General features: G+C 40.6%; 2 protein-coding genes and 1 long non-coding RNA gene across 13 annotated transcripts; 2 read left to right on the top strand and 1 right to left on the bottom strand.

Annotated features, from left to right (window-relative positions):
• The first annotated feature begins 23,140 nt into the window (after positions 1-23,140).
• LOC140199783 (mid1-interacting protein 1-B-like) lies at positions 23,141-24,510 on the top strand. The gene has a single exon (XM_072262271.1). It carries the CDS (start codon positions 23,451-23,453, stop codon positions 23,913-23,915), a length of 465 nt encoding a protein of 154 aa, XP_072118372.1. The 5' UTR covers positions 23,141-23,450; the 3' UTR covers positions 23,916-24,510.
• Positions 24,511-35,566: 11,056 nt separating this feature from the next.
• Positions 35,567-222,806, top strand: LOC140199046 (cyclic AMP receptor-like protein A). 2 transcript variants are annotated; one of them, XM_072260476.1, is made up of 13 exons: positions 35,567-35,755; positions 39,486-39,538; positions 44,154-44,208; positions 64,857-64,913; positions 68,321-68,381; positions 97,991-98,078; positions 125,390-125,479; positions 151,984-152,022; positions 156,222-156,300; positions 171,939-171,986; positions 177,244-177,326; positions 217,881-218,028; positions 220,757-222,806. In XM_072260476.1, exons 1-13 carry the CDS (start codon positions 35,651-35,653, stop codon positions 220,919-220,921), a joined length of 1,071 nt encoding a protein of 356 aa, XP_072116577.1. In that variant the 5' UTR covers positions 35,567-35,650; the 3' UTR covers positions 220,922-222,806. The 2 variants fall into 2 exon arrangements, with proteins under 2 accessions (XP_072116577.1, XP_072116578.1); XM_072260477.1 differs by lacking the exon at positions 220,757-222,806 and adding an exon at positions 210,754-210,868 and having other exon boundaries at positions 217,881-217,967.
• Positions 207,011-257,225, bottom strand: LOC140199047 (uncharacterized). 10 transcript variants are annotated; one of them, XR_011886326.1, is made up of 9 exons: positions 257,109-257,225; positions 237,636-240,122; positions 232,998-233,145; positions 229,132-229,326; positions 227,341-227,417; positions 225,570-225,749; positions 222,584-222,658; positions 208,091-208,204; positions 207,011-207,801 (listed from the first exon to the last, which is right to left on the bottom strand). It is a non-coding gene; the product is annotated as an uncharacterized lncRNA (long non-coding RNA). The 10 variants fall into 10 exon arrangements; XR_011886320.1 differs by lacking the exons at positions 207,011-207,801; positions 208,091-208,204 and adding exons at positions 221,647-222,032; positions 232,411-232,447; XR_011886328.1 differs by lacking the exons at positions 207,011-207,801; positions 208,091-208,204 and adding an exon at positions 221,647-222,032 and having other exon boundaries at positions 237,636-238,091; positions 238,444-240,122.
• Between the last annotated feature and the right edge of the window lie 1,907 nt (positions 257,226-259,132).

The following is a 259,132-nucleotide window of genomic DNA, read 5'->3' as shown; positions in this document are numbered from 1 at the left end:
ATGAAGGGTCTCGAAATGTCGACTGTACTCTTTTCCATAGATTCTGCCTGGCCTGAGTTCCTCCAGCATTTTGTATGTGTAGCTTGCATGTGTTATGTGTGGTTTGTGCTGTGTGACTGTTGCTGTTTTGCACATTGGCCCAATTTAGCTGTATTCATGGGTATTCATGTATGGTTGAATGACAATTAGACCTCATTTGAATTGAATTCAACTGAATAAAGTGGTGCTCCTCCATCCTGAGGGTGGCCTCATCTTGGCACAAGGTGAGGCCATGGACCGACATGTCTGAATGGGAATGGGAATCAGAACTAAAATGTTTGGCTACCAGGAAGTTCCAGCTTTGGTGGATGGAGTGGAGGTGCTCAACGAGGCAGTTCCCCAATTTATGTTACGTCTCACCAATTTAGAGAAGGCCACATCGGGAGCACAAATACAATGGACAACCCCGGCAGATTCACAGGTGAAGTGTTGCCTCACCTGGAAAGACATTTGGGGCCCTGAATAGAGGTGAGAAAAGAGATGAATGGGCAGGTATAGCACCAGAGATAAATACCAGGAGAATTAATTGGGAGGGACGAATGAACAAGGGAATCATGGAGGGCTGGGGTTGGGGGGGGGTGAGGTATGTGCTGGTAGGATCCCTTTAGCGATGGCAGAAGTTGTGGAGGATGATGTGTTGGATACGGAGGGTTATGGGATGGCACGTAAGGACAAGAGGAACTCTATCACTGTTAAAGCAGCAGGAAAATGGAGTGAGCACAGATGTTTGGGAAATGGAGGAAATACAGGTGACGGCAGCATCAATGGTGGAGGAAGGGAAACCCTGTTCTTGAAGGAGGACATCTCTGATATCCTGGAAAGGAAAAGCTGTATCCTGGAATCAGATGCAGCAGAGTTGAAGGAAATGAGAAAAGGGAATAGCATTTTTACAGGAGACAGGGTGGGAAGAGGTATAGTCATGATAACTGTGGGAATTGATAGGTTTATAAAAGATGTTGGTCAACAGTTTCTCTCCAGAGGTGGAGACAGAGAAGTCAAAAAAAGGGAGGGAGGTGACAGAAATGGACCAAGTGAATTTAAGGGCAGGTGGAAGTTAGACACAAAGTTGATGAAATTCCCAAGCTCAGCATGGGTGCATGAAGCAGCACCAATGCAGTCGTCAATATAGCGGAGGAAGAGTTGGGGGGAATTATCGCTTGGAACATGGAGTGTTCTTCGTAGGCAGGCAGAGCTGGGGTTTATGTGGATGCCCATGGCTGCACCTCGTCTGGAGAAAGTGGGAGAAGACAAAGAAAAAATTGTTGAGAATGAGGACCAGTTCTGCCAGACAAAGGAAGGTGGTGCTGGAGGAGAACTGGTTGGTTCTTTAATTGAGAAAGAAGCAGAGACTTCTTTGTTGATGAGGGATAGATGTGTATAGGGACTGTATATCCAAGGTGAAAATGAGGTGGTCAGAGCCAGGGAATTGAAAGATGCTGAGGAGACTGAGAGCATGAGAAGTATTGTGGATATAGGTGGGAAGGGACTGGACCAAGAGGGAAAGAATGGAGTTGAGGTATGAGCACACGAGTTCAGTTCAGTATAGGTCTATCAATACAGAAAGCCTGGGTTAGCGGTAGCAGTAATTACATTGTTTCAAGTGTAGATGAAATTGTAAAATCTAGTATTTATTATTGAGCAGCACAATGCGCAGGTGTCCAACCTGGTGAGATGAAGGAGGGGCCAGGCCCGGAGTCACCCCATAGTGCCCAGAACCTCCAAGTGTTGCAAACTAATCCCTCTAACATGAAGTCTAACAGGAGGCGGATTGAATGGCCTGCAGCTAACATGACTTCACTGTGGAAGCAGTTTGATGAAGATGTTAACCAAATTCTGGAGGCAACGGCGAAGGGAGGGGTTGATAGGAAGCTGCAAGCCATGACAACAATTATTCCCAGTGGAGGTTGGTTGTAGGGGATTCGTAGCCCATTCTATAGTTACAGCCTTCAGCATTTTGGGCATCGAGGGAGAGAGGAAGAGGAGAGCCATCCACAGTACCACCGATGCGGCAGAGAGGGCCTCAACATGGCTGTGGCCCAAAAGAGGGGAGCCATGGAGTCATAAGTAGCTAGCCATCTGGACACAAGCTGGGGTCTGATCAGCCCCAGCTGGGTCACCTGGAGGAGGTTGTATGATATTGAAAGACCCGAAACACCCAATGATTCCAGGAACATCACTGAGGATGTGTCCAGAAGCATCAATAGATGTATGTACACAACTTAAAGAATCACAAATTTCAACCCAAAATTGCAATAAATTTAAGATTGATTTTAAAAAATTCTGAAAACAACCAACAATGGAGAATACATAAAAAGTTGTGAAATAATCATTGTCTCAAAAAGAGCTGTGCTTGGGACAAAGGAGGAAATTTCCAGACTTGTCATTTCCCCCACTTGAGATCACCACGCTAAAGAATTTTATCTATCCTGTACAGCAGTGTACAACCCATAAAATCGGTTATTTAATATGATAAGATAGTGTTACACAAGTCAAAAGAACTATTTACAGAAGTAAATTGCATTTGAAAACTGATGCACTTTAAAACGGCTACAGCCAGCATGGCAACATGGCAGTGAGTTCTGTATTACTAAAAATTGTTAATTACAAACAATTCCAGTTGTTGTTTTATGGTTGCCCTGCTGTGAATTACATACAATATTTAAAGATATAATTTTTCCTAGAATGCAATCTCTAAATGTCATTTAATTTTCTTCTTTTAAAAGCCAGTGATTAAAATTGTGATATTAGCAGACAAAGTAATTATAAAGTTACATATTCAAGATCTGGTAGGCTAATTCTTAACTTTGAGGATTTTGTGGGGGAATTGTTAAATTTTGACCTTATTGCCTGGGGTGTATCATTAAGTGTATGTTTCTGCATTGTGCTTCCAGGTCAATGTTTTAATATGATAGCATCTTCTCTTTATTTAGCACCATCAGTTTCCTTGGTAACTTTTATCTTTTATGCTCCTCATAACAAAATTCATGTTATAGAACAATTAAATGGAGCACTAATTCATGTTTTTAAAGTGCCTAAATTCTTCATAAGTAATATGGTTGTTGATGTTGTACTGGCATTGGTAGTACATGAACTTCCTTTTAACAAAGTAGGTAGAGTGTCAACATATTGCTCGATTGGTCCCATTGACTGGATATTTCACAGCTTCAGGATAATTTCCTGCTGATCACTTTCCTACACTGCTGTATTGGACCATGGTCCACTGATGGAAAGACCCGTAACCAACAAATAATTCCTTCCACTTCAACTGGATCATGGCTAAATGGATTTATCATTAAAGATATTAGTTTACTTCTATTAACAAAAAAAAAGTTTTTTTTTACAAAATATTTACAAGTGATTACTATAAAAGTGGCTGGAAGTGGCAGTTTCTGTTCCTGTGAAATTCTGAGCTGACAGCGAAGTCAGGGTCTGGGGTGCTGAAACCAAGAGTGCGGGTTTTTATACAGATATTTTGTTTCACCGTATTGATTCTTTCCTGCTCCAGAGCATTGGCAATAGCAAAACTATGCGAACTCTTTAACGAGGAACCTAACAGATGGTGCTGGCGATCAACAGCAACATTTTGCGGACAGCTCACTTTGTGGATATACTTCTTCCGAACTGCGATCGCTGAAACTCACAGCCTGTAATTTCCATTTTAAGGATGTACTTTTGAACCAATTCAACAATCTGGTGATTTTGTGATCTCCTGGGGAATTCGGCGAATTAGACTCTCGAGAGCGAAGGTAAGGCCAGGGCAGCAATCACTGCATCAAGATCCGATTGCAGAAGATGAACCCGTGGTCAGCTCCGTTACTTCCCACCGATTAAAACTTTGAGCAAATTAAAATAGTTGAGGACAAGAATGGAAAATGAACATGTGTTCAACGATGTCAGCCTCCATTTGACCGGTCTCCCTCTCTTCTCACGACTACCGCACAGTTGAACAGGCTCCTCAGCTCTGGGCTCATTTTCAGGGACACTGCAGGTTCATGTTGCTTGTTTTGGCTTTTGGTTTACATTTTTTTTAATATTTGTGCAAATTCACCTCTTTTGCAAATTGGATACAAGATGGTTTTGATCTGTGTGTTTTTAGTGAATTCTATTGTTTCTTTGTTTTTGTGAGTGCCTGCAAGAAGATAAATCTCAAGGTTGTATATGATATATATACAAACGTTTGTACTTTGATAATAAATTTGAACTTTGAATTTTGATGAAGTCTCCATTTCTTCAAGTCTATTGCTTGCAGTGTGTCCTTTCAGTCCTAATGATAAATCCTTCTGTCTTGTGAGATTTCTTTGAATCTTCATTTACTTTGCTCTTTTGTATGGTCAAAAAATCTTGATTTATGTTTTGGTTTGTGTGCTTGAACACCAAATGTTTCCAGATGGCAGCTCCAGAAAAGGTTCACTAAATGCCTTGTTGGGAACTCACGAATCCTTGTCTTGTACCACTTTGCTTCACAAACTTTGATTAACGTTGTGTGGCCTGGCTCAATGGCTGCTGGATTTCATAACAAATGGGCTCTTGCTCTATTCTTTTTGGCTTTCTGGCCTTGTTTCCAGCTATTTGGTTTTCTCCAATGTTCAATGTTCTGGGTCTAATATCTATAATGACTTAACACTGTTCAGTACTCAATACTCAAATCAGCATATTCCATCCTATCATTGTTCAAAGTGCTTGACTCCCTTGCAATGACTATTTGCTGTGCTAGTCTTTTTCCTGACAAATCGAGACTGATTCTACCCTGCACCATCTTCAACTCCAACAAACCTAATATCATTTTCTTGATTCATAGTCCTTAGAAGAAATAAGAACATGTCCTGAGCTGTTACCGCTATTTATTGGGTGTCAATTTCATCATGTGATGAAGTTTCACATGAACAATGGTTACCATGGTGAAACCCACAAAACAAAGTCAGCACAACAACTGGATAAACATTCCACCAATTGAATGTATGGGTAGATGTATTGTTAATATCTTAACATGGTATTGCCATCGTTACAATGGCTATATTTGAGCACAATGTTTAATGTAGTCATTTTGGGTGAAAGTATTCCTTATCCTTTAGTTAATAATCACAATATGCATTTGATGCAAAGTAGTAAATGCTGATTATTTCAAATTTATATTTAGTAAACCTCAAAATGCTGCACCCACTCTACTGGACAGTGAATAATGCAATTGACCTTTATAACAGGCCAGTAAGTCACACCTGATATGACATGTGCACCATATCCAGTTTTAACATGCTATAACAATTATAGCAAGTTATTAATGGCAATGGTGGACATGTCATATCAGACTGGCTGAATGCTGGTTCTAGTGCTGTGTAATGCTGACTGGAACTCCATCTCCATATATAGTAAGGCTACATTAAAGCCAGGGTTCATTAGTATGAAGGAATATAAGTACGAAGAGTACAAATGAAAACACCAGTAAATGCTCTTATTATTAAATAGTACAATTTGCTGTAATGTTCAATGTATAAGTAACAGAAGGTTGAAAGCAGTGGATAGTACATTGGGAATATTTCTGATGGGTGGTTTGAGGTCAAGGTTGTAGCTAATAGACTGTGTGAGAAAATGGCTGAAAGGAACAACACATACATCCTCTGTACACTATGTACATGCAGCCATCCTTAAAATAGATATAAAATCACAAATTGAATTTATAACATTTTAGAAAATTGCTTTCAATTTGCAAGACAACCTGTTTCCCAATTTGAGACTAATGCCTGTTTCTCAGACCAAATCTAGATTGTCCCATTACACAAAATATGACCCTATTTCAAAGGCAGCAAGTCTCAGGCACTCTGTGTTCTATAGACCAAAGCCTAAAACTCACACAGACATCTAGTCATTGGTATTCTCTAGTCATGTCCTCCTCTATCCACACCCCTCCTTCCACATTTCATGGCAACCCCTCAGGTTCTTCATCATTCTACAGGACTTCCTCCCTTTTCTCTCACAGGTGACCCAACCACAGATTGAATGGCAGAACTTCCCTCCATTCGCTGACAAACCTTTGCTGAATCTAGCATAGAAGTTGGAGTATCGGGTGTAGGCTGTATTAAACAACTAGATGTTCAGCTATTCGATATGAAGTACAGGCTCCATCCTGTTGCTGCTCACTAAGCAAATAAAGTGCAGTGCTATTTATACTTTGCAACATCATGCCTTCTACTCCAAACTTTATGTAGCTCATCTATGTACAGTATACTACAAGCATGCAGTTAGGCAGAAATGCTATTGTTTAATGTGTAGATGAAATTGTGATATCTAGTATTTATTACTTAAAAGAAGCATACATTTAAATGCAAAAGTGCAATAAATCTAAAAGATCTAACAAAATAATACTGAAAATAACCAACAATGGAGAATGCATAAAAAATTGTGAAATAATCCTTGTCTCAAAAAGAGCTGTGCTTGGGACAAAGGAGGAAATTTCCAGACTTGTCATTTCCCCCACTTGAGATCACCATGTGAAAGAATTTTACCAATCCTGTACAGCAATGTACAACCCATAAAATTGGTTATTTAATATTATGAGATAGCATTAAGCAAGTCAAAAGAACATTAGAGGTAAATTGTAGGTAAAACTGATACATTTTAAAACTGCTACAAGCCAGCTCGGCAAGATAACTGCAACATTGTGAGTTCTGTTTTAATAAAAACTGCTAATTACAATTGATTCCTGGTGTTTTTTTTATGGTTACCATGCTGTGAATTACATATAATGTAGTGGATTACTCGCACGGATAAAGCAGTAGCTGATTGGCAGGGGGCGAAGAGTGGGAATAAAGGGAGCCCTTTCTGGTTGGCTGCCAGTAACGAATGGTGTTCCACAAGGGTCTGTGTTGGGTCCACTTCTTTTTACACTGTACATGAATGACTTGGTCGACGGAATTGATGGCTTTGAACGACACAATGATAGGTGGAAGGGCAGGTAGTTTTCAGGAAACAGAGAGGCTATAGAAGGACTTAGACAGATTAGGAGAATGGGCAGATGGAATAGAGTCTTGGGAAGTGTATGGTCATGCACTTAGTTGGAAGAAATAAAAGCATGCACCATTTTCTAAATGAAGAGAAAATTCAAAAATATAAGGTGCAAAGGAACTTGGGAGTCCTTGTGCAGAATTCCATGCCATCAATCTGTGAGCAATCAATTAACAGGCGTGTAGTTCTCACGCAAGCATAGCTGTCACATTCTCAATATGCTTCAATAATTATAGCATTTAATGTGTTGAAGAGAAAATACTTAAAAGCTAAAATTTATTAGTAGAAGTGAGGAATCACACTATAAAAGCAAGAAGCACAATAATATGTAAGACAGCTGCCACAAGTTATTAAATTAATATTCCACAATAAAACATCAAAATCTGCAAGACAATCCTAGAGAGATGTGAGGCAAAATTTTTAAATTTAGTTATCTCCAGAAACGTCATAACAGCAATGTCCAGGACCCATTTCCCACGTGTGCCAGTCGAAAAATCAAACTGGCGTGTAGCTTTGGACAACACTCCCCACTGACAGTTCCAACAGGATGCATATTCTTTGCTAGTTCCTCAGTAAAATGCTTTCCGAGAGACCAAGACCTGTCCTCCTACCTATCAAATATATTGATGGCAGCAGTGGTGTTCTCTCATTACAGTTGTGCCTGGGGTCTGTTCACTGCTGGCAGTGTCTAAAAATTCTGATCTTTAAAAGAAATGGGCAAACTTCAGTGATCTTATCATTCCTCTTGATCCTGGTGTTTCTGATGACAAAGTAGCAACTGGAAACATACACCAAAATTTTTCTGGCTGATCCATGTAATCTAGAGAGTCTACTCAGATAAGGTGCGGTCAAAACTAAGTTATTAATGTGTTTGATGGAGTGGTACATCTCTACCAAAGGAGGCACAATAATGTGGCTATTGTTTGATAATGCGGTTATTGTTTGATGGAGTGATACATCCCTACCAAAGAAGGCACATCTTCCCTTCACTAGCCTGCAGGTCACCAATCAGCAAGGTGTAGCAACAGCTTAGCCCACCTCGACCCCCGACCAGGGTCATGTGAAGCCATGGAACCAGGTGGTGGATGGTCACACGAGCAGCCGGTGCATATCACAAGTCCTGGTTATGTGACCACTGGCACCAGGCAGACGATCTCTGAACAGTATTGATAATGGCTAGGTTACCCATTTTGTAAAGACACTACCCAGAATAGCAAACCAGTCCTGTACAAAAATTTGCCAAGAACAATCATGGTCATGGAAAGACCTTGATCACCCATGCCATACAACACGGCACATAAATGAAGAAATGAGAGTTCGTTTAAAATTAGACTGCTTAGAGGACACAAAAAATTAAGACCTAGTTAAGAACAAGTTAGATAAGCAGATAAAAATAGTCTAAAATGCAGACCAATGAACCTTGACTATATGACTTCCTATTGTGAGCCAGGATTGTTGTCACCTATATCACAACAGAGATCAAGGCTCCTCTCCAGATTAAAACAAGCCTTCCAGAAAATAAATCTATAAATATTTCCCTTCGCAACTGTGGGTCTTTAGTTAGAATAGAAATCTGTGAAGAACATCAAAGAAAGTGACAATGCTACTTATCACTTTGCCAGTTTTTAACTGATACCCAAATCTTAAATTGTCTTCATATAACAAATGAGATGTGGTTTCCAAGATAAAACTTTCTTTTCCAATATGATCTCAGATTATCATATTAAAATATGGGGTAATGTATCTATTTCTATTTTAAATCACAGATGATGGGCCTTTGATTTATTGAAAATTAATGTCTCAAGAAAAAGAAGTGTTTTAAAAGGCAAGAAATTGTTCCAATTGAATTAGGCACATTTTAACTGAGTAATACTGACTACATCACTGAACTGGCAGTAATTCTAAAAGTCAAAATGTTACAAATGCCAGGGAAACTCTAAACAGTTTTATTTTCAGGATCAATGAGTCAAAATAAATTTGATTCTGTGGCAGAGAAGGAAGCCTGAGATTAAAGTAGCTATTGTTTTTCAATGCTTAGAAAATGGATTTTTCATATGCTAAATATGTTCTCTGCATAACTCTAACACCCACTTAGCTCTCCCAAGAAGATTCATGAAACAGAGCATAAACACATTAAAAGGACTAAGGTATTTTGTGCATAGAATCAAGTCCCAAAACAGAACAATGCAGATCCCATCTGGAGTGCTAGCTAAGCTTAAAGCTGCGACATCATTATCATGCTGAACACTGGGGAGCTAGCCAGAGCTTGAACAGCTCTCCTGTGGCAACAACAGCTGCTGACAAAGACCTGAAGCTTTTGTTATCTAGGCACTTCTCACACGATGGTCCATCTTGATTAACTCCTGTGCTGCATGTAGCCCAAAGTCATCCAGAAGTGCAGACAGATCAATGAGCCAGGCATCACAGCATGCAGCTCAGAGTTGATCTGAACTAAAAATTGAACAGTGAAGGGACTTCACCTGAATCATTTCCCATTACACAGACCATCAACAACAGAGGTACGAACTATTGTGTTCAAGACATCAATGTCACTATGCAGACCTTGCAATTGCCACCTCACTTTGAATCCCTGCACAATTTACTTCTTCCTCTTTGTGACTGACCACGAAAGATCATCATTGCTCCAAAGTTTAAGATTTCTTCGAATAAACAAGGAAACTGTAGTGCCGATGACAGCAGAAGGTATCATATGCAATTCATACAGAGCAAGCATCTGCATGTGTAAATGATTTGTCTATGGAAGTACCTAGATGAATTTCCCAAAGAATACCAATTCATCTGGAAGTGATAGCTAGCATGATCTCGCCTGGGTAAAACCACTCTTAAACACAATTTGCACATAAAATGGTGTGCAAAATTAGTTCATTTTCCAGGAAATTATTTCCTTAAATAGGCTGCTGAGAAAGAAAAAAAAATCTGCTTCAATAATCTAGTAATTAAACTAAACTCTTCCACAATACTTCAGCATGCATTCTCTAGATAACGTCCTTCTAATAATTTCTTCTGCTAATCTACTTTAAAATAGTCTAAGTTTTAGATTTAAAGGTGGTGGTTATGACTACTTACATTGGTTAGAACAACTTCTCTGATACTTGAAAAAGGATCAGGATCACAAAATCACTTTACTGACCTGATTGAGATGGTCATAGCAATAACTTTCTTTGTTGTAATTATGTAATTGTAATTAGTAAACAGATAAATAGTGTAATAAACAGCTATTTGGAATTCCACCACAGTAGGCACATTCAAACAAAATTTTTGGCTGAAGCCAAAATTAATTAGTTTTAAGTTCTTATTGAGCTCTTGTACTAACTTACCGTTCCATCCATTTTAAAGCATCATTTTGGTCTGCTAGCTATTCCCTATTAATCATATGAATACTGAATTAATATGAAACTGACATAAGCACTTTAGTTCCACCATCAACAATAGTAAATAAGGACTATACAGAGATGTAAAAATAGAAAATATTGGAACAAGCAGCAGGTCAGGCAGCATCTATGGAAAGAGAGGTGTTAATTTAACAAAACAAATGTTTCTCTTTTCATTGCTGCCGCCTAACAAGCTGAATGTTTATATTTCAGATTTCCAGAATCTGTAGTTCTTTCATTATCAATCACATCTGGAGAAGGAAGAGTTTCTCATTTGGAGATAAATTAAAGAAAAGCTCAAATACTCTTCAATAATAACAGTAAAAATGTACTAGAAATAAATAAAACTGTCTAAACAAAGTATAATAAGTAAAACACTTAAAAGGACTTTTTTTTAACTCAAGTATCGATTCCTGCACTATCTAGCACAAGCAGTCAGCTGCTTTGCATAGTACATTCATGCTCTGCTGTTGGGATTCAGCAGCAAGTCCAACTACAAAGCAGGAGGTTTGCTATGCTTACAAACTTCAGGAGGAATACAGCAAGACAGGCAGCATCTATAGAAGGAAATACACAATTGTCATTTCAGATCAAGACCCCTCATAGATTCGGCCTGATCTGCTGAGCTCTGTTGGTATTTTGTGTGTGTTGCTCAAGATTTCCAGTATCTACAGAATCTGTTGTGTCCAGGTTAGCTTTGCTGGCATCTTACCACCACTTCACCTCCAACTCCTGATGCCAGTGGCCGGAGGTGGGGATGTCGTAAGCGGTGTGTGAGGAAGAAGAAGCGAGGCGAGCGGGCAGGAGTCCGTCCCAGGAAAAAAGCAAGCCCTAGCCGGCCAGCTCTCCCGTCTATTCTGCTCTCCAATGGACATTAAATTGGACTACATCCCACTCCAACGAAATACTCGGCAGGAGTACAGCTGTTTATTTATGTAACAGTTTTTCCTCTTCTGTACTTTATGCAGTCCTCGATAGGTCTGTAGTCCAGTGTAGTTTTTGTGTTGTTTTACGTAGCACCATGGTCCTGAAAAACGTTGTCTCGTTTTTACTGTGTACTGTACCAGCAGTTATGGTCAAAATGACAATAAAAAGTAACTTGACTTGACTTGACTTCAGTCAACAAGTGGGAAGCCTAAAGAATGAGCAGGAAACACCTAGTAAATCTCTGAGTGCAACCCTGCCATCCATTATAAATCCAATTACAGTTCAATATTCAGTGTCTGTCCTGATATTTAATAATTAGAAACTGATGGCAGAAGCTATAAATGACATGGCATACATTTGTAAAGTTGTAAACTTTGTGCTTTTTCCTTCAGTTGTGCTTGCAATTAACATAAAGTTCAGCATACATGTAAGGGATGGATATTGGGAGAGATGCAAGAGGAGAACGCATGCGCAGAACAGTATTCAACAATAACTGTATTTTCAGCTAAGGAAGATGAAACTGGAGGTAAATTTCCTTTTAAACTATTTCTTAAAATTAGCAACAATAAGTTCTAACACCAGAAAGCAATGTACAAGTCCTCCCCAGGTTACGAACTGACTTATGGACAACTTGTACATAAGAAGGGTGCCATGGTAACATAGCCGTTAGTGCGAAGGCACTACAGCTCAGGCATCAGAGCATGGAGTTCAATCCTGGTGTCCTCTGTGAAGGAGTCTGCAAGGGAGATGAGGCTGAGTACGGGGCTACGGTAGGAAACTTTGTCACATGGTGTGAGCAGAATTATCTGCAGCTTAATGTGAAAAAGACCTGGTGGTAGACCTGAGGAGAGCTAAGGTACCGGTGACCCCTGTTTCCATCCAGGGGGTCAGTGTGGACATGGTGAAGGATTACAAATACCTGGGGATATGAATTGACAATAAACTGAACTGGTCAAAGAACACTGAGGCTGCCTACAAGAAGGGTCAGAGCCGTCTCTATTTCCTGAGGAGACTGAGGTCCTTTAAAATCTGCTGGATGATGCTGAGGATGTTCTACGAGTCTGTGGTGGACAGTACTATCATGTTTGCTGTTGTGTGCTGAAGCAGCAGGCTGAGGGTAGCAGACACAAACAGAATCAACAAACTCATTCATAAGGCCAGTGATGTTGTGGGGATGGAACTGGACTCTCTCACGGTGGCGTCTGAAAAGAGAATGCTGTCTAAGTTGCATGCCATCTTGGTCAATGTCTCCCATCCACTACATAATGTACTGGGTGGGCACAGGAGTACATTCAGCCAGAGACTCATTCCTCCGAGATGCAGCACAGAGCGTCATAGGAAGTCATTCCTGCCTGTGGCCATCAAACTTTGCAACTCCTCCCTTGGAGGGTCAGACACCCTGAGCCAATAGGCTGGTCCTGGACTTATTTCATAATTTACTGGCATAATTTACATATTGCTATTTAACTATCTATTACTATTTTCTATTACTATTTATTATTTCTATGACTACTACTATTTCTATTACTATTTATTATTTATGGTGCAACTATAACGAAAACCAATTTCACCCGGGATCAATAAAGTATGACTATGACTATGACATCCTCCTCATAGAATTCATGGGTTATCCCCAGGTACTCTCGTTTCCTCCCACAGTCCAAAGACGTACCAGGTAGGTTAATTTATCACCGTAAATTGTCCTGTGATTAGGTTAGGGTAATATCAGGGTTGTCAGGGGTTGCTAGGCGATGCAGCTTGAAGGGCTGTAAAGACCTATTCCATGGTGTATCTATCTATCAGTCCATCAATAAATAAATCGAAAGTGTTTGGTAGACTGATGGGATGGACTTGCTAGCCACAGGTACCTTCTTCCAGGTGAGAATGAGGTTATTTCCTCATACCTTCTATCCTCACCAGCACAGCCACTTCCCAAGCTGCAACGATTGAGGACTGCTTCAAGATGAGCGAAGCTGATAGCAGTAAGTAGACTCACCGCTGGCAGCTGCTCCTCCTGTGCCTACTTGCTTTCTCAACAGAGCTGTTTTTGGGATCCTCTCCCATTTAAAAATTTTTTATTCAGAAATACAGCGCAGAATAGGCACTTCCAGCCCTTCAAGCCATGCCCCCCAGCAACCCCAATTTAATCCCAATCTAATCAAGGGACAGTTTACAATATCCAGTTAATTTACCCAGTAAGTCTTTGGACCAGCATTGCTTTTGTTCATTTCTGATTTACAAATGGTTTGGATTATGTACAGTTTTTAGGAACAGAATCAACATCATAGCTTGGGAACTGCCTGTAATGCTAAAATTCAAGAAGTTGTGTTACAATCCTACAAGATAGCTGAGATAATGTGAAATCAAAGGTCAGTCATTAATCTTATAGAAACATAGAAAACCTACAGCACAATACAGGCCCTTTGGCCCACAAAGCTGTGCTGAACATGTCCTTACCTTAGAACTACCTAGGCTTACCCATAGCCCTCTATTTTTCTAAGTTCTAAGTACCTATCCAGGAGTCTCTTAAAAGACCCTATCATTTCCACCTCCACCACCGCCGCCAACAGCCCATTCCATGCACTCACCACTCTCTGCGTAAAAAAATTTACCCCTGACATCTCCTCTGTACCTATTTCCAAGCACCTTAAAACTATGCCCTCTCGTGCTAGCCATTTCAGCCCTGGGGAAAAGCCTCTAACTATCCACAGGGTCAATCCCTCCCATTATCTTGTACACCTCTATCAGGTCACCTCTCATCCTCCGTCGCTCCAAGGTAAAAAGGCCGAGTTCACTCAACCTATTCTCATAAGGCATGCTCCCCAATACAGGCAACATCCTTGTAAACCTCCTCTGCACCCTTTCTATAGTTTCCACGTCCTTCCTGTAGTGAGGCGACCAGAATTGAGCACAGTACTCCAAGTGGGGACTGACCAGGGTCCTATATAGCTGTAACATTACCTCTCGGCTCTTAAACTCAATCCCACGGTTGATGAAGGCCAATGCACTGTATGCCTTCTTAATCACAGAGTCAACCTGCGTAGCAGCTTTGAGTGTCCTGTGGACTCGGACCCCAAGATCCCTCTGATCCTCCACACTGCCAAGAGTCTTACCATTAACGCTACAGGTATATTCTTCCATCATATTTGACCTACCAAAATGAACTACCTCACACTTACCTTGTGAACTTATGAACGATGGGGAAATCTTTATGACATGGTTTGTGTTGGTTTTGCCCATTCCATTATTAACATGAACGGTACCATAAATAGCACAATTTTCAACAGCTTTTCCTTGAAAATGATTAATGATTTCCCTGCTCAATAATTCACTTTTTAATCAATTATCTCAATGAGTACCTAGAATGGGAGAAATTGTGAGAGAGTGGATCCAATTTATGTTGACCAAACTGTTTAAAAGTTACAGAGAAATCATGGACAGCAAGTCAACCAAGGCTACAATTCCTTTGACAAGAACAAGTATTTTAGAGTGAGCTTCTTATGGCAAGTCTTCAAGGTTTCTGATTCCCTTATGTTCACCTCACCCAACACACGGCCCCCACTCAGTGGCATGATGATGAAAGGACCATAATATATTGAGCAGTCAAGGAAATCGTCTATTTAAATATCTTACACTTGCCATTGTCAGGCCTGCACAAGCAGGCACCTCCCAGACTTCACCTAGCTAACTGCAGCCATCTGCCACTCACATCCAACTCATCACCTGCAGCCTATTTAAACCCATTTCTCATCCACAGTCCCTGTTCAGTCTCAATCAGTTGCTCCTAGCTTTCAATTGCCTTGTCGCATGTGGTGTTTAGTATCTGTTCTCTCTCATTTTTGTTTTTTTTGTAGTCTGTTATTAAAGTTGTCACTGCTCTGCTTTGGATCAAGCCTTCTCTACATTTCCTGAAAGCCATACTTCAATCAGTGTTTATTAATTATTAATTTGGATTTTATTAATTTGGATTTCTTCCCACCACCCCAATTCTGGATGAAACTGAAGTTTGTTTTTAAAAGCACAGTCAGAAAACACCATTGCAGTTCTACATGGGAAATAATTATCATGCATATTCCATCACCAGACATTAAACATGCATCTTGAGATGCAATGAGGACAGCTGTTCAATAAAAGCTGAATATAAGAAAGAACAGATGGACTATGATCAAGAGTGAGTCACTCAACCACGTAAGGATGATTCAGTATTTATGGCAGTATTCATGGCAACCTTTTACCCATTTGACTCAGAGAGCTGTACAGCACATAAACAGGCCCTTCAGCACACCATGTCTATGCCAACCATTTTGCCTGCTGCATTAGATCCATATCCTTCTCTACCTTGCCTATTCAAGTGACTAGCTAAAAATCTCTTAAACTTAAGTGATTTTATCCAATTCCAACAAATTCTTTGGCATCCAGTTCCAGATATCAACCACTATCTGTGTAAAAAAAAAACACCTTGCCCCTCAAATCATCTTTAAAACTCCTTGCTCTCACCTTAAAACCATGTCCCTTTGTTTTCTTGATACCAGAGCCGTGAGGAAAAAGCTCTGTTTATGCTTCTTTGCTTCCTTCACTTCAGGGAAAACAAGCCCAGAGCTTCTGATCTCTCTCCATAACTAATGTCCTCTAATTTAGGCAACATCCTGGTGAATCTCCTCTGCACCATCTCCAATACAGCCACATTCTTCCTGTAGTGTGGGACCAGAACTGCACAAAATAACTTAAGTGCCTTCCAATTAGTGTTTTGTAAAATTGCAACATAACATCCAATGCAGGGCAAGTGGGGAATAAAATATCACCCACAGCCCAAAATAGAAACAAATCCAGGCACATCTGTACTCAGATTGAGCGGTGCTCCGGTCAGCACTAAGCCTCCATGTTAGGGGCGGATGAAACCAAAATCTGGCTGTAGGTCTAAAAAATTATACCCTTTCACTTTAGAAAATGAGAGATACCTAAAGAGTAGAGTAATACACCCACTGCCTGGGGATCTCCAAAGCATGCCTGGAGCTAGTGCTGGGTGTGACAGTAAGCGAACCGGTATTGGTGCTCTGCTGAATAGTTGAGCAGGCATCAGAAAACCCGAAAAAGATACAGCCAGCATTCAAGGTAGCCTCCCAACACCACAGGCTATGACTGCTGTAGGTGTTTCTCAGGGGAGCAGTCCACTTACGACTGAGACCATTTAAGCAGTTAGGAGAAGAAAGACGCGCATGAAATGGTCATTAGAAGTAAACACATTCATATTGCGTGTATATTATCCAGTAAGGAACTTAAGACTGACATGACAACACACAGGGACAAACTTCATCAACAGTTTATAGCACAATATCCCTTCATACAAGCAAATGCACAACAAATAGCCGATCAACGGAGAGAGATAATAAAAAAAAATTAATCACTATAGACATGTTAAACTAAATAAAACATAACACAGCACAAGAGCTAGAAAGAAACCAACTTAAAGACCACAACAATGATGTGGTCATTGAAGAATATAATGAAGATGCCACGCCCAAAGCACTGATGAAAATAGAATTACTTCAACAACTGCTTCACAAGCTGATGGTAATAGCAACAACACAGACGTAGAACCTCCAGAGAATGTTGATGATGAAGCTGACCTTACGGACCAAATTATTCTAACATTTAACACCATACTAACAGAATACATCGGCCACTGACCCAACAAAAAGACCCTCTGTACCAAAACAAATCAAAATTTACAGAAATTGTGAATACTCTCAACTATATTATGTTACCACTATATTTAGGTAAACTTGAAATGTTTGAAGAACTACACACAATAACATACTGTGCAGCATTAACAGCAGTGCAGTGCAATGGCTCCAAAATATAGGGACTCATTAATAGAAACCCAAAACTGAGTAATGAAACGAAAACACCAAAATGGCAGAAGAGATTAAAAAACAAAACTGAAACCTCAAGAGCAGGAATAGCCTGCCTAAAGGAGTATAAAATGGATAGACCTCTTTCCAGTTCAATAAAATAAATTTTCTAGCCATTAATATTAAAAAAAAAGCAATCATCCGACAGGCTGAAGGGGATAAGCAACCATCTTCCATCATTGGTAACCCACAAATTGCAGTAACAGGGTGTGGTTGTAAATTAATATGCAAAACAGTAGAAATAATATCAAAGATATTTTTCCAATATTTATGCAAGAAAGGACAAGACCAAAACATGTGAGTCAAGGAAGCAACTTCAGAATGGCATCGATCACAAATTGGGCTTATATGTGAATAGAAACGAGCTAACTTGTCTTTAGACATATGTGTCCTACGCACCACCTTAAATTGTATCAATGTATGTTTAGCACATACAGAGGACATGTTAACTGATAGAAAATTTTTTTCCCATTTTTCTATAGGTAAATAAAGTTGGAGTTCTCTTTCCCATTCAATCTTAATTTTATCAGATATACCTGAATTTATTTTATATCCAACTTTCATTTGTAGTAGGAGGTCAATCCCCCTACTACATTTCAATGGTTTTCTCAAACGATATCTTGTTTAAATTTAGAGAAAATTAGATGTGGCACCTCCGACCCTTCGACTAAATTTGAAGAAACTTGGAGACCATTTATTCAACATTTCCATATGATGTAGTTTGACCTTTTCAAATCCTTTTTTTTAAACTTAAAATACATGGATAGAGGAGTGGAGTTAACAACATTAATGATTCTATCCAATGTAATATGTTAACCTGCCTTTTTTTTCTATAGCTTTGTTTTCAGGTTTTTTTAGTTTAGGTTAATATCGCTTAGTTTAATTAATATGTTTTTTTTTCTTTTCTAATTTGGGTTTCTTTTAGATTTTTTCTCATTTATCCCTTTACCATGTTTAATTACATTTAGAGTTTGGGAAACTTGATACATCTGTATTATTACCAATGCTATATTTGCAATGTCAATTATTAATATTGTAATCCCAATCTCTGTTCATTAATATTGTTGTTATGTTTATAATTTTGAAAATTAATAAAAAGATTGGAAAAGAAAGCAGTATAAAATGGATAACCCAAGCAAGAAAGTTAACAGAAAAGCTAAGGAAAGGTCCATACAAGATATGATCAACTTAGCAAAAGTATTGCGGAATTTATAGATACACTAAAACAAAAGCTTAGTGCATACAAAGCCAAACTAAATAGATACATGAAATGCACCTTTTTCTAAAGAAATAAACATGAACTTTGGACTAGATACAGTGCCTTGATAAAGTATTCAGCACCCAATCCTTTATTCACATAAAGGAGTATTACAACCAAGGGTTGTGATCCATTTAATAGAATTTTTAAAATTTGTGAATCACATGCTCCTATTTTTCCAAAGTAGAGCCTAAGTACTCAGGGAAACTTGTAAAGCATAGAAACAGAAATGTCAGCCGATCAAAAGTATTCACCTCCTTTGCTCCGTACTTAGTTGAACCACCTCTTGCAACTATTGCAGCCAGTAGTTTTTTGGGTAAGTCTCAATTAGCTTCGCACAATGTGACGGAACAAGATTTAACCATTCCTCCTTTCAGAGATGTTCAATTGGGTTAAGGAATAGGACTCTGACTGGGACACTCAAGAACATCTTTGGCAAGACCTCAAGATTGCTGTCCACTGCCACTCCCCAATTAACCTGGCACAGCTTGAGCAATTTTACCTGTTTTTAACACTCCATTATGAAAGAAGGAGCATGTGATTCACAAATAAAAGTTCTCAGTTAAATTGATCAAAATCCCTGGTTGTAATACTTATTTGTGTGAACACAGGTTGGGCTGAATACTTTTTCACTGCACTGCAAGTACAGAAGATTAAACATAAAGAAAGATGCAATAGAGCTAGCAGAATATAAAACAGAGCAGCAGGATGCAATACAACTAATGGCTGAAAATGAAATGTACATATCTGGGATTAAAAAACTAGCAAAGAAAATAGTGCGATAAAGGGAAAACCTTTGACAGAATTTACTTCAAGGCTTAAGAAAATCTGCCAAACAGAGGTCAACAGTAAAAATATAACAAAGGCAATAAACACTTCTGCTATACCCATATTAGCGTATTCTTTTGGCATAATATCCTGTCCGAAGCCAGTATGAACCGAAATGACAAACTTTAGAAAGCACTATGTACACTTGAATGCTCTTAGGTTAACACTACCTAGGACAGAAGGAGGAAGAGGAAGAACAGATCAAAAAAATTACACAACAGTTAGGTAAAACTTCTAAGGATACATTTTCATCAACAAAAACAGAATTCATTCAGCACTCCACAAGAGCATATGCAATTCTTTTAAGAGTACTCACCACTAAACTTAAACGAAAGCATGACCCAGAAAAGGAAGAAATTATCACTACAGAAGAAAAAAACTTAACCAATGGAAGCCCATGACCGTCCATGGAAGCCATCCCCACGTCTAACCAGCCAAGGATATGTCAAACACCTGAATAAGAGTTGAAGACCAGAAACAAAGGGGTTCCATGGGGCATACAAGACTAGGTGGTTAACAAAAAACAATTACCAAAAATACATAGTAAAAGACAAACACATTCAAGATGATAACTGCAGAAAATGCCAAGAGAAACTAGAAACAATCCAACATATTACAGGATCCTGCAGCAGATTAATTCAATCCGATTACTTACACAGGCCAAAATCTTGCTTTAAAATACAAACTCAAAAAAGACACCATACCTTACTATAAATACAAGCATGATTCAGTTTTAGAGTCAGAATCCTACAAGTTATATTACGATTATTCTAGATAGAAAAATCCATAATAACTGTCCAGATATAATATTACAGGATAAACAAACAACAACAATGAACTTAGTAGATACAGCCATCCCAAACACACAAAATATACAGAAATCAATAAGTGAAAAATACCAAAAATATGCTGAAATAAAAGTGGAAATAGAAAGACTGTGGAACATGAACAGGGTACCCATTGTCCCAATAGTAATATCTACAACTGGTATCATCCCAAAGTCTGGCATTAACAATTAGGTCTATACTGCAATATTCATGTAAATCTCCAGAAAGCCATTAATCACCACTAGAATAGTCAGGAAGTTCCTAGCATTTGAGGAATAAGTGTGTTTGGCTATGCCTGTACCTCAGGTTTTACCAGTTTGAGCTGAGTAAAAAAAAAACTAAAAATAATAATAAATGAGTAATACATATCAAGAACATGAGATAAAGAGTCCATGAAAGTGAGAATTAGAGGTGGAATTTGTCTTGAAATTCTCAATAACTTGAAGGGCTCTAGATTAATCAAAGCACAATTTTAATAACAATGTAGAAATCTATTGAATAGTTCCTTAGAACAATAAAATGGACTTGAGTGCTGCCAAAGGGTTTTGGCCCAAAATGTCGACTGTACTCTTTTCCTAGGTGCTGCCTGGCCTGCTGAGTTCCTCCAGGGGAGGGAGGGGAAGAGGGAGAGGGAGAGGGGGAGGGAGAGGGACTGACTCAGATTTCCAGCATCTACAGATTTTCTCATTTGTTCTTGACTAAATGACCTCGGTATGACCTGGCACCTTATTGCCTACCAGCACTGCACTTTCTCTGTAGCTGTTACACCTTATTATGCATTCTGATATTGCTTTACCTTGTACTCTCCCAATGTACCATGTAATGAATTGATCTCTATGAACAATATGCGAGATAGTTTTATTTTTAATATAAATTGGATTTGCTTTCCTATTGTCATATGTATCCAAGTACAGTGAAAAACCTATTTCCTTCCCTCTTTCTTTCATACTCAAAAGGGGGGGGGAACTAATCACTAACTTCAAAAATAACAAGTACAGCGATATTTTTGAATGAAAATCTCCACTTCACCCAGGTATACAGACTTGGTCTAATTTCCCCATCAATAAGATCTCAAAGCCCTCTGCTACCTCCTGGACAATAGACCTCATCAGTTCCCCACCACCCTACCCTATCCGGTTGGCAGAACTGGTTCTCACACTTAATAACTTCTCTTTTGGCTCTTCCCACTTTCTTCAGACCAAGGGTGTCGCTATGGGAACTCGTATGGGACCCAGCTATGCCTGCCTCTTCGTTGGTTATGTGGAACAGTCTGTGCTCCAAACCTATTGGTAGTGCTCCCCAACTTTTTCTTCGCTACATTGACGACTACATTGGTGCTGTTTCCTGCACCCATGCTGAGCTCGTCAATTTAATCGACTTTGCTTCTAACTTCCACCCAGCCCTCAAATTCACTTGGTCTATCTTGGACACTTCTCCTCGCTTTTTCGATCTCTCAGTCTCCATCTCTGGAGACAGACTGTCCACTGACATCTCCTATAAGCCCACTGACTCTCATAACTACCTCAACTATACCTCTTCCCACCCCGCCACATGCAAAAATGCTATTCCCTATTCCCAGTTCCTCCATCTCCGCCGTATCTGCTCCCAGGATGAGGCTTTCTGTTCCAGGACATCTCAAATGTCCTCTTTCTTTAAGGATCGTGGTTTCCCTTCTGTCGTCATCAATAATGCCCTCACCTGCATCTCCTCCATTTCCCGCACTTCAGCCCTCACCCCATCCTCCCGTCACCACAACAGGGACAGAGTTCCCTTTGTCCTCACCTACCACCCCACCAGCCTCCGGATCCAGCACATTATCCTCCGCAACTTCTGCCACCTTCAACAGGACCCCACCACTAAGCACATCTTTCCCTCTCTACTCCTTCCGCTTTCCGCAGGGATCGTTCCGTCCACAACTCCCTGGTCCACACGTCCCTCCCCACAGATCTCCCACCCAGCACTTATCCCTGTAAGAATAAGTGCTACACCTGTCCCTACATCTCCTCTCTTGCCACCATTCAGGGCCCCAAACAGTCCTTCCAGGTGAGGCAACACTTCACTTGTGAGTCTGTTGGGGTCATCTGTTGCATCCAGTGCTCCCGGTGCAGCCTCCTCTATATCGGTGAAACCCAACGCAGACGGGGGGACTGCTTCGTCGAGTACCTCCGCTCCGTCCGCCACAACAGACAGGATCTCCCGGTTGCCACCCACTTCAACTCTGCTTCACACTCCCATTCCGATATGTCCATAAGTGGCCTCCTCTACTGCCATGATGAGGCCAAACTCAGGTTGGAGGAGCAACACCTCATTACCATCTGGGTAGTCTCCAGCCCTTTGGCATGAACACTGAATTCTCCAAATTCCGGTAATTCCCTCCCCCTCCCTTCCCCTATCCCTATGTCACTCTGCCCCCTCCCCCAGCTGCCTATCACCTCCCTCAAGGTTCCACCTTCTTCTACTTCCTATTGTGCTTTTCCCTATTCCTTCTTCACCTTTCCTGCCTATCCCCTCCCTGTTTCCCCTCCCCCATCCCTTTATCTTTCCCCTTACTGGTTTTTCACCTGGAACCTACCAGCCTTCTCCTTCCCACCCTCCCCCCACCTTCTTTATAGGGCCTCTGCTCTCTGCCCCCTCCCTCTTCAGTCCTGATGAAGGGTCTCGGCCCAAAACGTTGACTGATTGTCTCCACGGATGCTGCCCGACCTGCTGAGCTCCTCCAGCGTGTTGGGAGTGCTGTCTAATGCAGAATGAAGAGTCCTGCTCCTGCTGACAGATCTCCCAGTGACGCATGTGGCTATTTGCCATTGGCTGCTTTGTCAAATCGGAGCTGATTATCATATTGAATTCACAAAGGACGAGAGAAGCGATTGGTCAGAACAAAAAGGGTGACATTGATGTCACGACGCCGGCCGGTCTGATTTGTTGCCAGGAGATAGGGCGTTTCTCCCGGCGTGTGCAGCAGATCCAGTCTGCTCTGCGGTCGGGGCCGTACAGTCGCTCTTTGGAAATCGGAGCATGAAAGCAACTGCACGCCCCGGAAGCAAGAAAGGAGGCTCTTTGCATTTGGCTCGGTTCCCGCTGTTCAAGTCATTTTAGGACAGGTTCCATCTTGATTTGCAAAAAAATCTGCCAAGTAACACCTTCATAAATTCGCTGAGGAATCGAACTGATCGCAGTGCAAAGAGGAGCTCAGCAAGGAGGAAGTTGTGAAGCTAAGAGTTTTAAAGATTCCGTACAGAAAAGCGAAAGCAACCGGACTTGAAGGAAAATGATGCAGATTATGGATACGTACAATCAGAAGCACTCCTTGTTCAACGCCATGAACAAATTTATAGCTGCGGTCAAGAATATGGACCAGACAGTGATGGTGCCGAGTCTTTTGCGGGATGTTCCTCTTGAAGACGAAAGCAAGACCGAAGTTAATGGCGTCTCAAGTACTGGAGCTTCTAACTATTATTCTGATCAGCGGGATATGTACAACTACTACGTCTTGCTGAAATCCATCAAGAACGATATTGAATGGGGTGTGGTGCAGCTGGACGACAGGAAAAAGGATAAAGCCCCCACCATAGACATTAGAGTGGACGAGGTGGAAGGCGAAGAAGACTTGCAGAAACAGTTCCATTATCATCTAAATGGATTATATACTGTCTTGTCAAAACTGACCAGAAAGGCTAACGTCCTAACTAATCGCTACAAACAAGAAATCGGATTCGGTAGCTGGGGACATTGAGCACAGAGCTTACAAGGACTAACCTACTGAATGAAGTTAAGCCAAGCCTAACTGAAGTTGCAAGGTTGTTTTCTGCTCTGTTCTAGAAACCGATAGAGGCAACGATTAACATCATTTAATATGCCCCTCTTTTTCTGTCTTATTTCCCGTCTTATTTGCTGGGAGAAGGGAAGGCTTTTGTTGGACGTGCTTAATAAATTTTTCATTCATGAAATGGAAAATGTGGTTGTGAGCGGCTGTGCCGGCGGAGATTACCATTTTACTTTGCACTACTTTGTAATATATGTGTAATGTATAAAATTGTAACGTCATGTATACTGTTCACTCGTTTTACAAACGCACAAGATTAGCGCGTATCTTTCTACAATCTCCACGTGGTACATAAAGTTCCTAACAAAATTGAGGCTGTTGGAAAAAGCCAATGACTTAAAAGCTATATAGTTCGGTGGGTGATTTACTGTATGGAACCAACTGAAAAAGAATGAGGTTTCCTGTATCACGACGCATTTTTCGTCTTTAAACCTTAATTTTGTACAAAGTGATATGCTAAACCAATGTTTAAAAATAAAAAATAACTAGTTTAAAAAAAGACTAGCAGTAATTTTGAAATCCTTGGCCGCCGGGTGCGACATATCTTTCGACAGCCGGGGTCGAAGCTAACAGCTTCGTGTCTGAAACCCTTTTGAGCTTTGGCTTAATACGGTTTAGGGCGAGTCTTGTACTTGTCGCTTTCACGGAGCCGCCCATTATTAACCGGCCACGGGCAGGCCGGCTGCAGCACGATGTGTCGCCCGAATGACTTCACCAATGGGTGGGTTGGTTTAGAATGTGCGGGCAAGCATTTGCCAGTTCTACCGCATTCCTTTCCATATTTAAATAAAACACCTTTTACAACTGTGTGAAATCCTTACGCGGACATATCCGGAGTCTGCTTCCGTTTCAAACGAGAGTATGTTCTCTTCCGTCTGCTTGGCCTGTGTCGATGTGCGCTAGCAGAGCAGACATTTTACCATTATCATCCATCACTCCAAAATCGTGTCGAATTACAATGGGCTAGATGTGGTCTTGTTAAAATTAAAGTTCACAAGGATGCTCATATATGGTCAGATGGCGTTAAGGGAAAAGTAATACGCCCATAAGGTCTGCGTGAATCAGGGAAAAAAATTACGGGAAAGAATGGCAAGGCAAACAAATGAGGGAATGAGAAATCTTATTAAAATACTGTACATGATATATAAGTTATATAAGTACCGTCTGCATCTTAAACATGTTTGATATAAAATAAGTGAACTCTATGGCATTCACTCCTCATGGCGGAGGATATTCTTCAACATTGATGTTCCCATTGCGCTGGGGATGAATTTTTTAGTAAAACATTTGGCTGGAAATAAAGCTGCGATTTTTCACGCTTAATTTTACTTAAATGTTTTATATCTTTTTCAATTTGAGGAACATATTTTAGGTTTTACTTTAACCTGGTAAATATTAAGATTATATGATTTTTCAGATTGCATACTAATCACGTAAAGACATCAAATATCTCCTCATTCCAAACACTTCCCTCTTCTTTAGCTGTTCGATCTCCAACCACACAACTTCCTCCCCAGCGCTAGCCTCTACTGTTTTTAATTTTTATGAAATGTTACTTCCAGAGACTAAGGTTTTGATCAGGTTCTTTTCCCCAATATGTTCTGTTATGTAAACAATTAGCATTATTGACTGCAAAACTTATATCATTAAGACAAGTTGTTATTTCAATGTGAGTGCAATGCATTCTGAAAAGGCTGGGCCATCCAGTACAGGCTCACTCTAAATGCTGCACACAAAATTGCTGAAGACTTTTTTTGGCATTAATTAATGACCTCCTTTGGTTTACAATATTTTCTGTTCACATTTCAGTTTTTAGCTATTTCATTAATTTGAAAATAACTTTGGCTCCATTGATTTTTTTAAATGATGAGCTTTTGTAGTGTGTCCTGGCTAGTTTTGTATGCTGCAGCTAGTTATTGAAAGTTAATTTACACTTTTAGGGCTATAGTTCCATTTCTATGTGAACTTCTTTTGACTTTATTTCAGAAAAGTGTTCCACTGTAATTTAAATTCTAATTTAGAAAGCAAATACCGGGCATGGACTTGGCTGAGTTGATGATATTTGAGTAGTGTGCAGGAGCCCTGCAACTTAAATGTTTTAGTTCAATAAATATGCATCATAATGATATTAAACTACGAAATATACATGTAAAAGATCCAGAAAAAAAAACTAGAAGTTATTTTTGTGGAATCCCAGCCACTTACCCTTCTCAAACAGCACCACAAACAAACATTAATAAAGTTTGTGCCATTTTGCTCATACAAAATTGGCTACCTGATTTTGTTTTAAATTTCCAGGGCATGGACAGTAATGGGGAGGCTGGCATTTATTACCGAACCTTGGATGGTCCAAAAAGATGTCAACTTCTGGGACCATGGATAGTGGTTTTTATGTCATGGAGTGCCTTACTAGAATCTTTGAAGGGCATTTAAGAGTTAGACTAGAGATTTGCAGTCCCTTGGCAGTTTTACAACAGTAGCATATTTTTTTTGATTGTTTAAAAAAAACTGAATTAAATCAGTCACATCGAAAAGTAAAATTTTAAACTTGCACTCTCCACATTACTAGTCTATTAGCATAACTACTATATTCCTATATCTGCATACTAATAAGGACACTAAGAGTGTTTTGGTAGCTGGCCAATTTTCTTTTTATTAGAGTCCTTAAAGAATCTCTTTTTGAAAATGACCAATGCTGGGTAAACATACTGTATACATTTTAAAGCTGATGTTGAACTATTTTTCATATGGTCATTGACTTACAAGGATTAGATGCTGTGCATGATTTCATTGGCTGGTTTAATTATTTGTCTACTTGTAAATCAGAGATTTTCCTGGAACATACACTTACAAACTACACTTGCATATTACCACTCTTGATTTCTCCACTGTCTCAGTGTTGTCAGAACAGCTGATTGATACCCAGTCCAGAGTTTTAAAAAAGCTCACACCATTCACCAGTAGGAAGAACAAAGCTATTGTCTTCAAACCAGCAACCAAACTTCCATTTAGACCCACTGATGCCACGTCTTGGACTGAACCAGAGCATTTTATTCCTTGGTATCCTGAGGCCAAAATAACCCCATATCAGATCCATTCTTAAATACTTGCTAGTCTCCTTAGACGAGGCTCTTAAAGTGGTTGACACAAAGTACCATGGCACGGCACAGCACCTTCAAAGAATTTGGAAACAAGAACAATAACTGACTACTTCCTATGACTTCTGGATTCAAGATCCCAAGAGGATCTGATTTTTAATTTTAGGCTGGCAATGCAGTGTTATACTGAATGATGTATATCAGAGAAGCTTTATAGCTTGAATAATATCTGATTCCGGCGAGGATTAAGGGCAGGTTGGTACTACATATTGAAGAACATCCTTCTTTCAGCCATTCCACCATAATCAGAAATTGATTATGCTGGTATTAGCTAAAAGATAATGTTACTTCAAATATATCTAAGGTATAAAAAATAAATTTCGAACTACTAGCAGCACGCACAATGCTGGAGAACTCGGCAGGCCAGGCAGCATCCATGGAAAAAAGATGTCTCGGGCAGTTTTGGAAACGTTGACTGTTTACTCTTTTCCATAGATGCTGCCTGGCCTGCTGAGTTCCTCCAGCATTTTGTGTGTGTTCCTCGGATTTCTGGCATCTGAAGATTTTATCATTTGTGATTTTCAAACTACTAGGTTTTTTTGTAGTTAGAATGGTTGTAGGGTTGAGGAATTTTTGGAATAATGTTTAGATTTTGTTTGACTCAGCCTACATGAGAACATAAATAGAAACAGGAATCAGCCATTCAGTCCCTCATGTCTGTTCTGGTATTCAATAAGATCACGGTTAATCTTTTACTTCGGTGTCAATTTGGTGGTGGAGATGATTGAAATGATAAAATAAGATTACTGGCTCCTTATCTGAAGGCTCCCTACACTCAAAACAATGTAGTTGAGCTGATGGCACAAATATAAATGAATAGTTTTGCCCTGATGGCCAATAAGGAAATGTTGCAAGATGATTAAGACTGAAAACTGAGTACTTAGGAGTATTTGACTTGTTGGAAGGAAAGTGAGGCAAGTAAGTCTGTTGGTAAAAGATGAGATTACTGCAACAGTAATATTGGCTCATAAACTCAGGATGTAAAATCCAGATTATGGAAGAAAAAGTAAGGATAAGAATTCATCTGCAAATTAAATTTGCTGTATTAAATTAAATGAGGCAGTTTACAGAGAAGAAGTCATCACCCTGACACAGTGGTGTTAAGAAAACAACCTCTCTCTCAATGTCGCAAAAACAAAAGAGCAGGTTGTGGACTACAGGGGAAATGGAGACAGGCTAACTCCTATTGACACCAATGGATCTGGGGTTGAGAGGGTGAACAGCTTTAAGTTCCTCAGCATACACATCATCAAGGATCCCATGTGGTCTGTACATACTGGCTGGGTGGTGAAAAAGGCACAACAGTGCCTCTTTCACCTCAGAAGGTTGAAGAAGTTTGGCATAGGCCCCCTTAATCCTTTGTACAATGGCACGATTGAGAGTATCCTGACTGGTTACATCACTGCCTGGTATGGGAACTGTACCTCCCTTAATCGCAGGACTCCGCAGAGAGTGGTGTGGACCGCCCAGCACATCTGTAGATGTGAACTTCCCACTATACAGAACATTTACAAAGACAGGTGTCTAAAAAGGGCCCAAAGGATCATAGGGAACCCGAGTCACCTCAACCACAAACTGTTCCAGCTGCTACCATCTGGGAAACGGTACCACAGCATAAAAGCCAGGACCAACAGGCTCTGGGACAGCTTCTTCCACCAGGCCAACAGACTGATTAATTCATGCTGATACAATTTTACTTCTATGTTATATTGACTGTCTTGTTGTACATACTGTTTATTATAAATTACTATAAATTGCACTTGCATATTTAGACGGAGATGTAACAAAGATTTTTACTTCTCATGTATATGAAGGATGCAAGAAATATGGTCAATTCAATTCAGTTCAATTCATTGGTGTGAACAGTATAAAGGTCATTAACTCTAGCTATACTCTGGGACAGAGTGCATTTCAAGAAATAAAGGAAGCTTACGAAAACAGATACTGTAATATCCATCAATGGTTTTAATCATATAGATTGGACAAGTAGGCAAAGCTGGTCTTAATGACAATTTCTTAATCATGTATTTAGGATTATTTCTTAGTACACTGTTCTGAGAAACCAACCAGGAAGCAGGGAATTTTAGATCTGGTATTATATGATGAGCAAGGATTAATAAATGAGCTCATATAAGGAAGTTCCAAGGCAAGAGCGATAGCATAGTCCAAATTTCAAATTTAGACTGAAGATGAGAAACATAAGTCTGAACCTGATGTATTGGGCTTAAATAAATCTGTTTACAATAATAGTGAAGTATAAACAGGGTGAAGGTTAAATGAGAGTAAACTAGTGAATAATATCAAGTATTTCTATAGGCTTATAAAAGGAAGGAAATACCTAAAGTAATCTTTGGTACTTTAATGAGAGTGTGGAATAATGAAATGGCAGAGATTCTAAATAATTATTTCAGACTGGCCTTCAAAGTAGAAAACACTCAAAATATTAAAATAATAGATATTCAAGGGACTATTGGGAGGCAGGATCTCTAACCAACCTCCAACACAATAGTAAAAGTACAGGCAAGTTAATGAGATTGGTGGCCAACAATTGTAGTGTATGTGATTCCCCACGTCATAGGGGACTCCCAAGGAAATGGCTGCAGAGGTAACCTCCCCAAATCATCTAGATTGGAAAAACTGTAAATGTAATGTCACTGTTCAAGAGAGGTGGGGGAGAGAGAGCAGGAAGCTATTGAGCACCTCCTTTCCATCTGCCAAAAGCAGAACTTCCTGATGGTCAACCATTTTAATTCCAATTCCCATACCCACGTCGATAATGTTGGACCATGGCTTCCTCTTGTGCCACAATGAGGCCACCCTCAGGGTGGAAGAACAACACCTTATTTTCTGTCTGCATGGCCTCCAACTTGATGGCATGAATATCAATTTCTCTTCTGGTAAAAATGCATTCCCTCCCCCTCCCCTCTTCTTCTAATCACCAGTCTGGCTTCTTACCTCTTCTCAACTGTCTATCACTCTCCCTGATGCCCCTCCTTTTTCCCTTTCTACTTTGGTGCACTCTCCTCACCTAACAGATTCCTTCCTCTCCAGCCCTTTATCTTTCCTACCCACCTAGCTTCACCTATCACCTTCTACCTATCCTTCTCCCCTCCCCCCACCATTTTATTCTAACGTTTTCCCCCTTCCTTTCCAGTTCTGAAAAAAGGTCTCAGCCTGAAACGTCAACTGTTTGTTTATTTTTGTGGATGCTGCCTGGCCTGCTCAGTTCCTCCAGGATTTTGTATGTGTTGGTTTGGATTTCCAGCATCTGCAGAATTTCTCATGTAACTGTTAGCCAGTTAGCTTTGCATTTGTCATGGGGGGGGGGGGTGAAAAAGCTTCAATCTGTTGTTAAGAACATGTTGGTCTTTCATGCAAGGGGTTTGAGGATAAAGTAAGAACACTTGCCACATTTACACCTTTACTGAGGCTGCACCTGGTTTAATTTGTGCTAGTTCATGTTGTGACTGACTAGCTTCGTGGTTGTGAACGCACTTTCATAAACTTCAGTTCTGAATGTTACCAGCTTACCTTTTATTGTTTGCATGATTTGTTCTATTTTTTGCACATTGGATGTTTGGCAGTCTTCTTTTTCAATGGGCTTTATTGGGCTGCTTTGTTTTGTGGCTCCCTGTAAGGAAATAAATCTCAAGGTTGCATTTGATAATAAATGTATTTTGAACTTAAGGGAGAATATATTGGCTGTAGAAGTGGAAACTTGCAAATATAAGAATATAAGAAATTAATTATCCAGTAGCACTCTTATACCAGCATCAGAACACATAATTCGTAGTTTCTAAATAGTCTTGCTTATTTATTTATTATCTTGTTTTCATTGAAAGGTTGGAAATAATTATTTTATTCTACCCTGAATTACTCATCTCAGTGCTTCTTTGTGCTTGTAATGTTTGCATTTTCAAAGGCTCCTCTACTTTCCCAACTTTGATTTCACTTTTACTGTTCTATTCAGTTTGTCTTCCACTCTCTGTTGTGTCCTGATGTGCTGTGCTTGTGGTTAAAAACCTATGACCTATGACTGATCACATAGTGCTCTATGCTCTTCCAATAAAACTAAGACATTGTCATCCAAGTGATAGGTGCACCTACCTATAAAAATTTATTGTCCCCCAATCTGCTTGTGTTGTGAATTACTTTCTTAGTTTTATGCTTTTATTCTAGTTGATCCTTCACGCTGATTATTTGCTGCCTTCTTATAATGCTTCTCTTCAGGTTCACTCCGATTACTCTCATCAAGTCTCTTCTGCTATTAATCCAGTTTTTGCCCATTGCTTTCTTTTAGTCATTCCTCTCACGTTTGCTCTTTCTACTTTCATTAATTCCCTTGATGTGAATAAAAATGACAAAATAGAGAGATGTGTAACTGCTACTGAATCCAATTTTGAAATTATCCTGATAGAAGTATTGGAATGTAGAATGCCTTATGTGGATGGGCATGAATACCAGACTGCTTGAAACCCTGTGTAGCAGTTACTTTAAAACAAACCAAAACCGCTGACAGTCCGCCAGGAGATTGGCACTGTATGACGCACTTCTAAATAACAATGTTCAGAGTGTTCAAGTCGAAAAAAGTGCATTCAACCCTTTATTATGAAACTAGGAGAGACATTCTAGTTGTAGCGAAGAAAAATTGTCTAATAGAGATTATTAAGCATTCCATTTAGTGATCTAATTAATATATTTAAGTGATGTCAGAATTAGCATTCTATACATATTTAAGCAGTGTAAATAATGTTCCCCATACAGGTAGATTGAGAAAACTAGGTTGGTGCTATATCCCAAGAAGAGGAATTTCTAGAATGCCTACGAGGTGGTTATCTAGAACAGCTAGTGGTTGAGCCCACTAGGGGATCAGCTATTCTGGATTGGATGTTGTGCAATGAACCGGAATTGATTAGAGAGCTTAAGGTAAAAAAAACCCTCAGGAGAAAGTGATCATAATATGATCGAATTCACTTTGAAATATGAGAAGGAGAAGCTGAAGTCAGATGTATCAGTATTACAGTGGCATAATGGGACTTACAGAGGCATGAGAGAGAAATTGGCCAGAATTGATTGGGAGAGAACACTGCTGAGGATGAAGGTAGAGCAGCAGTGGCTGGAATTTCTGGAAGCAATTCGGAAGGCACAGGATAAATACATCCCAAAGAAGAGAAAGTTTTCTAAAGGCAAGATGACAAAACTCTATACGTAAACAGACATAAGACTTTACAAACCTCTATATAAACAGACAAAAACTGACAAAAACCAATGTGCAAAAGACAAAAATGTGCAAATAAAATTAACATAGAGAATATGAGTTGTAAAGAATCCTTGAAAATGAAACTGTAGTTCACAGGACCAATTTAGAGTTGTGATGACTGAAGTTTGGGATACTTGATGTTTGTAGAGTAATAACTGTTCCTGAACCTGGTGGTATGGCACCAAAAGCAATAACAAGAAAAGGACATTGCCCGAATGTTGCTGGTCTTTGATAATGCATGCTGCCTACTTGTGGTTATGCGCGATGTTAATATACTCAATCGTCACGAAGGCTTGCCTGTGGTGGTCTGGGCTGTATCTACTATTTTACGTAGCCTTTTCAATGTTTCCGTACCAGGCTGTGATGCAACCAGTCAGGATACTCTCCACTGTACATCTATAGAAGTTTGTTGAAGTTTTTGGCGACATGCCGAATCTATGCAAACTTCCAAGAAAGTAGAGATGCTGTCAGTCCTTCCTTGTGATGACACTTTTGTGCTTGTGCCAGGACAAATCTTTTGATATGTTAATACAAGGAGTTTAAAGCTGCTGACTCTCTCCACCTCTGTGCTCCTAATAAGTGTGTAAGCTTAGTAATCATAATAGCCATATTTATAGTAAAAGGGCAGACAGGACCACTGATTTAAATTGCATCTGTTAGACAATGCCCATAGCTTAACAGGTAAGGCAGATAAACCGAGGGCATGGATTGACTAGGCACTGGGATAATTGTGGCAATAACAGAAATGTGGCTGAGAAAGACAGGACTGTTTCAGGATACTGATGCTTTAGAATGACAGAGAAATAGGTAAGAGCGTTGCATTTTGGTAGGGCTATAATATAGAACATCCCCCTCCCCAATAGTCAGCAGGAACGAGGAGCAGATTTGTCAGGAAATTACATGTAATTGTGAGAATAGTATAGTAGTGCAGGTGGGAGATTTAAATTTTCCCAGTATCGACTGGGGTACCCAGAATGCAAAGGGCCCTGAATAGGGCAGAATTTGTACAGTGAGTCTGAGACAATTTGCTCACACAATATATAGAGGAACCTACTCCGGAAGGAGTAATACTGGACTTCCTCTTAGGGAAAGCACCAGGCCAAGCAACTGAAGAGGCAGCTGGGTTCCACTTTCTGCCCTGTAATCACAGTACTATTAGTTTTAAGATAGTTAGAGGAAAGATAGAACCGGTCCATTGTTTAAAGTCCTGATCTGTAGCAGGGCCAACTTTGAGGGTATTAGGCAGGATTTAGCTGGGGTCATCTGAGAGTCTATTTAAAGACAAAGGAACTTAAGAAGGAAATCAGAAGGGCAAAAAGAGTGTAATAGATGGATTTGGCAGGCAGGGTTAAAATGAGGCAAAGAAGTTCTTCCGTTATATTAACAGTAAAAGAGTGACTAGGGAGAAACTAGCTCCTCTTAAGGACTACACGTTAAGCTGTTTTAGCTGGCTGAGACTTTTAATGTGAATTTCTCTCAGCATTTACTAAGAATATCATGGATGCCAAAGAAATTAGGGTAACAAATAGTGAGGTCTTGGATTATTTCTGTTTTTGCGCTATTCTTTTTAATTTAACTATTTAATATATATATACACTTATTGTAAGTCATTTATTTTTTTCTGTATTTATCATGTACCACATTGTACTCCTGCTGCAAAGTTAACAAATTTCACAACATAGTCATAGTCATAGTCATACTTTTTTGATCCCGAAGGAAATTGGTTATCGTTACAGTTGCACCATAAATAATTAAATAGTAATAAAACCATAAAGTTAAATAGTAATATGTAAATTATGCCAGGAAATAAGCCCAGGACCAGCCTATTGACTCAGGGTGTCTGACCCTCCAAGGGAGGAGTTGTAAAGTTTGATGGCCACAGGCAGGAATGACTTCCTATGACGTTCTGTGTTGCATCTTGGTGGAATGAGTCTCCGGCTGAATGTACTCTTGTGCCCAGCCAGTACATTATGTAGTGGATGGGAGACATTGTCCAAGATGGCATGCAATTTAGACAGCATCCTCTTTTCAGACACCACCGTGAGAGAGTCCAGTTCCATCCCCACAACATCACTGGCCTTACGAATGAGTTTGTTGATTCTGTTGGTGTCTGCTACCCTCAGCCTGCTGCCCCAGCACACAACAGCAAGCATGATCGCACTGGCCACCACAGACTCGTAGAACATCCTCAGCATCGTCCGGCAGATTTTATAGGACCTCAGTCTTCTCAGGAAATAGAGACGGCTCTGACCCTTCTTGTAGACAGCCTCAGTGTTCTTTGACCAGTCCAGTTTATTGTCAATTCGTATCCCCAGGTATTTGTAACCCTCCACCGTGTCCACACTGACCCCCTGGATGGAAACAGGGGTCACCGGTAACCTTAACTCTCCTCAGGTCTACCACCAGCTCCTTAGTCTTTTTCACGTTAAGCTGCAGATAATTCTGCTTACACCATGTGACAAAGTTTCCTACCGTAGCCCTGTACTCAGCCTCATCTCCCTTGTTGATGCATCCAACTATGGCAGAGTCATCAGAAAACTTCTGAAGATGACAAGACTCCGTGCAGTAATTGAAGTCCGAGGTGTAAATGGTGAAGAGAAAGGGAGATGACGGTGATAATAAACCTGATTCTGATTCTCATTCTGATATGCTTGTTACGAGGAAGGAGGTATTTGCAGTCTTGAGGTGTGCAATGTATGAGAAGAATTTGGATAGGTACATAGAGGGTAGGGTTCTGGGCTGAATGTGGGGACGGGGACCAGCAGGGAGGAGACAAGGAGCAGATGTACTGAAGAGTCTGATTTCTTGCCGTAGTATTGTAATGAACACTGTGCTTCCTAACGAGAGTACTTTGAAGATGCTATGAATTTAGTAGTTAATTCACTTCTGGAAACCTTGAAATATAATTTTCCAAAATATTTGTAATTTTCTTATTCAGAAAACTGGTTTGAACATGCCTTGTTGTTCGTTTGTGGGAAGTGTCTGAAACAGCAGATCCTGAAATAAAACCAACACATTGTGGGTTTGTTTGTAATTCGACGAGGCTGTAAGAGCGGCTTCATTTCTTGCGTGCCGGTCCGGAGGAACCTGCCAGTTCTCTGTTTGGGGCATGTTTACACGAGGAGGTTAGCTGCTGGAGCGAACTGGTTAGTTCCAGGGCGGATGCCGTAACTGTGCATGTTACATGTACTGTACCAGCGGCGGCAGCTTTTGTAAACCCTGTTACCATGGAAAATGAGCCGCTGCAAGTCACCAACACTGACACTAACCTCACCGGCGTGCCGAATTACCGCTGCACTATGTTTAACTCGGACTCGGAGGATTACAAATGCGTGAGTATGACATCGCCCATGTTGCTGATTTAACTCCTCTCTCCTAGCCTGAGCTGCAGGCCCGCCTAGCCCTAGCAAAACAATTCAAAATAACATAACGAAATAAATAACTGCACAGCTTGCTTTAACAGTTCGTGCAGCAGTACAGTATGGCCTTTTTAATATTTCTGCATCATTACTGGGAAAAGAACGTTTCCACTATGCCCTGTGACATAAATAATAATTTAAATTAATATTTTAATTAATATTTTCCTCTGATCAACATAATTCCAAACACTACCCGTTACTCTTGTATCTTCACCTACACTCTGATCAGAAGCTGGCTTTAGTGATATGAGTGGAGTACTTGGTCATGAATTTTACTTATTGTGTTATTCCAAAATTAAGGATTCAACTAGGCAGACATCATTTCCTTTAGTGACTCAGTGCATCTAATGTCTTAACATGTTCCTGCACAAGCAAGCATTTGAATCATATGAAAAATTTTAAATAATTAAGGTGCCCTTTCTTATCAGCTTTGTCATGTGCTAATGTATTTACAAAAATGTGAATACTTTCTATAAGATGAAGAGTCTTAACCCAAAATATTGACTGTCCAGTTCCCTTCACAGATGCGCCCATACCTCTCAACTTCCTCCAGTAGTTTGTTTTTTTGCTCTTATCTTCTCAAAGGTATTGATCAAATTGGCTTCAGAGCAGAGGGGATCTTATGATGAGGGCCCATATTAGACATGCTAAACTATAAAATACTTCATATTTGCTGGAAATTGTATATTCTTAAGGTATGGACATTTTTTGCAGCAGTATTGAGTCAAACAAGTCAAGAAAGTTGTGGGTTTAATCAAAATCTGTTATATTGGCAAAGAGTCTTAGTGATGGAAGGAATGAAAAGCATTAGTTCTCATTTCGCTGTGACAATTGGCTGCAAATTCTGTAATCTGGAGTTAAGGACAAAATGCTGGAGGAACTCAGTGGGCCAGGCAGCATCTGTGGAAAAGAGTACAGTTGGCGTTTCAGACCGAGACCCCTTCGGCAGGACTGGAGAAAAACAAAGGTGAGTAGAATTAAAAGGTGGGAGGAGGGGAGGGAGAAACACAAGAAGATAGGTGTGTGTTGCTTGGATTTCCAGCATCTGCAAATTTTCTCTTATTGGTGAAAGGCTAGCCAGTTAAGTCTAAAGGAAGCAACACACATCAAAGTTGCTGGTGAATGCAGCAGGCCAGGCAGCAGGCCTGGCCTGCTGCATTCACCAGCAACTTTGATGTGTGTTGCTTGAATTTCCAGCATCTGCAGAATTCCTCATGTTTAAGTCTAAAGGAAACAGGGTTTTAACAATATATGAGCTGGAAGAGGGGAAGAATCCAGTACTGTTACCTTGCTTGGAAAAGGAGGTCTTTGTGATGGTATAGATATGGGGTGAGAACCTCAATTTGACTTCAAAGTTGCTACCAAGGTTACTACATTCTCTGTCAGTTTTTACCGATGTTGTTCCTGAGAACAAAATTTTTGACAAGTCAATGATAAGATTATGCATTTCCTTAACATCTGTTCTAGGTTGCAATATAGTTCCTGCTGCAATTGTGCAATCAATTATGTATATTGAATAGATTGTTAAAAAAATTTGCAAAAACAGAGATACTGTATATTCAAATAAGTGAGGTAGTGTCTAAAGCTTCAGTGTCCATTTAGGAATCAGTTGGCAGAGGGGAAGAAGCTATTCCTGAATCTCTGAGTGTGTGCCTTCAGGCTTCTCCTACCTGATGGTAACAGTGAGAAAAGGGCATGCCCTGGGCGTTGGAGGTCTTCAATAGTGTACACTGCCTTTCTGAAATACCGCTCCATAAAGATGTCCTGGGTACCTTGTAGGCTCTCGCCCAAGATGGAGCTGACTAGATTTACAGCCTTCTGCAGCTTCTTTCAGTCCTGTGCAGTAACCCCTCCATACCAGACAGTGATGCAGCCTGTCAGAATGCTCTCCACAGTACACCTATAGAAGTTTTTGAGTGTACTTGTTGACATGCTAAATCGCTTCAAACTCCTAATGAAGTATAGCTGCTGTCTTGCCTTCTTTATGACTACATCAGTATGTTGGGACCAGGTTAGATCCTCAGAGATCTTGACACCCAGGAACTTGAAGCTGCTCACTGTCTCCACTGAGGATTGAAACCCACTGCAATTCCAATAATACTTACTTATTCTTGTTTTCACATCCTCTTTTTTGCTGCACTTGCGCACTGGCCTTCAGCAATTTGTATGCAAAATCCTATTTCTATCTCTTTGAATGGAAATGCTGCCAAATCTCTCTTTATGTTGCAGATACTCTATGTTCCTGTTATCTGCACCTTAACTGCTTGAGCTCACATTTTTTCACATTATGAGCTGTCATCATGTATTCACCTGCTCATTCAGTTGGTCCATTTCCTTTTGAAGCCTCTGCTTCAGTTGGGCTCTAGTGGATTAGCAATTTCTGACAATTTGACCGACAAATCTGCTATTCTTTACCTATCACTGTTTCAGTCATGGCATGACTTTTAAGCATTCCCTAGTCCTTTTAATCTATCTAATTGGAAAAAAAAATTGACAGTATGAACTTAGTCTTTTCCCTGAGTTTATTATTAATATTAATTAAAAATTTCTAAGTCCATGCTTCTCAAAAGTGTAAACAAAAGTCTGCTGGGTAACTGTAATCTGAGACAGTCTTTTTTTGCATCTGGAGCCTTCCTGTTTGTCTTCTGTTGAGACTGCTTTGATTGGAGAATTTCATGCTAATGGGCATCACTGAGTGAAAGTGACTTGTTTCTAATTTGGTGAGTTTTTTTGAAGTTCAACAGTTATGGCAAAGCCAACATTTGAAATCTATCTATAACTGCCCTTGAATTGAATAACTTGTACGGTTGTTTCAGAACTTGTGCATATCAGCACACTTCTCCTCTCATCATAGTTATCCCCTTTCACAAATGAGTGCAGTAATTTTGGTACATGGATTTTATAACAGATCTGATTTTATATATGAAAATTTAATTTTCATACTTACCGCAAAGTTCAAAGTACATATTTGTCACTGTATTTTACCCAGAAATTCATTTTATTGCAGGCATTCACAGTAGAACAACTAAATACAATTGAGTCAATAAAAAAATTACCTAAAAACAAAAACTGACAAACAACCAATGTGAAAAAGAGGACAAACTCTGCAAATACAAAAATAAAAATAAAATAATAATAAATAAATAAGCAATAAATATGAGAAAATGAGTTGTAGGATCCTTAAAAGTGAGTCCATTGGTTGTGAAATCAGTTCAGTATTGGTTGAGTGAAATTATCCCCTCTGGTTCAAGAGCTTGATAGTCGAGGGGAAATAACTGTTCCTGAACCTGGTGGTGTGGAACTTGAGGTTCCTGCACCTCTTTTCTTATGGCAGCAGCAAGAAGTGAAGATGGTGGGGGTCCTTGATGATGCATAGTGCATTTCTGTGACACTGCTCCTTGTGGAAGTGCTCAATAGTGGAGTGGCCTGTACCCACTATTTTTTTTGTAGACATTTCCATTCAGGGGCATCGGTATTTCCATACCAGGCCGTGAGACAACCAGTCAGTATACTCTCCACCACATACCTATAGAAATTTTGAAAAGAATAAAAGCTTAAAAATAAATTGCTTACTGTATATAACACTTGGATGCCAAAAGTTAAATTGATGAAAAAAACTTAATAAAATTCCTATTTTCTGCAGGTCATCATCATTGCAGTGAAACGGGCCTCTGCTACTTTCTCTCTCATTGGATGGTAAGTTTTGTTCCATTTCATAATCTCTGATTAATCAAAATTCCCTTGTTATATTTTGACATTTGTGTTGTATATGTGTGACTCAGTTGTGCTTGCAGAAAACCAAAAGCCTTCATTCTACCAAAATTAATAGGAGATCATTGGGAGGAAAGTGGACCCCTTGAAGTAACTTTGTTGAGTGGATAGCTTGGCGATTCACAGCAGGAGGATCCTGTGTATGGATCCCTGGTTAGCGGTGAGTTAGTTGCTTTTAGTTGGGCACCTATATGTTTATACTGCAATAGGTCTTTTGTGGAACCATTCATTCTCTTACAGGTCCATTGGTTAAGATTACAGCTTGCGTGGAATCTCCTGTATCACTAATGTGAGTTTTTTGAGGAGGTCATTAAGATTGATGAAGGCACAGAGGTAAATGTTGTCTACATGGACTTTACTAAGGCACTTGACAAAGTACCATATGGCCGAGAAGGTTAAGTTCAAAAACTCGAAGTAAGTTTATTATCAAAACGCAAATATGTCACCATATACATCCCTGAGATTCATTTTCTTTTGGGCATAGCTAATAAATCCGATAGCCATAATAGAATAAAAGACCACACCAACAGGGCGGACAGCCAGTGGACAAAAGACAACAAACTGTGCAAATGCAAAAAAAGAAAGAAATAATAATAAATATCAAGAACCTGAGAAGAAAAGTACTTGAAAGTTCCATAGATTGTGGAAACATTTCAGCGATGGGACAAGTGAAGTTATCCCCTTTGGTTCGCGAGCCTGATGGTTGAGGGGTAATAACTGTTTCTGAACCTCTTGGTATGAGTCCTGAGGCTCTTGTACCTCCTTCCTGATGGCAGCAGCGAGAAGAGAGCATGACCTGGGTGGTGGGGGTCCCTGATGATGGATGACAACAATGTGTATGGATGTGCTTAGTGGTGGGGAGGGCTTTATCCATGATGGACTGTCTTGTATTCACATCCTTTTGTAGGATTTTTCATTCAAGGGCATTGGTTTTTCTATACCAGCGTGTGATGCAGCCAGTAAATACACTCTCCCTCACATATCTATGGAAGTTTGTCAGAGTTTTAGATGTCATGCCAAATTGCAGACTGCTCAGGAAGTAAAGTTGCTGCTGTGCTTTCTTTGTAATTGGACTTGCATGCTGGACCCAGAACAGATCCTCTGAAATCAACTGGAAAAATGGGCTGCAAAATAGCAGATGGAATTTAATGTTGGCAAGTGTGAGATTTTGCACATCGGTCGAGCCAACCAGGGTAGGTCTTACACAGTGAACGGTAGGGCACTGAGGGGTGTGGTAGAACAAGGGATAATTCGTTGGAAATGGCATCACAGGTTGGTAGGGTTGTAAAGAAAGCTTTTGGCACATTTGTCTTCATAAATCAATGTATTGAGTACAGCAGATGGGATGTTGTGTTGAAGTTGTATAAGACAGTGGTGAGGCCTAATTTGGAGTATTTTGCGCATTTTGGGTCACCTACCTACAGGAAAGGTGTAAAAGGGTTGGAAGAGTGCAGAGAAAATTTACAAGAATGTTGCTGAGTTTTGAGGACCTGACTTACAAGGAAAGGCTGAATAGGTTAGGATTGTATTCTTTAGAACATAGAAGACTGAGAGGAGATTTGGTAGAGTTTTACAAAATCATGATGGATATAGATAGGGTAAGTTCATGCAAGCTTGATTTCAATGTTTAACATACGTTTGGATAGGTACATGGATAGTAGGGATTCAGAGAGCTATGGTCCTGGTACAGGTTGTTGGGAGTAGGCAGTTGAAATGGTTTGGCATTGACTAGATGGGTTGAAGGGTTTTTTCTCTGTTGCATTTCCTGAAGTAAATAAATAGATGGTAACACTGTGGAATTTAAAGTTGCTGACCCTCTCCACCTCTGAACACTGGATGAGGATGGTAAGGTTAAGGTACGCTGGGATACAGCACGTGCTGGCTATTTGAATCTGAGCTATGCTTGTTGTTAGGATGTAGAAGATGGCGTTGAAAAGCTGCCTTTCTGATTGGAAATGTGCAGTCAATGTGTGCTGCAGGAATTGGTGCTGGTACCCTTGTTATTTGAGCTATATATATTGGATGTGAATGTAGGAGGAATGATTAGTAAGTTTGCAAATGGCATGGAAATTGGGACACTTGTGAAAAACAAGTCCAGTTGTTTAAGGGTACAGATCAGCATTGGTAAATGGAAATTAATCCCAGCAAGTGGGAGGTAATTGATGCATTTTTGGAAGTCACATGGGGTTAAGGTATATACAGTAAATGGTAGGGCACTAAGTATGAACAAAGGGATCTTGAGGTTCAAATCCACAGTTCCCTAAAAGTGGCAATATGGGTAGATAGGGTAGCAAAGAAGGCATATGGTATGCTTGCCTTCAAGGATTGTGGCATAGAATACAGACGTTGGGATGTTATGTTCTTTCCGAATAAGATGGTGCTAGCGAATAACACGACAAAGGGTGACATCTTCCAGACATTTCAGGAAAATACTTCTTTCACTTCTTTTTTGTCTTCTTTTTCTTTCAAATGTGGTTCTGCTACTGTTGGAGGCCATGGTCTACTTTTTTGTTGTGTGTTTTTGGGCCAATTGAGCAACCTGGTGCTTTGCTGTGGTTTCAAGCAAAGCATGCAGCCTTGTGGTCAAGAAACAGGGTGCGAGCCCATGATCGATTTCACTTCTTGCTGATCTTGCCAATTAAAACATCAAGGAAGATTGAAATCATTGAGGCGAATGCAGAAGGCGAGCGACAGTTCAACGCTATCTACCGGCTTCTTGCTTGCTGCTGCCAGAGGAAGGTGTCTATGTGTGATGCGCGCTCGCTCACTCTCGCTTTCTCTCTCTCTCTCTCTCGCTGTCTCTCACTGTCTGTCTCTCGCTCGCGCGCGCGCGCGCTCTCTCTCTCTCTCTCTCTCTCTGTCTCTCTCTCTTTCTTGCTGCTCTCAAAGGAGAGTCCCTGTGTTTGCATGGTCTCTCTATTTCCTTATGCCGTTGGAGGATGGTGCTGGAGTTCTTGGTCTTGGGCAAAGTTTAATCAATGTGGATTGGACTCTGTAGTTCATGGAATGAAGTGCTTCTGGTTTCTGGTTGCTATTTGGCGCGATTTTGATTGGAGCGGCTTGCAGATAACAAACAACATAGCACTAGATTGAACTGAACTGAATGTGCCTGGACTCTTAATTTTGTGTTTAATATTCTGTGTTTTTTTTGGTTGTATTTTTTGCCCATTTACGTGTAACTCTTGCTTCGGCTAGCGACTTAATATAGGGGGTGATAACCCCCAGCCCTGCCAAACTTAAGAGATCTCATTTGGGTGGATGCTGCACGATGTGCCCCCTGTTACAAATCCGTACCCCGAAATAACAAACAGTACAAAAGGGGCCAATCTTATTAAACAGTCTGTTGCGCCAAGTTGGAGCTCACTGATAGGCCGATTGTTCACCATTGACTTCCTCCGATCGTCGCTGCCCTTCGGACCCTTGCTCCGAGTCCACCCTGTCCGGCGGTCTACCAAATCTCTCCATTCGTGTCTCCTCTCCTCGGGAAAAAAAGCCCGCAAAAAAAACTCCTTCCAGATTCACAAGACAGGGCAACAAAATCCTGATTGGCTTACATACATAACCATAGTCCTGTTATCTCCAGCCATAACCCAAACAATGCTGCTGCAGAGAACCTGTTACCTCAGCAGTGAAACATTACAGAGAAGCCATTACAGTGTGTTACATACGCTATTCATTTTTTTGTGGGGGGTTTTGATGTTTTTATTTGGGTTCCATAGTTTCTTTTGTTTTGTGGCTGTCTATGGGGAAGACGAATCTCAGGGTTGTATACTGCATACATACATTGATAATAAATGTACTTTGAACCTTGAATGTGAAAACTTTACAAAATTTATGTTAGACTATATTTGAGTATTTCTGTCTGGAGTGTCCTCTGCTCTATCTATAGCACAACCACATCTTTCCTATACAACAGAATAGAAAGGATGCAGTTATCTGAAGGTAGAGCAGAGGAGATTCACAAGATACTGCATAGTTTGGAGACTTAGTTATGGAGAGAAATTGGTTAGCTGGGCTTGTTTTCCTGGAGCACAGGTGGCTAAGGGTGACCTAATAAAAGTATATAATATGTATGAGAGGTATAAATAAGATAGATGGTCAAAATCTTTTATCTGTGGTAGGAGTATCAAAAAAAAAAGCACAAGTTTGAGGTGAGGAGAAAAGTAGCCTGAAAGGAGATTTAAGAGGAGAGTTTTTTACCGAGAGAGTGATGAAAGCTGAAGTTTGTTGCAGAAGTTTGACCATTATGAAACAGGTACAAGATGGAGAGAAATTTCTATGAGCAGGAAAGTTTTGTGTAGGAAAAAAGACCATTTATATTGTTGAGGCAGCTTGCTGAATTCTTAGACATTCCCTGCGTAGATCAAGGACACTGAGTCACTTAAAGTACCACTTTTGTAGCTCTTGAGGTCTAACAGTCACAGGTACTAAACCAAGGACCTTTATAATCTGTACCATTTAGCTACCTGCTGGATAAGATTTGTGAATTGTTGTGATGCAAAGGAGAATATATTCTAATAATTGTGTTGTTTTTATTTAGCCTCTTTATGCTTCTTGTGATATGGTTATTTCGGAAGTACAACTCTCTGGCACAGGTAAAAATAATTAAAATGCTTTGTTATTAATGTGCTCCGCCACCACAATCTCCAAACACTTACGTCTTTAGATTTTTCACTTTCTTCATTGATGTCAACTTTAGGTACCAATGAACAAGGAAGGTTGTAAAGGAAAAAATATAAATATCCACTAGTGGGATGACATATCATTAAGTGGCTTATCTGTGCCATTTTTCTGCCAGTTATGTTGGTGTAGTAAAGTAAGTGGTCTGTCTTCAATTGATACCAACTTTGCTTTTTACTTGCACTTTGGGTAGAATGGCAAAAAGAAAGAGGATGTGTATCATGAATGCAGAAGGATTGTGTATTTTATTTGTGAAACATTATGTACCTTAAATGATGACTAAATCGGTAAATAATTCTGTTGTTCAAGCTTGTATTTAAAAGGCTTGAGAAGGAATAGATCAGCAAAAGTAAATGGCGGATCTCTTAAAGGGAAAGGAGATTTTAATATGGGATATCCTTTATATTTTGTAGGTCGCTTCTGCAGACTGAAAGCATTCAGCGTATAGTGAGGATGAGGATCCTAAGGATTTAATGACAATGAAACACTTAAACAGTGATGCTACCAGAGAAATTAGTGGGATAAAAAGTTGAAAATGACGCCTGGGGTGAAGCTAGGTTGTTTGTGTTCCACTTAACATTCATGTTAGTGAAACTAGTCAGTGGGAATCCAAAGAAAAATTGTCCATTATCTGGGTTCATGCCAGTCACTAAAACCTTGTGGTTTTTGAAAGCCAGTCATTTGACTTTAGTTCATTATTGGAATTATCTCCTTCAACCTCAACATTAGCACCAATAAAAGCAAATTGAAAGAGCAACAAAAGCTACTCTGGTCTTTTAGATCTTCAGCAAAGTCTTCAGCTCCATCAGTTGTGGAGGACTGAAATATCCACCTCAAGTTCTGTTGCCTACAGAAATTTGTCTCTAAAGTAATCTTGTTCCATTCTGGCATGCAAGCTGTGATATTAAATGTACCCCAGAACCATTATCATATGTTACATAAAGCTGCATCAATACCCCAAACTTTTCTCAATCTTTCTTGCTGTAATGTTGCAACTTACCTCCAACAAACTTCCCACAAGAGTGAAACTAATCTTCAGAAGCAACAGGAAATTGTTCATCTATGGTGACCATACATCAGAGCTTAGAACTGAACTGGTCATATAAAATGAGATTGATTAGTTAATACTTCACAACAAAGGATCCTGATCAAACATAATAAAATTTAACTTTCTCATTTCATAAGAGTGATTTTGGTGTATCTTTCTACATTCCTCACCTGAGGATTCACCTCTTCCATAGTTGAAAAGTCTTTCAACTATGTGTTGTCCTAATTTTCGCTCGTCCATTCCACCTATTTTCAGAACATGATAGCTACCCCTTACTTCACCTCCCACCCCACCAGACTACCTATTCAATAAACCACCATCAGATTTCTGAATAGCCCGTGAATCCATGAACACGACCTCATTATTCCCTCTCTTTTGAAACAATTTATTTTGTAATTTAGAGGTATTTATGTCTATGCACTATACTGGTACTGCACAATAGCAAATTGCATGTCATATGTCCGTGATAATAAATCTGATTCTAATTTGGATTCTAATGCTGACAACAAGCACATCTCCTCTACTAACCCACCACAGCTCTATCAACCCTTAGAAAATATCATTCTTGAAGTGACATGTTGGTCCCTTACTGTGACATTGAAGAGGATGTGACACCTGCCTTTTACCTCCTTTTCATTGTCCTGAGCACTTTGTTAGGTGAACTTCAATGTGCAGGTCCTCACTAACTTATGAACACCATTGAGCATTTGGAAGGCTGGCATGATGGATTTGCTGGCTGTTGTGGGCTCCATCATCTTCTGCTGCATAGGAATGCCTTCACATTTCAGCTTTTGGGTTACAAACTTCGCAAGAATGGATTTCTGTTGTCACCTGGGGAGGACTTGTTTTTGCACTGTCATCAAGTTAGTTTACTGTATTAACTTTTCACAATCCAGTCTATTTCACCTTGGGAAGACCAACACGGATTAGATGATTGCTTTTTGGAACATTTCCATTCATTTTGGTTCACTCAACTTTATGATTACCTGCCCCATACATATTCTGACCTCTATCCTTGGTTTTCATTGAAGCTAGAGAAATAACATTTCATTTTCTTTGCAGACTTCAAAATAAGAAGTTCCAATTGTAATTATGGCTCCCCAACCTTTCTGAAAGCAACTGTTGGAATAATTTCTCTTTTCCAATTTACCCTAGAGTTTTACTTCTATTCCGTGCCTTTGTACATAGTTAACTATTAGTTAATTATTCACGAATAGATACGAAGTATTGATTTAAAGCAATTTCCTGCTGATCAACTTGGTAAATTATTTAGCATTTTCTATTTTAATGTTAGATTTTCATGGTATGCTGAATTTGGTTATTGTATGTATTGAAACATCTGTTGAAACATGTGTTGGACATTTTTGGAAGACTAAGGTACCAAGGGGTGTGGGGAACTGGCACATAAGAGGAAAGGAGGAAGGCAGCAGAAAAGAAATTATAGACTAGTTAGCCTGACCTCAGTGGTTGGGAAGATGTTAGAGTCAATTGTCAAGGATGAGGTGATGGAGTATTTAGTGATACAGGACAAGATAGTACAAAGTCAGCATGGTTCTGCTTCGGGGAAAATCCTGCCTGACGAACCTGTTGGAATTACATGTCGGATAGATGAAGGGGATGCAGTGGATGTTGTATATTTGGACTTTCAGAAGGCCTTTGACAAGGTGCCACACATGAGGCTGCTTACCAAGTTAAGAGCCCATGGTATTACAGGAAAGTTACTAACATGGTTAGAGCATTGGCTGATTGGTAGGAGGCAGCGAGTGAGAATAAAAGGATCCTTTTCTGGTTGCTGCCAGTGACTAGTGGTGATCCGCAGGGGTCAGTGTTGAGACCACTTCTTTTTATGCTGTATATCAGTGATTTAGATGATGGAATAGGTGGCTTTGTTGCCAAGTTTATAGATGATATGAAGATTGGTGGAGGGGCAGGTAGTGTTGAGGAAACAGGTAGGATGCAGAAAGACTTGGACAGATTAGGAGAACGGGCAAGAAAGTGGCAAATGAAATACAATGTTGGAAAATGCATGGTCATGTACTTTCGTAGTAGAAATAAATGTGTGGACTATTTTCTAAACAGGGAGAAAATCCAGGAATCTGAGATGCAGAGGGACTTGGGAGTCTTTGTGCAGAACACCCTGAATGTTAACTTGCCGGTCAAGTCGGTGGTGAGGAAGACAAATGCCATGTTAGGATTAATTTCAAGAGGTCTAGAATTCAAGAGCAAGGATGTGATGCTGAGGCTTTATAAGGCACTGGTGAGGCCTCACCGTGAGTATTGTGAACAGTTTTGGGCCCCTCATTTTAGAAAAAATGTGCTGGCATTGGAGAGGGTCTAGAAGAGGTTCACAAGGATGATTCCAGGAATGGCTGTGGGTCTGTATTCGCTGGAATTCAGAAGGATGAGGGAGGATCTCATTGAAACCTTTCAAATGTTGAAAGGCCTAGACAGAGTAGATGTGGAAAGGATGTTTCCCGTGGTGGGAGAGTCTAGGACAGAGGCTCAGGATAGAGGCGCACCCTTTCAAAACAGAGATGCGGAGAAATTTCTTTAGCCAAAGCGTGGTGAATTTGTGGAATTTGTTGCCACATGCATCTGTAGAGGCAGAGATTGATAGGTTCTTGATTGGACATGGCAACAAAGATTACAAGGAGAAGCCCGGGCACTGGGGTTGAGGAGGAGATAGAAGAAAAGGATCAGCCATGATTGAATAGTGGAACAGACTCAATGGGCCAGATGGCCTAATTCTGCTCCTGTGTTTTATGGTCTTATGGTCTTGAGGTGTCAAGTAGATCAGCTATTTTGAATAGCAATGCAGGTCGTCTCCTGCTTCTATTTTCTTACGTTCAGCTTTCAAGAGATAGGAGAAAAGCATAGAATCATGTCTTTCACTGTTGTGAACAGCAGATCATGCTATAATGCGACCAAAAGTAACTTGCTACTTTCAGATGTGGAGCCAGCTCATCACAGAGTCATCCTAGTATGGACCAGGAACTTGTAACTGGCTGCATTTTAAATGTTTATATCTGCATATCACAAAGAAAGATTCAAAGGTCTGGAGTTCTTTGTGACCTGAAACATAGGATTTATATTTCAATCTGTAAAACAATTCAGTCCTGGAACCAATTCAGCAGAGAACCACAAAGCTAACATCAGATTGAATTATAAGAGAAGGGAGAAAAACTTGTACCGAAAGGTGAATGAGAAGAAATCCGCTGGAGCATGTTATATAAAGACAAATTTGGAGTATGGTTTCAAATTAAATTGCAGGTCTATTGCTGGTTCATGCTAGTGGAAAACAAATTTGGGAAGATGTCTGAAGGAGAACTTCAGTGCTAAGATTTTTTTCAACGCAGACAATGAATTCCTGATTTAGGTAACAAAAACTTGAGAGTACTTTTAGAGTACGTTCAAAGTTCAAAGTAAATTTATTATCAAAGTACATTTATGTCACCATATATATTACCCCAAATTTTATTTTCTTGTGGACATTCATAGTAATAGAAAGAAACACAACAGACTGCACTCAACAAACAACCAACGTGGAAAAGACAACAAACTGTGCGAATACAAAAAAAAGAATAATAATAAATAAATAAGCAATAAATATTGAGAATATAGCTGCAGAGTTCTAAAAACGAGGCCATAGATTGTGGAATCAGTTCAGTGCTGGGATGAGTGACCCCTGGTTCAGGAGTCTGATGGCTGAGTGGTAGTAACTGTCCCTGAACCTGGTGGTGTGGGAATTGATGGCAGCAGCGAGAAGAGAGCATGGCCTGGATGGTGGGGCCCTTGATGATAGATGCTGCTTTCCTGTGACAGTGCTGTTTGTAAATGTGCTCGGTGTTGGGAGGGCTTTACCTGTGATGGACTAGGCTGTATTAATTACTGTTTGTAGTCTTTTCCATTCAAGGCCATTAGTGTTCCCATACTAGTCTGTGATGCAACCAGTCAGTATAGTCTCTACTGTGCGTCTATAGAAGTTTGTCAAAATTTTAGATGACATGCTGAATCTGCACAAGCTTCTAAGAAAGCAGAGACAATGCAGTGCCGTCTTTGTTACGGCAGTTACATGCTGGAAGCAGGACAGATTCTCTGGAATCATAATGCCGGGGAATTTAAAGTTGCTGACCCTCTCCACCTCTGATCCCCTGATGAGGTCTTCTACTTTCCTCCTCCTGTATTCAATAATCAGCTCTTTGATTTTGTTGACATTGGATAAGAGGTTGTTATTGTGGCACCATTTAGCCAAATTCTCAATTTCCCTCCTGTATGCTGATTTGTCACCACCTTGGATTCAGCTTATGATTCTGGTGTCATCAGCAAGCTTGTATGTGGCATTGGAGCTGTATTTAGCCCCCTGCTCCACACGCTTTATACTTATGACTATGAGGCTAAGCACACAGCCTTACTGTGCACCTGATGGGAGATTGTGCAGAAGGTGTTATTGCCAATCTGAACTGACTGGGGTCTGCAAGTGAGGAAATTGAAGACACAGTTGCACAAGGAGGTATTGTGGTCTAGGTCTTGGAGCTTATTGATTAGTTTTGAGGGGATGGTAGCATTGAATGCAGAGTTGTAATGGATAAAGAGCATCCTGATATACGCATTTCCAGAGCTGAGTGGAGAGCAATTGAAATGGAATCTGATGTTGACCTGCTGTGACGGTAGGAAAATTGGAGCAGATCCAAATCACTCTTCAGGCAGGAGTTAATATGCTTCATCACCGACCTCTCAAAGCACTTTGTCACAGTGGACGTAAGTGCTACTGAATGATAGATGTTGAGGCAGATTACAGTGTCCTTCTTAGGCACTGGTATAACTGAAACCTGCTTGAAGCAGGTGGCTATCTTTGACTGCCGAAGTGAGAGGTTAAACATATCAGTGAACACTCCAGCCAGTTGAATAGCACACATCTTCAGCTCTTGGCCAGGTACCTCGTCAGGTCTGGATGCTTTTTGTGGGTTCTCACGTCAGCCTCAGGGATTGAAATCACGGGGTCATCGGGGACTATGAGAGTTCATAAAGATGTCTCTGTTTTGGCGGTCAAAGCGAGCATAAAAGGCATTGAGCTCATCTGGGCGAAACCTTGTGTTATGTATGTGACTTGACTTCATTTGTAGCAGGTGATAGCATTCAAGACTTGCCACACCTCTTGAGCATTCTTCAGTGATTCAAGTTTGGTTGGGAATTGCCACTTAACATACGAGTTGGCTTTCTAGAGGTCATACCTGTACCTCTTGTATTTTACTTGGTCATCAGATCTGAACGCCACTGATCTGGCCCTCAGCATATTGTGGGTCGTTTGGTTCATCCATAGCTTCTGGTTGAGGAAGACTGAATTATTTCCTGGGACACACTACCATTCCAGGAACTTAGACCATTTCTTATTACTTGACAGGAGCTGTGTTGAATTGTAATATTTTCCTGATCATCAGTGAAAATTCCAGAGTTGTTACCCCATTTGGGACAATGAAGAGTGTAATTGCAGGAACTATGCCCGACTGAAATGGTACCTTTTGAACTCAAGCAAAAGGTGCCTTTTATAGTGAACACATGAAAAGATTAATAGCTTTGTCATGAACATTATATATGGATATAGAGATATCCCAGGATAAGACATGATTAGGGTCAGATATGATATTCCCTAAATTGCATTGATTATATTTACATAAATGATCCAGTATGTGTGGGGCATAATCATTATATATATTAGTGAATATTTTGAAGTATGCAGTATATGATGATGTAACCAACAGCTAGAGTCGGTAACAGCATCAGCAAATTCATATGATACTTGCCAGTATACATTAGGAATTATCTCAACTGGCACATTATGAGTAAGGAAAACTGGCAAAAATATAACTACAAGAAGTAATATTAGAATAAACTTCATAATGTTTAGTAGTTGTCAACTTGCTTGAAATTTTCTGGCTGGTTAGTGATTTGCTTATTGTAACCCAACAAGGTAGGCACATGGCCAAGAGGCTGCTAGCAATTAACCACTGCACTTGTCATCGTGAATACCACTCTATCCCGCTTGCAATGGTTGGTGTATATCCACTTAATTTTATCTGGTACTTTCACTGCTGAGTTGGCAATTAACAACACTTGATAGGAACCTTCCCATTGAGCTGCTAGTGGTTCCTTATGCAGTTTCTTAATCAAGATGCACTCATCAGGAATCAGAATGTGTCCTCCTTTTGGATCACTCCAAGTGGCAGAAACCTGTTGAGAAGCAGACTGGACAGCTTGGGTTAATTTCACACAATAGCTAACTAAACTGTCTGCCATAATGTGTATCAGCCTCTCTGAGATTGAGGGCATTGTGCAGTGACATAGGACACCCTGTTACCACGTTGAATGGACCTAGAATAGTTTTCTTGTTTTGGTCCGCTCTGATGCTACATAAGATCACAGGAAGAGCCATAGGACATGATATGCCTTTCTCATGATACTTCAATTGTTTGATGGTTCCATTCATTTGTTTGCCTTGGCCTGATAATTCTGGGCGATGTGGGCAATGAAAAGACTATTCAATGTTCATCAGTCAGTATAATTCTTGAGTATTCAAGGGCATTGGTGCTTTTATACCAGGCTGTGATGCAGCCAGTCAAAATACTCTCCACCACACATCCATAGCAGTTTGTCATATCATGCCAAATCTTCGCAGGCTTCTAAAAGAAGTGTTTTCTTCATAATTATATTTCTGTGCTGGGCTCAGGAGAGGTACGCTGAAGTGATAACTCCAAGGAATTTAAAGTTGCTGACCCTCTCCACCTCTGATTTCCCCCCCCCCCCCATGAGGACTGGTTCATGGACCTCCAGTTTTCTCCTCTTGAAGTCAATAATCAAATCCTTGGTTTGCTGACATTGAGTAAGAGGTTATTATTGTGGCACCATTCAACCAGATTTTCAATCTCCCTCTTATATGATGATTCGTCACCACCTTTGATACAGCCAATGACAGTGATATCGTCAGCAGACGGGGAAGTGGCATTGGAGATGTGCTTAGCCACATAGTCCTAAGTGTATTAGAGCTGTGCTTAGCCACACAGTCACAGCCTAAGCTGAGTAGAGCAGGGGGACTAAGCACACAGTCTTGTGGTGCACCTGTGCTGATGGAAATTGTGGAGGAGATGTTGATGTCAATCCAAACTGACTGAGGAAATTTTGACCAATTGGAGATGCAGAGGGGAAATGAGCTTAAATTGTAGTGCTAAATAAAATGTATAAGTTATACTTGTTATAAAAGACAGTGAAAATAGAGAGGAAAAAAAAGACTGCAACCTCAGTGCTAAAAAAAAACAATCAGAAACAAGTCCATGGTAGTGCAAGAAATCTATAGTGTTCCATTGCAGAGGTAGAGTTAGGATTGTGCAGGTTGGTTTAAGAACCTGATGGTTGTAAGAAAGTAGCTGTTTCTGAACGAGGTGACCAGCATCAGCAGAGTGATTTGGAAAACTAGCAAGGTAACTTCTTTGCAGGTTGTCAGTCCTCAGTTATAGTAGGGTGTATTCCAAACACCCTACTAGGTTGTTGGCAAGTCAGAAATGCAGCCGTGACCTGAGTTGCTACGTTCAGAAGATGCCTGCAGTCCTGCAGCAGCCAGCAAATCGATATTACCTGTCTTCCAAATGCATCGACTGTACTGTACATAAATTGGACTTTCATTAGCTGGTGAGATTCTATAACAGGAGAATTTACAGTACTGTGTACATATACGTAAACCTCGTGTGCTGAAGACTTTTGCATAGTACTGTTGTTATTTTGTGTATTGCACGGTACAGCCGCTGCAACAAAAAAAAACAAATTTCATGACATATGTGAGTAATGATAAACCTGATTCTGATATGGGTCTCTATTGTGGACTGAGAGTGGGAAGGGGGTAGGGATAGGGCAATCATGGTTGGGAAAAGGGGAAGAGAGCGAGAAGCACCAGAGGGAGATTCTATAATGATCAATAAGCCAATTGTTTGGAATCAAATGGCCTTGGAATCTAATGTCTCAGGGCTGAGTGAGTCTGCACCCACATCATCTCCTGCCCCTGGCACCTGTCCCACACCCTTCCCACGTTGCTTCACCCTTGCCATTCCCAAAATAATCAAAATAAATTACGTGCATACATCCTCTGTGAAATAGACACACATACCTTGTCAGGCATTAATGAATTAATTCATAGAATGCCACATAAAAAATAATGTTATGCATTCATAAAACAGTAAGTGTCTAGTATATTATTAAATATAAAGATACCTTAAATTTTAAAAAGATGTTTGCACAGTAAATCAAGAAATTTTTGGAGTGGTAAAATAAAACTACATTTTTTGCCAATCAACTGTCCAGCTCTTGGCTCCATCCCTTCCCCTCCTGTCTTCTCCTATCATTTCGGATCTCCCCCTCCCCCTCCCACTTTCAAATCTCTTACTAGCTCTTCTTTCAGTTAGTCCTGATGAAGGGTCTCGGCCCGAAACGTCGACTGTATCTCTTCCTAGAGATGCTGCCTGGCCTGCTGCGTTCACCAGCAACTTTGATGTGTCTTATTTGACCAGTGTCACTGTTGTCTCTTCCAAAGATTTGCAAACTAATTGTACCAGTATTCTGACACCTTGTATATCAATGGCTTTGAGCAGTCAGGGTGTACTTTCTGGCTGTAAGTATGAGTTGAAAATGTCCCGAATCTATTATTTAAAAAATGAAGAAGCTTTTAGTTTACAAATTGTTTTAGTTAGAATATAATAAATCTTTGGAAAAAAACAGAGATAGCTTAGAAATCAAAAATAAAGTTTGCTGCGAGGAAAGCAAACAAATCCAAGATACGGATTTGACGAGGTAAAGGAGATTAATTGTGTGGAGGTTGTGTTCAGGGTTCCAATGCTGATCAGGGTAGGAATGTAGCCAGGAATCAGAAGGTCAGATACTGAAAAATTATGAGACCTGGGTTACCTTATGTATCATAGAAATGTGACAGTACTGATGAGGTTAAGTAAGCCCTAATTCAAAATAAAACTACTGCGTGGAGCAAGGAAGTTGTGATTGCCCACAAATACAAATGTTTGTAGGTAGAGAAGAATAAAACAAGCAGTTGCAGGATGTGTGTTTTCAGTAAAAAGGATACTTCCAAGTCCTTATGCCTACATGTAAAATTGTAATATCAAAACTTACTACTTGTAGCTTGTGGGAAGTTGGGCAGCGTGCCATTCACAGCATTATAACCAAATTCAATTATTATTTTATAATAAATGCAATTGTATTGTGATCTTTTAAATAAGGATCAGGTGCAGGGTTTTTTTCAAGCTTCAACCCAAACAAAATGAGGTCTATGGCTGTGCACTGGATAAATTAACCAATTCAGTAATTGTACTAGAAACTGAAAGTATGACCTTATTTAACCAGTATTTTGAAGTCAGTGAACGCAGCTGAATCTTTGTTTGAAAATGGTTATTTTAGGGTCTCATTCCATGAATGATTATTTACAGCAAGTCCTACAGAAGGCAAGGATTTTGATAATTATCTCTTACGTTCAAGTCTTAGTGAAACAGAATTCATAGAGCATAGAACGTAGAACAGTAGAGCACAGGAATATACCCTGTGGCTCTAAATGTTCTGCCAAACTAATTAAATTAGTAATCAAATGTCCAGCTAAACTACTCCCTTCTACCTACACAATGATCTTATCCTTCTATTTCCTGCATATTCATGTATCTAAGAGCCTCTTGAACACCCCTGTTGCATTTGCCTTCACTACCACCCAAGGCAATGCATTCCTGGCACCCATCACTTGCTGTGTAAAAAGAAACTTGATCTGCTTTAAATTTGTCTCGTTCTTACCTTTAACATCCTCTGGTGTTGGACATTTTAAGCTTTGGTAAAAGGGACTGGCTGTCTTCTCTTCTATGTCTCTTGTAATCTTATAAACTTCTGTCAGATCTCCCCATAGCCTCTGCTGCTTTGGAGAAAACAATCAAAGGTTGTCCTAACTCCTTAGTGCACATGCCACTCTAATCCAGTCAGAATCTTGGTAAACCTGTTCTGCACCAAGCTCTCAGCATTTTTCCTGTAGTTAGGCAACCGGATCTGAATGCAATATTTCAGATGAGGTCTGACTAGAGTTTTATAAAGGTGCAGCATAACACCCCAACTCCTGAACTCTGTTTCTTATTTCATAAAGACAAGCATTGCCATAGGTGTTCTTGACCACCCAATTGACCTATCTTTTCACTTCTGGGGAGCTATGGGCTTGATCCTCAAGATCTTGCTGCTCATCAACACCTTTAAGGATCTTGCTGTTAATGTGTACTGTCTGTTTTATCTGATCTCCCAAAATGTAACACTTCACACTTGGCTGGGTTAAAGTCCATCTGTCATTTCTCCATCCATATCTGCAACTGATCAAAGTCCCTCTGTATCCTTTGCTAATCTTCTACGCTATCTACAACACAACCAATCTTCGTATCATCAACAAAGTTACTAACCCATCCATCTACATTATCATCCAGATTACATATATAAATAAAATATCAAAACCAGCAGATGTCTCTGTCCAGATCCCTGCAGAACACCACAGTCACAGACCTCCAGCCAGATTAAGTCACATCAGACACTATTCTCTCTTCTATGGCCGAACCTATTCTGAATCCAAATGGCCAATTCACATGGATCGCATGCTTATTTGGAGTGAGACCATTTTAGTAAGCATCTTGCCTACGTAGCAGGTTTTCAATATATGTTTAACTGGGTTTATTATTGATTCTATTACAAGATACGTATCCACACATAGACACAAAATGTATACCTTTTACCTGATGAGAATCAGAATTAGTTGTTGAAGTAGTTGTTCACATTGACATCTGAAACCTTATTTAATTATATAGTTGGGAATTTGTGGCAATATACACTCAGTGATCTTTTTATTAGCCTCAGGATTAGAACCCGGTGTGGTCTTCTCCTGCTGTAGCCCGTGCACTTCAAGGTTTGATGTGATGTGTGTACAGAGGTGTTGTAACACATGGTGATTTGAATTACTGTCACCTTCCTGTCAGTTTGAACCAGTCTGGCCATTCTCCTCTAACCACTCTCATTAACAAGATGTTTTCACGCACAGAATTATCACTTATTGAATGTTTTTTGTTTCTCACACAATTCTCTGTAAACTATAGCCTGTTGTGTATGAAAATCCCTGGGGATTAGCAGTTTTTGAGATACCCAAACTGCCCCATCTGGCACCAACAATCACTCCACAATCAAATAACTTAGATCAGATTTCTTCCCCATTCTGGTGTCTGATTAAACAACAACTGACCTTCTTGACCATGTCCGCATACTTTTATGCATTTGAGTTGTTGCCACATGATTGGCTGATTAGGTATTTGCATTATAAGCAGGTGTACCTAATAAAGTGGCCACTGAGTCAAAAAATCTCAAATCTATGTTTGAAGTTGAGTCAAGTTGTTGAGGATTGCAGTAATTGGACTTTGATGCATGAATGGAATTGAGTGCCTAGTTTTAAAGTCCATGCAAATGCTTTTATAATACTTTGCATATGACAAGTACTTCCTTATATCAAGCCAGATAGAAAGTTCGAGCATGCCAATTACTTTTTTATGGCATTAGACCCAAACTCATTTATAGCTTTACCTTTAGTTTAGGCTTGGATATCAGAACTACCTGGAATTCTGACCAGTTTACTCTTCCGTAACCCACCAATATTGGGACAAATTGCATTAAACTGGCAATATCTTTAATAAGCAAAATCCATTCTATAACCACAATGGTTTTAGAGATGGTAATTCCCTGTTTATATGTAAAATAGCATACATTTACAATTCTTGCTTCCCAGTATTGTTGTGCTTCACAAAGATGAATAGAGAATGGCCTAATTAATTCAGTGTATGTGGATTGACCAGGTTTTTGAAGAGTAGGTACAGTTAATAAAAAAGGATGAGATAATTCTACAGCAAATTTCACCTCTGCCTTTGAAAAATAAGTTTAAAAATTACTATATAATTTCCTGTCACAGTGGCTTAGAGAATAAGCAACTAAATAATTTAAAATGTGTTTCTGACTTCTGTGTCTCCTGTTTTATCAATGTGAGCCAGTGTTTTTGAGGATAACTCCTTGATTCCAGTTACACGTAGGCTAGTGTAGTGGTTATCCCAATGCTATTGCAGCTGAGAGCTTTCCAGAGTTCAGGGTTCATTTCCAGTGCCATCCGTAAAGAGCCTGTGTGCTTTCCCAGTGGAATGCATGGGTTTTCTCCGGGTGCCCTGGTTTCCTCTCACAGTCCAGACATGTACCTGGAGGGTTAATTGGTCATTGTAAATTGTCTCATAATTAGGTTAGCGTTAATCAGGGTTGTAGGGCTGGGGCGGCACGGCTCAAAGGGTTGCAAAGGCCCAATCCGCACTGTATCGCTAAATAACTAAGTAAATGATGGTGCTGAATTTCCCATCAGTTCCTGCATATCAATGTAGGACTATTTATTTATTAGTAAACAAACATCTTTATTATTATTATTTGTTTTGTAGTATTTGCACAGTGTGACGTCTTTTGCACTTTGGTTGCTTGTCACTCTTTGTTAGTGTGTAGTTTTTCATTGATTCTACTGTATTTCTTTCTTCTACTGTGAATACCTGCAAGAAAATGAATCTTATGGTAGTACTTGGTGATGTATGTATATTTTGATAATAAATTTACTTTGAACTTTGGACCACAGCTGATTGATCGCATGAGTGAAGCAGTTAACTGATAAGCAACTAGATATTGCCATTGAAACGCTTGCTTTGGGAAAGTGTTTACTGACAAATATGATGCAAGTAAAGATGTATTTTAAATTTATTTTCAGCATGTAGATATGGTTGGGAGAGCTGGATGTTTATTATTCATCCTTTGGCAGCCTGTTTGAGTTAGTTGGCTGTCTACTGCAGGGTTTCTCAACCGGGGTTCTGTGATAGGTCACTAGGGGTTCTGCGAGAGATCGTGATTTAAAAAAAATCATTGTTAGTGCTTGCAGTGGTGGACAGTGACTGGGCAGCCCTGTTAGCAATCTTATTAGAGGTCTCTCAGCTCAGTACAGCAATACACAGTAGGACTGTGTTTATTTGCTTGTGTCCATTCTCAGTTTCTTACGTAAGATAGGGAAGGCCGTTGATAATTGGTAAGTACTCTATTGCATGGAGGGGAGGATGGTAGGTTGATAATTGGTGAGCGCTGTGTTGCATGGCTGGGAGAACGGTAGACTGATAATTGGTAAGCGCTCTATTGCATGGCTGGGAGGATAATAGGTTGATGGAGAGATTAGTTTTGCCCAGAGGGTAGGACAGTAAGTTGATGGAGAGATTTGTATTGCACAGAGGGTAGGATGGCAGGCTGTTGAGAAGCGTGATGTGGATTTTCCAAGCATTGAATGGATTCACCTAACATGGGCTGTGACATCAGCCTCTCCTTCCTGAATTACCTCCCCCAACTTCCTCTTCCGCGGCGCTGCCTGACTTGTGGGAGCAAACAAACTACCAGTGTAGTAGAAAACTGGAGGGAAATTTTCATGCTAAAGGTGGTCCTTTGTGTTGATTTCTGAAGGGGAGGTGTGAGATGGAAGAGGTGGGTTCTAGGCCTAGGCCTACAGATAATTCTGATAAGGCTAATGATTAACAAATACAATCTTTTGAGTCACTTCACTGCTGTGGTGCAACAACAGACACAAAAAGTCTTTTTTTTATGTATAAAAAAAACTATAAAACTATAAAAGTTTATTTACACAACAAATACATAAAGGCAAACATTAAGTATTTATAAGACAGTGAATAAATTCAAATTAGAATGTGATTATTATGGTCTATAAAACAGTCAATTCCCTGGGAGGGGCACTGCTCCTGGAAATCCCCCACTGTACCCATTGTGACCACATGCTCCTTCTCCAAAGACAGCCGGGCATGAATGTACCCTCCGGATAGGGGCAGGCAGTCGGCCCTGGCAGAGCCCTCGACTTTCCACTGCCTAGACCTGGGAATGGGGCCAATCTTGGCCAGGCCCAGGAGCAGCCCACCAGTAGATCCTCTTCGCAACCCACCCCCTTCCGTACTGGGTGTCCGTATATAAGGAGCGCGGGACTGAATTGCAGCCAGAACCTGAGCAGCAGCCTCTTCAAATACTCACAGGGGCTGCAACCTCTCACACTCCATATAAGCACAGTACACTGACTCCTCCCAGCCACTGAATGGACAGGTGGACAGGGCTGCCAGTGAACCTGCTTAAAAACCTATTACATGGTACTGCCCTATGCAACAGCTTCCACCCCAGGTCCCCAGTGTACAGGAAAAGGACCCCTGCATTAAGGGATTTCCACTGGGAACCCCCTTGCTGCCAGGTGGTAAAACAGATGGCCACGGCGAGTCCGGTCGGCAGATGAAGGCAAGGAAATGAAGGGTGTACAAGAGCAGGCCATACAAGAAATGCTTTGGAGCATCATGAAAGAGCACGGTGGGATCCCCGTGAGACAGCTCATGTTACGCGGGATCCTCTCCCGTGTGGTATCCCAAAGCCTAGGTCCGACGAGCACTCCCGGCTGATCAGTTGAAACCCATCCGTTTCCCCGAGCTCGCTCGACACCCATCCTTATACGATGGGGACCAATTTCCCTTGCAGCTAGAGTGCCATCCCCCACCGGCGCAGGAGCACCCTGTCTGGATGAGACTAGACCCCACGCCTTCAACTGCTCTTGGTAAAAGCGAGGTAGTTCCCTCAAAGCAGCATGGTTAATGCTGTCTGCTGGAAGCTACATGTCCTTCTGCAGCCAGTGTCCCTGGCGGAGAAAGTGCATCGTCAGCGCATTCCATCTTGGAGGGTGGTTGCTGTACACATATCTCTGCAGGGTCCTGAGGCAGAGAGCCGCCAACTGGGTGTGCGCACACACCAATGACTGACCGCCCTCTGTGATCGGAAGATTCAGGACTGCAGCAGAGATCCAATGCCTCCTCTTGCCCCAGAAGAAGTCCACCAGCCTCTTCTGGGTCCTGGAGACAAAAGCAGTGGGCAGGACTAAAATAATCAGCCGGTACCATATCTTTGCAATGAAAGCTACTTATCAATGTGTTTACATGGACTGGTGATCCAAGTTGTCCTATTCCATTGTGCCTAATCTGTGGCAAAAAACTTAGAAATATAGCATGGCTCCAGCGAAATGGAAAATGGAAATGGAAAATAACTACAAATCACAGCCATATGTCACGTAAAAGTGTTGATTATTTTAAATGACTATTGGAATCTCAAAATAAACAGATTAAAGCTTTTGATAATAGAGTCACAGTTAGTGAAAAGATTCAGGATGCAAGTTATTCAGTAGCTTTAAGACCAATTCACTCCAGAATATTTAAAAAACTGTGTGGAAAAACTGGACAAAGAGAATACCACTCTCCAGCTACATGCAGAAATCCAGTGGCTTAGCAGAGGAAGAGTTCTCAACAGGGTGTTTGATCTGAAAGGTGAATTGCAGGAGTACTTTAAAGAAAATAGTAGGCCAGATTTTGCTTGGTGCTTTGAAGATGAAGAATGGCTGCAGAAACTAGCCTGCTTAACAGACATTTTTCATCATGTGAGCCAGTTAAGCAGGTCTCTGTAAGGCCCTGGAGAAAAAGTTTTGACTTCAAGTGACATTCTAGGATTTAAAAGGAAATTGAAACTTTGGAAAATCATGCACCAAAAGGAAATCTTGAACTGTTTCCACTGCTGCTTGGGCTTGAGAGTGAGGAAGAATATCAGAAAGTCTCTTGTCTTATTGAAAACCACCTGGAAGAACCATAGAACAAAATTGAACAGTGTTGCTCCTCCCTTTCAACACAAGTGTATGACTGGATGAGGGACCCTTTCTCTGAATCTTCTGCTCAGCCAGAGAACTTGACTTTGAGAGAAGGGGAAGAACTTTATGAGCTGCACTCTGATTATGCACTCAAGATGAGATTTACCTACTGGTCCCTGGACAAGTTCTGGGTTTCTGAGAAAGGGGAGTATCCTGCCATTCATAGGAAAGCAAAGAACATTATGCTGCAGTTTTCAACTTCTTACATGTGTGAGCAAACTTTTTCTTGCTTAATAAGCATTAAGAGCAAGGATAGGAATCGTCTCATTTCAGTTGAAGGTGACATCCGTGTGTGCTTATCTCAAGTTTGACCCAGAATAAAGAAATTTATTATGTTTACCTTATGAGTTTTTAAAAAATATGAAAGAGAAATGAAGAGTAATTTCAGGAAAGGTAAGCAAAGCTTAACTAGCTGTTTTTTTCAAGAAAGATTGGCTAAAAATTCATTCTCTACTTAAAAGAGCATTGACAGTTTTTTAAAATTATATCTACAACTTATTGATCACGCTAAAGTACCATAAGCTCTAGATGTAATAATTTTTATGCAGGAGTTCCCTGAGACCTGAAAATTATGTCAAGGGTTCCTCCGGGGAAAAAGGCTGGCCTACAGAGTCTGCATGGTGCACACAGAATGCTGCTATGGATTAGCAGGATTTTTATGAATTATTGGTGAAATATTTCTGAAGCTGAGTGGTGTATGACTTGGAAAACTGAAGACGATTATATTCCCATCATCCCCAGTCCTTGTTTTTCTTGATGGTGAAGGGCATTGGTCAATATAAATATGTATATACCCAAATAATTTGAACCCTTCTTATGGTATTAAAAAAGTAGTCATACCCACAAGCACATCAGTAAATGAACATGAGAATGGAAGTGCAACTTTTATCCCATTATAATCCAATCCCTAATTACAAAGCTCAGTGTTGCTCAGCCTTTCTTTGGTTATTTTCTGAACCTCTCCATGATATTTTAATAATTATCTATTTATGTCCTTTAAGTTTATTTGGATTTGCCTAGTTTCTAGTGTATAACAACTTACAAAGTTTTGCTATCTCTTTTTAGATCCAAAGTGAATATTCTTGCATTTGCTTATTGTATTCCATCTGCCACAGTTTTGCCTAATCACTTCAACAACTATTATCTTGTAATGGCAGGGATTATTTTAGACCTGGTTCACTGGCCCTGGATTGGCCCTCATAGTTCAGACTTCTTCGGTTTTTCTAGATGTGAAGAGCTGAACAGAGCTGAGCCTTCATACTTGACAGCCGTCTAGCAAGGCAGAGTGGTCTCTCTACACCATGTAGACCTCAGCCATTGTATTCTGAGGCCCTGCCTCCAGAACACACTTGGGGCTTTTTAATGAATGCTGGTTATTAAAGGCTTTTTAACTTTTAAAATGTCACCAATAGACATTTACAAGCTTTTCAAAATGATTTAATATAAACAAAATGGGGACAATTATGGCACATGGGATACAATGTAGAGAAATACAGTGTGAGGTTTCTACAGTTTGTTAGGTTGAATCAAAAAATAGAATACTGTTTTAGTGGCGAGACTACAGAATGCTATTGCATAAAAGGGTATGTTTTTCTCATTAATGAAACAGGAGGTTAACTACAGATGCACTAAGGAATTAGGAAGGCAAATAGAACGTTGGTCTTTATTGCAAGAAAAATTATGTTTACAGTTTTGGCCTGTAAGCTCCCTTGAGTGTTATTATCCTTCTTCAAATAAGAAGAAGGTTCCCCAGGTGGATGCCTGGGATGAAGGAATTGTGATAATGAAAATATGCTTGGCAGATCAGGCCTATGCTTATTGGTGCTTGAAAGGGTTAGAGATGCTCTTATTGAAACACACAAGGTTTAAGTGAGCTGGACAGAGTAGATGCTGAAGGGAAGTTTCTCTTCTGCACTTGTGGGCTGGGAACTAGAATGAGGAGTACAGTATCAGAATAAGGGGTCACTTATATAAGTTGGAGGTATGGAGGATTGTGAATCGTAAGTATTTTCTTTCATAGCGAGCAATGGAGGCAGTCACTGAAGAGATTTGCCAAGATAGGCAATATTTGCTGTAAAGGAGAGTGGAGAATTGTGGGAACTGCTAAGAGAATTGAGTTTAGGCCAAGAACAGATTAGCTGTAATCTTTTAGAATCAGAGCTGGGTGAAGTGTAACAAGTGTTACATTTTTTTCATATGTGTAAAGAAAAAACTTGAAAATAGAGACATAGATGGAGAAAATGGTATTTTTCGCTGTGGAGCAAAATCTGCTAAGTGTGAGATGATGAATTTCAGCAGGACGAATCAAATGGCAGAATATTATCTAAAAAGAGATAAAATGCAAACAAGTGAAATACTCAGAGATGAAATGCAAATCATAGGTATGCAAGTGCGTCTGGATAATTAAAAAGTAAATGTCATATTGGCCTTAATTGTTAGGGTTTAAAAAAATAGAGAAGTATTAGTACAATTTAACAGAGTGGTGATGGGGTTACACCTGCAGCACCATGAACAGCTTTGGTCCCCTGATTTTATTATATGGATATACTATAACTGGAGGCAGTCCAGAAGCAAATCACTGGACTAATATCGGGAATGAAATGTTGGCCTTCATAGGCAGCTAAAATGGTTGGTTCTGCATTAATTGGAGTCTTGAACAACGATTGGTCATATTTTGGAATGTATATGAGCCTAAATGGGTATGGTAATGTAAATAGTGAGAAGTTTCCACCAAAAGGAGAGACTCAAGGGAGGAACATTGTTGCAAGATTTGGGGTGGTTCATTGTAAATGAAAGTACATGGGAATAGCTCTGTCAGGGGCTGGCGAATCTCTGGAATTCTCTACTGCAAGGGCTGTGGAGACTAGTTCACTGGAAGAACTTAAAAGAGAGCTAGATATATTTTTGAAAGATGGGGTATTAAGCATTATGTGGATCCATCACACTGTTGGCTAATGGTAACCGTGCATCCAGTAGAATTAGCAAACAAGTTGTGTACGTGATGGTAACTTCAATAAACATTTCATTTTCTTTACCTCTTTACTCTAGAAAGATTATAAGGTCTCAAATTTTAAAAAATGAGAAAGCAGACAATTTTTTAAAACTTCATCTATTTTTCAGTAAGAGTTTTGCACAGGGAGTAATAAATCCTTGGAAGTAATTGCAGGCAGTAATCCAATCAAAGACACGCAAGTGATGAACCAAGAGAACACAGTGGGAGTAGTTGTAGTTTATAAATATTATCTCAAGTCTGAATTGGATTACTGCATTGAAACATTCCAGTTTCAATGTGTTGTTAATTTCATGGCACCATGATCCTGATTTTCAGGCATGTCAGGTGGATTGGAGAGTGTATGCAGATGGAATTTGATGTTGTATTTCGTAACTTAGCTCAGTTGAACAAAGTGTTACAGGAGGACACTATGGTTACCACCTTTGGGGATTCCATTTTGGGCAGTATGGAGAGGGAGACCTCTCCATCTGCTCCATCTGCTGCTACTGCCAGTATACAGTCTATCATTAGTCATGGCAGAGTGAGGTACCTTGTTTTGATTCAATAGACATAGCAAAAGTGCAGCAGAGAGGGAGATTTCTGTCACCACCAGTTTTCAACAAGTGTGGTATAAAGCTTTACTAATGCAAATTTTCACCTTTTTCCCTAGAAAATGATCCTGAGTCTGACTTTGGCTGCATTGTTTGACAGTATTGCCTATCTAATGGTAAGTGGATAATAACTTAAATTATAGCGTTTTTTTCCAACCACCTTAAAACTTTAGAACTTATAGTACTGTGATTCAGTTTATAACTTATTCTACTAATATACTTTGTAGAAAAATATGCAGAACTGTGCAAAAGTCTTAGGCGCATATACAGTATATAGCTAGGGTGCCTAAGACTTTTGCACAGTAGTGTAGTGATTTTCTGTATTTCTTTGTACAGTGCCACAAAAACAAAACAAATTTCATGACAAATATAGGTGATGATAAACCTGATTCTGATATTGGTCTCTATTGTAGACTGGAAGTGGGAAGAGGGCAGGGAGAGGGGAAGGAGTGGGAAGCACCAGAGAGATATTCTGTTATGATCCATAAACCAGTTGTATAGAATCAAGTGACCTTGCCTGGTATCTCAGGATTGGGTGTATATGTACCCATGCCACCCCCCACCCCTCACGCTCCTCTGCCGTCTGTCCACACCCCTCCCATGGTGCTTCACCCTCACCATTCCCAACATCCTATACTTTGGCCAGATTTACAAACTCGTTCTCTACTTCACGTTGACAAATAAGGTTATTTTGCACAAGTTTTATGCACCCTAACTATATATGTGTCTAAGATTTTTGCAGTGCTGTATAGCAGTTTCTTAGTTTTAATATTTTAATTTATTTTTTAACCAAAGTAAGAGTAAGCATATTTGCCTTAGGCAGCCCATGTGATCAAGGATAACTTGCTAAGCTACTCCAGTTCTTTGACTAATGAGATGACCAACATTGGACATGCAAACTAGCACAGGTGGGGCATGAATTGCTTGTTAGTGTGGGTGGGTGGGTAGTTAGTTTCTGAAACATTGTGTTCCTTCTGCCATTTACCAGATGGATTTTGTGTATCCTTATGAAAGAACTCAAGATGCTTAATGCCTTTCTGAATGCTCCTCCTCCATGACTGGTTCATGAGTCATGGATTATCACGTGAAAGGATATTACAGTTTTTCAAGGAGGCTTTGAAACCACTTAACTTAAAGCTTAGAACAGTACAACACAGGAAAAGGCTACTTGGCCTACAGTGTTTTTCCAAACTAGCTAAAAAGCAAATCAAATACACCCAAACACTAATCCCTCTTACCTACACCACATCCATAACCCCCCATCTTTCTTACATCCATGTGACTAGCCAAACGGCTCTTAAAAGCTTCTAATGGATGCCCATACCAGGCAGCGCATTCCAGGCCTCTGTGACTGTGAGTAAAAAAACTTATCCTTCACATTCCTTTTGAACCTACCTCCGCACACCTTCAATCCATGCCCTCTAGTATTAGACATTTCAACCTTGGGAAGCAGATACTCTGTCCACTAACTATTCCTCTCATAACCTTGTAAACCTCTTTCAGATCTCCTCTTAGCCTCTGGCATTCCAGAGAAAGCGACCCAAGTTTATCCAGCCTCTTGTGATAGCACATGCCCTCTAAACCAGGCAGCAACCCGGTAAACTTCTTCTGCACCCTCTCCAAAGTCTCAACATCCTTCCTATAGTGGGGTGACCAGAACTGTATGGAATTCTCCAGATATGGTCTAACCAGAGTTTTATAAAGTTACAACATAATCTCTTGACTTTAGAACGCAAGACCTCCACGGATAAAAGCAAGCATTCATAATTTTGAAAGGGTCCCTCTTCCATGTGGTAATATCTTGCCATGATGATTCAAAGTACTTGCATTACAATATCTTTGTTTTGCTATATGAAAATTCAATAATTGGAAATTGATTTGGTTTTTGTTCAACTACATGAAGCTTTGACATAAAAACAGAAAATGCTTAAAGCACTCTACAGGTCAGGAAGCATTTATAGAAAGAGACATGGTTAACATTTCAGGTTGAAGACTCTTCATTAGAACTGGGTTGATGAGCCTGAAGAGACACACACAATGTCTCAGGAACAGCTTCTTCTCCTCCACCATCAGATTTCTGAATGGATGTTGAACCCATAAATACTACCTCAGTATTTTTTGCTCTACTTTCTTAATTTTTTTTATATATAGTTCTTATTGTAACTTAGTTTTAAAAAAGAATCATCATGTATTGCAATGTACTGCTGTTGCAAAACAATGAATTTCAAGACGTATATCTGTGATATTCAACCTGATTCTGATTAAGTTGCAAAGAGCATGGGGCAATGATAGATAGGACATAGGCTTAGTTTCCAGGAGGATAAGTTTGTAAATGAGATAATGACTTGATGGGGGAAATTAGATGGAGGGAGAGAAAACCTAAACAAAGTAAAAGCTATAGAAGGAAGAAAATTATTGAGAGAGGAAACAAAGGAAGACAGAAGCTGCAAAATGCAGTACTCTAAGATGCACTCAGCAGGTCAGACCATTGGTGAGCCCCTACCATAGGCAGATTTGCTAGTTTTGATACAGACCAGATAAATGAATTACCTGAAGTTATAAAATTCAATATTGCTTTGGGAATGCTGCTGTATGCCCAGATGGAACATGGGTTGCTGTTCCTCAAGCTTCCCTTGGGCCTCATTATAATAACAGCACAGGAGGACATAGTCAGGTAGGATATAATGGGAGGTGGGATGGAAACTTGCAGGCACACGGATGCTTAATATTACTCCTGCAAAATGAAAACTAGTGCTCTGCAAAGAGTCACCAAATTTTCATTTGGTTCTTCCAATATTGAGAAGACTGCAATGTGTGTAGCAAATACAGTTCACTTGAATCTCTGCTACACCTGGAAGGAGTAACTCAGAAGTTTGAGAATTTGATATTAATTCCATTATAGAACATGATGTATTGTTCCTCAGGTTTGTCTTGGGGCCTTGTTGTGGGCAGATTAGAGTGAGAATGGTGTGGAAACTAAAAGTTCAGGGTCATTCCTGCAGACTGAATGTAGGTATTTTGCGATGTGATTACCCAATCTGCATTTGATTTCTCTAATGTAGATGAGACCATATTATGAAAACAGAGTGCAGAGCAGTAGATTGGAAGAACTGCAAGTAAAGCACTGCTTGACCGAGAAAGATTTTTTGGGTCCTTGGATGATGGGGAAGAACGAGGTGTCACAATTATTGTAGTTGCACGCTGTAAGGAGAGGAGTTGTCGGTGAAGGTGGACTTGTGAAAGGAATGGTCCTTTTGAAATACTGAAATGGGGTGAGGGGTTGAAGGTGTTTGGTGCTGGAATTCTGTTGAAGGTGGTGGAAATCTGAAGGATGATATATTGAATATGATGACTGGTGGAGGGAAAGATGTGGGCCATAGAATACTCTCCTTGGAGGAGAATTGAGAGCAGTGGTGTGGGAAAGAAATGAGATATGATCAAGGGCTCTATCAATATCTGCTACTACCAGTATCTGTAGTTTTTTGAGTTTTGTTTACTGTATGAAACTTTGCCTTTGATACAGGGAGAAGTTATCCCAGATGGTGCCCTGTGCAACTTCCAGGCCTGGTGGCTTACATATTTTGGTAAGTAGTGTGCTTCTTTTGCATACAGAAACTCAAAATAGGTCAAAACCCAAAATTTAAACTTTTTAAATAAATACAGTACTTGTATATAATTTCTTTCTGATGTTTTCAACTGTATTGGAAAATAACTTGTGTTTATATCAAAATGCTACAATTGCAATATGTTACAAATTGGTTTAATGAAATGTCATCTTGATTTTTCATTTGTTACAATAAGGTGTAGCAGAAAGTGTGGTTTTATTGGTTCTGTAATTCATTAACAGTTCTACATCACTATAAGCTTTTTCTGCCTAACAGAATTCATAGCAATCTTGGCAATCCTTAATCTTTATACTACATTTGACAGGTAAATTGGAAATATTTTATGAGCTTTATTATATATTTTTGTAGAGCTTGGTTAAATGCTGCAATGGGATACATTCCAACAGAGATCATTTTCAGAGGAATAAAGGGTAAATCTGGAGAAATATGCATTGTCACTTTTGCAGTCCTGGAAGGATTTGATAACAAGTAGGACTGAGTACTGCTTATAATAAATGAAGAATGTTTTATGATTATGATTATAGATATTTCAACCAAACAGTATGTACAAAGTATGAGATTCCAGCAGAGAGAGGCCAAGGGATATGGAACATAGAACAGCACAACACAGCAACAGACCCTTCAGCCATAGTGTCTGCACTGAATGTGACGTTGAACTAAACTAATTCTTTTCCGCACAGCAGTGTAAAAGGAACACAGGGAAGGGAGGTACAGGGAGCATAAAAGGAATGTAGTTAAACGGAACCCCTGGAGCTTCAGGTTATTTTTTCTATTAGATAAAGATGGTGCTCCATCTCCTGCAGGATGAATCTATCTTTATCCACAGGAAAAAGTCATGCTGGGCCCTCGGGCAATCCATAGTCTGTCAACATTGGACAGCACCGTAAGGGGAGATGAAGATTCTCTTGGACTTCCTGAGAAAGGTCAGGTTGTTGAAGGTTAGGCTGCAGGTTTCGGGTGGCTGGCTGGTGGAACCATGTGGAGGCAGGGGACCTGGAAAGTTGAGAGCGTGCCCTGAAGAGGGTGAACCACAGTAATTACTAGATAGCTTCATTCATTGGAGCAAGGGGCCTATCAGCAGCTGATTGGGGAGCAGAGGGGAAGGAAGAGGGAATAAACGAAAAAAGATGAAAATGAGTAGAGGGGTTGTGAACGGAGTTGGGAGAATGAGCAAGATGTTTAGGAGTAAAAGGTCAGAGATAGGGAGACTGACGGAGAGGTGATGAGAAAGAGCTGGCAAGATTATCTGCGGTAGTGATGAGTAGGTGATCAAAGTATCTTTGTGTACTTTGTATATGTTGAGCATACATGTGTGTCTGTGTGCATATACTTAGCCTATGTAGCAGAGCCTGGTCTCCAGTAGTCTTGGACCTCCTTACCAAAAGACCTTGCTTTGTCAAGGGAAGAGATAGTAGAAAGGATGAATGTGTTATTAAGCACATTTTGACTTGCGTAAAATGTCAGAAGAATCTTCCCTTCCCTGCAGCATCATACATTGTAAGCAGTGGAAGCCGAGTTAGTGCTGAGTGTCATTAATCACTTTAGTACTTGATTCATTCCATTTTGTGTTGTCATCCATCTGCAATATTCTTTGCTTCAGCAGTAGTGGTAAATAAACTGCTTTGTCCTCTTGGTACTTATTGACCTATTCAAATAGTCAGAAATGGTATTCATTTATGAAATCTAATATATAAATAAGAAATATTCATCTGTTAAAAGTCCACATCTTGATCATGAATGCTGAAAGTTGCAAAGCAAAAAATATGCTCTCTCAATGTAGTTTTATTATGATAGCAACCATATCTTTGCTTTGTGGCAGCTCGGCCACATGGCAAGCGAACCGGCTCCAGCAGTCGCGGGCGAGTCCACAGCCAGTGGCAACCGAGGGGGCTCTGAGTGCGGGGCAGACCTCGGCCCGGAAGCCGACGTTGCTTCCGCCCCGCAAAGAGCAGGGGATGCTGGGAGCGGGTACTTAAGCGCGCGCGGATTGAAACAGTAAACAGTTCAACCAGACCCTGCTCGACTCAGTGTGTTGCTTTCACTTGTTGCGTATCAGCGCGACTACACTGGTGACCCTGACGATCCAACGGCATTTGGACCCAACATGAACGACTCAGCTCTGCAGAATGCAGCTTCCCTTAAACTGCCAACCTTCTGGACCACTCAATCCCTGGTCTGGTTCGAGCAAGCAGGGGCCCAGTTCCAGGTCAGGCAAATTGTCTCAGATGCCACCAGGTATTACTATGTGGTGGGCGCCCTCGACCAGGAGACAGCGGACCGCGTTATCAACTTTCTGCATCAGCCCTGGCAACAGACAGGTACGAGGCACTCCAGGCCCTGTTAATCCGCACATTTGGCCTCTCCCGCCACGAACGGGCCACGCGGTTATTGCATATGGACGGCCTGGGCGACCACGCGCCATCAGCCCTGATGAGCGACATGCTAGCACTGGCAGACGGCCATAAGCCTTGCCTGCTTTTTGAACAGATCTTCTTGGAGCAAATGCCAGAAGACATCTGCCTCCTGCTAGCAGATGAAGACTTCAGAGACCCGTGCAGGGTTGCTGCCCACACGGACGTGCTTTGGCGCACCAAACAAAATGGCGGAACCACCATCGAAATTAGTGCTGCGGCACGGCCGAAAGCCCGGCCCTCCCACACCCCAGCAGCGGAGCACGTAACACCCACACCAAGGAACGGCACCACTTCTGAGTCTTGGTGTTTTTATCATCAAAGGTGGGGTTCTAGGGCCCGTGGCTGCCGACTGCCATGCTCGTTCCAGGGAAACGCCAGGACCAGCCGTTGCTGATGGCTATGGCGGCTGGTCACCGGTGATAGCCTCCTCTACGTTTGGGACGAGCATTCTGGGCATAGATTCCTGGTGGACATGGGGGCGGAAATCAGTGTCCTACCCCTCTCGAGCCACGATATCCAAACTAGAAGGACAGGACCAGAACTTACGGCAGCCAACAGCAGCACCATCCGTGCCTACGGCACAAGAACCATCCCCTTGCAGTTCGGTTCCAGCTGCTTTACCTGGACATTTATGCTGGCCACAGTATCACAGCCATTGCTGGGTGCGGACTTCCTCTGCGCGCACTGTCTGCTCGTGGATTTGAAGGGACAACGATTGGTCGATGCGAAGATGTTCCAGACTTTCTCCCTTGGTGAGGCCAAGTTACCGGCCCCGCACCTGGACTCTGTCACTCATTCCGACAACAAGTTCACCAGAGTGTTATCGGAGTTTCCATCTATCATCATGCTGCTGTTTTCCTCAACAGACCCCAAGCACGGCGTGATGCACCACATCCCCACACAGGGACCTCCCCTTCATCCCCAGGCCCTCAGGCTACCGCCCAACAAGCTCCACCTCACGAGAGAAATTCAGGAAGATGGAGGAGATGGGGATTGTGCGGCGTTCCGACAGCCCGTGGTCCTCCCCACTCCATATGGTGCCCAAGTCCGTGGGAGGGTGGAGACTGTGCGGCGACTATAGGAGGCTGAACAATGCCACCACGTCCAATCGCTCTCCGGTACCACACATGCAGGACTTTATGGCCAACCTGCACGGGACACGCGTCTTTTCGAAGATTGGCCTGGTCCAAGGGTATCATCAGATCCCAGTCAACCCGGACGATGTACCCAAGATGGCCCTCATTACCCCCTTTGGCCTGTTCGAGTTCCTCAGGATGCTGTTCGGGTTCAAAAACGCGGCACAGACGTTCCAGCACCTGATGGATGCTGTAGGGCAAGATCTGGACTTTCTGTTCATCTACCTGGATGACATACTTATTGCCAGCCGCTCCCGCCAGGAACATCTAGCACATTTACGCCTGCTCTGCTGCCACCTAAGTGACTACGGCCTGGATCTCAACCCTGCCAAGTGCCAGTTCAGCCTACCCGCCATCGACTTCTTGGGACACCGGATCGACTGCCATGGAGCTGTGCCCCGCCAGCAAAAGTTGAAGCCATCCGCCAATTTGCCAGACCCAGCACTGTTAAAGGCCTGCAGGAATTTGTTGGAATGGTTAACTTTTATCACCGTTTCCTGCCCTCAGCGGCCCGGATCATGCGGCCCCTTTTCGGCTTGATGTCCGGCAAGGTCAAAGAGGTCACCTGGACAGAGGAGGCGACGGTGGCTTTTGAACAAGCCAAGAACATACTAGCAAACGCCACGCTCCTGGACCACCCCCGGGTCAATGACCCACTGCCCACACTGTGGATGCCTCCAACGCGGCAGTTGGCGGCATGCTCGAGCAGCTCATCGAAGGCCAGTGAAAGCCGCTCGCTTTTTTCAGTCGGCACCTACGACCCCAGTGCTTTCGACAGGGAGCTACTGACCCTGTACCTTGCCATCCGGCACTTCAGGTATTTCCTGGAAGGGAGGGAGTTCACAGTCTTCACAGACCACAAGCCCCTCACTTTCGCGTTTGCCAAAGTGGCGGACCCGTGGTCAGGCCGCCAGCAACGTCACCTGTCGTACATCTCGGAGTTTACCACCACGATCAAGCACATCTCCGGGAAGAACAACGTGGTAGCCGATGCGCTGTCACGAACCTCTGTCCAATCAGTGCACTCTCTGTCTCCGGGGGTAGATTATGTGGTGTTAGCTAAGGCGCAATGACTGGACAGCGAGATGCCGGCGTACCAAACCGCAGTCTCAGGGCTCCACCTCGAAGACATACCCATTGGGCCCGAAGGTAATGAGCTCCTTTGCGATGTGTCCACCGGGCAACCTCGGCCCATTGTCCTGACCGCTTGAAGGTGCTGCGTTTTCGACGCCTTGCACGGTTTAGCCCACCATTCCATTCGGATGACCATCCGGCTGATTGCAGACAGGTTTGTGTGGCACGGCCTATGCAAGGAGGTCGGCTACTGGGCCAGGACATGCATGCACTGTCAAACCTCCAAAATCCAGAGGCACATGAGGGCCCCACTGCAACCCTTCCAGCCGACACGGAGGTTTGAACATGTCCACGTGGACATCGTCGGCCCACTGCCGGTTTTGAGAGGAGCGAGATACCTGTTCACCATGGTGGACAGGTTCACGAGGTGGCCGGAAGCTATCCCACTTACTGACACGGCCACAGAGACATGCGCCAGAGCCCTGATTACCATCTGGGCGGCACGGTTCAGACTCCCAGTCCATGCCACTTCAGACAGGCATGTGCAGTTCACATCGGCTTTGTGGTCTGCACTGGCACAACTCCTCGGAACCCAGCTCCACCGAATGACTGCTTACCACCCGCAGTCCAACGTCCTGGTGGAACGTTTCCACAGGCACTTGAAGTTGGCCCTGATGGCACGCCTCTGAGGGCCAGACTGGGTCGACGAACTCCCCTGGGTGCTGCTGTCATCCGCATGGCACCCAAGCAGGACCCGGCCGCATCATCGGCCGAACTTGTTTATAGTGCCCCACTCACGGTTCCCGGTGAGTTTGTGCCAGCACCCCGTGGCCAGGAGGACACACCTGCTGGGGTCCTAACTAAACTCTGGGAGCGGCTTGGAACACTTGCCCCAGTCCCAACATCCCATCACGGAACAACACCCTCTTTTGTGCCCAAGGACCTACAACAGAGCAAGTATGTTTTCGTTCGCCAAGGCACGCACAGACCAGCCCTGCAGCGACCATATGAAGGACCCTACAAGGTGGTGCGCCATAATGGGACGACCTGCGTTCTCGACATTGGCGGTCGTGAAGAGACTTTTACCATTGACCGTCTCAAACCGGCGCATCTAGACCTTGAATGCCCGGTTGCGGTGCCACCCCCACGACGACAAGGCCGGCCACCTAAAAGAACTGATGGTGTGCAGGCTGTGGGCTCTGCACCTCCTAGTGCCGGTTTTGGTGGTGGGGGTGGCGGGGTTTATGTGGCGGCTCGCCCACGCGGCAAGCAAACCAGCTCCAGCAGTTGCCGGCGAACCCACAGCCAGCGGCAACCGAAAGGGCTCTGAGTGCGGGGCAGACCTCGGCCTGGAAGCCGTCGTCACTTCCGCTCTGCAAAGAGCGGGGTTATGCTGGGAGCGGGTACTTAAGTGCGCGTGGATTGAAATAGTAAACAGTTCAACCAGACCCTGCTCGACTCAGTGTGTTGCTTTCACTCGATGCGTATCAGCGCGACCACAGCTTCATTGTTTTGTTTGGATGTTGTTACATTACAGAAATGCTTCGGGTACCCATTAAGAATCCATAAAAAGTCTATGCATAAGGATTCTGTATTTTCACTTCATAACATGAAACGCTGCAGCTGTTTTGTTTTCTTCCATCTTTTTTGTGGTTTATTGTCTGTACTCTTCCTTTGCCAGAAAAACTTTGTAGAGGGTATGGTCAAAAATAGTTAAGCTATTGACTCTTAATGATGAGATTGCATGCTGTGTCACAGCAGCCTCACTAACATTGGCCTTTTTAGGAATGACCCATTTATTTTTCCCAGAAAGCTGTGCCAGAAACAGAAAGAGAGAAATTATAGGCTGGCAGGAAAAAGAATGTAAGTAAGAAATGATGTGAAGGGGATGAATGTGAACAGAAGCTTTGAGTGGGAATAATGGAAAATTGAAGGGAAAAAAGAATGTGTAATCATAATTAGAGGGAACTGATGAGAGTCTGAGGGAGACTGATATGTAATCCAGGCAAGTAGAGTAGTAACCATAAATAAAAATTAGTGTATAAACTAAAATAATTGAGGTATATAAAATTACAAGAGGCATATTGGCAGTAGATAGTAAGAATCTTCTTCTTATCAAAAATATGGGTTTCACACAGAGTAGTTGATATTTGGAACTTGCTGCTAGAGAAGGTGATGGAATCAGGTATAACCACTGTGTTTAGGGAATACTTAGGTGGGAATATTTAGCTAAGCACTTGCACAATAAGATATACTGTAGAAGGATACAGACCTAATGCAGACTGAATAGATTAGTGTAGATGGACAAAATGGTCAACATGGATGTCATGGACTGAAGAATCTGTTCTATGGTATATGACTGTGATTCTATAAATGCAATCAAAGAACACAAACTAGAAAGAAAATGAGATTTGAAAACAAAGGAGAGAGAAAGCTAAAGAAGGAAGAAAAAATGTGGAGACAGAGGGAAGATAAGATGGGAAGGAACAGAGAGCAGCAAACATACAAGATAGGAAGAGGCACAAGAAGGGACAAGGATTCATACTGCTAAAAGAAAGAAACTGGATAGAGAGAGAGAAAAAGGAAAAGGAAAGATAGGAAGCAAAAGTAGTGAGACTACTTCCTTTGATTTGCTCAAGAAAGAACACCCTAACTAGTTTAATTAAAAGCAATAACAATTATATCAGGTAACTGAAATTTCAGTAATGCTGTTGTGCTGGACTAATTCTATGCATACGCTCAGTCCCCACTTTATTAGGTACAACTGTACACCTGCTTATTAACGCAAATATCTAATCAGTCAATCATGTGGCAGCAATCAATGCATAATTGCATGCAGACATGGTCAACAGGTTCAGTTATTGTTCAGACTGAATATCAGAATGGGGAAAAATGTGTTCTAAGTTACTTTGACCATGGAATGATTGTTGGTTTAGACTGTGTGGTTAGAAAGTCGCCTGGGATTTTTATGCACAACAGTCTCTAGAGTTTACAGAGAATCATGCAAAAAAAAATCCAGTGAGTGGTAGTTCTGTGGGGAAGAAATGCCTTGTTAATGAGAGAGGTCAGAGGAGAATGGCCTAACAGGATGATGACAATAACTCAAATCACCACACATTACAACAGTAGTGTGCAGAAGAGTATCTCTGAATGCACAAATTGTTGAACTTTGAAGTGGATGGAGCTACTGCCGCAGAAGACCACGGACATTCACTCAGTTGCCACTTTATTAGGTACAGGCGGTTCCTAATAGAGTGGCCCCTGAGTGCATCTGTGACAGGAGAGAATTCTGAGAGATAAGCTATGCTTGTATCTGGAAAGACAGTAGTTACCATGGCATTTTGCATGGGCAATCATGTTTTATGAACTTAATGGAGTTTTTTTGATGTGACCTAGAAAGTTGATGTGGGTAGTAGACTTGGTTTATAGACTTCAGTAAGACCTCTGACAAAGTTTCACATGATAGACTGCTCTGGAAAGGCATGGCAAATTGGATACACAATTTTCTTTATTGTGGAAAGCAGAAAATGATGGTAGAAGGTTGTTTCTTGGAATGGAAACCCTTGACTAGTAGTGTGCTTCGAGGGTCAGTGCTGGGCCCATTGTTGTTTGTCACCTACATCAATGGTTAATAAATTTGCAGATGACATTAGAAAAGGTGCTATAGTAGACAAGGAAGAAAGTTAGTAAAATTACAGGGAAGTCTTGATCATGTGAGCAAATGGACTGAAGAATGGGAAATGGGATTTAGCTAGGATAACTTGGAAAGATAAATCCAGCTAGGACTTTCGCAGTGAATTGCAGTGCCTTGGGAGCGTTGTAGACCAGGTGACCTTGGAATACCTTGGTTGACTGAAAGTGAAGCTACAGATAGACAGAGTGTTGAGGAAGGCTTTTGTCACACTGGCCTTCATAAATCAGTATAAAAGTTGGGGGGGGGGGTTCATGGTGCAGTTATACAGGGCACTGGTGAGGCTGTACTTGGGAGTATTGTGTTCAGTTTTGGTCACCCTGCTACCAGAAAGATGTTATTAGACTAGAAAGAATGCTGGAAAGATTTATAAGGATACTGACTAGACTTGAGCTGCTGAGTTACAGGAAGAGGTTGGAGAGCTAAAGCTTTATTCCTTTGAGCATAGGAGACTAAAAGGTGATCTTATAGAAGTATATAAAATCATGAGGGGCATAAATTGGGTGATTGCACTATCTTTTCCCCAGTATTGGGCTATCAAGTATGAGAGGGCATAGGTTTAAGGTGAGAGGGGAAAGATTTAAAAGAAATTTGAGATGCAATTGTAAGACTCGCTTCGCCTAGCAGCTTAATAGAGGAGGTGATAACCCCCTGCCCGGCCAAACTTAAGAAATCTCATTTGGGTGGATGCTGCACTATGTGTCCGCTGTTACAAATCAGTATCCTGAAATAACAAACAGTCCACAATATGCGATTAAGTGATTAAACTTTATAACTCTTACTTTGACTATATGGTGAGTAGAGAAACAAAATTTAAAAAAGGCCCAAATCTTATTAAACAGTCTGTGCACAAAGTTGGAGCTCACTCATAGGCCAGTCGGTCCCCATTGACCTCCTCTGATTGTCACTGCCCTTCGGACCCTCGCTCTGAGTCCACCCCGTCCGGTGGTCTACCAAATCTCTCCATTCGCGTCTTCTCTTTTCATCTCTCTCCCTCTCTGGCAAAAGCCCATGAAATCAACTGCTTCCGGATTCACAAGACAGGGCAACAAAATCCTGATTGGCTAACATTCATCCATAGTCCTGTTATCTCCAGACATAACCCAAACATTGCTGCTACAGAGAAACTGTTACTTCAGCAGTGAACATTACAAAAAAACCATTACATTAGCAGTGAAACCTTACAGCGCGTTACACTAACAACAGGAATTCTGCAGATGCTGGAAATTCAAGCAACACACATCAAAGTTGCTGGTGAACGCAGCAGGCCAAGCAGCATCTGTAGAAAGAGGTGCAGTCGACGTTTCAGGCCAAGACCCTTCGTCAGGACTAACTGAAGGAAGAGTGAGTAAGGGATTTGAAAGTTGGAGGGGGAGGGGGAGATCCAAAATGATAGGAGAAGACAGGAGGGGGAGGGATGGAGCCAAGAGCTGGACAGGTGATTGGCAAAAGGGGATACGAGAGGATCATGGGACAGGAGGTCCGGGAAGAAAGACAAGGGGGGGGGGACCCAGAGGATGGGCAAGAGGTATATTCAGAGGGACAGAGGGAGAAAAAGGAGAGTGAAAGAAAGAATGTGTGCATAAAAATAAGTAACAGATGGGGTATGAGGGGGAGGTGGGGCCTCAGCGGAAGTTAGAGAAGTCGATGTTCATTCCATCAGGTTGGAGGCTACCCAGACGGAATATAAGGTGTTGTTCCTCCAACCTGAGTGTGGCTTCATCTTTACAGTAGAGGAGGCCGTGGATAGACATGTCAGAATGGGAATGGGATGTGGAATTAAAATGTGTGACCACTGGGAGATCCTGCTTTCTCTGGTGGACAGAGCGTAGATGTTCAGCAAAGTGGTCTCCCAGTCTGCGTCGGGTCTCGCCAATATATAAAAGGCCACATCGGGAGCACCGGACGCAGTATATCACCCCAGTCGACTCACAGGTGAAGTGTTGCCTCACCTGAAAGGACTGTTTGGGGCCCTGAATGGTGGTAAGGGAGGAAGTGTAAGGGCATGTGTAGCACTTGTTCCGCTTACACGGATAAGTGCCAGAAGGGAGATAGTGGGGAGGGATGGGGGGGATGAATGGACAAGGGAGTCGCGTAGGGAGAATAATATGTTGGACCCGGAGGCTGGTGGGGTGGTTGGTGAGGACCAGGGGAACCCTATTCCTAGTGGGGTGGTGGGAGGATGGAGTGAGAGCAGATGTACGTGAAATGGGGGAGATGCGTTTAAGAGCAGAGTTGATAGTGGAGGAAGGGAAGCCCCTTTCTTTAAAAAAGGAAGACATCTCCCTCGTCCTAGAATGAAAAGCCTCATCCTGAGAGCAGATGCGGCGGTGACGGAGGAATTGCAAGAAGTGGATGGCGTTACACTAGTTTTCTACCCAAAGGTTGGTGTCCACGTAGAATCAGTTACCAGAGGAAGTGCTTAAGGCAAGTGTAATAACTAACTATAAAACAGTTGGGTTGATAATATTCAGAAGGTTAAGGGGCAAATGCTGGCAAATGAGACTAGCTTTGATGGGTATGGACCAGTTGGGCCTATTTCCATGCTGTATGACTGTATGACATAGAACATAGAAATCTACAGCACATTACAGGCCCTTCAGCCACAATGTTGTACCAACCATGTACTGTACTGACATCCAGTGCAAACTAATAAACTACACCAAATTAGGTGGCAGTTTCTGAGTATTGCCTTAAATGGAAGAAATTTCATCTTCATAGCTATTAAAGAAGCTGTATGTATTCTAACCATTCACAGCTCCGGTAACAAAACGATGGTGCAGCATGCAAAATCATTAGCCATTTGCATCTTAATTTGCACAGTTAGATATATCGTTACTAAGATAGAAATTTCAGTAATTCATTAGGAGCCATATGACATGCTTAATGAAAATTAGGTATTTGTTACAGATTTTCAAAATTTTTCTTTGTGTAATTTTGCAGCCAAATCCCATCATATCCCAAATGAAAGATGTCAGCATACCTATTGGTAAATAATTTAAAACATTATAATAAAAAAAGATTTTTGGCTGTTCAGTAACAACATGACTGAGCATTTACGTTACTACTACTTTCCTGCATTTCTTTCCATTCCTTTAATATTCAAAATTATCTCCATCTGTTTTGAATATACTCAATGACTGATTCTCCACAGTTTTCTGGGTAGAAAATTCTAAGCATTCATTACCCTCTTGATAAAGAAATTGGTCCTTGTTCCAAAACTGACCCCTTTGAAAATGGTAATCCTGGTTTGGTGCACCCCAGCTATAGGAAGCTTCATATGTATGTACCCAAAACACATAAATACATAAAAATTTTGTAACTTTCTTATTCTCCCCAGACTGCTTAACCTCCCCTTGACACAGTTGTTTTGGTGACATAATTGTAGTTGTCAGGATCTTAGATGGTAATGAGGAGACGTATAGGAGTGAGATTGATTGACTGGTTGTGTGATGACACCACAATAACTTTGCACTCCATATCAGTAATAAAGGCATCCGTTAGTCTTGCGAGACCTTCACTCTTCACTCTCCAAGGCGTAGGCCTGGGCAAGATTGTATGGAAGACCAGCAGTTGCCCAATGTTGTCCAAGGGAAGGGCATTAGGACCCATACAGCTTGGCACCAGTGTCATCACAGAGCAGTGTGTGATTAAGTGCCATGCTCAAGGACACAACACGTTCCCTCAGCTGGGGCTCGAACTCATGACCTTCAGGTAGCTAGTCCAATGCCTTAACCACTTGGCCACGTACTCACACCAATATCAGTAACAACAAGGTACTGATTGTGAACTTTAGAAAGGAGAAGTTGGGAGAATACACACCAGACTTCACTGAGGGATTAGCAGTGGGAAAAGTGAGCATCTTCAAGTTCTTGGGAGTCAACATTTATTTATTTTCTTTAGAGATCCAGAACAGTAACGGGCCCTTCTGCCCCAATGAGCCCGCACTGTCCAATTACTCTCATTTGACTGATCAGCCTATTAACCCGTACGTTTTTGGAATGTGGGAGGAAATTGGAGCATTGTAAGGTCACCGGGATAACGTACAAGATAACTGATTTGCACTATTATCTATTTAGTTATTTATTGTTGTAGCTTATGGTAATTTTTATGTTTTGCACTCTACTGCTACAAAACAACAAATCTCACAACGTAATAAACCTGATTCTGATGCTGTCTGCCCCATCCTAGGAATCAATCTGGTGAACCTTTTTGTGCTCACTCTTTTGCAAGTGTATCCTTCCTTAGTTAACAAGATCAGAACTTGCATATAATATTCTATTGTGGTTACATCAGGTATAGTTACTATGAGACTATTTCCTCTTATCTTAGAATCATGCAGCATAGAAGCAAGATCTTTGACCTGTGGTTTTGCTAAACGTCATGCTGTACTAATCGCACTTGTGGATGCATTAATTCCAAAGCCTTCTTTGCCCTAGTTTTCAAGTATCTGTCCAGGGGCCTCTTAAGTGTTGTTTGTTTCTGCCTCTACCACCTCCTTTGGCAGCTCATTCAAGTTACCAACTACCCTTTTGTGTGAAAGATTTACCCTGCAGATCCCGTTTATATCTCTTCTCTCACACCTTAAACCTGTGCTGTCTAATTTTAGACACACTTACATTTTAGAAACATACATTGGCTATTTCCCCTATCTACACCTTTCATAATTGTATATAACTCTATCATGTCACCTCTCCAGAGAAAACAGACCTAATTGATCTAATCTCCCTACGTTTCAGCTCTCCAATCCAGGCAACATGGTTGTTAAATTTTTTGCACCCTCTCAAGCTCAATCATGCCCTTGCTATACCCTATAGAATATAGACTATAACATCTAATTCATGCCAAAACTATTTAAATTGCCTATTCCCATCGACCTATATTGGGACCATAGCCCTCTATATCCCTACCATCCATGTACCTATCCAAACTTCTCTTAAATGTTGAAATTGAGCTCACATGCATCACCTACGCTGGCAGCTCATTCTCATGACCCTCTAAGTGAAGAAGTTTTCCCTCGTGTTTCCCTTAGACTTCTCACCTTTTACTCTTAACCCATGACCTCTGGTTGTAGTCCCACACAACTTCAGTGGAAAAAGCCAGCTTGCAATTGCCTGATCTGTATCCCTCATAATTTTGTATACCTCCATCAAATCTCCTCTCAATCTTCTATGTTCTAAAGAATAGTCCTAACCTATTCAATTTTTCCTTATAACTCATATCCTCCAGATCAGATAACATCTTTGTAAATTTTCTCTGTACTCTAGGTTACCAAAACTGCACATAATACTCCAAATTAGGCCTCAACAACGTCTTATAAAACTTCAACATAATATCCCATTTTCTGTACTGAATACATTGATTTATGAAGGCCAGTGTGCCAGAACCTTTCTTTATGATTCCATCTATCTGTGATGTCACTTTCAATGAATTATGGATCTGTATTCCAAGATTATTTTGTTCTACCGCACTCCTCAGTGCCCGACAGTTCACTTTGTAAGACCTACCCTGGTTGGTCCTACCGAAGTGCAAAACCTCACAGTAGTCTGCATTAAATTCTATCTGCCATTTTTCAGCTCATTTTTACAGCTGATGCAGATCCCTTTGCAAGCCATGATAGCCTTCTTCACTGTCCACTACACCCCCAATCTTGGTGTCATCGGCAAACTTGCTGATCCAGTTAACCACATTATTATTATGCAGATCATTGATATAGATGACAAATAACAAAGGGTCCAGCACTGATCCCTGCGGCACATCAGTAGTCACAGACCTCTAGTCAGGGAGGCAACGCTCCACTACCACTCTCTGGCTTCTCCCACAGAGCCAGTATCTAATCTAATTTACTACCCATGCTGAATGCCGAGCGACTGAACCTTCTTGACCAGCCTCCTAAATGGGACATTGTCAAATTCCTCACTAAAGTCCATGTAAACAACATTCACTGCCTTTTCTTCATCAACCTTCCTGTTTCTAAACAGCAGAACAACATTGGTATCCTCCAATCTTCTGATACCTACCCTACCGCTAAGGATGATTTAAATATCTCTGCTAGGGCCATAGCAATTTCTGCATTTGCCTCCTGTAGGATCTGAGGGAACACTTTATCAGGCCCTGGGGATTTATCTACCCTGATTTTCCTCCTGCATAATCTGTACAGGGTCCATGAAGTTAATGCCTCTATGCCTCACTTGTCCAGACTCTGTGTCTGTCTCCTGAGTAAATTCAGATGCAAATAATTCATTTAAGATCTCCCCATCTGGTTCGGCTCCAAACTTGGGTTGGCATTCTGGTTTCCAAAGGACCAATTTTGTCCCTTGCAATCCATTTGCTCTTAACATACCTGTAGAATTCCTTAGGATGATCCTTCACCTTCTGCTAGAGCAACTTATTTTAGCCTTCCTGATTTCTTTCTGAAGTGTTCTCTTGCATTTCTTTATTCCATAAGCACCACATTTGTTCCTGCTTGCCTGCACCTGCTATGCAGCTTCATTTTTTTCTCTTAACCAGGATCTCGATATCTCTTGAAAACCAAGGTTCCCTACTTGTTATCTTTATCTTTTTTTTGAACTTTATTGAACAAATACATATCTACAAACAAGCATTGGCTATCAGTCCACAGTTCACTGCACAATGGTAAATACCTGTATTAACAATATCGGGTAGAAGAGAGTAGGAGCAAGAGAAAGAAGAAACAAAGAGCACATACATACACTTACATACAAACACAGACATACACATGGTCTATATACTTTAGATCATCCCTCAATGTAGATTTACATCTATTTTAATTAAAATCACAGTCCTCAGTAAATGAACTCAAGTCCTACATTTTACCAGGCCCCTGTATGGGCCTTTCACTGTGCCAGGTACACTATAACAGAGTTCCATCTTTCCAGGTAAAAGTCCATTTTCAGTTGTAAATTTGCAGTGATATTTTCCATACAGTTCACTTCTTTCATTCTCTGTATCCTTTGTTCCAAAGTGCGTGGCTGAGACTTAAGCCAGTTGACGGTTATCATTTTATGAGCAATCAGAATCAAGACTCTTAACATGTGTAGTTCATTCTTCTGTAATGCAGATTGCGGGAGGTTGCCTAAAATTAAATGACTAGGTTCAAAGGGTATACTTATATCTAAAATCCTTCTTATTTCCTCAGTGACCTTGTACCAAAATTCCCTTAATTTGGGACAGTCCCAGAATATATGTGCAAAATCTCCCACTAGGCCACAGCCTCTCCAGCAAAGTCGACAGTTTTTTTATCTTATCTTTACCTTTTATTCTGACAGGCACATATAAACTTTGTACTCTCAAAATTTCGTTTTTGAAGGCTTCCCACTTACCAAGTACTCCGTGCCCTGAGCTCATCCACCTTTCGTACCATACTTCTTGCATTGAAATATATGCAGCTCAGGACCCCAGTCGCACTATCTCAACCTTTTGACTCTTCACTTTGTCCGAGGACTTACTAATATTTGTCTCCACAGTCTCTCCACCAAATGTTCTGTTACTCTGGTTCCCATCCCGCTGCAATTCTAATTTAATCCCCACTGTGCAGTATTAACAAACTCTCCTGCTGGGATATCAGTCCCCCTCCAGTTCAGGTGCAGGCTATCCCTTTTGTACAGGTACCACCTTCCCTGGAAGAGAGCCCAATGATCCAAAAATCTTATGTCCTCCTTCCTACACCAACTCCTTAGCCAGTTGTTAAACCTGCAAAATCTTCCTAGTTCTGGACTTACTAGTGCATGGCACAGGTAGCAATCCTGAGATCACAGCCCTGGAGGTCCTACCTGTTTACTTAGCACATAACTCCTTGAAGCTCCCAATGCAGAACCTAGCCACTTGTCCTGCCCATGTAATTGGTACCTACATGGATCAAGACCTGTAGCTGTTTACCCCAATTTAGAACTGTGAGGACTCAATCCAAGATGTTCTGGACCCTGGTATCTGGGAGGCAGCGTACCATCCGGGAATCTCTTTCTCGCCCACAGAACCTCCTGCCCATTCCCCTAATTAATGAATTTCCTATCTCCACAGCATGCCTTCCCTTCCCTTCTGAGTCACAGGGGCAGACTCAGTGTTAGAGACCCAACCGCCATGACTTTCCCGTTAGATCATTCCCCCCACCCCCAACAGTATCCAAGGTGATATACCTGTTGTTGAGGAGGGTGGTCACAGGGTACTCTGCATTGGCTGTTTAACCCCTTTCCCCTTGCTGACTGTCACCCAGTTTCCTGTGTCCTGCACGTTGTGTGTAACTCCCTCTCTATATGTCCTACCTATCACACCATCAGCTTTCCAAATGATCTGGAGTTCATTCAGTTCCAGCTCCAACTCCTTAACACAGATTGTTAGAAGCTGCAGCTGGATGATCTTCTTCCAGTTGTTGTCATCTGGGACACTGGAGGTCTCCCTGCGTTTCTACATTCCACAAGAGGAATAGTTAGCTATCCTCCCTGGCATCTGTACTGTCCTAGCTGAGCAGATGTGAAGAAGGATAGGGGAAAAAACCTGACTTGAAGCCTTGAAGAGTAGAAGGGTAGTTATGGAAAGTATGACAATTAAAGAAGAGGAAGTACTGGGGCTTTTAAGGAATATAAATGTGGACAAGATATTCCCTAGGACCTTGAGGGAAGTTAGTGTAGAAATAGCAGGGGCTCTGACAGAAATACAGGTGTCCCCTGCTTTTCGAACATTCGCTTTACGAAACCTCACTGTTACGAAAGACCTACATTAGTACCCTAACAGAAGGTGTTTTCACTGTTATGAAGAAAGGTAGCGCGCAAAAAAAGCAGCGCGCGAAAAAAAGCAGCGCGCGAAAAAAAGCAGCATGCGATAAAAGGCAGCGCGCACCCTGAGCAGCCGCTCTCCCCGGATTCGGAACTGCAATCTCGCCGGCATTGCTTAAACACGTGCCTGTGAGCAGCCGTTTGCAAGATGAGTTATATCGTATCGGAAAAGCCTGAAAGAGCTCCTAAGGGTGTTACACTTAGCGTAAAACTAGACATAATTAAGTGTTTTGATCGTGGTGAACGAAGTAAGGACTAAGTGAGTTTGGCTTGTGGAAGCTGACGAAGATGATGTTGAAGAGGTTTTGGCATCCCATGACCAAGAACTGATAGATGAAGAGCTGGTGCAATTGGAAGGGGAAAGGATAACAATCAAAACCGAATGAGTAATGATAAGGGACGACTTTAATTTTGAAAGGGTACGTCGATTTAGGGGATATTTGCAGGATGGTTTGAGTGCTTACAAAGAACTGTATGATAGAAAAATGCGCAAGGCTCAGCAGTCAAGCAAGCCTTCCACATCAGCCACAGCAGACGATGAACCTCGACCTTTGACATCGAGGCGGGCAGTCATAGGAGAAGATGAGCTGCCTGCTCTAATGGAAACAGACGACAATGAGATGACACCCCAGTGTCCCACCACCCCAACACCCAGGCCGTGGACAGATACCGATTCGCGGAGAATGCAACGGTAGCCGGGAGGCACACAGCACATCTTTAAGAAAAAAGCCAAAATAAACAATTAATTAGGTGCTGCCCGACACGTAATTGTCGGCCCAGATCAGAGGCAATGCATTCGACAATCGGCACTGATCTGGGCTGACAATTACGTGCTGGGCGGCACCTAATTAATTAGCATGTTTATTTCGGCTTTTTTTCTTAAAGATGTGCTGTGTGCCTCCCGGCTACCGCTGTTCCCCTGCATGCTTCGTGGATTGGTATCAGTCGCTGCACGGAGGGTGGGGACCACTGCACCACCCAAACCTCTGACGACTCAGCCTAACACAGCATCATCAGTGTGTTCGGCGCTTTCCCGATTCCGGTAGGTGATACTACACTGTACATACGTTATTTCTACTTTATATCGGCTGTGTATTTTTACGTGTTATTTGGTATGATTTGGCAGCTTCATAGCTTAAAGGTTACTGGAGAGCGCTTGCGCCGTGTTTTTGCCGACGGTGCTTGCGTGATATTTTCGCTATGGAGAATAGTTCAGGCAAAGATTGTGGAAAAGTATTTCTACTTTATACAAGCCATGTATTTATCATATCATTCCTGCTTTTACTATATGTTACTGTTATTTTAGGTTTTATGTGTTATTTGGCATGATTTGGTAGATTATTTTTGGGTCTGCGAATGCTCACAGATTTTTCCCATATAAATAAATGGTAATTGCTTCTTCGCTTTATGACATTCTGGCTTACGAACCATTTCATAGGAACGCTCTACCTTCGGGTGGCGGGGGGAAACCTGTATTTCAAATGTCATTAGAAATGGAGTTGGTGCCGGAGGATTGGCGTATTGCTCATCTGGTTCCATTGTTTAAAAACGGTTCTAAGAGTAAACCTGGCAATTATCGGCCTGTGAGTTTGACGTCAGTGGTGGGTAAATTGATGGAAAGTATTCTTAGAAATGGTATGTATAATTATCTGGATAGACAGGGTCTGATTAGGAACAGTCAACATGGATTTGTGCATGGAAGGTCATGTTTGACAAATCTTATTGAATTTTTTGATGAGGTTACTAAGAAAGTTGACAAGAGTAAAACGGTGGATGTTGTCTATATGGACTTCAGTAAGGCCTTTGACAAGGTTCCACATGGAAGGTTCAATCGTTAGGCATTAATATGGAAGTAGTAAAATGGATTCAGCAGTGGCTAGATGGGAGACGCCAGAGAGTAGTGGTGGATAACTGTGTGTCAGATTGGAGGACGGTGTGTAGCGGTGTGCCTCAGGGATCTGTACTGGGTTCAATGTTGTTTGTCATATATATTAATGATCTGGATGATGGGGTGGTAAATTGGATTAGTAAGTATGCAGATGATACTAAGATAGGTGGCGTTGTGGATGATGAGGTAGGTTTCCAAAGCTTGCAGAGAGATTTAGGACAGTTAGAAGAGTGGGCTGAAAGATGGCAGATGGAGTTTAATGCTGAAAAATGTGAGGTGCTACATTTTGGTAGGACTAATCAAAATAGGACAGACATGGTAAATGGTAGGGCATTGAAGAATGCAGTAGAACAGAGGGATCTAGGAATAATGGTGCATAGATCCCTGAAGGTGGAATCTCATGTGGATAGGGTGGTGAAGAAAGCTTTTGGTTTGCTGGCCTTTATAAATCAGAGCATTGAGTATAGGAGTTGGGATGTAATGTTGAAATTGTATAGGGCATTGGTAAGGCCAAATTTGGAGTATTGTGTACAGTTCTGGTCACCGAATTATAGGAAAGATGTCAGTAAAATTGAGAGAGTACAGAGGAGGTTTACTAAAATGTTGCCTGGGTTTCACCTCCTAAGTTACAGAGAAAGGTTGAACAAGTTAAGTCTTTATTCTTTGGAGCGTAGAAGGTTGAGGGGGGACTTGATAGAGGTGTTTAAAATTATGAGGGGGATTGATAGAGTTGACGTAGATAGGCTTTTCCATTGAGAGTGGGGAAGATTCAAACAAGAGGACATGAGTTGAGAGTTAAAGGGCAAAAGTTTAGGGGTAACATGAGGGGAACTTCTTTACTCAGAGAGTGGTAGCTGTGTGGAACGAGCTTCTAGCAGAAGTGGTTGAGGCAGGTTCGATGTTGTCATTTAAAGTTAAACTGGACAGCTATATGGACAGGAAAGGAATGGAGGGTTATGGGCTGAGTGCAGGTCGGTCGGACTAGGTGAGAGTAAGAGTTCGGCAGGGACTAGAAGGGCTGAGGTGGCCTGTTTCTGTGCTGTAATTGTTATATGGTTATATGTTATAAGAGCTAAAGCCTCAGCACTCTAACCCTGTTGATGGCCATTGTGCTTGCCCCTGTCTTTTTAAATTTGCTTTTGCTAATCAGCCCTAAATGCCAATTGGTTGCTGGTCAGAGCTCAAATAATCTCCGTGATCCGGCGCTGCTTTTTCTACTCTGACAGTGAACCTGGGTGAAATCTGCCCCCCCTTGCAAACTTCTGTTGTCCAGATTGGTCACCGGTTAGATCATCATAGTGTGGTGATCAAAACAGCAGAACATGCTCCCAAGTGTTACCTGTCCAAGATTTTGTACAATATGTTGTATTCAAATTCCATTGCAATAAATGGCAACACCCCGTTCATTTTCCTAGTTTGCTTGCATCACGTATTTGCCAATGTTTGGTCATTCATGTGCTCGAGGATCCAGGTTTTTTTGAACACCAGTGCCTTACTATCTCTCACAATTTTGAGAATACATTTTTCTTTCACAGTAAATGAATTGTCATTTTTCTACATAATACTCCCACTTACTTTGTCTGTATCTCTTTAACATCTCCCCGCATTCTCCTCACAACTCATATTGCCATCCATAACATTCAGCAAACTTGGATGTATTACCGTTGCTCCTCTCATCCAGATCATTGATTCAGAGTGTGAATACCTGATGGCACAACATTGATATCTGTGGCAGCCGCAGGTCACCGTCTCAACAAAGTAATCTGTTCAGATAGATTGATAGATCTTTTATTGATCCCAAAGGAAATTACAGTGTCACAGCAGCATTAAAAGTGCACAGATATACAAATATTAGAAGAAAAGTAAGAAAGAATTTTAAAAAAGTTACCTCAAACAATCTAACAGGAGAGGGTGGATCATGACTTCCCCAGCTATAGGTTGACTCATTATAGAGCTTAATCGCTGAGGGTAAGAATGACCTCATACAGCACTCTTTGGAGCAGCACAGGTGTTCTAGTCTCTTACTACAGTGTTCCTGTTTTCAGCCAAGGTGGCATGCAGTGGGTGAGAAACATCATCCAGAATTGCCAGGATCCTCTGTAGAGTCCTTTGTTCTACCACCGCCTCCAATGTGTCCAATTTGACTCCTATAACAGAGCCAGCCTTTCTGATCCGTTTGTTGAGCCTGTATGTTGATGCCATCGCCCCAGTACACCACTGCATAGAAGATTGTATTGGCAACAACAGACTGGTAGAACATGTGAAGGAGAAGTCTGCATACTCCAGAGGTCCTCAGTCTCCTCAGGAAGTAGAGGTGACTCTGGCCCTTCCTGTATATAGTCTCTCGCAATGCTTCTATTCTCTATTTTCTGTTCGATAACAAATCCTCAATCCATGCCAAATTTTACTCTAAAACTTTTCAGATATAGTGGAGAACAATGGGTCTCGAGTAAGTCATAGTCATACTTTATTGATCCTGGGGGAAAGTGGATTTTGTGAGGAATTAAAAGTTTCCTGTGCTCTTCTCAACGATGAGAGAAACAGAATTTGAATCAGGCTCATTATTGAAATGTTATATTGCGGCTGCAGTACAGTGCAAAGTCATAACAATGACTACAAAATACAAAGTAAATAAATAGTGTGAAAAGAAATAATGAGGTAGTGTTCAGGGACCATTCAGAAATCTGATAACTGTGGGGCAGAAGCGGTTTCTGAATCATTTAGTGGTGGTTTTCAGGCTCCTTGTTACTACTGTCTGGGAGAAAAGGCCATGTCCTGGATACTAATGGTCCTTAATGATGGATGCCTCCTCCTTGAGGCACTGCCTGTTGAAGATCCACTTGATGATGGGTAGGGCTATGCCGGTGATGAAGTTGGCTGGGTGTACAACCCTCCACAGACTTGTACGTTATCCTGCTGTTTATTGATTACAGCTTGGCGTTCAACACCATCATCGCCTCAGTACTAATGAACAAGCTTCAAAACCTGGGCCTTTGTACCTCCCTCTGCAACTGGATCCTTGACGGACTTAAAAGAACAGCACAGTCAGTGTGGATCAGTAATAGCATATTGTCCTCAACGACAGTTGACATGGGCATCTCAAGGATGTGTGCTTAGCTTATTGCTCTACTGTGTCTACACTTATGACTGTGTGGCTAAATAATATAAATTCACTGATGACAGCACTGTTGTTGGCAGAATCTCAGATGACAATCTCAGATGAATCTATGATGGCAGAATATAGTATTAATGGTAAGACTCTTGGCAGTGTGGAGAATCAGAGGGATCTTGGGGTCTGAGTCCATAGGACACTCAAAGCTGCTACACAGGTTGACTCTGTGGTTAAGAAGCCATACAGTGCATTGGCCTTCATCGATTGTGGGATTGAGTTTAAGAGCTGAGAGGTAATGTTACAGCTATATATGACCCTGGTCAGACCCCACTTGGAGTACTGTGCTCAGTTCTGGTGGCCTCACTATAGGAAGGATGTGGAAACCATAGAAAGGGTGCAGAGGAGGTTTACAAGGATGTTGCCTGTATTGGGGAACATGCCTTATGAGAATAGGTTGAGTGAACTCAGCCTTTTCTCCTTGGAGCAACGGAGGATGAGGGGTGACTTGATAGAGGTGTTCAAAATAATGAGAGGCATTGATCGTATGGATAGTCAGAGGCTTTTCCCCAGGGCTGAAATGGCTAGCACGAGAGGGCATTGTTTTAAGGTGCTTGGAAGTAGGTACAGAGGAGATGTCAGGGGTAAGTTTTTTACGCAGAGAGTGGTGAGCGCGTGGAATGGGCTGCCGGCAGCAGTGGTGGAGGTGGAAATGATAGGGTCTTTTAAGAGACTCCTGGATGGCTACATGGAGCTTAGAAAAATAGAGGGCTATGGGTAAAGCCTAGGTAGTTCTAAGGTAGGGACATGTTCGGCGCAGCTTTGTGGGCCGAAGGGCCTGTATTGCGCTGTATATTTTCTATGTTTCTACGACAATGAAGAGCGTGCAGGAATGATCTAGATCAGTAGATTGAGTGGTGTCGCAGAAACAATGTTTCAGTCAATGTCAGTAAGACCCAGGAATCGACTGTGAACTTCACGAAGGGGAAGACCGGCAAACACCCACTAGTTCTCATAAGACCATAAGAGATAGGAGCAAAATTAGGGCATTTGGCCCATCGAGTTTGCTCCACCATTTCATCATATCTGATCTATTTCCCTGTCAGCTTCAATCTCCTGCTTTCTCCCTGTAACCCTGTATCAAGAACCTGTCAACCTGTGCCTGAAATACACCCAGTGGCTTGGCCTTCACAGACACTGTGGTAGTGAATTCTACAGAGTGGAATTGTTGCCATGGAATTCCATTGACAATCCTCACTGAGCAGTGGAGAGGGCGAGCAGCTTCTGGTTCCTGGGCATCTACATCTCAGAGGATCCATCTTGGGCCCAACACATTAATGCATTCTCGAGGAAGGCATCTTTGCAGCTCTACTTTGTTCGGAGTTTGAGGAGATTTGTATTTCACCAAAGACTCTTGCAAGTTTCTACGGTGGACAGCATTCTGACTGGTTGCATCACAGCCTGGTATGGAGCCTCCAATGCACAGGATTGAAAGAGGCTACAGAGTGTTGTAGATGCAGCCAGTTCCATCATGGGCATAACCCTCCCTGACATTGAGGACATCTTCAAAAAGCGGTGTCTCAAGAAGGTGGCATCCATCGTTAAAGACCCTCACCTTCCAGGACATTTCCTCTTCATGTTATTTCATTGGGGAGGAGGTACAGGACCGTAAAGACCCACACTTAATGTCTTAAGAACGGCTTATTCTCTTCTGCCTTCAGATTTATGAATGGCCTATGAACATTAACACCAACTTCTTATTTGCCTTTTGAACTACTTATTTGCTTTGAAATTTTTATTTTTTGCACTCTACAGTTGCCACAAGCAACAAACTTTGCAATATATGTCTGTCCTAATAAACCTGATTCTGAGCTCATTGTGATCTTGTGCACTGGAGCCTCCATATCAGGCTGGGATATGATGTCATAATTCTGTCCACCGTACATCTGTAGAAATTTGTTAGAATCTTTAGTGATATACAAACTCCTGATGAAGTAGAGCCACTGACGTACAATCTATGTGATTGCACCAGTATGCTGGGCCCAGGGGAGATCATTGCAGATGTTGACACCCAGCAACAGGGGGCTGCTCACCTTTTCCACTGCTGATCCTCAATGAGGACGGGTGTGATTTCTCCTGATTTTCCCTTCCTGAGGTCCACCATCAGTTCCTTGGTCTTGTTGATGTTGAAAGCGACAGCACACAACCAGCCATTCTGTCTCATGCTTGTATGCCTCCTCGTTGCCATTCGAGATTTTACAAACAACAGTAAGTCTATGAATTTATAAATGGCATTTGAGCTGTGGTTAGTCACACAGTCATTTGTAGAGAGGAAGACCTAGAAATTAAACATGTTTAAGTGCAGTAAAGGAGGAAGGACAAACAGAACAAACGGACTCACAACACGCTGGAGGAACTCAGCAGGTCGGGCAGCATCCGTGGAAACGATCAGTCGACGTTTCGGGCTGGAACCCTTCGTCAGGACTGTAGAGGGAAGGGGCAGAGGCCTTATAAAGAGGCCTCCTCTACTGCCATGATGAGGCTAAACTCAGGTTGGAGAAGCAACACCTCATATACCGTCTGGGTAGTCTCCAGCCCCTTGGTATGAACATAGAATTCTCCAACTTCCGGTAATTCCCTCCCCATCCCTTTCCCTATCCCTATGTCACTCTGCCCCCTCCCCCAGCTGCCTATCACCTTCCTCATGGTTCCGCCTCCTCTTCCTACTACCCATTGTGTTTTCCCCTATTCTTTCTTCACCTTTTCTGCCCATTACCTCCCTGCCTCCCCTCCCCCACCCCTTTATCTTTCCCCTTACTGGTTTTTCACCTGGAACCTACCAGCCTTCTCCTTCCCACCCTCCCCCCACCTTCTTTATAGGGCCTCTGCCCCTTCCCTCTACAGTCCTGACAAAGGGTTCCAGCCCAAAACGTCGACTGATCGTTTCCATGGATGCTGCCCGACCTGCTGAGTTCCTCCAGCGTGTTGTGAGTGTTGCTATGATCCCAGCATCTGCAGATTATTTTGTGTAGAACAAAAGGACTGTCTGTAATGATGCATCATTCACAGATTATCCACGGATTATCTCTAATAACCTGAAGCCAGGATTGCTATGCCAGTAAATTGTGCAGGTCATCTCATTATTGGGTTCCCCCCCTTCCCCCTCTCTCCCCCACTCTCTCTCCCCCTCTCCCTCTCCCCACTCTCTCTCCCCCTCCCCCATCTCCTCCCCATATCTCCATCCCCCCCTATCACCCCTCTTACCCCTCAACTGTTAAACTGAAGACCTCTTTAATACATACTTCAGTATTGGTTTGGATTCTTTTTCAGGTGGTGTTAATATTTACAGGTTTATGACTTCTTTTTGAACAGTGAATGCCTGAATCTGACAGGGTATTGGAGTGCGGTAATATTGTGATCATATTTGCTGAGGGAGCTGTTTCCATTGTTTAAACAGTACATAGAGAAAATGGAAAAACACGACAGTTTGTTCTGAATGAATGAGGTCAAGCTGGAAAACTGACAGTATAGACCTGAACATTGTGTTCCATTGGCTAATTATAAGTAATATTTAATGCTTCATTGGACCAGAATTAAACGCAATTAAAACTCCTAACTTAAAAAACAGTAAATAATGGCTGGGAAAAAACCTCAGATACTGACTTGAATTGAATTGACTTGACTTTATTACTTACATCCTTCATATACATGAGTAAAAATCTTTACATTACGTCTCCGTCTAAATGTGCAATCTGGAATTTATAGTAATTTGTAATAACTAGTATGTACAACAGGATAGTCAATATAATATCAAAATACAGTTGTGTCAGCATGAATTGAGCAGTCTGATGTCCTGCTGGAAGAAGCTGTCCTGGAGCCTGTTGGTCCTGGCTTTTATGCTGCATAGTAGCATAGTTCCTGGATGGTAGCAACTGGAACAGTTTGTGGTTGGGATGACTTGAGTCTCCAATGATCCTTCGGGTCCTTTTTACACACCTGTCTTTGTAAATGTCCTGAATAGTGGGAAGTTCACATCTACAGATGTGCTGGGCTGTCCGCACCACTCTCTGCAGAGTCCTGCAATTGAGGGAGGTACAGTTCCCATACCAGGCTGTGATGCAGCAAGTCAAGATGCTCTAATTGTGCCCCTATAGAAAATTCTTAGGATCTGGGGGCCTACACCAAACTTCTTCAGTCGTCTAAGGTGAAAGATGTGCTGTCGTGCCTTTTTCACCACGCAGCTGGTATGTACAGACCACATGAGATCCTCAGTGATGCTTATGCCAAGGAACTTAAAGCTGTTCACCCTCTCAACCTCAAATTCATTGATATCTGTAGGGGTTAGCCTGTCTCTGTTTCTCCTGTAGTCCACCACCAGCTCCTTTGTTTTTGTGATATTGAGGGAGAGGTTATTTTCTTGACACCACTGTGTCAGGGTAATGACTTCTTCTCTGTAGGCTGTCTCATTGTTATTTGAGGATAGGCCTATCACTGTAGTATCATCAGCAAACTTAATTAGCAGATTGGAGCTGTGGGTGGCGACACAGTCATGGGTATACAGAGAGTAAAGGAGGGGGCTTAGGACACAGCCCTGAGGGGCATGATGTTGAATTAAAACTGCAGACAATCAGAAATTCAGAGTCACTCCTGCAGACTGAGTGCAAGTGTCCGCTATGCAATCACCTGATCTTTATTTGGTTTCTCTGGTATTGCAGACCTGAGCACAGAATTTTTTTTTGTTTCTATGAAAAACTTTATGTTGAGGCTAGATAAACAATGATCATGATAGAACTTCCAGAGTACATTAGGTAGAGTAATATAAGCAGAGTTAGATAGTTATGCAGTGGGAAAAATCTAGATTTTGCCCTAGTATGGTTGCATATCTGTCAGAACACAGTATATTGTCAGTCTGCAATTGCAAATAAACTACAAATTAATCATCAGCTAGATTGTGAAATCTTATGAAAATGAATTGCCCATTTTCTGTTGATGGATATGTTAATAATCCAGTAATACTTCAGCCCGGTGAATCCTGGGAAAAGTACGTTCATTTTAGTCAATATATTCTATATGAATTCAATACAAGATTAGAAGAAAATAACTTATGGCCTTGAATAGCATAAGAAGTGCTCTTATACAGGTACTGTTCTGAAGGGTAATGCATTTCAAGAAATTTGTTGCAGACATGAAAGCAACACAGGAATAATTAATACTGTGCTCAACATCCGCTCAGGGCATTACTCACTACTTTAAACCGTTTTATGAGATTAGCCCATTCAGTATTAAAGTAGGATTTCACTACCACTTTATACTCCACGTGGCAAGGTCTATTATTAACTCCTTCCCTATATAAAACAAATATTCTTTGCTTTCTCTCTCCCAATTCTTACTAAATCTTGAGTTTCTTTGCTTATGGGGCCTTAGCTTCCTATTGTTGCTAATAAATAAGCTTAAAGTGACTCGTGTTTTATTTTCCCTTCCCATCCCTGTGACATTACACTCAGCTTGTGCTTCTGTAAGCCAGCACGCACTGTGAATTGTATTAGGCATAGCAGTCTGCAGTGATTAGCTGAAGCTCCATAAGGTGCAGTGGTTTTGATTAACTGTAATTGTCATCATAACCCCCAACAATATCTGCTTAAATCTATTTTCATATTGTATTAAACTACTAATACTAAAATTTATAAATTGAGATCAGTAGGATTTGTATGGCCAGTTGTTCACTTTTAACAATGATAGTGAACTGATGAAATCAGAACCAATTTGCCTTTTTTCCAGAACTCTAAGAACACAAGACTTATGTTTATTTCACTCTGGGGATAAATTGGCTGTGATTTCAGAGGAAGCAGCAATTTCTAACTCTACAGGTTTTCCAATTCTGAGTGATTAATGTATCAGGATCATAATTAAGACATGTTACTGTTGTGATTCTTGCTTATTCCTTGCCAACTCCTGGAACATCTTTCTGTTCAGTGAAGATTTTTGTTTGCCATTTAATGGAGTATGTTAAATTATCTAGCATCTATTTATGATATATTTTAACTCCAAGGTAAAACAGGGAAGATTTTTAATATTAAAAGAAATATATAACATTTACAAAATAAATTGTAATAAATTTTAAAATAAATTAAAACAAGCTTTGTCCTGCATATTTTAAGTTATTGTATGTACATTCGTCTAAGTACTCAAAATGGTTAATTATTTTCTGAGGCTTTGTGTGCAATTCAGAACGTAAAAGCCCGTAGTTTAGAATTAAAGGTGATCTGTTAGAGACAATCTGAAACTTTGAATGGAAAGAATGACAGCAATGAGAAATGTTGAAAAAACCCTTAATGAATAGAGTTTCTGCTTCTAGTGCAATTGCATTTTTGGCATTGAACCTACAATTTTCAACTTCCTTTGCTTTCGCTCATCACTGCCTGATCATCTCTCTGTCTCTGAATTCCAGTCATACAACATAGAGGTAGGTCCTTTGGCCTAACTCGTCCACACTGACCAAGTTGTCCACTTGAGCTACTCCAATTTCAGTGTGTTTGGCCCATATCCGTCTCAGCCTTTACTATTCATGTTTCTGTCTTAGTGTCTTTTAAACATTGTAATTGTATCCGCTTATACAGTGTCTTTTGGCAGCTTGTTCTATCATCTTCAATCTATGCCCTTGAGTTTTTGATTCCCCTGCCACTGGAAAAAGATTGTGACCTTGTCTTTGCCATTCATGATTTTATAATCCTCTATAAGGTTACTCCTCAGCCTCCTATGTCCCAGCCTATCCAGTGTTTCCTTTTAGCTCATTTTTTAATAACACATATGCACCCAAAGTTTTGGAGCATTTGTGTATGCCTGTATATTTCAGCGCCTTTAACAGCAAAATAGTTCAAAAGAGCTTCACCGGATTGTTATCAAACAGAATTTTATGCCAACCAGGTAAGAACATGTTACAAAAGGTTGATCAAAGTGGCAAGAACATCTCACCGGAGCAAAGAGAGAAGCACTCACATTTATTGTCTTCTCAACGGAAGGAAAGAAAGAAAACAAAAATAATGATTTTCCTTCTTCAGATAAATCTAGTGTTGTTCCAAAATGATTTCTAAAGTATTTACAAAATACAGAAACAAAACTTTCTGATAATCTTACAGGAAATTTTTACCTTGTATTGGCTTGAAGTAATGCACATGATTATTCAGTGAAAAGTGTTGAAATCACAAAAGTAATTGTCTCCTTCAGAAAAATCAGCATCTTTAATTTTTTGGTGTGAAAATTAACCTGCCACATGTGTGTAATGGAAAATCAATTTGTCGTATGTGTGTTTTTATAGCCATTAAATCAAATGCGCAGTTGAATTTCAAAACTTCATTGGGTGTGGGAGGAATTCCCTCCTTGAAACCTTCAGTTAGAAAATGATTCTTTAGATCTGGGTGTATCTTGCCCTTTTAGTGTGTAATTCATTTCCTCCTTCTATACAGACTGGTGTTCCCTGGCGTGGGTTTGTTGCATTACCGTCAACCTATATTTCAACTTGGTGAAAGAAACCAGAACAGATCATCTCGCAGTGTGAGTGTTGAACAGGGTGTTTATTTTCTCTCTGGACTTTCTTTTAGAGATTAAAGTAATTTAAAAAGGACGGGTATGCAGAATTGTAATTTTTTCCTTATATGTACTAACCTTCTGAAAGTCTTGGTCCAAATATAAAAATACTGAAAGCAAACGTGCAGTGTAGCAAGCAGTTAAAAAGGCAAATGGCACACTGGCCTTCATTGGAAGAAACTTTGAGTAGAAGAACAAGGGTATCTTACTCCAGTTACAGTATGTTAGTAAGATCAGATCTGGAGTTTATGCTCAGTTTTCATCTACTGTTCTAAGAGTTAATATACTTGCCTTAGAGGGAGTGCAGCAAAGAGTCACGTGGCCACCCCTGTTTTTCTCAGTTTCTATGCAACATTAGCATCCAGGAATAGTGTAATGTCATAGTTACTTTCTCTGCTATAAATTTCTATGATTTATTTCCTTGAGTTATATGTGCTCATGGCTTGATGCAATACATTTTGCAATGTGCTCTTCCTGTTACAGAGTTTAAGTATTTAAGTAAGTTTAGTTACTGCTAGAAGATTTTAATATAGTTATCTTAACTTGTTTTGTAATAAGGGACATATTGCTGCCCAAACTTCCTTTACCCAATCCTCTCCAGCATGTACAGTACCTGTCCAAGCAGTTGTACGTATTTGGGAGCTATATCCCCAAATTATTACATTTGTTTCTACTTGCCTTATATCTCCCATCCACTTTTTAAAATATTGGTGGTTCTCTGTGTCACCCTCTGCTACTTTCCTTCTTGAAAAATCTGTCTTTCTTGCCCTCAGTCTTTGCCCTCACTCTGCACCATTAGTTTTCATTGCATGTCCTCCAGCTGACTGTCTAAATCCAGTGACCACCGACTTACCCACCCATATTCACAGCACCTTCTTTGACCTGCTACTATTGTCTTCATCACAATGGAAGTAATTTCTGATTGCTTAATTCATTTCCATTTCTGGCTGTGTTTTGCATAGCTCACTGGGAAAGAAAGGCTGATGAAATCATTTATAACTTTATCCTAACAGTGTCTTCAAGGGAACTTGTAGACTACTTTTAACCAAAGTTCAAAATAAATTTGTTATCAAAGTGCATGTATGTTACAATATACTGCCTTAAGATTTATTTTCTTGCAGGCACTTACTGCAGAAAAAAGAAATACAGTAGAATTTTATGAAAAACTATACATGAGCAGACAAAGACTGACAAAGACCAATGTGCAAAAGAAGACAAAACGGACAAATAAAAATAATACTGAGTACATAAGTCCTTGAACATGAGAATGTAGGTCATTGAATCAGTCCAGAGTCATGGGGAATGAAGTTCAGGAACCTGATGGTTGTAGGGTAATAATTTTTCTAAGACTGAAACTCTCCACTTGACATCTCTCTTCTTCCTCTTGCACACCATCCTCCTGTTCTCTTTCCAACATCAGTCTTTCTGCCTTTCCAGAATCTTTTCTTGGAAAGTGGTTATGTGATCCTGTCATTGAGTACTGGATTTATACAGCACAGTGAGCCACCTCTACAGCCCAACCCGTCCATGCCACCCAACTAGACCTAGTTGTCTACATTTGGTTTCTCTTCCTAAAATCCCTCCTTATCCATGTGCCTGTCCAGATGTCTTTAAAAATGTTGTAATTGTAACTACCAGTTCCTCCTGGCAGCTTGTCCTATATACAGACCATTTTGTGTGTGAAAAAGATGCCCTTCATGTCCCCTTTAAATCTTTCCTCTCTCACCTTAACATATGCCCTCTAATTTTGGACTTCCCTATCCTAAGTAAAAGACGGTGGCTATTCACTTTATGATTTTATAAACTGCCATAGAGTTATCCCTTAATCTCCTATGTTCTGGAAGAAACTCCTAGCCAATCCAGCCTCTCCTTATAACTCAAACCCTTCAGACCCAGTAGCACACTTATACCCTTTTTTTTAACATCCTCTCTAGTTTACCTTTAGTAGGGCAATAAAGCTATATGCATTAGAGCACCAAGGGTGGTCCTACCAACACCTTGTTAAACAATGTCCCAAATCTCATGTTAATGAGATTTAACAAAGTTAACGGACCAAAGTAAGGTTGCTGTTTGAAATCAATATTGCTTAGGTCATGGAAGGCTGAATGAAGAACATGGTGAATAGTTCTGCTCGTTTTTTTTAGTAGAGGGAAGCAGCTGTGCCTGGGCTGATGCTGCCCAGTTACTGGATATTTGAGCAATGATGTGAAAGGACTTGCAGCTGAATGATTCTGGTGGAACTAAAAACTGCATCAGTGATTAATTGTTAATGCGTCATTGCTGCTCACATGTTGTTAGTTTAGGTGCACCCTTTCCCCTTCCTGGGAGCTAGTTTGCTTTGTTTTGCAAGTGTCCTATAGTTTTGATTACAATAGAATATGGTAATGTTACAATTATATTTTTCAGCTCATTCGAGGTATTACTCTAGGCATTTCCATAACAATCAGAATATTAGAATTGCTGTCTGAAATTCAAAGGACTGCTACATTACATCTGTCCAGCAATTTTACATTGTGTAGAATACTTCTTGGGGAGCAAATAACTTTAAAAAAGATATTTATAACTTTCGAGATATTTAGCAGTATTACAACAGTGACTATATTTCAAGAAACTTTTATTAACTTTAATATACTTTAGGATAATATATTGGTTCAAAAGATCCCATTCAACTGCTAGTTGGTCTGTCTTTTCCTTTTTTTTTAGCCTTTCATTATCTGCACAGAAAAGATATCGCCTACATAGCAAACATGCTTGCTGGCAAAACAATTATACTATTATGGTCTGTCTACAGGATGCAAAATTTAACTAAGGAGCTTGTTATTTGTTTCCTGAGTTAATCTTTACAATTAACTCACATACTGTGATAAAACTGTCCAAGAAATACATGTAAAACTTGAGTAGATGAAGAGATTGTGGATACATTAGTAGTGATCATTCAAAAATCACTAGATTCTGGAATGGTTCCAGAGGACTGGAAAATCACAAATGTAACTCCACTCTTTAAGAAGGGAGGGAGGCCAAAGGTAAGCTTGTTAGCCTGACTTCAGTGATTGGCAATATATTAGAGTCTGTTATTAAGGATGAGGTTTTGGGGTACTTGGAGGCACACAATAAAATAGATGGCAAAAGGCTTAGTTTCCTTCAAGGGAAACCTTGCCGGACAAATCTTTTAGAATTCTTTGAGGAAATTACAAGCGGTATAGACAAAAGAAAATCAATGAATGTACTTTACTTGCATTTTAAGAGGCCTTTGACAAGGTATAGCACATGTAAAATGGTGGATGTTGTCTATATGGACGTCAGTAAGGCCTTTGACAAGGTTCCACACGGAAGGTTAGTTAGGAAGATTTAATCGTTAGGCATTAATATGGAAGTAGTAAAATGGATTCAGCAGTGGCTAGATAGGAGACGCCAGAGAGTAGTGGTGGATAACTGTGTGTCAGATTGGAGGACAGTGTGTAGCGGAGTGCCTCAGGGATCTGTACTGGGTCCAATGTTGTTTGTAATAATATATTAATGATCTGGATGATGGGGTGGTAAACTGGATTAGTAAGTATGCAGATGACAATAAGATAGGTGGTGTTGTGGATGATGAGGTAGGTTTTCAAAACTTGCAGAGAGATTTAGGACAGTTAAAAGAGTGGGCTGAAAGATGGCAGATGGAGTTTAATGCTGAAAAATGTGAGGTGCTACATTTTGGTAGAACTAATCAAAATAGGACATACATGGTAAATGGTAGGGCATTAAAGAATGCAGTAGAACAGAGGGATCTAGGAATAATGGTGCATAGATCCCTGAAGGTGGAATCTCATGTGGATAGGGTGGTGAAGAAAGCTTTTGGTTTGCTGGCCTTTATAAATCAGAGCATTGAGTATAGGAGTTGGGATGTAATGTTGAATTTGTATAGGGCATTGGTAAGGCCAAATTTGTAGTATTGTGTACAGTTCTGGTCACCGAATTATAGAAAAGATGTCAATAAAATTGAGAGAGTACAGAGAAGATTTACTAAAATGTTGCCTGGGTTTCAGCACCTAAGTTACAGAGAAAGGTTGAACAAGTTAGGTCTTTATTCTTTGGAACGTAGAAGGTTGAGGGGGGACTTGATAGAGGTGTTTAAAATTATGAGGGGGATTGATAGAGTTGACGTGGTTAGACTTTTTCCATTGAGAGTGGGGAAGATTCAAACAAGAGGACATGAGTTGAGAGTTAAGGGACAAACGTTTAGGGGTAACATGAGGGGGAACTTCTTTACTCAGAGAGTGGTAGCTGTGTGGAATGAGCTTCCAGCAGAAGTGGTTGAGGCAGGTTCTATGTTGTTGTTTAAAGTTAAATTGGATAGATATGTGGACAGGAAGGGAATGGAGTGTTATGGGCTGAGTGCAGGTCAGTGGGACTGGGATAGGGTAAGAGTTCGGCATGGACTAGAAGGGCTGAGATGGGCTGTTTCCGTGCTGTAATTGTTATATGGTTATATGTGGCTACACAACAAATGTACTAGCATAGACAAAAGATTGGCAAAAAGTGCGAATAAATGGGAGCTTTTTATTTGGCTGCCAGCGACTAGTTGTGTCCTGCAGAAATCAGTGTTGGGTCCAGTGCTTTTTAAATTATATATTAATGATATGGATGATGGAATTGATGGCTTTATAGCCATGTTTGTGGAGGGGCAGGTGGTGTTGAAGCAAGGAGTCTGCAGAAGGACTTGGACAGATTAGGAGAGTGGGTAAAGAAGTGGAAGACAAAATACAGCCTATGATGCTTTAGCTGTGGAATCCCTCTGTTCACAAATGATTGAGTTCATTTTAATGGTGGAGCAGACTCGATGGGCCGAATGGCTGACCTCTCCTCCTTTGTCTTATGGTCTAATGAAGTGCAGACCATTTTATATACTGAGGGAGTTCACTATAATTGTGTTGTTAGCTATATATATCTTCCTCCTCTGCTAAGGTGGAGGCGTGGCATGAGTTCAACAACACCATCAGTGACTTTCAAATCAAACACCCTGATGTATCTTCATTGTTGCTGATGATTTTAACCATGCAAACGTACATTCCACCAGCCTGTTGGTTTTGCCACCAAAAATGAAAATACACTAGACCTCATTTATGCTAACATACCAGGTGCATAGAAAGCAGTCCCATGATCCCCCATTGGGTTCCCAGATCACCTGTCTGTAATGTTAATTTCAGCACATGAACCACTGGTCAACTGGGCCATTCCAGTCCTATAGGTGGTGAAAACTTGGCTAAGGGTGCAATCTCTGCACTGCTTTCTGTGAGGATGTAACCATCGTGAAACCCATCTGGGTGAGGGCAAATCAGGAGTCATGCTTACTGCAGAGGTGCATGCACGGCTGAGGGATTGTGAAGTCGACTTTAGATCTGGGAATGTGAAATGCATTAACATCAACCATTATGAACTGCTTTGAGTGGCTGGTCATGGAGTGCATTAAAGCCTTACTCCTGGCTACATAGGACCTTTTCCAGTCTGCTTATTGCTGGAATCAATCCACTGATAATGCCATTGCCTCTGCCCTCCACCTTGCCCTGTCCTGTTTGGAAAATGGGGTCTCATATGCCAGACTGCTGTTTATAGAGTTCAGGTTAGCCTTCAACACCATCGTACCCCAGAAACTGTCCTCGCTAGGTCTCAACGCCTTCCTCTGTAACTAGATCCTGGACTCCTTAACAGAAAGGCCACAGTCAGTCCATGTGGGCAGCAATGTCTCTAGTCCCATTACGCTGAGCACTGGCACTCCCCAGGGTTGTGTGCTCAGCCTGACTGTCATGGGATTCAGTACAAACCGTGTCATCAAGTTTGTGGATGACACAACAGTGGTTGGCCTCATCAACGATGAAGATGAGTCAGAGTACAGAGAGCAAGTGGAGCAGCTGGTGGATTGGCGTGAGAGGAACAACCCAAGTCTGAACATGGAGAAGACCAAACAAATGATTGTGGACTTCCAGGAAGGTACAGATGAACCATCCCCCTCTGCGCATACATGGCTCCTCTATAGAGAGAATTAAGTGCACCAGGTTCCTGGGGTTTCATATCATAGATGACCTCGATTGAGGCAAGTGAGGCTCCCCCTCCCCCCACCCATCTAAACTGAATTTTACAGGAGCACTGTAAAGAGCATCCTGACAAGCTGCATCTCCAACTGGTATGGGAGCGGTTGAGCATTGCACCAGAAGTCCCTACAAAGGACTGTGAGAACAGCTGAGAGGATCATAGGGGTCTCCCTACCATCCTTCGGGGACATTTGTCAGGAGTGCTGCGTATGCAGGACCCTTAGTATTATCAAGGATCCCACCCATCCATCCAGCATCCTCTTTGACTTTCTACCATCAGGCAGGAGATCTCAATGCATAAAGACAAGAACAGTCAGGATGGGAACAGCTTCTTCCCTGAGGCCATTGGGCTTCTGAACTCCCTGCCGCATCGCATTCAAAGTGTCACCAGTTAATTTGTTCTGTACCCTACAATATTTCATTTATGCACTTTACTGTATTTATGCATAATTCACTTGTAGGTTTAATTCTTACTTTCCTAAGTTATTGTGTGTTATCTGTACCACTGCTTTACACCCTGGTCTGGAGAAATGTTGTTTCTTTTGACAGTATACATGTATTAAATGACAATTATCTTGACTTGACTTGACTCGGGAAGTGTCTGGTCATGCACTTTGGTAGAATGAATAAAGGCATAGATGTGTTTCTAAACAGGGAGCAAATTCAGAAATTGGAGGTGCAAAGGTACAATAAAGACACAGACTTGCAGTACCCCAAAAACTACTCATTCACCTGCTTATTCAACATACCACAGGCTCTCTCTCTCCCTAATAAGGGAAAAAGAGATGTTCCTATTTCACAGTGAGAGGGGAGACATAACAAACAACTTGCTGATTTATGATGTTGAAAGTCTGTTGCGTTGCTTTTTCTGAGCTCTGTGCCCACAGAATCGGCCCCAGGAAGATGCAGTTCTTTGGACACACAGCCCCCGGCAGCTAACCTGCTGCTCCCGATGTTCTATGTTCCCCTGCAACACTTCAGTCAGGGTCACTGGCCTAGAATCAGCATGTCTCCAGAGCCATGAAAATCCAGAACCCTGAAGGCACGCTTACCTTCCAGGCTGTACCCTTGGGATATCAAAAAACGGCCGGTCGTGAGGCCCCGAAAGTGGGTCCCATTCCGTCAAAGAACCAAAGTCAAAGTGTAACTGCAAGTCAGGGTCTTCAAAAGAACCTTGAAAAGGGAAAAAAGAGATATCAAAGATAGAAATAGAACTGTTTCCGAAAACGCGAGCAAAGGAATCGCCGTTTAGCGCCATCTTGACTTTGCTCTGCCTCCTAAAGTTTACTTGCAGATTGAGTTGGTGGGAAGGAAGACAAATGCAATGTCAGCGTTCATTCTGAGAGGATGAGGATATGAAAACAAGGATGTAAAGCTTGAGGCTTTATCAAGCTTGATCAGACCACACTTTTTTGGGCTGTTTTGGGCTCCATATCTAAAAAAAGGATGTGCTGACATTGGTGAGGGTTCAGAGGAGATTTACAAGAATGATCCCAGGAATGAAAGGGTTAATGTGTGAGAATAGTTTGATGACTCTGGGCCTGTACTCACTGGAGCTTAGAAGAATGGGGGTAGGGGGAGTGGTGAGATCTTACTGAAACCTGCTGAATATTGAAAGACCTGGACAGAGTGGATATGGAAAGGATATTTTGAATAGTGGGAGAGTCCAGGACTAGATAAAACAGCCTCAGAATTGAAGGGCATCCCTTTAGAACAGTGTTGAGGAGGGGCTTTTTTTGAGCCAGAGCGTGTCAAATCTGTGGAATTTATTGCCACAGACAGTGGTGGAGGTCAAGTCGCTGGGTATATTTAAAGCGGAGGTTGACAGGTCCTTGATTAGTTTGGGCATCCAAGGTAATGGAGAAAAGACAAGAGAATGGTATTAAGAGGGATAATAAATCAGCCATGATTGAATAGCGAAGTAGACTCAGTGGGCCAAAAGACCTAATTCTGTTCCTGTGCCTTAAGGTCTTATGATCTTGATACCTGTGATCATCTTTTCAACAGTATTCTTTCTATTGACATTTAGTACTTGAAATTTCTACCTCAGATAAAAATATTCTGACTGTCCCCCTGTCTGTACCTCTCATAATTTTACAAACTTCTGTCAGCCTCCAATGCTCCGGAGAAAACAACCTAAGTTTGTCTAGCCTCTCCTTATAGCACATACCCTTTAATCCAGGTAAACTAATTCTCTACCCTTTCCAAAGCCTCCACATCCTTCTTGAAATGGGGTGGCCAGAACTGAACATAACACTCCACATGTGGCCTAACCAAGGTTTTTTGTAGCTCCAGTATGACTTCTTTTCTAAGGCACTTAAGCTATATGCTTTCTTTACCAGCCTATCAACTTACATGGTCACTTTCAGTGACCCATGGACTTGAATCCCAAGATCCATGTTGTTAAGGGTCCTGCCACAAATTGTATCCTTTTCCCTTACATTGACCTCCCAAAGTGTAGCTTCTCACACTTGCTCAGATTATACTACACCTGTCATTTCGTGATGATAATAGATCAAAGGCTGCAGACAGCTGAGAAGAACTCTTCATGGGGAGCCATAGTCACAGAGGTTATTATATGAGTCCTGATGGAGGGATGCGGAGGCTGGTGGGGTATTAGGTGAGGACAAGAACCCTATCCCTGGCAGGGTGGCAGGAGAATGGGTGAGGGCAGACGTGCGGGAAATGGAAGAGGTGTGGTTGAGGGTAGCGTTGATGGTGGAGGAAGGGAAGCTCCTTTCTTTGAAGAAGGACAACATCTCCTTCATTCTGGAAAATGGAAATACTGACAAGGACACAATTCACAAGTGGATTTTTTTGGAACAAGGGTGGTGATGAAAGAAAGTTTGATTCTACTTGGAGACCATTAATAATTTGGTGTTGGTGGGGTTGGAGTGACAGAAGAAGATTTATTGGATGGTAATCAGTTTAGCAAGAAACAAATTGAGGTAGTAATAGAACTAGTGAAAGACTTCCTTTCATATTAAAGTCTTTATATTAATTCTTGTTAAGGATTTCAAAAGATAGAAGCATAAGGCTGACCTGTTTATTAAAATAAAATACACCAAAATTGTCTTCTGATTTAACATGAAACTTAAGTAGAGCAAATATCAGTAATCAAAGAACAGCAAATTCTTTGGGAAAATGCATCAAAGAATAGATTACTCTTTTAAGACGTTATTTAAATTAAAGATGACAAATGCAAGGAGAATTTTTAGCTGATAAGAAACTCGGCAGCAGACAAACAGGTTTCCTTTGTTATGGGGTATGTGGCTAGGAATGATTTCTTTCAAGGACACATCTGTGTAAGGAAAGTATAAAGTTGCCAATAGTGGGCCATTGTTCATGAATCTCTTCATTAGTCTCATGGTTAACTGACTTAATTGGCTAACATGAGAATTGTAGTTAGTAGTTAGCAAAATGTTAGTCGTCAGTGAGGCATAACAGCTAATTGAATCAGATAAACAATGAAATGTGGATTTTTATGTGCTAAGTTGGAAAAATTATAAAATCATTTTTGAAAGATACCTCAGTGATTAAAAATATCTAAATAATGTAAACTTCATAAGCTTGAGAACTGCAATTGGTCAATTTTCCAAAGGACTCTGCAAATGTGTATGTATAATTTTTACAACTATTTGATTAAATAAAACATTAAAATGTCTTACTGCAGTCTGTCAAAATTGCTCACTATTCTAGATTGTCCTGAAATGCAAAGATAAGCTCTAACTTCTTACTTCTACTAAAACTGTCTTCTCAAACAGCTCTCCCGAATGCTCTGTCAAGTATTTCGACAAATTAATAAAGTTTAGTTTCTCACATAAGCTGTTAGCTAAAAACAGCTTACTGACCTAAACAAATATGTTGGTGACAGAAAATCGAAACTACAAAAAAAGAGGAGGTGCTGAAATTGATATCACATGACAGTATTTTAGAAGGATGTGGCTTCATCTTTTCTCTATATGGTGAGGCCACAAATGAATTGTCAGCACAGCTAAGGTAGATAATATTGTAAGTATTGTGAATAGAAGCATTACATTAGAAAGCAATATTAGTAGATTAAGTGAATGAACAAAACTGTTGAGGAACGTGCAGTTATTATATTTAACTCTGTGTCCTTATTTATACCTCCTCTAGTCAGATCATCTATGAATAACAAACCTTCATCACCTTTTAATTTGTGCTGTTTTGATTTTCTTGTCTTTATCCTATCACAGGCATTCACTTTATACTTTCTAACTCTTCCTTTTAAAACTCAAAACTTGAAACTTTGGTTTCAAATATGAGAAAATTTGCAGATACTGGAGATCCAAAGCAACACACAAAATGCTGGAGGAACTCAGCAGGTCAGACAGCATCTATGGAAAAGAGTAAACAGTCGACATTTCGGGTGTCTCGGCCCGAAGGTTTGGCTGTTAACACTTTTTCGTAAATGCTGCCTGATCTGCTGAGTTCCTGCAACATTTTGTGTGTGATATTTTGGTTTCTTACTTTTCCAGTTTGGATGGAAATCCATGGGCCTGACACACTGACTCTGTAGTTTTCTTTGGAATTCTCTACCTAAGAGAGCAGTGAAGGTTCAGCTGCTGGGCAATTTAAAGTGAGACTGATAAATTGTTATATAATGTGAACCAATAGTTAGCAGATGAATGTAGTGCTGAGGTAAATATTCAGACCTGATCTGAATAACCGATGGAATGGACGTGAGGGACAAAAGACTTCCTGCTGTTTTTTAATGTTCCAGTTTACCATATTATAAAATTTGTCACTTGTCTGTTCTTCCTTTGAGCTCATTTATTACTTCTGATTTACTTCCTCTCTTGCTTCTGCTGCTTTATATTTCTCATTTCTCATCTTGCCATTTTTATAGATAATTTCAGTTATGGGTATTAGATATAATAAAGGTGACTAGTTTTAGGACTGCAGAAGTTCTGCCAGTAGAGGTGGTAATAAATTAGAAAGCAATATTAGTAGATTAAATGAATTAAGCAAAATGAAAAATTGAAAATGCTGGGCAGTGACAGCCCCAAAATTCTAAACTCCAGAAATTTGTTGTAGTAGCCCTGTGAAATGTTGATACATGTACTAGATTAAAATAGAAGTCACCACAAGCATTCTGGGTTCTGTTTTGGTATATTTAAAACACATCATGAAAAGTAGCAAAGTAAGTATAAGTATTGCAATGTGCATGTAAGAATTTTTAATGACACTTTTACATGGTGTTGTAAATGTGATGGTGTACAATGAGAGCAGAAAATATTAATGTGGCTCTGTGAAGAATTGTGAGAACTGAGGACTGTAAGTCAAAATAGCAGTTAAGTATTTTAAGGGCAGATAACCGTGAGTAATGTAAAGTAATTGTTCATCAGCATTGTTATGTATCAGTGGGTGAGGATTAGTAACAACATCTCCTCCTCGCTAACCATCATCACAGACGCACCTCAAATGTGCTTAGCCTCCAGCCCTATTCACTATCCACACTGTGTGGCTGAGCACAGCTTCAATCCCATATACAGTACAAATTCACTGATAACGCCACCATTGTTGGGCGAATCACAGCTGGTGATGAATCAGGATATGCGAACAAAGTAGAATACCTGGTTGGTCTTGAACACTCAACATCTTCAACATAACTAAAACTAAAGATTTGATTGTTGACTTTGGGAAGGAGAAGGAGGACGAACATGTGTCAGTTTACATTATGGGATTGACAATGGAGAGGGTCAATGGCTTAAAATTTTTGGGCATTAACATGTCGAATTCCCGTCCTGGGCTGTGCACATAGATGAAATCACAAGGGGAGTGCACTGGTGTCTTTTTTTAGGAGGTTTAGCTTATCAGCAAACACTCCCATAAGCTTCTGCAGATGACCTGTTGAAAGTATCCTGAATGGTTGCATCATGGTCTGGTACAGTAATTCAGATGTGTAGAAAAGAAGCTGCAGAGAGTGGTGGACTTTGCCCAATACATCATGGGCACATCCTTCCCCACCATCTACAGAAGACATTGCCTCAAGAAAGCAACATTCATCGTCAAAGATGTCCACAGTCCAGGTCCTGCCATCTTTTCACAGCTACCATTGGATAGGAGGTACAGAAACCTGAAGTCCTATGCCACCAGGTTCAAGAACAGCTCCTTGCCTTTAACCACTTGGTTCTTGGATCAAATGGCACAACTTTAATCACTATAGTTTGCCAACACTAAGATTGCTTTGCACTAAACTAGAATTTTTTTGTACTAATTGTGTTCCTTCTTTTAAAAATTGTATAATTTCTGTTTAATTAATATTTTTCTTGTGAATGTTGCTTAGATGACGTGCATGTGATGCTGCTCACCTGTGCTTATGTGTACTTGTGCATATGACGATAAACTCAACTTCAACTTTGAATTTTACCTAGATATTTATAAACCACTCCCTTTTATATTTGAGCAGAGAACAAAGGCAACAGCATTGGCAGCTTACCCACTCATAGTTTTGTATGAATTGTTAATAATTCTCCCTAACAATCTCAACATCTATTGTGGTATTTGCCGCAAACAAAACCATATGGTCAATACATTTGTGCTACTATACAAGAATAGTGTTGCAAGGCCTTACAGAACCTACATTTGTGATAGCAACTAGCATTACTTATTTTAATAAATTTCTTGTCTATCTCTTCCTCCTTCTCTATCTTCTTTTCCCAAGCATCAGCTATACATTATAGCAGCACTTAGGTATTTGAATTCATAAGACTCTGTTCAAGCCATTCTCGATGCAGAATCAAAGGGATATAGTTCCTTGGAGTCAATATACTTACAATCGACACATACCAGCCATAGCTACAGATACTGTACATTAATACACATGGATGGTAAGCATATGTGTCATCTTCATTTGTCTGCCCCCCCCATCCCCACCCTCACATTCCCCATTCTTACCCTCCACCCAACATATCTGCCCTCACTTTCCTTTCTCCCACACCCTTCAACTTGTGTTTTTCCCTTAGTTTCACCACCATTTCTTTTCTCAACAATTGTGCCCCCCGCCCCCCTTTATTATTTTCAAGTTCAGTTTCATTTATTTGTTCTTCTTTAAATCTGCCTGTCTTCAGTTCTGCATTTGGCTTTATCTTTTGTTGAAAAGTATGGACATTTAACTAGTATCAATTATTACAGCTAAGTAATTCCTGACATGCTGTTTCACTGGCCACATATTGTTACTGTCAATTTGGGTCTTTGTCATTAATGTGCTGTCATGTCTAAACAAGAGGTAAATTTGTACTTTTCATCACATTATATGTAATGTTTTGAAATGAGTAGTTCCAACTATTTGTGGAATATTGAAGGGTGAAATATTATTATGAAGTTCCTGTTTCTTTGCATAATACAAATCTTATAGGAAATTTTGCATAAAATCTGTGCAGCAATTGGGTTATTGGATATAATGAAAAATATAACCTTTGCACGTTCTGACTACTATATAGGTAATAGTATAGCTAGAAAGTTTAAACTGAGAACCTGTCTTACTAAAGATTTTTGTGATTTACTTTATGGTGTAACTTTATAGCTCTTTGCACTATGATGACAAAATGAAATAGGATTCTAAATTCCTACACTTCAGTCCATGAACTTCCTATGCAAATTTCCAATCTGTCTCTAAAATACAGCATATCTGTTACTATTTGAGTTCCCTGGTATCTTTCCACTGATTTTCTTTTCAACTTGTTCATCAATTGGTCACTCCTTCAGTGTATTTGTGTCTCTTAGATTTTATCACGAAACAGATAACTTGAAGGTCTTTGCATATTTATTTAATCAAATATATTGGTCATCTGAAATTGAAACAAGGTTATGCCAGTGCTATGCATTATATTTAACAAGTAAACCTGCACTTATCAGTCTATTACATGTAGTGCATAGCATCATCATGAAATTGAATTGTATGGACTTAATTAGATTTGAAATAAACTAATATACTATCTCAGGAAGAAGGATACAATCTTCAATATGTGACATTTTCACTTGGCAAGTTTGTATAAAGGTTACAATTGTTATTGAATGAGCTCCCATAATTTCTGCTAGGTTTTTCCAGTTCATATTGGAGTTTTCTGCCCAAATGAGCCAAATATTATAAACTACTGAGCATAATATTTGAGGGAAAAAACACAGCGTAAGAATTCACCATCATGAATGAAAAAATTGTCCCAAAATCATGTAAGGAAAAGTTAAAGAATGTTGTTAAGGCTGCTAGTTTGAGCTTGGTATTGGTGAAATTTTAGTGGAGTAATTAAGCAGCATAATGTTTCATTTTGCTGCTTAATTAACCCTTATGCATCTATACTTACCATAGGTGCTGAGATGTCATGGAAAAGCCTTACAATGGCTCAGCTGTATTTTTGTTCAAGATGAGGCTTATTAGTGCAATATGCATGTCAGGGCTTGATCCATTCCTTAGAGCGACAGTTTGATTTCACGAAGCTGAGACCTACACCCCTGTCACTAGGAGCTGATTGGTTCCTCTGCAAATTCTTACTGTATGTAATTACAATAGTGAAGAGCAGGACCATAAATAGATTATGAAAATACAGTTGACACATGTCTGGTGATTTTCCTTCCTGGGCAGTATGCCAGTTCAGGGTTGTGTGATGCTGAGTGGATTGTTAGTTCAAAGACCTGGTAAAATTACAGAGATTCATTGTTGCAAAACCCGAATGACTCTCATGGGTTGTGCAGAGTAAAATGCATGTGAATAATTGCTGATGGCAATTATGAGGCCTTCTTTTATAGCAATATTTGATATGATTAAAATGGCTTAAAGCTGCTGTAAGGGCTCAGTGTTAAATAATATTTGTACTTTGTTGTTGGAGGTATTCGGTATCCTGTTTATGTTACTTGAAACTTATTCAGGAAACTTAGCATAATTATTTAATAATTGATTTGTATGACATACTTAAAAAGGAAAAGATTATATTTCCAAACAAGAATTGTATGTAACCGTGTCCCTGTCATGGGTGAAAATTAGCCATTTTCAATAATTAGCAGAGCCTTCATGCTATTCATTTAACTGTTTCATTTCCAGAAAAAAACTTTGCATATATGCTTTCCTTAATTTAATGATGCTGATTCAGGATATAGGTTTACCAGTATCATTGAGTTGAAATACCTGTGGAGATTCTTGCTGTTTATTTGCAGGCCTTGGATTTGTGTGTTGACAGACTAATTAACAAGAGAGGCATTACAACTGAATTTGATTCTGTTTTCATCTGACCTTTATAAATGGAAACCTTGATTGAAAGTGATCAGTCTTGAAATCCTGCCATGAAAGCCACCTATCTTGTTTCAGTAATTTTCCACAGCCCCGCCTGAAGTAGATTGCTCAACTACCCACTGTATCAGGTACCTGAGTCATTGGACAACACTTCTTCCCTTTTCTGTTATCAAATGTGTGATTTATTCTGGGCAACTCCCACAAAATCACTGCTGAAATTTTAACTCAGTTCCTAAGTTAGTAAAATTAATAACCTACAGCATGGCACCTCTTTTTTAAGGTTTCTTATTTTAAAAAGCAGATCTCTCATATTCTTGTTTCTTCAACTGAATAAGCAAACATATCATAGTTTTTTCTAACAAGAAAATCCATGGATCAGTACAGGATTTGTGGTGAGAAAGTGGATTAAAGCCAGAACATAGAATATGGTCTTGGAGTTTCTGTGCTTAAGAGTTAGCATTCTATCATCTGCCCTTTAGCAATATCATATTTATTAAATTATTATTTATAGAAACATAGAAAACCTACAGCACAATACAGGCCCTCCGCCCCAAAAAGTTGTGCCGAACATGTCCCTACCTTAGAAATTACTAGGATTACGTATAGTCCTCTATTTTTCTAAGCTCCATGTACCTATCCAAAAGTCTCTTAAAAGACCCTATCCACCTCCACCTCTGTTGCCGGCAGCCCATTCCACGCACTCACCACTCTCTGAGTAAAAAACTTACCCCTGACATCTCCTCTGTACCTACTCCCCAGCACCTTAAACCTGTGTCCTCTTGTGGCAACCATTTCAGTCCTGGGAAAAAGCCTCTGACTATCCACACGATCAATGCCTCTCATCATCTTATACACCTCTATCAGGTCACCTCTCATCCTCCGTTGCTCCAAGGAGAAAAGGCCGAGTTCACTCAACCTATTCTGATAAGGCATGCTCCCCAATCCAGGCAACATCCTTGTAAATCTCCTCTGCACCGTTTTGATGGCTTCCACATCTTTCCTGTAGTGAGGTGACCAGAACTGAGCACAGTACTCCAAGTGGGGTCTGACCAGGGTCTTATATAGTTGCAACATTACCTCTCGGCTCCTAAATTCAATTCCATGATTGATGAAGGCCAATACACTGTATGCCTTCTTAACCACAGAGTCAACCTGCGCAGCTGCTTTGAGCGTCCTATGGACTCAGACCCCAAGATCCCTCTGATCCTCTACACTGCCAAGAGCCTTACCATTAATACTATATTCTGCCATCATATTTGACCTACCAAAATGAACCACTTCACACTTACCTGGGTTGAACACCATCTGCCACTTCTCAGCCCAATTTTGCATCCTGTCAATATCCTGTAACCTCTGACAGCCCTCCACACTATCCACAACACCTCCAACCTTTGTGTCATCGGCAAACTTACTAACCCATCCCTCCAGTTCCTCATCCAGGTCATTTATAAAAATCACGAGGAGTAAGGGTCCCAGAACAGATCCCTGAGGCACTCCACTGGTGACTGACTTCCATGCAGAATATGACCCATCTACAACCACTCTTTGCCTTCTGTGGGCAAGCCAGTTCTGGATCCACAAAGCATTGGCCCCTTGGATCCCTTGCCTCCTTACTTTCATGGGGTACCTTGTGAAATGCCTTGATCCATATACACTACATCTACTGCTCTTCCTTCATCAATGTGTTTAGTCACATCCTCAAAAAATTCAATCAGGCTCATAAGGCACGACCTGCCCTTGACAAAGCCATGCTGACTATTCCTAATCATATTATACCTCTCCAAATGTTCATATGTCCTGCCTCTCAGGATCTTCTCCATCAACTTACCAACCACTGAGGTAAGACTCACTGGTCTATAATTTCCTGGGCTATCTTTACTCCCTTTCTTGAATAAAGGAACAACATCTGCAACCCTCCAATCCTCTGGAACCTCTCCCGTTCCCATTGATGATGCAAAGATCATCACCAGAGGCTCAGCAATCTCCTCCCTCGCTTCCCACAGTAGGCTGGGGTACATCTCATCCAGTCCCGGCGACTTATCCAAATTGATGCTTTCCAATAGCTCCAGTACATTCTCTTTCTTAATATTTACATGCTGAAGCTTTTCAAGGTTATAAAATATTCCTGCTGAAACATACTGAAGGTTGAACATTAAATTAAATCTTCCATGATTAAATACCCTTTTGACAATTGTGGACCAAGTTTCCACTTGTGGATTGATTAGTTCATTGCGGTAAGAATAAAGGGAAGACCTCAATATCAAATCAGAAGTATGCTAAAAGATGCAAACACAAGGAAATCTGCAGATGCTGGAATTTCAAGCAACAAACATAAAAGTTGCTGGTGAACACAGCAGGCCAGGCAGCATCTCTAGGAAGAGGTACAGTTGACGTTTCGGGCCGAGACCCTTTGTCAGGACTAACTGAAAGAAAAGGGGGAGGAGTCCCTCTCACTATACCCCTTGCCCATCCTCTGGGCATTTTTCCCCCCTCCCCCTTTTCTTTCGCCCTAGGCCTCCTGTCCCGTGATCCTCTCATATCCCTTTTGCCAATCACCTGTCCAGCTCTTGGCTCCATCCCTCCCCCTCCTGTCTCCTCCTATCATTTTGGCTCTCCCCCTCCCCCTCCCCCTCCCACTTTCAGATCTCTTACTAGCTCTTCTTTCAGTTAGTCCTGACAAAGGGTCTCGGCCCGAAACGTCGACTGTACCTCTTCCTAGAGATGCTGCCTGGCCTGCTGCGTTCACCAGCAACTTTTATGTGTGTTGCTAGTATGCTAAAAGAGGTGAGCTTTAATAGGTTCTGGATGAAAAGTAGTTGATAGACCTGGAGCGGAAGGGAATAAGATTGCAAAGTATACTGGCATGCTACCAATAGTGGGAAAGAGTAGAATGCACTTAAAACTGGAGTCAATTGTGGATTGTTAGAGAAAATGTTCTACCTCAGGAGATGGATGTAGAGTTAGAGCAGGATGATCAAAGAGAAGTTTCACTGCAGGATGATCTTATTTTTTTTGTGGCATTGGCAGGCAAAAGGCTGATTTATAAATGTTGGACTTGATCTACTATTGGGAATGGGCAGCAAAAATTCACATGAGGCAGATCATATAGAAAATGTTGGAGGATAAATTGACCAGCAGAACAATGGAATAAAGCAGAATGAAATTGAATTAGAGATGAACAAAATTACTAAAGTTAAAGTCTCTGAATAAAAGTGTATGAGGTGAACACACTGCTGAAGATCACACATTGAACAGCCCGATTTAGTCTAAGACATTCACTTAAGAACATTTGATGAGGGAATTAGATTTGCAGTATGTACAGGTGATGCTGTCATCTTTCCCAGTAAGCTGATGAACTTTTAACTCATTCAAAACTGCATTTTATTCAAGCAGACTGACAGCACAGAGAGAATGGAGGGGTTGCATAAAGTGGAACACTTGCAAATTGGTATACTATATTGACAAGAGACAAAGCTTTGATTCAGAAGTCGGGGCTTTGTAAGGATGCGTTGGGGATTACGGAGCGAGTAGTGCATGATTGGGATAAGAAGCCAATTTTAGAATCAAGAGTTGAGTGAAGCTGAACAAGGGAGGACTACATCAAAGACCACAGAAGTTGGTGAATTAAAGAGATAATATGATGAGAAGAAGAAAATTACTGGATATGGAATAGGAAATATAATTTGGAAACTGGAAGCATTACAGAGAGAGAGTCATTAAAAGCAGGATGGGAGGAAGCCATGAGGGTTTTGGATAAGAGGCATAATGTAAATAAGCTGATCACATTTTGAATAGGAGGAGAGGGCAATAAGGAATTAATCTTATTATAAGGCAGAAGTGTATTTGTAGAGATTGCTAGAGGTAAGCAGTTGTAGCTGAAGGAAATCTGAAAAAAAAACACCAGGAAATTCTGAAAATGTTTGTTACCTGGCACGCTAATATGTCTTTACCATTTAACTGTGTCTTGTTTTCCATTTAAACCCACAGGTAATTCTGTTTCTTTTCATTTTTCTTTCTTCTGATTATTCTAAGCTTTTATTCTGTTGCAATATTCCTTTGTTTTGACAAATATTCTCCATATGCAACATTAATTAATTGAGAAATTGGATTGGTTAGTTTGAAAAAGAACACACATCAGGTACTGATGAAGTATCTCAGCCCAAAACATCAACTCTCTATTCCCCTCCATATATGCTGCCTGACTTGCTGAGTTCCTCCAGCAATGTGTGTGTGTTGTGCAAGACTTCCAGCATCTGCAGAATCTCTTGTGTTTCTAATTTTAAATCATTCTTTTTCCTTCAAGTTATCACTGAAACTTGCTTGTATTCACTAAATGTAAAATATAGTGTGAACAAATGAAATTGAATAATCTTTTTTAAGGTAATTTTGTGCTTTACATATTATTTCAATGTATATTTCTAGATGTATTTAAGAGTGGACAACTAGTACAATTTGGTTGAATAGGTTTATGACAAAATGAGAGACATTTTAAACTTTATCTAGACCACTAATTTTGAGTAACCCAATTTTGTGTAGTAGTATTGGTGTATAGTAATCAATATCTTAATTGATGCTTTAAAAATTAACGAATAGCAATTTTGATTGAAATTAACATTGGCCCATTAAAGGTGTCAAATGTTGTCACGAGCAGAGACAATGGTTGCTAACTGCCTTCTTTTGTCCGATCTCTAAAGTTAACAACTGCCCTGTGTGATTTTGATAGGGTATGCCAGTTTTCCTGTAAAGCTGACAGAGAGGCTGCAGTGTGAAACCGGGAATCCCCAGTCCAGCCCAAGCCCATTAAAGGGGCATCCAATGATGTAATCATGCAATTTGCATTAAACTTAAAAGTCCCATGCCAAGCACTTTTGGAGATGGGCACTGGCTGTGCAGCAGAGGTAGGTGGACATGGGTGCCTTTATTATTATAGTGTTATTGATATGGGGTGCTTCCATTATTGCAAACTTGTCTCTCCCAATACTGGGTTTGGGCCTGCTTAAATTGCCATGGTCTCAAGTGATATCAGGCCCTCTTGGGCCAATCTCCAGAAAGGTAGGGTTTCACCCAGTCAGTGCATGGGCACACCATCTGTGGAATCTGTGAACTGTAAACCACACTCCAGGGAAAGTATGCATAGTCACCCTGGAGCAGTCCTGCATTAAACTAAGCTACGAAAAATTATTCAAAGTATCCCATCCTCAGTGGAATCAGAATGCTCTACAGTATTCTTTGTTTTCTTAACTGCTTGTTGTCAGAGTAGACGTTGTTGTTCACAGGTCCTACCCACAGTTTATTTCTTAACACTCAGGAAACAATTTGGGCAGCTGATGTAGAAGTGTACAATGATGATTAAGTTTACATGAGTGGTGTCAGCTTTCATCACAACGTTTTGTAAACTGTCATAAATTTTGCGGACATCTTGAAGATCATTTTTCTGTAAACTTCCTCAAATTTGTAACTGCTTTGGTTAAGTGGGAAGTTCTTGTGAGTGTTGAACACGTTGCATTGTGGGATTAAACTCTGAATTTTACACTGGTAACGTTGATCAACCCAACCTCTTCTGCTAATATTCTCCTTCCTCCCAAATAATAGTTTTCCTAAGTAATGTTGTCCTTGATCAACACTGAACAGTTACCATTTTATATTGTGGATTTACATTCAATAGGCTGCAATAGTTAAATTTACTTCCCCTTGAGTACTTAAACATATTACAGAAAGGAAATTTGAATGCAAGTGCCAGTGAAAATACAGTATTGAACTACCCTTTAGGTGAGTTTCACCGTCTGTTTCCAGCTTCAGATTTTTAAAATAGGTTCTCAATTTTTCTTTGAATTAATAAAAAGAAATATCATGGTTACTTTTTATAAGAGAGCACATAAAGTTAGAGATCTAATCAAGCTCGTAAATTATAGACAACATTGTCTATCAAAAGAAGAATAGAAAAAATTGGAAAATTTCAGGTAGAGAGAGGACAAAAAGAAGGATGAGAAAAATAGGAATCCCTTATTTCTGAAGCAAATAATTGCTGAATTTTCATTGCTGTGGAATATTTTCCCAATGTGCCAATTCCTGGAAACGGTCAACTACAGATATCAATCTTTAATTTTTCAGTATGAGAATATAATGAACTAAATAAGATTAGTTAATTGCCACAGGATTAATGTAGGATAAGGGATTGACTAACACAGGGCCTCAAAGGATGATTATCCTGTGCATCAGCCATGCCCAAAATTTCTTTTGTAAGTTTACATGCTAACCTGATAGTGAAAACACTGTTAACTTTTATGGTCAGGATGTCTGAGGAACTGCTCCTAGGCTGAAACTTTAATTGGTTTCTCTTTCTGTGGATGCTGCATGACTGGCTGAGTTTTTCTAGCATTTTCTGATTTTGCTAAGGAGTACTTATCTGACTTAATGACAAGTAAATGATGATCACATCAAACAGGAAACAAGTGCAGAAAAATTATCTTGAATTTAGATTAGATTATGAGGACACAGTCCACTTTTATTGTCATTTATTAATGAATGCATTAAGAAATGATACAATATTCCTCCGGTGTGATATCACAAAAACACAGGACAGACCAAGTTTGAAAAACTAACAAAAACCACATAATTATAACATATAGTTACAACAGTGCAACAATACCATAACTTGATGAAGAACAGGCCATGGCACAGTAAAAAAATTCAAAGTCTCTTGAAAGTCCCACATCTCACGCAGATGGGAGAAGGAAGAAAACTCTCCCTGCCATGCCCGACCACAGTCCAACTCTGAGTAGTCCGAAAACTTCAAGCTCCGATCAGCCCTCAGAGACCGAATACCGAGCACCATTTCTGCCGAACGCTTCGACCTCAGTCTCGGTCACCAGCAGCAGGCAAAGCCGGGGATTTTGGGGCCTCCCCTCCAGAGATTCTCGATCGCACAGTAGCAGTGGCAACAAACTGGGCATTTCAGAAATTTCTCCAGATGTTCCTTTGCTTCTCATGTCTGTCTCCATCAAATCAGAATTGTGCATGGCTTCCTACTTAAAAATATGATATCATTTCACCGGAGAGATGCGCGCGCATTGCAGTGTGCATGAGAAATGCAGTTTACTAGAAGTTATTTTCAAAGCACAAAATATTCTATATTTCCTAAAAAAAGAAATACAGTGATTGTGTGAGGCCCACAGAAGCAATATTCTATCATGGCCCAATACTTCATATGCAATAAAATAATATTTACAAACTTAAACGAATTGAAAAGGCCTTGTTGACAAACTCTACTATGGAAGTGCTTATAGCAGGAGTTAGTTCAGCACGCGTTTGAGGAATGATTGCTGTGGATCGTGGTTGGGCTAAGTTAAGGAGAAGGCAAGTTATGGTGAGTGTGTCCTGCATTCGGCCAGGGAAGCAAAGAATTAGATAGTGGGCTGTCATCAGGTTCATGGAAACTAGTTATTCTGGGGTCTAACAACATTAGTATTGTATTGAAATGGAGGAAACAATCACTAAGAAAAATACCTAAAAGAGAACCTGCCTTGAAATGGACACTCTTAAACTAGATCCAATTAGTTTCCATTTAACCAACACAAATAAAAAATCTGAATTCTCCATTTAGGGTTGTCTTCATTATGCAGAATATCTTGCACAAGTAACTTCAAAACATGTATTGCATCCCATATGATGTTACTTTGAGTGTCTGGCAATCTCCATGCTCATGAACGAAGAACCTACATATTCAAAATCTCTCCATGTATTGCATGAAAATAGTGCACAATGAAAGATGTTCAAGGATACCAAGACTACATTTTTAAGTGGATGGCGTGGTACTGCAGTGTTATTTTTTTTTGACAATGAAAAGAATTACAATTTGATGCTTATAATGAAGAATGTGCTGCTTCACAATCAGGCTACTCAATTCTAACCGGTCAGCCTATCAACTGTGTTATCTCTTTGCCAGCTATTCTTTAATTGGTAATACATATTCTGAAATGAGAACAATTCAAAATATTTTTGAAGGAATGGCAAATAATGCATGAAATCAAAATTGTTATCTTCATAATTGAGTGCTTGTTATTTGGCATTGCCAGGTCCTTTGAATGATCAGTGTAAAATCCAGAAGCCACTATTGGTAGCTAATCTAAACAGCAAAAATCAAATCAAATTTCACAGATTTGACATGAAGACAATTGTTATTTCAGTGCTAGAAAGATTCAAGGTAGAATGTGAATATTGTAAGTCTTCACGAGACTTTTTGAAATGGTTAGAATAAGAATGAATTATCAGGGGAATAAATGGAACGGATGCACCTAAATGTTTGTAGGCAAAGATTCATAAAACTCTATGGTGACTCTGGTGTTAGAGCTTGTAATAAATTATATATCTTTAACTATGGATAGAGTTTAGACTTGTCTCTAAAAAGTACAGTGGTGTCACCTGCAGTCGCAGACCTCTAAGGAAAGGGTTTTGTGTTCCAATTACTACTTGCTACATTTTATTTTTGAACTGCCTTCATCTGGTAATAACTCTAAAGACCAAGTGCCTGGCAATTGTATCTGCTCAATTGAAAAACCTGGCTTTGATATCTGTATTTCATAAAAAGAGTTACCACATTGTTGGATACATTGGAAATGATAAAATATCCAAAATCATAAATTTAGTTCTAATTTACATGTTTGTGATTTTGCTTTACATTTATCCAGTGGCATGTTTGTGATTTGACTTTGCATTTATCCAGTGGCAGATTAAAAGTTTTTCTGGGAGACCTTGACCAGCATCCTATGTGGCTAAGGCTTCTTGTGACTAAGTCAAAGCTACTGCACAGGGTAAATGGGTCAGTTTGTCATATGTGATTGTGGGAAATGGATGAAATGAGATTAAGTAAAGCAAAGAAGAAAGTGAAATGCAATACAGAATATGCCAATCAGTCTTTACCAAAATGTAATTATTTTTTTAAAGTACAACTCAAAGCATGTTATTACATTCAGAGTTAAGGTCAAAGGTTAATTCTCCAAGTCAAAAACCAACGGTTCACATGTTCCTCCCCTTCCCTCTGAGGACAAGTATCTCCCACTTATACGTCAGGAAGTTGGGCACAGTTCCTCCTTGTCCATGTTCAGTAAACATGGACACTTTCTCCAAATTCCAGTACTCCTCTTCCACCTGGCCCTCCATCTGGTTTCTTACTTTCTACAGATATATTTATTGCTGACTGCTGAAAGAACATTGATTACTTGTCCTTCATAGTTTTGAGTTTCTTGAAAGTTGTTGGAGCTGCATTCATGAGGATAGGTGGAGTGTATTCCATCAAGCTTTTGCCTTGTCCCTTGTCCATGGTAGAAAGGCATTAGTTTGCCAAGAAATGAGTTACTAGCTTTTGATCCAACCTGTGATCTGTTCTTGTTGGTGCAATATGTCTGTGGCTGGTCTGGTTGGGGTACTGGTTAGTGGTGACCACAGAATATTGTTACTGGGGAACTCGGCAATGGTAATGCAACTGAATGTCAAGGACAAACGATTAGAATCTCTACTGATGGAAATAATCATTGTCTGATACTCTGGTACTTTGGATACTTGACAATATATTGTCTAGATCTTGTATGAAAACATGGGCTACTTCATTTGCTGAGCAGTTGTGAATGGAATTGAATATTGTGTAGATATCAGTGAACCCATACCCACTTATAATATTTTGCTAGATGGAAGGTCATTGAAGTAATGGAAGATGGTTGGCAGTTCCCTAAGAAACTCTTGCATTGATGTTCCAGGGCTGTGGTGATTAACCTCTAACAATGATAGTCATTTCCTTTGTGTGAAGTATGGACCCAACTACTGAAATACTTTCTGTTTGATGCCCATTGATCAGGTTTACTATGGTGCCCTGTTACCACATGTGGTCAGTACTGCTTTGGATAGTCACTTTGTCTCTAGAATTCAGCCTTGTGGTCCATGTTTGATCCAAGTTCTGGAATCAAGTGGTAGCTGAGCATCAGTGTGTAGATTACTGGAGAATGACTGCTGCTTGATAGCACAATCAATGACACCTTCCATCATTTTGATTGGAGGGTAATTAACCAAACTGATATGTCTGCTTTTTGTGAACCTGGCATATTTTCCACATTTTCAGGTTGATGTCAGATGTGTTGTAACTGTATTTGACGACAGCATATATCTTTAAAAGGATGCAGAACGGCACAGAGAGGAACAGATCATTTGGTCCACTATGTTGTGCTGAATTAAGTAAATTAGTAATCAAATGTCCACTGAACTAATCTCTTCTGCCTTCACAATGTCCATTGCCTTCCATTTCATACATGTTCATGAATCAATCAAAGAGCCTCTTGAACGTGTGTTGCCTCCACCATCACTCCATCCTGCACATTCCAGGACCCCACCACTCTCTGTGAGTTAGAAGAAAGCTTGCCCCAACATCTCCTTTGAAATCACCCCCGGCCCCACCTTAAATGCATGCCCTATGGTATTAATTATATAAACCATGGGAAAAAGGTCTGTCTCCTCTATCTATGCCTCTCATAATCTTATAAACATTCATCAGATCCTCTATCAGCCCCCGCCACTCCAGAGAAAGCAACCCAAGTTTGTCCGACCTCTCCTAACAACATATGCTCTCTCATCCAGGCAAATCCCTTCTGCACCCCCTCCAAAGCCTAACCTATTTCCTATAATGTAAAGGCCATTACTGACTGAAATATTCCAGATGCAGCTTAACTGGAGTTTTAAAAGCTGCAATATAACTTCCTAAATCCTGAACTCAGTTCCTTGACTGATAAAGGCAAGCATGCAATAAGCCTTCTTTACCACCCTATCAACCTGAGTACCCATTTCCAGGAAGCTATGGACCTGGACCCTAACATCCCCCCTGCACTTCAATACTGTTTAGGGTCTAGCCATTAACAGTGTACTGTGTCTTCACATTTGATCTCCCAAAGCGCAGCTCTTCACATTTGACCAGATTACTCTCCATTTCTCATTTCTCTGCCCACACCTAGAGCCTATCTATATCTTACTGTATCCTTTGCCAGTCTTCAATGCTATCTGCCTCACTTACCAATGCACCCGTCTACATTTTTATCCAGGTTATTTGTATACTTCACAAACAGCAGGGGTCCCAGTATAAGTTCCTATGGAACACCACTGGTCACAGACCTCCGATCAGAATTAGTCTCATTGACCACTGTCTTATAAGCAAACCAGTTCTGAATCCAAACAGCCAATTCACCGTGGATCCCACGCATCTTAATTTTCTGGATGAGCTTCCGATGAGGGATCTTCTGAAGTGCCTTACTAAATCCATGTAGACAACATCCATTGCTTTACCTTCATTAATTCCCTTCATCACCTCAAAACACTCAATCAAGTTATTAAGGTAGGACTTGCCTGGCACAAAGCCATTCTGCTCTCCTTATAATATTACTGCTGGGATGTTATGTAGTTCTATAGCTTTTGCTGAGACTAACACTTCCATTTGAATCATGGTATCTTGTGGAATGAATCACCATAATTGAGCTTGGAGAAATTCTTTCAGCCTTCTTGTCTTGTTAGTTATTTGAATGGCTGTCACCATTCATGACTGATGTGGCAGGTTTGCAGAACTTCAGTGTGGTCTATTGTCTGTGAGATCACTTAAGTCTGTCATTTGCTCTTTACATACAATCTTGTGTCATTATCTATTGCTTTTTAAATTGTTTTCAATATGTTTCTTTGCACAATCAGTATGATGTTGAAATGGTTAATCTATAGCTCCAAGTTATTGAGGCTTTGAAAATGTAAGCTGTTATTAAGCAGGTTTTCTATTTCTGTACCCATCCTTCATTTAGCAAGAGTTTGCACTAGAATGATGTCTCTACTGTTTTGGGAACAAAATGTTTTACGATTTACAATGCATTTCATTTTAGTTTATTTGTTCAGTATGAAATATGACTAATTTGGTTATCATGCATTATCCCTTGCAGGGTGTATTATGTTGCCGCCTGGGGTGTGCCATTTTTTCTGTCCTGTCTTCCACTCTTTGGTGATTATTATGGCCCTGCTGGAGCATGGTGGTAAGGATCTGATTGTGACCATAGATGATGCAAATTTTGCTTAGAGCATGTTAACGGTATCTTTTTAAGCAGAAAAAAATAATTAATGCCCAAAAAAAATAGTTTCAGGAATTGGGTTATATTTGAAGTTATAAATTTATTGTATAGAAAAGAATCAGATGTTACAAATTATATCTATAAAGTATCTTTAAAATATTTTGTTAATTTTCGAGGAAGCAAATTATAAACTTATTTTCTGTGTTTGTTTGGTGCTTTTGCCTTCTCATTTCCTCCATTGAAGTTAGTGAAGCATTTTGAGTTCATGGTTTCATAGATCCAAAAAAATTTTGTATGATAGCAGGGACTGTACATGTTGATATATATAAAAATAATGTTCCAGGCTAAGCAAATTCCTGAGTGGATGAATAATCAATAGTTTGAAACAGAGCCTTTGAATGCACACAAATGCAGGCATCATTTTTTATATTGCACTTGATACTAAGGTGTGGGTGACTTTGGTTCTGAAGTAGAGTGAATAGATTCCCATTAATTCTGGAGATTAGCTTCCTTCTTTGCAGGAGATCTTTTTGTGGTAGTGTCACATCCTTGTTTGATGCCAATCTTCACTGAGATTGGCTCTGTGAAAAATGTTTGGTCAGATCCTTGACAGCATTCATTAAAGAAGCTGCAGTCTGGACTTCAATTTGAAGACAGACTTTATTTCTGACCAGAACCAGTCATTTTTTTATACCACAGCCTTGAACAGGACTTACACGTTTTCAAATTTGTCTGCTGTTTCTGCAGTACAATTGTGAAAAAATACTCAAGGTTATTGCTTCACCTTCTTAAGCTTGTAAGTAAATATATAAAAACTGTTAAATCACCAGAGTTTGTACCTGTAATTTAACTGTGATACCCACCTAGCTATTTGGGCAGGTTTCTTCTCTACCAATAACTTGAGTATTATCATTGCAATGTCAAATCCAATACTTACTGTCAATATATGCCTGTTCCTCTACATTGCTTAAATCTTCCCTTTAACCCTTCAAGTTCAACCTTCCAAAGTTCCAAAATTACTTCATCCTTTTCTAGATTGAACTCCATCTGCCACTTCTCAGCCCAGCTCTGCAGCCTATTATTGTTCCATTGTAATTTACAACAACCTTCTACACTTCCCACAACACCACCAACCTTCATATCAGCTGCAGACTTACTAACCCATAACCCACCCTTCCACTTCCTCATCCAATTCATTTATAAAAATTACAAAGAGCATGTACCTCAGGATATATCCCTGCAGAACACCACTGATCATTGACTTTCAGGCAGAATATGCTCCATCTACTGCCCCCCTCTATCTTTTGTGGGCAAGTCAATCCGAGTCCACACAGCCAAATTTTCCTGAATCCCATGCCTCCTAACTTTCTGAATGAGTCAACCATGGGGAACCTTGTCAAGTACCTTACTAAAGTCCATATACATCACATCCACTGCTCTACTTTAATCAATTTGTTTTGTTACTTCCTCACAGAATTCATTTAGGCTTGTGGGGCATGACTTGCCCCTCACAAAGCCATGATGACTATCCCTAATAAGACTATGCTTCTCTAAATGCTTACAAATCCAGTTCCTAAGAATCTTCTCCATTAATTTGCCCACCACAAATGTAAGACACACTGGTCTATAATTCCTAGAGTTATTCCTATTGCCTTTCTTGAACAAAGGAATAACATTTGCCTCCCTCCGATCTTCTAGTACTACTCATGTGGCCAGTACGGACACAAAGATCATTGCCAAAGGCACTGCAATCTCTTCTGTCACTTCCCAGAGTAACCTGGGGTTTATCTGGACTGGTCAAAGAACATTGAGGCTGTCTACAAGAAGGGTCAGAGCCGTCTCTATTTCCTGAGGAGACTGAGGTCCTTTAACATCTGTCGGACGATGCTGAGGATGTTCTACGAGTCTGTGGTGGCCAGTGCGACCATGTTTGCTGTTGTGTGCTGGGGCAGCAAGCTGAGGGTAGCAGACACCAACAGAATCAACAAACTCATTCGTAAGGCCAGTGATGTTGTGGGGATGGAACTGGACTGTCTGACGGTGGTGTCTGAAAAGAGGATGCTGTTCAAGTTGCATGCCATCTTGGTCAATGTCTCCCATCTACTACATAATGTACTGGATGGGCACAGGAGTACATTCAGCCAGAGACTCATTCCACCAAGATGCAACACAGAGCGTCATAGGAAGTCATTCCTGCTTGTGGCCATCAAATTTTACAACTCCTCCCTTGGAGGGTCAGACACCCTGAGCCAATAGGCTGGTTATGGACTTATTTCCTGGCATAATTTACATATTACTATTTAACTATTTATGGTTTTATTACTATTTAATTATTTATGGTGCAACTATAACGAAAACCAATTTCTCCCAGGATCAATAAAGTATGACTATGACTATGACTATCTCATCCAGCCTGGTGACTTAACCATTCTAATATTTTTCAATAGTGCCAGCACAACTTCCTTCTTAACGTTGACATATTCTAGCATATCAGCTTGTTCTATGCTGACCTCACATTTGTCAAGGTCCATCTCACTGGTGAATACAGAAACTAAGTATTCATTAAGGACCTCACTTACCTCCCTTGACTCCTAGCATATGTTTCTCCTTTTATCACTGATTAGTCTTAGCCTCACTCTAATCATTCTCCTGTTCTTCACATAAGTGTAGAATGCCTTGGGTTTTTCCCTCATCTTACCCATCAAGACCTTCGATCTCTCCATGTTCTTCCTGTCTCTAGCACCCTCTCTGATCTTTGCTTCCAAAACCTTAAGTATGCCTCCATTTTCCTTTTTGACGAAATGCTCCACCTCTCTTGTCAGCCATGGTTCCTTCACTCTCCCATCCTTTCCTTGCCTCACTGGGGGAACTTTATTAACAGTAGAGTGCTGCTTTCTCTGCAAAGTAATTTGCTAGGCCCTCCTCATCTGATATATCATGCGGTTATGGGTGGATTTGTGAATCACAACAGAGACATTAACTGGAAATTGCTTTGTAGAATTACTGGAGCAGAATTTCATTTGACACTTGAAATGTATTACTTAATAATTCTTTCTGTCTGGCTACGTGAGGTGTGTGTTCATCAAGTAAATGATGGGGTGGATACTGTTTTGTACTTAATATCTGTAATATTTGAGTTGTATTGTAAATATTGTGATGAGAGAACTAGGTGAAGATGGAACCGAAGTGTGGAGTATCTGAGACTGGAGTCGAGCTACAATGCAAGGCTGAAACGGAAGGAGTACAAAACTAGATGGTAGACAGCAAACCAAGTAGAGATATCAATTGAGCACTGAACCTCCATTCAGGTGCTCCTTAGGTATTCACACCCTGGCACCAAAACATGGGTGCCAATTAGCGTGATGGTCCTGAATCCTGAAGGGGCCATGCCAGATGTCCATATTCCAGCGATTCAGAGTGTCTAAACCTCAGAAGCTGGCGCGGTTGGGTGCGTATCGTAACGGGACCCTCTCCCCTACGGCTGACCCCTGATGATCCTGGCTGCAGGGAGAGACGGTGATGGTAGACATGGATGAGAGCCAGATCCAAGATTCCTTTTCAGGAACCCAGCATGTTCCTCAGTTTCCAAATCCTTACAGTCCACGAGGTACTGCCGAAGACCCCAAACAGTTCATGAATCCGGAATTCTTCTAATGATGAAGACCTGTTCACCATCGACAAACCTGGCAGGTGGCAGGACTGACAGTGGTGGGGGCCAAAGGTCTGGAGTTAACAGGTTTCAATTTGGAGATGTGGAAAGTGGAATTGATCTTTGAGGGTCTTCGGGAGCTACAAGGTATAAGCCACTGGGGTTACTTTCCTGAGAACCTTGAAGGGTCCAGTGAACTTGGGCGCCAGCTGCCTAAACTCCACCTGTAAAGGCAAATCTTGATTAGACAGCCAGGCCAGTTGCCTAGGCTGCAAAGTGGGTCCCTGCCTTCTCCTGCGGTTAGTCTTGATTTCAGCCTACCTGGTAGAGGACAACAAAATCTCCCTTGCCCCAGTCCATTTCTCCTTGCGTTGCTGGACAAGATCTTCGGTTGCAGGAACCCCAGCCGTGGCCTCCTGCTCAGGGAAGATTGGCAGAGAATTCCCGAATTGGCATTCGAACAGGGACATCCCGTGCACTGAATGCTGTACAGCGTTGTGGGCGACCTCTGCCCACATCAAAGGGTTGCACCAGTCGTTAGGTCTTTTTGAGGCCAGGTATCTAAGGGTTTGTTTCAAATCTTGGTTCACTGCTGCATCTAATCGTTGGACTGCGGGTGAAATCCAGAGGAAAGACTCACTGTTGCCCCAATCAGCTTACAGAACACCCTCCAAAAATGTGATCTGAATTGAGGACCGTGATCCAACACAATGTCCATCGGAAATCCGTGGATCCTGAAGACCTGTTAGATTTTGTCCGTCTCTGCGCAGATGGTAGCTTGTCCAAGGCAATAAATTTGCAGGCCTTTGAAAAACTATCAACTATTACCATGATGATGCTCTTCCCCTTGGAAGGCAGGGGATCCGTGGCAAAGTCCGTGGAGATGTGTTTGGAGATGTCTGTCTGGAACAGGTAGTGGGTGGAGAAGCCCTTGAGTTTGGGTGCGGGGTGCGGGGTTCCGGGTGGACACCTAGTGTGCCTGGACATATTGTCAAACCTCTCTCACCATTCCAGGTTATCAATATCTTCTTTTGATGAACTCGAGGGTCTTGGCAATCCCTGGGTGAGCAGTCATTCTTGACGAGCATCCCCTTTGAAGTACCTGTGACCTGATGGAACTTGGAACGTACGGACTACCCAGAGGACTGTTCTTAGGACTCACTCCTTGAGCCTGGGCCTTGCAAACAAGTGCGTTGATTCCCCAACTAATTGGCACTATCACCTTGGTTTGGGGCAAAATGGTGACAGGCTGCTCCTCTCTTCCAGGTTTGTCGAACTGACAAGACAAGGCACCTGGTTTCTGGTTCTTAGACTCTGGTTGGTAGGTCAGGGTGAAATTAAAGCTGTTAAAGAAAAGAGAGCACCTGGCCTGCCTCGAGTTCAGTCTCCCTCAAGCTTGTGATGTAGGTCCTCCAGAGCCAGTGATCGTGAGCAGTTCTCTGTTACAGATGTGTTAGTTCGTCTTTGTCAGGGATAGCCACCTGGAGAAGAATGCACATGAGTACAGTTTATTGTCTAGAGTTGTTCATTGATACAACTCTGCACCCACTCCGATGTCCAAAGTGTCCACCTCCATGGTGAAGGGAAGGTCCGGGTGGGAGCTGCTGTGAACTGCTGTTTGAGCTCTGTGAAAGCAGCCTCTGCGTCGGGTGTCCAAACAAATCGGCCTGTGGATTTCTTCGTTTGAGCTGTCAGCAGAGCTGCCACTGAGCTGGAGTTCCTAATGAACTTCTGGTAAGAGTTGGAAAATTCCAGGAATTGTTGAATGGTTGTGACCAATCTCTGACTGCCCGAGTTTTGGTAGGGTCCATCTAGAACTGCCATTAGAGATGATAAAAGCCAAAAAAATGAAGTGGTGGCCACATGAAATTCAGACTTCTCCAGCTTGACATAAAGTCCATGATCTGGAAGCCTCTTTAAAATGCCCCCAAATTGAGCGACATGCTCCTCCCTGGACCTCAAGAAGATTAGGATAATATCCAGGTAGACAAAGGCATAATTGTGGAGAACATCCTGGAGCACGTCATTTATAAAGGTCTGGAAAATTGCTCGAGCATTTGTGAGGCTGAAGAGCATGACCAGGTACTCATAGTGCTCTGTCAGTGTGCTGAATGCAGTTTTCCACTTGTGGCCCTTTTTTATTTTTTTTAATAGTACAGCACAGTACAGGCCCTTCGGCCCACAGTGTTGTGCCGACCCTCAAACCCTGCCTCCCATATAAGCCCCCACCTTAGATTCCTCCATATACCTGTCTAGTAGTCTCTTAAACTTCACTAGTGTACCTGCCTCCACCACTGACTCAGGCAGTGCATTCCACACACCAACCACTCTCTGAGTAAAAAACCTTCCTCTAATATCCCCCTTGAACTTCCCACCCCTTACCTTAAAGCCATGTCCTCTTGTATTGTGCAGTGGTGCCCTGGGGAAGAGGTGCTGGCTATCCACTCTATCTATTCCTCTTATTATCTTGTACACCTCTATCATGTCTCCTCTCATCCTCCTTCTCTCCAAAGAGTAAAGCCCTAGCTCCCTTAATCTCTGATCATAATGCATACGTTCTAAACCAGACAGCATCCTGGTAAATCTCCTCTGTACCCTTTCCAATGCTATCACATCCTTCCTATAATGAGGTGACCAGAACTGGACACAGTACTCCAAGTGTGGCCTAACCAGAGTTTTATAGAGCTGCATCATTACATTGCAACTCTTAAACTCTATCCCTCGACTTATGAAAGCTAACACCCCATAAGTTTTCTTAACTACCCTATCCACCTGTGAGGCAACTTTCAGGGATCTGTGGACATGTACCCCGAGATTCCTCTGCTCCTCCACACTACCAAGTATCCTGCCATTTACTTTGTACTCTGCCTTGGAGTTTGTCCTTCCAAAGTGTACCACCTCACACTTCTCCGGGTTGAACTCCATCTGCCACTTCTCAGCCCACTTCTGCATCCTATCAATGTCTCTCTGTAATCTTTGACAATCCTCTACACTATCTACAACACCACCAACCTTTGTGTCGTCTGCAAACTTGCCAACCCACCCTTCTACCCCCACATCCAGGTTGCTAATAAAAATCACGAAAAGTAGAGGTCCCAGAACAGATCCTTGTGGGGCACCACTAGTCACAATCCTCCAATCTGAATGTACTCCCTCCACCACCACCCTCTGCCTTCTGCAGGCAAGCCAATTCTGAATCCAATAATGTGGACCAAGTTGTATGTATTCTACAAGTCGAGCCTTGCGAATACCCTGGCCTTTGGAGAATCTCGAAGACGTATTCATGAGTGAAAGGGGATAATGAGTTTTGGCCGTTGAGTGATTCAGCCCTCTATAATCAATGCATGGCTGCAGGCTCCCATCCTTTTTCTGTACAAGGAAAAAGGCTGCGCTGGCTGGTGGGATGGAGGGCCGAATGAATTCCATGGCAAGAATCTCCTTTATATACTTTCCCATTACACTTCTCTCTGGGCCAGAGAGCACCTATAATCGACCACACAGTGGACAGGTACCAGGCAGAAGATCTATAGGAGTCTTAAGGTTAGTACATCGGAAGAGTTGAGGCCTTTCCCTTGCTGAAGGCCTCTTCGAAAGTCCTGTAGATAGAAGGGATTTTGAATGGTTTGGGTGTTGCAATTACCTCCAAACCCTACTCCGGGGATGACTCCTGATGTTCCTTGGGTAGCAGGGTAGATTCAACCAACTTCAGAGTCTCCTCTACAGGTTCACTAGACTCTTTTGTTGAAACAGTGACCAAATCAGAGTCCAAATCCTCTGTATTCTCAGCCAATGGCAACCAGGCATTACAAGTGGTCCTTGTGCTCCACCAACTAAGCTTCAAGGGTCTGCATTTAGGCGACTTTGCCTTAGTTGGGACCTGGCAGCTGGATCCCTTCAGCTTAGCTGCTAGAGTTCCAGACTCTTTGGGTGCGTCCTTGGGTTGTTCCTGAACTAGAGATCCCCTCCCTCTAGTTCTAGCACGCCCCCCCCCCCCCACTAGACAGGGTTGAGACTCACACAGCTCTGTTGGCCAGAGCCAGCTGGTCTGCCCTTGAGGACAGGACTGGATCTTCAGAAGGGGCCAGGTTACCCTGAACCAAAGTCTGCCCCCTTGTCGATCATTTGTTTTGAGAGAATCTAGGGGTTGAAAACCTACGCCAAAAACATACCCTCTTGCAATGACTGGACCAAGCAATGATTCTCCCTTCCTTCCATGAAGTGGAAGGAAGGTTATGCTGGGACCGCCAAGGGTGCCCAAGGATCAGTGATGTGAGAGGTGAATCGATGATAAAGAGACTAATGTCCTCCACATGATCCTGGATCCTCATTCACAAAAGCAATGTCTGCTGCAAGATCTGCCTGGAACCTAGTGGATGGCCGTCCAGGACAGTTGCGGGCATGATCTGGATCAACTTCTGCAGCATTATGTTGAACTGATGAGCAGTTCCCAAGTCCAGGAAATTACCAGCAACCCCAGAGTCCACAATGGTATTCATCTCTTTCTGTTTTTTTTTTCCCCAGGAGATCTCCACCTTCGGGTGTGATGTCAGAATCTGTCGAGTTGGGAGTGGTGGCTGCTACCATCACAGTCCTCCCGACACTGGACTGTCTTAGCAGTTTTCTGATGGCTGCAGCCTGGGGCAATCAGACTGCAGGTGGCCTGTCTTCCCACAGTAAGTGCAGCAACTTTGACTCTGACAGTGGGACCCTTCATCGGTAGAGAGCCTTGTGTAACCCATTTGCACGGGCTCAACAGAGTCCTGAGTAGGTAATTGTCTGAGATCAGAGAGTGGAACTGCAATGTATCAGGCCAGGGTTGGGCTAGCCCTCTTTAACCTCTTGAAATAGTCCCACTTGCCAGACAATTATCAAGGCAAATGGACTGATCAGTCAGAACCTCTAGGTCCTCTGCTGGCTTTCCCAAGGTGAGGGCATCCTTTAGTTTGTCTTTGAGTTTGTGGCAGTATAAAGTGGTCATGGCCGCCACATTCCAGTCACTCTCTCAGGCCACTGTCCAAAACTCAATACCGTAGTCGGCTGCTGACCATCCGCCCTGATGCACCTGCATCAGATGTCCGAGGCTCGGCTTGCACTGGCAGAATAATGGAACACCCTCTTCATGGCGGCCATAATTTCCTCTGAATCCGAGCAAATCTCCGACCATCATTCCCAATGTGCGATGGCCCAGGCCAGGGCTTCCCCAGTCAGGAGAGAGATAATTAAGGTCACCCTTCCGTGCCCTGAAGAGAATCGGGGTGGCTGCAGTTCGAGCACCAATGAAGAAGCCGTGGCAAGAACCTGGGGTCGGAAGATGTACTGGCTCTGCAGAGTGACCGACAGTCTTACCTGAGCAACTCTGACTTGCTCCTTGTGAAAGTTGGCACACGGCGACCTGGAAGTCGTGTATCTCCAGGCTCTGTCTAGGAACCTCTCGCTGTGACTGGCTACAGCGGATGAGAGACTCTAATACCTCGCTGGGTCCATGTTGGCTCAGTTGTACTGTGATGAAAGACCTAGGCGAGGATGGTTAGGATACCAGTGCTGGAGTATCTGAGATCAATCGAGACATGACGCAAGACTGAAACGAGAACAAAGTACAAAACATGGCTGCCTATTAGCAGGACAGTCCTGAATCCTTAAAGGGGCCACACCAGCTATCCATATTCTGGAGAGTTAGAGTGTCTAAACCCCAGAAGCTGTCGTGTTTGATGCGTGTCATAACAAATATATTATTTGATTAAGCACTCTTTGTTTAAATTAGTCATTAGGGGTTACACGTAAAAATATGTGTATGGTATACATCACTACGCCACCGCGTCATATATGCTAAAGTACGAATGAAATAGACGCGCATACATAGCTCTGTGTTTTTCTTTCATTCGTTTTATGTTTTGGAGTTACAAAGCATAACAGATATGCCTCAAGCAATTACTGGATTACTGTCTTTGCTTCAGAATGTTACAAATGTGGTTACGCTAGTTCAGCATCTTTCTCCAGCTGGTTGTTAAAATGTCCAATACCAACTCCTTTTTTTAAAAATTTTCTTTGCATCTCTTCAATTTTGTAAGTCTACTTTTAAAATCCATCCATCCTCCACATATTCCTTGTTGATATACAGTACACTTACATGTAAGTGAACTTTGCCTTTGTCAGGTAACTTTCACTTATGAAACTTCTTGCATTCTCCCTTTACAATTGAAAGTTTCCCCACTAGGTCAGAATATTATCCTTTGGATAACAAAATACTTAGGAAAAGAGTTAATGCTTGTCCAAAATATTAATTTTAAAACAATAAGAATAGTCAAAGTTGTAATCAAATAAATGTTACAGTGGGAATCAATATGTAACCCTCTCACTAGGCTCGAATACAAACTTGGCTCATTAGCTAACTCTGCTAACAGCCACATTACTTAGCAGTGAGAATGCCACCTTTCATAAGCAATATATGTCTAGGGTCAGTATGATTTGGATTCCATCAACCAGGAATATTGATTGTGGTGGATACTGCGCAAATACTGCTCACACAAAATAATCAGTCACCAAGAAATGACAGATAGTACACCAGCATAAAATTATAAAGAGTGTATTTCCCAATTTTTCAACTTTATCAAACAGTTAACAGGAAAAGGAAAAAAGAATTAAAAGGGTCCATTGTAGTTAAACCAGTCCAATGTGCACATAAATGTTGGAGCTCATTTTTGGAGTAGTCAGATATATCGCTTTACTCGGGTGCTGAAGCCACGTTCTGTCTGAAAGACAGCAGTCACAGTTCGAACTTCCCTTGAAGACCATCTCGAACAAACTGGCTAACTCAGGAATATTGACACTTCCTCCTTTAAACCATTATTCTGCACATAGCACTTCTTATAATGAGGTCTTTCCTTCAAGCAGCATTCTGCATCTTCCTTTGTGCCCCGCTCTGCAGCTCCCGCCCAAAAAGACCCGAAACCAGATTACTGTCCTTCAGAAATCTGATCCCACCCAGTCCTCTTGAATGTTCCATGACATCTCACTGGGCAGAAAGTTACAACAGGTACCAAGATAACCCCAATTGGCTGACACAACATTCCTTGGCTCCTTTTCTTTAGCCAAAGCCAAAGCGCTCTTACTAGCAGGGCACACTGCTTTTGCAGAAAACTGCTAAAATAAAAATACCTCACAGCAGGGCAGTAGAAATCTTAACCAAGACATTACAAATAAATGAATGATGAATCAGTATTTAACAACATGTAGTTTTAAATGGATGAAATTCAATTTGGCTGAGATACTTTTTAATGAATCTTGCCAATTTACCACCTTGTGCACCATTTGAGTTTTACCCAGCAGTATTTAATACCAAGGCCTTCTCATTTTGAGATGTAGAGTCCCATAAATTACATATAAATGAATAGTATTTTTATCTGCTTATCATACTTCTGCATTCTTCAACTCCCCAAGTATTTCCAGCTCTTAAAATAAATCACTGTGCAACTTAAATAATTTATTCTGGTGAGATAGAATTGGTAGATTGTATTACTTTTGGTTTATAATCATCTTGGATTAAACTACTTGTAATCCTATAATGCAGTACTTTTTCAAGGTCTGTTATTTATTCCTTTAACTCAAGTTGTTTTACAAAATAATGACTAATATAATCCATGTACACCAGTCCAGTACTGAATGTTTTATCTGCTGTATCATCATATCTATCAATATATCTTAATTATTTAATTTCCATCCCTATTTCAATTTTTGCTTTGTTCAGTAAATTCTTAGGAGTTAGTAATCTAAATCTACCAATTCTCCATTTCCTGGTTCCTTTAGATTAGAAGGACTGCAGACTCTGACACATTATCTAATTAAACCCCACATTTGATTTGATCATGTTGAATATTACTGTACCTGGTTTTCTTTGGCTAAGTTTTCTCTTGCTTCACAATTATCTGGAAGCCATCTATAACCCAAGTCTGATTTCTTTCCTGCCTGTCTGTCTTCTCAGCCTTGTATTTCTTAAAAGTCTCTTAAACTCCACTAAGCTGCATAATTCCACTATTACCTCTGCTAACCTATTCCAAGCACCTACCATTCTGCATCAAAAAAAACTTGCCCTCAAGTCACCTGTAAACTTCGTTCCTCTAACCTTAGAACCATGTCCTCTAGTATTTGCCATTTCCTACCCTGGGGTAAAGATTCTAACTGTCTTTGATTCTATCTATGCCTCTTATAATTTTTGCAAGTCTCTATCAGGTCTCCCCTTAGTTTCCAGTGCTCTAGGGAGAACAAACCAAGTTCCTTCAACCTTTCCTTGTAGCTCATAACCTTTAATCCAGGAAGAATTCTGGTAAACCTCTTCTGCACTCTGTCCACACCCTTCTTGTAATGGGGTGAACAGAACTGCGTGCAATACCCCAAGTGAGATCTGAGTAAAATTTTATATAGGCATGACTTCATTCCTGTTATACTCAACACCCCTAACAATGAAGGCAATTGTGCCACATGCTTTTTCATCACCTTATCCACTTCTGTGGCCGTGTTCAGTGAACTATGGACCTGGACCCCATGATCTCTCTGTAGCTCAATGCTATTAGAGGAGTCTCCTTTCAACTGTTTACACTCATTCGTCTTCCAAAAACACAACACCTCACACATGCTTAAATTAAACTCCAACTGGCCATGTCTGTAAGTGATCTATATCTAGTTTCACCAGCACAAGGAAAGCTTCTAGCCTGCTGTTATAGGACCGTTAAATGGTTCCCTACTGCAACAAGATGGACTCTTGACCTCATAATCTACCTTGTTATGATCTTACACCTTATTGTTTACCTACTCAGCACTTTCTCTGCAGCTGTTACACTTTGTTCTGCATTCTGTTATTGTTTTACCTTTTTCTAATTCAATGCATTGTATAACGATTTGATCTGTATGAACAGTATCCAATTCAAACTTCTCACCGTATCTCAGTACATGTGATAATATTCCAATTCAAATTGCATTCCTCTTTATGATCCTTGATTGTAATACCATTACTTTGTATTGCTATCTCTCAAACTCCATTAAATTCCATCCCTTTGGCTGCTGACATTCACAGTGACAAGTCACCTAAACCAGAGTCTCACATTGTCATAATCTGTAATGCTGATTTAGGTGAGTTATTTAGTCATAAACTATTGAGCATTTATTTGATGGCTTACTGCTTTATTCCACTCTTGCAGAGGTTCATAAATTCCACTACTAGCTACCTAAATGCAATATGCTTGTCCAGTAGCGGCTCTTCTTCCTATATCCCTGAAAATGTGTAAACTATCTGCTCCTGGCTTCCTCCACTTTCTTGTCTTCATAGTCCCTTTTGATGATCTCATGTATATACATGGGATCAGCTCCCACGTGTGCCTGCCTGTTCTATCCAGTACTACTTCAACAGCAAAACCAAAATTTTTAGCCCTATCATCTCTATTCCCTTGCCTCTTTCCATCATTCTGTCCAATATTATGTCAGGCTGAAATAAAGCAGCATGTTGTGTTTCAAGTAGAGCTTAAGCCCTAGATCCACACAATGCCTTAACCCTGTAACATTGCCTATCTCTGCCCCGGCCAAAGACTTGCTGATTTGTTTGCTTTAGTTGCCTCTTGAACTCATAGCTTTGATGGCCTACATTTGTTCTTCTATGTACGCTTTCTGTAATTTCAACTATTGAGAAAGAGTTCACATAGGTTTAAAATGGCTGCATTTCCCTATTGTAACGTTCCAAATTCACATGAATATAATAAGCTTTTTGAAATGCAGCATTCACTCTATTAAAGATTGCTTCAAATTATTGATCTGAGGTATATTTAAGCTACCTCATGTTTTTATTTTATTTAGAAATACAGTACAGAACAGGCCCTTCCAGTCCAATGAGCCACACCAGCCAGCAATCCAGCTATTTAACCCTTGCCTAGACAATTTACCTATTAGCCTACTAGCCAGCATGTCATTTGGACTGTGGGAGGAAACTGGAGCACCTGAAGGAAATCTACATGCTAACAGGAAGGACATACAAACTTCTTACAGAGGACGCTGGAATTGAACTCTGAACTCCGATGCCCTGAGCTATAAAAGCATCAAGCTAAGCACTATGCTACAGTGGCAGTTTCTTGTGTGTGATACATTCCTGAAATAATATGTAGATTTAAGCTAAAATGGGTACAACAGAACAAAACGCTTCTTCACTGTTGTAAAGTGTTCTGATTTTGTTAAAATGGAACAATGGATGTGAAGGATCTGGTGACTGCTGGAAACCCTTGAACTCTCTCTTGCTAAGTACTGATAAAAACATGTTGGGTGTTATATCGCTCTATCATGATAAACAGGATATTAATACCCACTTAATGCATCTGTGTACGGAATATGTCAGTGGCTTATCCATAGCAATCAGATTTTGAAGGCCACTGGTACAGTGTATTGCCATAAGTCAACACGCAGGAGGTCTATTGCTAGAACACTGTGTTTGTATTTAGCATGAACTACTTTTTTTTCATTTTCATTTAATCTTAATTTCTTTAATCATCCAGGAATCTGTAGTTTGAGCCGGCCATCCTTCTTCACTCAGTTGATTTATGCTTTTTCATGCTTGAACTCCTTGTTGAAAGTTACTGATTGTTTGTTCACTATTTTACCTGCTGACCTTTGCTTCCACTCCTTCTCGGCTATATTGAGTACAGTTGCAACAGCATAAAAAACACCGGGCAACAGCAGACATTAAACAAGAGACCATGACCACAGTGCGTGGTTAGATATCCATTTCTACACTTTGTTAGAGAATAGCACTTTCATTTAAATGGCTCTCAAGCTTAGGTTACAATCTTCCTTCAAGAAATGCTTTGCTATTTTAAGTAGGTCTTGAAAATGATGCGTTTGATGTAGGTAGTCATTCACTTTGCTACACTATTAGGAGACTGTCAATCTTACTAAAGTGAGATTGAAGATAAAATCGATCAGTCCTTGGTCTGGAAATATCATCATATCTTCGGTCCGTGCTCCTTCATGGGGAAAGTATGAGGTCTCTTGTCTAACATCATACTTCAGCTCAGAATCAGAAGATATTGCCTTTATCCTGTAACTCCTATCATGGGTTTGTTTCCCTTCTGTGGTCAGAAAGCTGGATGTTCATGCAGTACATGCCTTCCAACAAACTCTCAATGACCTTGCTGGATTCCTTTTGTACCATCTTATTGGTGAAATCTGCACACCATTGCCTTCAGCAGTACACAGGAAAGGCTAGTAAATGGCCCCTTTTTGAGCAGAACAGAACTATACAGCACAGGAACAGGCCCCTTGGCCCTACAATGTTGTGCTGAACTTATTAAGTTAGTCATCAAATACCCACCTCAACAAATTTGCTCTGCCAACGTAATGTCCATATCCTTCCAGTTCCTGTGACTATCTCAGAACACAATTCATATGACTATCTCAGAACCACACCATCCCAGGTGCGTTCTAGGCACTCACCATTCTGCAACATAACTTCCTGACTCTTGAATTCATTTCCTCAACTAATAAAGGCCATATGCCTTCCTTACCACCCTAGCGACCTGTGTAGCCCCTTTCAGAGCGCTATGGACCTGGACCCTAAGATCCCTGTACACATCGGTGCTCTTAAGGGTCTAGTTATTAATAGTATGCTTCCTTTACAGTTGAAAATATGCAGGATGTTGGATTTTGTAAATTGCTTTGCTTAGTTAAACATATTCAAAAGTCTTCTCTCAAACAGTATTTTGGAAAGCTATATTTTTGTTTGCCAGACATCACAGTCTTTTTATCCACTAAGATCATAGTAGAAGCAGAACCAGCATGTAAATGTGTGTTTGTATATGACATTCATCTTAATTGTCTCTCATTTCTCATGCCTTGTCCATGAGTTATTACTGGATCCAGTGAAGAGTCTTGGAAATTTGCTTTACCTGCTATTCTGTTTGAGGCTTTTTTGGAAGTTGAACAGGAACGCAATGCTGGTTGTTGTTTGTGTGTATTGACCAGCCAAATGGCTTGCATTTGGGTGCAAATGATCTGTGACTCACAGTCTATAGTTTTCAGTATTATCTAGATTCCCTTCCTTAATAATGGAACAACACGCTAGGACCTTGCCTGTGGCTAGACATGACACAAAGGTATTGGTCAAGGTCCCAGTATCACTTGCCTCCTTCAATAACTTGGGGTAGATGCTATCAGGCCCTGTGGACTTAACTACTTTAAAAATCTTTATGAGACTGCACACTACCTTCTTCTTTGTCTTGAAATGCCGTAGCAAATTAGCACATTCCACACTGATCTCCCTATCCTCCATGTCTTTCACTTTGGTAAATACTGATGCAAAGTAGTCAGTTAGGACCTCACCCACATTCTCCACCTCCAAGCACACGTTACCTTTATCCTTCAGTGGTCTTACATGGTCTTGATGGAATGATTAAATGTCTTGTTACTCTCTTTAATCCTACTTGCCAAGCACTCTTATGGCCGCTCCTGGCTTTCCAAATTCCCTTCTTGAGTTCCTTTCTGGCATCTTTATAATTCTTAAGAGCGCTGGTTGATTTTAGCTTCCTAAATCATGCACATAGTTCCTTTTTTTTCTCGACTAAATTCATCACTTTTCTTTGCATCCCCAATGTTCGCAGACCTTGCTCTCATTGTCCTTCGATCTTACTGGAATATACCTGTTCTGTTCTCTTTGGGTTGGTCCTTAAATATCCTCCACGTGTCAGATGTGGACTTGCACAAAAAGAACTGTTCCCAATTAACTCTCCCTAGTTCCTGCCTAATACTCACATAATTTGCCCTGCTCCAATTTAATGCTTCCCATGCTGATAATGCCATCCTCACTCATCCCCTAAAAAGAATTGATTTTCAAATTCATTAATATTTGATTTGCTTTGTTTAGCTGTTGCTGTCCAGGTTGCTTCTGCTGCAGCATGGGTAGGCTTCGTAGCAATTAGCTTTCAATTTTGTGGTGCTGAATCCTGTATTTGAAAACGCAATTTCAGCCAGGAATATGCAGTTACACCCGTGCATTATGGAGGGATTGAGTTACTCATAAACCATCCATATTGTGATCTATAAAGCAAACACATGACAAATATTCACAATTTATTTTGTTTCTTTCGCATTTTATATTTACTTAATTATTTCTTCTCACATAAATTCTGTAGGAATGAAATTTTATTCTGTATCTCTATTCTTTTGGTAACGATTTGTGAATCAGTTCAGGGTAAATTTCCATTATCTGAATTGCTATTGTGCAGGATGACATCCTCAGCTCATTGGGTGTCATGGGGATACCACATTTAAATAATGGTTGGAAACAGAAGATTTACTGAATTGTACATTATTGTCAGATTCAATAACTTTTCCAAAAGTTAATATATCCTTTTCCATAGTACTGTCAAAGGCCACAAGGGATGTGGTGTGGAGGACAAGGATTACACTGGAACAAAATTGGAGGATGTCGTAGGGGAACCAAGGAACATATCTTCCCATTTCAAGTCCTGTACCCAGAAGCAGGTCGTTTGCACCCAAATGCAAGCCATTTGGCTGGTCAGCATGCACACACAACAGCCAGCATTGTGTTCCTTCAACAGAATCCTGTTCAACTTCTGAGTAGGTTTAATTAAGCAAAGCAATTTATGAAATCCAACATCCTGCACATTTTCTCAACCACTCTTGGCCTACCCTACCATTCCACTTGTAAAAGTGATGCACATACAGTATATACTAGTTCTTGCTGTCTCTGTTCTCTTCTTAATTTGTGTTCTTTAGTTTTTAATAGTGTCTCAATATTTGATCTTCTTAAGCATAGCAATTGCATTTAACATAGGGAATCAGACCAATCAAAGAGATGGTTTTTTTCAGGAGTGTTAAACAGAGACCACGACTATATTCTTGGGTGTGTTTAATCATCATTTGGAGAAAGAGTAGGGGAGTCCTGCAGCTCTGCTAGCCACTTTTTAACCACTAATTAACATTAGCCAAGCAGTAAAGGGGCATTTAGTTATAGAGCTCTGAAACACACCCTTTGGCCCAACTCATCCAGGCCAATTAAGTAGCCAAATTGAACTGCTTGCAATTGGCCCATTTTACACTAAACCTTTTCTGCTTTCCAAGTATCTATCTGAATGCCTTTTAAATGGTGTAATTGTACCTGCCTCTTCCACTTCTTCTGACAGTTTGTTCTATGTACCCAGCACTGTGTGAAAAATTGCCCTCAGATCCCTTTTAAATCTTTCCTCTCTTACCTTAAACCTATGCTACCTAGTTTTGGACTTCCTTACCTTGGAAAAAATACTGTGACATTTTTATTTATCTATGCCTCTCATGATTTTATATACTTCTATGAGATTCCCCCTCTCTCTCCTATGTTCCAGTCCCAGCTAATCCAGTCTCTTTTTATAATACAAACCTTCCAGTCCCAGTAACATCCTTGTAAATATTTTCTCCACACCTCCCAGCTTAAGGACATCATCCTTCCAATTAGGTAGGCAAGCAGAATGCACACAGTATTCCAAGTGTGGTGTCACCAACATAAGGCACATCTGTAACATGACATCCCAATTCTTGTACTCCATGTCATAACCAATGAAGGCAGGTGCAGCAAACGCCTTCTTCACTACCATGTCTACCTGTGTTTAGAGAACTGTGTACTTGTACCCCCTGTCTTTCTGTTGCTCAATGTTCTCCAGGGCCCTGCCATTTGCTGTGCCAGTCTGCCCTGGTTTAACTTCTAAAATGTGACATGCCATGTTTTATCCAAGTTAAATATCACCTGTTATTCTTTTGCTCACTTTCTGAGTTGATCTCAGTCCTGTTGTAATCTTAGAATACATTCTTCACCAGTGATTATATCCATAAATTTAGGTGTCATCTACCAACTTACTAACCATGCTAACTACCTGCTAACCAAATTATTAAGATTGACCATTTATGTAAACAGTATCTGGTAGCTTTAACCAGCAAAACTTTCCAAAGGACTTCACAACAGTGTTATTGATATGCTTTGCCCGCGAATTTTTTGGCTGCTGCTGAGTAGTGCCTACTATATGGGTAACCTCAGGTACGTGATAGTAACACATAGTTGTGGGGAGGATATTGTAAGACCAGTCATGTCACAGTCTTCAGATAATATGAGAAGAACAAGGAGGCATAAATTACCATTCAGCAGTTGCAGTCACATAGGAGATTATGAGTCCACTGTTGCACACTTTTCTCACACATGACTGCACGACCAAACACCTGAGTAATCACATTGTCACCTTAGTTGGTGACAGGACAGTGGTGGGGCTCATCACCAACAATGATGAAATGGCCTACAGAGAGGAAGTGGAAGAGCCTGAGGCCTGGTGCCAGGCAAATAACCTCCTCCTCAATGTCAACAAGACAAAGGAGATAGTTATCCACTTCAGAGAGCTCACACCAATCACACCCCTCTTTACATTGACAGCACAACAGTAGAAACCGTGAGCGGTTTCAAATTCCTGGGCGTGCACATCTCGCACAACTTCTCATGGCCCCAGAATACATCACGCAATCAAGAAAGCTCACCAGTGACTCTGCTTTCTGAGGAAGCTGAAGAGAGCTGGACTGTGTACATCATTACTTATGACCTTCTGCAGAGAGCATCCTAATATAACTGCATAGAACGGAAACTGCACTGCAGCAGATAGGAAGGCTCTACAACAGATAGTCAAAACTGCCTAGTGCATCAGCCCCACCATCAAAAGCATACTGTATGTACAGAAAGATGTCAGAAAAAAGACTAATAGTATCATGAAGGATCCCACCCACCCTGCTCATGGGCTGTTTGTCCCACTCCCTTCAGGCATGAGACAGTCATATAAAGAAGTGGTATGATTAATTTTGAATCATAACACCATCATTTGAATATTGAAAATATATTTATGTAATGCCATGAGAATGCAAAGACTGTTTTTTGTTTTCATTTTCAGTTACGTTTTCTCAATTAAGATAAGGAATGCCTATCGTTCCTTGTCCAGGCCACATTTTGGTAAATTGGATCACTTGGTTGTCCTTCTGTTACCTGCATACAGGCAAAGGGCAAAATGCAATGCTGCAGGGATTAGGAGAACAAAGAGTGTCATGGGAGGCAGGGGAGTGGTCACGAGTTTGCTTTGATTCAGTGGACTGGGCTGTGTTCAAACACTCATCTAGACCTGGGTTGTAACGGATTTTATTAAAACAGCTGTAGGCGAGTGTATCCCCATTAAATCATTCAGAGTCTCCCCCAATCAGAAGCCCTGGATGAACCATAAGATCTGAAATTTGTTGAGGGTCAGATCAGAGGCATTTAACTCTGGAGACCAAGAAAGTTGCAGGAGGTCCAAGTATGATCTCTGGAAAGCCGTCTCACGTGTGAAGTGGAAATTCCAGACCAAACGAATCAACGAGGGATGCTCGTCAGCTGTGGCAGAGTTTGAATGCTATAGCTTTCTATAAAGTTAAATCAAGCTACATGGGAGACAGCAGGGCTTCACTTCAGATAAGCTCAATGCCTTTTGTGCTCTCTTTGACGGTCAGAACATTGAGGAACCATTGGCAACTCCCACATCCCCAGGTGATCCTGTGATTTCATTCTCTGAAGCCTTCAGGAGAGTGAGTCCACAAAAAGCATCCGGTCTGAATGGGGTTCCTGCCCATATAGTGAAGACCTATGCTTATCAACTGGCTGGTGTGTTCACTGAGATCTTTAACCTCTCACTTTGGCAATGTGTGGTACCCACCTGCTTCAAGCCCAAGAAGTTTATAGTCACCTTCCTCAATAAATGTTGCCCAATTGCACTTGCATCAACAATGAGGAAGTGTCTTGAGAGGTTGGTGGAGAAATATATCAGCTCCTGCCTGAGAGATGACTGGGATTCACACCACTTTACCTAATGGAGCAACAGGTCAACAGCAGTTGCTATCATATTGGTTCTTCACTCAATCCTGGACAGCAAAGATGCATACATCAGGATGCTCTTTATTGACTACAGCTCAGCATTTAATACTATCATCCCCTCAAAACTAATCAATAAGCTTCAATACTTAGGCCTCAATATCTCCTTGTGCAATTGGATAATTACGATAGTAAATACTTTATTGATCCCAGGTGGGAAGCTCTTTTGTTACAGCAGTAACGTTTAAAATTGCTCTACAGGCTGTGATACCTATAAGGCACAAACTAGAAAATTACTAAAACAGTACATTGTGGATATAAATTTGGTTGAAGTATGGAGAGAACAAAACCTTGGTAAAATAGACTACTCTTGTCATTCAAGTTCATGTAAATCTCATTCTCGTATTGATTATTTTCTTGTCTCAGGAGAGCTCTTATCAAAGATTAAAAGTTGCTGGTATGATAGCATAGTAATAAGCAACCATGCTGCTATTTCATTAAGTATTCATGCAGAGAAATTTATTCACAGTCCCCCTAACTGGCGATTTCAGGTGAGATGGCTACAAAACCCAGACTTTGTTAAATTTGTAGGAACTAAAATAGGTAGTTATTTTGAGTTAAATACAGATCAAACTAGTGCCAGCACAAGATGGGAGGCGTTCAAGGCATATATTAGAGGAGAAATCATTAGTTATACAAGCTCCAAGGCCAAACAACAAAAAATAGAGACGGAAACTTTGGAAAAACAAATTAAATCTTTAGAGATAGAACTAAATGAAAGGGATGATCCAACAAAACAAAGAGATCTGCTACTTTTGAGAGCCAAATATAATAAATTATCTGCTGATAAAGCTGCAAAAAGTTTAATGTGGCTGAAGCAATCTTATTACGATCAAGGAAGAAAAGCTGGAAAACTCTTGGTGTGGAGAATTTTAAAAATACAGTCTGATAGAGCAACTAACAGTAGAATAACCTCTTCAGCAAGCCTAACAGTAGACCCATTAGAAATTAATAACATTTCTAGAGAATTTTATGAACATGTATATAGATCAGAATGCCCCCAAGCCTCAGAAGGTGGGACACATTTCTTGATCAGTTTCAATTTCAGACACTGACAGAAGATGCAAAAAAGGAGTTAGATAGAGGTATAACAATTGAAGAGATATCACAGGCTATCCAAAATATTAACAGTGGTGAAGTGCCAAGGCCTGACAGCCTACCAATTGAATTTTACAAAACATTTCAAGAAAAATTACTAGTCTCACTCTTAAACATGTATGACGAATGTTATTGGAATGGAACTCTCCCACCCTCTTTAAGGTTGGCGATGATAACGCTGATCTTGAAACCAGGCAAACCACCTACAGAATGTTTCTCATTTAGACCGATAAGTCTAATTGGATCGGACACAAAAATACTTTGTAAAGCCTTAGCAAGAAGATTAGATCCTTATATCCCACATCCCTGGCGAGTAGATCGCTCTAAGATGACTGGTTTAGAAAATATACTATTTGTTAGGACACTGGCTATTGGATTTGTATATAAAATCTGAATCCATTTAGGGAAGTTCTTTCCAAATCCAAATCTAGACAATACATTAAATAAATACGGCCATTCTATTCTATCGAAGGCCTGCCAAGCATCCAGTGATAATAGTGCTGTATCTTTTGCACCAAATTTTTCATGAATTATGTTAAGAACTCTTCTAATGTTATGGAATCCTTGGCATTTTTGCACAAAACCATTCTGATCATTACATAACATTAGATTAATAAAAAGTCTAGACTGAGACTTAGGCTGCTATACCTGCCTTATGAAAGGGGAGGGCTACGGCTCCCGAATCTGAAATGGTATTATTGGTCTGCTCAGTTACGTTCTGCAATGTTTTATTTCTCAATGGAGGCCCTTCCAGCCTGGGTGAATATTGAATAGGAATCAGTACCAAACCTCCCATTAAAGCTCTATCTATACTCTGCAGACCCAAGAAATCTATAAAGAAACAACCGAGAACCCTTTCCTCAGAAATACAATTGACATCTGTTATAAAGCACATCAGCATATTAAAGATACTCCTCCCATTCCCTGCTTCTCCCCAATATGGCGCAATACATACTTCAGGGCAGGAAGAGCAGATGGTGGTTTCAGAATCTGGGCAGACAAAGGTGTGCAGAAAATAGAGGACCTTTATGTGTATGCTAATATTGTTACATTTGATCAATTGTGTCAGACATACCATATACCTAAAAAAAAAAACACTTTTTAAAAATATCTGCAACTGAAACATTTCATACTTACAAAATATAAGTATTTAATATCTGAACCACCACTATCACATCTTGAAAATCTCACACTTCTAAACCTAAAGGGGAGGAATCAGATTTCTTTATTCTATACAGCTTTGATGTCATATGATAAGGAGTTCACCATTGACAGGCTAGAGGCATGGAGACTGGATGTTCAAGAGGACATACAGGAAACTGAGTGGGAAATGGCATGTTTAAAAGCCCAAAAACAATCAATTAACACAAGAATTAAACTATTACAATACAAATGGTTAATGAGAACTTATATTACCCTGGTCAAACTGAACCGTTGGTCCTCTGACATCCCAGACACTTGTGTTAAACGTTTAGAAGAAAAGGGTACTCTGTTTCACTGTGTATGGGACTGTCCAAAATTTCAAAAAAATACTGGAAAACAGTTGTTCAGACTATATCTGAGATTGTTGGAGTAAAGGTGCCTCACCAAGCAAAAATGTGTGTACTAGTTATATATCTAAAGAACTTTACTGTTCGTTCAGAGCAGTCAATTTTAATTGACTTTGGACTCCTGCGGGCCAGGAGAATGATAGCTTTATCTTGGAGAAAAATGGATATACCTTTGATACATGTATGGGTGAAGGAGATGGCATCTTGTATTGTATTGGAGAGACTGACTTACATAACCAGAGGGAGGACAGGAGAATTTGAAAATGTGTAGAAATCTTTATTGAAGTTTCTTGGACGTCAAGGTGCACAGTCATTTTGAAATAGCTGTGTGTTGTTGAGTGCTTCTGTGGTTTTTTTTCTGATGTGTTTTTTATTTTATTTCTTTGTTAAATATGTGAAGTATATGAAATGTTGTATTTCTTTTCCTTTGACTACGAAAAACATGAGGACATGTTTCACTATTTAGTTTAATTATTATTATAGTTTATTTGTATATGTGAAATATATGTAAAATTTAATAAAAATATTGTTTAAAAAGCATTTAAAAACGCACTTAGCAGATGTAACTGATAATAAGGTGTGGAATAATAATATATACAATAATAAATCACCAATGTGCAATAATAATGTACGAAGTAATAAAACAGAGACTATTGTACTATTTTTGTTCTCCTGTTGAACGGAGATGAACTGTTGTATATGCTTATTGCATTTGATAGGAAAGATTTTCTGTAATGATCCTTGTGACAGCGAAACTGAATGAGTCTATTGGAAAACGTGCTCCTGTGCTTAGTCAGTAGTTCAATGAGGATTGCCAAATTGTCTATAATGGATAACAGTTTGTTTAGTGACCCCTTGTCCACCACTAACTCGAAAGAGTCTGGGTTGCTGCCAAGGATGGATCCAGTCCTTTAGTCTTTTATTTAGTTTATTTAGTCTTCTTGCATCACCAGCGCCGATGCTGCTCCTTCAACATAAAGCTGCAAAGAAGACTGCACTCACTACAACAGACTGGTAAACGATCTCCAGTATTCTGCTGCACACATTGAAGGATCTCAGCTTCCTTACAAAATAAAGTCTGCCTTCTTGTCAACAGCCTTGATGTAGGTTTTCCAGTCAAGGTGAACACCCAAGTATCTGTACGCCTCCACCACTGCAACTTCTTCTCCTAGGACTTGTCACGGTCCTAAAATCTGGCTGAGTGGTGTCATAACAACAACCTTTCACTCAATGTCAGCAAAACCAAGAAATTGATTGTGGACTTCAGCAGAGGGAAACCAGAGGTCCATGAGTCAGTCCTCATTGGAGGATCAGAGGCAGAAGGGGTTAGTTACTTTAAATTCCTGGGTGTTACTATTTCAAAGGACCTGTCCTGGAGCCAGAACATAAGTGCAATTGTGAAGAAAAGCTTGCTAGCACCTGTACTTCCTTAGGAGTTTGTGAAGATTCAGCATGACATCTAAAATTTTGACAAACTTCTATAGATGTGTGGTGGAGAATATATTGACTGGTTGCATCACAGACTGGTATGGGAACACCAATGCTCTTGAATGGAAAATCCTACAAAAAGTAGTGGATTCAGCCCAGTGCAACATGGGTAAAGCCCTCCCAACTATTGAGCACATCTACATGAAAAGCTGTCGTAGGAAAGCAGCATCCATCATCAGGATTCGCCACCACGCAGGCCATGCTCTCTTCTCGTTGCTGCCATCAGGTAGAGGTATAAAAGCCTCAGACCTCGCACCACCAGGTCAAAAAAAGCTACTATCCTTCAACAATCAGACTCTTGAACAAAAGGGGATAACTGCACTCAACTTCACTTGCCCCATCATTGAAATGTTCCCACATCCAATGAACTCATTTTCAAGGACTCTTCATCTCATGTTCTTGTTATTTATTGGTATTTATTTATACTTGCATTTGCACTGTTTGTTGTCTTCTGCACTCTGGATGAATGCTCTAGTTGGCAGTCTTTCATTGATCCTGGTATAGTTATTATTCTATAGGTTTTTTGAGTATGCCTACAAGAAAATGAATCTCAGGGCTGTATATTGTGACATATATGTACTTTGATAATAAAATCTACTTTGAACTTTGATTAATGATATGAACACATTTAAGAATTCCCATTATTTTTGGTCATATTTATTATATAATCTATCTACTCTGTGACCGAGAAGATTTCTGTTAATTGTAAATTAAGGTGTTCATTTTTTGATGCTGTTACATGTGCTGCCTCTATTTATGTGGTTAAGTAAAGGGTAAGCATTAAGAATTAAACTTCTGAAATAAAGCCTGCCAACAAAATGTTCAATATGTACGAAGCTACTTTCTTCTCTTTAAAGGAATAAATATTTTCATATAGAAATCATATTTTGGATAAATGCTTAAGATATTTTATCAATCATGTTAATCCTTCAGTTGTAAGTTACGTTGATAAAATGAACTAAGTTAATTTTAGAAACAGGAGGCTCCTGATAAACTGATTATGTTATACATAGTTTTTTTAGTCAGTCGTAGTCATACTTTATTGATCCCGGGGGAAATTGGTTTTCGTTACAGTTGCACCATAAATAATAAATAGTAATAGAACCATAAATAGTTAAATAGTAATATGTAAATTATGCCAGTAAATTATGCAATAAGTCCAGGACCAGCCTATTGGCTCAGGGTGCCTGACCCTCCAAGGGAGGAGTTGTAAAGTTTGATGGCCACAGGCAGGAATGACTTCCTATGACGCTCTGTGTTGCATCTCGGTGGAATGAGTCTCTGGCTGAATGTACTCCTGTGCCCACCCAGTACATTATGTAGTGGATGGGAGACATTGACCAATATGGCATGCAACTTAGACAGCATCCTCTTTTCAGACACCACCCTCTTTTCAGACACCACCGTGAGAGAGTCCAGTTCCATCCCCACAACATCACTGGCCTTAGGAGATGAGTTTGTTGATTCTGTTGGTGCCTGCTGCCCCAGCACACAACAGCAAACATGATCGCACTGGCCACCACAGACTCGTAGAACATCCTGAGTATCGTCCGGCAGATGTTTAAAATGCAGATTGTATCCATTTTCTTTGAAGCATGTAAAATTAGATCATTACTACAACTGTCCTGCACCTTGTACATATTGTGTTATGTACTGAGTAATTTCTAATGGTTTCAGCTGCTCTTTATTTCTATTTCCTCTTTAAAGAATACTTCTTTCTTTCTAGCTGGATTACAGATGAACATGTTATCTGGAGATTTGGCATGTAAGTATACTTCAAGTTATTTACGTTCCCTTTTCTTCCAGTGTTGATCACCATCTTAATGTACTCTTCCTTATACCTATCAAGTATAGCATTATGAAAATTCATTGTCATACTTTAACATTTAAGTTCAGTGCCCTTAAGGGATCACAGCACTGAAATACTTATGTGTAAATGATGTATGCTCCCTATTTTGTTGCCATCCCTCAACATGTTGTTGAATAAGGTTTTGTGCAAGCATCATATTTATATTATATATTAAAATTGGTGAATGTTCTGAAGATACCAGAGGTTTTCCTCCCATGTAGTGTAATAACCAAAACTGCCAGGAAAATACTCAAAAACATATGCCATGATACTGGTGTACCTATGTTGAAAGTTGCTGTTCAGGAACACTCTAAGTATGAAATAGACTGCCCCTAAATCTGTAGGCTGCTCATGATGCACAGCGATTCTATTGGTTCTATTCCACGTAGCATTGCCAACCAAAGTGCCATTATCTCTAATGGCCTTAATTTCCAAAAAATACTGCATTATTGCTGCAGAGAAGTCAGTCATTAGCTATAGCTTTCATCCAACAGAGTGCTTCTTAACTGTGATTTTGGACCTCTAACTTCATGTTTGTCCTTAGTGTGTCCCTAATTTAGACACAGCAGAGCGTGGCTGGTAGTTTGTTCATAAATACATTTTCACTGCTGGCACTCAGATTTTGCCATCTATTCTCATAAAGCCATAAAATCATGGAAACAGGTCTATGCCAACCAGTTTGCCCATTGCCTTCTGTGCCCAGGAGATTCAAGTGCTTATCTACATGCTTATTAAGTGCTGTCAAGATTGTTTGCAGTACTCGTGGGCGCTGTGTTTCAGCTATCCACTGTTCTCTGGGTGAGAAATGTCACCCTCAGATCCCGTCTAAATCTCCTACGTGGACCCCCAATCTATTTCCTTTGAATTTATCTGCATCCGATATGGGAGATAATTCCCTGCCATCTATTCCATCCTATGCTCCACATAACTGAAAAAGGCTACACCCTAGTGAATCTCATCTGTATCCTCTCACAATATGTATAAAGTTTTACCAAAACCTGTGTACTCGAAGCACTGGTTAAATAAGGCAGTCATTCTTTATGCTTTGACCCCCACCATATCTTCCAGTGCTGTCATCTTCAGGGACCATTGGAATTGTACATCAAGATCTTTTTGTTTCTTTGGACCCAAATTGTCAACTAGCCTAGGATCCCATGGGCTCTAATCATTTGGACTAGTGTCCATCTAGGACCTTGTCACAAGTTTTCCTGAAATCCATGTAAGCTAAATTAACTGCACTGCTCTCATCAATACATGCATTTAACACTTCAATCTTAATTAAATTCGCCACTAACAAACCTGTGCTGACTATTACTGATCAATCCTTGTGTTTTCAATCATGGCTGTTAGAATTTTTGTCATTACAGTATATTCTGAGCTGTCAGGCATGCATAGGAATGCTGGTTGCGTGAGAATGAAATGAAAACATTAAACCACACACAATACACATCAAAGTTGCTGGTGAACGCAGCAGGCCAGGCAGCATCTCTAGGAAGAGGTACAGTCGACGTTTCGGGCCGAGACCCTTCATCAGGACTAACTGAAGGAAGAGCTAGTAAGAGATTTGAAAGTGGGAGGGGGAGGGGGAGATCCAAAATGGATCTAAATGGATTAAACCACACACACTCGTTTGCTATGGCTAAACCTTTAAATGAATTGTTGGACTATAAGTCATCTCCTTACCCTTTTAAATAAGGATGTTTTACAGTACACTTCTATAGTTTAAAGCTAAACAATATTAATGTAAAATGCCACAAAAATAAATTAAATGAACTACTGAATACACCATAACATGAAGTACAAGGCCTTCAAAGAATGTTGCTGTTACTCAGCTTACAACTGTATTGCCCTTATGTATAAACTTAAACTAAAAGAAATGTCTTTTCACATATATTTTGCTGACACCTGAAATAAAATTCACTGTTCTAGCTTATTTTAACGAAAACAAAATTTTGCTCAAGAATTCCAGACACCTGAATGCCAGATAAATGAGAGTTTAATGTAATTTTCTGACCACTGATATTAGACTAATTACCTGACTTACCCTTGCCATCTTTCTTGAATTAAGGGACTGCATTTTCTGTCTTCCGGTCATTTGGCCCCTCACTTGTGACCATACATTCTCTCACAGAATTATTTTAAGAATTATTCCCAGTACCTTAGTCAATCATCCTCACAAAACAAATTATCTGTTCATTATCTATTTGTGATTATGATGCTTGTGGGTGATTTTGAGAACAAATTGACTGTTGTGTTTCATCTTAAAGCCCTTTTGAGTATTCTCATGTTGTGAAGGTATTATATTTTTACCTTACCCTTTTCTGTCACTGACTTCTAAGTCAATAGCTGTTTCTATTTCAGTCAGTGGGTCTTATTTTAAAAGTATATATTTTAGGCATATTGTTGCTTTAATGCTGAAATTGTATGTGTTATTTGCTGAAGTCAGGAATATACTGGATAGTAGAGAGGAGTAGAAATACTCTTTCTCTACTCCAAGGCAGAAGCCAACTGTGGCACCTTTCTAGCTGAGTCTTTGATACTAACTTATTCCATTGTCTCCTGTTTACCTGAAATGTATGTTTTTGCATCTTGTTTTCACAGGCTTAAAACATTTAAAATTCTGTGTATCTTATTGCATTCAAAATATTCTCTGTTTTTTCAGTCTCCCAAACTTTATGTTTTCATGATACAATAATGATATTATATGGATCTTCTCTGTAGTGGCTAGTTATTGTGCTGTTTATGAACAATGTAATGCCATTTTTTATTTTAAAAAAGCAATGCTGTAAACTGTCATGCAACACACATCAAAGTTGCTGGTGAACGCAGCAGGCCAGGCAGCATCTCTAGGAAGAGGTGCAGTCGACGTTTCAGGCCGAGACCCTTCGTCAGGACTAACTGAAGGAAGAGTGAGTAAGGGATTTGAAAGTTGGAGGGGGAGGGGGAGATCCAAAATGATAGGAGAAGACAGGAGGGGGAGGGATGGAGCCAAGAGCTGGACAGTTGATTGGCAAAAGGGGATACGAGAGGATCACGGGACAGGAGGTCTGGGAAGAAAGACGGGGGGGGGGGGTACCCAGAGGATGGGCAAGAGGTATATTCAGAGGGACAGAGGGAGAAAAAGGAGAATGAGAGAAAGAATGTGTGCATAAAAATAAGTAACAGAAGGGGTACGAGGGGGAGATGGGCCTTAGCGGAAGTTAGAGAAGTCGATGTTCATGCCATCAGGTTGAAGGCTACCCAGACGGAATATAAGGTGTTGTTCCTCCAACCTGAGTGTGGCTTCATCTTTACAGTAGAGGAGGCCGTGGATAGGCATGTCAGAATGGGAATGGGATGTGGAATTAAAATGTGTGGCCACTGGGAGATCCTGCTTTCTCTGGCGGACAGAGCGTAGATGTTCAGCAAAGCGGTCTCCCAGTCTGCGTCGGGTCTCGCCAATATATAAAAGGCCACATCGGGATCACCGGACGCAGTATATCACCCCAGTCAACTCACAGGTGAAGTGTTGCCTCACCTGGAAGGACTGTTTAGGGCCCTGAATGGTGGTAAGGGAGGAAGTGTAAGGGCATGTGTAGCACTTGTTCCGCTTACATGGATAAGTGCCAGGAGGGAGATCAGTGGGGAGGGATGGGGGGGATGAATGGACAAGGGAGTTGCGTAGGGAGCGATCCCTGCGGAATGCAGAGAGAGGGGGGGAGGGAAAAATGTGCTTAGTGGTGGGATCCCGTTGGAGGTGGCGGAAGTTACGGAGAATAATATGTTGGACCCGGAGGCTGGTGGGGTGGTAGGTGAGGACCAGGGGAACCCTATTCCTAGTGGGGTGGTGGGAGGATGGAGTGAGAGCAGATGTACGTGAAATGGGGGAGATGCGTTTAAGAGCAGAGTTGATAGTGGAGGAAGGGAAGCCCCTTTCTTTAAAAGATGTCTTCCTTTTTTAAAGAAAGGAGCTTCCCTTCCTGAAACGTCGACTGCACCTCTTCCTACAGATGCTGCCTGGCCTGCTGCATTCACCAGCAACTTTGATGTGTGTTGCTTGAATTTCCAGCATCTGTAGAATTCCTGTTGTTTGCCTGTAAACTGTCATGTTTATTTTGTTCAATTGTTTTTTGCAGATGGTACATCCCATTGTTTGTCCTCATCTTTTTGATGATGTCCTGCTACATTCACATATTTTATATAGCCAAACAGAGGGTAAGCATTCAGATTTAAACTGCTGAAATAAAGCCTGGCAAAAAAATGAACCATGTTCAACATGTTTGATTGCTTCTGTGAATCTACTTTCTCTTGTTAATGGATCCTCATAAATAGTTGATTAAGGTATTTTGTTAGTTATGTAAGTTAACTCTTCAGCCATCACCACACATCAAAGTTGCTGGTAAAATCCCTTACTCACTCTTCCTTCAGTTAGTCCTGACGAAGGGTCTCGGCCTGAAACGTCGACTGCACCTCTTCCTACAGATGCTGCTTGGCCTGCTGCGTTCACCAGCAACTTTGATGTGTGTTGCTTGAATTTCCAGCATCTGCAGAATTCCTGTTGTTTGCGTTATCTTCAGCCATCAATTAGCTTTATGTAATGGATATCATCTGAAATGAATTTGTGTTGTTTTAAACTTGCTGGGGAAAGAAAACTGGATATTTGCAGTATGTAAATTTGGATAATTGCTGTAAATATTCTGCATCTTGCAAAGGGACAAAAATGGAGATAAAGCCACTAACTTCAACTCTCTCCCTGGTAACTAACCATCAGAAATAGAACCAGAATATTAACTATCTTTGTTTTAAATTTATCCCTGCAATAAGCTTCAAACCACATATCCATACTATCAGTGAAAATACTGCTTTCACTGATGTAATGACCTTTAATTGCAGAGAGACAAAGTATAAGCACTCACATCTTGCATAATATGCCACCTGCCATGATACAAGGTGATCAATCATAGTTAGGCTTATGGCTTCCATTTGTTTTCTAAATCGCAGATCTGGGGTTCTTCCTTTAGAGTGTTAGTCCTGAGTCCTTTCTGTGATCCCAAGTTCTCGTACAGTTCCAGGGTTCAGTAAGGAGTGCAATCTTGTTTTCAAGACCCATTTCCCTTAATTTCCTTGTTTTATTCCAGTGAAATAGTATTACATCTTAATTCCAGTCCAGGTCCAATCCATTTTGTCTATTTTCATTCTGTTGCAACTGAACTGTTGCTTGTCCTTTTTACATCTCAACTGTATAGCATCCTTGTTACTGATATTGAGTGAATCAGGCGCAGAAGAACGTGGAATTGATTGTTACTGATAGCATATCCACATGTATATTGTGCTTTCAGCACGTAAGTATTTTGCTGTCGTAATCTAGGCCTCTAGTTATCTCTTATTGCCATAGTAACAGCTAGCTCTTCTGCCCACTGTTGAGGCCGTGGATGCCATGGCAGATGTTGTAGAATGGACCCATTATTTCTTATCTCAGTACAAGCAGATGGTTGCTGTCTTACTTTTTGCAATTTATTAGGCCTCTGAGACCCAGCGAAGCCAGGCAATTCTCCAATGAGATTAATGAGAATGAGAATACGTTATTCTGCAGCACTGTTCCTTGATCTCATGATGATCTGTAGTTATGTCTGCTTCACAGTTTAATCACTACTAATGGCTTTTCAAAACAGTTCCTGATGGATACATCTGTGATCAATCAATCAATACCCAGAGATACAACTTTTCAAATTTAAGTCATTTCAATCTCCTTATATTTTCTTAGCATTTTCAGAGAACTTCATAGAACATTGGAGAAAGGCTAACTTTGAGGAGATGCGAAAGGATTTAGAAGGAGTGGATTGGGAAAATTTGTTTTATGGGAAGGATGTAACAGAGAAATGGAGGTCATTTAAAGGTGAAATTTTGAGGGTTCAGAATCTTTATGTTCCTGTTAGGTTGAAGGGAAAGGTTAAAAGTTTGAGAGAGCCATGGTTTAAAAAGAGAAAATTTCAACGGTTCTTGTTTCAGTTGAAGCAAGCAGCTGAAGAAGGGAGTGGAAGAAATCGGGTAGAAAAAGTCATTAAAAATAAATGTTGTTAAAAGTTCAAGCAAATCCGCTAATAGAAAGGTTGTGAGTGGTGGTAAAAATCTTCTGAGGTGTATATATTTCAATGCTAGGAGTATTGCAGGGAAGGCGGATGAGTTGTGGGCGTGGATTGACACGTGGAATTATGACGTTATAGCAATTAGTGAAATTTGGCTACAGGAGGGGCAGGACTGGCAGCTTAATATTCCAGGGTTCCGATGTTTCAGATGTGATCGAGGCAGAGGAATGAAAGGTGGGGGAGTAGCATTGCTTGTTAGGGAAAATATTACAGCAGTGCTCGGGCAGGACAGATTAGAGGGCTTGTCTACTGAGTCCTTATGGGTGGAGCTGAGAAACAGGAAAGGTATGGCCACATTAGTGGGATTGTATTACAGGCCACCCAATAGTCAACGAGAATTGGAAGAGCAAATCTGCAAGGAGATAGCAGGCAACTGCAGGAAACATAAAGTTGTGGTGGTAGGGGATTTTAATTTTCCATATACTGATTGGGACTCCCATACTGTTAGGGGTCTAGATGGTTTAAAGTTTGTAAAATGTGTTCGGGAAAGTTTTCTAAATCAATATATAGAGGGACCAACTAGAGGGAATGCAATATTGGATCTCCTGTTAGGAAACGAGTTAGGACAAGTGACGGAAGTCTGTGTAGGGGAGCACTTTGGTTCCAGTGATCATAACACCATTAGTTTCAACTTGATCATAGACAAGGATAGATCTGGTCCTAGGGTTGAGGTTCTTAACTGGAAGAAGGCCAAATTTGAAGAAATGAGAAAGGATCTAAAAAGCGTGGATTGGGACAGGTTGTTCTCTGGCAAGGATATGATCGGTAGGTGGAAAGCCTTCAAAGGGGAAATTTTGAGAGTGCAGAATTTGTATGTTCCTGTCAGGATTAAAGGCAAAGTGAATAGGAATAAGGAACCTTGGTTCTCAAGGGATATTGCAACTCTGATAAAGAAGAAGAGGGAGTTGTATGACATGTATAGGAAGCAGGGAGTAAATAAGGTGCTTGAGGAGTATAAGAAGTGCAAGAAAATACTTAAGAAAGAAATCAGGAGGGCTAAAAGAAGACATGAGGTTGCCTTGGCAGTCAAAGTGAAGGATAATCCAAAGAGCTTTTACAGGTATGTTAAGAGCAAAAGGATTGTAAGGGATAAAATTGGTCCTCTTGAAGATCAGAGTGGTCGGCTATGTGTGGAACCAAAGGAAATGGGGGAGATCTTAAATAGGTTATTTGCGTCTGTATTTACTAAGGAAACTGGCATGAAGTCTATGGAATTAAGGGAAACAAGTAGTGAGATCATGGAAACTGTACAGATCGAAAAGGAGGAGGTCCTTGCTGTCTTGAGGAAAATTAAAGTGGATAAATCCCCGGGACCTGACAGGGTGTTCCCTCGGACCTTGAAGGAGACTAGTGTTGAAATTGCAGGGGCCCTGGCAGAAATATTTAAAATGTCGCTGTCTACAGGTGAGGTGCCGGAGGATTGCAGAGTGGCTCATGTTGTTCCGTTGTTTAAAAAAGGATCGAAAAGTAATCCGGGAAATTATAGGCTGGTAAGTTTAACGTCGGTAGTAGGTAAGTTATTGGAAAGAGTACTAAGAGACAGAATCTACAAGCATTTGGATAGACTGGGACTTATTAGGGAGAGTCAACATGGCTTTGTGCGTGGTAGGTCATGTTTGACCAATCTATTGGAGTTTTTCGAGGAGATTACCAGGAAAGTGGATGAAGGGAAGGCAGTGGATATTGTCTACATGGACTTCAGTAAGGCCTTTGACAAGATCCCGCATGGGAGGTTAGCTAGGAAAATTCAGTCGCTAGGTATACCTGGAGAGGTGGTAAATTGGATCAGACATTGGCTCAATGGAAGAAGCCAAAGAGTGGTAGTAGAGAATTGCTTCTCCGAGTGGAGGCCTGTGATTAGTGGTGTACCACAGGGATCAGTGCTGGGTCCATTGTTATTTGTCATCTATATCAATGATCTGGATGATAATATGGTAAATTGGATCAGCAAATTTGCTGATGATAAGACTGGAGGTGTAGTAGACAGCGAGGAAGGTTTTCAGAGCCTGCAGAGGGACTTGGGCCAGCTGGAAAAATGGGCTGAAAAATGGCAGATGGAGTTTAATGCAGACAAGTGTGAGGTATTGCACGTTGGAAGGACAAACCAACGTAGAACATACAGGGTTAATGGTAAGGCACTGAGGAGTGCAGTGGAACAGAGGGATCTGGGAATACAGATACAAAATTCCCTAAAAGTGGCGTCACAGGTAGATAGGGTCGTAAAGAGAGCTTTTGGTACATTGGCCTTCATTAATCGAAGTATTGAGTATAAGAGCTGGAATGTTATGATGAGGTTGTATAAGGCATTGGTGAGGCCGAATCTGGAGTATTGTGTTCAGTTTTGGTCACCAAATTACAGGAAGGATATAAATAAGGTTGAAAGAGTGCAGAGAACGTTTACAAGGATGTTGCCGGGACTTGAGAAACTCAGTTACAGAGAAAGGTTGAATAGGTTAGGACTTTATTCCCTGGAGCGTAGAAGAATGAGGGGAGATTTGATAGAGGTATATAAAATTATGATGGGTATAGATAGAGTGAATGCAAGCAGGCTTTTTCCACTGAGGCAAGGGGAGAAAAAAACCAGAGGACTTGGGTTAAGGGTGAGGGGGGAAAAGTTTAAAGGGAACATTAGGGGGGACTTCTTCACACAGAGAGTGGTGGGAGTATGGAATGAGCTGCCAGACGAGGTGGTAAATGCGGGTTCTTTTTTAACATTTAAGAATAAGTTGGACAGATACATGGATGGGAGGTGTATGGAGGCATATGGTCCGTATGCAGGTCAGTGGGACTAGGCAGAAAATGGTTCGGCACAGCCAAGAAGGGCCAAAAGGCCTGTTTCTGTGCTGTAGTTTCTATGGTTTCTATGGTTTTCAAGAGATATTAGAAACTTGGTTCAGAAAAAGAGAAGGATCTTCAATAAATATAGACAGTTTGGAGTTAATAAGGTACTCGAGGAATATAAAGAATGTAAAAAAAAATCTTAAGAAAGAAATTAGAAAAGCTAAAAGAAGATACGAGGCTGCTTTGGCAAGTAAGGTGAAAATAAATCCAAAGGGTTTCTACAGTTATGTTAGTGGCAAAAGGATAGTGAGGGATAAAATTGGTCCCTTGGAGAATCAGAGTGGACGGCTATGTGCGGAGCCAAAAGAGATGGGGGAGATTTTGAACAATTTATTTTCTTCGGTATTCACTAAGGAGAAGGATATTGAATTGCGCAAGGTAAAGGAAACAAGTAGGGTAGTTAAGGAAAGTATGACGATTAAAGAAGAGGAAATACTGACGCTTTTAAGGAATATAAAAGTGGATAAGTCTCCGGGTCCGGACAAGATATTCCCTAGGACTTTGAGGGAAGTTAGTGTAGAAATAGCAGGGGCTCTGACAGAAATATTTCAAATGTCATTAGAAACGGGGATGGTGCCGGAGGATTGGCATATTGCTCATGTGGTTCCATTGTTTAAAAAGGGTTCTAAGAGTAAACCTGGCAATTAGCGGCCTGTGAGTTTGACGTCAGTGGTGGGTAAATTGATGGAAAGTATTCTTAGAGATGGTATATATAATTTTCTGGATAGACAGCGTCTGATTAGGAACAGTCAACATGGATTTGTGTGTGGAAGGTCATGTTTGACAAATCTTATTGAATTTTTTGATGAGGTTACTAAGAAAGTTGGCGAGGGTAAAACGGTGGATGTTGTCTATATGGACTTCAGTAAGGCCTTTGACAAGGTTCCACACGGAAGGTTAGTTAGGAAGGTTCAATCATTAGGCATTAATATGGATGTAGTAAAACAGATTCAGCAGTGGCTGGATGGGAGACGCCAGAGAGTAGTGGTGGATAACTGTGTGTCAGATTGGAGGACGGTGTGTAGCGGTGTGCCTCAGGGATCTGTACTGGGTCCAATGTTGTTTGTAATATATATTAATGATCTGGATGATGGGGTGGTAAATTGGATTAGTAAGTATGCAGATGATACTAAAATAGGTGGCGTTGTGGATGATGAGGTAGGTTCCCAAAGCTTGCAGAGAGATTTAGGACAGTTAGAAGAGTGGGCTGAAAGATGGCAGATGGAGTTTAATGCTGAAAAATGTGAAGTGTTATATTTTGGTAAAACTAATCAAAATAGGACATACATGGTAAATGGTAGGGCATTAAAGAATGCTATAGAACAGAGGGATCTAGGAATAATGGTGCATAGTTCCCTGTAGATGGAATCTCATGTGGATAGCGTGGTGAAGAAAGCTTTTGGTTTGCTGGCCTTTATAAATCAGAGCATTGAGTATAGGAGTTGGGATGTAATGTTGAAATTGTATAGGGCATTGGTAAGGCCAAATCTGGAGTATTGTGTACAGTTCTGGTCACCGAATTATAGGAAAGATGTCAATAAAATTGAGAGAGTACAGAGGAGGTTTACTAAAATGTTGCCTGGGTTTCATCTCCTAAGTTACAGAGAAAGGTTGAACAAGTTAGGTCTTTATTTTTTGGAGTGTAGAAGGTTGAGGGGGGACTTGATAGAGGTGTTTAAAGTTATGAGGGGGATTAATAGAGTTGACGTGGTTAGACTTTTCCCATTGAGAGTGGAGAAGATTCAAATAAGAGAACATGGGTTGAGAATTAGAGGAGAAAAATTTAGGGGTAACATGAGGGGGAACTTCTTTACTCAGAGAGTGGTAGCTGTGTGGAATGAGCTTCCAGCAGAAGTGGTTGAGGCAGGTTCTATGTTGTTGTTTAAAGTTAAATTGGATAGATATATGGACAGGAAAGGAATGGAGGGTTATGGGCTGAGTGCAGGTCGGTGGTAATAGGATAGGGTAAGAGTTCGGCACAGACTAGAAGGGCTGAGATGGCCTCTTTCCGTGCTGTAATTGTTATATGGTTATATCATTAACCATCCTTATAAGTGGCAACTTCAAAATGTTTACTCAAGGTGAACATGTCCAATGTTCTGTTCTGGGTGCTTGTTTATAACTCTCTGACTGTTACACAGGGAAATAAGGAGTGAGGAAATGGGACTCGTGGTGTCACTCACCCGGGAGCCAGGTGGATCTGATGGGTTGAATAGTCTTCTTCAGTATCATAAACAAATAATTTAGGCCTATATAATGCTAAAATGTAATTTCTGCACCACTGCTGGCTGCTTGCTTCTGTTTTGCTTTTTTTCCTCTCAAGGTTCTGAACTCTGGAATTTTCTACTTAAACTCCCCCATCTCTTTCCACTTTGAGTAGAAGTATGTCCTTAGGATGCTGGGTGCCAAATTTTGTATATGTACTGCATTAAATGTTTTGTAACAATACATTTTGCTTGCTTAAAACTGGGATGTAGATCTGTCCCAGAGGACTCAATATACGATCGATACTTTCTTCTTTTTTTTAATTGTTTTTAAGTAAGTTTTACAATGCAACAACAAAAAAAGCCAGTAAAAAAGGTTTATACAGTGCAAAACAAACATATCAAATGTACAGTTCATAACAGTTAAGGAAAAGCACCCATAGTAGAAACATATAAAGTTGGTTACCACCCCACCCTCCCACAACCCAACTCCAAGCCAACCTTACGATATATAGAAAAGTTGAACAGAACTTTAATCACCACAGAGCTGTATTTATAAAAAGAAGGTATATTGCTTCCTACCTACACATTAAAAAGAAATTGTAAGTCTTAACTGAAAGAAGTTGGAAGTAAGGGATTTAAATGCAAAAGAAAAAAAAGGGAGGGATAAACCCTTAATCTAAAGGGGAATTATGAAAATATTCAAGAAAAGGTCCCCACACCTTTTGGAACTTTATGTCTGAATTAAGAAGTGAATAATGAATCTTTTCAAGGTCTAAGCAGGACATAATGTCTCTGAGCCACTGAGCATAAGTGGGTGGGGCAACATCCCTCCACTTAAGAAGGACTGCATGTCTGGCCAAAAGAGAGGCAAAAGACAATGTACGACAATCAGCTGGACTCAGATGCATGTCAACTTCTCCCGAGATGCCGAAAAGAGCAATCAGGGGATTAGGTTCCAAATAGCAATTAAGTATATAGGATAAAGTTAAAAAGATATCTCTCCAGAATTTCTCCAAGCTAGGACAAGCCCAGTACATATGAATAAGGGAAGCCTTGCCCCCTTTACACTTGTCGCAACAGGGACTAATATCAGGATAGACCGCGATAATTTAGTTTTAGACATATGAGCCCTGCGTACAGCCTTGAACTGTAAAAGGCAGTGGCGAGCACATAAAGTAGTTGAATTAACTGACTTAAGAATTGAATTCCAAACCTCGTCGGACAGAGGAAAATTTAAATCATGCTCCCAGGCAGTTTTAATTTTGTCTAAGGGGGCTCGCCTCAAAATCAGTAACATATCTCGAATAGTGGATATTAAACCTTTACCCAATGGGTTCATATGAAGAAACAAGTCCACAACATTTTTATCGGGTACCTCAGGAAAGTTTGGTATTAAAGGGTTGATAAAATATCTAATTTGGAGATGTCTGAAGAAATGAGTGTTGGGTAGGTTGAACTTTACAGACAGTTGTTCAAAAGGTGCAAAGCGATTGTCTATGAAAAGATCTTCAAAGCACCTAATGCCCTTTCTGTGCCGGTCTTGAAATGTGAAATCCTGCATCGTGAAACCCGGCTGAAAAAGATAATTATGTAGAATAGGACTAGAGAGAGAGAAACCGTGAAGACCATTATATTTTCTGAACTGAGCCCATATTCTCAGAGTGTGTCTGTTGACAGGATTAACAATTGATTTAGGCAGATGGCAAGGAAGTGCGGATCCAAGAAGTGCGGGAATGGAGAGATTCTTATAAGAGTTCAACTCCATTGCCACCTATATTGGGCAGTTAGGCTGATTATAAAAGTAGGCTGATTAGCAAAGAAATCGGCCTATACGAAGAACACTCGGATGGATCTTTGCCTTTTTTCGCTAAAAGAATGATACATGCCTCATTGAATGATGGCAACTTACCTTGTTTAAACGAGTCGGATAAAACTAAAATTAGTTGAGGTGAAAACAGTGAGGAAAATGATTTATAGAATTCTACAGAGAACCCATCAGGTCCAGGAGATTTACCAGACTGCAATACAGTAATAGCTGAGGATATTTCCTCTAATGATAATGGCTCATTCAGTTTTGCTTTGAGATCAGGAGAGAAAATGCTCGACAGAAATATTATCATTTAAAGATTCAGAAGTATAGAGTCGAGAATAGTAATTCTTGAATGTGTCATTAATTTCAGAATGATTCAAGGTAATATTCCCATTTCCCGTTCGAATTTTTGTAATATGTTGTTTAGCTTTAGAGCGTCTTAGTTGGTTAACTAAAAATTTACTGGATTTATCACCATGGAATAATCGATCCTTTCGATGTTCATTGTAAATTTCATTGGTCATAGCTTTTCGCTCGTCAGTTGCAACTGTAACTTTTTCATTCTTTTAAACTCTTCTGGAGCTATATTTTTTTAAATCTTGGAATGTGTCTGGTAGCTCTTATTCAGTGAAGAAGAATGTTAATAGTGGCAAGTAAAATATAACACTAATTTTACTTTTTCAACCTTGAACTCATGAAATTGTTTGGGACATTTTGTTTCAGAAAATGATTCAGTGTATATTTAAAGTGATGATTAGTCAATATGTTCTTTTATGAGATATGTCTTTGTATAACATTAAATGCTGATTTTCTTCCCCACTCTCACCAAGCCACCAACATTCACTCCAGCTGCCCACTTGCCAGCTCTCAGTTAAATTATCTTAAGCATAACTTTAGAGTAAACTATTCAGGACCATCCTATGTAATTCAGTGCTGCAGTGAAAGTAATTGATGGCCATTTGGTAATGATTTTTTTCAAATCGCTAGGTAGCTGTGTTCCTAATGGAAGGGGACACTATGTGCATCTCTGCCCTCTATAGGATCAATATAGCTAACAATGCCTGGCATAGTGAGCTTTTACATTTTCATGAAAGCTTCTTTGTGATAATAAATTGCTTGAGGTTGTCTAAGCTAATGCCTTCCACTGAATCAACACTCAGGCACTCACCTACCATGTAGTCTGCATAGTTTCTACAAGATCAGTGTTTTGTTAATGCTTCCTTCCATGGTTACCTCTTGCTATATAATCTGTATTTAACATTCATTTGTTGGGAAAAATAGTATATATTTTTAATTTTATCATTAAAAAGATGCATTAAATATAAGTAAATTTGATTAAAATCTGTGTGCAATCTTTTTTTCCTTTGTGACTTCAATAAAAAAAGGTTTGTAACTTTTTAACAGTTCTTAAACTGTTTTTAAATACCACAAATTCTTGCATAACTAATATTATATGAAAATGCAATTGTTTAATGCTGCAAGTTTAATTTCTTGGATGACAGTTGTTATAGAGAAATTTTTAAATGTCCAGCTTGTAATTGAAAATTTATACTTTTTCTATTTAGGTTCAGTTTTCAAAAATAATAAAGCTTAAATCTTAAAGAAAATGAATCAGATAAAGATGAATATTTCACTATTTAGATACTTTCTTTCATAATAGATGAATGAAGCCTGATTTTTCAACCAGATTGTGGTGTTAAATATAAAATACTCTTAATGGTCTACCGATTGATTGGTTTTTATCCAGTATCCTTTTTTCTTTTTCTTAAGTGCGCACAGTATTATATCAGAAGTGTTCACTAATTGCCTTGTTCAGTTAACATGGGTACCATTGAAAATGCATTAATTTTGCATTCATGTGTATCTTATCACCATGTGAAAGAGGGCATTGTGCATTTACTTGATTGTTTAATTATCTAAGACAGGGAACTAAGTGTTATGATTCCCAAAAATGGTGGAGGAATCATCATCTGCAATTAGTCCAGACCCATTCATTCCAATCCAGGCAGCAAGCCATCTTCTTTCTGCCTGCAGGTTATATTGATTACAGCTATGTTGCACTTCCATTGCTGCTTGTTTCAACAAGAAGCTAGTATTGTGAGTAAATAACACCAGTTACTGCTAATCTACACTTCTTAAAGTTAGCTGGCCACTGGCTAAAATGCAGTATATTACATCTGTAACTGATCTAGAAAACAATGGCACTACAATTAAAAGAGCATACTGCAAGGGTTTTGCACACCATGGTAGAAACCTTAGTAGGAAAGAAGGCAACCTAATAATTGGAGAAGGCAAAAGGCCTTTCAGACAAGGTTAAAGGCTGGGAAATCAGGTAGTCTTGGAAGTCAAGGTAACTATCTGGATGCAGTCCTGCAGTAGGTTATTGACTTTGCAAGAATAGTTACTTGCATTTCCTCCACTGATCTTAAAAAGATGTCCTCTGGTATTAGCCATTGCTACTCTGGGAAAATGGTCCACCTTATAATCTTATATACCTCTATCAAGTCACCTCTCATGCTCCTTTGTCTCCAAAGAGAAAAAACCCAGTTGGTTCAACCTTTCCTCGGAAGACATGGACTCCAATCCAGGCAGCATCTTGGTAAATCACTAATACACCGTTTCTAATGCTTTCACATCCTTCCTATAATAAAGTGACCAGAACTGAACCCAATATTCCTATGGTGGTCTAACCAGAGTTTTATAGAACTATGGCATTAACTTGTGGCTCTTCAAATGTATCCCCCAACTAATGAACTATATGCTTTTTTAGCCACTGTTGTCAACTTGTGTGGCAACTTTGATGGATCTGAGAATGTGGACCCCAAGATTCCTCCACGCTCCTAAATATCTTGCCACTTGACTTATTCACTGCCTTTAAATTCGATCTTCAATAGTATATCACTTCACACTTTTCTAGACGGAACTCCATTTGCCACTTCTTAGTCCAGTTCTACATCCTATCATACTCTTCCACCTATGATAATCTTCTACACTATCCACAACACCACTAACCTTTGTGTCATCTTCAAACTTAATAACCCATCCTTCCACTTCCTTATCCAGATCATTTCTAAACATCACAAAGAATGGGGGTCCCAGAATAGATCCCCATGGAGTACCACTAGTCACCACCTCTAGGCAGAATTTGCACCAACTACCACCCTCTGCCTTCTATGGGCAAACCAATTCCGAACCTAAGCTGCCAATTTTCCATGGATCCCATGCCTCATGATTTTCTGAAGAGCCTTCCATGGGGAAACTTGTAAACTTCCTACTAAAATCTACATGTACTGCTCTACCTTCATCAATTTGTTTTGTTACTTCCTCAAAAAAGTCTTTAGGCTCTTAAGACACAACCTGCCCCTCATGAAGCCAAGCTGACTATCCCTAATAAGACTATGCTTCTCAAAATGCTCATAAATTCACTCCATTAGCTTGCCCACCTCTGATGTAAAACTCGCTGGTCTACAATTCTCGGGATTATCCCTATTACTGTTCTTGAATAAAGGAACAATATTTGCCATCCTCCAATCCTCTGGTACTCTCCTGTAGCTAATGAGCATGCAAAGATAATCTTCAATGCCTGAGCAATCTCCTCCCTCACTTCCCGTAGTAATTTGGGATTATCCCATCTGGCTCTGAGAATTTACCTGTCCTCGTGATTTTCAAAAGCTCCAATACTGCTTCTGTCTTAATGTCAACACACTGCTGCCCTATTCTACACTGACCTCACATTCATCAAGGTCCTTAATGAAGCCAAGCATTCATTAAGGACCTCCCCTACCTCCCCCAACTCCACCTTTATCCCTGAGCTGTCTTCTCACTCCAGTCATTCTCCTATTCTTCATATATAGAGTGCCTTGGGGTTTTCATTAATCCTACTCACCAAGGCCTTCCCCTTCTAGATCTTCTAAGTACTTTTTTAAGTCCTTCCGGGTTACCTTTATACCCTCAAGAGCCCAGTTTTTCTTGTGCCTTTCCAAAATCTGCCTGCTTATCTGCTCTTTAGTGTCCTTGTTGCTATTGGAGATCTGTAGAATACTCCCAATAGGATGATTACTCCCTTCCTGTTTCTGACTTCTACTCTCATTCATACTGTCTCAGTTATGTGACCTCATTCCCTCATTTGTACCTTATTCTCTGAAAGTGTATCTTTCAAAGATAGCATAGAAGTAGGATTATTATGTGTGAAACGCTGGAGAGGAAATGCTAGTGTTAAATTATCATGAGAATCCTTCATCTTTATGTTTAAATATTTTTCTTTTATTTAACTAAATCCAGCAATGTTCATTGAAGACCTGTGAATTGAATGGCACCTGTTCAGACACATCAATACTGTTTAGCTACATTAATGTCACAGTGCATTGTGAACCAACAAACATTTTATTTATTAACCCACTGCAATAACATTCAGAAGCATATAAGGTCTTTCAAGTCAAGCAACCAAATGTATTGCAGAATGCAAGAAGGAAGTGGTTTAATTCTGGCCCCATAGTGCATTGGGAAGGTAGCCACAGGAGGGCAAGCGTTGATGTGAGCTGGTGAGATAAGGTGAGTCACTTGCAGGAAATCAAAAATAGGGAGTGATTAGTATGAGTGTTAGCCAAAGGTCAGTGGGGGACAGAGATTTTAGTGTCCGATTTGTCATTAGGTGTGGCAGAATGATCAGAAAATTAGTAATTAGTGTTACTGTTCATACAGATCAAATCATTACACAGTACATTTAGGTAGAGCAAGGAGAAACAGTAATAAGGCAGAATAAATAGTAACAGCTATAAAGAAAGTGCAATGCAGGTAACCAGAAAGGTGCAAGATCAAAATGAGGTAGATTGTAAGGTCACAAAACTATCTTATTCTCTGAGGGAGCTATTTAGTAATCTTATGACAGCAAGGTAGAAGCTGTCATCATAAGCCTGGTGGTATATGCATTCAGGCTTTTGTATCTTCTGTCCAAAGGATGAAAGGAGAAGAGAGAGTGTGGGGTGGGCAGGGCCCGTGTTATGCTGACTGCTTTTCGGAGGCAGCGAGAAGTGTATTCAGCATCATGGCATCTACATGATGTTCACGCTTAGGAAGTTGAAGCTCTCAATCCTCACAATCGCAATATCATTAATGGAGACAGCAGCATATGCACTGCCCCCCTCCTGACCAGCTTTTTTGTTTTGCTGACATTGAGGGAAAGGTTATTGTCATGACACCATGTAACTAAACTCTCTATCTCCTTCCTCCACTCTGATTCATTGTTATTTGAAATATGACCCACTACGGTGGTATCAACTAAAAACTTGCAGTGGACTTAGAAGAGAATCTGGCCACATAGTCATGAGTGTAAAGGGAATAGAGTAGGAGCTGAGGACAGAACCACCAGTGTTAAGAATAATTGTGACAGAGCAAAGGGTAATTTTGAGCTCATTCATTACTTATTAATTCACAAGACTTGCCACTGGCAATGCTATCGTTTATGAAATGTAAAGGCAGTTAAGAATCAGCTGCTTTGCTGTGCCTGGTGTCACATGTAGGCTTTAATGGCCAAGGATGTGGATTCCCTTACATAAAAGCCATTGGTGAATTAGATGGATTTTCATAGTTTCATCACCGAAGTAAACTTTATATTAATTCCAAATTTTTAATGAGTTTAAATTCTCCAACTGCCATGGTGGGGTTTTACCTTTCCTCTCTAGATCAGTAGTCCAGAAAATTTGCTGCTAGTACACCAACATTCACCACAACACAATTCTTCCTCAAGAAAAACCTGCTTGTTAATGCAAATATCTAATCAGCCAATCATGTGGCAGCAACTCAGTGCATGAAAGCATGCAGACATGGTCAAGAGGTTCAGTTGTTGTTCAGACCAAACATCAGAATGGGGAAGAAATGTGATCTAAGTGACTTTGACCTTGGAATGATTGTTGGTGCCAGAATTTGCTGATCTCCAGGGATTTTCACGTACAACAGGCTCTAGAGTTTACAGAGAATAGATCAAAACAAAATCCAGTGAGTAGCAGTTCTGTGGGTGAAAACACCTTGATAGTGAAGGAGGTCAGAGGAGGAAGGCCAGATTGGTTCAAGTAGACAAGAAGACAACAGTAACTCAAATAACCACATTCTCCAACAGTGGTGTGCAGAAGATTCCAGGATTGAATGGCTTGGCATATGAAGAGATTGATAGGTTCTTGATTGGACAAGGCATGAAGGGATACAGAGAGAAGGGATTGAGTATATCTATTGGTCTTCTGATTGCAGTACTACTACTTTTCAGTGAAGGTATTCTTATAGAAGCTCAGCAATCCCCATATTTCTCTCTAACTTTGAGGTAGGAGAAAACTATCCTTCACTATTTTCACTTCTCCCTTTTCTACCACTTTATATTCATCATATCCTCTACCCATTCCACCAGTAATACTGATTCTTTAAGCCTATTTGTCATTTGAACTACAATTTGCAAAATCTATTGGTAGAGAGCACCAGGTGTTGGTAGAATTGCTCCATGTGCCAGAATAGATCAACCAGCAATTATTGTATTAGTGGAAGAATCTCTTAGAAAGCTTTCAGCCCAGTGCTGAACAAGTATATTGCAGATGTTTTCACGAGAGAGTTTTAGCTAGTAAATATTTAATTCTAAAATGGCAGTACTATTGTCAACCAAGCCTCATATGAGGACTGATGCCTTGCCCACTCTGGTGTGCTCCTTGCAGGAATTCCATGGGTGTGCTAATACGCTCATAAAAGAAGACACTATTTTAATAACTAAATGGTGTTCATAGTGCTCAAGCTATGAGTTCAACTGATCTGAATGGTGCAGCATTTGTTATTTAAATCTTTTTTCAGTATCCTGTCTTTCTCTTACAGGTTTTAATTTGGTCTGGCCCATATGATCCTGAAAGGGAAAGAAGCAAGGTACATTTTTTCCAATATTGTAAAGATAAAAACATTTTAAAGCAATAGAAACATTTACAGCAAGCAACAGTTGTGGGTTGGATATTGGCATTTCATCACAGGTTGTAGATACCAGGATTTTTTTTCAATTTGCGTATAATTAAGGATTCCTCGTGAAGTTCTGTTGCTTTTTTTATATATATATTCCTTTTTGAGATGTGGGTCTTACAAGTTTATTGTATTTCAAGTCTTGCTACATAGAAACAGGTCCTTTGGCACAGCCAGTCCATGTCAATGAAGGTGCCAATCTAATCTAGACCCATTTACCTATGTTTGACCCATATATCTCTAGCTTTCCTATGCACGTACCTGTCCAAGTGCCTTTTAAATGTTGTCAATGTACCTGCTTCAACCACTTCCTCTGACGGCTCATTCCATATATGGACCACCAACTAGGTGAAAACATTTCCTCTCAGGTTCCTGTTAAATCTATTCCCTGTCATCTTAAACCCAAGTCATCTCATTCTTGATTCTTTGACTCTGGAGAAAAGACCATATGCGTTCATCCTACCTATGCCCCTCATGATTTTATAGACCTCTATAAGACCACCCCTCATTCCCTGTGCTCCCATGAATAAAGTTCTAGCCTCTGTCTTTAACTCAGGTCTTGGCAGCATTCTCATAAATCTTTTCTGCACATTTTCCAGCTTAATGGCATCTTTCTTATAACAGAATGACAAAACTAAACACATTACTCCAAATGTCACCTCACTAACATTTTGTATTACTGCAACATAATGTCCCAACCTCTATACTCAATGTCCTGACTGATGAAGGCCAACATGCCAAAAGCCTTCTGTGGCTCTCTTCTTCTTCTCTATCTACCTGTGACGCCACATTCAGGGAACATTATATTTATACTCCTAGGTGTCTGTTCTATAACATTCCCCAGGGCCCTACCATTCACTGTAAACATCCTACCCTGATTCACTTCCCAAAATGCAACACCTCACACTTTTCTGAATGAAACTCCATTTTTCACACATTGGTCTATTTATCCAGCTGATCAAGATCCTACTGTAATTCTTGGTAGTCATCTTCATTGTCTATGATCCCACCTGTTTTGGTGTCATTTGCAAACTTACTAACAAGCTTTGTAACTAACTTACTAACTAGCATTGTACATTTTCATACAAGTAGTTGATATAAATGACAAATAACAATAGATTGTCATTTATATGGTCAAGGTCCTCCATTCGAAATAAAAATCTTCCACCATCACTTTCTGATTTCAATCAAGCCAATTGTGTATCTAATTAGTTAGTTCTCCCTGGATCCCATGCAATCTAACTTTACATAGCAGCCTACTATGAATTGAATTGAATTGATTTTATTACTTACATCCTTCACATACACGAGGAGTAGAAATCTTTCGTTACATCTCTGTCTAAATGTGCAATTTATAGTAATTTGTAATAAATAGTATGTAAAACAGGACAGTCAATGTAGCATAGAAATATAATTGTATCAGTGAGAATTAATCAGTCTGATGGTCTGTTGGAAGAAGCTGTCCCAGAGCCTGTTGGTTCTGGCTTTTATGCTGTGGTACCGCTTCCTGAATGGTAGCAGCTGGAACAGTTTGTGGTTGGGATGACTTGGGTCCCCAATGATCCTTTGGGCCCTTTTTATACACCTGTCTCTGTAAATGTTCTGTATAGTGGGAAGTTCACATCTACAGATGAGCTGGGCTGTCCTCACCACTCTCTGCAGAGTCCTGCGATTGAGGGAAGTACAGTTCCCATATTAGGCAGTGATGCAGCCAGTGCCTTACCGAAGGCTTTACTGAATTTTATGTAGACTAAGTTTACCACCCTACCCTCATTGATCTTCCTGAATATACTCAATCAGATTCATGAGACATGATCCCCCACACACAAGGCTGTGCTGGCTATTGCTAATCAAGCATGTTGTTCTAAGTGCTCGTAAATCTAATCCCTCAGAATCCCCTCCAGTAAATTACCTATGACAGATGCTACGCTTACTGGTCTACAATTCCCACTTTTCCCTTTGCAGCCCTTCTCAAATGAAAGCAGAACATTAGCTACACTCCAGTCTGCTGGCACCTCACTTGTGGTGAACGGTGATAGATGTATCTCACATAGGGCTCCTACAATTTCTTTTTCAGGTTCCCACAATATTCTTGGATATACTGTACCCGATCAAGGTTAAGATATATCTGTTAGATATGTGCAGTTAAATGGTTTTGTTGACCACAGATATAAGAAAACAGGTAGGAAGTTGCTCTTTGGTTATATGCAGCTTCAACCGATGATCATTATCTCATTCTGTTAGTTGGTGCAGATTAGCATTAGCAACGTGTTATCGTGTTACCTTGGACAGTAGGCAGCAATCTCGAGTTGTTTCAAAATTCAAAGTTCAAAATAAATTGATTATCAAAGTACGTATACAACCTTGAGATTCGTTTTCTTGTGGATGTAACAAATCCATAATAGAATAATAACCATAATAGATTCAAAGAAAGACCACACCAGCTTGTGGTTCAACCACTGTGCAGAAGATACAAATTGTGCAAGTACAAAAAGGAAGAAATAATAATAAATAAATGAACAATAAATACCAAGAACATGGAAGTGAGTCTACAGGTTGTGGAAAGATTTCAATGGTGAAGTGAAGTTGAGTAAAGCTATTGGCTTTGGTTCAAGAGCCTGATGGTTGAAGGGTAAAAACTGTTTCTGAACCTGGAGTCCTCAGGTTCCTGTATCTTCTTCTGTGGCATCAGCGAGAAGAGAACATGTCCTGGGTGGTGGGGGCCCTTGATGATGGATGCTGTTTTGCTGCAATGATGTTTCATGTGGATGTGCTTGATGGTGGGGACTGCTTTACCTGTGATGAACTGGGCTGTATCCACTACTTTTTGTAGGATTTTCTGTTCAAGGGCATTGGTGTTTCCATACCAGACTATGATGCTGCTAACCAATATACTCTCCACTGCAAATTTATAGAAGTTTGTCAAAGTTTTCGATGTCATTCTGAATCTCCACAAACTTCTAAGCAAGAAAAGTCACTGCCAGGCTTTCTTCGTAATTGCAGTTACATGCTGGGCCCAGGGCAGGTCCTCCGAAATGATAACAGTGAGGAATTTAAAGTTGCTGACCTTCTCCATCTTTGATCCTCCAATGAGGACTAGCTGATGGACCTCCGGTTATTCCTCCACCTGAAGTCAATATCAGCTGCTTGGTCTTGTGAACATTGAGTAAGAGGATGGTGCTGTGGCATCACTCAGCCAGATTTTCAATCTCCCTCCTGTATGCTGATTCATCACCACCTTTGATCTGGCATTTGAGTGTGGTGTCATCGGCAAACTTGGATATGGAATTAAGGCTGTGCTTAGCCACACAGTCATAAATGTAAAGCAAATTGAGCAGGGGGCTAAGCACACACCCTTGCAGTGCACCTGTGGATTCCTAGATGCTTTCATGCATATATAGAGAATATTTAATGTTTTTCATTATCTGAATGTAAGCTAAGTTTTCAACTGTGAATGAATGTATCTCTTATAAATATGGAAGGTGGTTTCCACAACAGTTACAGGACTTTGTTATGCTTTTCTATTCGCTGTTATAAGAACTGAAAATGGAAGCCTTGGTTAATTCTGTAACAGTAAAAGGTGAATGCTGCCACTCTGTGGCTTCTGATAATACTGACAACTACTGTATATTGCCACCAAATATCTGCATCTTATTTTTGTGTATCTCTAAAAGAATGTACATCTAAATGCAAAAAACCCCTATTAATTGTATATTTTCCCTTTTGTCCTAACTCCAAAAAATGTCTTTTTAAATATGGATTTTAAATTTTGATTGACAGTAGTGATTTATCTGATTGATGTTAGATGCCAGAAAGATTAGATCTTTCACAAACTCCATTTAATGGATAGATATGTTTTTGAATATTGTTTGCATAAAATATAACATTGCACTTATATATAGAATTTAAAATAAAAATATTTTTAAGTTAAAGAAGTTCTGTGATACATCAACCATGCTGTATTCTAACAAGGCATCTGTAATTAGTCAATTTATTTTTTTCAAATTTTCAAACACAGCCACTTTAATCTTTAATAAAATAATGAATAGCCTTTTTTTGTATATTCAGTATATTCTTGAATCTAGATAAACTGAAGCACTCCTACAGTTTGTAAAATGTGGCTTAAAAAAGAATCGATTTAAGTTCAAGTTTATTACCATACGCCCAGTTACATCAATGCATAGGTGCAATGAACGTTTCACAAACACGTGGCATCCTATAAGCAGCATTCACTAGAAAACATATATTGTGCATGACTTTTACAAGAAATAAAGAACAAAGGCAATTTCAGTGCAAATTGATCAGAGTGGTCCCAGTGTTGTTAAATTGTAGTGGTAATTAAGGTACTTCTGGTTTGTTCAAGGACCACATAGTTGAAGGAAGGTTGTTGCTCTTGAACCTGCTGGCATGGGACCTCAGTTTTTGTACCTCTTGGTAGCTGCATGGACTGAATGGTGGGGATCTATGATGTGTGTTGCCTCCTGTAGATACTGACAGTGGTAGGGAGGGATGCGCCCCTGATGTGTTAGGCAGAATCCACAAATCTCTGCAACTTCTTACATTCCTGCACTTTTGAATTGCCTTACTAGACCATGATTCAACCAATCCAGATACTTCCAGTAGAAAATCTGTAGAAGTTTGTTAGAGTGCTTGGCGACAAGCTGAACCTCCTTAAAACATCGTAAGAAAGTAAAGATACTGGGGCACTTTCCTTATGATTGCTTCTATGTGTTGGGTACGGGACAGTTGCTCTGGTATGTTAACACCCATGAATTTAAAATTGCTGAAGCTCTCCACTGGCAATATCCCAATGTAACTGGCCCTTCTTCCCCTTCCTGAATTCAACAGCCAGCTCTTTAGTTTTGCTGATATTGAGTGAGAAGTGGTTGTTGTGACACCACTCAACCAAGTCACCTATATCTCTGATTTAATCTATTTCATGACCATGGTATTTCTTCTGGGGTTTCTCTGAGTTATTACATTTCTCCACATTAATATATTTTCTAAAAGCTGGATGTTTAGAGAAGTGAATATTATTATTTTAAAACAGGTGCACAGGTTTGCCTTTCTTTCTATTTTTATCAGTGAACTTTATGTCAACCATTTGATAAGATTATCTTTGTAAGAAATTATTTACAACTGATTTACGGATTATTGTTTTCATTTATAGATCTTATTAGCTCTGGAAATCAAGCCACTTAAGTGGTACCCATCTGTATACCTGGCAGTATCCCTTTTCCCTCTTATTAACAGGTGAGTGAAAATAAGTGTGGCTTCTGCTTCTGGAGCTTAATAAAGCTACAGTAATTATAGATTACTGTAGCCAAGAAGCATGACTACCAGATGATTACTGTCAGATCAAAGATGAGTCATTCTATGTCTTCTGTGTATTGGGTGGGGCTAGGGAAATTGGTTTTATTTTCTTATTTAAGAGAAACCTACCATGATGCTCTGTTCACAAATGACAGAGTTATCCTCATTGCAGAAATAAATATAATTTTCAAGTCTTGAGCCTAACTTTCAGTCCACAAAACAATATGATTTTTAAGCAAGTGCCATAATTTTTAAAAAAAAATAAACCTCTTTCTTTGAATTTAATGGACGTTCCAAAATCATTTATCCACCTCATTCACATTTGGATTCTCACTGATTGATGTGATGAAAGTGTATTCAATTAGTCAGTTATAAAAACATAATTTATTTGGATTTCTATTTGCAAAATAAAATAAATTCTGGTAAAAAAGTAAGAAAACAACCAGAAATCCAAGAAAATATCTGGAAGTTAATGTTCCATGTGCTAATCTGCACCACTCATACTCTCCTCCAAGAATACCCTACATTAAAAGGACTATCAGAGTTGAAAATGTAGCACTTGGATGTCAGATGTGAAGGACTAGAAATTAACTCTAGGTTCTGTGCTAAAGTTACAGTATTATTATAGGTATACATTGTTCTTCACTTCAAAATTCAGTTCCTCTTAAATAAAACTGAATTCTGAAAGTGGAAGACAAAGGACAAATGGTAAAGATATTAAGTTTAAGTTTCTACCCACAGGGGATTTTGTATCTTTGGTGTCAGTATCCAAGTCCATATAGAAATTAAATCATACCATCCTTTAATCTCAAACCCATCATGATCTTTGAGAAGATTTCACAGATACACAAGAAAATGCACATGATGGAAGAAATAACAAACAAATGACTTTGTAAATTAGGAAAAGAGCTGACATTCTCACCTAGTCATCAGTGTTTATGGACTGTTTTGAGCACATAACCAACAGGGAGCTAACAAATGCAGGTAGCAGCTGGCTGACTGAGGTTTCGCTTTTGCATATAAGCCGATAAGATATAGGAGCAGAATTAGGCCTTTTGACCCATCGAGTCTGCTCAGGCATTTCATCATGGCTGATCCATTTCCCTCTCAGCCTCATTCTCCTTCATGCCATGACTACTCTAGAACCTGTCAACCTTTGCCTTAAATGTATCCAATAATTTGTCCTGCACAGCCGCTAGTGGAAATGAAGTCCCCAGATTCACCACTCTGGTAAAAGTAATGCCTTCTCACCTTCATCCTAAATGGACGTCCTTCTATTTTGTGGCTGTGTCCTCTGGTCTTAGACTTCCCCACCATAGGAAGCATCCTCTCCACATCCATTCTATCGAGGCTTTTCAACATTCAAAAGGTTTCATTGTGATTCCCCCCCCACTCCCCACCCCTCCATTCTTCTGAATCCCAGGAAGCAGATGCCCAGAGCCATCAACCCTGCTAATATGATAAGCCTTTCAATCCTGGAATCATTCTTGTGAACCTCCTATGAACCCTCTCCAATGTAAGCACATCCTTTTTTAGATAGAAGTCCCGAAACTGCTCATAATACAATAAGTGAGGCCTCACCAGTGCCTTGTAAGACACCAACATTATATCCTTGTTTTTATATTCTAGACCTCTCAAAATGAATGCGTTATTGCATTTGCCTTCCATATCACCAACTCAACTTGCAAATTAACCTTTCAGGAATCCTATGCGAAGACTCCCAAGTCCCTTTTCAGAGAGAAAATTCAAAACATTCAAAATTCAATTTTTACTTCTTCTACCAAAGTGCATGACTGTGCACTTCCTGACACTGTGTTCCATTTGCCACTTCTTTGCCCATTCTCCTAATCTGTCTAAGTCCTTCTATAGCCTCTCTACTTCTTCAACCCTACCTGTCCGTCCACCTACAGTATCTTTGTATCATTAGCAAACTTAGCCACAAAGCCATCAGTTCTGTCATCCAAATCATTACTATATAACATAAAAAGAGGTGGTCCCAACACAGATCTCTGTAGAACACCACTAGTCACTGACAACTACCCAAAAAAGTCTTCTGTATTCCCAATCTTTGCCTGCTGCCAATCAGCTTTATGCATGCTAGTATCTTTTCTGTAATACCATGGGCTCTTAAGTTGTTAAGCAGTCTCATGTGTGGCACTTTGTCAAAGGCTTCTGAAAATCCAAGTACACAGCATCCATCTATCTTGCTTGTTACTTCTTTAAAGAATTCCAACGGATTTGTCAGGTAAGATTTTCCCTTGAGGAAACCATGCTGACGTTGGCCTATGTTATTATGTGCCTCCAAGAACCCCAAAACCACATCCTTAACAATGGACTCCAACATCTTCCCAACCACTGAGGTCAAACTAACTGGCCTATAATTTTCTTTCTTTTGCTTCTCTCCCTTATTGAAGAGTGGTGTGACATTTGAAAATTCCCAGTCCTCTGGAACCATGCCAGAATGTAATGATCTTGAAAGATTATTATATCTATCTCCACAATCTCTTCAGCGACCTCCTTCACAGCCCTGGGGTGTGGACCATCTGGTCTAGGTGATTTATCTACCTTCAGGCCTTTCAGTTTCTCAAGCCCCTTTTCCCTAGTAATGGCAATTTCACTCACTTCTGCCCCTTGACACTTCCAAACTTCCAGCATGCTGCTAGTGTCTTCCATAGTGAAGACTGATGCAATATACTTATTTAGTTCATCCGCTATTTCCTTGCCCCCCCCTGCCCATTACTGCCTGTCCAGCATCATTTTCCAGTGGTCCAATATCTATTCTCACATCTCTTTTATTTTTTATACATCTGAAGAAACTTTTGGTATTCTCTTTAATATTATTGGTTAGCTTATCTTCATATTCCATCTTTTTCTTCTTTATGACTTCTGTTTGTTTTTAAAAGCTTCCCAAACCTCTAACTTCCCACTAATTTTTACTTTACTATGTGCCCTCTCTTTGGCTTTTATGTTGACTTTGACTTCCCTTGTCAGTCACGGTTATGTCATTCTGCCTTTAGAAGACTACTTCTTCTTTGAGATGTATCTATCCTGCGCCTTCCCAATTGCTCCCAGAAACTTTAGCCATTGCTGCTCTGCCATTATCCCTGTAAATGCCCCCTTTCAATCAATTTTGGCCAACTCCTCTCTTGTGCTTTTGTAATTTCCTTTACTTCATTGTAATACTGATTCATTTGACTGTAGCTTCTCCTTCTCAAATTGCAGGGTGAACTTTTATCATATTATGGTCATTCTCTCCTAAGGTTCCTTTATCTTAAGCTCTCTAATCAATTCCAGTTCATTGTACAACACCCAATCCAGAATAGCTCTGATCCCTTAGTGGACTCACCCATAAGCTACTCTTAAAAAGCCATCTTATAGGCATTCTACAAACCCCCTCTTTGATCTGAGCACCAACCTGATTTTCCGAATCTACCGGCATATTGAAATCCCTCATGACTATTGTAACATTGCCCTTTTGAAATGCATCTTCTATCTCCTGTTGTAATTTGTAGGCCACATCTTTGCTACTGTTCAGAGGTCTGTATATTACTCCCATCAGAGTATTTTTATCCTTGCAGTTTCTTAACTCTACCCACAAGGATTCTACATCCTCTGATCCTGTGTCACCTCTTTCTAAGGATTTGTTTTCAGTTTTTGCCAACAGAACCATGCCTACTTGCCTGTCCTTTTGACATGTATGTCCTTGGATGCTAAGCCCCCAGCTATAATCTTCTTTCAGCCATGATTCAGTGATGCCCATAACATCATACATAGAAACCTCTAAGTGCACTACAAGATCATCTACCTTATTCTGTGTACTACATGCTTTCAAATGTAACTCCTTCAGTCCTGTATCCATCACCCTTTTCGATTTTGACCTCCTGTTACATTGCAGCTCATCGCTTGACTGCAATTTTGCCCTATCATCAGCCTGTCCTTGCTAGCAGTCTCACTACACATGCCTCTTTTTGTAAACCAACTACCCCATCCTCCCCTATCAGTCTGGTTCCCATCCCCCTGCCAAATTAGTTTGAGCTCTCCTGAACAGTTCTACCAAACTTGCCTGCAAGCATATTGGTCCACCTCGGGTTCAGATGTAACCCATCCCATTTTTGTGGGTTGTATCTTCTCCAGAAGAGGTCCCAATGATCCAGAAATCTGAACCTCTGCCCACTGCACCAGTTTCTTAGCCATGCAGTTATCTGCCAAGTGCTCCTATTTGTACCCTCACTGGCAGCGATCCAGATTCTGTCTCTTAACCTCAATTGGAATTGTTTTTTTGCACTTAGATTGTAGCTGGACTTCTTGTATAGTCCTTGAATGCCACAGATATAGCCCTCAGCAGACTATGAATCTCGTGGTTCATCCACAGCCTTTGTTGTTGTGTTTGTTATTGTTCACAAAATTGTTTTTCATAGCTTATGTTCTGATCACTCACTAACGAATTTCAATAAATATAGTTGTTCTTGTTGCAAGTACAGTATATTTGCAGATATGATGTAAATCACAAAATATTAATCTTAATACAAAGTAATGATTTCTTAAAACTAATGTCTTCTCTACGAATGATAGATTTGTTACCTTTACTTTTGTAGTTTCAAATAAGAGTTTTGATTCGTATCACAAGTCTTCTTGACCACCTCAGTCCTGATGCAGGGTTTTGACCTAAAACATTGGCAGTTTTTTTCTCCCACAGATGGTACTTGACCCACTGAATTCCTCTTGCAGTTTGTCTTTTGCTTAGTTAACCATCGGTCTCAGCAAATATTTTTTGAGAGTTAAGAGCTTCTGACATTTGTCTTTAATTACTTTGAATAATTACAATTTCCATGGTAAATTAAGTAAGTGCTCTAATGATTAGAAAAAAAGGAAGAATATGGAGGAGGTAGAGAAGCAGATTTATTTCACTCTCCACAGATGCTGCCTGACCAGCTGAGTATGTCTACCATTTTCTGTTTTTATTTCAACCATCAAGAATCTGCAGATATATAATTTTTTAGGGTATATTGACATACAGTGCAGAATAGGTGCTTCCAGCTGGCTAGTACACTGTGCCGTGTACCATCATTACACCGTACCGAAGTTTGTGTGATAATGATAGTGTGGGTGCCACAGTAGCATAGTGATTAGATCAATGCTAGTACAGCTCAGGGTATTCCGGAGTTTGGAGTCTGTACGTCCTCTCCATGGAATGCCTGTGTTTTCCCTGGGTGCTCCGATTTTCTCCCACAGTCCATTGTAAATTGTCCCGTGTTTAGCTTAGGATAAAACAGGTTTGTCAGGAGTTGCTGGGGCGGTGTGTCTCAATGGACGGAACAGCCTACTCTGTGCTAAGTACAGTACTGTGCAAAATCTTAGGCATGTATATTTAGCTAGGGTGCTTTAGACTTCCGCTCAGTACTGTATTTGTCAAAATGGAGCGGACAGCGAGTTTGTAAATCTGGCGGGAGTAAAGGATGTTAGAAATGGCGAGGGTGGAGCGCTGCGGGAGAAGTATGGGACAGGTGAAAGAGGAAGAGTGCCTTGGGTGAGGAAGTTGGGTTGCTCAGGTGCAGACGCCAGGCAAGGTAATTTGATTCCAAACAATTGGTTTATTGATCATTACAGAATGTCTTTCAGGTACTTCCTATACCCTCACCTCTCCCCTATTTACTAATCATGATTCCCCTCTCCCTGCCCCCTTCCCACTCTCAGTCCACAATGGAGACCCATATCAGAATCAAGTTTATCAGTTCTTACACATGTCATAAATGTGTTGTTTTTTTTGCGGCAGCGGTACAGTGCAATACCTGAAATTACTACAGTACTGTGCAGAAGTCTTAGGCGCCCTAATTATATATGTGTGCCTAGAACTTTTGCACAGTACTGTAAATAAATAAATGAAAATAATAAGCTTTGACATTATGTTGTACATTATATCTACCATTATGTTATTCTACTTTTAGATGCTCAGTCTTTTATGTATGCAATCACTGCTGAAATAGTGTATCTTTTAGAATAACAACTGCTTCCAACAATGATTACCGGATGGTAATCTAACAAAAGCTTTCACAATCCTCAATGTCAGTATAATGAAGCTTGAACAATGTATTACATTTGAACCACAGAATGTATTACAGCCTTGTAATCTCCTTTTGGTTTTGTCTCTAAAATTTCAGTGTTTCAGCCATGTTTGGTTTTCAATTACTTTACTTTCTATTCACATGCTATGGAATAATTTCTGCAAATCTATTATATTGACGAGATCCTGTAATGTAAGGCTGTTGTCAGTTGATTAAAACCTATTTTGAACTCCAACCAAAACTTACTTTCATCCCATCTCGTACAACTCCTCAGATATGGCATAGAGTCATAGAGAAGTACAGCACAGATCAGGCCTTTTGGCCCATCTAATCCATGCCGAAACCGTTTAAACTGCCTACTCCATTCGACTTGCACCGGGACCATAACCCTCCATACCCCTACCATCCGTGTACCTATCCAAACTTCTCTTAAATGTTGAAATCGAGCCCACATACACCACTTGTGCTGGCAGCGCATTCCATACTCTCATGACTCTCTGAGTGAAGAAATTTCCCCTCATGTTCCTCTTGGACTTGTCACCTTTCACCCTTAATCCATGACCTCTGGTTGAAGTCTCACTCATTCTTAGTGGAAAGTCTGCTTGCATTTACCCTATCAATACCCCTCATAATTTTGTATACCTCTAATAAATCTCTCAATCTTCTACATTCTAAAGAATACAGTCCTAACCTGTTCAATCATTCCTTATAACTCAGGTTTTCCAGACCCGACAACATCCTTGTAAATTTTCTCTGCACACTTTCAACCTTGGTTGCATCTTCCCTGTAGGTAGGTGACCAAAACTGCACACAGTACTCCAAATTAGGCCTCACCTACATTTTATACAACCGCGACATAACATCTCATTTCTTGTACTCAATACATTGATTTATGTGCCAGAAGCTTTCTTTATGACCCTATCTACCTCCAACATCTCTTTCAATGAATTATGCAGCTATATTCCCAGATCACTTTGTTCTACCGCATTCCTCAGTGCCCTACCATTCACTGTGCAGGACCTACCCTGGCTGGTCCCACTGAAGTGCAAAACCTCGTCTGCATTAAATTCTGTCTGCCATTTTTCTAGCAGATGCAGAACTCTGCAAGCCATGATAGCCTTTCTCACTGTCCAGTACACCCCTAATCTTGGTGTCAACTGCAAATCGGGTGATCCAGTTAACCACATTATCATCCAGATCATTGATATAGATGACAAACAACAATGGTCACAACACTGATTCATGCGGCAGGCCTCCAGTCAGAGAGACAACCATTTACTACCACTCTCTGGTTTCCCCCACAAAGCTAATGTCTTATCCAATTTACTACCTCATCTCGAATGCATTGTGACCAAACCTTCTTGACCAACCTCCCATACAGGACTTTGTCAAATGCCTTGTCCATGTAAACAGCATCCACTGCCTTGCCTTCATCCATTTTCCTGGTAACTTCCTCGAAAAACTCCATTAGATTGGTTAGACACACAAAGCCATGCTGACTGTCCTTAATCAGCCCATGTCTATCCAAATACTTATATATCCAGTCCCTAGAATACCTTCCAGTAACTTTCCTGCAACTCACCAGCCTATAATTCCCTGGTATATGTTTAGAGCCTTTTTTTAAAACAGCAGAACAACATTGACTATTCTCTAATCCTCTGGTACATCTCCTGTCGCTAAGGATGATTTAAGTAGCTCTGCTAGGGCCCCAGCAATTTCTGCACTTGCCTCCCGTAGGGTCCAAGGGAACACTTTGTCAGGCCCTAGGGATTTATCCATCTGATTTGCCTCAGGATAGCAAACACCTCCTCCTCTGTAATCTGTACAGGTTCCATGAAGTTGAGACCAGTTTTCTTCATTACAGTAGACTCTATCTCTGTCTCCTGAGTAAATTCAGATGCAAATAATTAATTTAAGATCTCCCCCATCTGTCTTGGCTCCATACATGGATTACTATTCTGATCTTCCAGCAGACCAATTTTGTTTCTTGCAACCCTTTTGTTCTTTGCATACCTGTAGAAAAAAATTCATGCCTTCTTTTAACCCTCCTGATTTATGTCTTAAGTGTACTCTTGCATTTTCTTAGACTCCATAAGCACCTCATTTGTTCCTACTTGCCTACACCTGCTATGTTCACTGTCCCACTTAAGAATGCTGAAGACTCAGTCTGAGATGCCCCAGACCCTGGCCCCCAGAAGGCAATAAGTCATCCAGGAATCTTGTTCTCGTCTGCGAATTGCTGCCTTTTATATTTGGTCAGCAAACCTGAGTGAAATTCCGTCTTCTCAAGTTTCTGATCTCCCAGTTGGTCACTGGTCAAAGCTCAGTTTATGGTTATTAATTTTGTTTTCTTACAGCTATAAAGTGATCTTTTCTTTGAATATGTAAATCTCTAACGGTGAACCGAAACAGCCAATGCCTATTGGTCAGCTGACATCCAATCCCAGGCTGACTTTCACTGATTGGTTGTTGTTCCTATCAACATCTCAAATGTTCTTGGGTAAACTATTTAAATAGTAGTGCTTTGGGATGCACTGTTGAGTTTTGAGAATTTTGTAGTTGTGTGGTTTTACTGAATAAATGTTTATTTTGTGTTCTGACTTGGTTTTATCTCCTGGCTTCAGGTCTCATCAGTATTTTGTAAGCAAGTGAACACAACAAATTGGTGCAACACACACAGAATGCTGGAGGAACTCACCAGGCCAGGTAGCATCTAAGAAAAAAGTACAGTCGAAGTTTTGGCTGAAATATCAACTGTACTCTTTTCATAGATGCTGTCTGGCCTGCTGAGTTCCTCCAGCATTTTGTGTGTGTTGTTCGGATTTCCAGCATCTGCAGATTTTATCTTGTTTGTGATTGGGCAACAAATTAGTGACAAGGTGCTGTATTATATCACCTTGCACAATTTCAGCAGAAGACTTGCGCACGGTTCTACAACAGCAGCAAGCTCAATTTGAGGCAGCCCAGCTGAAGATAATTGAAACCTTGACCTGCAGGCTTTCAGTGAGTCTAACGATGTTGGTGTCAAACACTGAACAGAACACTTGTGAGTCAGTTGTTGCATCGATTACCACCTGCCAGCTTGATGCCGCTTTGGGAATTACGAAGATATATTCAGGTCAAGTTCACCAACATCTGCACTTTGCGCCCAGAATTGGGTATTGCTGAACCTGAACGTTGTTTCAACTTTGTCCTGCCTAAGAACCCACGTGACCCGCCCTTTGATGAAACTGTCCAGCAGCTAACAAGCATATTTGGAAAGTAGTTACCTCTCTTCAGTATTCGTGACCATGTTAAGAATGATGCCAATGACTTCATCACATATGTGGGTGTCATCAATCACAAATCTGAAAAGTTCAAGCTGTGTTCAAGCATGATTGAGTTACAGTCTGATCTTTATTTGTGGACTTCAGGCTCCTAGTTAAGCAGATGTTTGCAAATGACTCCTGGCCAGACTAGAGGAAGACCCTGATGTGGCTCTACAAGTTGTCACTCAAGGATGTCAGTGTTTGACCATCCTGAAACACGATTCCAATCCAGTCAAACAGAGCTATGACAATGCAGTTTCCAAAGGCCCAGATGTCATCACTCAGCTGGTCCCCCAGCGACCAAACGCTGTTTGTTGGAACTGTGGTGCATGGTATTACGCAAGAAACTGCCCATAATTTCAGCAAATGCTAATGCTGTGGTCACAAAGAATGCATTTGCCATCCTTCACTGTGTTCGAGGCCAGTGAAGCACAAGGACAAGAAGTTTCAGAAACGATCAAAATCTACAAGGATTTTAATGGTCACGTTCAAAGTTGCCTTACGGTCCCAGGAGGTGGTATGTCAATGTATTTATCAGCAATCATTTGATCAAGCCACAATTCGATATGGTGTCAGACATCACCATTAGCTCCAAACGCATGTGGTAGGCACTTGGGTCCCCACCAGTCACATTAGGGGGAGGAAATTACTGGAAGTTGGAGCATTCTATGTTCATACCAAGGGGCTGGAGACTACCTAGACGGTATATGAGGTGTTGCTCCTCCAGCCTGAGTTTAGCCTCATCATGGCAGTAGAGGAGGCCATGTATGGACATATCTGAATGGGAGTGGGAAGCAGAGTTGAAGTGGGTGGCTACTGGGAGATTCTGTCTGTTTTGGCCAACTTCCGGTAATTCCCTCCCCCTCCCTTCCCCTATCCCTATGTCACTCTAACCCCTCTCCCAGCTGCCTATCACCTCCCTCATGGTTCTGCCTCCTTCTACTACCCATTGTGTTTTCCCCTATTCTTTCTTCACCTTTCCTGCTTATCACCTCCCTGCCTCCCTTCCCCCACCCCCTTATCTTTCCCCTTACTGGTTTTTCACCTGGAACCTACCAGCCTTCTCCTTCCCACCCTCCCCCTACCTTCTTTATAGCACCTCTGCCCCTTCCCTCTACAGTCCTGATGAAGGGTTCCGGCCCGAAATGTCGACCAATCTTTACCACGGATGCTGCCCGACCTGCTGAGTTCCTCCAGCATGTTGTGAGTGTTGCTTTGACCCCAGCATCTGCAGAATATTTTGTGTTTATAAATCATGTCAGTCATCGCCACACCAACTTCTGTACGTGAGACCATAGAACAACAACTGCAACAGCGCTATGTAGTAATGTTTCAAAAAGATTTAGGCTGTTGCACCAAACTGCAAGCAGAACTCTTCTCTGTCCAAATGCAAAGCTAGTCTTCTGTCCCTAAAGAACAAAGAAACATAGAAAACCTACAGCACAATACAGGCCCTTTGGCCCACAATGCTGTGCCAAACATGTACTTACTTTAGAGATTACCTAGGGTTACCCATAGCCCTCTATTTTTCTAAGCTCCACGTACCTATCCAGGAGTCTCTTAAAAGACTCTGTCGTATCCGCCTCCACCACCATCACCGGCAGCCCATTCCACGCACTCACCACTCTGCGTAAAAAACTTACCCGTAACATCTCCTCTGTACCTACTTCCAAGCACCCTAAAACTGTGCCCTCTCGTATTACCATTTCAACCCTGGGAAAAAGCCTCTGACTATCCACACGATCAATGCCTCTCATCTTTTAGTACCATACGCAGGCTTAGTGATTGTTGGGCAAGGGTTGGAGGTCAACAAGCTGGTGTGAATAAAGCTTTCAGCTATTCATATTGGGAAGCTCTGAAAGTCATCATTAAGAAAGCCAATGGCACAGTGAGGCTGTGTACAGACTTCCCAACTGGTCTCAGTGTGGCTCTGGAGACAGGCCAATACTCGTTACTGCTGCCTGCAGACCTTTGTAAAATTGAGCGGTGGTTACTACTTTGTGAAGTTTGACTTGGCTGAAACCTATCTCCAGGTAGAAATGGCAAAAAATTCACAGAAGCTTCTCACCATTACAACATTTAAGGGGTTGTTTTCCTCCTGTCTTCCTTTTGAACTAAAGGCAGGTGCTTCAATTTTCGAATAGCTTATGGACACCATGCTCAGTAGTATTAATAGTGTTGCTGCTTACCTTGACAACATCATTGTGATGGGCATGGATCAGACAAAACTATGTCTGGACCATGTTTTGAACAAACTACTAGTATTTGGACTGCAGCTTAGGGCAGAAGGGTTACAGCCTACTGATGTCTTCAGTCAAGAATCTGGAGTTTGTCATAGATGAGCACGGTTGACACCCAGATCCCAAAAATATCACTGCTTTCTTAAGGATGCATCCAACATCTGATGTCGGCACTTTATGATAATTTTTGGGCACGATCAGTCATTATTCAACATTCCACCCAGCAATGCAGTGGCTGAAGGAGCCACTCTGCCACCCTGCTCAACAAGGGTGCCACGTGGAAGTGGTCCAAAGAATGACAAAAGGCTTTTGATTAGGTGAAGAATACACTGTCATCTGATCTTCTCTTGAGGGATTTCAACCGAGAGTTGCCAGTCGTTATGACAGATGTATCCAACTACGCGTTGGGAGCTGTCATATCCCATATCTTCCCTGATAGTTCCAAAAAAATGTTGTGCAAGCAGCCAGATCACTGACCGCAGCAGAAAGGAACTATGGACGAATCGGAAGGGAGCCTTGGGAGTCATCTTCACTGTGAAGAAATTCCACAAAATGTTTTATGGCAGATGCTTCACTCTCTCTACTGATCAAAGCCACTGTTGTCCATCTTTGGGTCTTAGAAAGGATCCCAGTGTATACAGCTGACTGTTCACAAAGATGGGCAATGGTGTTATTCGCCAATGATTTTGAAATCAAGTACACATCAACCTAGGAACTTGGTCAGGCAGATGCCCTCTCCAGACTTATGAATCAATGAGTTACTGAAAACAAAGACGCAGCTGTAGCTACGATTTCAATTGATCGGGAAGTTCACTGGCTTGTATTGGATGCTGCTGAAGTTCTTCCGGTCACAGTTGATATCAGAATGAAACAGTTGCAGATCCAGTTCGTCAGCATATCTCCAGACACCTCATTGATGTATGGCCAGTCAAGGTTGAGGAAGAAGTTGTACTCTTCTACTGACATCATACATTGCTCTCAACTGTGCACTCTTGCTGAAATCTTGGAGACAGAATAATGCCCAGGAACACTTCAACCAAAAGTACTGAAACAATTCCACCTTGCTCACCTGGGCATCAATCAAATGAAAGTCCTAGCAAGAAGCTTTGTGTACAGGCTGGGCATAGACAAAGGTATCACATCCGTACTCAGATCCACAACTGTGGTCTCAGGCTACTAGACCTTGGAACTGAGTATATATTGACTTCGGTGGCCCAATCAACAGGTGTACTTACCTTGTCCTGGTTGACACTGGAGTCCCCTCACTGGGCTCGTAAGCAAACTTGGCTCGTTAGCCAGCTCTTCTAACAGCCTTGTAACTCAGTGGTGAGGAGGCTACCTTTCATAAACAGTATACGTCTAGGGTTGGTATTATGTGGGGTTGTTCAACCAAACAGGAATGTTGTGATGTTCTGATTAAAGATACCTCGATTGGGGCAAGTGCTGTGTAACTACTGCCCCCAATTATGGATATTGTGTATGACATCAGTAGAAGAGTACAACATCTTCCTCAACCTTGACTGGCCTTACATCAATGAGGTATCTGGAGATGTGCTGAACAAGAAAAAAACAGATCGTACACCACGTAAAATTATAAAGAAGGCATATTTATTAATATCAGCTTTTTTGAACAGTTAATAGGAAAAAGAAAGAAAAAATAAATAAAAGGGCCCATTCTGGTTAAACCAGTCCATTGTGCCCAATGACCACTGGAGCTCATACTGCATTTTGTCATATACTCAAGCACTGGACCCACAGTCGTGTGAAAACACCCACCACATTCTGGACTTTCCTCAAAATCCTTCTTGAACAAACTGGCTCTTCCTCAGGAGTGTTGGCCCTTCTTGGAGCCATTCATCTGCACAAAGCACTTTGTGCAATGGCAACTCTCCTTCCAACGGCATTCTGTGGCATCTTCCCCTCAGTCCTCTCTCAGCTCCCGCCTAAAGACCCGTCCTTCACCAAAAATTCTTTCTGTCCCCTCTCTCTAGTACTTTCTCCTGATCCCACCATGCTGATTGGCTGACACAACATTCCTAAGTTGAACAACATGGCGTCTTATCCCTAGCCGAAACCAAAATATTCTACCAGCAGGACCAGCAATTTGTGTGTGCTTGTTTCTGACAACAGCACTCAATTCAGTTTACAGCATTTTGCGGCATTGTCCACACCTACTCATCCACAGTCCAACGGGCAAGCAGAGAGGTTTGTGAATACCCCTTCAAACATTTGCTTCTGAAATCAAGAGGGTAAGGAGCATCAACATATTTCTGCTGATATATCGAATTACAGCACATCCAGGCCTCGAGGGAAAGTCTCCTGAAGCAATTTTGGGGAATAAAGTGCACAATATTTGATGCAATGCTGCCACAGCATCCAGCGTCCAAGATCATGGCAGGTGAAGTCATTCAAGCCCGGAGCTGTAGTGTGGGTTAGACAGTATCAGGATGTGCAGGATCCCTGGCTACCATGACAGATTGTCAAAAAATAGGAAAAGTGCTCTATGGATTTATCGTAGACAGACATTGCTGGCGTCGCCACACAATCATTTGTGGCTGCATACTCCTGAAGGCACAACAAGTTTGTCGCCAGGTCATCAAACACAGAGCTGGACCTTCATCGCTTGGAAGTGTTGATTAACCCAACCAGACCAACCACCAATGCCAGCACAGCCGCAAGCAACATTGTGACAAGAAAGTGGCAGCCTGCATTCACTAAGGACTGATAATCAGCATATACTGGTTGTTCCTATCTAAATGAACCCTTGGCTCAAATTCTACAGTTAATGATCTTCGAGAGGGAGGTATTATACCGCTAAACCAGCCAATGCCTATTGAACAGCTGACAACTAAACCCAGGCTGACTCTCACTAATTGGTTGTTCCTATCAATTCTTGGGTAATCCATTTAAGTAGCTGTGCTTTGGGATGTACTGTTAAGTTTTGAGATTTTTGTAGTTGCATGGTTTTACTGAATAAAGGTTTATATTTCATGTTCTGGCTTTGTTCTACCTTCTTGCTCCATGTCTCATCATTAGTTATAGATGAGCGAACAGATCAAAATCAAATAAAACTTATTCTATTAAAAACTTAGCAACAGTAAATTCCCTGAACATAGGTGATATTAATTTCACTTTGGTAAAACTCTTTTTCAAAGTTCCTGCAATTTAGTAAGTGGACCGTTAATTAAAAATTGCATCCTAAGTCCAATCAGTGGCACGAGCATGCAGCTTTCAAAATTCAGGCTCGTTAATAATGATTGTCTTTGTGATTTGTGTCTCCGGAAATTGATTAAGCTTTTGATATAAAAGAATAAAGTGTGTACATCATGGAAATATCTTGAGGTGCAATAAAGATTGTGCATCTCTATAAGTATGATCATTAATGGTTGATATTTTTCTCTAAGAATAATATTTTAATTATAATTTCTGAAATATTTTCCAAATGTGCAGGTACAGATAAACTCTGATACAGCAATAGCTAATATTGTTCACACCTTACCTTTGAATTAAGTATGACTGGACCTTTATTTCTAGAAATGTAACCAAGAATGTACAACCTAAAAATGGTTTCGTTAGTGTAGCTGAACTTGGAACAGCATGATGCACTGAACAAAAGCATACGTCAAAAATTCCAGTACAGTCATAGGCTTTTATTTAGAAGGTAGGTCAAAAAGCAAACTGCTAGAGGATCTCAGTGGGTCAAGCAGCATCTGTGAAGATGGAGAAGGAGGTAGAGTCAGAGGCTGGAAAGTGATGTTGATGCAACAGTGGGCTCTAGATTCTGGAAACCGAGAAGTCAGCCAGATGATGTGGAACTGGATAAGGGAGGGGTGATGATTAGACAGAACCAGGTTGGAAATAAAAGAGAAAGATTACATTATAAACACAAAAGATACTGAAGATGTTATAAATCCAAAGCAACTCACACAAAATGCTGGAGGAACTCAGCAGGTCAGGCACTATCTATAGAAATGATTAAACAGTCGATGATTTGGGCCCTTACCCTTCATCAAGATTAAATTAACTTTCTTTGTCATATGTATATTGAAACATACTGTGAAATGGATTGTTTGCATCAACACAGTCTGAGATGTGCTGGGGCAGCCTACAAATGTTGCCATGCTTCTGGTGCCAACATAGCATGTCCACAATTTACTAACCTTGACTCGTTCGTCTTTGAAATATGGGAGGAAAGCCTACAGAGGAAACCTATGCAGTCATGGAGAGAACGTACAAACTCCTTACAGACAGCAGTGGGAATTGAACCCCGATCTTACAGCTAGAGCTGGTGCTGTAAGGTGTTACTTTAACCACTAACCCACTGTTCCACCTGTGAATCTGGGTTGGGGGAGTTGGAAACAAGGTGTTAAGTACAGCAAAAAGAGAGAAAATGAATACCGTTGGTATGAGTTATCTGAAGTTGGAAATTTCAGTGGATTGTAGACAGACCAGGTGAAGTGCAAGGTATCTTGCAGCTTGCCCACTCTGGCTGCAGAGAAGGCAAAGGGAGATTAATGCAATCTGGAACTCAAGATGGCCATTGTAGACAGAATGAATGTGCTCAGCAAAACACACAAAATGTTGGAGGAACCCAGCAGGTCAGGCAGCATCAATGAAAAGGAATCAGTGGTTGACCTTTTGGGTCACGATCCTTCAGCAGCACTGGAAAGGAAGGGGAAAGAAGCCCGAATAAGAAGGTGGGGTGGGGGAGGGACAGGAGTACAAGCTGGCAGATTACAGATGAAGGCTGAGAGGGGAAGGTGGGTGGGTGGATGGATGGGGAAGGAGGTATGAAGTAAGAAGCTCGGAGGCGATCGGTAGAAGGGGTAAAGAGCCGAAAAAGAAGGAATCCGATAAAAGAAGAGAGTGGATCATAGAGATAAGGAAAGAAGAGTGAAAGCAGACAGGTAAGTGAGGAGAAAAGGGGTGTGAGGAGAACCAGAATGGGGAATGGAAAAAGTGAGAAGGAGTGGGGATGGGGGAAGAAATATCAGAAGTTTACCCAGACATTTCACCTGTGAGTGTATTAGAGTTACCTACTGTATCCAGTGCTCCCAGTGCAGCCTCCTTTCCATTGGTAAGAGCTGCTGTAGATTGGGGGTCTACATTGTCAAGCACCTTTGCTCCGTACACCACAAAAGGCAGTATTCCCTAGTGGACACCCATTCTAATTCTACTTCCCATTCCCATATGTCAGTCCATGGACTCCTCTATGGTCTCAATGAGGCCACTCTCAGGGTGGAGCAGCAACACCTTATATTCCATCCGCGTAGTCTCCAAGCTGATGGCATGAACGCTGATTTCTCTAACTTCCAGTAACTTTCTCTCCCCCCCGCAGCCCCGCCCCCGCTTCTCTCTTTTTTTATTCCACATTCTGGCTCCCCTCTTATCCCTTTTATTCTCCTCACCTGCCCATTATCTTCCTCTGATGCCCCTCCTCCTTCTTTCTCCCATGGTCCACCCTCTTCTCCTGTCAGATTCCTTCTTCTTCAACCTTTTACCTCCTCCACCTACCACCTGTGAACTTTTTTCATTTGCCCCCCCCATTCACCTTTCCTGTCACATGGTTTCATCTATAATCTGCCAGTTTGTGCTCCTTCCCTTCCACACACCATTTTATTTTGGCTTTTTCCCCCTTCCTTTCCAGTTCTGATGAAGAGCCTGAAACGTCAACTGCTTTTTGCCTCTCCATAGATGCTCACTGACCTGTTTAACCAGCATTTTGTGAGGGTTGCTCTGCATTTCCAGCATCTGCAGAGTTTCTCATATTTATAATGTGTTCAGTGAAGTGCTCGTCTTGTCTGTACTTAGTTTCCCCTGTGTTCTTAGCCCCGAAGCAGGGTTTCAACCTGAACTCCACAGATGCTACTTGAACCACTAAATTCTTCCAGCAGTTTGTTTTTCACTTCAGTTTCCAGCATCTGAAGTCTCTTTGTTTGGAGGATGTTTGAGAAAATATTCATTTACTTGGCATCCATAACTTAAAATCAGGAAACTTTCACCTCTGCCCATGAATTTATTATTAAGTTGTTATTATATCAATTCCACAGTAAGTTATATGGATTGTATTGGAATTGTGCCTTTGCCCCAGACTCATTTGGTAGCAGTATTTAAATTTAATTACAATCTTATTGGGCCAGATCATACTAAACGGGGCTTACTGCATGATCCCTGCACTTGCACAATTATCTGGACTAGATCCTGAGGGCAGCCTGGATGGCACTCCCATGTTCGTATCCAGTGATGTGCTGGGGATGACAAGAAGACCACAGGTAACACAGCGGAGCGATCCACCTCCCCACATGCCCACAATTGTCCCTGACAAAAGGCAAGGCTGTTTTTTTGTCAACAATATCTCTAACATAAAGACAAGTATAAAATTATAAAGATTGAAGTAAATGAAGAATAAAGTTAGTTTAAAATGCATTACAGCACTTAAAAGCACTAAAACAAAATAATATTTAAAATGTGCCTCTCAATCTGCAGGTCTAGAATTCCCATTGAAATCTGAGGGGTTTTAGACCCTGCACTGGGAGCAAGTGTCAATTTTCCCAGGTAAAATTACTTTGCCACTGGATTTCTTAGAGGGTACATGGGTAGACCGAAGTGAAGTATTGACCTCTGAGTCTATCGTTAAACCCCTACTGCCAGTGAATGTATTAAATCTAGAATTTAATTTTTTATTTTAGTACTGTTCATTGTGAACATTATTGATCTAGTTTGAACCATTATGCAACCCATCCCAGGAAACACAATGTAAGGAATGGCATTTGGTTCTCAGATTATTTTTTGAACTTTCGGAAATCTAATGTGTGATCTTTGGCTTGAATGTTCCTTTTATTACACTTTCAGCAGCTCAGCTACTTGACCTAATGTGCCAGTATAACTAACCTACCATGTATTAAAGCCATATACCATTTCAGTACGGAGAAAATATAATTAGTCTATTCCATTTGTTTACTTAATCTGGCTTTTTGGTATCAAATATCAAACTGTCTACTCCCTGTGGTGATGGGAACATTGAGCAGCATCCAGTAAATCCTTAATTAGAAGTTAAAACAGAAGATGCTGCAAATACTCAGTGGGTCAGGCAGCAGCAGAGAGAAAAAACAGAATTAACTTTTCATCAGATCTTTAGCAGTTTTATAAAGAAGATGGTTATTTTTCAAGATTGTTATGTACATTATATAATTTTATATACTGATAATTTGGAGTGAATGTTATTTAGTTTGATAGTCATTTTAAACTATACTGCAACTGCTGCTCTTGATATTTCCCCACATTAACTAGAGAATAATTATACTATTTTATACCCTGCTGCAAACATCTCACTGTGCAGCATCTAACAGTCAACTAATTATATACATTTAAACTGTTAGAAACCATGCTAAAGTGTATATGGAAGTTTATTTTCTAATACATTGATATCAGTTCAATTTGTGCTGCTTTCAGTACAATTTGTCTTCTCCAATATTATTGCTCATCATTACATTATGATAGCAATGGTCTATTATATCAACTGTCTGGTATGAAGTAGAAGAAAATTATGTTTAATTCTGATGCCAGACTGCTTTTATTATCAGTAACTTAGAAGGTTGGGGTAAGAAAAATACATTATTATTGGTAACTGAGTTACCTCATGTTATTCGGTTGAATACTTTTGACGGAAACCATTTTCAGCTGAGTCTTGTTTTTAAACGCGCATCATAATAGATTTATGTACTTAATTGAAATTAGTAATTCTAGTTTAGGGTTAAACTATTGAAAGTGTATACAAGGTGTCCTTAAAATTTCAGTGTAATGGTACATTGCTGAAAGTTAAGCTATTTTTTGAACTTTATAGAATTTGTTCCAAACTGATAAAAGCCAGAGCATCATTATCACATCCTCTATCTGCCTCTCAAAGTTAAAAGTAAATTTATTATCAAAGTACATATATGATAGCAAATACTGCCCAGAGATTCATTTTCTTATAGGCATTCACAGTAGAACAAAGAAATACAATAGAATCAATTAAAAACTTCACACAGAGGGAGAAAGATCTCAGTGACAAAAATTAAAATAATAGTTTCACAAATCTTCAGATTTTATACAAAACTTCTGTAGATCATAAGTTTCTTTTATTTCCATACTGTGTTTATGTGGACAGTTGAAGAGGTGCTTTAAGTGGAAATACAAAGGGAGACTGATATTTACTTATTTTTAATGAACACAGTTTCACAAACCAGGTAGCTGTATTTTTGAAAATTGATGTGAAACAATGGGAGTGGTATCATAATAAGAGTTGCATAATGACAGTCAGATTTTTAACAACTCCTTTATGATCAGGAGAAACAAAAAACTTTACTGTTAAAGTATCCAATCCAAAGCTGTAATAAAATTTTAATACTTACAATAAAATGAAACCACTGACTCAACAACATAGCTGTTTCACTGTGCCCCTCCCACTCCACCCATCCCTAATGTTGGATTTTATCCATTTTCAAAGCTATAATCTGAGCTGTAGGTGGGAATCTAGAAGTATATGGATGACAAAAATTTATTTTCTGAAAAACTCTTCATAAATAAATAAAAAATATGAAGTCCTGAAACTATCTTGGATTTTCTTACAGGATTTTAATTTTCCATACATTGATTGGGACTCCCATACTGTTAGGGGTCTAGATGGTTTACAGTTTGTAAAATGTGTTCAGGAAAGTTTTCTAAATCAATATGTAGAGGGACCAACTAGAGGGGATGCAATATTGGATCTCCTGTTAGGAAACAAATTAGGGCAAGTGACAGAAGTCTGTGCAGGAGAGTACTTTGGTTCCAGTGATCATAACACCATTAGTTTCAATTTGATCATGGACAAGGATAGATCTGGTCCTAGGGTTGAGGTTCTGAACTGGAAGAAGGCCAAATTTGAAGAAATGAGAAAGGATCTAAAAAGCGTGGATTGGGACAGGTTGTTCTCTGGCAAAGATGTGATTGGTAGGTGGGAAGCCTTCAAAGGGGAAATTTTGAGAGTGCAGAGTTTGTATGTTCCTGTCAGGATTAAAGGCAAATTGAATAGGAATAAGGAACCTTGGTTCTCAAGGGATATTGCAACTCTGATAAAGAAGAAGAGGGAGTTGTATGAAATGTATAGGAAACGGGGTGAATCAGGTGCTTGAGGAGTATAAGAAGTGCAAGAAAATACTTAAGAAAGAAATCAGGAGGGCTAAAAGAAAACATGAGGTTGCCTTGGCAGTCAAAGTGAAGGATAATCCAAAGAGCTTTTACAAGTATATTAAGAGCAAAAGGATTGTAAGGGATAAAATTGGTCCTCTTGAAGATCAGAGTGGTCAGCTTTGTGTGGAACCAAAGGAAATGGGGGAGATCTTAAATAGGTTTTTTGCATCTGTATTTACTAAGGAAGCTGGCATGAAATCTATGGAATTGAGGGAATCAAGTAGTGAGACCATGGAAACTGTACAGATCGAAAAGGAGGAGGTGCTTGCTGTCTTGAGGAAAATTAAAGTGGATAAATCCCCGGGACCTGACAGGGTGTTCCCTCGGACCTTGAAGGAGACTAGTGTTGAAATTGCGGGGGCCCTGGCAGAAATACTTAAAATGTCGCTGTCTACGGGTGAAGTGCCGGAGGATTGGAGAGTGGCTCAGGTTGTTCCGTTGTTTAAAAAAGGATCGAAAAGTAATCCGGGAAATTATAGGCCGGTGAGTTTAACGTCAGTAGTAGGTAAGTTATTGGAGAGAGTACTAAGAGACAGAATCTACAAGCATTTGGATAGACAGGGGCTTATTAGGGAGAGTCAACATGGCTTTGTGCGTGGTAGGTCATGTTTGACCAATCTGTTGGAGTTTTTCGAGGAGGTTACCAGGAAAGTGGATGAAGAGAAGGCAGTGGGTATTGTCTACATGGACTTCGGTAAGGCCTTTGACAAGGTCCCGCATGGGAGGTTAGTTAGGAAAATTCAGTTGCTAGGTATACATGGAGAGGTGGTAAATTGGATTAGACGTTGGCTCGATGGAAGAAGCCAGAGAGTGGTGGTAGAGAATTGCTTCTCTGAGTGGAGGCCTGTGACTAGTGGTGTGCCACAGGGATCAGTGCTGGGTCCATTGTTATTTGTCATCTATATCAGTGATCTGGATGATAATGTGGTAAATTTGCTGATGATACAAAGATTGGAGGTGTAGTAGACAGTGAGGAAGGTTTTCAGAGCCTGCAGAGGGACTTGGACCAGCTGGAAAAATGGGCTGAAAAATGGCAGATGGAGTTTAATACTGACAAGTGTGAGGTATTGCACGTTGGAAGGACAAACCAACGTAGAACATACAGGGTTAATGGTAAGGCACTGAGGAGTGCAGTGGAACAGAGGGATCTGGGAATACAGATACAAAATTCCCTAAAAGTGGCGTCACAAGTAGATAGGGTCGTAAAGAGAGCTTTTGGTACATTGGCCTTTATTAATCGAAGTATTGAGTATAAGAGCTGGTATGTTATGAGGTTGTATAAGGCATTGGTGAGGCCGGATCTGGAGTATTGTGTTCAGTTTTGGTCACCAAATTACAGGAAGGATATAAATAAGGTTGAAAGAGTGCAGAGAAGGTTTACAAGGATGTTGTCGGGACTTGAGAAACTCAGTTACAGAGAAAGGTTGAATAGGTTAGGACTTTATTCCCTGGAGCGTAGAAGAATGAGGGGAGATTTGATAGAGGTATATAAAATTATGATGGGTATAGATAGAGTGAATGCAAGCAGGCTTTTTCCACTGAGGCAAGGGGAGAAAAAAACCAGAGGACATGGGTTAAGGGTGAGGGGGGAAATGTTTAAAGGGAACATTAGGGGTGGCTTCTTCACACAGAGAGTGGTGGGAGTATGGAATGAGCTGCCAGACGAGGTGGTAAATGCAGGTTCTTTTTTAACATTTAAGAATAAGTTGGACAGATACATGGATAGGAGGAGTATGGAGGGATATGGTCCGTGTGCAGGTCAGTGGGACTAGGCAGAAAATGGTTCGGCACAGCCAAGAAGGGCCAAAGGGCCTGTTTCTGTGCTGTAGTTTCTATGGTTCTATGATACGTGGCCACAACATTATTTCCCCCTCTTAATACAAAAATATTTCTCACTTCCTTAACTTTATTTGCCCAAAGCCTTTTGCAGCAAAATAATGAACGTGGATACTCATTATTTTTCTCATTGCTATTTTATTGACATGGTAACACTGTACCTATTAGTTGTTTGCAGTACAGTTAATGGATTAATGATAGAATCAGCACTGGTTGCATTGCACAGATTTTTTAATATTTAAATCTGATTTCCACAAATTTGCAACCCTTCTGGAGTTGCAATCACAGTGTCTAGGTGGAGATAGAGTCTGGGAATGTGAAATCCCTTTTCCCAAATTGTGAGGGTTCTATGTCTGCAACTGTTTCTTAGCAGAAGCATTTGAGGACGTCTGTTTCTATGGATACAGTCCTAGCTATCAGTCTGAGAGTTGCACAGGATCAAGAGGTTTCTTGTCTTCCAAATACAAATCAAACTAATGGATCAGTTTTTCACTAGTATTGATTGAGACAGACAACTTCAGTCAGTGTCACTGTGCTGTGGTTTCCCACAGTATTTAATGAGAGAAATAATGTTGATGTGGCTTTTTATCTAGTATTGATTGTCTATCCTTTGCATTCACTGAACTTTAAATCAAAATACTTAGTTGTGTGTTTATTTATATTGTACTGGTCAATTAAATCTACTAATTTTTGTATTTATTTCCCACTCCCTACCACCTCTACAATTATTTGTAAACGATTATTTTGTGGACATAGTTCAGTGACAGAACATGATTTGTAGAATGATTGAAAGTATATTTAGCTGTCAAAGCCGCAACAGATGATTAACTATCCACAACATGTCAGCAATGTCTCTTATTATGACAGCAAGATAAATGGCTTTGCCACATGGGACGTATCTTAGAATTAATTTCAAACACCATGCTACTGCAGATTTTGGGTTTTCTTTTTTTTTTAACTTCCAGGACCTTTGAAAGCCAATGGGTTTGCCATTGTACTAACTTTGCTGAAAGTGAGATGATTTAAAGAAATAATTTTCCTGAAACATAGGCAAATTGACATGCAGTGATGTGCCATTATAAAGCAGGGTGCCAATCAAGCAGTCTGTGCAAAATTAAACATGTGGAGCAGTTGATGCAGGTATACACCAGTTAAAGATTACATGATGACATACACAGTGGGAGGGTCTAACTGTTTGAAGTGAGCAAACCATTAAAATAATTGGAGAATTTGAACTTGCGTAATAATGTGAAGTTGTTTGTCAACAGTAGTTGTAAGCACAAGTTATATAAACATTAGAAAATCTGCAGATGCTGGAAATTCAAGCCACCTTTTACTTCTTCCTCCCTTCTTGCGCTGACTCCTTACCATTTTTTTCCAGTCCTAATGAAGGCTCTCACCCTGAAATGTCAACTGTTTGCTCTTTTCCATCGATGCTGCCTGGCCTGCTGAGTTCCTCCAGCACTTTGTGTGTGTTACAAGTTATATAAGACTGCATGCTGATGAGAAACTGTACAAGGGTTTCTGTCTGGCTTCTATTTTTAAGCCAAAGCATGACAAATGTGGCTGTTACTCCAGTCAAGTCCTGCTGCCATCAGCATGGCCAGATCAAAAACACACTTGTATGCTTTTCAAAGTTTGTCCTTGTCAGAACTTGCATAGGCGCCACAGTAGTGTAGCGGTTAGCGCAACGCTGTTGCAGCTCGGAGCGTCGGAGTTCAGAGTTCGATTCCAACATCATCTGTAAGGAGTCCGTACGTCCTCCCCCTGGAATGCAAGAGTTTTCTCCACTTCCTCTGATCTCCTCCCACAGTCCAAAGATATACCAGTTAGTAGGTTAATTAGTCATTGTAAATTGTCCCGTGATTAAGCTAGGGATAATTTGGGGTTGCTGGGCAGCACAGCTGAAAGGGCTGTATAAGCCTATTCCGTGCTGTACCTCTGTATAAAATGTAACAAAATAAAAATGAAATAATAGATCAGATGAACTATCACTTTTAGCCGTCACTTACATAAAAAACACCAGTATTGTTTCTAATGAAATATTCAACTAATATTGGCCACTTACTCAGTGTTGACTTTATTAGGTACACTGCTGTTCATTGCTAATACTTAATCAGCTAATTATGTGGCAGCAACTTTGTGTGTAAAACATGCAAACGTGGTCAGGAGGTTCAGTTTTTGTCCAATCCAAACATCAGAGTAGGGAAGAAATTGGATCTCAGTAACTTTGGCTGTAGAATGACTGTTGATGCCATCCAGGGTGTATTTGAGTATCTCAGAAACAGCTGATCTTCTGAGATTTTCATGTGCAGCAGTCTCTAGAGTTGACAGAGAATGGTGCAAAAAATAAAAGTCATCCAGTGTGCATCAGTTCCTCTGGGTAAAAACGCCTTGTTAATGAGAGAGGTCAGAGGAAAATGGCCAGACTGGTTCAGGCTGACAGAAAGGTGACAGCAACTCAAAGAACCATGCATTAGTTCCGTGGTGTGCAGAGGAGCTTCCCTGAACGCACAACATACCGAACCATGAAGTGGTTGGGCATTGGCAGCAGAAGACCATGAACATACACTTAAGTGGCCACATTATTAGATACAGGCTGTACCTAATAAACTGGCCATTGTGTATAAACAAATGTTCGAAATGTGAAGATGAGTCTTCTGAATTGAAGAATTATTTAAAAGTGACTAACACTTAATGCGTATACTGAAAGTCATCATTTGCACTTCAAATATTGCATTATTTGGCTCATTCATGTTTGCAGGAATATAAAGGAAAGGTGACTTGGATCTCTTAGTTACTAATATTGTCAAATATCGGACTTACCTTATCGATGTGTGGTATAACCTTCCTGCAATAAAGGACACTTTGCATTTCCAGGTTGTCAGAAATTGATGCTGTTAATGAATAGTGATAAGCCTGCTGATAATGTAGTACCATCCGTACTGGGCTTCAAAGCAAGTGGTCCCGTGTTCATATTTGGCTGGCTCCTTGCAGGCTTGCTGCTTGATGCACCACATGGCACGTTAAGGACCAGCAACCACAATGATTAGTGATAAGGATTTAATAGTTAGGGGAACATGTGGATATTTATGCAGTTAAAGATGTGACTGTGCATGTTGTGCCAAGGTCAAAGAGGTCACTGAACAGCTGCAGAACAACTTGAAGAGACAGTGTAAGAGCCAGAGGTTGTGGTCCAAATTAGTACAAACTACATAAGTAGAAAGAGGGATGAAGACCTGTTGGCAGAGTTTAAAGATCTAGGATGGAAAAGGTTTGAGTTTAAAAAACAAGTTATTAATGGTAGTAGTCTCCACATATTACCAGTGCTGCACGTAAATGCAGAATTCAGAACATATGCCAGATGAATAGTGGCTAGAGAGATAAAGTGGGGGGGGGGGGGAGAGAAACTTTAAATTCAAGGGAAACGCGGACAGTTTCTGAGGAGCTAGGATCTCAACAAGCTACATGGGATTCCTTCTCAAAAAAGAACACAACCAATATATTTGTAAAGGGGTTTGCTGGTGCTCTTGGGGGGGGGGATTTAATCTAGTTTGGCAAGAGGAAACAAAAGACATGTTTGAAATTACTTGGTATTTAGGAAGGCAAATAAAACAGAAAAGGCAAGGGCAATGACATCCAGCGTGTATTGGGAGGGGCACTGTGTAAAAACATAAGGTGAACTGGCAAGTAGAGTCAGAGTAAGAATAAACAATCAGAGTAAAGGGTGGTTCTAATTAATAAGTGGGTCAAGTGCATCAAGTTACAGACAAGGAACATTTATGAGCTGGTGATTATAACACTGAAGATTTAGGTTAGCTATAGAAAAGGAAAATAGAGCAATCTAAAGAGAAAATAATTAACAGGAGGAAGGGCAATTTCAGTGGGATGAAATTGGATCTGGCTCAGGTAAATTGGAACCAAATGTTAACATGCAAAACTATGGCGGAATAATGGGCTGCCCTCAAGGAAGAAATGGCTGTGGTATGGTTAAGGCATGTTCTCCCAAGGGGCAAAAAAAGAAAACAAACAAATCCAGAGCTCCCTGGATGACACCAAAAGATACAGCAGAAACTAAAGCTGAAAAGTTAGTCCTGACGAAGGGTCTCGGCCTGAAACGTCGACTGCACCTCTTCCTAGAGATGCTGCCTGGCCTGCTGCGTTCACCAGCAACTTTGATGTGTGTTGCTTGAATTTCCAGCATCTGCAGAATTCCTGTTGTTTGCGTCTGAAAAGTTGTATCATTTCTTAATGCATGCATTACTAAATGACAATAAAAGAGGACTACGTGTCTTCGTAATCCTAAAAAGGCTGCTTGTGACAAGTACAGGTTGTAAGTACCAGCAAGAACAGGTTGATTACAAAAAAATCAGAAAGGGAGGCACCTACAAACGAAAGTTGATGAATTAATGCAAGTCGGTACAGATTTGTTAAGAGTAAATCCTGTTTAGCCAAATACAGTAGAATGCTTTGACGAGATAATACTTAGACCTGATGAAGATAACACAGTCAAACTGGTATGCATAGACTTCCAGAATGCTTTTGATAAGGTGCTGCATAACAGACTTACCAGTAAAGCTGAATCACGTGACTTAAAAGAGACACAGACAGCATGGCTTCAAAGCTGTCAAAATAACTAACAGAAAGGGGTTGTGATGAATGGTTGTTGTCTGGTCTTGAGGAAGGTGAATAGCAGTGTTCCTCAGGGATTGCTTTCAGGGCTAGACCATTGTTTTTAGTGATCTGTATTAAGGACCAAAATGCAGAGATTTAAACCAGAATTTCTAAATTTATGGATGTCAGAAAACTTGGCAGTATTGTGAACTGCAAAGAAAATAGTCATAAGCTACCCCCGTAAACAAACAGGCTGCTGGAGTGGGCAGATACATAACAGATGAATTTTAATGCAAAGAAATGTAAGGTGGTAACTTTTGGTGGAAAGTAAATGGACAGCCAGTATAAAATAAAGAAGACTGCTCTGAAAAGAGTGCGGGAGTAGAGGGATCTGGGAGTTATTTGTACAACTCATTGAAAATAGCAAGGCAATACCATCATGGCAAATAAACTGATTCCTAAGCTCCGGAACCTGGGCCTTAGCACTCAGATCTGCAGCTGGATCTTCAACTTCCTCACAGACAGGACCTAGGCTGTAAAAATAGGGGACGAGCTCTCCTCTACAATTACTCTGAGCACTGGTGCCCCACAAGGCTTTGCACTCAGCCCCCGCTGTACTCACTGTACACCCATGATTGTGTAGCCAAGTTTCCATCGAACTCAATATATAAGTTTGCTGATGACATAACAATTGTAGGCCATATCTTGGGTAGTGATGAGTTTGAATACAGAGAGGAAATTAAGAACCTGGTGGCATGGTGCGAAGACAATAACCTATCCCTCAACGTCAGCAAGACAAAGGAATTGGTTGTTGACTTCAGAAGGAGTAGCAGACCGCACAACCCGATTTACATCAGTGGTGCACAAGTGGAACTGGTCAAAAGCTTTAAGTTCCTCGGGGTCAGTATCACGAATGACCTGACTTGGACCAACCAAGCAGAGTCCACGGCCAAGAAGGCCCACCAGCACCTTTACTTCCTGAGAAAGCTAAAGAAATTTGGCCTGTCCCCTAAAACCCTCACTAATTTTTATAGATGCGCTGTAGAAAGCATTCTTCTAGGGTGCATCACAACCTGGTATGGAAATTGTCCTGTCCAAGACCGGAAGAAGCTACAGAAGATCGTGAACACAGTGCAGCACCTCACACAAACCAATCTTCCGTCCTTGGACTCACTTTACACCAGATGCTGTTGGAGCAGTGCTGCCAGGATAATCAAGGATACGACCCACCCAGCCAACACACTCTTCGTCCCTCTTCCCTCCGGGAGAAGGCTCAGGAGCGTGAAGACTTGTACGGCCAGATCTGAGAACAGCTTCTTTCCAACTGTGATAAGACTGCTGAACAGATCCTGACCAGGATCTGGGCCATATCCTCCAAATATCCGGACCTGCCTTTCGGTTTTTTTGCACTACCTTACTTTCTATTTTCTATTTTCTATTTATGATTTATAATTTAAATTTTTAATACTTACTATCAATTTGTACTCCAGGGAGTAGGAAGCGCAGCATCAAATATCGCTGTGGTGATTGTACGTTCTAGTATCAATTGTTTAGCAACAATAAAGTATAAAGTTGTGAAAGTAGTTAGTAAAACATACTAAATTCTAACTTTAATGAAAAAACATAGCTTATAAAGGCAGGAAAATTCAAATCAACTCTTCTGAAATGCAAGTCTGGCCTCAATTCTAGTTGCCACGTTACGGAAAGACTGTGAACCATTAGGTCGAGTCCAGAAAAGATATTTTAAATGTAGTCCGTATAATAAGGGACTGCAGTTACAAGGAATGATTTTCTTTTGGAGAAGTGTGGAGGGATTTGAGAGAAGTATATAAAAAGATGATGGGACAGGGTGGAACGTGACAGGCTGTTACTTGTGATGATGGAAGGATCAAGGACTAGGTAAAATAAAATAAAGGAAAATAGAGTTAAAAGTGATATTATGAAAAACTTATTTTCGCATTGTGTGGGTGAAATCTGAATGCATTGCCTTCAGATGTGGATGAGACAGGTTCTATTGTTCCTTAAATGGCATGATGTATGGTGGACAATAATTTGTAAAGCTATGGGGAAGAGGCCAGGAATGGTAAAGAGCCCACCCAAACCTGATGGTCTGAATGATCTCGTGTTCTGTGTTCTCCCTCCTTCTCTGCTTCATCCATTCTATGATTCAGTGAAGTCATACAGTCTTGACTTTCATTACCAGCAATTTTGGTTACCCTTAGAGTCTACCTCTACCTAATTATTTGTGACTAAACATAGTATCTCCATAGAACATATGGTAAACTAAAAGAAATCCAATCAAAGTAACTTCCATTTTTTAAAAGTGGCGTGTGGTAATTTCATAACTACGACATGTTTATTTAAAGTTTGTATTTTTGAAGTGTTATTTTACATGTGCTGGCATATCAACATAATACTGAACTTTAATCAGAATCAGAATCAGGTTTATTATCACCGGCATGTGACATGAACTTTGTTAACTTAGCAGCAGCAGTTCAATGCAATACATAATCTAGCAGAGAGAGGGGGGAAATAAATAAATAAAACATAATAAATAAACAAGTAAATCAATTACGTATATTAAATAGATTATTATTAAAATGTGCAAAAACAAATACTGTATATTAAAAATTTATTGGAAATAGCCACTAGAATTGCCAATTTATTGCTGTTAGTATGCTCAATTAAAGTAACACAGATTAATATGTTTTAGTTGCTGCACCACAGATTCTCCTTCAAAATAAAATGAACAACATTCTGCCCACAGGCCACATCCGGCCCTCTAACCTCCATTCCTGCTGTGATGGTGTTCATAGAACAGAGGGTTTTGTATGATAAACTCTCTAAGTACAGCACCATGACCCATAGCACAGTTGGAGATGCCAGTGTCCTTAGTCCTTGCGAGAAGATGTTGTTTGAAGTTTCTTTGAATATAGTAAATCACCTCTTAATCCTTGTGGCATAGTACTTGCTCAATGAAAAGTTGTAACTAACCAGCTATTCTGTCCCCTGGCTGGGGACCTCTCAGACCCAATCATTCAATAGTCAAGAAAATTGAATTCACTGGTTTTGTAGGTCAGTCTGAGGGATTCTGCAGTGAACCCAGCCTCTGCCTTTTTTGGGGAGTCAACATCATAATCAACTGTTGAAAAAAAGAACAAAAAAAAAAGTGCAACATTACATTTAAATGAGATAAACACACACACACAAACTTAACAAAATTAAATTATTTAAAAATACAATGTAAATTGATCAAATTATTATATTGGAAATAAAAGAATGTACCCTTTTAAAATTATGAGTAAGTTGGGATTGTGTTCTCTTTCTCCTTCTATATATGTCTTACATGGTGTCACTGGAATCAAGATATAGCTGTACTGTGATTCCAGCTCACTGCCTGAGGTTCTAAGCTGGCAGTCAGCAGATCATACCTGTAAAATTACTCCAAGCTTTAGTACAATTTGTTGAAGCCTCCATTTAGTGTCTTCTACTGGAAACAAGGACTGGAAACTGCCACTGGCAATCTATCCATTATTGTACAGTCACTGAAAAAAAATCATTACACTAATAACAGTTTAAAAACACAAAATATAAATCTTTTACTTAAACTTTGTTGAGAAGATAGGTAAAGTACAGTGAACTCTAACTTGCAGTCATGTAAGTAAACAGAAATCATCATTTAGTTACGGTCCTTTAATTTTTCAGTTTTAACCACTGGATAACCAAAACATTCCTGCTTTTATCTTTGTTTGCCACCCAAAAATAATTCATAATAAGCATTAGATTCTAAACACAAGGTTTCACTTCTACATCGGGGGGAGCATTCAAGGCAAAAGTTTGTAATTCTAAAAAGGGCATTTTTGATGGTACTTTTCATCTGTCTGTCTTTCAATCAAAAATCATGTACCACTACCCCTACAAAAATTGCATAATATCATGTTCTGGTACTGAGTGACATAACCCATTTTCATTGGCAGAGAGTTGGGAGTCTGGAGAGGCACAGAGAACGGTGATAGGAAGGGGTGAATAAGGATGAGTATAGTGTGAAAACCTCCCATTTTTAAAGAGCTGGCAGCAAGTGCAAGACATTTTGATCTACATGTGACAAATAAAGATAAATAAAACCTAAGTTAATCTACAGTAACACACACAAAATGCTGGAAGAACTCAGCAGGTCAGGCAGCATTCATGGAAATGAATAAACAGCTGACATTTCAGGCTGAGAGCTTTCTTTAAAACTGGAAATGAAGGAGGAAGATGCCAGGATAAAAAGAGGTGGAGGGAGGGGGAGGAGGATAGCTAGAAGGTGATAGGTGAAGGCAGGGGGGTAGCAAATGTGAAGGTCTGGAGAGGAAGGAATCTGATAGAAGAGGAGGGTAGACCACAGGAGAAAGGGAAGGAGGAGAGGCACCGGGGGAGGTGATAGGCAGGTGAGAAGAGGTAAGAAGCCATAGTGGAGAATAGAAGAGGGGAGGGTGTGGAATTTTTTTTTAACTGGAAAGCGATATCAATAATTATTCCATCAGGTTGGAGACTACCCAGACGGAATATAGGGTGTTGCTCCTCCACCCTGATTGTGGCACTAGAGGAGGCCATGGACTGACATGTCGGAATGGGAATTAAAATATTTGGCCACTGGGAAGGTCCATTGGATGGAGCGGAGGTGCTCAATGAAGCAATACCCCAATTTACAGTCGGTCTCACCAATATAGAGAAGGCCACATCAGGAGCACCTGACACAACAGACGACTCCAGCAGACTTAAATGTGAAGTGTTGCCTCGCCTGTAAGGACACCCTGGGGACCTAATGGAGGTGATGGAAGGGATGAATGGGCAAATGTTGCACTTTGGCCGCTTGCAGGGATAAGTCCTGGGAGGGAGATTAGTGGGAAGGGATGAATGGACAAAGGAATCACGGAGGAAACAATCCCTGCAGAAATTGGAGAGTGTGGGGGAGGTAAAGATATGTTCGGTGTTTTTGATGGTGGGATCCCTTTAGAGATGGCAGAAGTTGAGGAGAATAATGTGTTAGATGTGAAGGCTCATGGCGAGGTAGGTAAGGACCAAAGGAACTTTACCACAGTTAAGGCGGCGGGAAATTGCGGTGAACATGGAGGTCCAGCAAATGGAGGAGATGCAGGTGAGGGCAGCATCAATGGTGGAGAATGAGAAACCCCATTCTTTGAAGAAGGAGGACACCTCTGATGTCCCGGAAAAGAATTCCTCTTCCTGGGAACAGATGCAGTGGAGCCGAAGGAACTGAGAAAAGGGAATAGCATTTTTATAGGTGACAGGGTGGAAAGAGGTATAGTCAAGATAGCCGTGGGTAGGCTTATTAAAGTTGTTGGTCAACAGTCCATCTCTAGAGATGGAGACAGAGAGATTGGGAAGGGGGAGGCAGGTGTCAGAAATGGACCAGGTGAATTTAAGGACAGGGTGGAAGTTAAAGGCAAAGATGATGAAATTGACAAGTTCAGCATGGGTGCAGGAATTAGACCCAGGATTCACATTAGAATATAAGTGCAAATCAAGATTTGTTGTTTTTTTTAGATTATGAGGACACTCAGTCCTCGTTTATTGTCATTTAGAAATGCATGCATTAGAAAATGATACAATGTTCCTCCAGGAAGATATCACAGAAACACAGGACAAACCAAGACTAAAACTGACAAAACCACATAATTATAACATATAGTTACAACAGTGCAAAGCAATACCGTAATTTGATAAAGAGCAGACCATGGGCATGGTAAAAAAAGTCTCAAGTCCCAATAGCCCCATCATCTCACGCAGACAGTAGAAGGGAGAAACTCTCCCTGCCATGAACCTCCAAGCGCCGCAAACTTGCCAATGCATTGGAAGCACCTGACCACAGCGGACTCCGAGTCCGTCCAAAAACTTCGAGTTTCCGGCACCGAGCACCATCTCTGCCGAGCACTTCAACCCTGCCCCGGCTGCCGAGCAGCAAGCAAAGCTGAGGTCTTGGAGCCTTCCCCTCCGGAGATTCTGGATCACACAGTAGCAACAGCAGCGAAACAGCATTTCAGAAGTTTCACCAGATGTTCCTCCATGCTCTCACGTCTGTCTCCATCAGATCAGGATTGTGCACGGCACCCTACTTGACAGATAACAGATATCATTCACCAGAATGGCCGCTGCAAGCTGCGTCGTGTCACCATCTTCTCCTCCCTCCCTGGGAGGTTTCCTAGGTGAGTAATAGCAGTACGTTTAGTAATGTTATGCACTATAGCCACAATGTGTTGATGCTAGAGAGAATGAATGGTTAGTGTGGTTGATGAGGTGCCAGTTGAAAGGGGCACATTATCCTTGATAGTGCCAGATAAATACAACCCTGATTTCTAAATGGTGAAAAGGTTTTGGGGTAACAGGAGTTAAGTCACCCACAACAGGAAACACAGCCTTTGACCTGCTGTATTTATGTTGCTGGATCATTTGAGTTTCTGACAGGATATCAATAGTGGGGGATTTTGTAATGACGATGCCATTGATTGTCATTGGAGATGGTCATTTTCTGGCCCCGAATATTACTTGTTACTCATCAGGTCATGCGTGAACGTTGATTAGGTCCTGCTGGAAGTGGGCCTGCCCTGCTTCATTTGCTAAGGAGTTGTCAAGTGAACTGAATGTAGTGTATATATCAGTGAGCATCTGCACATCTGGGATATAATGGAAGGATGGTTATTGATGAAACAGCTCAAGGTGGTTGGACCATGGGCACTGCCTTGAGGAATTTCTGCATTGACATCCTGGGGCCAGAATAACTGACCTCCAGTAGGCACAACAGTCTCCCTTTTCTGTGAGGTATGGTTCCAGCTACAGCAAATATATTATCCAACTATGCAGAAATCCCAGTGCTTCTGCCTCAGTCTCACCAAGTACTGATTGCCACAAAACCTTCCACTGATGGACCCAGTTCCTGTGCTCCAGTCCCCACTGGCCCTTTCACTGACTGGACCCAGGTCCCTGTGCTTCTTCCACTGATGGACCTGGTCTCTGTGCTACCTTCCACTGATGGACCTGGTTCCTGTGCTCCGCTGCATTGGCCCTTTCACTGACTGGGCCCAGGTCCCTGACTCCCTTCACTGATGGACCTGGTCTCTGTACTCCCTTTCACTGACTGGACCCAGTTCCTGTGCTCCTAATCCCCATTGGCCCTTCCACTGATGGACCCGGTTCCTGTGATCCGGTCGCCATTGGCTTTTTCATTGACTGGGCCCGGGTCCCTGTGCTCTAGTCCGCATTGGCCCTTTCACTGACTGGGCCCAGGTCCCTGACTCCCTTCACTGATGGACCTGGTCTCTGTATTCCCTTTCACTGACTGGACCCAGTTCCTGTGCTCCAGTCCCCATTGGCCCTTCCACTGATGGACCCGGTTCCTGTGATCTGGTCGCCATTGGCTCTTTCACTGACTGGGCCCGGGTCCCTGTGCTCCAGTCCTCATTGGCCCTTTCACTGACTGGACCCAGGTCCCTGTGCTCCCTTCACTGATGGACCCGGTTCCTGTGCTCCGGTCCACATTGGCCCTTTCACTGACTGGGCCCGGGTCCCTGTGCTCCCTTTACTGATGGGGTCCTGGTCCGCATGCTCACTTCATTGGTGGCCCCAGTCTCTGTGCTCCCTTTCACTGGGCCCCTGTCCTGTGACCCCATCCACTGGCTGGGCTCTGGTACGTGTGCTCATCATTCACCATGAAAGCCCTGAGGGTGCTGGATAAAAGGGATTCTACTGCACTGGAATGCTTTCCGGGGTTGCTTGATGCCACCACTGGTCAAATGCAGCCTTGAGGTCGTGGGCAGCTCATTGCATCTACCTAAACAGAGCCCAGCAGATACAACTTTTTAAAATTCAGATTACCTTGAATCTATTGCCAATATCAAAATAGTAAGTTTGAGCTGCAGCAATTTTGCTTGTCAGTCTACTACATTAAAATATGGACAGTGGATGTCACTTCAGAGAGCAGGAAGAGAAAGCTACATTGTTTTGGATCTGGAGGTGCAAACAGGTAGACTGTGTTATGGCATGCAGCCAACCTGGTTGGAGAGTCTTTTGACGTTTCCAAATGAGCCGCTGGATGAAGCAGCCTGTCTACTTTCTCAAGCTGAAGCATGTTCATTGAAACATACAGTGAAATGTGTCATTGTATTAACAACCAACACACCCAAAGATGTGCTGGAGCATCCCCCAAATGTCGCGCATTCTGGTCCCAACATAGCATACCCACAATGTTTAGCAGAACAACACAAGCAGCAGCAATGACAGAACAAGACAACAACCCTCCCACCCACCCACACACTCACACAGACAGCCCTCCACTCACTAAAAACCTGACTACATACCCGATGCATTTTCCCTACAGCTGAACTTCTCAGAGTTTTACATCATCTCGGCCCTTTTTGGATTAATTAAATGGTCCAAGGGTGAAAGATTAACTTTATTTGTCACATGTACACCAAAATATTGAAACGCACAGTGAAATGCGTCATTTGCATCAACGACCAACACAATCCAAGGATGAGCTGGGGACAGGCTGCAAATGTCACCATGTTTCCAGCACTAACAAAGTGTTGGATCCAACTGTTAATTTGAATTGTCATGTTCTTTTTTGCAGTTTAACAATGAATTATCTGCTTGTATTTAAGTAGTCTTTATATGCATAACAGCTTAATATGCCTCTAGTGATTGGTCTTTATTTAAAAAGTTTGAAGTATGGCTGTAAATCTACTGGAGAAGAAATAATCTTTTAGGTGTTGCAGAGATTGATCCTCGTAGTGAGGGTCGTCAGGGGCAGAGTGGGTGAAAATCTAGAGGTGGAGTGGAGGGGTAGATTTTAGAGGAATGAAAGTTGCTTTTGCTGAAATGTTTAAATTCTGTAAAGGATTGACAGGGTAGGATGCTAACAGTCTGTTTCAATGGTATGAGAATCCAATTAGCATAAGGAGCCAATCATTTAGAACTGAGATAGGAATTATTTTCTTAGTGGATTGTTTTTCCTTAGATGTTGATTTATGGATACAAACACTTTGAAGACTTACAGAAAATCAAATTGGATTAAAAGGAACTAAGTCAATTGCAGGGTTTTCTGTAGGACTGATAATGTGTAGCCGTGATCCTCATTACTCTCCTCTGTGTGCTTCTCTCGAAATATACATATCAGTGATATGGATATAATACTAGCAGATGTGGTATTCAGATCTATATGTATCAATAAAGTCAGGGGTATTTTACAAAGTTCCAAGAGAGGGAGCAACTGTCATTTGGAATGCAATATTAGTAAACATGAGGTAATATAGGTTATCTTTCTTCAGAATTTTACAAGGGAAAGTTCAGAGATATGGAGGATCAGAGGAATATGAAGGTTCAAGCTTGTAAAACATTAAAGGAAACCATTCAATAAGCTAAATTAAAGTGGATGGAATACTACGTTTAATGGCAAATGGTAGATAAAAGTCAAATGATGACATTGTATTAATCTTGCTTACGTCACAGTTGGAGTACCCTTCATGGGGGGGTTAGTGGATATAGGTGCTGAGATGGACCAAAAAGCGTTGTTAGGTATTATGTTCATGTGTATAATAAAGAACTATTGATATAAAAGCACAGTTATTCTGATTGAATAGTTAATGTATTGTCTCAGCCCTGTTGATTGTCACACACTATATCAAGGTACTGGTAACTATTACTATGGAAGTACGCCTCTGTCTGGCTTATTGATTCAGCACATCTCTGGGTTTGCTATACATTTCAAAGGTGAAGGTGTTTTAATAGATTTCACTAACTAATCTGTCATCCTTTTTGTTTGTGACTGAGGCGTCTTCACTGTCCAAACAAGGGACTAAAGCTTCTGCCTCCAAGACCTTTGGCACATGCATATATATAAAATAAAAAACTATTTTATAAACCCAGAAAGCAGACTATTTCTTTTGATGAATATTCCAGGACAAATTTATTGTGTTCCTTGGATCCATTAATATATTTTCAGAAAACATTACGCAAGATATCTCAGTGAGGTTAGGGATAGTTCTGTATTGGGATCTGATGAAGTAGAGATCTAATATTTTCCCTGAAGCAGGGTGCCAATACCAGAGAAGTGTTGTCAGCTGGTTAAACTTGGATAGAATATTTTAAAGGAAAAAAAATTAGGGTGTGGTCATAGTGTTAATTATGTAGAAATAATTATATTCCGTTTGACAAGAGATTAATCTCTTGAATTGGGGATCAAATATATGTAATTTTAGAAGTTTTCACAGAAAAATGGCTGTGTTGAAATAATTGCCTTAATAGATTGGTAAATATCCCAGAGTTGGTAGCATGCGATTCTAAAAGATTTTTTTACAATTATACTTCGGAGAGATTAAACATAATGAGCTCAAAATCCAGTTTTCTATTGTTATTATCCACTGACAGTATCAATTCTGAGTAACCATTATAAGATTTGATGACATTTTGTAATTTTTGTGCCTAGATTGGTTTAAAAATCTGTTTGATTTATTTTCATGTGTCATTCCATATGTTAACATTTGGGTGTTAATCTTTTCGAGAGTGATAGCGAGAACAATTTCAAGTTGTCAAAATCACATCAACCTATATAGTTCAATATATGGTTTCACTTCAGTGCAATTAAACCTCATTTTGTTAATTAGTTGAAATCTTTCAACTAACTTTAATGTTGTAAAAAGAAGTTATGTGGAATCTACATCTTGTTAGCTGCAGGAAAATGCACTGCATGTTTCATTGCTTCAAATGGAGAAAGGCATTTGCACTAATTCCGGTGGCTATTTTGTTGAAGGTCAATCCTAAATAATTACACTTTTGTGTTCTGACTAACAAAATAGCTTGAGCAGCACAGACTTAGAAAGTAAAGCCCAAGCAAACAATCTGAAAATGGGCAGCTTATCTGGGACAAAAGGCCAAGCATTTAACTTCAAAAAAAAGCTAATTTAAACGTGTAGGTGGTCTGTCAGAAATAAATGTTACTTCTCCCTCTGAAGCGACACTACAGGCGCCCGGTGGGGTTGCTTAAACAGCACTTCATTCATCAGTTCATATCAATTGTGTGTTAACTCTTTTTGTAGCTACAAACTCACTTACACTACAGCTTTATCCTAAATTTTACAGCTATAGTGAATTAAAATTAAGAATATGGAAATAGTCTGAATTTATTTAATCCAATTGTGCTCAAAAATAAAAACTTATACCTTCTTGTGCCATTTTAAATTTGGTTTAAAGGAGATGGATTTGTACTGAATCAGTAGCTATTGCATGTTTCTGATAAAATAAACTCAAAACCACCTTGCTTGTCCTGACAGTGAATTTGCCTTGCTTTAAATGCCTTGATCTAGTTGAAACACTTACTGAGTTTCAAAATTGAATTACACAAAACTAAGTTAATTGTGCTGCATACACTTTGATACTTAACAATTTTACTTATGCACAATAAAAAGCAATTCTTGTACTGTACACTAATTGAAATAGATAGATTGCCCGGCAACCAAGTATTTATCTTTTAACCATATTCCTACCTCAGGGTGATGTGTTTTAAGGAAATTCATCTGTATTAAATTAAATTAGGCTTTTGAAAATATATGTCAAGGTAATATTTTATGTTTCCTCTCCAACTATATTCTAGTTGCAATGGTATTGTTCAGTTCTTGTGCAAAGGAACAAACAAATTATCCAATGTTTATACTGGCTTCTGTAACTGTTGCTCTTTAACTTTTATTGGTACACAACTCATGAAAAAAGACTTAAACTTATATAGCACCTTCCCTGACATTGGGATAAATCAAGCTCTTTAGCTTTTGAAGCACATTAGATTGTAGTCCTAATTGTCATAAGATGTAAAGTCATCAAATATTTTATTTCATAACAGGGATGCACTTTACAGCAGGACCTATGCCATGACAACAACAAAATAGAAGCTGCTTTAATTCAGGGTTAATTGTATGGTAGCTTCAAGTTCAAGTTCAGGTTATTGTCATTCAACCGAACACACATATACTGAAACGAAACCACCCTTCTCTGGACCAAGGTGCACAACACGATACATATAACTCACACACACAAAACATAAAAGTAATATTACCACAAAGAAATTAACAAATAATAAGGTGCATTTATGACACAAGTTGAGGCCTAGGTGATGGCAGGGAGTTCAGTAGTTTCACAACCTGGGGGAAGAAGCTGTTTCCCATCCTAATTGTTCTTGTCCTAATGTTACTGTATCTGATAGAGATTGTTGGACAGATGGGAGGGATCATTGAGATTGCTAAGGGTATACAGCGCTCCAGATAAGTATCTCTGACCCTGATAATCCGCTCAGCAGCCCTCGCAATCCTTTGCAGTGACTCGTGGTCAGATGCCTTGCAACTCCCATAGCAAGTGATGCAGCTGGTCGGCATACCCTTTATGGTGCTCCTGTAAAAGTTAAAATGGGGAGAGTGGGGAGGGGACGGTGGAGGATGGAGACTCTGCTGTGCTTACTTGACCAAAGAGGTGGTGTTGAGCGATCCAGGTGAGAATATGTGCACCCTCAGAAATGTGGTGTTCCTAATTCTCTCCATGGCGGAGCTGTTTACATGCAGCAATGAGTGGTCAGCCTGCACCTTACAATCATCTCTTTAGCCTTGTCCACATTGAGACTCAAGTTACTGTTCATGTATTTTCGTATGCTGGTTCCAATTTAATTATTATTAATTTTAGAGAATCATTCAAGTGACTCTTCGTGGCCTCATGAAAATGTTATGATGTCCTATTTTATGATCACTATCCACTATTGTTACTCTCCAATCCCTGTGCACAAAAATCCATCTTTTATCAGGAGCCCTCAAAGTTTGAAGTGTTCCTTATATGCAGCTGTTAGCTAAACATTATTTATGATTAAAGGGAAATGTTTTAAAGAGTTGATGAGGAGATTTTAAAGTCTCCGGATACAGGAATATATTTGAATTATATGGCCACTGTGAATATTGAAAAAACTGTGCAAATATGCTGAAATTAAGTCAATAAATTTAGGACATTTATTGCATCATAGCTCCAGGACGATCTCCATTTATTTTGACTCTGATTTCTCTTCCACTGCATACATTAATAGTTCTATCAAAAGTAAATTGACAAGGAAATTTAGTCTTTACGTTTTTGGTAAGTTTGTTAAAAATATGCACAATTTGTTCAATGTCTTCTGTTCTCTCTTTCTGATATTAGGTTGCACAATGCATTTGATCCTAACCATCCGGTTTTTGTCCTGACACTCCTCCACGTTATAACTGCTCCACTTCATGGACTGGCCAATGCAATTGTGTTTGGGTTTGACAGAGAGACATGGGGCCAGCTGAATTTAACATCTTTGCAGGTAACAATCATTAATCAGTAAAAACTCCTGTACCTGTCCTAAACATTTCATTTGCTTCCATGCCTTTTTTCCTCCTGGATAATCTTCTGTAATGTTTTCATAAGTTACAAATTTTTGTCACAAATCTGCAGTTTTGAAAGATCAGCAACCCCGTCCTCCTAAGTAGCTAGATGACTTTGAAAGTCAAGATGGTGAATTGCTTCACATCTTTGTTGAGTGACAGGAGATCAGCTGCACTATTAAAATTAGGCTGGCTACAAAAGTTCATGAATGAGGATGCAATTCTTATAATTAGTTGGTTGTGACTCTCACAGTGCAATTCTGATTGGCTGCTATCTCACATCTTCACCCCCAACTATAATACAAAAAGAAACATATCATTTGAAATTCAGCCTTTGAAGTGACACCTTTGTTTTAACAGCCAAACATTGTCAGTTAGAAATATATTTTCTCAGTTGCAAAGGTACAGTTGTATTTGCCCTGTATTTGCATTTAAATTTTATAAAGTTACAAACTCTAACATTTATTAAGTTAGTCTCAGACTGCATCAGCTACAATTAAACAGAAGTGACAAATATCCCCACATCATTTTTCCAGGCTTCTGTCAAAGGGAGAGAACTACAGTAATCTTACTTCCAAAAGTTGAATAGGATTGCATGGTGCCTGGCAGGAATCCCAGTTGTTGATCCCTCAAGCTATGTTCCCACAGCCTATGGACTCACTTTCAAGGACACGTCATCCCATGTTCTTGATATTTATTGTTTATTATTTTTCTCTCTTGTATTTGCACATTGGCTGTTTGTCTGCCCTGTTGTATGCGGTGTTTCGTTGACTCTACTATGGTTCTTGGATTTACTAAGTATGCCCAAAAGAAAACGAATCTCAGGGTTGTATATGGTGACATAAGTGTACTGTAAATTTACCTTGACTTTGAAATTTCATATGGTCCCTTAATTCAAATATCATTAGAGGATGGAGACTATCTAGCCACTAAAGAGACCCCAAGCTGTTTAACAAGTTAGCCCATTAAGGGACATCAGGCCAAACAGTCCAGAAAGAATTACAAACCCCCAAGTGACACCTTTTATAACAGGATGTATTTAAATAAAAGATCTTGATCAGAATATCAGGTTTTATGGCAGCCTTTACTCCTTTGCTAACTACTTTGGAAAAAATACCTTGAATCTGAGCAAAGACATAGGAACATCCAGAATTGTATCCCAAGCCCCCTGCTTCTATACCTATAGTTTTAAGGCAGAAATTCAGTCTGTCATATAGCATCAATCAAGGCTGAGATCCAAAATACTTGAATCATTGCCTATTTTCTTGCTTTTCCAAACAATCCTGTGGAATCACTTAAAGGGTTTGCAGGCTTTTAAGTTTCTTAATAAATTCAGTGAAATTTAATTTTAAATCAAAGGGTGTTGGTGCTGTGCTACTTTTCTTTTTTCCCCTCTAGAGTCCAAAACATTTAATGTTTTTCCATATAACCCACACACAAGATTTTGGAAACATGGTTCTGCTTTGCCATTACTTGTAATCTCTTTTTCCTGTCAAACTCTGCAGAGTAGCAGAGTTGATAAGAAAAGCTAAGTTTATGTCAAAAATCTACCCTTTCAGTTGTTAAATTATGAACAGCCTGTTGGTATTGGTGCTGTGCTACAGTAGCTACTATTGTTTGCTCAAGATTCTGTGATTATGCCAGGAACAGAGCTTTTTCTACTTTTGGAAAAAGGGGAAAATACATTCTCAGATAAACTTCATATAGAATATTGACAATAGAGTGCACAGAATTACGTACTGTTTACTAGACATAAGAGTCTTCTTATCTTCCCACTCATTGTCCCTATAACTGCTCAAGAAAGAACCAGACACTAAAATTCAACAGTAAAATTTACCATCTTTCTCTGAGGCTGGATTGCAGAAGCATCCTTGAGATCACAGGAAATCTGTGACTTGCCTTTTGGTAATCAGTGTGATTTCTGTGCTTCCAGTGAGCAAAGGGTCAAAGCATGGAGAAATCTGTGTTTATTACAGTTATCTCCAACTGCACCCTGCTGTTCTGCCAGTTAATAATAATGTAACAAAAAAATTCACATGTCAACACAGTACTTAACAATATCTCCATCAGGCTGAAAATCAGATTCAAGAATTTAAGCCAAAATTGATAGAGTTTCAGTGTGAAATTACATTTAAATCTTTTCTCAGCTACTGTTTGTGTTATATCTCATCATTGGTTTCATCAGTTAAATAATTTGTTATTAACTTTGACCTTCAAAGTAGATTCCTCATCTTTTAAACATTTTCACAATGCTTTTCCAGTAAATTTAATGTTATTGTTTATTTCCTGATTGTTTATCTCTAATTTTGATTCTGGCTTTAGCTTTAGTACTGACTTCCAACATAAATAATGCGGCTTGTGTGTTGGAAATGCTAACATGACACTATTGCATCAGTGTTTAACCTTCTCATTAGCAATCAAATCAAAAAGTGTGTTGTTGGTTTTAAAAATCCTTGGTGAATTCTTAAAACAGTTGAGAGAATGAAGATATGTTTGTTGCATAAAGTGTATTTTGTGCAGTTTATTTGGCATAATCTATTTTTGCTATAAAGTTTTTTAAATTAAATTTTCTCACATGCTGTTTTTGGGGGAAAAAAGACAAAACTGTCTCAAGCATGTTCCTGAGTTATTCCTTTATTGCAGAATCTGACATGTTCAAATTTTCAGCTTGCTTTTCAGTCCAGATTTTCTGATACAACATTGATTATGGAGTACCAGCCCGGGCCAGTGCGTTACAAGCCCCATTTGGAAAGTGATTCCTCAGACTCATGTGACGATGGCACAGGAGCAATTTATTCATCCACCATGACGTCTAGGGACAGGAGGCCCTGACAACAGAAACTCCCTCGAACTGAATATGTGCACTGTTGGACTTCTAGACAAAGGAAGAACCCCTCTGTGACAGTAGAGATGAGCTGTCAACCTTCATTATTAATTCTAGGCTCTTAATATTTAATGTCATAAAACTGGAACAGAAGCTTCAGATTTACAGAAGAGGCATCATACTAAACACAAACACATCGGTTAAAGAGATTGTTCCTTTCAGCTGCCTCTTTTTTCTGTGCTTCAAACCAAAAAACTCAGATAATCCTGTACAAAAATGAAGAAAAATATTTGGAGTAAATGTATGTGATAACCTAAGTGTAAGCATTTATATATTTTTCTGAAGACACTCTGTTTTAAGTGTTTTTTTAAAAAACATAAATTAAGTATGAACCCTTTTCATACATAACATCAATTTAGTAGGGTAAGCAATCTGGTTCAGATCGTGGAGCAAATTATGTTGTGAAACTATTGTGTCTGTCCTTATATAGCACTCTCTGCAGGGAAAACAGGCTGTTTGTGGGGGTGGGGAAGGGAGAGAGGAAAGCAGAAGAAAGTTGAAAGAATAATTGCAGAACCCTTAACAGAAAACAGTGACAAGAGGTGGAAGGCCAGAACTACTACTTCATTTCTCAAAAATGTTTATAGTTTTATTTTAACATGTGTTACTTATGGTGCCACAATACTGAAGAGAACTCTTCAGAGATGGAAAAAAAACATTACAGATATCTAAATGTTCAGGACAACAAGATTTATTTAATTTAGTAATGTTGGCATGTGTCAATTCTTGATGTTTTATTTTATTCACATAAAATTATTGAACATGCTACATTTAAACTGAAGATTTCCTTTAAAGAGCATTACAGAGTTGTGGCCGGAAAGGTCAAAACTACATCCATTAGAACCATTCTTCATTTGACTGCGCTAGTTCTGTTACAATGTTTATAGAAAATATAGGCAACATTTAACTTTGCTTTCTTGGTTCCAATTGCTCCAAGGCATATTTTTTAAAATTCTAGGCACAATTTAACCTTGCATTAAAAAAAGCAATTAATTCCATTATGCAGAGAAATTCTGGACACTGGTTGTACAAAAACAAAATATTGCTGATGCTGGAAATCTGAAATAAAAACAGAAAATCCTATTAATGCTGAACTGCTGAGACTGCAGTAGAATACTAGTAACCTTACTGTGTGATGAGCTAGCACCACTCAAGAAGCATTGTGAGAATTCATCTCAACATTTTCATTCCATGTGTTTTTAATCTAGCCCATAACTGTTCATCATTCAAGCCTGTATTTGCTGATCTATTAAGCAGCACCTTAATTTTAAATCTCTCCCTAGCACTGAATTCTCCCCAGCTTTATAATACTCCTCCAGAGTTGTTTCTTAATCATTCCCAAGTTTAATTGGACCAATGGAAACACAAAAGACTGCAGATTCTGAAAGCTGAAGCAAAGAACAACCTGATGCAGGAATTTGGACTTGTCCTGAAATGTGACCAACTCTTTGCCTTTGCTGGTGCTGCTTCACCCATAGGTCTTCTCCAGCAGTTCAGTTTTTAATTTAATAGGACCAAAAATGGCCAATGCAAGACTCTAAGCTGTGGAATACCTTTCCTAACCTCCTGTCTCTGTTTTTTCTTTTTTTAAGATGTTCCTTAAAACCTACCTCTTTAACCAGGCCCTTGGTCATCTCCTCCAATATTTCCTTTAAGGCTTGGTGTAAAAGTTTATTTGATGGCTCCTGTATAAAGTTGATTGAAATATTTTGCTGTTAAAAATATTTATACATATAAATTGTTCTTGTAATGTCTCATTTCCATTTTCATTAAATCATTAAATGAGAATGAGAGTTCATTATAACAAAAGAATGATCTTTCAAGTAAACTGAATGTCCAGTTCTTTATTCTTTCTTTATATAATTACGCATTTAGGCGATCCTTTAAAGATTAGATTAGATTCAACTTTATTGTCATTGTGCCAAGTACAGATACAAAGCCAATTAAATGCAGTTAGCATCTAACCAGAAATGCAAAGGATAGTGTTATTTACAAAATAACTGCGAATAAAAAGTGCTACAACACACAAATATGGCAGTACTGAGACAGTACAATATGGGTGCAATACTGCTGAGCGTTGTGATGCGAGGTTCAGCAGGGTCACAGCCTCAAGGAAGAAGCTCTTCCTGTGCCTGCTGGTGTGGGAGCAGAGGCTCCTGTAGCGCCTACCAGATGGGAGGAGGGTAAAAAGTTCATGGTTAGGGTGAGATGCGTCCTTGATAATGCTTTTCACCCTGCCCAGGCAGTGTTTATGGTAGATGTTCTCAATGGTGGGCAATTGGTGCCGATAATCCGCTGGGCAGTTTTCACCACATGCTGGAGTGCTTTGCTGTCCAATATGGGACAATTGCCATACCACACTGAGATGCAGTTGGTGAGTATGCTCTCAGTGGTACAGTGGTAAAAGTCCGTCAGTATCCTGGGACAGAGGTAAGTTTTTCTTGATACTCTGCAAGAAATAAAGGCGCTGTTGTGCCTTTCTGATCAGGATGGAGGAGTTCAAGGACCAGGTGAGATCCTCGGAAATGTGGACACCAAGGAATTTGAAGCTTGATACACACTCCATACGTAGGGAACTGAAATTCAACTTTGGTGAATGTAGAATGGGTAGTATCAAATCAGACATTATATATCCTGCCCATTTTTCTTTTTTATTGACATCAGTGGAAAGCAACAGCGGGTATAGGTTGTCCCGAGCTACAAACACCCGTACAGTATATATGAGCAAGCATTTGGGAGACTGGCAGGATGGCTTTGCCATCTCCTGCAGCCTGGGAACTTAGTTCATGGTCACATTTCCGACTTATGAACTGTCTGGGTTACAAACAGTTCACAGGAACAACACTACCATAATCTGGGAAAGACCTGTAATTTAAAGGGTGGACATTTCAGAAATTTAAATCCCTACCAGGCTTGCTTTTCATCCCACAGCAAAACTGAATTAGGCATTGAGAAATAATTTGATGTATAAAATACAACAATGTCTATTTCACTGTTTTATTTGTAATAGGAGAACCTACACTTCTAACACAATATTCTTGACGTTACAGGAACTTCTCACAATTTCAGGATTTCCCAATGTACTGGGAAGAATCTTCTGCTCCTGAAATAGTTTCAAGGAATCTTTTATATGTCAAAGAGAGCAATCCAACATCAACTTCAAAAGAATGTCTGGAAGAACATGGCACTTATGTAGTCGTGTACTGCAAAGTCCACCTAGGTCTCTGAAGTGAGGTTTAAACACAGAACCATCTCACTGAATGATCAGGCAGTTACCTTTGATCCACAACTTATGTTGAAGTGACATTTCTTAGTACTCAACTATAGTGTTGGAAAAAGGGAATGCTGTTAATCCCCACACTGCTCATTCAGAACAGATAGCCTGTTCGGTAGTCGTAGCATTGTATTGAAGGGATCCTTAGATTTTCTCAGTTCATGGTATTATAGTTTATAACATGGGAAAAGTATATAAAACTATGAGATGTATAGAGATTGCTGCAATATGTAAGGAGTAATTCAGTATCAAAGACTATAAAGAAGAGCTATAAACATTCCACATAATTATACAATTTCATAAGGGAAATTACTTTTGAAAACTGCTGTAAAATTTAGTAAATGGCATGCTGATTTGAAAGGTGCTGTTGTGCAATCATATTAGAGTCATAGAGTACTACAACAAATAAAAAAACAGGCCCTTCGCCCCATCTGATCCACGCTGAACTATTATTTTGCCAAGCCCCATTGAGCTGCACCTGGACCATAGCTTTCCCATCCATCTATCGATCCAGTATTTTCTTAAATGTTGAAATCAAACATGCATCCAATTTACACTCTCACCATCTTCAGAGTGAAGTAGTCTATTTTTACATATATTGAGATACAAAGCAGAATAAGCCCTTTGAGCCACGCCGCCCAGCAATCCCCAGATTTAATTCTAGCCTAATCATGGGATAATTTACAATGACCAATTAAACCGGAGGAAACCAGAACACCAAGAGGAAACGTGTGTCACTGGGAGACTGTACAAACTCCGTACAGGAGTTAGCGGTGGGAATTGAGCCCAGGTTGTCTGTACTGTGAAGCATTGTGCTAACCACTAAGCTACTGTGCCAGCCCAACAAGTACCCCCTCATGATTCCATTAAACAGTTCACATTCATCCTTAACCCATGACCTCTAATTTTAGTCTCCCCAACCTCAGTGGAAAAAGCTTGCTTGCATTTACCCTATCTATACCCTTCATCATTTTGTATACTTATATCTAATCTCCCCTCATTCTCCCACAATCTAGGGAGTAAGGTCCTAGCCTATTCCACCTTTTCCTTTAACTCAAAGGTCAAGTTTAATGTCAGAGAAATGTATACAATATACATCCTGAAATGCTTTTTCTTCGCAAAACATCCACGAAAACAGAGAAGTGCCCCAAAGAATGAATGATAGGTAAATGTGAGAACCCTGAAGTCCCCCCCCAGCTCCTCCCTCCCACACGTAAGCAGCAGCGAGCAGCAATCCCCCCTCCCCCCACCAGCAAAATTAAACATGCATCAGTACAATCACTGAGCCCAAACGTATGCTAAGCGATAGCAAAGACACAGACCTTGCAGTTACCCCAGAAGTTTTGCATTTCATCCGAATTCGACAACCCACAGGTTCTCTCTCTCCCTGGCAAGGGAGAGCAAGGTGTCCTCCATTTTCACTCAGGTCCTCATGTACTTGCAAATTTTCTCTGCACTCTTTCAACCTTGATTACATCTTCCCTGTAGGTAGGTGACCAAAACTGCACACAATATTCCAAATTAGGCTTCACCAACGTCTTGTACAACTTGACATCCCACTCCCGTATTCAATACATTGACTTATGAAGGTCAATGTGGCAAAAGCTTTGTTTAAAAGCCTATCTACCTGTGACTAAACTTTCAAGGAATTATGACCATAAGGCATAGGAGCAGAATTAGGCCATTTGGCCCATCGCGTCTACTCTGCCATTCACAGCCCCACTTCCCAGCCTTCTCCCGGTAACCTTTGATTCCGTGTCCTATCAAGTATGGGTACGTATTCCCAGATCCCTCTGATCTAATACAGTCCTCAGCGACCTGCAGTTCACCATGCAAGTCCTACTCTGGTTTGCCCTCCCAAAGTGCAACACCTCACACTTGTCCATTCAGAAATCTAATAGTGGAGCAGAAGACAGTGTTCCTGAAACGTGTGTGTGTGTGTGTGTGTGTGTGTGTGTGTGTCTGTCTGTCTGTCTTTAGGCTCCTATACCTCCTCTTTACCAGTACCAATGGGAAAAGGGCAAAACCTGGGTGGTGGGGATCCTTAATGATAGATGCCTCCTTTTCGAGGTGTCCTTTTGAAGGTGTCCTGGATCCTGGGGAGGCTAGTGAGACCACACAATTAACTTAATTGTGTTGTTAGAACAAGAGCTATAATCAGAGGCTGCAAGCCTCATTGATAAACCTACAGATATTGCACATTGAAATTGACCCTATAAACTATTTGCTGTGAAACTTCGTTTCATTGTAAAATATGTTGTAAAATATTAGTGGAACAGGAAACATCTCAATCTTTGCCATGCATACGTCCTGCCTCACTCCAAACCTATTCATAACATGGAGTCATAGGGCACTTCAACCCAGAAAGGGGCCATTCCGCCCATCTACTCCAGCAGTTTATACTTAGTAAAGATGAACAGTCTGTGTGCTAGTTTGATCGCAGTTAGGCTCAGTCCTTTACAAGCAACCTCATGCAACAATATTTAAACTTCCACCCATGTCTTTCTGACCTGTGGAGGACTAGTTCACACAAACCTGACAGTAGGCTATACTATATTGAATCACAATTGCCCATTACTTCTGCTATTGTTGAACCATTTTCACTCCCAATGTCTTAAAATTGTACACTTTTATCATTAGTTTGCCTCGCCCCTCCCACTTACTCATGTAACTTCACCAGCAGTACAATTTTTCCACTGCCCACCACCACCACCCACCTCCCATTTTCCTCGGCTCCTCAAGCACTGCACCCTTTGCAGCACCATTGGCAGCCAAGCTTTCAACCTGATCGATTCCTTGAACTCTGAAATTTCTTCCCTGATCTTTCTGCATCTTCTAGTTCTGCTAAGGCTTCCCACGAATCTCAGTAACCAAGCTTCAGGTCACTTCTACTATTGCTCTTCTGACTTAGCATTTGTTTCCCCAATAGTACCTGTGCGAAGTACTTAGGAGTATTTTCTTTATGTTGGAAGTGCTATTTAACATAAAGTTATTTCCAAATGCAAAAGCAGTCATTTTGTATATTAGACTGAGAGTCCAACACACCATCAAACAATGCAATATTAAATAAATTCTTATTGATATACTACTTACACAAGTGTCACTGGCAAAGCATGCTAGAGATGGATGAAAATTATTTTTAAATAGTACTCTTTACTGTTGGCGGAGACCTAGCATCAGCAAGGGAAACAAGATATAATTGATAAAATTCTAAACAATTTTTCAAATATCATACAATCTTTGTGGCTGTACAGGGTGCAAAATTCAGATTGTTACAAAATCAACAGAACAGAAAATGTCCAAAATTCCTGTAAACCTAGTTAACTACTTTGGGAAACTTTAGTCTACTAAGCTAGTGTGAAATGGAGAATTTAACATCATGTCTGTGTGGTTCATTAATATGAAAATATTATGAGCAAAGTTAAAGATAGAAGCAAGTCATATTTGATTGATGCTGAGCTTAACTTTAAAAAAAAAGTTAATAATGGGGAAAAAAAACAAACCAATTCCACATATGTAAAAGAATTTTCTTACAGTGGAAGATGGCTTAATGAGACTTTACTGCAAGGAAATAAAAAAATGCATGGTGGAGAAAAAAGCTTGTAGGATGTCAAAATTGGCACCGAGCTGTTTTTAATTATTAGTTGTAAACTCCCCAAATCAGTAAAAACAAAGGGAGAAATATTCTTTATTACAGGGGGGTTTCCAATTTTAAATAGGATTGCCATGGATAAATTGACAAGGATTCGCTGACTGTTTTGCTTGAGTACGTTTGCATATAGGTAAATGTTCCTTTTATTATTCCTTTTGCTTTTATTGCAAAATAATTGGAAATTATAAAATAGAAGAGAAAGAATATGCCTAACCAGAGTAAGGACAAAATCCTTAAGCCTCAAAATGAGTAATATGAAAATAGCAAAAATTTTTAAACTGACAAACTGCAGAAAGAGCAAACATTGCAACATTGCATTTGATGTTATTGGGTCAGTAAAGAATACAAATGCCTTTGGGCTTTGTTTTATTTGTAAATCAAGATGACATTTTTATGGTGCTTTTGTATTAAGGTAAACTAAAATGACAACCTCCAATTTTTTAAAGAAAACACTAATTAAAATTTCTTTAAACTTGAAACTAAACACTTTAAAAAATAATTATTTTAACCATATATCTACCCACACTCCTCATAATAGGTGAACTGACCCAATAAACAATCAGCAGAAAATTCTGCAGCCATGTGTGTACTTTTTGATTAGTAGCCCTAACCTGTGAGATCCTATGGTATTAGGTCATTTGTTTAAATGCACTGTTTCTTTGGATTTCCTCGACATCTAGTTAGCTATGGAAGCGTCATCAGCAATCTATAAAGAATGAATAATATATTGTACTCCTTGGAATACAAGGCAAATAATAACATCTTTCAAAATCTTCACTGAGTAATGGTGTCATCAACTGTCACAAAAATTAAAGAATTATTGAGCGGAATAGCTGGCATATCCTGAATGCACCTGCACTATTCAGTTATAATGGTCTGAAACCATCTAACCACTAATGGAACAAATTCCTTTCAGTTCACAGATGCTAGGAGTTTGTGATGCTTTCAACCACAATATGGAGATAGCAGTGGTATCTGCAGTCATGGAATTCTGGAAATCTGGTATAAATGATTTAATCTCCATTTCTTCCTCCTTTCTACTAGCAAAGTAACAAACGTATGTTCTTAGCAGAGAAGGCCCAAGCATTATTATTATGCTGATGGTGTGGTCAATTAACAAAGTTGGCTTTAAATGATTACCTTCCATGAAAATTCATTTTAGTGATCTTAATTACAAGAAGTATTGTTGTGTTTGTACAGGATTTTTTTTTTGCAGCCATCAATATACGCACCTGCCTCCCCGCTGAAGTACAAGGTCAACCATGACATGTTGAAATTCTTATACATGATAATTCTGTTAATCCCGGTGGATGGGTGCCAGGTGCCAGTGATGAAGATGTAAATCCTTCTTTTCACTCCACATACCTTCACTCCTCCACATCCAAAACAACCACTGGCAAGCCCATTGGAATGCCATTGCTTATTAACTACAGGGAGGACAGCAAAAATGATAGCTATGGAAAGTGGCCACTAAATAAACATTTCACAAATATGCTAATACAGATTTAAATGAAAGTATCTGGAGAATAATGTGAAAATTTCTACTCTCTTTTTAACTACTGCACAGGCAAGCAACATGAAGAACTCAGTGTGGGACCTATTTAAATCAATGTACATTCATTTATAATGAGTCAGCTCACACACAACATGCTGCCCAGAAAAAATTTTCTCCCCGTGGACATTAGAAATCCAGACCCATGTGTCTTCTCAATTATGTGGATTATAAAGGCAATAACCCAAATCTACACAGTAGAATCACCACAAATTATTCTTGGTTACCCACACACAGTATTATAAAGAAATAATAACCCATTGCCTGTTATTTATTTAGTCTTGATTTGAATATTAGAATACTAAGATTGTATAAATAAATGTAACTGATCAATTTCATTACCTTTGCCAACAACTTCCACCCTGTCCTCAAATTCACCAGGATTATTTCTTTTTTCCAGATCTTTCTATTCCAGGAGGCAGATTTGGCTCTAGAATCTTCCATAAACATATGTCCCACCGTATTTTCCTAATTCCTTCATCTCTGCCGTATCTGTTCTGATGTTCCTGAAATGTCCCTCTTCCAACAGAAAGTTAGCTTCCCAATGGCCATGGTCAGTGAAGTCCTGATAGGAGTCGCCTTCATTTCCAATATATATTAGCTCCCAAACGTCCCCCAGCCCTGACAGAACAGTGGTAATGTTCCGAGTCCTCACTTTTCACCTCACTGGTCTTCACAGCCAACACATTATCCTCTGCCATCTCCACCATGATTGTGTGACACATCAGGATACAAAATAACCACTCCAGCCGCCACGGCCATCCAGGCTATTTTAACTGTCCGTCCTATTCCAACACTAACCCGCTATCCCTCCTTTCTGTTTTCTGCTGGAACCATCATTTTTGTTTTCCTCTGTTCTGCCCATCCCCTGACATTTTCCCTGCCATCAGGGAAGGTGTAACGCCTGCACATTCATCTCCTCCCACACCACCATCCAGGGACTTAAACAGCCCTTCAAAGCAAGGCAGAGATTCACCTGCACATCCTCCAATCCTCCATGATGAGGCCTTCCCAACAACGGTGAAACCAGGTGTAGACGAGGTGATCACTTCACAGAGTTAACTACGCTCTGTCTGCATTGGCTGTCCAAGCTACCGGTTGCATTTGACTTTAACTCTCCATCCTATTCCAACACTGACCTCAGACTTCTCAATGCAATGGAGAGACGAAAGGCAAATAGGAAGAGCAACATATTCTGATTGGTTAGTTTACAACCCAATGGGATGAACCTTGAATTTTCCAGTTTCAGGTAACCCACATGCACATACATACATACACACACACACACACACACACACACACAGACAAATTACAAATCTTTTCAACAGCTTATCAGAACAAATTCACTGTCATCTTTTAGTGTATTAATGAATTTACTTTTAATCTTGTTCATTAACATGTTGATTTTATGTGTCTTTTATTTTTGGGAGTAACTAATAGCAGAATACTTCCAAAGTATTTTTATAGTTTGGTGATAACAGGTCCACCTATATCACTCAGGTTAAGTCACCTGCAGAATTTAACCCTTTATTGTGAAATACCTGGCATTTTCAATGACTCAGTTGCTATAATGAGGAATGCTGTTGGAATAGCAATTTGATGTATCATCATTCCAATTTCAGATGCAGGGAGATCCCATTCTACGAAACGAACTTGCTTATTACAGCACAGAGGGAAGCCCCTCCGCCCCTTGGGTCCATGTCAGCCTCCAGCAGACCGATCCCATCAGTCTCTTCCCCTTAAATATGCAGTTGATTTGCTATCAAATGCTAATCAACTTCTCAAGATTCTTTTAGCATTCCTACAATAAGGGATCATTTAAAATAGCCAATTAACTCACAAGCACTTATTTTTTAGTTTTTTTTTACTGTGGGAGGAAACCATATACCCAACGGAATTTCACAGACAGTTGTGAAGAGAACATGTAAACTCCACGCTAACGATCTTCGAGGTCAGGATCAGACCCCGAGCTGTGCCATGGCAGCTCTAACTGCTGCACTACCATGCCACCCAACAAACCTATCCAATTGTTTAATACATTGCCAGAATGTAGCTGAATTAGGTTTGAGATTGGGTTAGTGCTGGGGGGATGGGAAGTAAGCAGTCTCTGGTGACATCAAATTGAAGCAGCTAATTTTAATGAACAAATTCTAAACAATGCTTTGTTCCAGCCCCGAATATAATAACACAATTGAAGATTAAGCACAATAATCAAGTGTTGTTTGAAATGAATGGACTCACATTTGCAAGGAATGAAATATAGGACTGTACAATACTTGGAATACACAACCCATTATATTGTTTATAAATGTGCTTCCCACTGCTACTAATACCAATTGGAAAATGCCTCAAGAGTTTAACCGTCTAGGGGTCCAATAATTACTAGCTCCAGACACAATGAGTTAAAATCAGAATGTTGCAGACCTCTTCTTGACTTACTATCTGCAATCTTGTTTAGTGAGAATTCATGCTCAGAACAGTCTTACTCTGAAAGCGTTTCATTTTTTCCCAGTAAATTATTGTAAATACAGCCATTCACACTCAATTTACCTTATGCAAAATGCTAATTATACCGAAACTAACATCCTTAAATAATCATTGTACTGATAGTTGCAGGGAATATTCTGAGTGTTTTTTCACCACAATAAACAAAAATAGAATTAAAATATTCTTTTTTCAGCAAATTGTGCTCAATAATTAATGTATGATTTTTGAAACCTTATCAGATGAATTTACAATCATTATTCCACATTTCTCTCAGGACCATGCCTACTACATTGCTGCTCTTCTAAACTGCTATCTCCTCTACTCTGATTATCTAACATAATAACTTTTTTAAAAAGTCATACAATCTGCCAGACTTGTCTATGGATTGGGGAAAAGCAGCATAAGCTAGTGGCAGCATTGCACCTTGGTTCTTAATTGATTGGAACCAGACTATTAGAAACGGATGACTCACCTTTCTCCTTTCCCCCACTGATGATGCTTCCAAGAAACTACAGTAAAAATTATAGAGTGTATTCTTTCAGTTTTAAGCAAAATCTCAGTATAAAATTTTAATACACACTGTTTGAGAACATCTAAGTGATATAAAAAAGGCTTGCTTAGGAACCACACACTTCTGTCACCCTCCCTGGTAGCACTCAGTTATACTCAAGCTATTACAGTGAATTATCAACAGTCAAGTCCAATACTGTTCATCCATGTATTTCCAAATAGGTTGCTCCATAACTTTTGGCAGCAGATTCTCAGGCTATATCCCTCCTCCATAATTCAGCATAGGCGATGACAATGGATTGAGCCAATACGGCATAGAATGAATCCACTGGAATTCAGCTGCTCACTGGACCACGTGGGGACTTTCACCTTGGTTGTTTATCAGTTAAGCAGCTTGAATTGTAATATTTAAATTGCTACACGGTGCACTAAATGAAGTCATTAAAATGTCAATATTTAACTTTTCTCCCCATCAGTTTTTTTTTCTCAAGTCTTTAGATCTATGGTATCATATACTTTTCCTCAGTAAAAATAAGTTTTGTCACTTACTCCCAGGGGGTCTGTGAATTCCAGTATGGAATGAACCATGAGAGTGACCCCTCCAGAACACTTTGTTGTTGTAGATTGACACTCCTGTTTTCATTTTGATTACCTCAATCACACTTGTTAAATCCCTTCCATCCTGCTGACAATCTATCTTAGGGCAAGTAAGAAAAAGAAACAGATTTACATTTACATGCCACCTTTCACATTCCAAGAAGTTCATACCCAATAAACCTTAAAGATTGTTAAGATGATATTGGTAATTTCCCTTCAAACCTACTTCCTTGACACACTTTAGTTCCAGCTGCAAGTCAAATAGGTCTTAATTTAACATTTCAGTTGAAGTATAGTTAAATCAATAAATTTGACAGTATTTGACTTTTTTTTCTAATGCTTCTTCATACCCAAATCATTGCATCAGCAGTTTTATGCTTACAGATTGTTTGAAAGTTATTCACATTTCTAACTTGTAAAATTTTAAAAATAACATTAGAAATGAAATGAACCATCTTTATTGTCCTTGCATAGTACAATGTCATGCACCAATACAGCAAAAATGAGTTTGCAACTCTCATACTCAATGCTATAAAACAAATAAAATATATAAACAATAAATAAAATCAAGTAACCAGCCAGTACAAGCAACGTCCAGCAGTACAAAAGCACAACTCCAATGCATGGCAGCCATAAAACCAGTATTAAAAGTAGGAATATAACAATTTATGGATGATGCTTGGTCAATCGGTTCAGAGCAATTATAGCTCTGGGGAAAAAGCTATTTTTCAGTCTGGAAGTGTGGGCACAAAAAATCTTATAACGTCTGCCAGATGGAAGAAGTTCAAACAGATGATTTCATGGGTGTGTATTGTCCTTACAGATGCTTGTAGCTTTCCTTAGGCAGCAAGAGCTGTAGTTGTTCTCCAGGGCTAGGAGCTGCGTCCCAATGATCTTCAGTGCACTAGAGAGTGCTTTCCTTAGTTACTTCTGAGATTCTAGATGAGTTATTTCTAATCTGCTTTTAAATTTATTCTAGCCATCCAGCCCTTCATTCCATTCGGTTAAAATATAATGTGTAAAGTCTCGATGATCATTCTCCATTTTCTGCACCTGACCCACTTACAGCTCAATGTTTTCTAAACTAGTGCAAAAAATTGCAGAATGCCCATTTGCATTGAATATAACATAAACCTAAAACTCTGAAAACTCTGACAATGTTAGGCCAATTGTGGATGAAAAAAAAATCACTGCACCCAATCAATAGTGGACCTTTACCTATCAGGTTTTGATTCGGATTTATTTAATTATCACATGTACATCAAAACATACAGTAAAATGCATAACAACCAACACAATATTAGGTGCGCATGCGCCAGTCGTGCATGCAGCCTGGTACAGCTGTTCCGATCTATTCTTACTTTATTCTTCTTACTTCTTAATTTACGTTATTTTTTGTATTTTTTTTCTCACGGTAACATGTTGAAGCTGCACCCTCTCTAACATGCTGGTAGAAAGAGTTTTATTTGGGTCTTCTTTAGCGCTGGAAATGGTTACATACCGACGCGCGGGACAGAAGCAAGGTCGCATTGTGTATTCCACGGACCAGCAAATACCGGCCGGTTTAGCGAACAGAGTAGCAGACACCCCTGCTGAAATCCGGAGGAAAACATACAGAGAATGCAGAGGGGGATCACAAAGCCGAGGAAAGAGGACCGGGTCGAGACAACAGAGACTTTTGGAGAAGAGGAGTTCCGTGGGTAATACCGTTTCGGCTGACCGGAAGTGCATTGAGAGCAGTAAGCGTAAAGGAATTGAGTGCTTACTGTTCTGGCTAACAACAGATGGTGCAATCCGGGGCATATTACCATCAAGGAACATGTTTGCAGACTGGATATTGAACTTTTTACTGTTGGACTTCGGCCACATTCCACCCTGATACAACACTTGGCGGCATGGGAGGTCGTTCCTGCCTGTGGCCATCGAACGTGCAGCTCTTCCCGTGGAGGGTCAGACACCCTGAGCCAATAGACTGGTCCTGGACTTATTCTCCATCTGGCATAGTTTGCATTTTGTTGTTTGATTGTTGGGGGTTTTTGTATTGCTATATTTACGTTCTATTCTTGGTTGGTGCGGCTGTAATGAAAACAAATTTCCCTCGGGATTAATAAAGTATATCTATCACAACCCAAGGATGTGCTGGGGGCAGCTCACAAGTGTCAACACACATTCCTGAACTAACAGTTTTCACTGGAACAACACAAGCAACAACAAAACAAAAACAGCAAAATAAGCTCCCCCAACCTCCCCCGACACACACACACACACTCACTTCTAACCCCAGGTCAGGCTGCCTCCGGGCCTTTGGCCTCTAATCCTTGGCTCTGAGCTCTCAGAAGTGTCAACACTGGGCCTCTAACCTCCAGTTTTATAGGATAAAAAGTCAAAATAATTGGTTGAAGCAACACACATCAAAGTTGCTGGTGTACGCAGCAGGCCAGGCAGCATCTCTAGGAAAAGATACAGTTGACGTTTCGGGCCGATACCCTTTGTCAGGACTAACGGAAGGAAGAGCTAGTAAGAGATTTGAAAGTGGGAGGGGGAGGGGAGATCCAAAATGATAGAAGACAGGAGGGTGAGGGATGGAGCCAAGAGCTGGACAGGCGATTGGCAAAAGGGATATAAGAGGATCATGGGACAGGAGGCCCAGGGAGAAGGAAAGGGGGGGGGGGGAACCCAGAGGATTGACAAGGGGTATAGTCAGAGGGACAGAGGGAGAAAAAGGAGAGAGAGAAAGAATGTGTGTATATAAATAAATAACGGATGGGGTACGAGGGGGAGGTGGGGCATTAGCGGAAGTTAGAGAAGTCAATGTTCATGCCATCAGGTTGGAGCATCCGTTATTTATTTATATACACACATTCTTTCTCTCTCGCTCCTTTTTCTCCCTCTGTCCCTCTCACTATACTCCTTGCCCATCCTCTGGGTTTATTCCCCCCCTCCCCCTTTTCCTTCTCCCTGGGCCTCCTGTCCCATGATCCTCTCATATCCCTTTTGCCAATCACCTGTCCAGCTCTTGGCTCCATCCCTCCCCCTCCTGTCTTCTCCTATCATTTTGGATCTCCCCCTCCCCCTCTCAAATCTCTTACTAGCTCTTCCTTCAGTTAGTCCTGATGAAGGGTCTCAGCCCGAAACTCAACTGTACCTCTTCCTAGAGATGCTGCCTGGCCTGCTGCGTTCACCGGCAACTTTAATGTGTGTTGCTTGAATTTCCAGCATCTGCAGAATTCCTTGTGTTTGTTGAATTGGTTGAGTTAGTTTCTTCTTCCTCCTGTCCAGAAGAATCCTAATGTGAATCTCAACAGCCACTAAGCATGCTCATATGAAACAATTTCTTATTGACAGCTATTAAATTTAATAGCTGTGTTCTGCATAACAACTTTAATATTTCAGCACTTTTTACTGTATAAAGTTTCATCCAAGAAACAAATATGATTGGTAATTTAAGATAGCAAGAAGATATATCATCAGGTATGGTGCAGATAAGCATACCTTTGTAATTTTAATGATGTGTATTACAAACAAATATTTATTGTGTGTGTAATATACTTGCTGCTAGCCTCAAATTTTATCTTTTTTTGAAAATCAATAAGAATTCTCTCCTGTACACAAATGAAATGGGAATAATTTAAGTGAATATTTAAAATGTCTTTCAATTATGAAACTGACTGTTAATTGCCTTCAACTAATATATCAGAATCAGGTTTATTATCACAAGCATGTGTCGTGAAATTTGTTAACTTTTGTCAGCAGCAGTTCAAAGCAACACATAATATAGAAGAGGAAAAAAGTAAGTAATCATTATTGCAAAATTATTGTAGAAGAAAGAATACATACACCGAAGTCTTGCATTTTTCTCCAATCCATTTGTTTTGGAAAAAGGGAACAAATGCTGACTCTAACTTGTAAATCATTTTCAGGCCAATGAACATTATTTTATCCTTAATTCAGGCCTTTTCCATGAAGCACCATTTAATTATTAACTTGAGCTGATACTTTATTGCCTAAACACACACAAAATGCTGGAGGAACTCAGCATATCAGGCAGCATCTATAGAGGAAAATGAAGAATTGAAGTTTCAGGCTGAAGCCTTTCATCAAGACAGGAAAGGAAGGGGACTGAAAACTGAATAAAAAGGTAGGGGGAGGAGCAGGAGCTAACAAATGATAGGTGAGGGGGAGAAGGGCATAATGTGAGAGGCTGTGAGTTGATAAGTAGGGAAGTCAAAGAGCTGAGTAAGAAGGAATCTGATAGGAGAGAATAGTAGACCATGGAATAAAGAGAATGAGATGGGGGAACGAGAGGGAAGAAGGTGAAGCTAATGGGCAGGTTGTGAGGGCATCACACTAAACATTTTCAGCCCCAAGGGTCCAGACAGGCCTCACTGTCCTAGCTGTCCCATAAGGTGAAATACTGGGCTCAGGTGATGGTTACTGAGCACCTAATAACCTCTCAACAGCTCATGCAGCTCTTTCAAATGATGCTAAAATATTGGAAATATTTTTAAATGTTGTTTAAAATTAGGTATTATTTTACAAACACTAATTAAAATTAATTTAAATGAGATTAAGAAATTAAAAAGTACTTACCTTCACTTTATCTTTTCAATTTAGATTAGCAACCCCACTCGAGTGGGTTGGTGTAAAACTGAAGGGTCACATTCACAATGATCCAGCCCCTCGGATCACGATGGAAGAAACTGCATCCTTGGACTCTGCAGGAGGTCAATTGTTTCCTACTTCCATGCTGCAATATGCTGGAACAAAATCAAGAACATGCTGTCCCACAAAGAAGACCTCACCAACAGTTTTCTTCTGAACCACCAGTATTTTGTCAGATTGTTTCTTCTGTCTTCTCTAAGAGATCGTTGAACTGTAGACGCACACAGGTTAAAACCACATTGCACATCACTAGCCACCATTTTTTGCTAAAGCAAGTGTTTCCTTGGGTGAGATTGGACATGTTTTGTGGATTCCCCTTGGGTTGGTTGGCAAATTTGGATAGAGTCAAGATTTACAGGATTTTGCTGCTCTTTCTACTCCATCCTAAAATTCAAAGGAGTGGACAGGTGTGCCTTCAATCCATGTGTTTACATTTGGCCAATGCCCCGAGCATACGCGTCTTCTTGAGTCACTTCCAAAACTGCTGATATATCGTCGATGCTATAGGAGCTCTGCATCTTGCAGGTTGGTTTGTACTGTTAGGAACCCAAAAGGAACTCCTCATCTCTGCTCCACCAATAAAAATTGAATGCTACATGTGTTAGCTTGGGTTGGACATCTACAGAAGATCAGTGCCCAGAAGTTTGGCATTGTCTCACTTTCTCAGATATCTGATAGATGAATGCGCCATGAGGTTTCATATTAGTTGCACAGACTAGGAGAACTTCACACTTACTTCCCTGAGGTCATTGTCACATCAAAAGACCATTGACTAGAGCAGATGTTCATTCACCTCACTGGCCAAACTGCGAGAAGGGAAATGGTCACCCAAGGTTCTTCCTCCAGCTCTGCAGGAAAATATGCATACAAGAAGTTTGAATAAAAAAAGTTCCAACTCTCCAGATTCATATTTGAAGAGCAAAGTGTGTTACTCAGAAGTTTCTGGTGTTCATTGAAGTGTTATCTTAGCCCTGGTCAACATGCATCTGTTGAACTAATACAAATCAATTTAGAATGTATAAAACCCAGAGCTAAAGCAGCAAACCAATTGGTAATTATTCATTGTTAAAATCTTCAAAAAGATCAGTTTTAGACATAGAAAACTGTGTACAAGTGAAACTTAACAGAATGGGTAAATTGATGGGAAATGTTACAATAGACAGACAACAGCCCTGAAGTCTTTAGTAACCTTTGCCAAGGCCAAAGTGATGGGAACCTGAATGACAAAAATGATCAGAAAATAAACCATTGGCTCAGATATATGTCAATGCTCCCACCTGAAGCTTATCTGACTGCTGTTGATGTGATGATGCTACATGTGATGGTTGTGAAAAGGATTGCGGAGGGTTAGAATTTTAACCAAACAGTCAATACTGTCACTGGCTGTGCCAGGGCAATTATCTATGTTAACATATGCCCTTGCAGCAAAAGGATCTGTCTATCCATCGACTCAAGGACAGAGAGGTGAAAGTAATTTCCATGGCTACAGTGGAAAGATGCAATAATGTCTGCATCAGTGGTAACTGACGATGTAAGATGGGGAAAGGGAATATTAGGTGAGGTTCCATAGTGAACTAAGATAGAATATGACAGGATACATGCTTCTCTGACCCAGGTCAGAGCTAGAAGATATTGCTGATGTGACAAATAGACCAGCAGTAACCCCCAGATAATGCCTTAAGGTAAGCTCTTGCTGTAGTGGATAACTAGTTTGCTTTATAAAACTCTAGTTTGGCTGCATCTGCAATATTGCATAGAGTTCTGGTTGCCCCATTATAGGAAGAACGTTGAGACTTTGGAGAAGGTGCATACAAGATTTACCAGGAAGCTGCCTGGATTAGAGGATATATACTATAACAAGGGGTTGGACAAACTTTGGGTGTTTTATCTGGATCTCTGGAGGCTGAGGTTGAGATCCGATAAAGATTCATAAGATTATGAGCGGCAAAGATGGAACAGACAGCATCTTTTTTCCATGGTTAGAATGTCTATTATGAGAAGGCATGCATTTTTTTTTAGGTGAGAGGGGATAATTTCAAAGGAGATGTTAGGGCAAAGGTTTTTTTTCCCCTCCCCACACGGAGAGTGGCGGTGCCTGTAATGTACAGCCTGATCTGGTGGCAAAGGCAGATACATTAGGGACTTTTAAGAGATGTTTAGGTAGTCACATAAGCATGAGGAAAATCTAAGGATATGGACATTGTGTTGTTTAGTTGGGCACTTGATGCTAACTGAATTGGTTTGCCAAAACATTGTGGGCCAAAGGGTCTGTTCCTGTTCTATGTTCTGATTCAGTGACAAGAAAACATCTTCATCTGGTAATCTGCATCTACTTATCTTTTCTTCTTGCAGGTTTCTGCCTCCATTCTTCATAAACCAGTCAAAGAATCCTGGAAGAACTCTTTTTACTTCATCCTGTGGTCCCGCACATAGGCACAAACAGGAATATTTTGTATGAGTGTCATTCCCAACCATTCCTTGGTATCACGTTTATACAAATGGATTCCAGTTAATTAGGCCAACGATTAATTGCCGCAGCCACTTATTTGGGACAACTCTTAAAGAACAAAACCCAATCAAGAAAGTAGCCAAGATTCCCTTTGTTTATTTGGGACACTATGCCACTTAATTAGGACAGGAGACTGTCACTAAACAGTTTCTAACTAGAGTCAGACGCATGTACTGTGTGATTGTTAGATCCAACACTGTGTTTAGAGCAAACAGTTTTTAAAATAGCTTCGGTTGTGTGTGCATGTGCTCCATCATGGGTACTAGTCTCTGTAACAATCAGGACATCTTCAAGGAAAGATGCCTCAAAAAGGCGACGTCCATTATTAAGGACCACCATCACCCAGGGCTTGCTCTCTTCTCATTACCATCAAGAAGAAGGTGCAGAAGCCTGAAGGCACACACTCAGCAATTCAGGAACAGCTTCTTACCCTCTGCTATCTGATTTCTAAATTGACATTGAACCAATGAACACTACCTCACTTATTTATTATTTGTTTTTGCACTATTTTTAATCAAACTATTTACTCTACATAAACATACTTACTGTAATTGATTTTTTCTATATTTCTCATGTATTGCATTATACTGCTACCGCAAAGCTAACAAATTTCAAGACGTACGCTGTTGACATTAAACCTGATTCTGATTCAAAAGCAGTGATTTTTGTCACTGGCAATAAATAAGCACAAAGACAATTCAGAATTGTTTTGCTCACTGTGGTTTCAAGCATTATGCTTGGAAATGCCAGAAATGGCCAGGAGTGAAAATGAAACAATTTCACTACTTTAACAAATTAGAAACCACGAAGAATTTGAAGGTATTGACAATCATGTTGAATGTTACAATGAAAACAAAGATTTGGAGGACTCACTCGTCAATAGAATTGCATGAAGGCAGTTCATTATCAGATTTTATTGATTTTGTTCATTTACAGTCAAACATGTCACTGTACACTGCAAAAATTTCTCTGATTATTATTAGGAATTAATGCAGTTTTATAGAACTGTAGCAGTATTGACAGTGTTCCAATTTGTTCTATATTTCATTTAAATACAGAACTTATTACTCAGTTAGCCTTTTAAAACCTTTTAAGCTATTTATATGAAACTACAGCTAATTGGGTGAGCCGCTTAATTGGGCCAAAATGTATTGATACCTATGTGTCCTAATTAACTGGAATCCTCTATATACTGTACACTTTCAAGAACCAGTCCACATAAACCAGCGACCACTATGACGAGAAAAGCAAACCGACAACTAATGCAGTGCTGAGAATGACCATGTCCTAAATAATATACTGTTGTTTAAAAAAAACACACCGCAGGCAGCAAAATACACTGAGCACTGTAAAGAACATTTCTGTTGCTCTACTGTAGATCACATGGGTCAGTAATTCAGCAGTGGGAGTGTGTGTTTCACTCCCATATCTCAGATGTAATTGGTAACCTCATTTGTCTTATGAAAATGATAAATCTTACCTTTCACCAAGAGCACATTAAAAAGGTTATAGAAATGCACAAAACTTACCGAGACAGGTATTTATGAAAATAGATTGTATCATACTCACTTCACTCTTTGATATGTTTCTCAAGTATGTAAGTATTTTCAAAGATGTAAATATTGTATTTTAATTAAAATATAAACTTCATGAGAATTATACACTCGGTGGTCACTTCGTTAGGCACTTCCTATATGAAATAAAGTGGCCACTGAGTTTGTGGTCTTCTGCTGCTGTAGCCCATCCACTTCAAGGTTCTGCGTATTGTCCATTCAGAGGGATGCTCTTCTGCATACCACTGTTCTAATACTGTCATCTTCCTGTCACCTTCAACCAGTCTGGTATTTCCCCTCTGACCTCTCTCATTACAAGGCATTTTTGCCCACAGAACTGTTGCTCTGTTTTTTGTTTTTTTTTGTTTTTTTTTAAAACCATTCACTGTAAACTCTGGAGACTGTGGTGCATGAAAATCCCAGGAGATCAGCAGTTTCTGAGATACTTAAATCACCCCGTCTGGTACCAACAATCATTCCACTGTCAAAGTCATTTAGATCACGTTTCTTCCCCATTCTGTTTGCTCTGGACAATAACTGAATCTTTTGAACATGTCTGCAAGCTTTTATACATTGAGTTGCTGCCACATGACTGGCTGATCAGATACTTGCATTAACAAGTAAGTGTACTGGTGTACTTAATAAAGTACAAAATTGATTTATTTGAGTAAAGGACACACACACACACACAATTTCAATATAGATATTGGTCCAAAAGAATCTTGGATGAAGTAAATGCTGTGGAGAAGTTAAATGGAATAAGAACGCCAGTTTTTCCAAGTGCCTCATGTCCCTCCACAGTCTGTAAAGGTGAAAGTGGGTTGAATTATAGGCACTACTTACTAATTCTTTGGGCCTTTGCAGTTATAGCTTTTTAACTGTCTCACTGCCTGGCACAAGTAAGAACTAATGGCAGTTTGCCACTCTGAGTAACGGTAGCACAACTGTAATTCACTTCTTTCCAGCTCTCGTGGCCAAGTCTCACAGTGCAGTGTTTTATTGCTTTACATTCCTTCCTGGAGATACTTGCCAACCTAACAATTTTTCATTCAACTGAGAAACTCACCGGAGTGTCCACCTATTCACCGTTAGGCTTCACAAGGCCTTTGAGCAAGAGCGAGAGAGTTTAAGAGAGGTAGATCTTGGGACTTGCTTGAGACTTTCAGATGAGACTTTTACTGAGGTGGTCACCTCAGAGGCTTCAGAGAGATAAGTGACCATCAGTAAGGCAAGGGGATTAGGTAGTCAGTGCAGGGTTGCCCTGTGGCCATTCTCTTCACTAAAATGTCTACCTCTTTGGATAATGTTGAGGGGGATAGCAGTAGCAGTCAGGTTTCTGGCTCTGAGGCACAAAATTAAAGGGTGCAGTCAGACTGGGAGATAGTGACAGGACATTGTACAGTGAAGGAAGCAGATAGAAAATTCTGTGGCTGGAGAAGAGATGTCAGGAAGGCATGTAACCCATGCACTGCACGTGCCAGGGTCAAGGATGTCTCTGAGTGGCTACAGAAAATTCCTGAGGGAGAGGCCGGACAGACAGGGGTCATATTTGTACAAATGATACAAGTAGAATAAGGGACGAGGTCCTGTGGAATGAGTATAGGGAATTAAGTAGGAAGTTAAGAAGCAGGACCTCTAGGGCAGCAATTTCCAGATTACTCCTGGTGTAAGTTGATAGTGAGGTCAGAAATAGAGGGTTAGGGCAAATCAATCTCTGGCTGAGAACCGGGGTAGGGGCAGAGATTCAAGTTCTTGGACCATTGGGATCGCTGAAGTAGAGGTGACCTGCAATGGAATCAGAGAAGGGCCAATATCCTTGCAGGGATATTCACTAATGTTACATTGGAGGGTTTAAACTAGGTTGACATGCGGGTAGGACTCTCAGCATGAACAAGTAATGGGATAAGGCAGCAGACAGGAAGAGCAAGGTTAATAATCAGGATAGACAAAGGGGACAGTAAAGGCAGGTGGAAAAATGTACTCAGTTAAACTGCATTTATTTCAATGGACAAGGTTTAACAGGTAAGGCGGATGAACTCAGAGTGTATATAGCCATAACAGAAACATGGCTGAGAGAAGAACAGGGCCAGCAGCTCAGTATTACAGGATACAGAGGGTGCAGGTGTGACAGAGGTACAGATAAGCAAAGAGGGGGTGATAAGGTTGGATGTAACAGCATGTAACAGGATGTTGGCATTCCTAGGTGATCATCCAGTGAGGTTACATGAGTAACTTTTAGAAACAAGATGGAGAGGGCCACTCTAGTAGGGTTGTATTATAGACCCCATAATGGTCAGCTATAAGTTGAGAAGCAGTTATGTAGAGAAACTGCTCAAGGTTGTAAGAACTTAATTTCCCTGGTATTGACTGGACCACCCAGAGTGTTAAGGCCCTGGTAGAATTTGCGTAGTGTGTCCAAGAAAGTTTCCCGAGCTGTTATATGTCAGGCTGTACTCAGAAGGGTGCAAAATAACTAAAGTATCAGTCAAGGAGAACTTTGGCTCCAGTGACCATATTCTATTAGTTTAAGATAGTGATGGAAAAGGATTGGACAGGTTCACAGTTCCACCAGAGGGAGCTCCCCTTTCTTTCATCCATGACCTTCTGTCTTCTTCTATCAGATTTCCCCTTCTCCAGCCCTTCACAGCTCGTTACTTCACCCCTCTCCCCTTCCCGGTTTCACCTATCACCTTGTGGCTCTTCCTCCCTCCCCTCCCCTCCCCCATCCCCTCACTTTCTTACTCTAATTCCTTGTCTTTTTTTCTTCAACACTCCATCAGGACTTCGGCTCAAAATGTCAACTGTACTTTTTCATTGATGCTGCCTGGCTTGCTGAGTTCCTCCAGCATTTTGTGTGTGTTGCTCAGATTTCCAGCATCTGCAGATTTCCTCTTGTTTGTGCCCTAATTTAGCATCATCATTTAACTTGACACTCATACTTTACATTCATATCCAAATCTTTTAATATTAAATAACATTGACCCCAAGGTACACTACTAGTCACAGGCCTCCAGTCGGGGAATTGACCTTCAACTATCATCCTCTGCTTCCTACCATCAAGCCAATTTTGAATCTGCTTGCTACTGCCCCTGTATCCCATGCAACCCAGTCTTCTAGATCAGTCTGCAATGTAGGACCTTGTCAAAGGCCTTACAATGCCCTACCTTCATCTATCCCAGTTACCTCCTTGAAAACCTCCAGAAGATTCATCAGATATGACCTTCCGTACACAAAACCATCCTTGCTATTCCTGACTATCCAAGTGATAGGAGATCCTGTCTCTCAGAATTTCCTCCAATAATTTCCCTACTACTGAACTGAGGTTCTCTGGCCTATCTGTGCTATCCATCCTGAACAATGGAACATTAGCAAGTCCAAAATTAAAATGGCACACTAATCATCCAATTTTTAAATTATTGAAATATATTGGCAGTTGTGAAATCTTTTAGTCCTAGAAAAAGATCAAGTATGTCAAAGAATTGAGGTTACTGACCTTCAATCCATTGTGGTGGCATTGACAGCTGAATCTAACAGACGCACATCTGAGTCCTGCTTTACAAGTAGATCTTGTTTTAAACTTTTCAGCGTTTGAAAGGAATTTGTACTCAGCAAAACCTTCAAATTAGGATGAATTCTGTTCAGCCTTAGTCTCTGCACCATATGTCAGGTTTCTGTCAGTGCTATTGGAAGCTGATAATCACTTTAAAACTCATTGCAGGAACACCAAGATTCCAGATCAGCAGACCCATTACACTGAATAACTCACAGCCAGGTAAGAGGTTACAGTCCTGCTGTTGCCAACATCATCAGCTGAAACAGGCAGAATTTGTAATTGCTGGTCTTAAAGCCCGTGAAGATGATTTATTGCCTGTGCTTCTAACACCCCGATGGCTCTAAAGAGGTTACAGAGATTTCTTTTCACATTTATGATGTAAGAAATGCTGTGCTACAATTACTGGACTCCCAAGGGATTTGAGGAGGAGGAACTGGGCAGGATGAATGAAATGCTGGTGAGGCAGTGTTTGAAGGAGAGGCATCCCATAATGTCCCCCACATTCCCCATCAACCCTCACTCCCTGGTGCTTATGAATATTTATGGAGCTTGTTTAGGCCATTTAGGCCTGAGGGGTAGGGTGCTTGGTGCATGTGCCTGTTTACATGGTCATTGGGACCATGTCAAATTGGTACTGCTAGCTCTCAACAATGACTCCTTGCTGTTCATTTGTGTGGAACAGATTACGGAAAATTGAGATTCATTGGTAGTATTTAATGGTTCTTGAATGAACCACTCTTAAAGGGAAGGCGCACACGGAAGCCGATTTAAGGGAACAATTGTATGGAAAGAATGCTTTGCAGGCCCTCCGTACTGTGTCTCACATCCTTCAGTGCCTCATTAGAGCCCCTAGTGCAAAAGGAGAAGAGCACAGAGAAAAGACAGACTTTGAGGATGACAATTATTTCTAATCCTTTCATCTTCAAGGCAAGGTTTGCCTGACAACTTCCTCTTACTGGTTAGACAGAAAGGTGCAGAAATGAGAATGACTGACTTACTAAAAATAAAATGAATGAGGAGTTCAAACCTGGCTCTGCTAAAATCACAGCTCGTTTATCCCACATGCAAGATAAATTCTCATGGCAGCTATTGTTCCTCATGTTCCCATTGAAAATCTAGAAATGAGACAATTTAAGACATCAATAAAGTAAGATCTCTCCAGTTTCAGGCCATATTTGAAATAAAGTCAAGGTAAATTATCTTGACTTTTAACAAATTAAGAAATGTTCTCTTAAGTACATTAGAAAAAAGCAAGTTGCCAGATAAATTTCTATTTATCAAATTGAACACACAACTTGCCAATGGGAGGATTTCTACAGGTTGGCTAATCACAGTTCCAATGATGAATGACATACTTGAGTTTCACATAGTCTGGAAAGGGAGGATATTAAAACTTGTCCCTTTGCTGACTAGAGCTGCATTCAGAAGTCCTTCTCTAAGCTGGCTAGTGGCTGTAAACTACAAGCAGCTACATGATAGCTGTTTTGGATTTCTTTTGGAGGAAACTTCCTTCATTCAGGGAATTGATTTTTTTTTAAAACGTTCCACCAAATTAATTAATTGTTCCAACATCACACTTTACTTGGTTTATAAATTACCATTTTGAATCCCTTTTAAAATTTCCCTGATAAATACCTTAATACCTACCTCAGAAACCACCTGTCTTCTGTAAATCCTATTTAAATAGTATCAATCAATCTATTATAGTCTTTCGCTGTGTCTATGTCTCTTGGAAACTGCAACTGACATTGTCCAGACTCCAGTTAGATTTCTAACTTTCTCTCAATTCCTTACTTTTTCAATTTCAATTTTATCCCAATCCACATCTTGCTGTCATTTTGTTTACATGAGATCACCTAGTTCTCAAGAGTGAGGACATCCTTAACTGCTAGTACAATGAAAATCTTGAACCCCAGTGTACACTTTGCTTTGATCTAAATCTCAGTTTAGGATCATGCATATTTGCTTTATTCCACTTTGGTACAGACTTTAAGGTCAGATTTACATTTTATGGCACTGAAATTCCTGAGAAAGCATGAATTGGTACTAGTGTCTATAGACTAAACTGTTTCTAGCTCAAATGCATCAATTCAAGGCAGACGACTGCCAGCCTAATTGGTGCCATCATATGTGAGTTCTGCATTCCCAATTGCTTTCTTGTTCATCACTGTATTGCCACATCAGCTTATCTAGATGGAAGAAGCTGATTAAAATGAAACTGCTCAAGGTGAAATTACTTTGTGGAAACATTTCTTGGGCTTAATTGCATTCATTATCTGTGGATATATTGGTAACTAAAGATAGTAAGCACCTATATGAAAGTGATAATCCCATTTTGGAATCATCATCATCATGGCTTGACTTCGTGAACGAAGATTTAGGAACGGGGCTGCCCACGTCTGCTGCAGGCTCGCTGGTGGCTGATGAGGCCAATACGGGACAGGCAGGCCCGGCCACAGCAGCTGCAAGGGAAATTCTGTTCTGGGTTTGGTGTTGCTGTGTCACTGTTCTTCCTCCTTCTCCTTTTGTCCTCAATGCCAGCCCTGCATGCGTTCTCGAAGGAGGAGACAGAATGGTGAATAGCGTGTCGCCGGGCCTCGTGATCGGAGGCTAGATTAGACCACTGGCGATGGTCAATGTGACAGGCACCAAGGGATTTCTACAGAGTCCTTGTACCTCTTCTTCAGTGCCCCTCTGTCACGGTGGCCAGTGGAGTGTTTGCCATACAGCACAATCTTGGGCAGGCGATGATCCTCCATCCTGGAGACGTGCTCTGCCCAGCACAGCTGCATCTTCAACAGCATGGCCTCGATGCTGGTGACCTCCACTTAGAAACGTAAAAATATAGAAAACCTACAGCACAATACAGGTCCTTCAGCCCAAAATGCTGTGCCAAACATGCACTTAATTTAGAAATCACCTAGGGTTGCCCATAGCCATCTATTTTTCTAAGCTCCATGTACCTCTCCAGGAACCTCTTAAAAGACCTTATCATATCCGCCTCCGCCACCATCGCCGGCAGCGCATTCCACACACTCACCACTCTCTGCGTAAATAATTTACCCCTGACATCTCCTCTGTACCTACTTCCAAGCACCCTAAAACTGTGCCCTCTTATGACAGCCATTTCAGCCCTAGGAAAAAACCTCTGACCATCCACACGATCAATGCCTCTCATCATCTTATACACCTCTATCACGTCACCTCTCATCCTCTATCGCTCCAAGGAGAAAAGGCCGAGATCACTCAGCCTATTCTCATAAGGCATGCTCCTCAATCCAGGCAAAATCCTTCATCTCTTCTGCACCCTTTCTATGGTTTCCACATACTTCCTATAGTGAGGCGACCAGAACCGAGCACAGTACTGCTAGTGTGGTCTGACCAGGGTCCTATGTAGCTGTAACATTAACTCTTGGCTCTTAAACTCAATCCCATGGTTGATGAAGGCCAATGCACTGTATGCTTTCTTAACCACAGAGTCAACCTGCGCAGCAGCTTTGAGTGTCCTATGGACTCGGACACCAAGATCCCTCTGATCCTCCACACCGCCAAGAGTCTTACCATTAATACTATATTCTGCCATCATATTTGACCTACCAAAATGAACCACCTCACATTTATCTGGGTTGAACTCCATCTGCCACTTCTCAGCCCAGTTTTGCATCCTATTGATGTCCCGTTGTAACCTCTGACAGCCCTCCACACTATCCACAACACCCCCCAACCTTTGTGTCATCAACAAATTTACTAACCCATCAGCATCACTTCCTCATCCAGATTATTTACAAAAATCCCGAAGAGAAGGGGTCCCAGAACAGATCCCTGAGGCACACTGGTCACTGACCTCCACACAGAATATGACCCATCTACAACCACTCTTTGCCTTCTGTGGGCAAGCCAGTTCTGAATCCAGAAAGCAAGATCCCCTTGGATCCCATGCCTTCTTACTTTCTCAATAAGCCTTGCATGGGGTACCTCATCAAATACCTTGCTGAAATCCATATACACTACATCTACTGCTCTTCCTTCATCAATGTGTTTAGTCACATCCTCAAAAAATTCATTCTGGCTCGTAAGGCACGACCTGCCCTTGACAAAGCCATGCTGACTATTCCTAATCCTATCATGCCTCTCCAAATGTTCATAAATCCTGCCTCTCAGGATCTTTTCCATCAACTTCCCAACCACTGAAGTAAGACTCACTGGTCTATAATTTCCTGGGCTATCTCCACTCCCTTTCTAGAAAAAAGGGAACCCTCCAATCGTCCGGAACCTCCCCTATCCCCATTGAGGATACAAAGATCATTGCCAGAGACTCAGCAATCTCCTCCCTTGCCTCCCACAGTAGCCTGGGGTATATCTCATCCGGTCCCACAGACTCATCCAACTTGATGCTTTCCAAAAGCTCCAGCGCATCCACTTTCTTAATGTCTATATGCTCAAACTTTTCTATCCGCTGTAAGTCATCCCTACAATCGCCAAGATCATTTTCCATAGTGAATACTGAAGCAAAGTATTCATTAGTTACCTCAGCTATCTCCTCTGATTCCATACACACTTTTCCACTGTCACACTTGATAGGTCCTATTCTCTCATGTCTTATCCGCTTGATCTTAACATACTTGTAGAATGCCTTGGAGTTTTCTTTAATCCTGCTCGCCAAGGCCTTCTCATGGCCCCTTCTGGCTCTCCTAATTTCATTCCTAAGCTCCTTCCTTTTAGCCTTATAATCTTCTAGATCACTATCATTTCCTAGTTTTTTTGAACCTTTAGTAAGCTTTTCTTTTCTTCTTGACTAGATTTTCAACAGCCTTTGTACACCACTGTTCTTGTACCATACCATCCTTTCCGTCTCATTGGAACGTACCTATGCAGAATGCCACACAAATATCCCCTGAACATTTGCTACATTTCTGCCATACATTTCCCTGAGAACATCTGTTCCCAATTTATGCTTCTAAGTTCCTGCCTGACAGCTTCATATTTCCCCTTAGTCTCCTGCTTTCCTAACTTGTCTGTTCTTATCCCTCTCCAATGCTATGGTAAAGGAGATAGAATTGTGATCACTATCTCCAAAATGCTCTGCCACTGAGAGACCTGATATCTGACCATGTTCATTTCCCAATACCAATCAAGTACAGCCTCTCCTCTTGTAGGCTTATCTACATATTGTGTCAGGAAACCTTCCTGAACACACCTAACATACTCCACCCCATCTAAACCCCATTTTACACGATATTCTTGTCTGTGGTAAAGGTAAACAAGCAAAAGGAGTCTCAGAAGCAGAATACACACAAGAAATCCCTGTGGTATGCATCCAGCAGGATGTTACGCTGTGAGTACTGTCACAAAAAGTGTCTCAGGAAACCACATTTATTCATTACTATTATTGGCCAGGAAGGAATTGAGAACTGCAAAACCTCTAACTGAAATAAACCAAAGAGTGTAGAAGGCAAAACAAATGTCTTTGTTCTGCCATGTAATCAAAGGAATGAAGGCTGCTATTTTGCAATACTGTCCTTGTGGCCACCATTTTGTGAACTACATCTTGCTCTGATCAAGCAACACACACAAAATGCTGGAGGAACTTAGCATATGGAAAAGAGTAAACAGTCCACATTTTGGGACAAGACTCTTCATCAGGACTCACTCTGGGCCCAAAAAGTCAATGGTTTACTTTTTTCCATAGATGCTGCCTGGCCTGCTGAGTTCCTCCAGCATTTTGTGTGTGTTGCTCAGATTTCCAGCATCTGCAGATTTTCTCGTTTGTGCCGTAGTTTAGTATCATCAGCAAACTTGACACTCATCCAAGTATTTTGTGTGTGTTGCTTGGATTTCCAGCATCTGCAGATTTTCTCACCCTTTTGCTCTAATCAAGTCATCACAGAGCAACTGAAAGTGGACACAATGAGGTCTCTGCTGATGAGATGCAAAATCTGGCATTATTTCCAAAGAAGGTGGTTATTTGGTTAAGTAGAAATGGCAGTCTTGTGGAAAGAACAACTGATCACCTGGCTAAACTGGTTTGAACAGGCCTGATTCAGGGAGAACAAAAGTTACCTTGAGGCACAAGGCTGGTGGAAAAACAATAAATTAAAGCTGCTTATATCCATGGGACAGACCCAAAGAATAGCTGCCAAAGGCTAGCCAGAAAAACCTGAGCCAATTAAATTGAAAAAGGACAAGAGTGGAGGATTTTGGTTATAGGAGAAGCAGACTCTGGAGATTACCATAGTGGAAGTGGATGAACCCATGACAGAAACAAGGAGATTATGTTGAGATGAAGAGGAATGCCTGGCCAGCCAAATTCTTATTACCGGGTATTACTTTTTCTATTCTTTGACTTAATGTACATCCATTAGAGTTCCCTGACCCTCTATCAGGGAAACCTAGTGGATGTGCTGACGGATATTCAGTTTTATATAGCTTACGTGTTTGCTTTAATTGAACCAATGAAGGTTATCATCGGTTAATACAGATTCTCTCTGTGCCTAATCATCTACTGTTATTGAGAGTGAATACCTGCAACACCTAGCCAGGTTTCCAACCACAATCCACGACACTTGATTGTGACTATTTCTATAATGAAGGCTTATTCCTATGAGCAACAAGGTGCTCTGCCTGACAAACTAATTACACTTAGAGGCAGAAAACAATTTCTGATAAAAGAAGTTCGATCTGAAACATTACCCTTTCTAGCATTTTTTTAAAAAACAATTTTCAGCATTTGTACTTTTAACCGATTTACTGCACATTCATCTAAGCCAGTGATTCCCAATGGGGCAGTTATATGTCCTAAGGGGGCATTAGGGGAAATAGAAGTCATGGGGGGCATTCAAAATTATTGGGGGGGGGTCATAAGCAGCACTCTAGCTTGAAGCACGAAACCTGACTGACTGTTAGTACAGCAGGTACTTCCAAAAAAAGAATGAGGCACTGGATCACAAGGAGAACCATAGCTCTGCAGGTGATGAGCACTCGTCATCACAATGCATCTGAAACTGGCTATCTGATCTGACCTTACCAACCAGACAGACATTACTGTAGATACCTAAATTTGCAACCAAGGTGCCCAACAGTTCCCCATTACTCATGGCAGGGGAACAAGTTCATGCAATTTAACAGTTAATAAGTATACCCCCTTAACTTTCTCTACAGATCTATGGAAAACAGGTCACACAACGATACAGCGCTGGCCGGAACCAAGCGTTGAAATAGAGCCAATCAGTGAACCTGTCAAACCTGATGGTTCCTCTTGAGGTGTTCAATGTGACCTTTGTATGTGCAGTCAAGAACCATCTTTGGAGATTATGAGACCTTATGTAATTCATCAGTCGTGCTAACCGGAATAGTACAAAGGTAGCTTGGCGAACACCTGCTCTATCCCAACTAACATTCTGATTCCAATCTGAATCCTTGTCAACATAATTTTCGCTGTTGTGATCATCTTCATCTTGCTGTTCCTTTGTGTGCCGCTACTATTGTTCCATCAATGTCAACTGGCTACCATCATCAACACATGATAGGCATTCCCAGTTTGTGTTAATTTTTTAATTTTAATTTAGCCCTGTTAATGATGGATAAATACATATGGCACCATCTCTATCAGCCTGAAGGTGGTGAAGCCTTGAATTCTAATTCTCCTAAGAAACAGAAACTACGGAAAGTGAGTAAATACAATGTTATGTACCTGGAGTATGGTCTTATTCCATTCCTGTCAGATCAGCAACACCCCATGTGTCTTATTTATAAGACAGTCCTGGCTAATGAAGCCATGAAATCATCAAGATTGCAGGAACACTTCCGTAAAAGACACCCTGAAAAGGCTCCTTATGGTATTACTCAGTTTCAGAAGATGAAAGAAGCATTTGAAAAGCATTGCTCACTCGAGTCATTTGCCAAGAAAGCTAAAAATGACCTTGATAGTGGTCTCATTGCTTCTTACAACATTTCCAAAATGATAGTGAAGTGTGTAAAATCATGATTTCTTGTGCAACAGATGAAGCACCATATATAACAGATCGCCATGCTGGTTTAGGGGCATTTATGAAAAAAGAAATTCCAAGTCTATTTGCAATCCATTGTGTAACTCATCATCTCGCAGCCAAAATCCTCAGCCAGCAACTTTTTTTTTTGTTTCATAGTCATACTTTATTGATCCCGGGGAAAATTGGTTTTCATTACAGTTGCACCACAAATAATAAATAGTAATAGTAATAGTCATAGAAATAATAAATAGTAATAGAATAGTAATAGAAAAATAGTAATAAATAGATAAATAGTAATATGTAAATTATGCCAGTAAATTATGAAATAAGTCCAGGACCAGCCTATCGGCTCAGGGTGTCTGACCCTCCAAGGGAGGAGTTGTAAAGTTTGATGGCCACAGGCAAGAATGACCTCCTATGATGCTCTGTGCTGCATCTCGGAGGAATGAATCTCTGGCTGAATGTACTCCTGTGCCCACCCAGTACATTATGTAGTGGATGGGAGACATTGACCAAGATGGCATGCAACTTAGACAGCATCCTCTTTTCAGACACCACCGTCAGAGAGTCCAGTTCCATCCCCACAACATCACTGGCCTTACGAGTTTGTTGATTCCGTTGGTGTCTGCTACCCTCAGCCTGCTGCCCCAGCGCACAACAGCAAACATGATAGCACTGGTCACCACAGACTCGTAGAGCATCCTCAGCATCGCCCGGCAGATGTTAAAGGACCTCAGTCTCTTCAGGAAATAGAGACGGCTCTGACCCTTCTCGTAGACAGCCTCAGTGTTCTTAGACCAGTCCAGTTTATTGTCAATTTGTATCCCCAGGTATTTGTAATCCCCCACCATGTCCACACTGACCCCCTGGATGGAAACAGGGGTCACCGGTACCTTAGCTCTCCTCAGGTCTACCACCAGCTCCTTAGTCTTTTTCACATTAAGCTGCAGATAATTCTGCTCACACCATGTGACAAAGTTTCCTACCGTAGCCCTGTACTCAGCCTCATCTGCCTTGCTGATGCATCCAACTATGGCAGAGTCATCCGAAAACCTCTGAAGATGACAAGACTCTGTGCAGTAGTTGAAGTCCGAGGTGTAAATGGTGAAGAGAAAGGGAGACAAAATAGTCCCCTGTGGAGCCCCAGTGCTGCTGATCACTCTGTCGGACACATGACTCAAGCATGACTCCTATAATATCTGCTACCAACAAAACTGAAGCCCGTCCATTAAATACCAGAATATTTTGCCAGTTGTGCCAAGATAACAATGAAGAGTTTAAACACTTAAATTGTTCACACTGAAGTGTCAAAAAAACTGCTATTTAAGACATTTCTTTGATCTTTTTGACACTGGTTGAATTGTTGCTCTAAGTTGACAAGAGCTTGGGAAACAAGATTGAACTCCTACGTGGAGATGTAGCATACCTAGCCGATCTGTATGACAAAATGAACATTCTAAATATGAAACTGCAGGGTGAGAATTTCAATTTAATCCAAACAAAAAGTGCACTTTTATCAGAAAATTAGAAATATGTAAGCAAATTATTGGGAGAAGAATGCTCTCAGTTTCCCTGCATGGAAAGTATGGCTCTCTCTTTCAGAGACTGTGATTTGCAAGAGTACTGCTTACACCTGCAGTCACTGAACGAGGATTTTCAGAATCAAGGATTTGAATGATCTGGAAATTCTGGACTGGGTAATTAACCCATTCCTTTGCAATGCCCAAGAACAAGAAGAGAGCTTATAAGAAGAAATCATCGAAATTCAGAATGATGAAGAAGCAAAAATGCTTTTCAAAAAATGTCGGCTTTTTGTGATATGTGGCTACACTGTCATATGAAGTTTCCTGGTCTTTGGAGAAGAGCCAAACTGCTCTTCATTGCATTTCCATCCTCCTACCTTGTTGAAAGAGGCTACCACATACTCACAAAACCCAGAAACCGCTTGGACATTGTGGGGACTTAAGGCTTTTGCTGTCTCAACTTGAACCAGATATTTCAACTCTTGCTAAAAACCGTCAAGCTCAAGGCTGCTGTACAGCACTCAGGTACCAGGTAAGCTAGGTTTAAAGACATATAAAATTAAAGCAGAATCATTTTCCTCATGTCAACATATGGTAGACATGTTTTTACACTATGGGGTCACTGGGAAGTATAGTGTGTCTAAGAAGGGTGTTGGCAAGCATGAAAGTGTTTGGGGGGGGGCTCTGGGCTAAGAAACGCAGCACACCTCAATTTATACACATTGACACCAGACACAGGTAAACCTCTGAGAGCATAATAATCATTATTCAGAATCTATGAATTCCCCACCCTTCCAAAATCCCAGGTTTGTAGGCCTATTGATTACATTCAAGAGACACTGTGTGCTTCAACTATTAACCTAGTATTTACATCAATCATAAAGATAAGCCCAGATAAGTGATGGTAGAGTACTTCAGATGCTTATTTTTATATAATCAATCTAATGTTGCAGCATCTCTACAGCAAATCACATTACAAGTGGACAAGTTATTAATTACAAAATGAAAAGAATTATGGAGAAAAGTATACAGTAGTTAATTTTCTAATTACTTTTGTTTCATCAAACCAAACTGTGAATATTTTGCTCCACTTCACTAAATTGAGTGTAATAAATTTATTTTTAAAAAATATCTATAAGGAAATCAAAAATGTTTGCCAAATATTTGATGCAAAAATTATGCAGAAAAACTGTTAGCCTTGCACACTATTACATTGAGAAGGTTTGGCAAATATCATTTTTAAATTAAATTAGTCTTTAAAATTTAATTTCTCTCCCAAAATGTTTTCATGTTAGTATAGGGAGAAAATTTCTCTTATTTGCCGGTGTCTTGGTGTATGCTGTCAAAAGTGCGTTAGATTTGAAGCAAGAAAATTCAAAATAATTGAGTCAAATGCTTGAATGCTGTAATTCCACATTGGGTGTTGCACCAGCTACCGATCAATGGAAAATGAGCTGCATCTGCCGGCGTTCTGCTGAGTTTTTTGCACTTTAATGAGAGTGGATTAAAGTAGTCTCCTTAAATACCATAATTGTTAAGGAAATTTTTAGATTTAAATGTATATATTTAGACTTTAACAGGTTTTGATTGTCAGGAGTATTCAAAATATTAAAATCCTAGATAGCTTTTATTGCAAAGGTTTTATTTTTAGTAGTTTCGCGTTTGATCTGCGTGATTCGTGACAACATTACGTCCACAGTAAGTGGTGCTATGTCGGGCTTCGAAATGTACACCAGGATAGGATTTGCCAACGCAAGCACTAACGGATCCGCAAATAATTAATATACATTTACCTTATGATAATAAAATTACAACTGGTTCGCCGCAAAATTTAATTGGCTTTTGTTCAAACCAAGTAAATAGGCATTTGAAATTCAAATTCATTTTGACAACTTTCAGCGTAACTCAAGTTACCTGTCGGAACCGTTCTACGTTATTCTATCAAAAAAAAATCCTGCATTTCAAGGAATGAAAATCCTATGGAGGAAGTTGAGAGAATGTTGCTGGAGAGTTTTGCAGAAAGTGACGAACGCCCACTGAAATTCCATTGAATCAGAAATCTTTGAACACCTGGGTTTAGATGCGTGCTCTAAACTATTTTAAATAGATGAAGCTAAGAATGAATACTAACAAATCGACGAGATTTCCAGATTAAAAACAGAACTGCTTCACGCGCGCCTTCCCTGGAGCTGCTGGGGGAGAACGACCGCGCCTCAGATTGCCGCGGCTGCTAGGGAAGGTCTACTGACAGGGGAGACTAACACCTCCCACTCACCTCAGGTACATCTCACTCGCTTTCATTTTTCAGTGCCGCGGAAATGAAACCAGTCCGGGAAGTTTTGAACGTTTAGTTGAAACAATGCAAGAGCTTTTCGGTTGATCCACGCGCAGCTGTTTCCCCCTGGTTTAACGCCAGTGTCGTGCACGTGATCTGAGCCGAGAAAATTCGGCTGAGGTGCCTCTCGTTTCCGATCGGGTGACGGGGACTGCGCGCGTCGTTTGTTTGGTCAGTGATGTGTAAAGGCCGTATATAGCTTCTGCAGACTTCTTGTTTTGAACATTGCTCCGAGGAATATCGAGCAAATGTGTTGTCTGGACGCCAGGGAGCCTGGCCCCGAAAACTGCACTTGCTACCCCGCGCTATGCTGTTGTTCAACTTAACTAAGATGCTGTGCCTACAGTAGCAACATTACCATCACGTTAAAGCCTAGTCCGACAGGACAAGTTTGTCAGAGCAGTTTCAAAGTCCCCAACTTCACGCTGAGTATATGATGGCCATTTAAATTGAACGCAGACTTGACCCTTTACTACACATCTGGTTAACGTTAGCCTCTAACGAAGGGAAGATCTGTGCTGAATTTAAAGGTGGTGGTGGAAGCAAGTTTTGCACCACTTGATGTCGCTTTCAGGAAGTCCAAAAATACTTTGCAAAAATAAAGCAGTCTTTCTATAAAGGCATTTAGAAATACTGTTCTTTTAGAGTCATGGAGAGATTCAGCACAGAAACAGGCCATCAGCCCATCTAGTCCAAGTTAACCACCAAGCACACAGTTCAAAGGTTCAAATTAATGTCAGAGAAATGTATACAATATACATCCTGAAATGCTTTTTACACTAATCTTAACCTAACCCATTTTATTCTCCCCAAATTCCCATCGGCTTCCTTGGGTTCTACACAAGGACATTTTGGAGTGGCCAATTAACCTCACAACCTACATGTCTTTAGGATGAGCGAGGAAACAGAAGCACCAAGCATAAACCCACATCCGGGAGCGAAGTTTAAAAGGGCAAGCATCATGGGAACTTGACTATAACCGGAGCACCAATCGTGAGTCGGAGAGCAGGGAAGATTCCGGCATGAAAGGGAGACCCTGCCTAGCGGAGCGCTCATCGTCAGAGTTGGGGGACTTTGGCTCATTCAGGCTTCAGCAAGGTAAGTGGACTTTGTTTTTCTTTGCTTTTTTTTTGAGGAATAGAGAGCATGTCTGTAGGGTTAGTATTTTGCTCTGGGTGTCGGATGTGGGAATCCTGGGAGTCTTCCAGTCTCCCAGATGTCCACATCTGCGCCAGGTGCACCAAGATGCAGCTCCTGAGAGACCGTGTTAGGGATCTGGAGCTGTGGCTTGATGACCTACAGCTCATTAGGGAAAGTGAGCAGGGGATAGATAGGAGCTACAGGGAGTTGGTCACCCCAAGGCTGCAGGAGTTAGATAAGTGGGTGACTGTCAGGGAAGGGAAGAGCTCCAATAGCAGAGAGCATCCCTGTGGCCATCCCGCTTCGTAACTCTTATCTCATTTTGGATGCTGTTGGGATGACCTGACGAAGGACGACCAAGGTGATCTGGCCTCTGGCACTGAGTCTGGTAACATGAAAGTGGATTCGGAAAACAGGTCAGTACTGGACCTCAATAGAGAGAATTTGTAGAATGTCTAAGGGATGGCTTTTTAGAATAGCTTGTTGTTGAGCCCACTAGGGGATTGGCTGTGCTGGATTGGGTGTAGTGCAATGGCTGGAATTTCTGCGAAAAATGAGGGAAGTGCAAGACAGATATATTCCAAATAAGAAACTTTCAAAGGGAAGATGGACACTACCATGGCTGACAAGTGAAGTCAGAGCCAAAGTAAAAGCAAAAGAGAGGGCATACAAGGAAGCCAAAGCTAGTGGGAAGATAGAGGATTGGGAAGCTTTTTACAAACTTGCAGAAGGAAACTAAGAAGGTCATTAGGAACGAAAAGATGAATTATGAAAGGAAGCTGTCGACTAATATCAAAGAAGATACTAAAAGCTTTTTTTAAGTA

The sequence above is a fragment of the Mobula birostris genome, chromosome 6, assembly GCF_030028105.1.
Source record: "Mobula birostris isolate sMobBir1 chromosome 6, sMobBir1.hap1, whole genome shotgun sequence".
Taxonomy (NCBI): domain Eukaryota; kingdom Metazoa; phylum Chordata; class Chondrichthyes; order Myliobatiformes; family Myliobatidae; genus Mobula; species Mobula birostris.
Note: the sequence above shows the minus strand (reverse complement) of the source record. Positions and strands in the feature narration are given on the sequence as shown.

What these genes read in the sequence shown, in the direction of transcription:
- LOC140199783 (XM_072262271.1), top strand. Translation starts at nt 23,451, where the DNA reads ATGATGCAGATTATGGATACGTACAATCAGAAGCACTCCTTGTTCAAC.
- LOC140199046 (XM_072260476.1), top strand. Translation starts at nt 35,651, where the DNA reads ATGGAAAATGAGCCGCTGCAAGTCACCAACACTGACACTAACCTCACC. An exon ending in AGTACAACTCTCTGGCACAG is followed by an intron (nt 44,209 to 64,856) that starts GTAAAAATAATT and finishes CTTTTTCCCTAG; the next exon opens with AAAATGATCCTGAGTCTGAC. An exon ending in CTGAAAGGGAAAGAAGCAAG is followed by an intron (nt 171,987 to 177,243) that starts GTACATTTTTTC and finishes TTTCATTTATAG; the next exon opens with ATCTTATTAGCTCTGGAAAT.